The sequence below is a fragment of the Megascapheus bottae genome, chromosome 17 (genome assembly GCF_031878675.1).
Source record: "Megascapheus bottae isolate mThoBot1 chromosome 17, mThoBot2.hap1, whole genome shotgun sequence".
NCBI lineage: Eukaryota > Metazoa > Chordata > Mammalia > Rodentia > Geomyidae > Megascapheus > Megascapheus bottae.
The window spans coordinates 20588313-20876670 of record NC_143525.1 but is presented as its reverse complement, the minus strand read 5'-3'; the positions used below and the strand labels follow the sequence as shown (position 1 = coordinate 20876670).

The window sequence follows — 288358 nt, the reverse complement described above, 5'->3', positions numbered from 1 at the left end:
GAGGAGGAGGAGGAGGAGGAGGAGGAGGAGGAGGAGGAGGAGGAGGAGGAGGAGGAAGAGGAAGAGGAGAAGAGGAAGAAGAAGAAAGAAGAAGAAAAATCAAGATGTACCAACATCTACCTCCTCTACTCCTTAGAAGTCACAAAGCTGAAGTCTAATACAAGTTATTTCTGTTTCTCTGAACACACCTAAATTAATCTGGGCTCTATTTGAACCATGCCACTCCTGCCTCCAGGAATTCCTTTCTTTGCCTGTCCTTCCCCAGAACACGCTTGTGGTCTTCTAGCTTTGAGGAGCTCTTGCCCCTGCATGAAGTCCCACTTATTCTTCCTTTTCTTTTTCTTTTAGCTCTTTCCTTTGCTGTATAACTAGGAGGCTCGAAGGTTATCTATGTATCTGCTGTTTTGCATAGTGGGGGGGAAGGTGGTTGCTAGCAGCAGCCAGGAATTTAACAGATAAAGCCTCTACTAAGCTCAGTTGCACAATGAGTTGTCCTCTTGGTGCAGTGGAGAAACTGAACTTTAGAACCAGCAGGTAAATAAAGCACGTGGTTACACTTGGATAAGAGCAGCAGGTGTGTCTTACTCAGGACCTGGATTTTCCACACCAGACAATCAAAAGTATGCTAGGTGTACGGGACATCTTTTATGCAAACTTCTCGATTTCTCGGCACCTATCTTGCACTTATCTTTTACTTCAGTCCCCAGTGGAGCTCTCTCCAATCCAGCTAGATTTTTTTTTTAATCAGCTTCCACACAGATGCAATTTGACATGGTCTTAAATCATCTTTGGTTACACCAGATGTCTTCTGCGCGCTGCATTCCTGCTGGAAGAATTTTCTGACATCTGCCAGAAGCTGCAGGGCCTGCTCCCATGTACAACCTGGGCACAGCACGTATAGATATCTGGGATCCATTATTAATCTGAGCTGGGCATGCCTGTAATCCTAGCCACTCAGGAGGCTGAGATCTGAGGGTCAAAATCGGCCCAAACAGGAAAGTCTATGAGACTTTTATTGTCCATGAATCTGCCAAAAAAAAAAAAAGAGACCTGGAAACAGAGCTATGGCTCAAGTGGTAGAGCATCAGCCTTGAGTGACAAAGCTAAAAGATAGTATTCATGCCCAAGTTTAAGCCCCAGGACTGGTAGACTGGTATGCGTGGAAGAAAGGAAAGGAAGGAAGGAAATAAAGGAATATGAGAGGGAAGGAAGGAGCTTCCCTAGCAGTGACCACAATCACGGCCTTCCCTCCTTCCTTGTTTCATCCCCGGGTTCCTCCTGCCTCTTATGATCGTAATGAAAAACCACGTACACACCACAAGCCTCCATTTCAAGCTATACCATCAGAGTTACCCATAGTGGGAATGGAGTCCAAAGCAAGAGAGAACCCAGGCACATTCCACCATGCTGCAATCTGCTGTGACACTGGAGGTGGAGGCAGAGGGATGCATAGGCAGATCCCTGGTGCCCGGTAGAAAGCCTGCCTCCCCTGTGGCTATCAGCCAGCTTCCTTTCCTCAGCATCCCCAAGGCTGGCAAGATGGATGCTCTCACCCCACCCCAAGGAAATGGCTGAAGCAGCAGGGATGGAGGCAGAGCGTGGGTCCAACACTGTGGGTTCCTGTTACCCAATAACCCAGATATTCTCCACAAACTTCTTTAACCCTGGAGGGCAGAGGGGAAACAGTGAAGTGTGGATAATGGGCACTATCTTAGCATCTTGTTGGATGATGGGGACTTTGCCAAAACTCTTAGACCCCAGGTGAGAGGCACACCTGAATTCCTAGAAGCAGGGACCTAGACAATAGATTACCAGACCTGTACCAAGAACTCACAAAGCTCTCTGAACTCCTCTCTGGACCCTGCCCCCAGATTAAGACCCTATTTAGGCCCTGAGCACCTCCGCTGCCATGGCGCCATGCCTCCTGTCTCCTAACTCTTTTCAGCTCTCCATTAGAATTGATCTGATCTGTTGAGCTTGTTTTTCTTGACTCTACTACCCTCATGACTTAGTTTCCTAACAGCATTACATGTATTCGAGGCTGCAAGTTTTGGGGGGACATGTGCAAGCTCCCAATGGTGGGCTTTCTAAGCAAGACTCCAATTTCTGAAAATGTGGCTCCTCTGTATCTCATGATGGATTTTCCATAGAACAACATCAGTTTCCCCTGGGTGGAACAGACACAGCCACCTATGGCTATGTCTTCTCTGCCTGGGGTACACCTCACTCTCAATGACTTGTCTACATCCTTACTTCACACTAAAGGACAGAGTTGTATCAGAGGGATACAATGCGATCCCATTATATTTCCATTCCGACTTAAGATGTCCTTGTGTTTTGATAAGCCTCGCTGCCCATTGAAAACAAGCTTACATGGGAAATACATTTAATACACCTGACCTGCCAGACCTTATAACTTAGCAACACAATTAACAGCCTAATCAGGTCGTTAGCCCTACTGAACAGGGAGTCCAGCCAGGTTTGCAACTGTAGTCCAGCCTCAGGAGCAGGCACTGTACAGCATATTGTCTAAGAAAAGAGCAAAATCCAAACTGCTATTTTTCTTCCACCGAACACATGTTGGTTTCACACTATAATAAAGGAAAAAAAGGAGTTGGCTCATACATTGGGGATTGTGGGGTTTTTTTGTTATTTTTTATTGTATTTTATTGTTGGGGTGATATATAGAGGGGTTAAAGTTACATTCATCAGGTAGTGGGTACATTACTTCTTGACCATTGATACCTCTTCTCATGTTTTTCTCCCACTTTCCCAAACAAGGTACCTCAACTTTCAAAAATAGCTAGCTGATCTGAAGAACGACATGGACAGACAGAGCACTGGAGTAAAGAAAACAACCTATAGCCCAGTGCTGTGGTGCAAGCCTATAATCTCAGCTAATGCAGGAGGCTGAGATCTGAGGATCCCAGTACAAGGCCAGTGCTGGCAGACCAAGCCATGAAATTCTTAACTACCAAAAAGCTGGAAGTAGGGGTGTGGTTCAGGTGGTTGAGGATGAGGCTTTGAGTTCAAGCTCCAGTATCAAAATAGGCAGGCATGGTGGCTCATGCCTGTAATCCTAGCTACTCAGGAGGCTGAGATCTGAGGATCTTAGTTCAAAGCCAGCCCAGGCACTAAAGACTGTGAGACTCTTATCTCCATCCAATTAACCACTAGAAAACAGGAAGTGGGGCTGTGGCTCAAGGGGTAGGGCAGTAGCCTTGAGATGAAGAGCTCAGGGACAGAAGCCAGGCCAGAGTTCAAGCCCCATGACTGATACACACACACACACACACACACAACAATTTATTTTTTAAAAAAATGGGGAGGGGAGAGTATGGCCTAGTGGTAGTATGCACGAAGCCCTATGTTCAATTCCCCAGAACCACATACACAGTAAAAGCTGGAAGTGGTGCTGTTGCTCAAGTGGCAGAGTGCTAGCCTTGAGCAAAAAGTGTCCAAGGACAGTGCCCTGAGTTCAAGCCCCAGGACTGGAAAAAATAAGGAGATGGGAGGGGAAGAGGGGGGAGGAGAGGGAAAGGAGACCCGCTGTCAAAATAACCATATCACTGATTTGTGGTTCAGCTCTAGAATATCTGCAGAAGGCTTGTTTCCTTATAGAAAGAAAAAGAGTCAAGACCTAGATGCCAGCAGGGCAAAGCAGCTCACGCCTGTAGTCCTAGCATCTCAGGAGGCTGAGATCTGAGGATTATGGTTCAAAGCCAGCCTGGGCACTAAAGGGGTAGGGCAGTAGCCTTGAGCTGAAGAGCTCAAGGACAGCACCCAGGCCCAGAATTCTAGCCCCACCACTGACAAAAAAAAAAAAAAAAAAAAAAAGACCTAGATGCCAAATGTTTCTTAAGTCTGACATTTCATGTTTTAGGTTTTGTGGTTCTGTTTTGCTTTCTCTCATTGGCCAAATCCTACATGATCCATTGAAGAGAGTTTCAAAAAAAAACTATCCAGACATCGATAGAGTTCTTATCATTTTGGGCAATACTGGGGTTTGAACTCAAAAGCCTCATACTTGCTTGGCTTGCTCATTTCACTGACATTCAGACACCTGAACTATGCTTCTAGATCTGTCTGCTTTTTGCTGGTGATTTTGGAGATAGAGTCAAGCAAACTTTTCTAGCCAGGTTAGTCTTGAACTGAGATCCTTTGTATCATAGCCTCTTGAGTAGACTACCATTATAAGCCAGAGACCCTGGCACCTGACTTGGAGCTCATTTTGAGAAGAATGAAACCTGGCCCCAATACTACCCAGGAAGATTGTCCCACTGGTCAAAACTATACCACATAGCAGCCATGTCTAAACCAGTCTCTGTAAGGAAAAGAAACAAAAAAGACCTGGGTCCTTGATGATCAATTCAGAACACTCCTCTTCATCATTATCAAAGTTCTCCCACCTCATCATCACCACCCCTAGGCCTGGAGTCAGCTATTCAAGTTAGCCATCACATAAAAAGAATGGGGATGGGACCGGGAGTTTGGCCTAGTGGTAGAGTGCTTGCCTAGCATGCACGAAGACCTGGGTTCAATTCCTTGGTACCACATATATAGAAAAAAGCCAGAAATGGTGCTGAGGTTCAAGTGGTAGAGCTCTAGCCTTGAGAAAATCCAAGGATAATGCTCAGGCCCTGAGCTCAAGCCCAGGACTGGCAAAAAAAAAAAAAGAATGGGGAGATACCTGAGGAAAATAGGGTTCCAATACAAAAAAAAGAAGCAACATTACGTACTACATCAACCAATAATCCACAAAGAGGAGTGCGCTACAACCAATTTCTGAAATTCTACATGAACATTTCTGTCGTGTACACACATTTCCTCACAGCACTCTCACATAGCCTTCTAGTTGCAATGTACAGAGCCTAGAGAGGCTTCCAGGAACTTCAGCTCCTCAGTTCAGAAAAGGGAAGTGTTCACTCTGTCGCATCACTGGCACTTCAACTCCTAAAGCAGAAGATACCAGGCCTTTTGTCAAAAACATTAAATGCTTGCCTCAATTTGAGTCCCTTTTCAGCTTGTTCTAATGACTCCTACATATTGTTCCTAAAGTCTGACTTTTCAGGCTTCTAAATCCTCCCTGGATTACACAAACTGCCTTCCAAACTCCCATTCTTCTAAAGAAAGAGACACAGAGCAAAAGTCTCTGGAGGAATAAAGGAAACAGTTGTGCAAACTGCCATAAAGAAGAAATGAATCCAGGGCTCAGAAGGCAAAGAGCAAATGTCAAGCCAGGCAGCTTGTCAATTTCAGTGAGATCTTGAGATTTAATTTTTTTTTTAACTGTTCAGTCCCATTGGCCCCAAATACAGTGTTTCAGGATCCCAGAAGTTTTACCACCATCTGAAACAGCTGTGACAGTAGAAAGAGATCAACTTGTCCCAAGCTTTAATCCACAAGGGCTCCTCCAACAGTTCTATTTATCTCTCTGAAAAGGCTCAGCACAAAGACCTCTACAGCAGCCATTATGTAGAGAAAGGGGGGGGGGGGGGCGGATTGGGGCTTTGTAAACTGCCCTGGGGTGGACTGCTTACATTTTTGCCAGGCTGACAACTGCTATGCAGACAGACACAAAATCAGAAATGTAGACGACTTTAGGTAGCTACTTCAGGAAAAACGTGGCCAAGGAAACTAACTACTGGGCTGGTAGTACTGGGATTGTAATTTAGTGACAAAGCAGTTGCCCAGCATAGGAGACTCTAGACTTAATCTCTAGCATATCAGAGAAAGAGTCAAACACAGATCATTAAGGATTAAACTAAGTCAAAGGTTGTGAATTAAGAGTTCCCCCAAGGAAACTCATCAATATATGCTTTACAATTCTCTGGTCTGTCATTCATCGAATACTTTGCAAATAAATATATAAAAATACTTTGCATCAAATATATAAAGAACAGAAAAACTTACACATACAATAACATAGCACCATAAATTACATCCAACACACACTATAACCTACAGTCCTTGCCTACAAAGAAGTATCTTTCTTCACTCCAACATCAATTGGCTGACTTTCGCTATAATAATTGGTCTCATCTTAAAGTCAGATTTAACCTGTTTAGTCTGAATTAAAGCATGGCAGCTTTTAGTCAAACTGCAATCCTCTAGTTCTTAATCTCCTGGGTAGCTAAGGTGACAGACATGAACCTCCTGCATTCATCACAAGCTCTCGCTTTTTAACTCTTTCATTGAGAAGATGTTCAATGACTCCTACATATTAAGCTAGAGGGAAGAGACTCCTAGAAAAGCCCCTGCACTATCTGCCATAGGAGGGGAAAAAAATGAAACTCACCTGATAAAGGAACTGAGTGGGAGATTATAGACAAAATCTAAAAGAAGAGAAGGTCCAGTAGAACAGCAAAAAGTGAACGCTGAATTCTTTTGGAAAAAGTCTTCCTAGAAAAATTGCAGGTACCAGGTAACAAGAAGATCTCCAGGGAACATAAATCCAGGAAGATAAAAAGGGATGAGTTCAGGATGAAGTAAAGAGAACTAGATCTCTTGAAATCCAGCAAAGAAGCCAATGGCTCACACCTATAATATTAGATACTCAGAAGGCTGAGATCTGAGTATCAAAATACAAAGCCAGCCTGAGAGTCTGAGAGACTCTTCTAATGAACCACACAAAAAAGCAGTAGAGCTGTGGCTCAAAGGGTAAAACACTAATTTTGAGCAAAAAGAACTCAAGGACAGCACCCTGGTCCTAAGTTCAAACCCTAGGACTGGCACAAAATTATTATTATTACTATTATTATGTATAAATATCCAGAAATCAATTATGTGTTTCAGTGTTAAGTTTAAGGGAAGGGTTAAGAGGGAAAATAAAATTTGGAAATGATAGATAGACATTTTTACATTTTTAGTATTCCCAGTTGCCAAGTCAAAAAGTCGAAACCTAAAAGCATTGTTCAGTAGTGAACCTAGCAACAGATCCCTCCTCTTCAAGGGTCAATCAATACACAATGGAAGGAAACTCATCACAATGGCATTTCAGAGCTGCTCACAACCCAGTCTCCTCCCATTTTTCCCTCCAGACAATCTCAAATCTCCTGGCTACAGATGGCCCACTTCACACAAACAGAGCCCAGCTCAGCTCCCTGAGGTCCCCTGGACTCTGATCGCTGCAGAACCCACTACTCTGATCGCTTTAGGTAGTATAGCCTAAGATTTTACCCTAAGAAGTATCAAACACAGACTCTGTCAACATATTCTGGTCTCTTCCTATTATGCCACATTTATGATCTAAAGCAAAATTCTCTTCCCTTTATTTTAGAGGCTCCTGTATTCTTGCCTGGGATATAAGCATGGAGAAATAATTGGCTGAGCAAGATCTAGCTTCCAGCCAACCACTAAGCAGAAGTACAGGATGGATAGCCATCCATGAGTCCTTATTGCATTTTATTGTCATCCATGTAAATATTGCAATGTCCTGTTTGGCTCTGTTACCCAGCACCCTGCAAGAGAACCCAGGGCAGAATCCACCTTGGCAGAAACAGATTGTGTATCAGAAGATTCCTGGCTAATGTGATTATTTAAAAACTCAGAATATATTTTCACAGATAGACAGTATCCCCAATATACAAATCCACTCACTAAATACCTAAAACAAACCCCAGTTCTTCCAAGCTAGAATGAGATGATGTCTGTGAGTGAGTAGAAGTCATGGACCTACATTATCCCATTAATGTTCTCACCACAGCCACCCAATAGACCAAATACAACCAGAAGTTTCTATGAGAAAATGCCCACAGGGTGGGCCAGGAGTTTGGCCTAGTGGTAGAGTGCTTGCCTAGCATGCCTGAAGACCCAGGTTCAATTTCTCGGTACCACATACATACAAAAAAGCTGGAAGTGGTGCTGAGGCTCAAGTGGTAGAGCTCTAGCCTTGAGAAAGTCTAAGGACAGGACTCAGGCCCTGAGTTCAAGCCCAAGACCGGCAAAAAAAAAAAAAAAAAAAAAAAAGATTACAGTGAGAAAATGCCCACAGGATTTCAACTGGAAATGCTAAGCTAACGCTCACACTCTCCCCTTTTCTTGTGACATTGGACTCAAGGTCTTTTCCAGTTTCAAACCCTAGGGGGAAAGCCGGGAGAGAGGGAGGGAAGAAGGGAGGGAGGGACCCAGAACTGGTGCTGTGGTGCAAGGGTTAGAGCTCTAGCCTTGAGAAAGCCCAAGGACAGTGCCCAGGCCCTGAGTTCAAGGCCTCGGACTGGCAAAAAGGAAAGAAAGAAAGAGAGAAAGAAAGAGAGAAAGAAAGAGAGAAAGAAAGAAAGAAAGAAAGAAAGAAAGAAAGAAAGAAAGAAAGAAAAAAAGGCCGGGAGTTTGGCCTAGTGGTAGAGTGAATGAACGATGCTCTGGGTTCAATTCCTGGGTACCACATACACCGAAAAAAGCTGGAAGTGGTGCTGTGGCTCAAGTGGTAGAATGCTGGCCTTGAGGAAAGCCAAAGGACAGTACTGAGGCCCTGAGTTCAAGCCCCAGGACTGACAAAAAAAAAAAAAAACAATCAACTAAATGCAAAAAATAATAATAATAATCAATAAACAGTTTCATTACAGAGGTAGACCTATATGATTCAAACCTGTATGGCACCCTATCTAAATAAAGAACTAAAAGTAAACATATATATATATATATATATATATATATATATATATATAAAACATACACAGATATATGAACATGAAAGCAAAATGTAGGGGAAATACTTTCTATTGGTTATCCAAACATGAAAAAATAACCTAAGCAGAATAATTTTTCTTGGCACATGTTTACATGCTTTAAATCATTTTCTTAGCCATAAAGCTTTCTAAACACTGGGCCTCATAGAGCTCACGTTGGAACTTGGCCCAATGGCTGGTACACCTGGGAATTAGCAGGAATAGCTTTGTCTGCCAAAACCATGAAAAAGCCAATCCAGCCACTTGGATTTACAGCCAGAAAGCACTCTGTATGCAGACATGAAAGGCAAGAAAATGTCTCACAAGCCAACTCGAAGTCCTTTGTGGATACATCCATGTATTTCAGAAAAAAAAAAAAAATAGTGCCAGGAAGCTGAAACATGCTGTCAGGATGGGGAAAGACCAAGGAGAAAGGGGCAGACAAACAGAGAGAGGAAGGGTGGGTGAACACAGTCAGTATTCAATGTACATATGCAAACATGGAACCGGGTAACTGGAAGGGAGGGGTGGAGCTGGGAGAGATGAGGGGGAGGATGGCAGGGATGACATTGATCAGAATGCATTGTGCTCATGAATTGACAAGTTCCGTTTGTACAACTACCTGAAGATTTTTTTAAATTGTAGTTAATGTCCTTATATCTTATACCTTAACAGAGAACACAGAAGTTAGAAGCAAAAACTGGTAAGTCTGTAAGGCCTTGCTCAGTGTAAGGTAATTATTAAATAAAGATATTTTATTTAAAAATAAATAAATAAAACCTGGGGTAAATGCTAAAGCAACTAGAATATAGGACACCTGAAGTGTTCCAAGACCATCCAGGCCTCTACCTGCTTGTCAACAGCCATAACAGGAAGCAGATGTGCAAAGAACCAGGAAGCTTCAGATATGGGTGGGAGAGATCACCCAAGTCTGGTTAATAAAGAAAACTTTTTAATTTTTTTAAAGGTTTATTGTGAAGGTGATATATAGAGGGATTACAGTTACATTCATAAGGTAGTGAGTACATTAATTCTTCAACATTGTTACCCCCTTCCATCTTTTTTTTTTTTTTTCCAAGTCCTGGGCTTAAGCTCAGGGCCTGAGCACTGTCCTTGGATTTGTCTCAAGGCTAGAGCTCTACCACTTGAGCCTCAGCAACACTTCCGGCTTTTTCTAAGTATGTGGTACCGAGGAATCGAACCTGGGTCTTCGTGCATGCTAGGCAAGCACTCTACCACTAGACCAAACTCCCGGCCCCAACTTTTTAATTTTTTAAAAAATGATGCTAGTCTTTCATTCTAAGAAATTGCGAAGCACCTGGGTTATAGTAACACATGCCTAGAATCCTAGCTACTCAAGAAACTGAGATTTGAGTACTGTGCAGTTCATACCTAGCTTAGAAAACAAAGTCTATGAGACTCATCTCCAGTTAACCGCCAAAACACTGCATGTGGAGGTGTGGCTCAAGTGGTTGTACACTAGCTTTGAGTGAAAAAAAGGACAGTGTTCAGGCCCTGAATTGAAGGAAAAATGAAAGGAAGGAAGGAAGGGAGAGAGGAAAGGAAGGAAGAACCAAACATACAGAAGGGACCACTTACAATTCCCATCAAGGAATTACCAGCTCTTGCCCAATGATGTTACATGTATACCCTACTCCTACTAGACTTCTTTAAACCAATACCAGATATCTATTATTATTATATTATTATTATTACTACTGCTACTATCATTATTATTATCTCACCATTTTCCCAGCATGCATTCCAAAGTGGTAAAGAATTCTTGGGAAACTATGCAGGAGATTCCATTTGAACCAACTCTTAAAACCATGACTTCTAAAGGAATAGAATGCAGCAAACAAGGAGAAGAATGGAAGGAAGGCTGGAAGGATTTGAAGAGAAAGCTGAAAGTCTAGGTGAAGGGCAGAACACTAACAGAGAAAGACAAGAAAATGTAGCCCCGGAAACAAGGTTAAGATACCACAAGGACACACACACACACACACACACACACACACACACACACACACACACACAGTTTTAGACAGAAGGTGAAATTATGGTTCTAAGTGGCTTCAGAAATTTATCCACAATTATCAAACCAAAGTAGGATAAAATTCTTTTTTTTTTTTCTTTTTGCCAGTCCTGGGGCTTGAACTTGGCCTGAGCACTGTCCCTGAGATTTCTCAAGGCAAGCTCTCTACCACTTCTGGCTTTTTCTATGCATGTGGTACCAAGGAATCGAACCCCAGGCTTCAGGAACGCTACGCAAGCACTCTACCACTAGACCAAACTCACAGCCCTAGAAAAGAATTCTTTAGCTTGCTGGTCTAGAGTTCAGTTGCAGAAAGGAGCTGGTGTTAGTACAAATTGAGCCGAATTCGGGAGCACACTGTGTCGTCATTTTATAGAGGCACTGCATGTGCTGGAAGCCACAGAGACAGGCCCAGGATCTATCTCTTCACTGTCAGAACAAACTGGTCACACCGATCAGCTGACCAGAGTCCATTCCTGGGAAAGAAGAAATGCGGACTGTACTCTGCAGACTGAGGTGTCGGTCATGGCATTAGCTTACCCAGGGTGCCACCTACAAAGCTTGCCTGTGAATGGTGCTGTAAGCAACCCAGGCTATGCTAGAAAAGCTGGAGGACCTGCGATGGAGAACTCAGCTCTCAACCCCTGGCATGCGTAATTCATTCCACATGTGAAGTGAAAACCTCATTCATTCACCTTCCCTTCCAAATTGCCTCCTTTCAAATCTCAACACATAAATTCTGAGCAAAACTGACATGGGATTTTCTATGAAAGAAAGTAATGTAACTGGCCAACCAGGGAGGGAAAGTTATCAAAACATGATACACAGCCACTGCCTTTTCCTTTTCTTTTTTTTTTTTTTTTTTTTGTTTCTTCTTCCTTGGTTTTGCTCTTGGGGCTAGGGAGTGGGGAGACAATGTGGGAATGTCAGGGGCAAGGGAATGGGTGATTGATGATTAATATGGAACCCTGCTGGCCTGGGCTCTCCTGTCACTACTCATCTCCATGAAGTGGGCATTTCTCTCCTCTCTCTCTCTCTCTCTCTCTCTCTCTCTCTCTCTCTCTCTCTCTCTCTCTCTCTCTCTCTCTCTCTCTCTCTCTCTCTCTTCATCTGTGTTAGGCTTGGACAGGATTCAATGGCCTCAGATGACCCCTGTAAGGGGTGCCACTTGGGCAGGGGGGATGGTGAATGAGAGAAACTTGGAGATAAACCCCAAAGGGAAGTAAGTAGAACCCTACAGTCTCCTCAGCAGCCTGCTTTCTCAAATCAGCCCTTCCTAGAACAAAAACAACTCTGTCATACACCATAAGCAGTCCGGAAAACATGTCACCAGACAGAGCAAGCCTATTCAGTGATTCCAAAACTGTCTTATTCTCCCCTTCAGGCTCATTGACCTAGCAAATGAGAGTCACACTGCCAAAAATTGGCAGGAGGAAATCTCTGCAGAAGGAAAAAGGAATGGAAGATGGAAGTGAAGCTGAGCTTTTCTCCCCATCTCCTTTTAGTTAACCATTCCTGGGGCTTGAACTTGGGACCTGAGCACTGTCCCTGCGCTTCTTTTGCTCAAGGCTAGCACTCTGCCACTTGAGACACAACACCACTTCTAGCTTTTTTTTTCTGTTTGTGATATTGAGGAATTGAACCCAGGGCTTCGCGCGTGCTAGACAAGTACTCTATCACTAAGCCACATTCCCAGGCCCTGTTCTTTCTCTTTTTATCTGGGACATATGTGACGGACTGTGCTGGCCAATGAAGATAAAGGGTTTTGAAACCATAACATACACACAGACAAGTAGGTGAAGTCAGAGTGGATAATGCCTTGGAAAAAGAAGAGAAATCACTCAAGAGCTGTAGAAGAGGAAAGAGATTAGATCTGTTAGGAGTTGCTATAAAAGAAAGGACCACCCATCCCATCACCATAAAAATGTGCTACCATCTCAAAAGCACCAATAAAATCTAGGTGTGGTGGCCTGTCATCTCAACCATGTGAGAAGCATAGAAAAGGAAGATCTGGCCTAGGATACCCTGAGTGTAAACACGAGACCCTGTTATAAAAATACCTAAAACAAAAATAGGAATGCGATTCAAGTTGTAAATTCCTTGCAAGTAGGTGTTCCTGAGTTCAAACCCACCCCACCCCCAAAAGAAAATCAGCATGATAGTATTACCCTAGGTATTTGTTTTAAATGCATTGGATCTTTCCACTTGGATTGTGGTTCCTGATGTATAAGGCAGCCATGTAAATAGGTATTTGAAGAAGAAAGGGGAGAAATGGGTGTGTGCCTGAAGTGGTAGAGAGCTTGCCATCCGACCTGAGTTTCATTGACAACACTGCCAGACATATCCATACATCGTACATACATTCAAGCACTCATATGACTATCCTCTAGGACCAGCACTAGTGACTCATTCCTGCAGTCCAAAGTATTTGGGAGACTGACAATGGGAAGATGGAGATTAAAGCCAGTCCAGGCAGAAAAGTCAACAAGACTGTAATTCCACCAAGGGAACTGGGCACAATGGCACACACCTGTGACCCCAGTGCTACTGAAGATGCCTAAAAATAGGCAGATCAAGGTTTGGCTATGTATGCAGGCAAGAAGTGAGACTCTCTCCTAAAAATAACCAGTGCCAAACAGAACTGGAGGCATGACTCAACAGTATAGTGCCAGCCTCAGATAAAAATAAATACATAACCTGCTATGAGGATTTCCAGGTGACTATCTCTGTGTTGGGGATCTATATGGCAATAGGTTTGGAGTGAGACAGGAGAATGCTGTGACCATGTTCACATGGCAGTCCCTCCACAAATACCTCTGGCTGGTCTTCAAAAGAAATGAGAGGTGCTATCAGGGAATTTTAACCTCATCTTCCAAATCCCCAAGTGATTTTTTTTCAACAGAAGAAGCATTCCAAAAAAACCAAAAAAACAACAACAACAAAAAACCACTAAAGAAATTTTGTTTTGTTTTTGATCTCCTGGGCTTGAATTTAGGGCTTCAAACCTGGTAGGCCAGAGTTCTATCACACTTGAGCGAAATCCACATACTAAGGCAAATAAGAACTCTCACAAAGTGGGGCCAGGAGTTTGGCATAGAGGTAGAGTGCTTGCCTAGCATGCACAAAGACCCAGGTTCGATTCCTCAGTACCACATACATAGAAAAAAGCCAGGAGTGGTGCCAAGGCTCAAGTGGTAGAATTCTAGCCTTGAGAAAATCCAAGTACAGTGCTCAGGCCCTGAGCTCAAGTCCAGGACTGGCCAAAAGAAAAAGAAAAAAAAAAAACGAGAATGGCCAGAGAAAGAGATGGTGTTTATGATTTCTGCATGGTGAAGGAAAATGATGCTCTAGGACAGAATAATGTGTATAATTACATACATCAGGAGGGAATTGGGAGTGGCCCCAAAGGATAAAACCAAGTAGAGAGTCCAAGTGAAGGAGGGAGCTTTGACTTTGATAACAGAAAAAAAAAAGCTGTGGGAAATTCAATAGCAGAAAATTGATGCTATTTGACAACAAGATGGAGGCTGGACCTAAAAGACTTGATAAAGTGCACACAGAAGAGCAAATCATATAAGAATACTCAGAATAATCAGTACTCAAAAGCAAGTTAGAACAAAGACAGAAAGTCAAGGGAAACACCTGGACAGAAATAACAAAATCTAATGGCAAGAAACCACTAGGTAAAAATCATCTAGGACAAAGTGAAACCAAGATTTCTATATCCCACTTGGAAAACTAATGGGTCTAACCAAACATATCTTTGTATGTAGCACCATTCACCCTCCAACTCCCAGAACTACCATATGAAATTACGGACAGGCATAAACTGTCATGATAATAATTATTACAAGGAAGAAGAATAATTCAAGTCAATTTCTTTTCTTTTTTCTTTTTCAGCCAGTCCTGGGGCTTGAACTCAGGGCCTGGGCCTTGTTCTTGGGCTATCTCAAGGCTAGTGCTCTACCACTTGAGCCACAGTACCACTTCTGGTTTTTTCCATGTATGTGGTACTGAGGAACCGAATCCAGGGCTTTGTGGTAGGCACACACTCTACCACTAAGCAACACTCGCAGCCCTCAAGTAAATTTCTAAAATGAAAAGATTTCAAAAGTTCTTTCTAAAGTTGCCTAACTTTAAGACTTAACCCAAACCAGACCATCCCTAGCCACACACTTTCCTTATGACAATACAAGACACATCTCAGACCCACTCTCTCAAATTCTCCCATGAGCCAGTGCTGTTATTTTCATTAAAGAATTTGCCAAGTGAGTGGTGGCTCAGGCCTGTAATTCTAGCTACTCAGGAGGCTGAGATCTGAGGATCCTGGTTCAAAGCCAGCCCAGAACACTGAAGTCCTGTGAGACTTATCTCCAATTAACCACCAGAAAACTTGAAGCAGCTCAAGCGCTAGCCTTGAGCTGAAGAGCTCAAGGACAGCACCCCAGAGTTCAAGCCCCATGATGGATGGGGGGGGCGGAATAAGCATCTGATGTACAATCATAATGTATTTATGGGAGTTGTGAGAGGATGAGGGGGTGTGTGTGTGTTGTGTGTGTATGTTTTGGTCCGGTGGCTCAAACTTAGGGCTTTGTGTGTGTTCTCACTAGTTTTTCATTCAAGGCTGCAACTCTACCACTTAAGGCACATCTCCATTTTTGGCTTTCTGATGTTTATTTGAAGATAAGTACACAGCTGTGGCTCATATTTTTTGTTTTAGTTTTTTTCTTTATTCTTTAAAGCTCTTTTTTATTGTCTTTAAGTAGTTGTACACAGGGGTTTCCATCTGTGACGCACATTTTTATCTCCTTGGAAGCTGCATGTTGACCATGTTGAGTTGGATAATTAGGGAGAAGTCTTTTAGCATAGATAGAGGTCAGATTTCCCAATGAGCAAAGTAAAATGATGAAACTTACTGTGGACTCGAAACCCTAAGAAAGTCTTAACTCGGAAAGTATAATACCTGCTGAAGAATTAATTCATGAGATACAGTTTGGGGATTAAACTTTTCATTATATATATACATATATATATTCATATATATACATATTCATACATATATACATATACGTATTCCAGAAAGATTAGAAGTCAGGATCACAAAAAAAAAAAAAATGGAAAGGTTGTGCAAGAATATGTGAAGTGGGAATGCTGGATCTAATCAGTGCCATCTTGGCCATGTGGCCAATAGAGGGAGTTGGGTTAAACTGTCACCATTTGTGTGTGTGGATGTGGATGTGTGTGTGTGTGTGTGTGTGTGTGTGTGTGTGTGTGTGTGTGTGTGCACGGGTTGGGGCTTGAACTCTGGGCCTGGGCACTGTTCCTGAGCTCTTCAGCTCAAGATTAACAGCCTACCCTTGAGCCACAGCACTACTTCCCACTTTCTAGTGATTAATTGGAGATAAGAGGCTCACAGTCTTTAGTGCTCAGGCTGGCTTTGAACCGCAGTCCTCAGAGCTCAGCCTCCTGAGTAGCTAGGATGACGGGTGTGAGCCACTGCACTCGGCTGACTGGCGCCATCTTGTCTTCATGATGAAGGAAGGTAAAGTTCTTCCTCCCAGGTGATGGGCGCGCAGGAATTCCTAGAGGCAGTGCAGGGACTTGGACCATAAGTTATGGGACCTACCAGTCTTTTGTCTTGAACTTGGGAGACTCTCAACTTTCCTGTGACCCTGCCCCTGACCTGATGCAAGTTACGCCTTGTGTGCTGTGTCCTGTCTCCTGGCCCTGCTCCAGTCAACACAGCATTCCACTTCAGCTCTCAATGGGGACTGATGTGAGTTGTTTTCTGCTCTTTCCTCTCCTGGTTTCATGGCTCAGTTTTCTAACAGTGTTAAGTGTATTCTGAGGGATCAAGTCTTTGTGAAAATAATATGCCTGCAGACTCCAGCTTTCTGATAAAGACTCCCAATTCAACCTCTCAAAATGTGGTTTCTTTAGCCAATTGCATTTACCTTACAGCAAATAAAGACCTAAAGAAGATTAGTAAAAGAACAGAACATTTTCCCTCAGTACTGTGACAATGGTGTCTAGTTGTTACAGTCAAAGGCTGACCTGCACAGGATACGTGCTGATGGAGGCATGCCTGGCCTTTACCACTGCATGGCGCTAGCAACTCCATTACAACAAAGAAAATGTTCTTCCACACTGCCTTCTAGGCTCCATGGGACATCTGCTCCAGTGGCTACTCACTGGGTTAGAAGTACTGGGTGAGCAAAAGAAGATACTTTTGACCTCACAATCATAAATCTTATTGAATTTCCATATTAAAGTCATATGATTTTTGACATACCTTTCATCTCTCTCTTTTTTTGATTTATTCATCCAACTTCACAAACAACTAATAAAGAGAAAAAGACTAACAAAAAAACTAGGGCCGGGAGTTTGGCCTAGTGGTAAATCACTTGCCTAGCATGCACCAAGATCCAAGTTCGATTCCCTGGTACCCTATATATAGAAAAGCCAGAAGTGGTGCTATGGCTCAAGTGGTAGAGTGCTAGGCTTGAGGGGAAAAAAACTCAAGGACAGTGCTGAGGCCCTGAGTTCAAGCCCCATGACTGGCAAAAGAAAAGGAAAGGAAAAGAAAAGGAAAAACTAACTGGGTGCTGGTGGCTCAGCCATGGGACTTGAACTCAGGGCCTGAGCACTGTTCCTGAGCTCTTTTGCTCAAGGTTAGCACTCTACCACTTTGAGCCACAGTGCCGCTTCCAGTTTTCTGATGATTCATCAGAACTAAGAGCTTTATGGACTTTCCTACCCGGGCTGGCCTGGAACCAGGACCCTCTAATCCTAGCCTCCTGAATAGCTAGGAATCTAGGCATGAGCCACCAGCACCCAGCTAGGTTTTTTTTCTTTTTTCGTGTTTAAATAAGATAAAAAGGGCTAGAAACTACTGGTCTTTACAGTGGTACAACTTCATCAATTCATCTGAAGGAGTATTCATCACATGGTATGGTTTGAAATCCCACTCAGCCCATATTTGTATGCTCTCAGTCTTTCCTATTCTTCCCTGTAGTTGGGTTGACCCATGTGCTTAGTTCTGGCTACAGAAACATGAGTAGAAGGAAATTTGTCACTTCCAGGCTGAGACAGAACCTCAAGCGCTACATTCTCCTATCTCCTTTACTTGGCCATGGGGACAGAGGATACCTTGGACTCCAATGGCAGAACTGAGGACGTGATGGGACAGTGGAGTCTCATTGACACTGGGCTCTGAGTCCTGGTGGGTGTGGAGCAAGGTTCTCAGCTGATTTGTGGGGGAGAGGTAACTCAAGTGAGAAATGACAGTTTTTCTTGCAGTAAACAGTGGAGATTCTGCAGTTTACTTCCCGCCGTGCCCCCCTCATAGTCTAACCTGCCCAACATTGTCAGAATAATATCCCCGTTCTAATAAAAATAATGCTAAAATCAATTCACATCTCAATTTTTCTCCATCACATTATCCACTGAAAAATTAAATTGGTATGTCAATGGACAAGACACAGAATTAAGAAACTGCTTTCTTTCCCACACTGAAGTCAAACATAACAAAATAAGGTTTTATTACAAATCCAATCAGAATGCCATGCACACATGAGAGGAATTTGGATGACAGAATGTCCCAGGCATAATGGAGGAATATTAAAAAGAACAGAACAATAGTAAGCCACTACTATTTAATGAGGGCAAATGGGGTACCCAGTGCTACATTTCTTGTTTGATTGTCTCATTTAATACTTATTGTAATTTTAAAAATTAGATGTTAAGGCAAACACAACTTGTGTCCCATTTGTATTAACAAAAATCACAATTTTGTTCAAAAATTAGATTGGCAATGTATAAGGGAATGGTAGAGCCCTCTGGGTTCAGAAGAAGAAACATAACTAGTATTCTGGTGTTAATAATGAGTTAATAATTATTTCTATATTTTTGTGGGATTGAAGGGGAAAAAAGAGACAGGCAGTAAGGACCATATATGATCCACCAAGCACCATATATGATCTAGCCCCCAGCAGAACGTTTGCTAATCCCCAGGTCAATCACCTTAGCCAATCAGGCAGGTTTCAGAGTGGATCGGCCTTTCTTGTTTGTGGTCTGCCAGGTGCCCCTAGAAAGATTTTTTCCTTCCTGATTCAAATACTAATAATATTAATAGTCATAAAAATAATGAGAAGCAGAAGAGGAATGCTTTTTTTCTCTTCTTGCTTTTTTGTTATTGTCATCTGATGTTATCATAGTTCAGGGTGGCAGTAGCCATCTTAAGATGAGAAAGCAAAAAGTCACATGAGTCATGAGTTTCAGAGGCATCATACAAAGGTATGCAATCACCAGCCCTGGAATGACACAGCTCCAGATAAAACCAAACCAAACCAAACCAAAGTACTACACTGTGATCACTGCAAGCACTTTGGTGGAATGTTTGGTGACATGTAGTAGAAAGAATCTCATCTTCTTTCCATCAACCCTCACGAACAGAAGCAACTCTCACAGTTCTATTAGAATGGATTCTGAGAAAGAACAGGAGACACTTTGCACCCAGCTGAAAATTCCCTTCCTATCCACCCAAGAAAATCATGACTTAACTCTCACTCAAGAATAAAAGCACAAAGCTGGGCCCGGTGGCTCACACCTGTAATCCTAGCTACTCAGGAGGCTGAGATCTGAGGATCACCGTTCAAAGCCAACCTCAATCAGAAAAGTTCTTATGAGATTCTTCTCTCTGATTAAACCACTCAAAAACTGGAAGTGGCACTGTGGCTCAAGTGGTAGAGCACTATCCTTAAGCACAAATTCGCTCAGGGAAAGCACCCAGGCACTGAACTCAAACCCTGCAACAAACCCATTTGCATGCATTTTTATGAAATATTGTTCAGTTTACATAATGAATCATCCATCTGTTACATTCAACAACAACAAATTTCTTTCCACTTGGGTGATGAGGTTAAGAAATATTCTGAAACACACATGCACACATGCACCTATGTCAGTGGTAGCAGGCTATTATCCCCTCTGGATATAGAACATCTGTCCAGATCATTTTCTCTGCTGAGTTTGGCTTCTGTGAGTAATGACTTAATCACTGGAACCTTTCAACAGCGTCAAAGGTTTGTCACTGAACTCACTGATGAAAGAAAAAAATGAAAAGAAGCTTCTGCCTAGAAATACACACATCAGCTAAGTCACAGTAGCATCTTGCTATAATTTTACTGCCTCTACCAAACCAACTCCCCACATACACACAAACACAGTGTCAGTTACATCATGAGGAATAAAAGTAGGTCTTAAAATTGAGATGTTCCTATTTTCATATTTATAACCTATGGACCCTAATGGTTACCAACTCAGGTAAATCTATTTCTTTCAGTATCTAACAACTATCAAAGTCATCATGTTCTTCTTCCAATCCCAGGAAGTGATTCTTGCTAAACCTTATCTGCACACTCAAATCCCCCAGAGAGTTTTCACATAGAATAATGTCTAGTCCTCTGATTAATTATTGTACACATAGTCTGGGCATTTCTACATCCAAAAAGTTCCTTGGGTGATCCAAATATACAAAGTTGAAAGCTGACCCAAAATCAATGGCAAGAACAAGAAAACATGACTAAGAGTTAAGCCCAAGGGGTGGGGGGAGTTAATTGCACTTGCAAAGTACAGAGAGAACTAGAAAATGTTCTTCTGACTATTTAATATTTAGATATTTGCAAACTCTTAAAGAAAATCAATTATTATCGATCCATAAGAAATTATTAGAGAAAATCAATTATTACCAATTCATAAGAAATTATACATGTATGTTTGCATTTCGGACTATTTAAAGAAAGGACAGAAATGGCAAGGAGAATGAAACTAAAATAAAATGACAATGACTGTGGAGTAAGGCATGTGGCTTGGTGGTAGAGTGCTTGCCTAACATGCATGAAGCCATTCCTCACTACCACCTAAACAGAAAGAGCCAGAAGTGGTGCTGTGGCTCAATTGGTAAAGTGCTAGTTTAAAGCACAAAGAGGCTCAAGGAACAGAGCCCAGACCCTGAGTTCAAGTCCTAGGATCAGCCAAAAAAAAAAAAATGAATGTGTTTGCCCTCTCCATCACAATAACTTTTACAGCTGAAGCTCCCTTCCCATCTTCACACCTCGCCCCACTGCCACCAAGACCAGCAAGAAAAAAATTAAAACAACACTGATAGAAAAGCAGTCTCTTAGCACTGTCAAAGGAAGACTGGTGTCCCTTTCCCAAAACTGTATCACAGGAGAGCTGGCCTTTGACCTTGACTTTGGCATTACACACCTGGGCCGATAACCCCCAGTAGCTATGCCTAGCCAGGCCTTTAACACCAATCATGTCTCATTTGTGCAGGAGAAAAGTCATAAAGTCCAAAGAAAGCAGAAAGAAAGGGAAGAGGGTTACCCTCCCCTGCAAGGGACTCTGCACACAATCCGAGCTCACTAATCAGGAGAAAGGAGCCTTCTTCTTACCTAGAGACTGCTATAGAGCTTACCCGCAATCTGTGCACCACGGAGGAGAGGTAGCTGGAGAAAAGCAGCAGGAGGAAAACAGAACAGCCTGGCTGGAGCCAAGGTGGGAAATGGGAGCCATAGGTAACAGCTGTGGGGAGACCACAGTACCTCCCCCCTCCCTCCACCCAGCCTGGGAACAGAAACAGCCCACAACTTCTGACAGACTCTCTTTAGAGTACACACCAGCGAAATGACTTATAAGAGTGCCTTTTAGAAAGTTTCATGAAAAAATCAACATTAAGCTTAGAGGACTAGAGTTGAAAGACTCTGGAAGCTAACCTCTGAGGATTGTGGTTCAAAGCTAGCCAAAGGCAAAAAGTCCATGAAACTCTAATCTGCAATTAACCACTCACAAGTCACAAGTGAGAGGTGTGGGTCAAATGCTAGAATGCCAGCCTGGAGTGAAAAAGTCAAGTGACAGTGAGAAGCCCTGAGTTCAAGCCCCAGTCCAGGCATGAAAATAAACAACAGATGATATTTCTTCCTTTAAGGGTTAGATGACTGAGCGGTAATTTGATTTAAAGGTAAAGAGTCCTGGGGATATAATTTAGAAAGGGCAAAACAAATTACAGGTACAATGTAATATTTCAGGGAGTTGCTCATGGCTCAGTTCCCTTCAACTCTACCATTAAGATCTCCTTACCTCCTTCACTACTCTTCAGACTTTACTTCTCACTTTTGGGTAGAAACAGGCCAGCCTGTCACGTGACCATACCTCTCCTTGAGTTTTGTGTTTTTCTGATCTCAGTGCACCTCGTCTTCTAGAAAGAGTCCCCTCAGCCACTACTGGCTCCCATTGTACACTTCCTTCTATCCACCAACTTTCCACCTTCCAAATCCCTCGTACAGTCCCCAATGAAGCCCATTGCTCTTTCTCCTTTCTCCATCTCCTCCCTCTTCTGATATTTACTCACCTGCCTTCCAGGTGGTCACCAAACTCCAATTCCCAAACCTAGGACTTCCCCAGGCCCCCTGTGCATGCAGCAAATAAAGATCACATGTGAAGTTATAGCAAGCACCCCCATCTGTTACAAGTAGCAAATGAAGGATACTTCATGGATTAAATAATTCAGTATCTCAGAAAATGAAAGTCACTGTTAAGTCTAGCAGTTGTGGTGTTTTAGGCTTTTTTTCCCACTTTTTTTTTCCCCAAAAAAAGTTCCACACACACAGCAACTAGGAAATAATAGATGGGGGTGTTGGGGGGAGGGGCATCTGGGGAGGAGCTTCTAAAATGATGCCAGAAAGCCACAGATGGGTAGGCAGAGACAATGACACTGAATGTCTGCCAGATACAAGTGTGTATACAACCTGACTCTAACTCACTTGCTCTGTGACTGACAGGAAAATGACTTGACTTCTGTGAGCTTTGGTTTTCTCACCTGTGTAAAAGGTGAGGGGGAGGGAACAGCCCACACCTTTATCAGGTTCCTGGTGAGGGGGAGGAGAAGAGGAGTTAATACTTGGGATGGATTAGACTCAGGGCATATGGAGAAACTGAGGTAGAGAAAGTGATTTAGCCCAGCCTCGCCCTATGTCTACTGAGTTAGCCCTGTGTAATAGGAGACTTCAGCAAGTCAATCTTTCCACACTTAGTGTTTGCTTAGGCTTCCTGGCATCTCTTTAAAAAAAATAGTGTTGACAAAATAAATCCAGGCTGTCTTTTTGTATGGGGTTCCGTACTCCCTGGGAGAATGCTACACATCATTGCTTAATGAGCAAACTGTCAATTACTGGTTGGATCGTATATGCGTATATTCTTCGGTTAAAAAATAATAAATCCACCCTCTCCTCTTCACCTCAGTTTCTATTAATGATCAGAAGAGACTAAAACAATAAGCACAAACCTAATGCTACAAGAGTTAGTTAAGTAGCAGCTGGTAAAACAAATGCTACCTACCCAAAATACCTTTGTTACAGGATCCAAAAAAACAAAAATCAACTTTTTCTTTTTCTTGCTTAGACTCTAACTCCTTAGGTGTATAGCACTTATTCAATTTCTCATGCAAGATGACATACTTATTTTAAGGACATGAAAGGGACTTCACACTAACCCTAATATCTATACATTTGAAAGTCAAGTTGTGCCTCAAAACAAAGCAGAGAGACTATCAGAAGATTAGACATGTACAATGGCCCCTATCCAAAAAGGGCCAGTGTTATGTCCCATCAGCCTAACCAATATACATAATAAAAATCAGAGGGTCAACCAGGTGAGGTAGCTACTCAGGAGGCTGAGATCTGAGGATCACGGTTCAAAGGCAACCTGGGCACTAAAAGTCTGTGAGACTCTTAACTCCACCAGATAACTGGAAGTGGTGCTGTGGCTCAGGGGGTAGGGTGTAGCCTTGAGCTGAAGAGCTCAGGGACAACACCCAGGCCCAGAGTTCAAGTCCCACAACTAACCAAAAAAAAGAAAATAAGAGGGTCTTTTTCAGACTTCAGGCGTAATTCATTTATCATATAAACAAAGACATAGTCATGGTGCTGTGAGAGTGCCTGAAATGAAATAGAAAGACTGGTGACTCCTAGACATGGTTATATAACTCCCTCCTCACAAGCTACTTCATTTTAACAGACAACAGTTTTTCCCATCTGAAAACAGAAGAAGAAAAGTATATATTTGTTCTATTTCATCAAGCTCTTAATACAGACCAAACAACAACAACAAATATATATATGTATTAATATATAATTTCTTCTGTGATTTCTGAAACTCACTCACAAATCAGGGCACCTTTAAAATTTTAAATGCCCACATTTTAAATTTCACTCTTGTGTAGTATACCAGAATTAGCTCCCTGACAGACCTAGCTAAGGCTGAGCCAGCCCTTTTACTTTTGAGGTCAGTAAGTAATCTAAGACTCAGGAGTTTTCTCTCTACTGCTTAACTTCCCTGAGTCCACTTTCCTTCTGTCTCAGAGTTGACCAAATCTTTTCCTGGTGCACTTTGGGTTTCACATGAACTCAGGACCTGGCCTGAGCTTCTTTGGCTCAAGGCTAACACTCTACCACTTGAGCCACAGTGCCACATCCAGCTCTATCTACTTTCTCTCCCAGAATTCTATGCAGGAAGAGTATGGTCCCAGTGTCACCCCTGCAAAATGGAGAACATCCTTAGTCGATATTAACAGAGAGGAACAGCGCGGGACCCATTTACCACCTTGGTGATAACCAGTAGCATTTCAGTCTGGTTTTTGTTGTTGTTGTTGTTTTCTTTTTTTTGTCACTCATGGGGCTTGAACTCTGGGATTGGGTGCTGTCCCTGAGCTCTTCAGCTCAAGGCTACCACCCTACACCTTGGGCCATAGCGCCACTTTTGATTTTCTGGTGGTTAAATGAAGATAAGAGTCTCACATTCTTTAGGTTCTTTAGTGTCCAGGCTGGCTTTGAACTGAGATCCTCAGATCTCAGCCTCCCGAGAAGCTAGGATTATAGGTGTGAGCCGAGCCGCTGCACTCTGCTTTTTCAGTCTGGTTTCAGGACACAGAAAGAAAGGACAGCAGATCTGATTATAACCACATCCCAGGTCCAGTAGCCATGGTACATGCCGATCTGAGTACCCATCGGCAGCAGGCAGAATATCTGTACCAAACCCCAGCTTTTGGTGTTTTGCAGGCTCAATTACAACCCTATCGCCTCTGAGTCAAGCTTTCTGGCCCCTCTGGATTGTGCTACCCCCAATTCTTTCAATAGATTCTTTTCTTGCCTAAATCAAAAAGTTTAGATTCCTATAACTTTCTCTGTCTCTGTCTCTTTGTCTGTCTGTCTGTCTCTCTCTCTTTCTCTCTCTCACTCACACACACACACACACACACACACACACATACACACACACAAATCCTCTCAGTGACTCAGAAATTATTCTCAAAGCCAAAGCAAGCAACCAGAACCAGCAGAACACCCTGCTCTGTCCAGAAAGCTCCAAATGAGGTGCCATAAAACTTCACGATCGCGTTCAGCCTCTCCATTCACAATATGGCTAACCACAGAGATGGAAGGGAGAGAGGATTAAAAAAAAAAAACCAGAAAAGTAACCAAATTATAGTCCAATGGTAAGAAAGACAAACCCAGCAGATTAGATTCCCTAAAAATAGCTTAGAGCCAGCTCTACTAAGACCTTTAATATAAAAGTAGAATGTGATAATAGAAGACTACAAATGTTTTAGCTAAAAATAGGGGGACTGGATTTTGTTCATTCTCTCTGTCACTACTCATCCAATGTGGCAAGAATCACACACACACACACACACACACACACACACACACACACACACACCTCAGTATCAAGGAACTCACATTCCACGGCTTGTCATTCTTTCTAACTTATGTGCCCCTCGCTTGGAAACTTGTGTCCTGCAAAGTCCTGCTCAAATGCCATGTCCCTTGACCCCGTCCCAATCGATCACCCTTTCTTCCTTGCTAGTTGGTGTTCTGGGATGACTACCCTGTTTCCCTTGGTTCTGAGAGTAGCCAGGGCCTTCAGCCATGAGTTCCAGATACAAGCAAAATCTTATTAGAAAATGGGATCAGGGCAAAGCAAATGAGGCACCTAGGACCCAAACTTTAAAGAGACACCAGCTCTCAAGCGGGAACCTTTCCCATCTTTCTCATCTTTCTCCAGCACTGACTTTTGTTAACTCAATAGTGAATGAGGGTATACAAAATTCAGAGAGCATGCATGTGTTACAAAAAGGGTAGTATCTGACACAGTCACAGAGAAGTCCTGTGACCTATGGAAGCCCTTCACATTAGCCAGGTAAGGAGACATACATAATCTCCAGGGGGCCCCACATTTCCACAGTCTATGGCCATTTACTGATATGACATTATTCCAAGTCCAAAGGAAGTTCAGAAAGAAAAGTGGCATCAGGAGAGGGTCACCAAGTGCTCTGGCTGAAGCCTGATGAATGCCCAGATTATGAAGGAAAGGAAGAGATGTGTCATTCTAAAAAGAGGAAAGGTATGAGAGACAGGATATAGTCAAGTAAAATACAGTTCAGAGGTTAACTAGAGGAAAGAACTGCATGGGAAGAATGGGGGAAAAAAAGATGCCTATAAACTGAACTACATAGTTAGGGGGGAAAAAAGACAATGAGCCAGATGTCACTGGCTCATGCCTATAATCCTTGCTACTCAGGAGGCTGAGATCCGAGGAGCCCATTTCCCAGTCCAAGCATGAAAGTCCATGACTTTTGTCTCCAATTAACCATAAACACCCTCTCTGTCTCTCTCTCTCTGTCTCTCTCTCTGTCTCTCTCTCTGTCTGTCTCTCTGTCTCTGTCTCTGTCTCTGTCTCTGTCTCTGTCTCTCTCTCTCTCTCTCTCTCTCTCTCTCTCTCTCTCTCTCTCTAAGTAGAATGATGCCTCAAGTGGTATAACACAAGCATTAAGCAAAAAATACTAAGGAGCCAGGCACAGTGGCTCATGCCTGTAATCTTAGCTACTCAGGAAGCTGAGATCTGAAGATCACAGTTCAAAGTCAGTCCAGCAGAAAAAAATCTGAGACTCTGATCTCCAGTTAGCCTCTAGAAAAGGGAAGTGGGGCTTGACTCAAGGGTAAGGTGTAGGCTTGAGCTGAAGAACTCAGGGACAGCACCCAGGCTGAGTTAAAGCTCCATGACCCACCACCACCACACACACAAACACACACACACACACACACACACACACACACACACACACACAAAATACTAAGGAACAAATACCCAGGCCCTGAGTTCAAGCCCCCAGTAGCAGCACAAAGGAAAGAAAAGGAAGAAAAAAAAAGAAAAAAAAATGAAACTCCCTAGAAAACCAAACAGAGGAATTCCAGAATTTAAGATCGAGCAATAGGAACAGAACATACTGTTTTCTATTAATAGAAGCCTCAACGCTACAATTATTGAGTCGTTACAGTCTCAGAAAAGCTTATACATTACACATAAATGATCTCATTCCATCCTTGAATCAAGCCTTTGTGGTTGCTATGATCACCATTTAATTGATGGGTAAACTGAGATTTGGTGAAATTAACTTGAGTTGTCAAGGTCCTGCCACTTACCAGATCTAACATGCCCTCCTCAGGGCTCTAAATTCAGCTTTGGGTAAGGCATGCTCAGAATCAAATAGAGAGGCGACACTAAGGTACCAAGCAATCTAATGCCCAGGGACTTACAGGAATAATGTTATTCTGGATAGAGGTTGGAAAATGGGTAAGGAAACAGAATTGGGAAGAAACAGAAAGCAGAACACCAAATGAATTTCTTGCTACAGTTTTTAAGTCCAAAGGTAGTGGAAGAGCCAGCACCGTTTTTTCAAGAACAGAGACCATTGGTATTTAAGCTTCAAGGAAGGAAAGATGTTGGGAGATGGCAGCAGCAAGTGATGAGGAATTGACTCAGGGGACTCGAATGTATGAGCTGCTTGTGGAAGAAGAGGTTGCCTCAGGAGAAGAGCTTGCAAAGGGACCCACATTTAGTATGTGGAAGATAGAGGCACCAAGAAAGGTTATACAAGGATTGATCACATAAATAGAAAACAAATAGTATCCCTTCTATTGAAAATGTATATATAATAAATAATAAGTAGCTAGGCACCAACGGCTCCTGCCTGTAATCATAGCTACTCAGAAGGCAAAGATCTGAGATTCAAAGCCAAAAAGTAATGGCTAGAGGACATTCACTGGAGCCATAAAAGTAATGGCAGTAGTGTAAAAGAGTAAGATAAGCATTATACTGAGATGTAGAAACAAATAGGTAGAATTAAATCAGAAGGAGCCAGAGAACTCCACTATGAAGGCTCAAAAGGAAAGGGCATATTTGGGCTGGAGAGTGGAATAGTATGAAAGTGAGAACATAGGAATTAAAGAGGAGCAGGTCTCATAACACACACCTGCAATCTCAGAACTCAGGAGCTGAGGCAGAAAGATCACAATTTGGGGCCAGGAGCGTAGCTTAATGATAGAGTGCCCATCATGTCTTGCCTAGCATGCACGAAGCCCTGGATTTGATTCCCCAGTACCACATACACAGAAAAGGCCGGATGTGGCTCTGTAGTTCAGGTAGTAGAACCCTGAGAAAGCCCAAGAGAGAGAGGAAGGGGTACTAAAAGAACTATTTAGACAGAAAAGGCACCAGCCCATAAGAATGTTGTTCTCCATAGGCAAATTTAATACAAAAAGAAAAAATCACTACAAAAAGAGTAGGGAGAGATAAAGAGGGCTTTCTAGAGGAATGGAGAAGGGAGAAAGCCTTAGAAACAAAGAAACTATCAGACAGAACATATAATATCCATCTGGTTGGAATTGCTGCTGATTAAGTGCTAGCACCTCAATTTACCTAAGATGTAGCTTAAGAAAGAATAAAAGCTGGGAACCAGTGACTTGGGCCTGTAATGCTAGCTACTCAGGAGGCTGAGATCTCAGAATTGTGGTTCAAAGCCAGGCCAGGCAGGAAAGTTCATGAGACTACTATCTCCAATTAACTACCAGAAAACCAGAAATGGCTCAAAGTGGTAGAGTGTAAGCCTTGAGCGAAAGGCTCAGGGACAGCACCCAGTCCCTGAAATTCAAGCCCCATAACCAACAAAAAGACGAAGAAGGAAGAGGAAGACAAGGAAGAGGAGGAAGAGGAGGAGGAGGAGGAGGAGGAAGAAGAGGAAGAGGGGAGGGAAGGAGGGAGGGAATTTGATTTCCTAAGCTTCCCCTTATAAATTCCCAAAATGGAAATTTGAAAGAGTGACCTCACAAATACCACCTTTGAACCACCTTCACAATCCTATTGAGTGCTAGTGGTCACACACATCTACTGAGTCATAACGGTTACCATTCTTCAGGTGAATCAATAGAAGGATGGTAAGAGCATGGCCTGGGTTTATGACTAGAGGCTGGGCTGAGATTCCTAATTTGGTTGGACCTTTTAGTAAAGAACAAAGTCAGTTGTTGCCTATTAGGAAGAACAGAGAGAGCTGCAACTTTCTTGCTTTCTTTTTTCTTTTTTCCTTTGGAGTGTGCCTGGTCTGGAGCTTAAACTTGGGGCCTGGGTGTTATCCTAGAGTTTCTTCTCTTAGGGCTAATGCTTTGCCACTTAAGCCACGGCTCCATGTCCAGCTTTAAAGTGATTAATTGGAGGTAAGAATCCCACAGCTTTTCCTGACCAGGCTATCTTAGAACTATGACCCTCAGATCTCAGTATTCTGAGTAGCTAGGATTACAGGCATGAGCCACTGGTACCTGGTTAAGAGCTGTAAATTTCTGCATAATTCTCAGAACACTAAGTTGAAAGATACCTGAGGAATCTTTTAATTATATCTCTCTCTCTTTCCATTTTATGGATGAAAACAACAACAACAACAACAACAGTGTTGCTATAAAGAGCCAGATAGTATACCTGGGGATTTGAGTTTCTATCCCTGTAACTCACACAAACACAGAGATAATATGCAACCGATGAGTGCTGCTGTTTTCCAATAAACATGCAAATCCAAATATCATATAATCTCTCATGTCAGGAAATATTTTTTTCTTTTGATTTTTTTTCAAGCAATTAAAAAGGTATCTATTTACCAGGCAGAGGTGGCTTATGCTTGTAACCCTAGCTATTCAGGAGTTCGACATTTGAGGATCAGGTTCGAAGCCAGTCCCTGTAGACAAAACAGTGAAGCTGTGGTTCAAGGGGTAGAACACCCACCTTGAGCAGAAAAGCCAAAGGCAAGGTTAAGTCTAGGCCCCAGTACACGTGTACACACACACACACACCCTCCCTAAAAAGAAAAAGAAGGGAGTGGATTCGGGTGGCAGAAGCACCAGGAAAGATGGATGGAATTAGGATGAGATCTGTTCATTTGCACACTTGTTGTCTTTGCCAAGTTAAATCTCTGCAGAGGACAGAGAAGGCTGGCAGCTGTCCCCTGCTCTTCAAGAGTTGTTTACAGTCTAACAATCTAATGCTGCTTGCTGAGATTTGCCTTGGTGTTTCTTTTCTCTTTAAATAAATTCCAAATGCCTCAAATATAGTTTACATGACGGTTTCTTTTTAATGCTGAGGGACATCAGAGTGAAACCAATGAAGCTGTGAAGCATGAGCTTCACAAAGCCAATGCTTTTTTAAAGACCTCACAACCTGCCCTGGTTCTGTTCCACCCAGACCATTCTTCCACTGATTCTATGGATTATCTTTTGTTCTGGCCATGGTGAAAATGAATAACATCTTGTTTGTTTGGAGGGGAAAAAGAAGCAAGGATCAACTATGTATACATCCAGGTTGCTATCGAAAGTCTCATTAAGCTGGGTGCTGGTGTCTCACACCTGTAATCCCAGCTACACAGGAGGCTGAGATCTGAGGAACGTGGTTCAAAGCCAAGCCAGGCATCAAATACTGTGAATCTCTCCAATGAATCACCAGAAAACCAGAAGTGGAGCTGTGGCTCAAGTGGTAGAACACTAGCCTTCAGATGAAGAGATCAGGACAGTGCCCAGGCCTAAAGTTCAAGTCCCACAACAAACCAGAGAGAGAGAGAGAGAGAGAGAGAGATAAATTCATTAAGTAATTCATCTCTTCCAAACTTCTACCATGCACAATTAAAAGCAAAATAATGTGTGCTCTGAGATCAAGAGGAATAGAAGGAAGGTGAGAAGTATGAAATATTTCATCTGCTAGTGTTAAACTCATCTTAATTATATCCTTCTGCATTGGCACAGAATCTCTGTACACCCTGTGCTTTCCTAAAGTGAGCATGTATTTAGAAGGATAGAATAGATTGCCTACCCAGTTACAGAAAAGGAAATTGAGGCCCAAGGAGTTTCGATGATAAGGATGACATTCCAGATCTGGTTATTAAAAAAAAAAAGTCAATGTGATCCTAAGAATTAAGCAAAGCTATAGATACAGATTTGGGAAGTTTCAAGGTGATACAGGAGCAAGACATATAACACTAAAATAATGTGAAATTTGGAGGACACGTTTCAGCTAACTTTGTCCTCACCCTGGCTTCTCCTCCTACTCTTCTATAAAGCCTACTCAGAGTGTGCTCCTCTTTCCGAAAGTTAAGTCTGACTTCCCAAGATCTAAAGGGTTTCCAGCTCTAGAATACAGGGGCTGAGTTTCTGCTTCATAAAACCGGCAGAATGGCAGGCACGCAAACATGGCCACTAACATGACCTCTGGCAGGAGGCGCATGGGAAGAGGCAACGAGCTCCCCTATTCTTGGCAGGCAGGGTTGTCAAGTTACTTCGCTGAAAACCAAAAACAAAACAAAACAAAAAAAAAACCAGAGTGGGAGACACCCTGTCTAAATAAAAACCATCAAATCAGAGCTCAAGGCCTGGCCTACAGCACAGGGGCAAATGTAAGTTGGCCCCACTGTCATCAAAGTGCCATGATGAGTTGAGTTGTCAAATGGTAAAGAGAATTATATTCGCTGCTAAACGGCCTACACCAACTCTTTTCCTAAAAATAAGATTGGGTCCTTTCTTGCTTCCTTCTTTTTTCTTTTTGGTTGGTTGTGGGGGCTTGAACTTTGGGTCTGGGCCCTTTCCTTGAGACCTTTTACTCAAGACTAATACTCTACTTTGAGCCACAGCTTCATTTCTGATTTTCTTCCTGGTAGTTAATTGGAGGTAAGAGTCTCACAGACTTTCCTGCCAAGTTATCTTTGAACTTTGATCTTCAGATTTCAGCCTCTTGAGTAGTTGGGATTATAGGTGTGAGTCACAAGAGCCTGGCTTTTTTTTTTTAATTATATTTGTAATATTGGTACTAGGACTTGCACTCAAGGCCTCACACTCTTGGCCTCACATTCTTACTTGGCTTTTTTGCTCTTTCTACTATTTGAGCCATAATTCCATAATTTCACTTCTGGCTTTTTTCTTTTCTTTTCTTTTCTTTTTTTTTTTTTTTTTTTTTTTTGCTGTTTTTGCTTTCTTTTTGTTTTTGTTTTTTTGTGTGTGGATCATAGGGCTTGAACTTGGTCGCTGAGCTCTTCAGCTCAAGGCTACCACCCTACCCTTGAGCCAAGCCCCACTTCCCATTTTCTAGAGGTTAATTGGAGATAAGAGTCTCAGGTCCTTTTGTTCCAGGGCTGGCTCTGAATCTTGATCCTCAGATCTCAGCCTCCTCAGTAGCTAGGATTACAGGCAGGAGCCACCACTGGCTCTTTTTTGCTATTTAACCAAAGATAAAAGTCTCTCAGCCTGGCACAGTAGCTCATGCCTATAATCCTAGCTACTCCGGAGGTTGACATCTGAGGATTGAGGTTCAAAGCCAGCCCAGGCACTAAAGAACATGATTGTTATCTCTAATGAACCAGTAGAAAATCAGAAGTGGCACTGTGGCTCAAGGGGTAGGGTGGTAGCCTTGAGCTGAAGAGCTTAACACAATGCCCAGGCCCAGAGTTCAAGCCCCACGACTGACAAAAAAAAAAAAGCCCTTTAGATTTGTCTGCCTAGTCTATGAACTAGGATCCTCAGAACTCATTCTCTTCACAAGCAAGAATTATAGGTGTTAGCTATCAGGGCCTAACAACTTTTTTGTTTTCCTGATAAAGTTAGTCATAGACTTGCCAAAGGACAGCTCCTCAAAGGCAATTTGGCTCTTTATACCATAACAAATATTAACAAAAACTGTTGCTAAGGAACATAGATGCAGAGTTGATTCTAAAATATAAAATGACATTCATCTAGCTGCTAGAAGAAGCCTGCCCTCAATCATACTTCATAATATATTTCCGTTCAATGATGAAGGGCTTCAGGCTGGCCTGCTCTACCCTACTTAGTCCCTGACTAGTCTTCCTTCCTCATCTCTCATTGCTGGACCAGAGGACAGACACGCTCCAACCACACAGAACTCTAGAATTTCCTGGACTCTTGTGACACTTGACTCACTCTCGATACCCAATTACTTCATTGCCTATGATCTACCCACCCAATCACTCTCCTTCTGGCTATCATTCATTCACACCCGAAGATCAGTAATGACGTCTGTCATTCATTAGAGCGTGTGCTTCTCAAAAGCAGGGCTCATCTCTCTACATACTCCTGCTTATTCTGGCAAACCCCATAGAAAAGAGCTAATACAATGTTCAGCAGATGAATACATATATGCATGACTCAACAGACCCATTCAATCACCTGATGACTAAATAAACAGAGCTCTATCTTGTTTCACATTCAAACACCAAGAGCTCCCCAGAGTCAAAGCAGACTTTGACTCAGCATCAGGATGGATCTGAGATGCTGACACCATCCCAGATGTGAGTTTCAGATATCTCTGCCATACCTGACCCATGGATGCCTTTGTGTTTATACTTGCTTAATTTCTCTCCATAGTTGATTATAAAGTTCCTTCTCGATGGCCATGATTCCAAAGTCTTCTCTTTATATTCTGCCTGGTGGCTACTCCGCAGGCAACCAGTGACAAGTGTTCTTAAGACAACTGTTCCATCATTGGCCAGTCTTGCATTTATCACTTAACCATTACAGAGGATCAGCAAGGTTTTTTTTCTATGCTATTCACTTGATTCAGGGGCATGACCTCACTTCATTCATCAGTTGATATGAAAGGTAATAAAGGCCACCATAGTCCCTTCCTCCATTCACAGAGAAAATGAGCCAATGTAAGCAGATGTATTGCCTTTAATAATCAATAATTGACTCAAATTTTCTTTCTTTTTCCTTTTCTATTTTTTTCCATCGGTTATGGGACCTGAGCTCTTCAGCTTTGAACCACAATCCTCAGATCTCAGCCTCCTGAGTAGCTAGGGTTACAGGTGTGAGCCACCGCGCCTGGCTCTATGTTTTTGTGTTTGTTTTTTGTTCTTCTTGGTCAATCATGAGTCTTGAACTCAGAGCCTAGGCACTGTCCATGAGCTCAAAGCTACAGCTCTACCACTTTGAGACATATCTCCATATCCAGTTTTCTGATGGTTTATTGAAGAGTCTCGGGGACATTCTTGCCTGGGCTGGCTTCAAACCACAATCCTCAGATCTTGGTCTCCTGAGTAGCAAGGATTACAGGCATGAGCCTTCAGCTCCCAGCAAAAATTTCTTATTTTTAACATGTCCTTACTAAAAGAATGCTCTAGCTGTGAGCCAGTGACTTACGCCTGTAATCCAAGCTACTTGGGAGAATGAGATTTGAGATTTGAGGTTGGAAGCCAACCCAGGAAAGAAAGTTCATGAGACTCTTATCTCCTATTAACCACCAAAATGCCAGGAGTGGAGCTGTGGCTCAAGTGGTAGAGTGCTAGTGTTGAGTGAAAAAAATTTAAGAGTTCAATTTGAACCACCAAAAGATGAACACTATAAAAGACCATATGTCACAACATTGCCAAACCTACCTTGTCATAGCTTTTTGTAAATACTTTAAAAAAAGGTATTTATTTTTTCCCCATAATTTGGATGTAGGAGTGCCCAGGCACTTTTAAGTAGTATCCCATCAAGCTAGCATGTGCCAGGCTCTAGTTTGATCTCACAGCACTGTCAAAAAAATATATATATATAAAACTATAACATAATGTATATAAAGAAACTAGATTAAAATGTTTAGCTCTGCATCCACTACCTGTATGATCCCAGACAAGTTATTCCTATGAATTTACATTTTCTCCTTTGTCAAATGGGAAGAATTTTACTTACCTCTCAGGTATTGACGAGGTTTAGAGCTATGGTGAAACTCACACTCTGTGTCTAGAGCTCTGAATTGCTTTTCCATATTAGACTGGGTGTACTTCCTACCTGAGAGAGAAAATTGGTAGCTACTTTCTCCTTAAACAGGGAAGTCTAATCATCCATCTGATTTACTACTTCTTGTTTCTCCCGTTGAAAGAACATGGAAGAGAACTCTGGGCTCATTCTGAACAAGTACCAAACTAGTCTGGGGTTATTCTTTCCCTGTGTATCCTCTACCTCTACACCCACACATCAGCAGGCAGAACAACCCCCCTCTAAGGATGGAAGGACTGAATGAAGTGGATACTTGCTTCCCCTAGACAACATGCATATGCAGTTCTCCTTGCATATTGTATAAGTTAAAACTTACATTACTGCTTTGATTCTTCTCCTCTCTGATTCCTTGCTTCCCACTTGATCTCTCTGCCTAGTCTTTCTTCTCCTTCCATGTTGACTCACCTCTTTCTTGACCTTCTGGCATAGCTTTTGCTTCCCACCTATTCTTCAGGTCGTCTGACCCAAGATCCTCAGCTCTGAAGGATCCCTGGATTTTGAACTTAACCCTCCTTTGACTCTTCAGCCTCCCTTCTGACCTCTCACACTTGAACTCAACCACCATCACCCATTGGCAAGACAATCTGATACATGCTGGACATCCCTTTCTGACTGGAATTTTCCTTCTCATGAGCTTTACCCCTTACCATCTCATATGACACATCTGGAGATTCCTTTCCTCATGGTCCACCTCCTACTGAAGTGGTTCCTAGCATTTAGATATGTAATTTTTTATTTTATTTTTTAATTTATTTTATTTTTGTTGGTCATGGGGCTTGAACTCTGGGCCTGGACACTGTTCCTGAGCTTTTAGCTCAAGGCTACCGCCCTATCCCAGGAGCCACAGGCCCACTTCTGGTTTCCTAGTGGTTAACTGGAGAGAAGAGTCTCATGTTCTTTAGTGCCAGGGCTGGCTTTGAACTGAGATCCCAAATCTCAGCATCCTGAGTAGCTAAGATTACAAGCATGAGCCACCTCACCTGGCTATCCCTAAGGTTTTGTTCTACCACTTGAGTCACAGCTCCACTTCTGGCTTTTGGGTGGTTAATTAGAGATAAGAAGTCTCATGGACTTTCCATCCCTGGCTGGCTTCAAACCATGATCCTCAGAACTCAGCCTCCTGAGTTGCTAAGATCAGACATGACTCCCTAGCTCCCAGCAGTTCCTGTTCATTTTGTTGTTGTTGTTGTTGTTGTTGAAGGTTGGCTCTCTGCCACTTGAACCACCTTCAGTTCCAGGCTCTTGATGTGCGTATGTGTGTGTTTAGCACAGGCTGGCCTAGAACTTGTGATCTTCCTACTTCAGCCTCCTTTTTACTAAGGTTACAGACATGCACAGCAGCTTATGCACAAAGTTGTTACTCTACCACACCCCATGCGGAAACATCCAGTCCAATGACTGAACAAGCAGGTGATCTACTTTAGGATCGCATAGCAAGGCTTACATTCTCTCTCAAATCACACATCAGGCTCTCCTAGGCCACATCAGTCTCTCTCTCTCTCTCTTTCTCTCTCTCTCTCTCTCTCTCTCTCTCTCTCTCTCTCTCTCTCTCTCTCTCTCTCACACACACACACACACACACACACACACACACACACACAGAGGCTTCACAATCTTCCTTCCCAAGGTAAGGAGCCTGGCTTTCCTCAATATCCTGAAGCATCTTAGGCCAACTATCCTTATCTACTACACATAATTGCATTGATATCTGCTTTCTACATTATGAGATTAAAACTAAATCCTCCCCCCCAAATTAATATGTTGAAGTTCTAACAATCAGGACTTCAGAAACTGACCTAACTGGGGGGAAAAAAAGGTGGGGGGGGTGTTGCAAATCAATAATTGAGATGATGTCACTGGAGGAATGGGGGTGGTCCCTGTTTCAGCATAACTGGCTTCCTTATAACAAGGGGGAATTTGGATCCAGACACACAAGGAGAATGCCAATGGAACAGGAAGGAAGAGATCTGGGTGGTTATTCCGTAAGGAAAGGAATGTCAAAGCTAGCAACTCAGAAGGTAGGGGAGAGGCCTAAAACAGACTCTTTCACATAGATCTCAATAGGGAGAGGTCAACTCTACAGTCAACTTGATCTTGGACTTCTAACCTCCAGAACTGTCAAGCCAGCATGCAAAACTCTGTACTAACCATCATGACACTCCACTCGACTGCAATTTCTCTCAAGGTAGAAATAGGATGTTATCCATCCTATCCATCGCCCAACACAGAGGAAGGGTTAGGTGATGGGGCTAGCTGGTGTCTAATGTTTGCTAAATTCAACCACAAAGGAGAAACAGTCCTCCACCTCTCATATCCCTCTCAACCCAGATCCATCCTTAGATGGTCACATCAGAAAAACTGAGACTGGACAGGAAAAATTATTCTAACCCAAATATATCAAATTTCCTCCATCTCATTCATGAAACAGTTACAGAATTAAACTTGTATTCCCCCTATAAAGAACAGAAGCTCGGTCAGAGACAACCACCCAAGTTTGAGAGGAGTTGGCAAGCCAGTTGGATGAAATAATAAGGCTGACAGGTCTCATCCACCCAGGATGATGAGATGCTATGAGGCTGGCAAAGAAGCTCTCAGTAACTATGCAGAAAGGTGAGGCAAACACTGTCCCATGGCTTGCACAACTCTGACTGGGGGTACTGAGCTCAGACACACCCCTTCGCCACTGTTCTGACTCTGATTGTATGAAGTCACCGAGGAGGAAGATGAAAATGAAGCATTAAGTTCATGGGTAAGAGACAGGCCACTGCAATCCTCCAAACTGAAGGTTTCCCTAAAACCAAGATCACAAAAGGAAATAATGTATTCTGCCCTTTGTATTGGGTCCATTTATCTTTTAAATGGAAAGTACATGACTATGCGTGTATTTATGAATGTATATACAAAGAACCTTCTAAAGAAACACTTTTAAGGCAAAGTGAGAATTTAGAGCAGTTTTAATCTCATTTCAGATGATTCTAGGGAACAGGAAAAGAACTAAGAAATGCAAGAGGCAGGTTGGCATGTTGGCAGGTTATTAAAAAAAAAAAAGTGAAAATTACAGCTGTGGTCATGTGCAGGAAGCTATTCCCTGACCTGGCTGGATGTCGACTGCTGAAGCAACAGCTTGCTTATATAATTACAGTGTGTCTATAAACCTGGCTGATATGATGTACTTGTTTAACTATTAACCTCTAGGTCTCCTGGAGTTTCCATAACCTGAAAACACCTAAAAGCACCAGACACAGTATAATTAGTCCACTTTTTTTTTTAACCTATTGTAATTATAAGCAAAAAAAAACCCCACAGTATTTATCTTTAGGAAGAAAAAGAAAGTTCTTAGGAAATATAAGTAAAGTTTAACCTATTGTAATTATAAGCAAAAAAAAAACCCCACAGTATTTATCTTCAGGAAGAAAAAGAAAGTTCTTAGGAAATACAAGTAAAGTCTTTCAAAGTGTATCAGGGCAAGTGTTCATTCATTTATCTGTATTTTTATTTATTTTTCTGGTACTGAGGCTTGAACACAGGGTCTAGGCACTGTCCTTTAGCTTCTTCACTCAAAACTAATCCTCTTGAACAACAGCTCCACTTCAGGCTTGTTTTCTTTTGTTTTAAATTGAAGAGTCGCATGGGATTTTCCCATCTGAGCTGGCTTCGAACTGCAATCATCAGTTCTCAGGCTTCAGAATAGCTAGGATTACAGGTCTGAGTCACCAGCACCCAGCCTATCCTGTTGCTTTAAAAGAATTGTTCCTAACATCGTTTTTAATTCTAAGGAATCTGCTTTACCTATGTTAACTAACATTCAGTTAAAAAGTCAACATTCCTTCCTAAACCCAGCACCAATGGCTCATAAATAGTAGCTACTCAGGAGGCTATGATCTGAGGATTAGTCAAAGGTTCAAAGCCAGCCCAAGCAGGAAAGTCTGTGAGACTCTTATTTCCAATTAATCAGCCAAAAAAAAAATCCAAAAATGGAGCTGTGGCTCAAGTGATAGAGCGCTAGCCTTGAGCACAACGAATGGCAGGGATAGCACCCAGGCCCCGAGGTGAGTTCAAGCCCCCAGACTAGAAAAAAAAAAAAAACAAGAAAGAAAGAAAGTAGATTCACATGACTTCCTGCCTATTTCCACTTAGTACCATGTCTTAAACATAATCAATAACTAGAAGTTTGGGTTTTTTTGAGCAAACCTGTTCATGTTCTCTGTTTAGGTATGTCTAGAGCACTTGGGATTTTCTTTCTTTCTTTTTTTTTTTTTTGTTGTTGTTTTCAAATGGCACAGGAGCAGAAGATTCAGGAAGGAACCAATAAAAAGAGCAACTACCTTGCAGGGCTTTCAAATATCATCTAAAAGGTAACTCTGCTTACTTCCTACAAAAATTCCTGTGTTTCTTACCATTTGGATCCTGAATTCTATCCTTACCTTTCTTTCTAACTCATTTCATCTTGTGTGGGATTAGAGGAGAGAGAATAAAAGAAGGAAATAAATGACTCATCATCCAATATCCAAATCTTTTTTTATTTTCTGGTGACTTGAAAAAGGATCATGGGTGAGAACTGGAAAAAAAAATGAGTATGAACTGTTCTGTTTGGACTGGAGAGAAAAACCAAGAATTCATTGGTTCCAAAACCCAAATTCATTCCCTTCTACCTCATCTTCCATCGAAAGGCAATCAATGTCAAGTTCCTTGGCATTAGCCAGAGTAAGAGGAAAGCAATAGAGAGGTGGTTTCATTCATAGTTTCAAGGAAACTGTACTTGTTCTGCTTTCATAGAAATAACCAGGAAGAAAGAAAATTGCTAAGCCAAAAGAGAGCTGCAGCTGGCTATGTTGTGTTTTAAAGCCATCCAACTTAGATAGTACAATCACTTAGTCTCCATGTGATATCACCTCCAATCAGCAAAGGGAACCAATCATTGTTACCCGACTTGTCACATCAAACTCCAAGCAGCTACATCTCAATATCTATCTGTAGACCAATTATAGTCAGCCTTCTTCAACCAATGGGAATTTAGACTTAGAAAGCCACCTTAAAGTCAGAATGAGTCAGACTCAGAATTCTATAACCAGACACTTACAGGGACACATGTCAGTCTCTCCATTTAGAAGGTGAAGAAATGTAACATCCACAGACAAGTTAACCTCACTTAACTATACCACATGTGGCCCTGGCATTCCCAAATCTACTCAAACTCCTATGGAATTAGAATAACATTTTCTATTGCCAACCATGTCATCTGGGTAATGGGTTCCATAACTATATCAGGGAATAACCACCCAAGTAGGGACCAATCAGAACCTCGAGTTCTAGAATCAGGCAGACCCCAGGCACACCCAGAATGATGCCTTTGTATACTCTGTCTCTGCATGTCCCCGCCCCCGCCCGGCCTTCTCCCTCTCCCTCTCCCTCTCCCTCTCCCTCTCCCTCTTCTCTTCTCTTCTCTTCTCTTCTCTTCTCTTCTCTTCTCTTCTCTTCTCTTCTTGCTCTCTCTCATCAGCCTCACATCTAAGTCAAAACATTCTTAACCTCTCTGGCCTCTGTTCATCTCCAAAATGGCGCACCACACCCACTAAACAAGGGTGAGAGTTAATGATAGAATTCATGCCCATCAACTAAGCACAGAATCTAGAGCACAGAAAGACTCCACAGCAGTAATACCATCTGGGATGGTAGGAGTCAGAATTTCGTGGTAGGTAATTTAAGTTACCCTCCTTTTGGATATGACAAACAAATCTGTGCTCCTCCAAGCAAAGCGACTCTGTCCTGTCCTCGTGTGCCACCACCTTCCCTTCCTTTCAGAATCTTTATTACCAACCTTCCTTCCTGCAGACCCACCACTCCTGTGACTTAATCAACTCTGTAAGCAAAAGGCCAAAGCTGCCATTAACCCCCATTCAAAGGGTTAGAGGGTTCTTGTAAAAACCCAACAACAACAAAACAGTTTTAAATGTTGGTGGAGACAATAACCAGAGCCCTCTCTTTTGAAGATGGAGAATGTGCTGTCATGAAGAGAGACTTTCATCTTCACCCAAAGGAAATGGTGGGACCTCTGAGCTTTATTATGATGATAATCAACAAAGTCTGAGCAATGGTGACACTGTGGAGAGTTACGGTTTTTTGTTTTGTTTTTTGTTTTGTTTTCTGGATGAAAATATAGGCTTGGCAAAGGAAAGATGAAGAGAATAAGGAAGGAAGATTAATGGAGAGCTTCTCAGTGCAGAGGGAAAGAAAAGAAATACTAAGCCACAGGAAGAACATAGCTAAGAGGAAAGGACCTCTGGATGGACAAAAGGAGATGGGTGGCTTATTACAGCGGATACGTACAATGACCTGAATTCTCCTAAGTAGGAGAAACACCACTCAGACATTTCCTGTGTGCTGACCACAGAGATGGCTGGAGAAAGAGGACCCATGTTAACAACTTCCAGTGGCAATAGGAATTGCAATGTGGGAACCCTCCCTCAAAAGACTCAGCACTCAAGCTGGGCACCGTGTCTCACGCCTATAATCCTAGGAGGAAGAGGCTGAGATCTGAGGATTGCTGTTCAAAGCTAGTCTGAATGTGAGACTCATCTCCAATTAACCACTAGAAAAGCGGAAGTGGTGTTGTCACTCAAGGGGTAGGGTGACAGCCTTGAGCTGAAGAACTCAGGGACAACGCCCAGGCCCCAGAGTTCAAGCCTCACGTCCAAGGACAACAAAATACCCCACACTCCCCAGTTGAATAGGGTCAGCCAACATGTTCTGGAAAGAACCAAATAGTGAATAGTTGTGGACATACTGCCTTTGTTTTAACTACTCAGCTCTACCATTGTAGGACCAAAAGGAACCATGGAAAACGGTAAGCATAAACAACCAACCATAGCTGTGTTGCAATGAAGCATTATATGTAGACACTGAATTTTCAATCTCATATAATTTTCATGTCATGAGATTATCATCTTGTTTGATAATCATGGATTAAGTAGAAACTGGTACCAAAATTCAAGTTAGAAAAGAATTATATCCAATGTTCTATACCACCATAGAGTAACTATACTTCACAAAGGTGTTGGGTTTTCTTTTTCTCTAATGTTATAGAGGTACTGGGGCTTATACTCAGAGTTTAGGCTTGCTAAGGATGGCATTCTACCACTTGATTCATGCCTCCAGCCCAACATTTTATTGTTAGTTTGAAGATGAAGTCTAGAGAACTTTTCTGTCCAGACTGCCCTCAAGCCACACTCCTCCAGATCTCAATCTCCTGACCAGCTAAGAATACAGGCAGGAGCTACTAGCACTTGACCTACAACAATTTTTATATATTTCAAAAATAATTAGAGGAGCATTTAAAAGACTTCAATATATTAAACAGTAGTTATCCGAAGAGACGGAAATGCTAATTACCCTAATTTAATCATTATGCAATGTGCACACTTACTGAGGTAGCATACTGTATCACTAAAATAAGTAGAACTCTATGTCAACTACATAATAAGAACTGGAGCTAGGAGGTAGCTCAGTAAATAATCACATGCTTAGCATGCCCTGGGTTTAATTCCAGATACCTGCAGACTTACGATCTGTCCTAAGGCTAAGGCCAAGGATTTGAGGTAAAACTTGTGTGACAGGGGACCCCACCATGCCTATGCAATATCAATTCAGACCAGAGGTGACTGGTGCTAATGATCTGAGATGAATATCACTGTGCAGGAATTGTCATCATCATCAGAATAACCTCTTCAACGTACAAATAGTTTATAGACTGCATAACAAACACATCTGATGGCCCACCTCTTCAGAGACCAAGAAGGGGAGGGGAAGAATAAAGCCCAAGGAGGGCGAGGGGCAGTGGGAGTGGCAGGGTCAGAAGGAACTCTATGTTTTGTCAACTGTTGGAATTGTTTCCATATCACCTCTGACAGTCCTTCAGTCCTCTGTAAGTTACATAGCTGTTCCAGGAACCATCACAGGAGGGAGAGATTCCATTCAGCTCCGCCAGAGGGGATTCTGTGGATAGCCCATCTTGGTTCTGCCTTTTTTATTTTATCTTAATTTATTTTAATTTTCCCTTTTATGAGTCCCAGGTATGGGATCTGAACTCCCACATGTGTGAAGCACCTGCTCTACCACAGAGCTGCATCCCCAGCTTATTCTGCTATTTCTTTTCTACCACCCTCCTCTTCTCCCACCCTGTGGGTCTAGGGCTTGAACTCAAGGCCTGACCCTTGTGCTCTACCACATGAGCTATGACCCAAATCTTTTGCTTTTGCTTTGTTTTTTGCTCTTTACTAGGTAACCTAGAACTGTCATCTTCCTATCTAAGTAACTGGGATTGCAAGCATACATCAAACATATCTGACAATTCGACATATTTTTGTTAAAGAAATGGCTAGCTAAGAACCATTTAACCATTCAAATTTGTTCAGAAAGCATATGTACAAAAAAATGACCTTTCAGGGCCAGGAGTTTGGCCTGGTGGTAGAGTGATTGCCTGGCATGTACGAAGACCAGGGTTTGATTCCTCAGTACCACATACATAGGAAAAAAAAAAAAAACAAACAAACCTGTAAGTGGTGCTATGACTCAAGTGGTAGAGCACTAACCTTGAGAAAAGTCCAAGGACAGTGCTCAGGCCCTGAGTTCAAGCCCCACAACTCGGGGGAAAAAAAATGACCTTTCTTCTGTCATTCTAGGTTGCTTTTATATTCTTCTTACCACTTACAAATAACCAAGCAAAGAAACAATGTCACTATCAATGTAAACAAGGAAGCACAGGGAGGAAATTTATTTGAAACTTAAGTGCCCCAGTCAGGAGCAGGTGACTCATTCCTATAATCCTAGCTACTCAGGAGCTGAGATCTAAGATTCAGGGTTCAAAGCCAGACCAGGCAAGAAAGTTGGTGTGACTCTTCAGTTAACCACAAAGAAGCCAAAGTGGAGGAATGGCTCAAATGGTAGAGTGCCAGCCTTTAATGAAAAACATAAGGGATGGTGCAAGGCCCTGAGATCAAGCCCCAGTATGTCACAATAACAAGAATAACAACAACACTAATAATATATCAATCTAATTGCCTCAAACCTTATATAAATTTAGGGAAAACAAGATAGCTATTCTTACTGAGGCAAAATAATTTCATTGCCAGATATTTATTGAGCATCTATTTTTTAGAGGCAGAATATTAAAAGAGCTAAAGATGGAAAGACATACAAGAACTTTACCAATGCCACAGTGGCTTTCAAATGAAATGACTCATAAAAGATAAGCAACAATTACAGGGATTCAAAGCTCTTCTACATAGGCACTGAGAATCAAAATGACTATATCTATGCATTTCTTTTAGTAGAAGATTGGTAAGAATCTCTAGCCCCATAACTTATGTATCACCTTTTTCTTTTCCTTTTTTTTTTTTTTTTTTTTGGTGCCAGTCTAGGATACCATCCCTTAGCATTTTCTACTCAACGCTGGCACTTTACCACTGGAGCCACATCTTCACTCCTGGCTTTTGATGGTTCATTGCAAATAATAATTTTCATGGCCTTTCCTACACTCCAGGCTTGCTTCAAAACTTGGTCCTTATATCTCAACCTTCTGAGTAGCTAGGTTTATAAGTGTGAAGCACCATTGCCCAGCTGTTCCATCATTTCTTGAGCAAAAAATAGCAATAATAATCTCTACCAAGGGCTGGGAATGTGCCTTAGTGGTAGAGTCCTTGCCTAGCATGCGTGAAGCCCTGGATTCAATTCCTCAGTACTACATACACAGAAAACGCCAGAAGTGGCACTGTAGCTCAAGTGGTAGAGTGCTATCCTTCAGCAGAAAGAAAAGATCAGGGATAGTGCCCAGGTCCTGAGTTCAAGCCCTAGACCTACCCACCCCCACCCCCCAAAAAACTTCTTATCTCCAATTAAAACCACAGAAAAAGCCAGAAATGGCACTGTGGCTCAAGTGGTCGAGTACTAACCATGAGCAAAAAGGAGCTTAGGGACAGCACCCTAAGACCAGAGTTCAAGGCCCAGGACTGGCAAAAATAAATTCAAGAAAAGACAACCAAAAGAACAGAAATGAGTTTTCCCCAGAGTGGAATTTAAATCACATCATTACATTTTTCTTATTATTACTACGTGGATCTGGATAGCTATAAACAGTATAAACCAAATGAGTTTATAAAATATGTGGTATTTACATAGGACATTTGGTTTAAATTAAAAATAGAACTCATCTAGAAATTAAATTGTATAGATGCGATTTCCAATTCATAAATGACTCACCTCTACAGTCCTGGGATTTTTGTGGCCTACCTTAAATAATCTGATCCTCAAATTCAAAATTTAAAGATACACTTTATGGGGGAAAGGGGGTGAAATTCAAACCTGTGACACATGAATGTCAAAAATAAATTAAAAAGGGGCCGGGAGTTTGGCCTAGTGGTAGAGTGCTTGCCTAGCATGCATGAAGACCCGGGTTCGATTCCTCGGTATCACATACATAGAAAAAAGCCAGAAGTGGTGCTGAGGCTCAAGTGGTAGAGCTCTAACCTTGAGAAAGTCCAAGGACAGTGCTCAGGCCCTGAGCTCAAGCCCAGGACTGGCAAAAAAAAAAAAAAAAAAGTTTAAAAAAAAATATAAGAATAGAGTTGAAATACAGATAGCCGGCGGGGGAGGGGGGGTACAGTGAAAGGCAAGGCACAGCCCTCCAGACATCACAGCTGACCTCTGTGGAAGGCACATGGAAAACAGCTCCACACATGCTCTTTGACCCAAGACTTCCACATCTAGGAATGATTTTAAAGAAATGACTGGGTGAACGTGTGCAGAAAATATTTAGAAGCTTGCAATGTGATAAATAAAATACATGAATATGCAAAGGGAGACTACATACATATATATCCACATTCATATAATTATAAAGCATACAGTTGGCAGTTGCAGCAGAGAACAAGATACAGTGTAACAAGATGGAAAGATGTCCAAGATACATGCTGTGGTATCTCAAAGGGGCCACTTGTGAAATATCACATACAATAACATAATATGTATAAGTATGCATAGATAAGTGCAAAAACATTAACAGATGCTAACTCTTGGTGAGGTGACACCGAATTGAGTTTTATATTCTTACCAAGAATTGAGAGCATATAATATGTATAACAATAAAAAAGCTATTCTCAGCTAAGAGCTTGTGCTAGCTATTCTGAAGGCTGAGATCTGAGTATCACTGATCAAAGTGAACCCAGGCAAGAAAGCCCTTGAGAGTCCTACCTCCAATTAAGCACACACACACACACACACACAAAAAAAAAAAAAAAAAAAAAACAAAACCTGGAGATAGAGTGGTATGGGGCTAGCCTTGAGTAAAATAAGCTCAAAGATAGTGTCCTGGCCCCAAGTTCTAGGACTACCTTAATTAACAAAAAAAAATTTTAAAGCCTATTTTCAGATAGGAATTTGCCTTCTGGAATTTGGTGAAAGACAATAATGTATGCATTACAGTGACCATTGTGGAAATAGTCATAAGTATTAGTAAATATTTGTTAAATAATTGATAAATATTAACAACAATGTATCATTAATTAATATATCATTAACTGTTAAGATTCTGTTTAAATAATTGCAATAGAACTAAATGTTATGAACACAGAAATGTATTAATTTGGAAATCTCTCACAGTGTACTGGTGCAGGAAATGAAAGGTAACTAAAGAGATATTATACTTTCTGGATTTTTCATTCATGGATACATAATAGATAGATAGATCAATAGATTAAAATAAACACCCAAAGGTATATACCTCAGTAACTAGCCATTCTTATTTTCTTTATCTGGCAACTGTTTCTATAATAAAGCATGTATCATTTAACATAGTTGTTGTTTTACATGTTTAGGTTTGGAGAAAAAAAAAATCCTTGCACATTTTCCAAGTGTAAAACTACTAGGGAGGAGTTAAAAATGATCTCAATCTGTGAAGAACAAAATCATGGAAGTCTCACCACTAGTACCTACCATAGAAGGTGCCACCCAGAGACCCACACCAAAGCCTCCTTCAGCCAATGAGCTTCACACTGCAAAGCACTGAAAACAACATTCCAACAGAACAAACTCAGGAGACCCAAGGTACCTATTCTGATTCTGTGTCCTGAGATGTACGGAATTATAAAACATACTGGCTCGGATTACAAGCTAAGCGTGACAAGGCAGTCTGGTACAACCTAACAAAGGAATTTACACAGAATGAGAAATTTACACATCTCTTTTCCCAGGCTGGTATGAATCACAGGAGCACATGCTCTCAGTAGGGTTTAGGTGGGTCTTCAACTATAGGTGCTTCTGAGTTATCCTTACAGCTATTTCTTACATGACTAACTTAGTACAATAGTAGAAAGAGAGAGAGAGAGAGAGAGAGAGAGAGAGAGAGAGAGAGAGAGAGAGAGAAAGAAAGAAAGAAAGTGCTATTTCCAAAGGTGACTTGGAAGAGAAGTAAGAAATAGTATATTTTAATTGGGTCAAATTTTTTGCCTATTTTTCAGGTGAACTAGGAGACTCCAGTCCCCTCTTGCCCAACTCTCTCTCTCTCCACCCCCCCTTCAAGACCATTCTGGCTGATAACAATAGTTGTTGATCTTTTGGGGTATTTTTCCCTCCTCCTGGCTAGTATAGATGACACATTTTTTCCTGTAGTCTGTCTTCCTGTAATGTTCAGGAATTCCTGCACTTTCTGGATGCCCTTCCTGTTAACTCACATTTCATATTTCCTCAAAAAGCATATTTCTGTTTTAATATTTGAAAGGACAAAAAAAAAATCAGCTCAACCCCAGACAGCTAATATAAACAAGCTGAAAAGCAGTATCACCTAAAGTTACAACTGTGGAAAACAAAATTTCTTTTTAAGAAATTCTTTCTGGGAATCTCAACAGTTGGTAACACTGAAAAGAAGTGAGCCAGTCCTTCCAGCTTCCAGGCAGTCTGTAATTCTTTGCCTCTGCTGGGCCTTAAATTAGAGGTCTGTAAAACAGAATTATAGTGATCCAGAAAGTTCATAAAAAAAAAAAAGTCTTGGAATTGAACATGTTGTTAAATTCCTCAATATGGGGAGATTGTATACACCTTTCACTTTTCCTCCCATTTCATTTGCCTAGCATATTAGAAAGTTTCATTCTGTGAAAAAAAAAAAAAAAGTTCTATCCCCTTGAGGTTAGCCTCCTGGCTGAATGAGGCTAATTCCCCATTTAAAACCTATGCCAAGTCTTCTTTGCCATTTCAAAAATGATCACCCTTTTTTCTTTTCACCAACTATTTTTCCTTTTGGAGAGAGCTCAGAAAACCCAGCCAGGTAAATGGGAATTGATTTAAAGGATCATCTAATCCATTATAGGCACACCCTCAGTGGCACTGTCCACTTCCCAAGGGCAAAGCTTACTCTCTTAGCTTTACCTTCTGAGCAAGCCAAAAATGGGCAGAAAGGAACCTGATTTAGTTTAGAACTTCTGGTCCAAAGATCAAAATTCACAATCCATACCCCCTTTTCCTAAGACCTCCCCTGCCACACACACACAAGGATTATGAAGCTCCAACCATCACTGATTCCATGCTTTTCCTCTTATTTGGTGTTTTAGGACCAGGCAAAGACTTGCTTGCTTCCACCAACCGTATAAGTTCCTTGCCAGAAGAGAGTTTGTGTGAAAGATCCTATGTATGAAAGACACAGACACAGACACACAGACACACACACAGACACACAGACACACACACAGACACAGACACAGACACACAGACACACACACACACATATATATATATATATATATATATATATATAGAGAGAGAGAGAGAGAGAGAGAGAGAGAGAGAGAGAGAGAGAGAGAGAGAGAGAGAGAGAGAAATGTATGCTAGGAGTGTAGCCTAGTGGTAGAGTCCACCCTTGGGTTTGATTCCTTGTTACCACATACACAGAAAAAGCCAGGAGTGGTGCTGTGGCCCAAGCACTAGCCTTGAGTGAAAATTGTCCAAGGACAGTGACCAAGCCTTGAGTTCAAGACCCAGGACTAGCAAAAAAAAAAAAAAAAAAAGTAAGCCATGCTATCCCTTATCCATATATGAAATGAAATGGGATGGAGTGGATGCTAATCAAATAAAAAGTACTTAGAAATGGACTCCCTCTTCAAAACTATTCTTTCTCAGGTTCAATTCAATTTTAGCTTCTCTTGACTTCACGAACCAATGCCTGGGTTCTATGGCCCTGTTGGTTGTTCAGAATTTCATTTTCCCCTGATATTCAAAGAGAAGCAGAGTTCTCCTTTGAAATCCAGAAAATCATCACTCTCTTCTGGAGCTCGGCTATGTGACTTCCATCCAGTAGAATTAAAAACTGGGGCAACTGCAAATAAAAGTGTCAAGGAAGAAAAAAAAACCCATATTTGATACTTTCATAATAGTTGTCCCAGGTGGCCTGAGTGGACGTAAACCACCTCTCCTCCTTTCCCCATATTCTCAGACAGCAGATGCTTTTGTCCTTGGGAAAGAAGGAATTGTTCTGAAACAGGTGACTAATGGGTTCCCCCAGGTATCTGACAGTACCCACCTCAAATTCATACCACATTATGATTGATTTCAGTTCACCCCCTTTATTTTCCCCCCAGAATTACATTAAGCGTGGAAAATAAAGCTTTGGGAAAAAAAAAAAAAACCTAAAACAAAAAAGAAATCGGGGGGGGCGGGGAGGATGACAGAAAGAGGAAAGAAGAAAGCCACATTAACCCTGAACTTCTGGACTATTATAGCTGATTAAATATATGCTATTAAACACTTAAAAGATTGCATTATGTTGACAGTGCAACAGTACAGTTTTTCTTCCTAATATTACCCCCCCAACACAAAGCAACTCCCAAATAAGCAAACACATTGAAGATTCCCACAGCTACCTCTAAATACCTTGAGCCAATAAGCAATTGGTGTGTAAGTGCAAGAATCTCGAGAGCAAGACTTCTTGCCTGCCTTTAAAAAAAAATGCTGTTCTCCACACTTCACCTTTACTTCCTTTAAAAATCAAAAGTCGACTAATGTTCAAAGCGAAATCAGTGGAAATTAAACCAAATACTGGCATTTCAACGGGTTTATTCCCCAAAGAATATACGATTGCATTAATTTCCTCGTACTTTCACTCAAGTTTTACCTTTCATCTTCACCTCCAGACTTCTGAAAAGTTTGTTTCCTGTTGCACACGAAATGACTTATAATATGTGTGCATGCTAAATTATTGTACAATTATATAAAGCATTGCACATTTACACTCTAGCAACCTGCTATATCTCTCCTGACTGTGCAAAAGGCAAAAAGAGCTCACTAATCCTAGCAGAAGAATGCAAATAACGTCAATGCACAGCTGAACTGCAAGCCCTGCCTTACAGGAACTCTCTGTGTCTGCAAAAAAAAAAGACACATACTAAACAGGAAATGCAACTGAGCTGTGGAAAACCTCAAACTTAAAAATGCAATCACGAGGCGAAAATTGCATCCATGCATTCGTAAATGCATGCAAAACCCTTTGCATTTTTTGCAAGTAATGCAAATAGCCTCTTACCTTTCGACTGAGACATTTTCCCCTTTGCCTTTGATGGGGGAGGGGAAGCACAAAAGACTTTGCCTTGCTTCTCTTCTGTAGCTAGTTTTGCAACAAAGATGCAAACTGTAGGCGTGCAATCTTCATGCAAGTAGAGTTTCTCTTGACCGATGCAGCAGATGGAGTTTCAGAGAATCAAGATGGAAATGCACACCTTGCAAAACAGACTAGAAAGTGATTTTCCTTCCAGTTGCAACGTTAGGGAAGGCTGTGCTGCAGCTACATGATGGGCCAGGGCTGGCAGCTAAAAGCTCCAAACTTGGAACTGAGTATCTTAGTGCGCAGACGTCCTTCCTGCGAAGGCCGCGAGCGCCTCTGGGTAATGTAGTTCCCAGGTGGAGTCCACGGGGCTCTGATTTAAGGAAACGTGGTCTCACTTCTGACTGAGCAAAAGGACTGGGCGCGATCCAGATAAGTGCTGATAAACAAGTAGATAACATTCAGTAACTAGTGAAGGACGGGGGAAAAATTGGCAAGGCTAACAAGGAAAGCTCCTGAAACAACAGCTAAAGACCCTTAAGGTAACTAAAAAGTTCCTTTTGGTTACATCTGCATGCTTTATATGTGTTCATTTTGCATTTTAACACCTGTGTATCGTTCCTGCTATTAGACATTTCATTACATGCCTCCCACTTGAAAAACAAAAGAAAAGTGCCAGGAGTTTGGCCTAGTGGTAGGGTGCTGTGGCCTAAGTGATAGAACTCTAGCCTTGAAGAAAGCCCAAGGAAGTGTTCAGGTCCTGAGTTCAAGCCCCAGGACTGGCCAAAAAAAAAAAAAAAAGACATTTTTTCCTCACATGGAGCCTTTGTTGATTTAACCCTGCAGAGGAAAAACAAAAATCCAAGTGTCATTTATTTACCAAAGGATCCAGATAAGTTATTTTCAAAGTGAGGCAAGTTCCCATTTCAAAACTGGGTAAAGGCATCCTTTTTAAAAAGTTGTTTCTTCTAATTTCTTGCAGAGGAAACTCTGCATTTTATATGTGTAGGCCAATCTTACCAGTGTTAAGATAGCTCCATATTTCTTTTCCTGATTCTTTTTTTTTTTTTTTTTTTTTTTTTTTGCCAGTCCTGGGCTTGAGCTCAGGGCCTGAGCACTGTCCTTCGTCTTTCTCAAGGCTAGAGCTCTACCACTTGAGCCTCAGCACCACTTCTGGCTTTTTTTTTCTATGTATGTGGTACCAAGGAATCGAACCCGGGTCTTCATGCATGCTAGGCAAACACTCTACCACTAGGCTAAACTCCCAGCCCTTTTCCTGATTCTTTTCACCTGAGGTGGGTGGGAATTGAGAGGGAAGTGGCCGAGGTGGGAGGTCCAGAACTCAGGTGGAAATCTTCAGTGAACCAAGTTGAATATCTTCAGTGTGTTCATCCCTTGGGCCCTCAGGAATCGGACATCTATCTCTCTAGGGCCTTGAATTGTCCAATTTATGCTGTATGGTCCATGGCTAGGGGCTGGGCAGCATAGCTAGGGGTTGAAGGTGGGGGGAGCAATGCCCTCTGTCCACTTGTAAGCTAGAGACATACCAAATTCCCAGAAAGGAAGGGAAGGGAGAAAGGTCAGGTGAAAGAAATAGATCATACTCAGAAATGCTCTTGAAGATACCATTTTGCTTACAGGGTCTCCATAGACATTTAAAAAGAAGGCTTAGAAGACTGGACTGTGTAGTAACTAGGTTTTGGAAAAGGGTGGGCCCTAATCAAAGCAGATTTGCCCTGAGCCATTCTGTGGGGATAGGTTAAGACTAGGAGAAACTAGAGATAAATGTGTCAGGAGGAAGACAAAAAAAAAAACAAAATCACCTAGCTTCGATGGTGAAACTGTTTGGAATCTAGGACCCTCTGAGTAATGGATGAATCAGCAAGAAGGCCACTCTGTGTCAGCTGCAAATCGGCAAGTCAGTTCCTAAAGCAGGCAAGCAGAGGCCTAGTTATATCCAGCTGGGCATTCTGGAGACTTCGTTTCAGCAAACTTACACATCCAGAGGGCCAAGCCTCTGGGCCCAAGAGGATGGCATTTCTGTCCTATGAACACAGTTTCAAGGACTTTCTAACTCTCCTTCTCTTACTATCCTTAGGGCTGATAGAGCTGTTCTTTCCCACCCCCACCCACCATGTGTTCTGTAGACAAGCTCAAAACCTTGCTCATCCAGCATTTTTTCCCCCCACAAGTTTCATTTAACCAAGACAGAAAACCATTTCAACATACTCAACTGACATTCCAAACCGAACATCTGCTTCCTAAAGACCTTGGGGTACTGAACTTCTTGTAAGCCTGTTTAGCCCAGGCAACCCTAAACAAGAGTTGCAGTTTTGTTTGTTTCTGTACTAGTCTTGGATCTAGAACTCTGGGCCTGAGCACTGTCCCTTAGCTTTGTCACTCAAAGGTGATACTCTACCTCTTGAGCCATACCACTGTTTCTGGCTTTTTACTGGCTTGTTGGAGATAAAGAATCTCTAGAACCAGCCTGGCTTTGAATCCTGATCCTCACATCTCCGCCTCCTCAGTAGCTAAAATTACAGGCCTAGTCTGAGCATTTGCATCTGGATAGCTCCTGTGCCCTTTAAGGAAGAATTTTACTCCAACTAATGTGGTGCTTTTTGTCACTATCTTTTGTGCTGTTTTCTCTGCATAGACACATATAGTTCACAGTTGGCAAATGAGTTGTGTTCTGAAAGACAATCTGTCATTCATCTTCCCATAGAAGCATTGATTAATGGGATATACAGCCAGTGTACATATATAGACACACAGGTAGACACAAAACACCTTTCATCCAGAAATCAGTCGAAACATATATTGTAAAATAGGAATATGGACTTCTTTTGTTTGTTTTGTCAGTCCTGGGACTTGAACTCTGGGCCTGGCACTGTCCCTAAGCTCCTTCTGTCCACAGCTAAAGCTCTACCATTTGAGCCACTGCACCACCTCCAGCTTTTTCTGAGATTAATTGGAGATAAATCCCAAGGACTGACTTTAAACTGCAATCTTCAGATCTCAGTCTCCTGAGTTGCTACATGCATGAGCCACCAGTGCCTGGCCAGATTTTTTTTTTTTTTCCTTCTTTTCCTTTCTGGGAAAGGTAGATCATGAATTCTTTGTAGAAAACTTAGATGACCAGGAACCCAACCTCTCTGGGAAGTTTTAGCTTCTAGAAGAAAAAAGTTATTCTCACTTCGAAAAGGTCTTCTTCCTCCTTCCACATTCCTAAGGCTGTACCTTAGCTTCTTTTCTTGCCAAGTCTTCATAGTATGTAGCTTTCCTACAACAAGAATCCCAAGATAGAGTAAGAAACCTGGAGGGACTTCTAATAAGACTGGTCTTTTAAAAACGTGTTGTTTACCTTCTGATGAATGTGGTGTAGTTATTTTGTTTGGATTTTGGTGTTTATTTTTTTGTGTATGTCTGTACTTTCTATCTACCATCTTTGTGATTTTTTTCTGGAGTCCAGATCCTTCTCAAATGCAAATCAGATGACATTCTTCTTCCAGTTTATCTTCAGAATCAATTCCAAAGTCCTTGACTCAGTACAATTGGTTCCTCCAGACCTGACCCCTGCCTAGGCTTCTGTAGCTCCATTTTCTTCTAGATTGAAACAAACAGCCACAAGTTCTAGCTCTTTGCTTCTTTAGATGTGCTGTTTCTTGTGCCCAGTAAATCTTTTCTGTTATCTGCTTAGGTGTTCTGGTTTATCCTTGACTACTTTCAATGCCAATTAGGTACATTCCTTAATTCCCTAACATTCTACACATACATTTTTCCTCATACTTCTCACAGGATTATTGTGAGCAGTATGTATGTGTCTCCCTTGAGGCTGGACTAGTAGAGATCAGAAATGTTACTTATTAACTCTACCTTTCCCAGTGCTCCAGACAGTAGTTAGCACATCTTGTACTCCAATGCCTGTTGAAATAATGAATAAAAGGAACAAGGACCTGTAACCTTGGCTAATCTGGAATAACTAGATTCCAGCACTGTAGTTACCACCTCATAAGAAAGCAGAGCACCTGGAAAGGAAAGTCCTATGTTGTTAGGTTAGAGGTGTGAAATTCTTGGACGCTAGTCCTTAGGTAATATGGGCTTCTTAAGGAATGTTCTAGAAATATATGAGATACTGAGTGGGAGAAATGGTGACATAAGGTAGCCAATATAGTTCAGGGCCAGAAACAGAATCAGTGACCTAATATTTCAATAGCAGAGCTTCTCAGAAGATGCAATTTTCCCTTCTGGGGGACATTTGGCAATGTCTGGAGACGTTTGGTCGCAATGGGACAGAGGGAGTGACACTGACATGTGGTGGATAAGGAATAAGAATGTGATGGTCACCGGGCACTGTGGCCTATAATCCTAGCTACTCAGGAGAATAGCTGAGATCTGAGGATCATGGTTCAAAACCAGCCTGGGTAAGAAACTCTGTTAGACTTAGCTCCAACTAAACAGGAAGTGGAGCTGTAGCTTAAAGTGATAAAGTGCTAACCTTGAGTGAAAAAGCCCAGGGACAGGGCCCAGGCTCCCAGTTCAAGCCCCATGGCCAACCAGAAAAAAAAAAGTGATAATAATACACTAGAGTGCACAGGAGGGCCCGCCTCCCCACAACACGGAATTCTGTGGTCCATATGTCAATTATGTGAAATTTGAGAAACCCTAGCTTAGACCTGGAAAGCTACTGAAAGCTAAAGGTTTTCTTTCATTTTATATTTTTAAGTTAATAAGATTCAGAAAGATATAATTATTTGGACATGAGAACAACTCTAGGATATTTTGATCATGGTCCTGGCTGTCAATGTCAGCTGTGTCTCCTGAGGCGAATCACTGCAGCTTTCCATGGAAAAGCATAAAGGATTTTCCCAAGACCCTTCAACTTGTAGCATCTCCATGGTTTTCACAGGTCTGAGTAAAGTCACTAATGATTTAAACACGGGGGGGAGGGTTAATATGTATGATATGTCATGTATTATACTTACCTAATACCTAATACCTAATATATAACTATATCCCTAGCGAGGCACCAGTGGCTCATAGTCTTAACTACTCAGGAGGCTGAGTTCTGAGGATCACGGTTCAAAGCCAGCCCAGGCGCTGAAGTCCGTGGGACTCTTATCTCCAATTAACCACCAGAAAACAGGAAGTGGTGCTGTAGCTTAAGTGGTAGAGTTCTAGCCTTGGAGCTGAATTGCTCAGAGATAATGCACACACCCAGAGTTCAAGCCCCATGACCAACAAAAAATTAAAAAATATATATCGTTGTATGTGAATATAATATACATATTTGAGTTCCCAGACAGAGAACACATATAATACATATACATGTATACTATGTATAAACATATGTAGTATACACATGCCTATTTATATATACATTTATATTACATATACATGTATACTATCTATAGACATGTGTCTATGATATATATATAATTTAATTATATAAGTATACATTGTACTTGCATGTATATATAGATTACTTGTAACTATATATAATATATTATGTTATATATACATGTAGTAAGGTATATTGAGAGAAACATAGGGGATTCTTTTAGGGAACTGAATATTGAGATTTCATTTGTGTAATAGCGCTATGTATAGTAATTTGTTTTTAATTCAAGTATTGCAGTATGATTGCTGGCAGAGATTTTGAAAATCCCAGTGTGGATGCAGCTTTGCCTTCAGTGTGCCTACAAGTTGGGCCTGGTTCACCAGTTGGCCCTGTCTCTCCCCATCTATGGAGGGCAACTGCACTTAAGTCATCTAGTCAAAACAGTGTTTATGCAGCTAGGACATGAATTTACATGTCCCCACTACTATACCATAACTCAGACTACCATTCCATGCCTTTGCCCTTTTCTGGTCTCCCCTTCAGTCTTTGCTTTCTTAATTCTACCCTTTATTTCAGTGTTTTGATCATGTGCCAGTAAGAGGGCTTGAACCAAAGAGCTTTGTGATCTTAAATGAGCTTGTTTGCTCAAGACTGAGCCACACTTCCACTTCTGGCTTTATGCAGGTGAACAGGAGATGAGAGACTCTGGGGTTAGTCTGCCTAGACTGGCCTTGAACTTTGATTCTCAGCTTTCAGCCTTTTAAGCAGCTAGGATTATAGGCATGAACCATCAGTGCCTGTTCTCTTTATTTGTGACTTAAAGTTATCTTTTCCATAAAGATGTCTTTGATCATGTCTCTACCCTATAGAAAGCCAAATAAATGTGAAGGTCTGTTTACATATGAATCTGGAATTCCTTTGTAACATACCTAACTGATTTTTATAATGTATTATTTACAGACTTGTATAATATAGGGAAATTGAAAAAGAATTGTGCACTGGCACCAAGGCCCCTAAATATTTATCTTTCTCTGCAATATTTTTCTAGAGAAGATACCTCCGTAATCTCACATTTGTACATCTTCTTTTTAACAACCCCAAAAGAAAGCAGATTCTCATTGTGCCTGTCATTTCTGCTGTCAAAGGTAATATATGATCAAAGGCTTGAAGTGATTCTTCATGCCCTAGTGATGTGACATGTTGATATTGGTCATTTACTAAATTATAGGAAGAACTGGAGACTTCTTTACAATATAAGGTTATCAAGTTGTAGCCTGGGCTCCAACCCAGCCTTGTGGCTATTATTATAAATAAAGTTTTATTGGAAGATAGCTAGGCCCAATCATGTATGTATTCTGTATAGCTGCTTCTGTATTATGAATAGAAGCCAGTAGAGCATGTCTGGTCTCCAGTTACTCATTAATACATTTCCAAGTGTGTTTGCTTTCTAGGAATTACATTAGACTTGAACTGTCTCTAATATGAAAGCTATAACTGTACAATTAAACTTTAAAATCCCCGAGGACCCTTTTAGACTTTAGAGATCTGATAAAGCACAGGAGGGAGTGGATAGCAAGCTGTTATAAATGTTTATGAATAGAATGTATACATATAGGGCCAGGAGTTTGGCCTAGTGGTAGAGTGCTTGGCAAGCATGTGAGAAGAACTGGGTTTGATTCCTTGGTACCACATACACAGAAAAAGACAGAAGTGGTGCTGTGGCTCAAGTGGTAGAGCTCTAGCTTTGAGGAAGGACAGTGTTCAGGCCCTGAGCTCAAGCCCCAGGACGGGCAAAAAAAAAAAAAAAAAAAAGAATGTGTATATATACATATAATATTTTTAGTAAAATTAATGAATCTGTTAGCATAATTATTTTTCCTTATTATTCCTTATTATTGTATTGCTTATTAACTATTATTATTTTCCCTGATTGTATCTGATTTTCCCCTATTTTGTTTTACATATGTGTGTATGTGTGTGTATATATGAAAAGCAAAAAGGAAAATAATATATATGAAAAGCAACACAGAGATATATATGAAAAGAAAAATCGCCTAGAATATTTAAATATTAAGTCTATGTTTAGAAAAATTGAGTTTTTGCTTAGGAAAGCCGGCACAAGTGCCTCATGCATCTCAAGAAATTGAGATCTAAGTATCACAACCCAGACCCAGCCTGAGAAAGTATATCAGAAAAATCTCTTTTCTCCAGTTGATCAACAAAAAGCCAGAAGTAGGGCTAGGAGTTTGGCCTAGTGGTAGAGTGCTTGCCTAGCATGCTCAAAGAGGCAGGCTCAATTCCTTGGTACCACATACATAGAAAAGTGGTGCTATAGATCAAGTGGTAAAGCTCTAGCCTTGAGAAAGTCCAAGGACAGTGTTCAGGCCCTAAGTTCAAGACCCAGAAATGGCAAATTAAAAAAAAAGCCAGAACTGGAGGTGTGCCTCAAGTGGTAAAACACCAGTCTTGAGCAAAAAATCCAGGGGAAAGCTGGGTACTGGTGGCTCATGCCTATGATCCTTACCACTCTGGAAGATGAGATCTGAGGAGATCTGAGGATTGTGTTTCGAAGCCAACCTGGGCAGTAAAGTCCCTAGAGACTCTTATCTCTAATAAATTACTCAAAAAAGGTGGAAGTTGCACTGTAGCTTAAGTGGTAGAGTGTCTTGAGCCCACAGTGGCTCAGAGACAGTGTCCAGGCCCTGAGTTCAAGTCCCAGGACCCTCAAAAGAAAAAATAAAAGGCCCTAAATTCAAGCTTTGGTAATGGCATATACATGCACAGAGGATTAGGAAATTCCAAAATATAAACTACAACTTAAGAAACAAAGTCTTTGATACATATTTCACAATCAGCTTTTATCCAAGGCACCACAAGAAAAAAACTTGACTATAAATGGAGGAAAACAACTCAATTGATTAGATCCCATTTATTTTTTTAAAAATGTGCTATAACTATTATTAAGACCGACATGAGTGGATAGCTGTAGTATGAGGGGTTACAAAAACAAACCAAATATAATCCCTACTTAATTTTTGTTTGTTTTTTTTTTAGTTGTGGGACTTGAACTCTGGGCCTTGGCACTGTCCCTGAGCTCTTCGGCTTTGAACCTCGATCCTCAGATCTCAGCCTCCTGAGTAGCTAGGATTACAGGTGTGAGCCACCACACCTGGCATTATTTTTTGGTCAGTCATGGATCTTGAACTCTGGGCCTGGGTGTTGTCCCTGAGCTCTTCAGCTCAAGGTTACCACCCTACCCCTTGAGCCACAGCACCACTTCCAGTTTTCCGGTGGTTAACTGAAGACAAGAGTCTCAAGGACTTTAGTGCCCAGACTTTAATGTCCATACCGGGGCTAGCTTTGAACTGTAATCCTCAGATCTCAGTCTCCTGAGTAGGTAGGATTACAGGCGTGAGCCACCAGCACCTGACATTTTTTGAAATATAATTTACAGCTTTATTTTTCCAAAAGAGTATATAATATAATCCTTAAAATGTCTCTGGGAAGTAGATTGCTTCAACGCCCCAGTTCACTGTTGTTATTTCATGCAGTTGTTCTACTTATACAAAATGAAAAACATAAGCATGTGACTTGAATCTCCACTGCAGATGCTAAAATACTTGGCTTCTGATACCTCATCCCCTCCTATGAACTAGCCAATCTAGGGGTTTTTTGTTGTTGTTTTTTGTGGGTCATGGGGCTTGAACTCAGCCTGGGCGTTGTCCCTGGACACTTCAGCTCAAGGCTACCTCCCTACCCTTGAGCCAAGCCCCACTTTCTGTTTTCTAGAGGTTAATTAGAGATAAGAGTCTCAGGTCCTTTTGTGCCAGGGCTGGCTTTGAACCTTGATCCTCAGGTCTCAGCTTCCTGAATAGTTAGGATTACAGGTGTGAGCCACCACACCTGGCTCCAACCTAGTTTTGAGCTTGGTAACTTCTATAAAGTGCTAGGAAGGAAGAAAGAGGGGGAGGGAGGATGGGAAGAAGGAAGAGAAGAAGGAAGGAAAAGAAATATATTCTTTTGAGACTAAGAGTAATCTGTCAATATTTTGTCTGATTTCATATTAGTTATCAATGGGACAGCTCAATTCTTGACTCCAAAAAGCGATAAGAAGACTGAATGGCTCCTTTACATATTGAACTTTGGCTAAAATCGTGAAGATTGAATACATGCTATAGTCTGTGCACATGTGTGAGAAACACGGGTGCAGGGATGGGTGAGGTGCCCTTCATGCCTTCTTTCTCTGTTTATATTGATATTAATAGATAGTTCTGGGCTCCATTCACAGAGTTGAATAGTTCAGGTCATAATGACCTACTGCACTTAAAAAAAAAATTATTACATACTCTGGGAATTTCCTAGCTAGGCAACATCTACAAATTTTAGGAAAGTTTTCAAAGTCCACAGGAAATGAAGAAGTTGTCTGAGAAAGAGTTGTTTAGAAGCAGCATGATAAAGAAACGTGTTCTTAAAAGTACTTGATTTAGATGAGTTTCCAAATACTGGCTACCAAATAAGTGGAAAATAATACCATTTTTTTCCCATTCTATTTTCTTTTTCTGATTTATTTATTTATTTATTGTCAGTCATGGGACGTGAATTCTGGGCCTGGGCACAGAGCTCTTCAGCTCAAAGCTACTGCCCTACTCTTTGAGCCACAGCACCACTTCTGGGTTTTTGGTGGTTAGTTAGAGATAAGAGTCTCATGGATTTTAATGCCTGCGCTGGCTTTGAACCATGATCCTCAGATTTCAGCCTCCTGAGTAGCTAGCATTATAGGCATGAGCCACTGCGCCTGGCTTCTACTTTCTTTTCAAGATTGGTAGGTTCTTGATTTTTATTTGTAGACAAAAGTCAATTAAAGCAATGGAGTCTGTTTTAATGAAGGTACCACCTAACTAATACTTTTGCAAGCATTACATGAGTAGATCACATTAGAAATTATTTCAAAATGAACATTGGATAGATGCTCATAGCTTGAGTTATCTACTATCCATGAAAGCCAAAGTTAACCTCTTCATGTGTCCATATGTTACATGCCTATACATATACCATGAAGCAAATATTACATGCCGGTTCATATTCTGTGTCCTTCAGTATAAGGAGTAAAATAGCAGATATATGAGATCGCATCTGCCATCACTGAAATTTCTTTGTAGTCTCCTCTAGAGTTCTTTATACAAGGCTTACTGAACTGGATGAGAAATAAGAAACCAGTAGTGTAATCCTACTGACATTCATTTGCTTGTTTTGTGCAGGTAGTACTGGGACTTGAACTCAGGGCCAGCACTGTCTCTTACCTTGGTAACTCAAGGCTAGAGTTCTACAACTTAAACCATACCTCTCCACTTCTAGCTATTTGCTAGTTAACTGGGGATAACTGACTCATGGACTTTCATGTCCAGGCTGGCTTTGAATCTCAATCCTTTGATCTCACCCTCCTGAATAACTAGGATTACAGGCATGAGACACCAGTGCCAGGCTTATCAACATTCAACAATGTTGTCAGGTGCTAGTAACTTATGCCTATAATCCTAGGTATTCAGAAGACTGAGGTCTGATGATCATGGTTCAAAGCCAGCTTGGGCAAGAAAGTCTGTGAGACTCTTGTCTCTAATTAATCACAAGAGAAACAGAAATAAAGCTATGGCTCAAAGTGGTAGACTACCAGACTTGAGCAAAAAGCTCAAGGACAGCACCCAGGACCTGAGTTCAAGCCCTAAGACTGACAAAAACAAATGTAAAGAAATCTCACATGTCTTCTAAAGACAACTGGAGATTATGATCTTAGAGCTATTCAATCTTTTTGTTCCTATATTTTTATATCCCAGATAAATATCAAAATACATTTATCAAACATCTTTTGGGCATGTTGCCAAAATTGGATACTAGTGTGGAATATGGTAACACCATCTGGCACAGTGAATAAACTTTGAAATGCATGTGGAAATTGCAAAGGAAAATGTGGGAAAAACTTTTCTACAATTTCTTTAAACTCATTCCTATGATTTGAGAACCTCATTTTATACATTTTCAATAAATATTTGGAGTTTAAAAAATCACATAGTCCTTTATGAAAATCTCCACAATACCCGGCTTTTCTCATTTAATAACATTATTTATGTAGGAGCTTCTAATAGTAGCTGCTTAAAATATGCTCTCTAGAGCCAGGCTCTGTTGGCTTACAACTGTAATGCTAGCTACTCAGAAGGCTGAGATCTGGGGAATCACTGTTTAAAGCCAGCCTGGGCAGAAAAGTCCTGAATCTCTCACCTTCAGTTAACCACTCAAAAACTGGAAGTGGAGCTGTGGCTCAAAGTGGTAGTGCACTAGCCTTGAGCAAAACAAGCTTAGGGACAGCACCCAGGCCTTGAGTTCAAGCCCACAACCAACCAAAAAACAAAACAAAAAGGTGGTTAATTATCCCACGTTTAAGTGTTTGTATAACCAGAACCCATGAACTGTTTTGGAAAGAGAATGAAAGAATAAAGAGTCTAAAATACAGAATGTGTTGGTTTATCTTGCCATTCAAGTAACCTTCTATATAAGTTATGTCATATGTTTCAGAACTTTTTTTTTTTTGGCCACTCCTGAGGCTTGAACTCTGCTCCTGGGTACAGGAGCTCTTCAGCTCAAGGCTAGTGCTCTATCACTTTGAACCACAGCACCACTTCCAGTTTTCTGGCGGTTAATTGGAGATTTCAGCTTCTGAGTAGCTAAGATTACAGGCATGAGCCACCGGTGCCAGGCTGCTCAAAACCATTTTATAAGTCATCATGATAGAAATTATTCTAAGGATGGCTGCTTTAAAAAAAAAGCTCAGCCTTTCACTTGAATTGGGAAGGGAATTTAAGTAAGTCAATAATTCAATAAATCAAGCATAGGCTCTGGAGCTTGACTTCTTGTGTTAGATTTTATTTAGCTCTTTCATTTGGATTAGATCCTTAATTCCAGATAATTTTAGCTCCTCATTTCTGTGACCTCAAACTAAGCAAAATACTTCTATGTCTCTGTTTCCTTACATGTAAAAGTATGAAAATAATGATGACATCTTCCTCTAGGGAGGAAGGGATGTGAGGATTGAGAAGATTTAGTGAATTAACACACCCCCAAAGGATAAGAGAAATAACTGGTACATTTGTCCTCTAAGGAAGTTAACTGGAAAAGCTTTTCTTTTTAAATCGCATTATTTATTTATTTATTTATTTATTTATTGGCAGTTGTCACACGAACTCAGGGCTTGGATGCTTTCCCTGAGCTCTTTGCTCAAGACTAGTGCTCCCTGACTTTGAACCACAGCTCCACTTTCAGGTTTTGAGTTGCTAATTGAGGATGAGTCTCATGGGTACTTTTCTGCCCAGGCTGGCTTTGAACCACAATCTTCAGCTCTCAGCCTCCTGAGTATCTAGGATTACTATCTAGCTAGTATCTAGCTACTACTGCCCAACTGGTGAAGATTCTGATTCTTACTGTGAAGTTCCTAGGCACTGGTGCCCTTCTTGATCACAAAAATGTTGTATTTGGGGGCCGGGAGTTTGGCCTAGTGGTTAAAGTGCTTGCCTAGCATGCATGAAGACCCGGGTTCGATTCCTTGGTACCACATACATAGAAAAAAGCCGGAAGTGGTGCTGAGAAAGTCCAAGGACATTGCTCAGGCCCTGAGCTCAAGCCCAGGACTGGCAAGAAAAAAAAAAATGTTGTATTTGATACAGAGAAAGCACAGATGCAAGAATACATGTTGTACTGAGCAGCAAGGAAGGGCTCTTTAAAGGCCAGAAATAGGAAAGTTCTGTAAGAAAAGCAATGTCACACACAGCATGAGGAATGAGGGGTAGAAGCACTTTGTCTAATATGAGAAGGAAAAAGAAGGGAATTGTTTTTTTTGCTACAACAAATCAACAAAACTATTGGATGCTTCTTGCAAGGAAACAGAGACCATCTGGAGCAAACAATTCCATTCCACAGTACAGAATCAAATCTGGAGAAGAGCTGAATCTCTAGCATGTGAATTATACAAGGCCTTTGGCCCTATCATGTCAGGGATTAACACAGTGAACAGCAGGGGGCGCTGTGCAGGGGGTGGTTCATGAGAAGTGGAGACTTGTTCAGCTTTCATCATGGATGGTTACCGTATAGTTTATTAAAGAAATATACTGCCCCTCACTGGACAAATGGATCAAGAAAATATTACACACACACACACACACACACACACACACACACACACACACACACGGAATTTTACTCATCCATTAGAAATTTGTACAAATGGTACAAAATCTTGTACCCTTTGTCCTTGAATTTTTGTGTGTGTGTTATGGGTCATAGGACTTGAATTCAGGGACTTTTCCCTGAGCTCTTCAGCTCAAGGCTGCCATCCTACCCTTTGAGCCACAGCACCATTTCCAGTACCCTTTGTAAAAAAATGGAAAGACCTGGAAAAATAATATATGTTAAGTGAAGTAATTCAGGACTTGAGAGACAAAGGATGCATATGGGAGCTAGATTTGGCTTATAAACTTAAAGTAAATACATTAGGTGGTATGCAAGTGTATACAAATTTCTTCAAGTCATCTGAATGCATTAGGATTTTCTTCCATTTTATGTATCCTACCTATGTATTTTGTATTTGTTGTATTAATATAAACTTTGTGTGTATGAGTGTGTGCATATATGCACGAATACCAACACCAGGGCTCAAACTCAGGGCCAGGGTGTTCTCCCTTAGGTTTTTCACTGAAAGCTGGTACTCTGCTACTTGAGCCACACCCTATTTCTTGCTTTTTGGTGGTTAATTGGAGATAAGACTCTCAAGGAGATATAAGCAAAGGCCCAGAATGAGGGACAGCATTTCTGCTGGCCTTAACTGAGACTCTGCTTCAAGGATCTTTGGGCTGAAAGAGCTGTTCCTTGCCCAAGAAGACCGACAAGAACTGAGACTCGTCCTGTAGCCCTGGAGCTCACACCAGGACAGAATTGGCGGCTCCCCCGCCCCCTCTGCCCACCAACCTGTAGCAAGGGAGCACAGCAGCTCCTGATAGACCCCAGGACTGAATGACATCAGAGAAGTGAGCTCAGCAGATGTGCTGGATTGGTAGGTTAGGATTAGGCAGAGTAGGGCTACAATCCAATAACTGTGTTAAATGTGCTAAGCAATGTTAATTTAATAAACTGTATTGCATCATAAAAAAAAAAAGACTGTCAAGGACTTTCCTGCTGGGTTGACTTCATACTGTGATCCTCATATCTCAGCTTCCTGAGCAACTAGGATTACAAACATGAGTCACCAGCACACTATGGTGGCTTTTTACTAAGTAACTTACCCTTTAGCTCCATCATAAAATTTAGCATACTTCTAAAATTACAAAAATAGGTTTTCCTTGGCTTCCTAGTTATCTTATGAATCAATAACAGAGAGAACATGTTATTACTACTTCAAATGGAGACATTCTTATTAAACATCTGTTGAGTCTACGTTTAAAATAAGTGCTTAATACCTGTCCAAAATTACGTACATGTATTGCTTGGAATTAGCCTGGGATAAAAGGAAAGAAGAAGAAAGAAAAGAAAGGGTCTAGGATTGTAGCTTACTGATAGAGTGCTTGCCTATCATGCCTGCGTCCCTGGCTTCCAGTCCTTGGTATCACATAAACAAAAGTCATTAAATAAATCCTAAAAAACATAAAGCATTAACCGGGCACAGTGGCTCACACCTGTAATCTTAACTACTCAGAAGGCTGAGATCTGAGGATTGCTGTTTGAAGCCACACTGGGTAGGAAGGTCCCTGAATCTCTTATCTCCAAGAAACTACCCAGAAAGGGTCCGATTTGATGTGGTGACTCATGTGGTAGAGCGTTAGCCTTGAGCACAGAGAACCTTAGGCATAACACCGAGACCAGCCTGAGTTCAAGCCCCAGGACGCGCAAAAGAGAGGGGTGAGGGGAGTGAACAGTGAACAAGTACCAGTGTACCTCTGAGAATGAAATGAACCCGTGTCTTCCCAACAGTACTTTAAAACTAAAATAAAAATACGTCCCATAGAAGATGAAGCGGGGAGTGGTCACCGTGCTCTGAGGAAGGAGGTATTCCAGTTTTCAATCCGTTTTGTACAAGCTTCGGAAGCAGAATAGCAAGTAGTATGAAATCATTTTTTTAAGATGCTATATGTACATACCCTTAGTTCTATTTCTGTCTTCATTGGAACAGACAATTTATGTGGTATCCTGAGAGCAGAGACCAATTTCCCTGAAGGTTATGAGCAGTCTGGAATCTTACCAATGTAAGAGAAAAATATTTATTTTCCTGTTGTCACACTGAGATAATGAAATGTGCTAGATTTACCAAGTCCCCAGGAGGCGTCTCAGGAAGCATGACCACTGTGAATATTAATTTTTACTTTGAGATTCCTGAGCGTGGATGTCAGCAGTCCTTAACAAACATTGACAAGTAGTAATTAACCACAAGTGTTGTGGGAGATGGAATGATAAAAGGATTTTGACATCAGCTCTTGAACATGAGTATCTTTCTTCCTTAGAAAAACAGGTATTCAATCAATCCATTGATCTTTAGTTTTCAGGATTGGAACATGAATCTATGGCCTGGCTGAAACCTACCATCTGTTTCCTTTTCATGGACCCTCAGAGAAGAACAAGTAAGGACAATCTGTGAATCCTCTGGACAGGTCAAAGCCCTTTGGTTTGCTTTGTTTCACTTGGGGTTGATGTGTGGGGCTGACAGCAGGAGAGCCTGACATTTGGGCCTGTCATATGACTCCAGTCCGGCTCACTGCCTGCCTTTCATGCACCCAATAGTAACAAAGGCCATTCCAAAGTTCAAAAGTGGCCCGAAGTCCACTCTCTCCCTCCCTCCCTTCCTCCCTTTCTCTTTCTCTCCCCCTCTCCTCTCTCTGCTGTCTCTCTGTCTCTGTCTGTCTCTGCCTCTGTCTGTCTCTCTCTCTCTCTGTCTCTCTCTCCCCCTCGCCCCCCAGTGTGCACTCTGAACATGCCTGACAAAACATCAAATATGAAAATCCACATGCTGCAAGAGCTAGTGCGGTTTCACAGCTTTCTTTTCTTTTTTTCCTTTCTTTTCTTTCTTTCTTTCTTTTTATTTTCCTGTGGGTCATGGGGCTTGAACTTGGCCTGGGAGCTGTCCCTGAGCTCTTCAGCTCAAGGCTAACACCCTACCCCTTGAGCCAAGCCCCACTTCCCGTTTTCTAGGATGTAACCCTTCTATTAATTACAATAAAAATATATGAAAAAATAAAAATTTTCAAACAACAACAAAAAAAGAGTCTCGGGTCCTTTTTGTGCCTGGGCTAGCTTTGAACCTTGATCCTCAGATCTCAGTAGCTAGATCTGAGTAGCTAGGATTACAGGCACAAGCCACCGTGCTGGGCTTTCTTTACTTTTCACAGCCTCTTAACTGGGATGAACACGATGCTGACCTTGGCAGTTAAGCTCTGTCTCCATGAACTTGCGCTGATGCTCCATACTATGTTTGTGGGCCGCGGTCCTGTTTAAGCTTGGTTCTAGCACATTCTACACCCAGGACAGAGTTCTGCCTTTGCCCAGGACTGTGTTCTGTCATAGTGCTTTTGCATGCCTGCATAGGAACGATGAGGGGTAAGAGGAGAATGCCAAACTTAGCCATGAAGCTAAGTGTGGTAGGGCACACCTGTATTTCTGGTGCACGCACATTCCCATCCAGGCTGGCTTCAAACTATGAGCCTCAGATCTGAGCCTCCTGAGTGGCTAGGTTACAGCCCGCAATACTTGGCTTGTTTTTACAATTGGACTATGTTCTTTAGTAGCTAATAGTTGGCATACCACTCTACTCAAGTCCATGGGACTGAAACCCAGTATGAAGAGCAAGCAAGTGTATGCTTGAGACCTTGAGACTTTGTCTCAACAACACAAAACAAAAACAAAAACAAAAACTAAGGATATAGCTCACAACTATCATGTGAAAGACCTTGGGTTTTATACCCCAGGGCCACAAAGAAAGTCTAAACTTGTAGTATAAAGCTTGGTAAAAAAAAAATTTAAATAAAAAATACAATGAGATTCACAGCAATGATAGTTAAAATGTTCAAATTTCTTAAATTCAGTATAATAAAAATAAAGGAAGTGAAAGTGGGGAAATGGTTGATCTTTATATATCTTTATCACAGAAGAATTTCTTCTGTGAACCATGTCTGAAAGGTTATTTTATTATTTTTAATAAGATTTTAAAGAGTTATTCTACTGATTTGCTGTGATTTTTCTTTCCTGTGTTTATTTAGCTTGTTTGTTATGCTGGATATCCAATCATGGCACAACACGTATTAGAAAATCTGATTGTTCTAAAGCCTAATACATTTCAATTTTAGACAGTATCCATGATGGATTGTCATTTTCCTAACAGCTTGGAATAGTTCTTTTCCACTCTTACCCAAGGGTGAATTATTTAATTTATTATCACACAGGCAAATTAATAGGAATTATTTGACTATAACTCATGACAGTGTTGCTCTATGTTCTGATGGATTCAAAGTTAAGACTCGTGTTTCTTGTTTCTAGATTCTTTTTTGAGAAATCTGAATTTTGTTTTCAGACATTCTGAAGAGCTCAGGGATGCTAATGTCTAAGTAATTTCATATGTGAGAATTTGATCTGATAAACAGAATGACAGAGCAACTGTAATACAATAATCCTGGCAACATCTTCTGTTCAGTAATTTACTGACACTCAGATTACAATACCCATAGAAATTACCTGGACACATTTTTTAAAAAAAAAATGAAGATTCAGTCAACCCGGCACTAGGTTTGAGATTGTCCTTAACAAGCTTCCAAGGAATACTCAAGCTACCAGTTTGCAGACCCCACTGTGAAGAGCACGTTTGAGGAGTGGGCTGGGAATGTGGCTTAGTGGTAGAGTGCTTGCCTAGCATGCATGAAGCCCTGGGTTCAATTTCTCAGTACAACATACACAGAAAAAGCCAGAAGTAGTGCTGTGGCTCACATGGTTAAGTGGTAGCCTTGAGGAAAAGAAGCTCAGGGACAGTGCCCAGGCCCTGAGTTCAAGCCCCAAGACTGGCAAAACCAAACAAACTAACACATATATAAATATGCAGGGTTGAGGGTGGAGTTCAGTGGTACAGCATTTGATTAGCATGCCTGAGGCCCCAAATCCAATCCCTAGCAGAGCAAAGGCTAAAAGGAAAAAGAAGGAAAAGGAAAAAAAAAAAGTTAATGCTATCTATTTCTTGAAGATAGTTTGCTGATATTCAGTAATCACACTGCATTTGAAATTCCTTTCCCTCTCTTTCTCTCTTTCTCTCTCTCCCTCACTCCCTCCCCCCTCTCTTTTCTTTTTGCAAATCATGGGACTGAAAAAAATTAAAACCTATGGATTATAAGCACCTTGAACAATATTACCCTTACTGAATTATCCCTGTGAAAGGAAAATATACTGAAGCAAACATTGGTTAGAAAAATCCCCTAAGGTCACAGCACAGAGTAAGCCCATACTGTCTGGCTATTAAGTAAGCTGACACTCTCCCATCAAGGCCTCATGAGTTTACAGTGCTTAATCACACAATTATGATCATTTAAGAAATTATGAGTGTGATCCAATTGCAAAAATTTACTGAGCTGATTATTTGAGTCAATGTATATGCAGAGACATTTTCTGAGAAGACAGACTCATCAACTGACATTTTCATTTGAATTAAGTCGAAATATTCCCTCATCTTGAAGATACATTATCAAAGAAATCACTTCAATTACAGCTATGACAGCTGATTAATAAATTAAGGCTGTGCTTGACATTGAATCTTGTAGATAACTAATCTGAATGCTATAATATTTTCAAATAAAGATGAAATCATACTCAGTTTTGACTCAGGTATCCAATTGTTATCAGAGTAAGTCATTTCTCTCAGCTGAGATGCAAACACAAAGAATCAATGCAGCCTCATTAACATTTAGAAGCTTTAATCACAAGGCAATATTTTCCCACAAGTTTAATATTTGTTATGTGATCACAGGATAAGCTAGTACACAGCTAAAAGAAAGTAACATGTTTTATTCTGCATACATATAATTTATAACATGTATCATTAAACTACTATGAAGCTAACACCTGACCAACTTAATCACATACAGGGTTTGTTGCACCCTTTACAATGACTTTAAATACCAGTGGATTGGCCATGAGTACTACTCAATGATGAGAGAGAAAGAGGTAAATAGTTTCCAGGAAGATGTTTGTTTCTATTTCTAGGAAGTTAATGGTTTGTGTTTGGGACATGATGAGTTTGAGATGGCAGAATAATCAATATGATCTACAGTGTACTCAGTACTCTAACACTTCCCTACATATAAAAGATTCTGGATCTGAGCCCCAGCACCACAAAACAAACAAGGAAACAGTGGAAGAAATGACCAGCAAGCAGTGGACAATGAAATGCCTCACGAATTGTTGGAGGATACATCAGGATATTTATTTAGGGGACCCTTTAAGGATTACAGGTTAGTGAATTGTCTTTATTGGGGGCAAAGTTGAGGCCATGCAAATAGATGAACTAGAGAAAGGCAGCCTAAAGAGAAGTAAGGAAATGGTTACTAAATAATGGCTACATTGTTATCCTAAGTGCATATGGGTATGATTTAATTTGTTCCTGGAAGTGCTGCTTATAACTGCTATGAAACTGGAGAAGGCAAAAAAGATCACCATTGGGCTGTGGGGGTGGCTCAAGTGGTAGGGCACCTGCTAAGCAAGTTTGAAGCCAAGAGTTCAAGTCTATTTTTTTGCAGGGTGCTAGTGGCTCATACCTAAAACTGAGATCTGAGGATTACAGTTTGAAGTCACCTGAGGCAGACAAATCTGAGAAACTCTATCTCCAGTGAACAAGCAAAAAGCTGGAACTGCAGGTGCAGGCATGGCTCAAGTAGTGGGTGTCAACTCTAAGTGAAAAAGCCAACAGAGAGTACAAGTCCCTGAGTGCATGCCCCTGAGAGTGTGTGTAAACACATACACACACACATATGCACACGTGCACACACACATAAAAATAAACATCTACAAACACATTTTATTGGTTGTCTATAATTTTTCTGTGTTGTATCACAATACACCCAATTATTAATATTATTGAATGCTGTGTTTGTTTGCCCATTGTATGTATATTGTAAATAAAGAAAAATGAGACCCAGCACAGTGGATCATGTCTATTCAACCAGGTACTCAGGATGTGAGATCTACTACTCAGAGGCCAGCCTGAGGATAACATTAGTGAGACTCCAGCTCTACAAATGAGCTTCAATGGTGGCAGATAACTATAATTCCACCTACATGGGAGGTATAGGTAGGAAAATTAAGGTCCTGAAAAAAAATCTTGCCTGAAATTAAGGAGTACAAAAAAAGAGCTGGGGCATGGCTCAAGGAGTAAAGCATTTGGTCAAGCACTAGCCTCCGAGTTAAAAAAAAAAAGTCCCAAATATGTTGAATTTCTAAGTTGTTACCTAGAATACATTCCTACTGTTCCAGTTGCTTCTCTTCCCTTCTTCCAACCCCTACCTTATAACACACAGGGAAGATTTACTGGAAATCTTATTACTATGTCAAAGAGTAAGAAGTTTGCTTGCAACTGCATAATGTTCCAAAATTCATATATTGCAGACTTAAATCTCCAATGTGACTACATCTGCAAAGGAGTCATTAAGAAATCAGGTCAACTCTGGAAAGCAGTCTGGAGGTTCCTCAAAAACCTAAACATAGTGGGAGTTTGGCCTAGTGGTAAAGTGCTTGCCTAGCATGCACGAAGACCCAAGTTCGATTGCTCAGTCTCACATATATAGAAAAAAGCCAGAAGCGGTGCTGTGGCTCAAGTGGTAGAGCTCTGGCCTTGAGAAAGCCCAAGGACAGTGCTCATGCCCTGAGCTGAAGCCCAGGGCTGGCAAAAAAAAAAAAACAAACAAACAAAAACCTAAACATAGGGGCCGGGAGTTTGGCCTAGTGGTTAAAGTGCTTGCCTAGCATGCATGAAGTACCTGGGTTTTATTCCTCAGTACCACACACATAGAAAAAAGCCATAAATGGTGCTGAGGCTCAAGTGGTAGAGCTCTAACCTTGCGAAAGTCCAAGGACAGTGCTCAGGCCCTGAGCTCAAGCCCACAACTGGCCAAAAAAAAAAACCTAAACATAGGCATTCCTGACCACCCAGCCATACCACCGCCAGGCATCTACCCTGAGCATCATGAACCAGGATACAGCAAGGACACTTACACATCCACGTTCACTGATTCACTCTTCACTATAGCCAAGAGATGGAAATAACCAGATGCTCCACAATAGATGAATGGATCAAGATAATGTACCTACATACAATAGAATTACACAGGTATTGGAAATGACAAAATAATGGCATTCACCAGGAAATGAATGGAACTAGGAGAAATCATGTTCAGCGAGGTACACCAAGAGAGACAAATGATATATGAAAGTTAGATTTAAAATGCAACAGGATATGACAAAGTATACAGGATTCTGGATACCCATATACAGTGAGACCAAAAAAGGATCTAGTCTTAGGGGGGGAAAAAAGCACCAAATGGTTAATACCCAAGCACATCTTCATATGTATATAAAATATGCATACTTCAATGAACTCCAAAAATAAAGAAACAAAGGACCTTCTCTTAATATGTCTTTTCATTTTCTGATGCCTCTGTATTCTTTTCCTCATAGATGGTGTATACACATGCACATCTGAGGGAAGGTGGGGGGGAGACACAGAATCAATGGAAAATAGGTGAAAATGTGCAGCCACAGAGCTCATTGACTGCACTTGACATTGATGAAAGTGAACAATGTAATGTGTGGGTGGAGATGGGAGGGAGGAAATGAGAAAGAATGAGGGAACCGATGATCGGAAGCAAAAGGAAAGAAATGCACTTATTACCTTACAGATGTAAAAGTATCCCTACTGTATATCACTCTAAAAATTAAACCCAATAAAGTAATAAGAAAAGAGAGAGAGAAATCAGACCAGAGGTTATCAAATATTAGAGGATAATTGTCTTGCTTAACAAAGACTGTTTCTCCATCTTCTCTCTATACCTGTGCTTCCTGTGAAGACATATTGAAGGCAACCGTACACTAAGAGAACCCTCACCAAAAAATCAGATCACCCAGACCCTGGCAGACATGTGGGGGGGAGGCTAAGAATTGAACCCAGAGCCTCTTCTATTCTACCCAGACACTTTATGACTCATTTACACCCCCAGATCATAGGTAAGCCCACCATGTAAAGCCCTCAGCTATTTGGACAGGAAGATATTTTCATTAGAAAATAGTCATCCAAGAACATTGCCATAAACAGAAAACATACTACCCCCCCTCATAACTTGATCATGATTTTTTTTTTTTTGCCAGTACTGATGCTTGAACTCAGGGCCTGAGTACTACCCTTGGGCTTTTTCCTCAAGGCTAGCACTCTGTCACTTGAGCCACAGCAACAGGTCTCCGCGTATGCAAGGCAAGCATTCTACCACTAGGCCAAACTCCTGACCCCCCTTTATCATGATTTTTGATGAAGCCATTACTAGAAAACATTCTCTGGCTAAGTATCCCAAAATGGACAATAATTTGCTGTCCTGGAAATCAATGACTTGAGAGGGGTTAGAAAGGAAGGAACCAAATTTCACTTCTCTATCTAGTTTTGTATAAAAGTAAGTTGCTTTGTACAGTGCAAATATCTGTAACATAAATTTGTTTACCACTAAACAGAAACAGTTTGCTGATGCGTTCCGTACCCATGATTCTGAGGACAAATTCACAATGGTGACTCACTTTTCCATTCAGTATTATTTTACAGCACATAGCACACTGTTTTCTAACTTTGCCCTGACTTGGCACCAAGTACTCTAAGATGAAAATATCCTCCACGTCAGTCTTTCTTACCACGTAACATTCTCAAATTGTTTTTCTACATTTTAGCATTGCAAAAGCTGTTCCCTCTCGCCCAATCCCCAGAAAGCAGAATGGAGGTGCCTGCGGGCTGATAATAAAACAAAGAGAAATTCAAATTCACCAGTGCCAATGGTGAATTTAGCCATGGCTAAAGGAGAGCCTTCCAATGTCAATCTAAAGACATTTCCGAGTCTGTATCGTGTGTGTGTGTGTGTGTGTGTGTGTGTGTGTGTGTGTGTGTGCGTGCTGATCATTGGGCTTGATCACAGTGTCTGGGCTCTGTCCATGAGGGTTTATTGCTCAAGGCTAGCACTGTACCACTTGCGCCTCAACTCTACTTCTGGTGTTTTGATGATAAATTGGAGAAAAGTCTCAAGGACTTTGCTACCAAGGCTGGCTTTGAACTGTAATCCTCAGATCTCAGCCTCCTGAGTAACTAGTATTTTGAGCAAGAGTCATTGGTGCCCAGCTTCAAAGTCTATCTACATAGACTTTTGTCTTATAAAAGAACAGTCAAAAATGTCCTCAACTCCACTGCATAAGAGCCCTGGGTTTCATCTATCAAAAAGAAAAGGGAGTGGGGGATAAAAACCCACAAACACTGAGATTAAGGAATTAGAATAACAATTTGGGCATTGATGAGTAGGTAGTAAATAGAATAAAAATGTTCGGTTTTTTTTCTATACAAAAATACCTTATTTCAGAAAAAAATACCTCTGGATCTAAAAACAAAACTAAACAAAAAACGAGAACCTTCTTGTTTTAATTTAGAAGGGCAGATTTGCAAATACTAGTTACCTTTTTTCCTTCCTTCTTTCCTTACTTCCATCCTCCCTTCTTTATTTCTTCTTCTTCTTTTTTTTTTTTGACCAGTCCTGGGGCTTGAACTCAAGACTTGAGCACAGTCAAAGCTAGAGCTCTACCACTTGAGCCACAGCACCACTTCCAACCTTTTCTGTGTATGTGGTACTGAGGAATTGAACCCAGGACTTCATGCATGCTAGGCAAGCACTCTACCACTAGGCCAAACTCCTGACCCTCTTTCTTTTTCTTTTGTTAGTCATGAGACTTGAACTCTGGGCCTGGGCGTTGTCCCCGAGCTCTTCATCAAAGGGCCAGGTCTCTACCATTTTGAGCTACAGCCACTTCCAGTTTTCTGGTGGTTAATTGGAGATAAGAGTTTCACAGACTTTCATGCCCAGGCTGGCTTTGAACCATGATCCTCAGATGTCAGTCTTCTGAGTAGCTAGGATACAGTTGTGAGCTAACAGCATTCAGCTTTTTCTTTTCTTTTTATTTTTTTGTGCTACTATTGGGGCTTGATCTCAGGGAGAGAGTATCTCCCTTAGTTTTTGCTGCTCAGAACTGGAGCCATACCTCCACTTCTATCTTTTTGCTAACTATTTGGAGATAAGGGTCTTATTGCCTTGTCTGGCTTTGAACCCTGATCCTCAGATCTTAGCCTCCTGAGTAGCTAGTATTATAGGCATGTATGACAAGCACCCATAAAATTCTAATTTTCTATTTTTTTGTTGGTCATGGGGCTTGAACTCTGGGCTTGGGCGCTGTCCCTGAGCTCTTTGGCTCAAAGCTTACTACCCCACCCCTTGGGCCACAGGTGCCACTTCTGGTTTTCTAGTGGTTAATTGGAGATAAGAGTCTCACCTTCTTTAGTGCCTGGGCTGGCTTTGAACCTTGATCCTCAGATGTCAGCCTCCTGCATAGCATAGGCTGAGTCATGGCACTCAGCTTCAAATTTTCTTTTATGTCAAATGTGCTTTAAACCAAACAGAGATGTAATTGCATATGATTTATCTGGAATGAAAATATTATTTTGAAAAAAATAATGAAAAATTATTTTTGGTGGCCATTGTGATGTAGAAAATGTCATCTTTTTGCCTTAGCAAAAATGATATTATAGTACATTAAATATCTGACAAAATGGAGTGCACACTAGAAAATCATTTTTTGCACTGGAGATATTTAACAACAGAAGTGTTACATATCACGCAGATCATATAGATGGTATTTTCTCCTCTTTCTAGTTGCCAAAATGTATCCCCTCTGACAGATTTTAGCAGACAAGTCATGGAAATTCCACTTCTTTCACCATGTAGACAATACAATATAGTGGTATCTCCCAGTGCCCTTTAAAAGGAAACTTTCTCTGAAACACATAAATGTGACATGAACACAGTCACTGAGAACTTTATCAAGATGAAAAGAAAATTGACAAATTAGAGGTTAGCAAGCCCCAAAGAATAATATATAGAAGATGAAGAATAGGAATGCAACATGCTGTTGCATTATGTCAGACTGCAAGCTAAGTGTGCCACTTGCTTGTTTTTTGTCCTTGATTTTCATTTTAAGTCTACAGATTACTTACTATTGTTAGTATACTAATAGCATTTTATAGAAGAAGGCATGGGCACTGAGATGTTCATTTATCTCCATAGTCTTTCACAGCTAGAGATCTGCTTATATCTGCGATCTGAATTTAGATTTGAAGGTTGCAGTGCTGCTGTGATCCTGTCTGTGCATGGTTCTCTAGGCTGCATAGGGAAGGATTCTTAGGCAGGTACCCATGGCTCATGCCTGTAATCCTAGCTGTGCAGGAGGTTGAGATCCAAGAATCACAGTCCAAGCCTAGCCCAGGCAGGAAAGTCCATGAGACTTATCTCCAATTAACCACCAAAAAAGCTAGAACTAGAATTGTGATTCAAGTGATAGACTAGAGCTAAAAGGTTCAAGGACAGTACTCAGACCCTGAATTTAGGCACCAGGACTGGTACAAAAGGAGAAGGAGGAGGAAGAAGAGGAGGTAGAAGAGGGGGAGGAAGTGTTCTTGAAGTAGATGGACTAAAAGGTTTTCTGTAGTTATCATATGGGGAAAATGTTATGAAATCATTTTTGTGCTCCTTGCAAAGCAGTATTAAGGCATCAGTTTGATAGCTTGAAACCAGTCTGTGCTGAAGATTTCAATGTGATTGATTTTATTACTGAAAAACTTGGTCTTAGTTTTCCTATTGTGTGTGGAAAGGAAAAGCTGAGCCTTCAATAGTCTTTGAGATATGTTACAACTTTACAAGTGACAAAACAAATTGGTATATAGCAGATGACTCCTTTAGTTTTTTTTTTTTTGGTTGTTTTCTTTGAGATAGGGTCCAAAATTCACGATCTTCTTGCCTTACCATCCTGAGTTCTGAGATTACAACACTCTTGCCTCCAGAAATTCAAATAATTTCTTTTTCTAGACAAATAAAACAGATTATTACCCTCTGGAAATGGCACTGTCCAATTTTATATCCAATGGTACTTTTATTTCTGCATTTTTGATTGTGTGTGTCTGCATATTGTATGTGTATATAGTTTGAATTTTCTCTGGAATCAACCATGACATTCTATCGATTCTATTATTTAAAGAACTAAATGAAATTATAACAGTATTTTTTTGTGTGATTTGTAGTTTCACCAGTTAAAAAAGACAAAGTGGGCTTCAGTGACTCATGCCTATAATCCTAGTTACTCAGGAGACTGAGATCTGAGGACTGCCATTCAAAGCCAGTCAGGGCAGGAAAGTCTATGAGACTCTTATCTCCAATTAGCCATCAAAAAGCCAAAAGTGGTGCTATTGCTCAAAGTAGTGGAGCTCGGAAAAGCTCAGACACAGCACTCTGTGTTCAAAAGGGGCTTTGATCCATCTAACACTTCTTTTATTCTTTCTTTCTTTTTGAGGGTCTACTATAAGGATTGAAAACTGCAAGTCAAGGGCAAAATCCACCTCAAATCCTGTTTTTAAATGGCCCACTAGCTAAGAATGATGTTTACATATTTTAGTGGTTAGGGGAAAAAAAAGAAAAATTCAGATTTTTGTGCTCATAAATACAGTTTGACTGAAGCACAGCCACATTGGTTAGTTTACATATCATGTGTGGCTGCTTCTGGCTTCAGCAACAGAGTTAAATGGTTGTTCCAAAAATCAAGTCTAATTACCTTCATGCCCTTTACCTACTCTCTGTCATTTATATATTTTAACTCTTTCCTATCCCCCTCCCAGAATCCCACTGACTCCAAGTAAAATAGGAGTTTCAGAGCTTGAAGACAAACTCTTAAGAGTTGTGTATAGCAGGGTCAGCCATTTGCTCCCATATGCCACATAAAAGAGAATTGGTGAAGGGTAGAAGAAAGAGATACATTACATGGCATGGGCAACCACAAACATGCCAGAGAAAGACAGCTAATACAATCTACTTAGACATATTGAAAGATGGGACCTTCAAAAAAGAACATGGCTAGCGGTTTGGGGAGTTTTGCTACTGCACTGTTCTGAAGAGTCTACACAGTTGGCAGCTCCCCACACATCAGGCCAGCCAGCCAGATGCTGTTCCTAAGTGGTGAATGTCCCTTCTGCACTTGGGCAGGTAAGACAGGAACCTTTGTGTCCTTGTGTGTTTCCAATTCCCAAATGCATAATTAGGCCTTGGGCATCCTTTTTAAAATTTTTTCCCAGTCCTGGGACTTGAACTCAAGGTGTGGGCACTGTCCTTGAGCTTTCTCAAGGCTAGCAGCCCTTAACCACTTGAAGCATAGCATCACTTCTGGCTTTTTCTGTGTGTGTGGTACGAAGGAATGGAACCCAGGGCTTCATGCATAGTAGGCAAGCTATCTACCACTAGGCCACATTCCAGCCTTGGGCATCCCTTTTTTTTTTTTTAATTGTATGTTTTCTAAATTATCTCTAGTGGTAGAAAGGGGTTTCAATTCAACATGTCAGCTTACATATATTGAACAATGTCACAGTGGGCATTCTTTTAAACTGCTATGCTTAGAATAAGAAATAAGTATCAATTGTGTTTGAACTATTGCATATTTGTGGATCAGTTGCTCTATTTGGTCTTGTAGCTTATCCTGAGTAATATACTATAGTACACACACACACACACATGCAAACATGGAAAATTAAAATGGTTCCTTTATTTTATTCTAATTTTCCCTCTTGCTTGAATTTCTTTCTTTCTTTCTTTCTTTCTTCCTTTCGTCGTTCGTTTCCTTCCTTCCTTCCTTTCTTTTTTTTCTTTCTTAGCGTTTTCTCAAATTGATTCTCTGTCTCTTGAGTCCTTATTTCCAGTGTGTGTGTGTGTGTGTGTGTGTGTGTGTGTGTGTGTGTGTGTGTGTGTGGTTAATTGGAGATAAGAGTCCCAAAGATTTTCCTACTGCCCAGGCTGTCTTTGAACCACCATCCTAAGATCCCAGCCTTCTGAGTAGTAGGATTACCAATGAGATCCTGCTGAATCTGGGTCATAATGTCTCTGATTGGTTAGTTTCATTATTTGCTAGGTCAACTGAATCAGCGTTTTTATCTCTCAGGTAAACAAGTACCATCTAGTGGCAAAAGGTGGTAACCACAAGAACATATTGACTTGTTATATTCCACTGCTTATTTGTATTTTGATTAATTACGGAGGACCTTATAAAATTGTATAGAGTAATGATGTAATCTAATGTGGCAACATACTCAATTTTTGGATTAAAAGAACTCTATGGGAAGAGTAACATTGTCTAAAAAGAAATGCACTCTTTTCCTGACTTATGTAACTGTAACTCCTCTGCTCATCACTTTTATAATAATTTATAACAACAATAATAACAATTATTTTATAATAACAATTAGAACTAAAAAAGAACTTAATGTAATATAATAATCATGGAGAAAAGTCTTCCTAATGATAAAACATCTGAAATTTCCCTACAACAAACTTATGAGAGTGAATCTTGACATAGGTAGGACCTTTTTGAGTTTGGAAAGAGTTGAGGTAAGCAAAGTCAAAGGCAAATGAGCAGGAGGGTAAAATACTGAAGAGAGTAGTATTGCTGTCTTTTGCCTGACTCCTCCTTAGTCTGTGGATTTCAATTTCAATATGAGTTTTCTTTTTCTTGGGGGGGAGGGGGTCATGGGGCTTGAACTCTGGGCCTAGGTGTTATCCCTCAGCTCTTCAGCTCAAGGCTATTGCCCTGCCCCTGGGCCCTGGCATTGTCCCTGAGCTCTTCAGCTTAGGGTTACCTCCCTGCCCCTTGAGTCACGGTCCCCCTTCCCAGTTTCTAGTGGTCAAGTGGGGATAAGAGTCTCACTACCTTTAGTGCCCAGGCTACCTTTGAACCTCAATCCTCAGATCTCAGCCTCCTGAGTAGCTAGGATTACAGGCGTGAGCTACCACATCCAGCAATGTGAGTTCTTTTGGATGCTGGGCACATCCTACATTTGGATAGATAAGCATTACCTGTGGCACTCCTCCTAGAGTCCTAGTATCAGGCCACTGTTTCTAGCCATCCTCACACCCATACTGCTTAGCAGCAGGTACCATAGTTGTTAACGCACTCATCTGCCTCTAAATACTTACCTCTTATAGTAGGGCCTGCATATGATAAGCACCCCACAAATAGTTACTGAATGGAAAGATTCATAATAATAAAGAAGTAAGTGAGGTGGAAATCTTCAAGGTACAAATACTGAAAATTAATATTAGTAAAGTATAAATAAAAGAAAGCAAACATTTCCAGGAAATTATTGGCAGAAAAGAAAAAAAAAACTGTTCTGAGGTGGTACTGCCCAATTATGTAATGAGATCCTTTTGCAAAAAATGTACTATTTTCTTCATGGTACATTGACTCTCAATGTTAGAGTGTTTGTAATTTGTGATGCTTTTGTTTTCTGAGCAAATAACCTTGGTAGTTAAAAAAAAGAAATATAAAGAGGTTGGGCATTGGTGGCTACTCAGGAGACTGAGATCTGAGGATTGTGGTCAAAGCCAATCTGGGCAGGTAAGTCTTTTGTGACTCTTGTTTTTTTTTTTTTTTTTTTGCCAGTCCTGGGCTTCGGCTCAGGGCCTGAGCACTGTCCTTGGACTTTCTCAAGGCTAGAGCTCTACCACTTGAGCCTCAGCACCACTTCTGGCTTTTTTCTATGTATGTGGTACCGAGGAATCGAACCCGGATCTTCATGCATGCTAGGCAAGCACTTTAACCACTAGGCCAAACTCCCGGCCTCTTTTGTGACTCTTATCTCCAATAAAGCACCCTAAAAACTGGAAGTGCTGTTGTGGCTCTGGTGATAGAGTGCTAGCCTTGAGCAGAAAAGCTCACGTCCTGAGTTCAAGCCCCAAGACTGGCACAAATACATTCATAAATACATATATACATGCATGTGTACGTACATACATACATACATACATACATACATACATACATATTACCTAGCTCATGTTGTAATAAAGAAAAAATAGTACTTCAAATCAGAAATGTAAAGCAATATGCAGCTTATAGAATGCCTGAGTATGGAGAGAATACGGGAAGTCTTTCCTTTTCCAACTTCCCAAGGCTACTGGCATTTTAACTTCCTCCATAGAAATAGCAGTGGGCTGCTTTCTCTCTCCTGAAACCATCCTGGATTCCTCTTCCAACGTAACATTTTAAACCTGGAAAGTTCAGTTTGGGAAGTTCTTTTTCTTAAGGTTTTGATCCTCTGATGGACTGGTTTTATTGATTTCATCTTTTTTTTCTACCGTTCTCTTCCACTTTTAGGGACTTTTCTGATTCTATTGGTTCCCTAAGATAACTGAGGATAAACACTTCATTTTAAAATCAGTTGGTTAAGCAATATTACTTAATTTATATCATGATGATTGAATTCCACTATAACTTAAATATCAAGGTATAAAGAAATATGGAATGGCTCATTTTCCCTTGTCTAGTTTTTAGTGATCCTCAAACTTTTCTTAAAATTTTATTATTTCATTTTGTTTCCAGTCCTGGGCTTGAGCACAGGGCCTGAGCACTGTCCTTGGGCTTTCTCAAAGCTAGCACTTCACCACTTGAGCTACAACACTATTTCTGGCTTTTTTTTCTCTATGTATGTGGTACTGAACATTTGAACCTGGATCTTCGTGCATGCTAGGCAAGCACCCTACCACTAGGCCAAGCTCTCAGCTCAAGCCCCAAACTTTCAAATGATGTATTCTGGACTTTTGTAAAGTTTTCAGTATCTACATTATTTTTAAAATCATGTTTGAAAAGAAAAGTGATGTCATTTTTTTTTTCTTTACAGTTTCTCAGTACTTACCAGCCCTGGGTGTTAGATTACCTTTGAACAGCTGTGGGATGTAATTTGTGCCTGGAAACATGAACTCATCTGAAACAGATGGGTGTCCCCTTACCACGTCCTCCCTCCTCTCTCTCAGATATCACCTCCTTCCTACGGGGTTTCATCTCTCCCTTTTTAAAGCCCACGTTCTTTCCCCAAGAATGAAAGAAAACATAAACAAAATCTAGTAACATTTACCTAATCCTTTTAGGTAAAGAAGTGGCTTTGTGTTTGTAAAAACACATGTAGACTTACTTTCTCTCTCTCCTTTCTAGTATTTTCTTCCCTCTTTTCTTCTTGAAGTTACTAGATAACTTTAGTTCTGGTTGATTTTTCCATAGCATGTTGCAATTTATAACATATAACTTTATCAGTGGAACAAATACTGCCTTCCATTGCTGATTTTATTTTTGTTTGTTTGTTTGTTTGTTTTGCCAGTCCTGGGGCTTAAACTCAGGGCCTGGGCACCATCTCCAAGCTCTCTATCACTTGAACACAACACTTCTGTTTATGTGATACTGAAGAATCAAACCTAGTGCTTCTTTCACGAATGCTGGGCTAGCACTGTGCCACTTAGCCACATTCCCAGCCCTGTTTGTTTTTGAGGTGGGAATCTCTCTAGTTATCTATGCTGGTCTAGAACTGGGCTCAAGTGATCCTTCTGCCCCAGCTTCCTGAGTGCTTGGATTACAGGAATGTGCTACACTTTGGTTAACCTGGAATGTTTGTTCTTATTGTTTGTTCCATACAAAGTCTCATTGCACAGTTGTTGGCCTGAAACTCCTGTTCTTCCTGATCCTCTTGAGTTCTGGGATTACAGTCATGTATTACCACACCCTGTTCTTTAAGTTCTTACGAAGCAAGAATACCAGACCCTTGATAAACATGTGTTGGATAGTTGAGTTTCAAGAACAAATTTTGGTTTTACATTCCCCAAGTATCAATTTCATTGCCAACGTTTTCTGTTTGGAGAAACACAAAGGGTAATATTCCTGAAATTCTTATGTGTTATATATAAAAAAAGCTATTATGGGCTGGGAGTTTGGCCTAGTGGTAGAGTGCTTGCCTAGCATGCACAAAGACTGGGGTTCCATTCCTCGGTACTACATACATAGAAAAAAGTCGTAAGTGATGCTGTGGCTCAAGTGGTAGAGCTCTAGCTTGGAGAAAGCCCAAGGACAGTGCTCAGGTCCTGAGTTCAAGCCCCAGGACTAGGAGGAAAAAAGCTATTATACTATTGTATATAACAAAAGCTGAATACTACTACTAATGCATTAAAATCAAACTAAAATTACCATCAGAAATTAATCCCTTCTTGTCACCCTTCTAAGCTTCCACAATTAATTTTCTTAATCTATTTAATAACAATTTCAGGCACATGTAGGGAATCTTGACGTTAGAGATGCTTAACTCCCTTCTCTTTCTACTGTATCAGTGCAGTGGATAGTTCTTTATTTGTCTTGCCTCATTCCCTCATTGTAGGGTACCAGTTAAAAAAATTATACTAATTTGAATTTAGAAACCGCATCACTTTTCTTGGCACCTTTTTAGTTTATAAAAACAGCAAATGTGCCAGGCATTAGTGGCTCATACCTGCAGTCCTAGCTATTTAAGAGGCTGAGATCTGAGAATCAACATGCAAAGCCAGGCTGAGAAGAAAAGTTCATGAGATGCTTGTCTCCAACTAACCACACAGAAACATAAGAACAACAACAAATACCCCCCCCATCCTTAAATGGATCTTAGGGACAGCACTAAGACCACAAGTTCAAACCCCAAGACTAGCATAAACAAGTAGCAAATGTATAAGCACAAATAATAGTGTTGAACAGCAATGGATTTTTTTTTTTTTGCCAGTCCTGGGGCATGAACTCAGGGCCTAAGCACTTGGTCTTTCCTCAAGGCTAGTGCTCTACCACTTGAGCCACAGCACCACTTCCAGCTTTTCTATATATGTGATACCAAGGAATGGAGCCCAGGTCTTCATGCATGCTTAGCAAACACTGTACCACTAGGCCAAACACCCAGCCCAGCAATGTATTTTTAAACAGGGCTTATGATTTGTAATATCTCAGTCATGCAAAATAATGTTAGGAAAATCTATTATAATATAGCAATGTTGCCCTTAAATTTGCCTAGAAGACCCATTTCAATGAGGCTTTTGTCTAGCATGCATGCAAAAAAATATCACACAGAATATTTCCTTGTTCACCAGCCAGAGTTCCAACAGTTGAGTGAACAGAGTTACAATGTTATTCTTTCTCAACACTAGTTAGATACCAGCCAAATTTCAGGTTCATTGTTAACTTTGTCATTAGATACCTTGTTAAATCTCAAGCTACAATTTCCAAGTGCCCAATATATTCCCATGTGGTTTATTTGTCTAAAAGATCTGTTAATGAGATGTGGGGATTTGAGTTGCCACCATGGCAACCTTGCAGTATGGCTTGATTCTATTTCCTAGATACAGAAACTCAGGAACATCTCACCAGCTGCTTGTTTGGTACTGATAGCTGGTAACATGGAAATGTCAAGAGATTATGTGGCTAACCTATTTACAAGATACAAGCAGATAAATCGCCTGCTCCCCACATTAGAACACACCACGGCCCATACATTATTTTGCAGCAATCTTTTAATTAAAAGGTCTTGTTTCTTATTCTTTTAATGTTATTTATTCTCATACTTTATCACGGTCACAATTTCTAGCCTGAAAGTAGTCTTCTTTCTTTCTTTCTTTCTTTCTTTCTTTCTTTCTTTCTTTCTTTCTTTCTTTCTTTCTTTTTCTGCCTTCCTTCCTTTCTTTTTCCTTCCTTCCTTCCTTCCTTCCTTCCTTCCTTCCTTCCTTTTTTCCTTCCTTCATTCCATCCCTCTTTTTGCTGCTGGGACTCAGTTCTTAGTGCATGTTAGGTAAGTGCTATAGCACTACACTCAACTCTAGCCCCCTGAGAAAAAATTGACTGAGTTCTTCCTTCCCAGCCCCTCTTTCTCTCCTGTCTTGGGGTTAGAACTTCAAACCTCCTGGATGCTAGGCTGATGTTCTACTACTTGAGTCATCCCTCCACCTACTAATTTTTGCTGCTTTAATTTTTTTGTCTAAACTTTTCTTCCATGACTGGCTTCAAATGGAGATGTTTCTGCTTTCAGCTTCCTGAGTAACTAGCATTACAGACATGAGCCACCACTATCCAGTTCCCTTCTTTGCTTTTATGGTAGTTTCTTGGTCTCTCTATCTCCCATTCCTCCACTCCCACTGCCAAATCTTTAAATCATGCACCCCAATCTTTGAATTTGCTGTTCAACTCATATTCAGTAAAATAAAATCTTGACTAGGGTCAAGATTTTTTTTCCTTTTAAAAGTAGAAAGACTATGGAAGAGATTTGGCTTCAATTTAACAAGTAGAAAAAGACAGATAAATGATATATATATATATGACTATGCAGTGTTATGAAATTTAGAAAAGTCTTTAAAATACTCTGCAAGTAAATGTGGACAGGAAATATGTAATTTTATGCCGCTCGAACTTGTTTCTCTGGTACTAACTTTTGACCCCATGTAGGTCACTTTCGGTAATGGTATTCAAAACACCAGATTGTACTTTTTTAGCAAAATCTAAGTGTGGTATGGAGTCTCCGAGAGATGCCACAAGCCAAGGCGTTTAGAAAAAATTCAAGGTCTGCCACATTCCCAGACTTTGACCAGGGCAGCCCCGATGTCCTAGGTCCACTGGGGGAATGAGAAGGCTGGCGAGGGGGAGGCCGGGGTTATCTGTTGTTTTCGTTTGTTTGTGTATGCCTTTGGGAAGAAGGCGGTGAGATCTCCCGGGAGGAGACAGTCGGGGCGCTGACAGCTCCAGAAGTCCAGAGCGCGCAGGCTGAAGTGCTCCGAGCCCGGGAGGGCGCTTCGAGACTGGGTCCCAGTCCGCCCGTCCCCTGCCTATTCCCCGCCCACCGTGGCCACGCCCTCTCATAGCCCCGCCCCCAGACGCGCAGCGCCAATGGCAGGGGGCGGAGAGGGGACGTGCGTGCGTCCGCCCACTCCGTCTTCCCAGAGCCCCGCCCTCAGGTGTTTTAGACCAGGAGGCGGGGCGGGGATTGGGCGGGACGCTAGTCTCTCTGTCGGGCGCGCGCCTGGACCTGTCTGCGCGGAGCCGCGCGGGGCCGAGCGGCGGAGACGCGCAGTCGCGGCGGGGGCGCGCAGTTCGCGGCGGCTTCCTCACACCCATTTCGGAGCTCCGTCACCCCGTGCCCGGTCCACCGAGACGACGCGTCGGGGCCTAACGGCTGTGCGGCTGCGGCGGACGACGCCGAGCATGGTGAGGAGGGCCCCGGGGGCCGGAGCGTCCGGGGGCTGGTGGGGTGTGTGTGGGGGGGGGTGGCGAGGATGCCCTCCCTCGTGGGCAGGGGTGCGAAGGCGCGGCGGGAGAGGGCAAGAAGGAGTTGGGGCGTCTGAGGTGCGTGGCGCAGCGGGCCCGGAACCCACCCACCTAGGCCCGGCCCGAGGTAGGGTTCGCCTGCAGGAGCCCGCCCGCCCCACCCCCGCTCGGAAGATGCTGAGGTGCGGGGCGGGCGGGGACTCCGGGCGGACGCGGACCCCGGGACCGGCAGGGTCGGGCCTGGGGCGGGCGGGCGGGCCGGCGCGCTGCGGCAGCAGGTTCGACAGGGTCCGTCGCACCCGGAACATCGTTCGAGGCTCCAAGCTGGCTGGCCTGGGTTGACTCGGTCCTCCCCCCCCCCCGCCCGCCGCCCCTTCCCTCGGAGGAAAAATAGATTCATTTCATGAGCACCCTGTCTTCCTGGGGAGGGCGGGGGGGGGCCGGGAAGGGGTCGTGTGTGTGTGCAGATATCCAAATTCCTGAAGCCCGGGCTGCGGGACTAGTCTAGGTTCTGGGAGAGCCAAGTGGGCCGCTGCAGACATCCGTGCACTCATCGATCTCGGGGTTTTGTTTGTTTGTTTGTGCGGTGCCCGTAACCTAAGGGGTTGTTTCTTCTGAGCCCACCTCTCTTCCTTACCTCCCTCTCTCTCTCTCTGCCCGCCTCCCCCTACCCCCCAAACCAGGACTTTGATTGGCTTTGATTGCTGCTTTGGAACGATAAAAGTCTGCGAAGGAAATAAAGATGATCATGTTGGTTGTCTGTTGAGGACGTTCCCAAAGGGAGAATGAAAAAAAATTTTTTTTTGGTTTTTGTTTTTGGTTGGACTGCAGCTATGAGCAGTATGATCTCATTAAATTCTATCCCACAGCGTCTCTGAGCAGTGAGAGATGTGGACAGATGTGTTGTTAGTTAGATGTGTGAGGTGGGTCCGAAAGGTTAAATAACTGCAACGTTCCAGCTAGTGAAAAGTAAAATAAATAAATAAATAAAAATTGGAGCTGAGATTGTAACTCAGGGATGCTAGCTAGATCCCTAATGCTGGTGCTTTGTCTGGTGTGTTTTGTGTGTGCTTGCACAACGACCATGTATTTTGGGGGGGACACTTAGAGGAGAGAATGAATGATATTAGAACAGCTAGGGCTTGGGGAGTATTAGCATTAAAAAAGCGAAAATAAACATTAATCTAACAGTGGGTGCTGTTTATGGTTATGGGCTGAAGAAACTTCAAAGGTGTAGAGAAATCCTATGTTCTTGATAAGACCACAGTAAAACATTACGTGATTATTATGTCTTTATGTTCCAGATACTATTCTTTGTGCCAAGACGAATACAATTTATGATCACTGGCTATTGAGTTTGAGTATTTACAATAAAGAGTCTCATGATAATCTACTAAGTGATACTCATATGGAGTATGTGAATCAGTTGAATTAAAAAAGTTTCAAGTACAAGTTTCTAGGAATATATTATATATGAAAAATTATAGCTAGTCATATAGGTACAATGACAGTTTGTTTTCCTCCTTCAGCAAGGAATACTGTCAAAAATTTTAGGTTGTACTAAACCTAGAATTAGAATTTGTGTGTGTGTGTGTGCATATGTGTGTTTGTGCGTGCGCGCGAGCGCGTGCGCACCTGCGCGTTGATCCTGGGGCTTCAATTTAAGACGTGAGGTTTTCTTTTCTTTCTGTTTTTTCTTTTCCTCCAGGGTAGCATTCCATTACTTGAGCCACATCTCTGCTTCTGGCTTTTTATGGTTACTTGAAGATCAGAGTATCAGACTTTCTTGCGTTGGCTGGCTTGGAGCCCAGGTCCTCAGATCTCAGCCTCCTGAGTAGCTAGGATAATTGGTGTGAGCCACAAGCACCAGTTAGTATTTTGCTTTATCATTGCACACTTACACAGTAATATTTAAAGGACTCAAGCAGAAGAAAGCATTCATAATTTATTTCCTGTTGAGTTAAAAGGCATTATAAATTAAGAAGCTGGTAATGTAGCTGATAGGATTTCTTTCAAGTCATGTGACAGATAAGTAATTGGCCTCTCCTTAAAAAAAAGAAAAAAAAAGTCTTAATTTAAAAATACACTTACAGGCCAGGCATTTGGCCTAGTGTAGAGTGCTTGCAGCATGCACAAAGACCGGGGTTCAATTCCTTGGTACCACATACATAGAAAAAAGCTGGAAGTGGTGCTGAGGCTCAAGTGGTAGAGCTCTAAGACCGGGGTTCAATTCCTTGGTACCACATACATAGAAAAAAGCTGGAAGTGGTGCTGAGGCTCAAGTGGTAGAGCTCTAGCCTTGAGAAAGCCCAAGGACAGTGCTCAGGTCCCAAGCTCAAGCCCAGGACTGGCAAAAAAATAATAAAAAATAATTTAAAAAGGTACACTTAATATCCCATTTTACTGAAGCTTTTGTGGTTTTGTGGTTCAGAATTGTGATTAAGACAGATCTCCATCTAGATTGAAATGGCACATTGTGAAATGCACTTTACACACAGAAGTTCGCAGGTGGCTAGAAAGACAAAGGGACAATTTTCCCATCACCTTCATTTTTTTCAATGCAGTAGCACAAGTTTACAATCTGACAGTGATGCTAGAGATAGAGATTTAGAGGAGAGTGAGCCACTAGTGCAGTGTTATAGCCAGAAAGCCACGCAGTTACCCTCAGGTGTAAAAGTGCTGTGGAGGACATAAGAGGGTGCTGTCTATGGAGGCACAAGACAATAGTGCCTGAATTTGCATACTCAGTATTTCCAGTATCTGTCTTTATGGTGTCATCTAGGGCCTACACCAGTAAGTACCTCTCAACCTGCTTCATTTATGAAATGCTTTGCCATATTGCATACACCTGTTATTTACATTTCAGGCCCTTTGAGGGGTGAAACTTTCCCATGATTTTATTTCTGCTTGGAAATTCAGTTCCAAACTCTTTTTCTCAAGTGCAGTTATAACATTATGTTCAGTTTTATCAGTTATACTATCATCATACTTTTTGTTTGGCCTTATACTCCCTGATATATAAATTTTACAGTAAATGTTAATAGGCTACTTTTCTCACTTCCCCTCCTGCCTTCGTTAATGTGTAACAAGAGTCAGCAGACTCTGCCAAGGGAGATATTAAATATTTTAGATATTGCAGACGGCATGGTGTCTGTTTTGGTAACTGTAGCACAGAACAGTCAAACACAATGCTTTACAGAGACCGCTTTGTAGAGACTGAAACTTAATTTTTTAAAATTGTTTTTAACCTGTCAGAGGATTTATTTTTTATTTTTTTTGTTTCCTTTACCATTTAAACATGTAGAAAAACCGTTAGCTCCTGGGCTTTGAGAACAGGCTGTGAGCCCCATCTCCTCCATTTTATTTAGCACACAATCTTGGTCTGTAAGAATTTTCAGGAAGGCTTACTAAATAACTTGTAGTAAGACACTATTGGTTAAAATATTGCCTTTAGTGGTAGAGAAGCAAATTTCAACTAGTATCTATATATTATTATTTTGTTATGTAGCTAATGGCTAAGGCTAAGTTCAAGGTAAAGCATATAAGGAAATACTTATCGGTCATGCAGTTTACTGAGTATAGAGTTAAAACAAACAAGTAGTGACTGGCTCTGCTTGAGCTGGCTAGTAATGACCACTCATAGCCTTCTTTTACATGTAGGAACAGATTTTCAACTAAGAGCCTTTTGGGAATCTTTCAAGGGTGTGAGAAGATTACTGCCAACATTTCTTACCAAGATAACTCTGAAAATTAGAGTAGCTCACTTTATTTTATAGGATAGAATTAATTTAGTCCTTAGAGAAGTAAATAATAATTGGTTTTTGTTACCGTGTATTGTTTTACTAACTAAAAAGATTTGGCAGGTAATGGTAATATTTGGTAAGTGATGGATTTTTTTTTTTTTTGCCAGTCCTGGGGACTGAACTCAGGGCCTGAGCACTGTCCTTGGGCTTTCCTCAAGGCTAGAGCTCTACCACTTGAGCCACAGCACCACTTCTGGCTTTTCTATGTATGTTGTACTGAGGAATTGAACCTGGGTCTTTGTGAATGCTAGGTCAGCATTCTACCATTAGGCCAAACTCCTCACATAGATTTTTTTTTTAATAGAGAAGTTTTCCTTAAGAAAAGCACTGTTTAGTCAGGCACAGTGGCTCACATCTATAATCCTAGCAATAATATTCAGGAGGCTGAGATCTGAGCATTGCAGCTCAAAGCCAGCACTAAAGTCTGTGAGACTCTTATCTCCAATTAACCACTACAAAACCAGAAGTGGTGCTGTGACTCCAGCAGTAGGGTAGTAGTCTTGAGTTGAAGAGCTCAGGCCCAGAGTTCAAGCCCCATGACCAAAAAGAAAAGAAAAATAAAAGCACTTCTTTTCACAAAAGCAATTACTGTTGTGACAGAATGTCTTAAATTTTAAAAACTACAGCTTTAAAATTTCTTATATTTAAATTTATTCTATAATTTTTAAAGGTTATGTAGATTTTCAAAATTATTTATAGCATCGTTTATTATTTAAAGCATGTTTGAACATACTTTATAGCATATGGAAGATAGTAGTCAATATTTAATAACTACATTTGTTTTGATAGTTTGCATTATGTAATATTTAATATTAAGTCAATTGAAAAGCATTAGAGATGGAAGATGACTGGTGGATTTTCATTTCTCTTTCTCTCTCTCTCTCTTTCTCTTTTTGTCTCTCTCTCTTTTGTGTACCAATTCTGGTTCTTGAACTCTGAGCCTGGTTGCTGTCCTTGTGCTTTTGTGCTCAAGGATAGTGCACTACCACTTGAGCTAAAGCTTCACTTTTGACTTTTTGGTAGTTTTAGTGGACCTTCCTGCTTAGGCTGGCTTTGAACTGTGTTCTTAGTTCTCAGCCTCCTGTGTAGTTAGAATTACAAATGAGAGCCACCTGTACCTGGCTACTGTGAAGTTTTTATCTAGGAAATCATTTGGGAAAGCTACAATTTTAATTAAGCCTTTGGTTTTATTAAGCATTCAAATGTATCTAATAATTAATAATGAATCTAATAATAAAGCTGTATAACAGGCTGTAAACATGTCCCAATGTGAAATAATGGGAAAAATAACTTCAAAGTAGTTTAAAAAAATGTGTATCCTTGTTGGTGTCTGTGCCATTGTAGTTAAGAATTGGCTTTTTGAGTTTTTAAAGTATTGCATTGGCAGGACTGGAACTGTATCAAGTATACTGTGATCCTATATAAACATTTAACACTAGAGAATGAATTCCTAGACGTCTGTAGCCTTCTATTGCTAATTATTATCAGTATTAAGCTTGGGGTAGGCTAAGAAATGTTTCACTGCCTTTCAGACATCAACACATAGGCTCTGAAGCTTGGGAATTACAGTCTAGGAAGAAGAAATTTATAGCCTAGAAAACTGCTTAAGAAGTTAATCCACCCTTCATAGATATCTTTGTTATGGTCATATATTATGCTGACATTGATTTCTATTTTCAGATACATAATTACCAAAACCAACACTTGCAAGCCACCTCCTCTTCTCCATCTTTCTTTAAGGGAAACCTAATATCCCTACCCTTAAGAGATGACCTCAGGACACTATCCATTTGTCCTTTTTGGCTTTGATATAGAAGAGCGCTGTCTGTACTCTAACTTTCCCTCAAGACAGACAGAGAGGCCAAGGTGAGGGGATTTTCAAAATAGCTAATTTTTTGAGACTGAATACCTCTGGCTGGTTTGGAAGTCCCAGGCTAAAATGATCCTCCTGATTTCACTCAGTCTCCTGATTAGCTGGGACCATAAGCACTTTGCCAGACTAAGAGAGGATTTTTTGTGATTACTCTAATGTTGGCATTGCAGACATGTTTTTATTTTTGTTCTTTTTTTTTTCTTGTCTTCCTCTGTCTTCTTCCCAGATGGCAAACATTAATTCTCAGAGACAATGTGGTACTAACTGTTGATGAACAAACAAATTATTTTCTCAAATGGTAATTGGCAGAGAAATAGTAAAGTTAGTACTTCACATTAGTATGCAAAGCAGCCCTTAGTTGATTTATTCCCCATACTTCTTGCCAAGTCATGTCTGCTTAAAAACCCTGTGGACTTTGGTGGGAGTATTGTGGTTGAAGAAGGTAAGTGATTTAAGGATAATATTCGAAAATTGTTGAGTCACTGTTTAGAGACCTGCTGAGAGCTTTCAATTTGTTATTTAGGTGGATATTGAACTTTAAAGGTTTATGAAGAAACAAGGTTAAGAACATTTCAGGGCAAGGAGTTTGGCTTAGGGGTAGAGTGCTTGCCTAGCATGCACAAAGACCTGGGTTCTATTCCTCAGTACCACATAGAGAGAAAAAGGCAGATGTGTTGGTGTGGCTGAAGTGGTAGAGTTCTAGCCTTGAGAAAACCCAAGAACAGTGCTCAGGCCCTGAGTTCAAGCCCCAGGACTGGCCAAAAAGCAAAAAGAAAAGAAAAAGAACATTTCATACTTTTTTTCAATCAGCTATTCATACTGGTCATTTCCTGCGGGGAAGAAAACCAGTGAACAAATGAGTTTTTTTCTTCTTGAAGAGTTGTTGGTGTTTTTTTTTGTTTTTTTTTTTTTTTAACTTACTGTTAACTTGAATAGATGGGAGATCAAGGTTTTTGAAAGTTAATATTTTCACCCAATAAGATATGCTTTTGAATAAAGGGTCACTTGTTAAGATCACTCATAATATGGATTCACCTGTATACTTGTATGATGGAATTCATACTTCCTATTCAGTTTTTATTTTCTTGCCATCAGTTCTGTAAATTCTCTTGACTTAGTTTTTTTAATTAAATAATTTATTAACATTTTTTATATTTTTATTGTAATTAATAAAAGGGTTACATGATATTTGCCAGATAGAAGGGGCATTAATTCACATTTTATTAACATTTTTATATCATACTTCAAATGACGTGTTTAACAAATAAGTATTCATAAGGGAATCTATATACAATAATTGGACTTGGATTTTAGAACATAATCAAAATTAGTCTGAGGGTTTGTCATAGGTTTTTTTTGTTTTGTTTTGTTTTTTTGTTTGTCTGGTTTTTTTTGCCAGTCCTGGGCTTGAGCTCAGGGCCTGAGCACTGTTCTTGGACTTTCTCAAGGCTAGAGCTCTACCACTTGAGCCTCAGCACCACTTCCAGCTTTTTTTTTTTTTTTACCAGTCCTGGGCTTGAGCTCAGGGCCTGAGCACTGTCCTTGGACTTTCTCAAGGCTGGAGCTCTACCACTTGAGCCTCAGCACCACTTCTGGCTTTTTTCTATGTATGTGATGCCGAGGAATTGAACCCGGGTCTTCATGCATGCTAGGCAAGCACTTTAACCACTAGGCCAAACTCCTGGCCAGAGTCATAAGTTTTTATGTCTATGTAGTTGTGTTTATATTTCCAGTACCATATCCATAGCATTGATTATGCAACTATTGAGTCTTTGCTCTTGTACTGTTTGGATCCTCCACACTGCTTTCCAGAGTAGCTGAACTAGTTTATAATCCCACCAGCAGAGCAGTAGGGTTCCTTTTTCTCCACTACCCTACCAGCATCTGTCATTGTCTGAGTTCAAAATCTTGGCCATTCTTGTTGGGGTAAGGTGGTATCTTAGGGTTGTTTTTATTTGCATTTCCTTTATGACCATGGATGATGAACATTTTCTTATGTGCTTTTCTGCCATTTTAATCTCTTCTTTTGATAAGTCTCTCTTTAGTTCCCTTGCCCATTTAGTGAATGGTTTGTTGGGTTTGGGGGAGATTAGTTTCTTGAGTTCCCTGTAGATACTGGATATTAAGCATTTGTCTTGACTTAGTTTTCATTCTAAGTCACTAATTTGACTTTAGAGGCCAGGCCATTCATCTCATTTATGAGGATTTTGTTCTTGACACTCTGTTATTCCATTTTCATGTTACCTAATTGCCTTTTCTTCATCTTTTCTTCCCCCATAAATAATGGTGTTCTCTATTATTCTTTTGTGGCTGTTACAATTTTTATATACAGTAGTGACTAATCTGTATACTGGCCATGTACTGGGTACAATTTCATTGTTAAATGTGCTAATTTTTTAAATCATTTTAACAACACAAAGACATAAGTACAATTATTATTCTTATTTTGCAGATGACCAACCAAGGAACAGAAAAGTGAAGTAATTTACTCAAGATTCTACAGCTTCTAAGTGTTGGATTTATCTATTTTTGTTGGAGTGGTCCTATTCTTAGCTACTCTGCACCACCTCAGGAATTGGTAATTCCTGTCTTTGTTGCCTTTGGATACCTTTGTTAAGTTTGTTAAGATGCTTTTGGTTGTGAAAAGTAAAATCTGATTTTAGTTATCTTAGTGAAAATAAAAATATAGTGTAATGGTAACAGGGCATTTCACTTACACCAAGGAAGAAAAATCAAGTTTGGAGCACACTTTTAAGTATTGACTTAGGAAGATTAGAGAAAAGTGAATGTACTTTCTTAAATGAAACTCTGTTTCTATGGCTTCAAGTTTGAATTTCTTAATTAAAAATTCCATACTGTCAGGGAAAAATTTAATGATTTTAGATCCACAGTAGTGGTGGTGGTGATTTATATGTATGTTCAGGTAGTATATAAGGAATAGAATTTAGTTCTATTTTATTGAAAAGGCACCAACTAGAGGGGGAGTAGATGGGTAGGTTTATAAGCTTCAGACAAAGCCATTAGAGATTCTAATTGAGTCTCAAGGAAGTACATTGTGAATCTGTGAGCTACTCTATGAGGGACAGACCTAGTAGCTAAAAATTAAACAGTATTCAGTCTGAATGAATAATTTAGTGTTATCTATTAAACCATTGTGTTCTGGCAGGTAACTTGAGAAAGTTCATGTTAGTGTTTCTGTGTTTGTAGCAAATCATGTTTGGATGAGTGAAGTATTTCTACTTTCCTTTCTCTTTTTTCCTAGAGATAATTATCAATTTTGTTTTGCCTTTATAAATTTATTCATTTAATATTTTTATAACATAAAATACTTTAGTGTATTACATATGTAAAAGAAAATCTAGAAAAACATGAAGAGTAAAAGTTGCTTGTAATTCCATTACTTTACTGGTCTTGTAGTATTTTATTTTTCTGTGTGTATAAAAAGAATGATCATGGGCTGGGAGTTTGGCCTAGTGGTTAAAGTGCACGAAGACCCGGGTTCAATTCCTCCGTACCACATACATAGAAAAAAAGCCAGAAATGGTGCTGAGGCTCAAGCGGTAGAGCTCTTGCCTTAAGAAAGTCCAAGGACAGTGCTCAGGCCCTGAGCTCAAGCCCAGGACTGGCAAAAAAAAAAAAAGAATGATCATTTAAGCCAACTTTATATTTAGTTTCTTGGATAATTCAAACTATCTCTAAAAATTTGCAGAGGATCAACAACCTTGGAATATCTTGTCCTTGTTTTAGAGAGGAAGAGTCATCAGGGCCCTATTAGTTAGGTAGATTTGTATAAAACAAGTTAGTACCAATTCCTCTAGAGGATGCTTTAACAGGACCCTTTGAATATGTCCCTAAAGCCACTCTTTCCAAAGCTGTTGTTAGGTAGAGATGCTAAGGTCTTGGGATAGGGACATTTATATAGAGACTTCCCAGACTATAAATTAAGACCTCTGAGGAAGTCAGTGGGCAGAAGAATTTTCAATGGTATTCACAGCATAAGCATACTCTAAAGAGACACACTGTACTATGATAAGTACAATGATTCAAAGAATACAGTTTTATTTTAGAAGAGAATTTATTGAGGTGAAATTCATTTTCTATTACTCTTATCCATTATTATATTATACATCACCTTGGATGGTAACCACGGATCTATATTCTGCCTGTGGACTTACCATCTATTATGAAAATTTCATGTATCATTGTCATAATAGTTGACCTTTCATTCTGACCTCTTTTGCATAACATGTTATTTTGGAGCTCCATCAGCATTGTAGCAGAAACCAGCATTTCATTCTTTTTTATACATTCTTGTTGAGCATTAAGACAAAACTTTTCCCAATCCTCACCCCAGAAATAAAGGTTATCTTTTGGCACCCTCTGTAGTCTGGTGTCCACTTCTTATGTGTTTAGTTTCAGGATTACCAAAGACAAAAGTCATAAGCTCATTGCTGGTGTGGTGATATTTCAGTGGTTCTCTACCACTTGGAGCCACAGTGTTACTTCCAGTTTTCAGGTGGTTAATTGGATATAAAGTCTCACAGACCATTCTGCCTGGGCTGGCTTTGAGCCTTGATCCTCGGATCTTACAGTATAAGCACATGGCTTCCTCCTCCTTCTTTCCCTTTTTCTTTTATCCAGTTATTTCCTTTTAATAGTTGTTAAATAGCTGTTCAATGCATCTGTCCAGGGAAAAGAGGTAGTTTGCAAGATGCTTAAATTCATCTTATCTAGGTAGGACCAGAGCATCTGTGTATTATTGCCATTAAAAAGACTATGTGATTTGGGCTGGAGATGTGCATTATTGATAGAGTGCTTACCCAGCGTGCATAAAACCTTAGGTTCAATTCCTCAATACCGTATAAACAAAAAAGGCTGGAAGTGGCACTGTGGCTAAGTGGTAGAGTGTTAGCCTTGAGCAAAAAAGCAGCTCAGGGAAAGTGCCCAGGGCCTGAATTCAAGACCCAGGACTGGCAAAAAGAAAAAAAGAAAGAGACTATGTGATTCACTGTATGGTTTAAAGCTGATTTGTTATTTTCTTTTTAAGTAAGGTCATCCAGAAAACATGGCCACTGCAATTAGGGAGGTGGGAGTTTGGAGACAGACCAGAACACTTCTATTGAAGAACTATCTGATTAAATGTAGGACTAAAAAAAGTAGTGTTCAGGTAAGTCAGAATACTACTTTATTATGCCTTTTGTAGTTTATAAGTTTTGCTTTCTATTTTTTTTTGTAGTCATGTGACTTGAACTCTGGGCCTGGGCACTGTCTCTGAGCTCTTCAGCTCAAGGCTACCACCCTACCCCTTGAGCCATAGCCCCACTTCCTGTTTTCTAATGATTAATTGGAGATAAGAATCTCATGTTCTTTAGTGCCCATGCTGGCTTTGAACTGCAATCCTCCCATTTCAGCCTCCTGAGCCACCGCGGAAATTTTTATTACAATTTTATTTCCTTTGCTTTGTAAAATAAAAGCTTATTGTGTTCATTATATTAGCGTGGGAAAGGTACCCATTGTTATCCTATGTTAATTTTTTTTTTCCAGTCCTGGGGCTTGAATTTAGGGTCTGAGCACTGTTCTTGGGCTAGAGATCTACCATATAAGCCACAGCACCACTTCTGGCTTTTTTTCTATGTATATCGTACTGAGGAACTGAACCCAGAGCTTCGTGCATGCTAGGCAAGCACTCTACCACTAGGCCAAACTCTCGGCCCTAAATTTAGTTAATTTCTTGTATAAGTACTTAATTTTGAATCCTAGATATGTGTTTCTCAGTATTCACATATCTTTCTGTCATTCTAGTTTTGTTTTTTCTTTCTTTCTTTCTTTTTGGCAAATCCTGGGGCTTAAAATCAGAACCTAGGTATTGTCCTGAGTTTCTTTTTCTCAAGGCTAGTACTCTACCATTTGAACCACAGCATCATTTCCACCTTTTTCTGAGTTGTTTGTTAGAGATAAGAGTCTCATAGACTTTTCTGTCCAGGCTGGCTTCAAATTGCAATCCTCAGATCTCAGCCTCCTGAATAGGTAGGATTACAGATGTGAGCCACCAGCACCTGGCTTCAGTCTATAATTTTATGCATCACAACTTTATGTTTAGATTGAGAAAATATTACATGACATAACAGATATATTCCCCAGCGTGGATTGCTTTGGGTAAAACAAAGTAAGAAGTCTAGTTAACCAGCTACTAATAATGTCAATGAGCAGAAATATTATTTTCTCCTGAAACTAGCAGATAAATAGTAGTTCATCCCTACCAAAGCTAATCATAGAACTTAATTGAATATGGTTGTATGAATTTAGAAATTATTATTTATAAGTAAAATATATTTTGTTAGCTTGTTATCAGTTACACGGTGGGGGGGATTTCATTGTTTTATCTTTACACATTTATATTATTTTGAACTCCATTTTACCCTTAGTGCCACACTCTACTCGCTTTCTTCTAAGAAATAGCGCCCCCAACAAGTTTGCTTGTTTTATTTCAAAAGACATATATTATTAAAGTATGATTTGTATGTTTTTGTGGTATGTGTGTAGAGTTGTTACAATTTACTCCAACAGAATATGCATTAGTGTATTTTTATTATTAAGATAATTAAATATTACATTTTATGTCACCATTTTGTGTAACTTGAGTCTTAAAATACCTCAGCAGAACTGAATATAAAGCAAAAATCGTATAATGTTCCTATTGAATTTGATAGCATGCTCAATATTCTAGTTCTTTTGGGATAATCTTTTGTACATAATAATACTATATTACTTGCATAAAGACCTTGATTTGCTGTTATCACTATACTTTGTTTCTTTTATTATAGGAAATTCTTTTTCCACTGTTTTTTTTATTTTGGTTAATATTAATTAGTATGATGCATCCAAATAAGAAATATGGAGAAGTACCTGATACAGAACTTAACCCTATGGACAAGTCTATTCTTTCTAACCTTATTCTTGGATACACTCCAGTGACTAATATTACAAGTGACATCATGCAGAGAGTATCTACAGATCACCTTCAAGATGGTATTTTTATCTTGTATATGTATTATTATATTTATGTATCTTATATATAATATACATTATATAACATGAATTCTCTTCAATATTGATTGGCTTGCTTTATGAGTAACATACGTATATGTAAATTTATTTATTTATTATTTATTTTTTGGTCAGCCATGGGGCTTGAACTCAGAGCCTGGCACTGTTCCTGAGATTTTTTTTGTGCTCAAGGCTAGCACTTTACTACTCTGAGCTACAGCTCCACTTCCAGCTTTCTGGTGATTGATTGGAGATAAGAGTCTCGTGGACTTTCCTGCCTGGGTTGGTTTTGAACTATGATCCTCAGATCTCAGCCTCCTGAATAGCTAGGATTACAGACCCAATACCATCACTCAGCTGTAACTAATTTTTTTTTTGCCAGTCCTGGGGCTTGAACTAAGGGTCTGGTCACTGTCCCTGGGCTTCTTTTGTTCAAGGCTAACACTCTACCACTTGAGCCACAGTGCCACTTCTGGCCTTTTCTGTTTATACAGTCCTGAGGAATTGAACCCAGGACTTCATGCATGCTAGGTGAGCACTTCATCACTAAGTCACTTTCCCAGTCCTGTAACTGATATTTTTAACACTGAGAAATATATTGTCTTGCCAAAAGCTAGCTTTGCAAAAATATTAAAACATTTAGTTCTGCTTCCTAGTAGTTTTGTGAAACACTAATTTATGTTCTTGGTGATGTATGTCATATATTTTTATATGCTGTATTTTTTGGACATTTTAAAATAAAGTACATATGTATGGAATGAATTTTTACTGCAAATCTTAAGATTAAGCTGTCTGACTATGGATTGTTGTCAGTTAACATACACAGTGGACATGGTGTCAGAACTACTCAACAGTAAAATTTATTAGAAGCCATTGAGATTCAAGAAATAGCAAGCTCTTGGTAAAATAGATCTGTGTATTTTACACTATGCTTTATCACATTCATATCTTGTATGCTATACAGATACATAATTTATGTATAAAATGAGAGCTGAGTATAAAATGGCATTTTTTAAGTTATTCAGAAATATTTTCTTAGAATTATCTTCTTTTCTAAGGGAGAGAATACAATAAAGTACATATAAAATAATCCTTTTACTAACTATAATTATAAAATCAATTTACTCTATTTATAGAAAATATTTATGAGGGACTGGGATGTATCTCAGTAGCAGAGCACTTGTCCTTGCCTAGCAAGTGCAATGTCCTGGGTTTGATCCCCAGTACCAAAAAAGAAAAGACAAAAAAATACAGTTTAAATAAAAATTAAAAAATAAAACATTTATGAGTTAATTGCATTGTTTTATTTTATAGATATAATCACTGAGAAGTATGCAAGTGAGAAAGAAATGGTAGCATCTAGTCATTTTAAGTCCAGCAACTTTGTAGGTGTGGTTTTCAAAGACTTGATGTCCTATGAACTCCGTTTCTTTCCCGATATGATTCCAGTGTCTTCCATTTATATGGATTCAAGAGGTAATTATCTAATTACTGAAGTTTATTAAGTGCTTGTTTTTGCTCTTAGTTTTATGTGTAAAATTAGGTGAGATCCAGATTTGATATTTTCAACTGTTCAAAATGGAAACCGTTCAGAGTGTAGTATAAAAACATTATGAATACACAAAGATACCTTGTAAAATTATTTATGTAACAACCCTTTTTATTTTAATGTAAAGTGTATATGACCTGTTTCTTTTATGTAATTCTTTTCACTTACAATATGTACAAGCATGCAAAATCTGAGTCTTTCACCAGTGAGCTTTATTAAGTTTACATTCGGAACATGGAAAACAATCTTCAGTTGTTCAAACCTGTGAAGAGTTATTATCATTCGTAATGTTTAGTACTTAATACTAAAGCCATTGTGCTCAGTATGGACTTTATGACTTAATTCCAAAAACTGTTGTGGGAAATTATTTGTATTTTTTTAAATCAACCTAGACTGTGCTTGAATCTAGTGAACACTGAAAGTCTTTATGAAATAACTTACCCTTAAAACAGAAAGTAATATATTCCAAGTAATTATTTAAATAGCCAAATTTATGTATTTATTCATTTATCATTCAGTATTCTAAAATATTTTTGCATTAAAATGTATTATTTTAAAAATGAAGCACAAAGTGGTGAGATGTACAAAGTAAAGAGAATATTTCTTTTTTTATGTCATTTGCATGCATTTTTGACTGAACCTATTTTATTGATGTATGTATGTATGTATGTGTGTACGTGCATGTGTGCTTGAAATTGGGATCTAGGCCCTGTACCTTAGCTTTTTTGCTCAAGGCTGTCTGTCTACCAATTGACCTACAGATAGATCTCAGCCTTCTAAATAGCTAGGTGTAAGCTTGGCTTAACCCTATTTCAACCTATGTTAATGTTATCAGGACATAACCACATTATAAGTTGAAGAGTATCTTTATAGCAAGAAAACAAGAGTCAACAGAAATAATTAAATTGGTATTCTCTTATTAACAAATTAGTGACTTAAAGACACCACAAACTGATATTCTCACAGTGTAGAACCCAGAAAGCAGAAATAAGGATTGCTGAGGGAAATAAAGATGTGATAGGGCCATGTTCCATCTAGAGGCTCCAGGGGATGATGCACTCTGTGTCTCCCATCTGCTGGTGGCTGCCAGCATTCGTTGGCTTGTGGCAGCAGCACTTCAGTCTTCTGCCTTGCTGGATACATTGTCTTCTCTTCTGTGGATGTCACGTCTTCCTCTCTTGTTCAGACGCTAGTGACTATTTTTGGGGTCCATATAGATAATGTAGGATGTTTGCCTCAGGTAAAAATTCTTAATTTGATTATATCTGCCAAGATCTTTTTTCCATATAAAGGAATATTTTCAGAGATCAGAGATCAGAACTTGATATCTTTGGGAGTAATTATTTAGTTTACTATACTTGCTCCAATTTTTTAAACCTTTTTTTGCTTGGTGAGAGTAGGATTGGAACTTGGGACTTTATACTTGCTGGGTAGGTGCTCTACCACTTGAGCCACTGTGTCAAAAGTTTTTGCACTTATCAGTTTGCAGATAGGTTCTTTCTTTATTCCTGGGCTGGCTTCAGTTTGTGATCCCCTGAACCCTGGCTCCAAGGTAGCTAAGAGTCTTGAGTCTTGAGTCATCATAACCAGCAGTATACTGACATCTACATATTAATTATTACATATTTTTCTAAAATTAAATTGTTTTCCAAAATTCTGAATAAGAAATTGGGAATATTAGAGATATGATTTGTCTTTGAAGGACAATGATGTGTTTTTGTTGGTCCTATAGAGATTTATAGATTATTGAGGTTATTGATTTATTGATTGGTAGCCCTCAAGAGCCTTCAGAACCTTTAGAAGGAAGCACGTACATGATATACAAAATCTTACCTCTCTATTTGAAATTGAATAGGGAAGGTGGGAAATCAAGATAAGGGGGGGAGGGTAGGAGGAAAATTGGGACCATGTCATGAGAAAGAGTATCAATGTTTGTGAAGTTATGCACCTTTTATCTGGTGAATATAATGTAACCCTTCTATTAATCACAATAAAAAAATGTAAAAAAAAATCTTACCTCTCACATTTTTCTCCCTGTAGCTGGCTGTTCAAAATCATGTGAGGCTGCTCAGTACTGGTCCTCAGGGTTTACAGTTTTACAGGCATCCATAGATGCTGCCATCATAGAGGTAAAAGTGGTTAAAAACAAACCATATTCTAATAATTACAAACCTTTCTCCTTGAGTACATATCACTTAATGAATATGAGTATTTTATTATCTGAATCCTAATTTAAGAAATAGTTGTCATTTACTAGATATGGGTTCTAAGTTATGTTCTAATATTAACCCACTTAATGTCTTACAACTGTATAATACAGAGATATGTGACAATAATACAGGTTCAAAGTAAAAATAGAGGCTGTCAGAACAAAGTGAATGCTTTTATATTTTCTCATTACAGTTGAAGACCAATGTTTCTATTTGGAAGGAGCTGGAGTCCACTAAAGCTATTATTATGGGGGAAACTGCTATTATAGAAATAGACACCTTTCCCCGAGGAGTGATATTAATATACCTAGTCATTGCATTTTCACCTTTTGGATACTTTTTGGCAATTCATATTGTAGCAGAAAAAGAAAAAAAGTTAAAGGAATTTTTAAAGATAATGGGACTTCATGACACTGCATTTTGGTATGTTATCAAAAGCTTATTATTCAATAAAACTTACAATTATATTAAAATCTTATAGCTCTTCAGAGTTATTAGTCTACTGATGAGGTACTCTTTTCTTTTCTTTTCTTTTCTTTTCTTTTCTTTTCTTTTCTTTTCTTTTCTTTCTTGTCAGTCATGGGGCTTGAACTCTGGGTCTGGGTGTTGTCCCTGAGCGATTCAGCTCAAGGCTACTGCCCTACCCCTTGAGCCACAGCACCACTTACAGTTTTCTAGTGGTTCACTGGAGATAAGAGTCTCATGGACTTTAGTGCCCAGGCTGGCTTTGGACCTTGATCCTCAGATTTCAGCCTCCTGAGTAGCTAGAATTACAGGCATGAGCCACTGCACTCAGCTAACGATACCTTTAAAATCTGTTTTATGTTTTTGTTAAACTTATGAAGCATGTTCTGTTTCATTGCACTGAAGATAGGAGACCTGAGACATCTAGATATTTGCTGATTATCTCCTTCCCTGATCTAGTGCATACATGATACTGAACAATTAGTTAAATACTTTAAAAGTCTACATAAGCCATTTCTGGACTTCTTTCCTCCTGAAAAATGAGGCTCTTTTTGATCAGTGAAGATAAATTTGTAGAGCAGACACATAAAATAAGCTTGTGAGCTTTAACATTGTTTTTGTGCAATTATAATTTTATAGACACATTTGTATGTATTTCTGAGGTGTGGTGATTTACACCTCTAAGCCCAGCCCTAAGACGTGGGGACTGAGTTTCAGGTAAGCCTGGATAAATAGCAAGACCCTGTCTCCAAATGGAAAAAAAATCCCACCAAAAAGCCCCCTATTATATTCTGTATGTATGTTTAAAACTATTTGAAAAGTTTATTCTACTTAGCCTAATCTGATAATGATAGCACTTTACATAATGAGATATTGTGTGTAATGTATTTTCTTTATTTTTTGGGTAGCTTTCTTTTTTTAATTTTGGAAATGGGGTATTTAAGATACATTGGATTATTCCTTGATGGGGAAATAGCTGGATGAATTTAGGCAAATCTGTCTATCAAATACCCAAGTCTTGTCTCTGTAAAATGTATTAAATTTTGTTAATTTGCTTGCTTTTTACCACATATGATATTATTACTTCATAATATCATGTATTAAGTCATAACCTGCCATCTGAAAAAGATAAGATGCTATCTGAAAAGATAAAATTACATTACATTAAATGCTGTAGCAATTCCATTGATTTCTGACTTAAAGAAGAAATCTTGATATAAAATATTTTTTTTGTTATTGCTCTTGTTTATCAACACCTTGCACTGTGTAAAAATAGTAATTATATCATTGATTTGCAAAGAGCTCTGATTGTTTACCATAGCAAAGGCATCAGCAATTTAAGTATAGTATATTCCTTAAGAAATGCTATTATAAGCTGAGTGCCATGGCTCATGCTTGTAATCCTAGTTACGCAGGAGGCTGAGATCTGAGGATCTCAGTTCAAAGCCAGCCTGGGCACTAAAGACAGAAAGACTCTTATCTCCAATTAACCACCAGAAAACTGAAAATGACACAGTCACTCAAGGGTAGGGCATTAGCCTTGAGCTTCTAAGAGCTCAGGGACAATGTCCAGACCAGAGTTCAAGTCCCACAACGGATCAAAAAACAAAAAGCCAATACATTGACTCATTAAACTGCATATTAAGCAAATCAGGGATAAACATTATTGGATTTTTGAGAATATTTAACTTAAATTAATTGTGTACTTCTACTATTGCTAAAATTATTTTGGTTCTGTAAGATGATTTTACTCCAAATTGATTTTTTAATCAATAAAACACTATATTTGTAATTACTTTTAAGTGTTAATTTTCAATATACAAAACACAAAAATATGGTTAATAATAAGATGACTAAAATGAATTTGAAGTTTTGTTTGGACTGATTTTTTAGCTGCTAATCCCCATGTGTTTGATTATAAATGTTTGTGCATTCTCATTTTTAGGCTATCGTGGGTGCTTCTGTATGCAAGCTTGATTTTCCTCATGTCCCTTCTAATGTCAGTCATTGCAACAGCTTCTTCATTATTCCCTCAAAGTAGCAGTTTTGTAATATTTCTACTCTTTTTCCTGTATGGATTATCATCTGTAAGTTTTTTTAAGTAGTTTTAAATTAGCTTACATTAGTTATACAGTCTCTGTGTAAATATTTTCACATTGTCAGTGAAGGAGTGGAATGTTAAATAGTTGGTAATATGGCAAAGTCTTTGTTTTTGTTTTTTGCTAAGCATTGGGACTGAACACTGTCTCTGAGCTTCTTTTGCTTAAGGTTAGCACCCTAACACTTGTGCCAGAGGGCTTCCTCTAGCTTTTTCTGCCTTTTTGGTATTGGGAAATTAAACCCAGGACTTCATGCGTGCTAGGCAAGCATTCTATCACTAAGCCACATTCCCAGCCCTCAGAAAAGTCTTTTTCTTTGCTCTACTTACTATCAGTTCCCCACCAAAGATATATTGTTACTAAGTTACTGATAAATAACTTAAAAATAGATGACATAACATCATTGTACTTCTATATTTTTTAGAAAAGTTTTTTTAAAGTAGTCTTCAAGTTTAAATTTAACTTGTTCTTATATGTTATATAAGATCATTATTATCTTTTTTTTTTTTTTCAGTGGGTCATGGCTTGAACTCTGGGCCTGGGCACAGTCCTTGAGCTTTTCAGCTCAAGGCTACCACCCTACCCCTAGAGCCACGGCCCCACTTCCGATTTTCTAGTGGTTTATTGGAGATAAGAGTCACACCTTTTTTAGTGCTGGGGCTGGCTTTGAACTGCAATTCTCAGATCTCAGCCTCCTGGGTAACTAGGAAGAATTTCAGGTGTGAGCCACCCCAAATGATCATTATTATCTTTATATAATGACTTGTGTAACATTGTTTATCACTATTGGACCTTTTTCCTTTTTTGCCTTAATGAAATTCTGTTTCCAGTTTGTGATTCAATAGGATGACTAAAGATATTTTTGTAAATGTAGCTCTTAGTCTTAACACTGATTTGTGTAGGCTGAATGCTCAGGTTAATGACCAACCAGTCAGTTTCTTATCAGTACTCCTTTCTCATTGGGACTCCTTTGTTTATGTGCCTGTTGGAAAGTTGGTGAATATTTTGACTATTACCTCCACTCTTTGAAATGATAAATTACAAAAAAAAGTCCTTCATGTACCTCTAAATATAATTATATTGAGTTTAAAAAGTGATTCTTGAACCAGACACGGTGGCTCACGCCTTTAATCCTAGCTACTCAGGAAGCCTGAGATCTGAGGATCAGTTTCAAAGCCAACCTGGACACTAAGGTCCATGAGAGTATTATCTCCAATTAATGACTTGAAAATGGGAAGTGGGGCTGTGGCTCATGGGGTACAGTGATAGGCTTGTGCTGAAGAGCTCAGGGACAATGCCCAGGCCCAGGGATAGGGCTGTAACCTTGAGCTGAAGAGCTCAGAGACAGAGCCCAGGCTGAGTTCAAGCCCCATGACCCACAAAAAAAAAAAAAAATAGTGGATCCAGGTACTAGTGGCTTACATCTGGTAAGCTGGTGGCTCAGCTCAAGAGGCTGAGATCTAAGGATCTCAGTTCAGAGCCAGCCCAAGCACTAAAGACAGTGAGACTGTGATCTTCAATTAACCACCAGAAAAGTGGAAGTGGTGCTGTGATTTAAGTGATAGAGCCTTGAGTTGAAGAGCTTATGGATAGCGCCCAGGCCCAGAATTTTAAGCCCCACAACTGACCAAAAAAAAAGGAATCACATTTAAAAGCTTATTGATGTATTGTCATGTATTTAACTGCAGAAGCACATGGCTTGTTATAGTTTCTACCGTGTAGGTCTAGTTATGCTTACTATCTTTAATATTTGTTAGATGAAAAAAGTAAATAATATCATTACTTATGTGAAAATAAAATCTTGCCTATAGTAGCTGAACAAGGGAGGATTTCATTGTGACATTTCCATACATGGGTACCATGTATGCTAATCCAGTCAAACACACGTATCTATCACTGTTTCTCACCCCCTCTTCCCTTCAAAAGCAATTTCATAGAAAGCACTTTTACCACATTTATACTCATTCACCCTCTCCTTTTACCCTTCCCTCTCCTGCTGACACCTGTTTACCTGTAGAGCCTTGTTTACTTGTCATTCTTTTTTTTTCAGGGTGGGCCACCCAAGGGCTTTACCATAGTATTTCAGATATGCATATGTTATATTTTAATCAGAATAAATCTCTTCTGTTTCTCTCTTCCCTAGACTTTTATTGATCTACAGCTTCCATTGACATTTCTTACTCTATCTTCATACATAGTTTCTATGTATTTCAATATTATTCACCTCCAGTCTTTTTCTGCTCCTGCTTATTCCCCTAAATAGTACTATAGTTTGAATCATGTTCCTTATGTACATATATATACGTATACCTGTGTAGGGAATATATTTTAATGACTTGTTCTTTCATGAGAAAAATTTAATTTTATTCTCATATCAGTGTATATGAACAATGAATTAACCTTAATGTGTATGTTTTACAGGTATTTTTTGCTTTAATGCTGACACCACTTTTTAAAAAATCAAAACATGTGGGAATAGTTGAATTTTTTGTCACTGTGGCTTTTGGATTTGTTGGCCTTTTGATAGTCCTTATGGAAAGTTTTCCCAAGTCATTAGTTTGGCTTTTAAGTCCCTTCTGTCAGTGTACTTTTTTGATTGGTATTGCACAGGTAGGTAATAATAAATGATCCTATATTTGCCAAATATTTTCTTTTATATTTGATGTAGCATACCATCATGAATAATGCCTTTGATTTGCAAAAAATAAATTAAATTTAACATAGTAAAGTCTAATAGAATACACTTTATGTTTGATTTTATTTATAATTTCTCCAATTTTAAACTCTCAATTAAATGTTTTATTTATAAGTTCTTTACTATTTGTTTTAGTGCATTTTAGTAATCTGTTGCAGTAATTATTTGGTCTGTTAGAAGCCATTCACTTAAGATTGCCCTATTGCTTCCACTTATAAATTTATCTCAGGTTAATGCCTGCATGAAACAGAAAAAAGTTGTTGCAGGTAAAATATCAAGGCCTGGTGGTCTTATTGGTCTGTGCCTCATAGAATTGTCATTTATCTAAGTAATATTTAGATTTATAATTTAATATTTATTTTTCCTGGCAGGTTTAGCTAGTTTCTAAGTTAAAAAACCATACGAGGAACTTTCATATGATAGAACATAAATTTGTCTAACATATAAATAAGGAAATCGTTTTTCGTGATGTTCTACTGTTTGATCTCAGGGCTTAAGTGTAGTGTCCCTGAGCTCTTTTTTTTTTTTAAAGGGTAACACTCTACCACATGAGCCACAGCTCCACTTTTTGGTGGTTAATTGGAGCTAACAGTCTCTTGGACTTTCCTGCCCAGGTTGGCTTTTAACCATGATCCTCAGAAATCAGCCTGCTGAGTAGTTAAGATTACAGGAGTGAGCCACTGGTGCCTGGCCTACACTGTCTTCTTATAAAAGTTATAGTTATACTGGTTGGTTCAATAGAAGATTTTTGTTTGTAAGACAAAATTCATACTTAATCTTGGCTAAAAGACCAAGAATCAATGTGAGGCTAATTTAAGATAGTCTATAAAATTTTCTTAATTATTTGAATTCTAAAAGCTGTTGTTACACATTTTGAAAGCCAAGTGGAAAATACCCCCTTTTGGGGAGAAGTTGAACTGTAGTAGCTTTTTCTTAAGAGACCCTATCAGTATCTTAAAATAATTTCAATTTGTTAGATGAAAAAATTAAAATTTGGGGTGGTATAATTAAAGTTTATTCACGTATGACAGAGCAAGGACCTAAATGAGGCCTTAACCTCCAAAACATTTCTTTCTTTCCCTTCACATATATTTATAATGGATATGTCAGACTGTAGTGTTGAAGTGGGTAGTTAAGCACAAGACCTTTCTTTTTTCAAATATGGGGAGATAACACCACAGTGTTATCCTCCATTATTCAGTTTACTTGACTCTCATTGTGGCTGAAATTTTGTTTGCCATACTTACTATTCACACCACACTTTGATTTCATACTAGTCATTGAATTAGAATTAAATTCCCAGGCATTGATGTATATAATTTTAAGAGGCACAGAATGAAAATAATGCTTGAAAGGAGTTGTTATGATAAACTTCAATTTGGTGTAGTCTATTATTGTTTTAATTGATTTGTATTGCTAATTAATCTATCAGAAGGCTCACTTTGGTTGCTTTCACTCTGGACATGATACAGTAAGTACTGTTTGCTTTTGCTTGTTTTAATTATCTTTATGTAATAAAGTTGGTGTTTCTGTTTTCTAGGTCATGCATTTAGAAGACTTTAATGAAGGTGCTTTGTTTTCTAATTTGACTGAAGGCCCATATCCTCTAATTATTACTATGATCATGCTAGCACTTAATAGCATATTCTATGTTCTCCTTGCTGTCTATCTTGATCAAGTCATTCCAGGTAGGCAGTAAGTTATTAAATTTTATTTTTGTGTTAGGGGTTTTTCCTCCTACACAGTGTGAACTTTATTTAATTTTAAGTGTTTATATTTTATACCTTCACTTTTTGCCATTTTTAGTGAAATTAAGGACAAATGTTTATTTCAAGGCTGAGAATGTGGCTTAGTGGTAGAGTGCTTGTCTAGCATACATGAAGCCCTGTGTTTAGTTTCTCAGTACCACATAAACAGAAAAAGGCAGAAGTGGTGCTGGACTCATTTGGTAGAGTGCAAGCGTTGAGCAAAGAGAGAAGTTCAGGATAGTGCCCAGGCCCTGAGTTCAGCAGAGCTGAAGAATGGCAAAACAAAATAAAACAAAAATTATTTTAAAAACCTGAAGTTCCTAGTGAACTTTTTTTTTTTTTGATAGTCTTGGGGCTTGAACTCAGGGTCTAGGTACTTTCCTTGAAATTTCTGAAGGTTAGTGCTTTTCCATTTGAGCCACAGCACCACTTCGGGCTTTATTCTCCATATGTGGTACTGAGGAATCGAACCCATGTCTTCATGCATGCTAGGCAAGCACTCTACCACTAGGCCATGCTCTCAGCCCTCTCATGAACTTCTTAATTCAATGGTTTTTCTTTGTTTTTGTTGTTGTTTTTTTTTTAAGTGAAGTATTGTCTTACCCTCTGAGGTCAAAAACTATGAAGTATTCTTGTACCTTCTGCTGCCTCCCTTCATTTCTTTCTGTGTATATATAGTATCTTAACATCTCTTTTTCTTTTCCTTCTAATTCCTCATTGCTTTTTTTCTATATCCTAGACCTATCTTTTTGTGTCAGTACTTAGGGCTCCAATTCAGGGCCTCACCTTTGCTTCTTCCTTTCTCTTTTTCTTTCTTTCTCTTTTTCTTTCTTTCTTTCTTTCTTTCTTCTTTCTTTCTTTCTTTCTGTTCTCTTTCTTTCTTTCTCTCTTTCTGTTCTCTTTCTTTTTTCATCTTTCTTTCTGTTCTCTTTCTTTTTTCTTTCGTTCGTTTGTTCTTTCTTTTTGTTCTCTTTCTTTTTTCTTTCTTTCTTTCTTTTTTTTTAAAAAAAAAAAAACGGCTAGCACTCTGCCACTTGAGCCATACTTTAATTCTGGCTTTTCATTGGTAACAGGAGATAAGAGTCTTGATAGCCGGGCTTAGTGGCTCACTCCTGTAATCCTAGCTACTCAGGAGGCTGAGATATGAGGATCGTGGTTCAAAGCCAGCTGAACACAGGCGCTGAAGTCTAGGAGACCCTTCTCTCTAGTTAACCACCAGAAAACCGGAAGTGGCACTGTGGTTCAAGGGGTAGGGTGGTAACGTTGAGCTGAAGAGATAAGGGACAATGCCCAGGCCCAGAGTTCAAGTCCCATGACTGACAAAAAAAAAGTGTCTTGAGGATATTTCTGCCCAGGTTGGCTTCCAACTTCAATCCTCATCCTTGTCAGTATCTAGAATTATACACGTGAGCCACTGCTACCCTGCTCTCGGGCCTATTTTATATGGTAACTTGTAATCCCATATGGCTTTTAAGATTAGAATTAATTAAGACTGACTAGATTTACAGTTCATCTACTATATATATGATTTAAGTTTTTCTTTTCCATCTAATTTGTAATTCATTCTTTCATTTTTGCTTTTCAGGGGAATTTGGCTTAAGGAGATCATCTTTATATTTTCTAAAACCATCATATTGGTCAAAGAGCAAAAGAAATTATAAAGAGTTATCAGAAGGCAATATTAATGGAAATATTAGTTTTAGTGAAATTGTTGAGCCTGTTTCTTCAGAATTTATTGGAAAAGAAGCCATAAGGTATGATTTAGTTTTTAGCAGTATATGTGAAAGAATAGCTGGTGCAAAGGCGTCATATTTAAATGTTATCCCTGAAATATATTTATAAGTATGATATCTTAGATTTAGTATTTAATTGAGAAGCCTTTTTGAACTTTCTTGGCTTGCTTGCTCAGCTAGTGCTCAGTCAAACTTCTGCCCTATTTTTCTTTTCTTTTTTCTTTCTTTTTTTGTTTTTTGGTCATGGGGCTTGAACCCTAGGCCTGGGCGTTGTCCCTGAGCTCTTCAGCTCAAGGCTACTGCCCAACCCCTTGAGACACAGTGCCACTTCAGATATTTTAGTGGTTAGTTGGAGATAAGAGTCTCATGGACTTTAGTGCTTTAGTGCCCGGGCTGTCTTTGAACCGTGATCCTCAGATCTCAGCCTCCTGAGTAGCTAGGATTACAGGTGTGAGCCACTGCACCTGGCTACCTACTTCTCTTTTAAATTATTTTCTTTGAAACCTTTTAGGATAAAGTTGGGGCTGGATACTCTGAAAAGGCCTATTTTATCTACTCTTACTGTGTATATAATGAATCACACCAGATAGTGTTAGCTTTTCTAATTAGCATTTTGCTAATTTTGAAATTTTGTAATTTAATGGAAATTTTAAAAGAAAAAAGACCCAGTATTTTTGTAATTAGGCTGCTTACAGCTCTTACTAGGAGCCAGGCGTGATGGCTCATACCTGTAATCCTAGTTACTCAGGAGACTGAGACCTGAGGATCAAGGTTCAAAGCCAGCCTGGCACAAAAAGACCAGAGACTCTTATCTCCAGTTAACCTCTAGAAAAATGGGAAGTGGGGCTTGGCTCACTCAAGGTAGCCTTGAGCTGAAGAGCTCAGGAACAACGCCCATGAACCACAAAAAAAAAAAAAAAAGCTCTTACTTGGTTGACTAAAATGAAATATAAACCATTCAATAATTGGATTCTAGAATCTAACCAAAGGAATCCTTATTTCTTGTTATATTAGTCACTGCTGTCTCTACTAAATTTTATTTTTAAAAAATGATATATAATGTGATTTTTTTTCTTTGACAGTCCTGGGGCTTGAACTCAGGGCCTGAGCACTGTCCTTGGGCTTTTTCAGAGCTAGAGCTCTCGCACTTGAGCCACAGCACTACTTACTGTTTTTCCTATATATGTGGTACTGAGGAATTGAACCCTGGTCTTCATGCATACCAGGCACACACTTTACCACTAGGTCAAAATCCGGGCCCCTAATGTGATTTTTCATTTAAGGAAAATATATAAAGAATAATTAAGAGTTAAGATACTTTAGATAGAATTAGTAGGCCAGTGATCTGCTATTTCAAAGATGAAGTTTAAAGTGATTAACATATCACATCATTTTTTAAAGAAACTATACCAAAGTTTAAAATGGAGTAAGTCGGACTGGGAGTTTGGCCTAGTGGTTAAAGTGCTTGCCTAGCATTCATGAAGACCCGGGTTCGATTCCTCGGTACCACATACATAGAAAAAAAAGCAAGAAATGGTGCTGAGGCTCAAGTGGTAGAGCTCTAGCCTTGAGAAAGTCCAAGGACAGTGCTCAGGCCCTGAGCTCAAGCCTAGGACTGGCAAAAAATAAAATAAAATAAAATAAAATGGAGTAAGTCTATCATTTCATATTTACTGATAGATGCAGTATGTATTGCTATAAATTGACATGTGGTTTCTAACTCGTTCAACTAATATAATACATAGTTAACTAAAGAGAAAGGAACTACTTGAACCAGTAACTTAATTTTAGAAGTTAGCTCAGTGTAAAAAATGAATGAATAACATATAAAACAGAAAGAAATGTTATACTTTTATAGCTTATTTAAAATAATTTTAGTAGAGCACTAGCCTTGAGCTGAAGAGGTCAGGGACAGCATCCAGGCTGAGTTCAAGCCCCAGGACTGAAAACAAAAATATATAATTACTATTAATTTTCTTTGGTTCATTGTTTTAATTATTCCTATTATTACGACCTTCTTTGGTTTTCTGTTTTCCTCTTTAAATTTGAGCACAAAATGTTAATTTATTCTGTTTGGACTTATGATCACAAAGTATCTTATAGATCAAAAATATTTTTTTTTTACAAAATTTAAAAGCTGCTATTCGGTTCCAACATGGGTATATACAACTTCTCCCTTAATGTAGGAAGTCATCCTCCTGTTGTTAAGGGATAGCAAATTTTATAAAATACATCTTAAAATAAAAAAAAAACCTTTGATAGACTATGCATATAAGTACATAATTATAAATTTCTTTAAATATTTTCAGTACCAAACTTATGTTTTTCAGAATAAGTGGTATTCAGAAGACATACCGAAAGAAAAATGAAAATGTCGAGGCTTTGAGAAGTAAGTAACTCATCTAAGTATTTGGTTCATAATGTTAGAGTTTGCATAGTTGCTGGGAAATTTAAACTTCTTTGCCATAATTTTCTCTATTTCCTCGGTTTTTGTGATTAATATTCATAAAAAAGCTTACAACTTAAAAAAATCCATAAAAGCTGGGGCTGGAAATTTGTCCTACTGGTAAAGTGCTTGCCTATCATGCACTAAGACCCAGGTTCAATTCCTTGGTACCACATACACAGAAGAAAAAAAAAATCCACAAAAGATAACATTGCTTAAGATAAACAAAATACTGGGGCCTTGAGTTTGGCCTAGTGGTAGAGTGCTTGCCTAGCATGCGCAAAGACCTAGGTTCTTTTCCTCAGAACCACATACATAGATAAAACGCTTGAGGGGCCGGGAGTTTGGCCTAGTGGCAAGAGTGCTTGCTTAGCATGCACGAAGACCCGGGTGGGGTTCAATTCCTTGGTACCACATACATAGAAAAAAGCTAGAAGTGGTGCTAAGGCTCAAGTGGTAGAGCTCTAGCCTTGAGAAAGTCCAAGGACAGTGCCTAGGCCCTGAGCTCAAGCCCAGGACTGGCCAAAAAAAAAGCTTGAAGTGGTGCTGTGGCTCAAGTGGTAGAATGCTATCCTTGAGAAAGCCTAAGGACAGTGTATAGACCCTGAGTTCAGGGCCCAGGACTAGAAAAAAAGAAAAGATAAAATACTCAATAGTTTGAACAAATTTTGTCCTTTTTGTTTTGTTATCATGCATTTGTATACATGTTCATTTCCTCTTTGTTATTTTATTTTTGAAAAATGCTTTTGGTCCTAACATAGGGAGTCTCAGGTTCATCACTACTGAAATTTTGGGCTTAATGATTTGTTTTTGTAGTGAAGAACCATCACAAAATTTTTAATGATTTTAGCAGTAGGTTAGGGTCTTTTAGAACCAATAAAATATACTTTACCCAATGATAGCATTAGTCCTTTCAACTCTATTCTGTTAGGTTAAGTGATACATTAAATGCTTCAGATAAATATATTCAAATATCCCAATTTCAAGCTTGCCTTTTCATTCTGTTCGTAATATCTTTTGATGAGCACAAGTTCTTGGTGAAAGTCAAATTATGAATCTGTTCTTTTTAGGTTACAGTGCTTAAAGTCTTGTTTTATTTAAAATTGGAGGTTTACATATAGTCTCCAGTGTGGATTTTCAACCAGAAGTTACTACCAATCAAGGAGGAAAGAGAAAGAAAGAAAAGGCATCCAGATTGGAGATGATGCAGTGAAACTGTTGACATGATCATTTATTTTAAAAGATTGAAATAGATCTCTACAATAAAAATAGAACAGTTAATAGTTTAGAAAGGTAACAGGATATAGAAAGATCAACTATATATTACCAACAAATAACTAGAAGCTAAAATTTAAAAAGCCTTTATTATAGCATCAAAAATATTATATACTTACAGATAAATCAGACAAAAGATATAGAAGACTTGCATCTTGAAAAGTACAAAACATTACTGAGAGAAGTTAAAGAGGAAGTAGACAAATGAAGAGAAATACCATGTTCATGGGTTAGAAGACTCAGTGTTTAGATGTGAGTTCTACCTAAACTGCAATAGATGTTCAGATGTGATCTGTAGGACTGGTGTGACAGCACATGCCTGATAGCACAAGGAAGGGGTAGGTGGAGATTAGAGCTTCCTGGTTGGAGGCTAGTTTGGGCAAAAATGTTAGTAAAACTTATGTCGTAAAATAATCCAGGCATGATACACATACTTCTAATCTCACCTTCACAGGAAATAAATATAGGAAGACTGAAATCTAAGGCTGGCCTTTGGCAAAAAGCCCCAGACCTTATTTGAAAAAAATAAGTAGAGGCCGGGAGTTTGGCTTAGTGGTAGAGTGCTTGCCTAGCATACACGAAGACCGGGGTTCGATTCCTCGGTACCACATGCATAGAAAAAAGCTGGAAGTAGTGCTGAAGCTCAAGTGGTAGAGCTCTAGCCTTGAGAAAGTCCAAGGACAGTGCTCAGGCCCTGAGCTCAAGCCCAGGACTAGCAAAACAAAACAAAAAAATAAGTAGAAGCAGAAAAGTCTAGGGCTATGTATCAAGTACAGTGCTTTCCTTGCACATGCAAGGCTCTTAGTTCAAATCTCACTGCTGCTAAACAAATAAATGGATGTGATTTCTTCTCAAATTGCAGTAGATTCTAATTCAGGCAAAATCCTACTAGGATTTATTCACTTATTTATTATGCTGATTTTGATTGTAAACTGATCCTAAAATTTATATGTAAATTCAGAGGAACTAGAATCACCAAAGCAACTTTGAAATAGAAGTAAAACACAGAAGATTGGGGCCGGGAGTTTGGCCTAGTGGTAGAGTGCTTGCCTAGCATGCACGAAGGCCCAGGTTCAATTCCTCAGTACCACATATATAGAAAAAAGCTGGAAGTGGTGCTATGGCTCAAGTGGTAGAGCTCTAACTTTGAGAAAAGTCCAAGGACAGTGCTCAGTCCCTAAGTTCAAGCACCATGACTGGGAAAAAAAAACCAAAAAACACAGATTGTTATCATTGCCTTGTTTCAAGACTTGACAAAAATGCAACAATAATAAAGACAACTGTAGTTTTAGCTTTGAAATGGAGAATATACAGTTCCTATATAACAAAGGTGTAAATAATTTAATGGACTATTTAGAAAATACTGTTGAAACAATCACATGGGCATACATAAAACAAAAACTTGAAAAGAAAGTCCATTATATTCAAAAAATAACAGAAGGTATATTTTATGCCTAAATGTAAAAATCTAAGACTATTAAACTTAAAAGATAAGTTAGGAGAACTCCTTTGAGACTTTGGATTAGACAAAACTTTCTTAATTATAGCACCTAAAGCCAAATTTGGCTTTTGAAAAATGCAGTTTTCTGGGGCTGGGAGTTTAGCCTAGTGGTAAAGTGCTTGCCTAGCATTCATGAAGATCCAGGTTCAATTCCTTAGTACCACATACATAGAAAATGCTGGAAGTGGTGCTGTGGATCAAGGGCTGGCTCTAGCCTTAAAGAAAGCCCAAGGACAGTGCTAGGCCCTGAGTTCAAGCCCCAGGACTGGCAAAAAAGAAGAAAATAATGAAGTTTTCTGCTCTTTGTAAACAAATGAATTTAAAAAAACAGACTTGAAGGAAATATTTGCATATCATATATCTATGTATAATTTTGAAGTTCTCTCAAAACTTAACAGTTTTAAGAAACCAGTTTGTAGATGGACAAAATATTTAAACAGAATATTTTTCAGGGAAGAAAAATGGACAGGCTGGAGATGTGTGGCTTAAATAGTAGAGTAATTGCCATAAGCAGGCAAGCTAGGCAAGAGCACAAGGCCCTGAGTTCAAGCCAAAAATAAACTATTGACCAAATACCTTAGCAGATGAGTACATAAAAGAAATATGGTATTACAGTGAAATACTATTAAGCAGTTAAAAAGGAATGGATCATTAATATGTGTTATAACATGGATGAATCTCAAACATATGTGAAGGAAACCAAACAGCACGGGGGTAATGCCACATGAAGATAATCCCAGCCTTTGGTAGGCAAAAGATCTTGAGTTTAAATTCAGGCCAGGCTACATGGGAAGTTTTAGGCCAGTCCTAACTACATAATGAGATTAATTTGTACAGAATAAAACACCCCTCTAAGAAATTAAAAAATAAACACACATACCTCCTAAACTCATGCAGGGAAGCAGAGCCAACATTACATGTATTCTAAAACCAGAAAAGTACAAAAGAGAAATGGAGACGTACAACCAATCCCTCTGGTGAACATAGGTGTAAAACTCTTCAGTAAAACATTTGCCCACCAAATCAGAACAACTGATAAAAATAGCATACATCATGACCAAGTAGATTTCATCCTAGGCACAAGCAATAAATATAATACAACACATAAAAAAAAAAACCAAGGACAAGAACCACATGGTCATCACAATAGATGTAGAAGAAGCTTTTGGTAAAAATCCATCACCCTTTTATGATAAAATACCTGGAGAAGTTAGGAATAGAAGGATGAAACCTTAATGTAAGAAAGAGTATGATATATCTACAACCAACATCATACCAAGTGGAGAAAAACTGAAACTATTTCCTCTAAAATCAGAAACGACAAGAATGTCTACTTTTTCCACTTTTTAAATACATTATTGGAATTCCTAGCCAGCGCAATAAGACAAGAAAAAGAAGTAAAAGGGATCTAAGTAAGAAGTCAAAATATCTCTATTTTCAGATGGTAGGATTCTATATCTAAAGGACCCTGAAGACTCCACCCCAAAGTTCTTGCTAAACCTCTTTGGCACAATAGCATGATATTAAATCAACAAACAAATATCAGTAGTTTTTTTGTATACCAACATTGAGTAGATAGATGTGAAAGAGCATAAAAATGCTTAGGAATAAATCTACTTAAGATGTAAAGGACCTACACAATAAAATCTTTGAAGAAAGAAATTGCAGAGGACAACAAGAGTTGGAAAGAGTTCCATGTTAATGGATTGCAGAATTAATATTATAAAATGACTATATTGCCAGATGCTAGTGCCTTGTGCCTATAAGCTTAGCTACTCCCAAGGCTGAGATTTGAGGATTTTGGCTCAAAACAAGTCTGGACAAAAAAGGAAAATCTGTAAGATTGTTATTTCCAATTAAACACTAAAAGCCAGAAGTAGAGTTGTGGCTCAAGTTGCAGAGTGCTAGTTTTGAGCAAAAAAGCTCAAGCCGGAGGATAGAAACACACACAAAATGACTGTTTCTACACAATATCATCAAAATCCCATCATTCTTCAAAGATAGAAAAATCAATCCGAAAGGTCTTGAATGGCAAAATCAATCCTGAGGAAAAAAAAAAAAAGGAAAGAAAGAAAGAAAATACTGGATCACAATTACAGACCTCAAGTTTTGCTACAAAGCCATTGTAACAAAAATAGCTTGATAGTGGCACAAAATCAGCCTGAAGACCAGTGGAACAGATACAAATGAAGCCAAAGAGGCCAAGTATAAATGTTGGGGAAAAGAAGTTTGCTGTATCTTGATGAAGAAATATCATTCATATATGGAAGACTGAAACTGGATCTTTTATTGCATGCTAAAGTGTACTAATAATAGTTCAAAGTGGATCAAGGTTCTCAATGTAAAACCTAAAGCCTGAAACTACTATAGGAAAGAATAAATGAACACTGGAACTTATTGGCATATTCAGTAACTTTTTTTGTGTGTGTGGGTCATGAGGCTTGAACTCAGCCTGGGTGCTGTCCCTGAGCTATTCATTCAGCACAAGGCTACCACCCTACCCTTTAGCCAAGCCTCACTTCCAGTTTTCTAGGGGTTAATTGCAGATAAGAGTCTCAGGTCCTTTTGTGCCTGGGCTGGCTTTGAAACTTGATCCTCAGATCTCAGCCTCCTGAGTAGCTAGGATTACAGGTGTGAGCCACTGAGCCCAGATTCAGTAACTTCTTGACTAGAATTCCAGAGGCTCAGAAACTGGAATTTCATAAGTAAATAGCTTATGCATAGTGAAAGATACAGCTACTAAGTCTATAGAATGGTAGATCTTTGTTAACTATACTTCTGACAAGAGTCTAATTACCAGAATATATAAGGAGCTAAACATACAAGAAGTACAAATGGCTAATAAATACATGAAGAAATGCTCACCATCTTTGGCCACAAAAGAATTCGAAACTTCATTGAGATTCCACCTCATTCTTGAATGAATGAGAATATGAATATAAAAAATATGAACAACAAATGCTTATTATTTTTCCTCTTATTCAGATACCTGAAAATGAATCTTATTTTTCTTGGACTATAGAATTAATTTCAGCTTCTTTATATACTGACTTTGGTTTGTAATTTTCTGTAAAGTAATTATTAAACAAGAGGATACTTCACTGAACTATTTCAGTTCAAATGAATCTGTGTTTGCACAATGTATCAGTGTGTCACATTGTTCCTTCCTTAGGAAATTATTCAAGATCTTATGCAGTAAGTCTCTTACTGCATCCTGTTTCTCCTTGCCATTTCCTTTTCTTTTGGCTTGGATTACTGATTGGGAATGTCAAGACTTGTTTTTTCATTGTTTTATATTACAGTCCCCCTTTCCCTTCCTTCTGTCCCTTCTTCTAAAAGACCATGTGTATACTATATGTGAGTATACAAAAATAATCCATGAAAATTTATTTTTTATTGTTGTTATTGTCCATATCGTTTTCTATAACCTCTAAGTTACGTTGCTACCTTTAACAATGTCTTGAGATTTATTGTATTACTTCAGAGTTGTTTCAGTATCATGAATTATCTTGTATAGCTGAATAGAAATAAAAATCACATTTGAGTCATCTTCTTTCCCGAACCAGATTTGTCATTTGACATCTACGAAGGTCAGATCACTGCATTACTTGGCCATAGTGGAACAGGAAAGAGTACATTGATGAATATTCTTTGTGGACTATGCCCACCTTCTGATGGTGAGACTTCTCTATTTTAAAAAAGTCTGACATTGTTGTATTATTGTTACCAACCAAAATGTCACAATGTATGGTAATTATTTTCCCTTTAAATGTACTTTCTGTGACTTTGCTCATGATTTGGGATCAACTCTCTGTGCCTGCAAAGGCATTTTCTTACTATTTTTTAGCTGTACATATTTGGTTATTTTTAAATAGAAAATAAAAATGAGCCCATCATGGTAGTTAAGCAAAAATGATCTAATTTGTTTTTATTCTTTATTTTCAAGGAGGGACAGATCAGTAACTAATGTGACGTGAAATTAGAGCTACAGATTATTTCAGATGGAGCAAATGAATTCAGATTTCTAAATATACAATCCTAGTTCAAGAGGAAAGAATACAAAATACCAGCACCATCTCCTAAAATAAGAGTTGAAGAGCAGTACTTCAAATATATAATTGTTTTCAGTGAAAATTCAGTAGAAATCCATGTTTTTATACTACCTAACTAGGGCGGAAAGAAAATGTTTTACTTTATGAAAGGGTCAAACTGTATTGAATCTGCATTTTAACCCTTTAAATGTTGATTAACTTTTAAAATTTGATCTTGATCTTTGTCCTTCCCTACTTGTTGCCATCTTTGATATTAATGATAATATTTTCCATTTTTAAGTATATGTGATGTTAAAGTTCTTCACATATTATTTCATTAGTTTAACTTCAGTGGGATATATTATATAAAGTAAAATAACACAAATATGTATAATAAAATATATGTAACATATATTCAGTTTATATAAGGAAAAGGTAGATTTCAGAGACATTAATTTGTTCACATAGCTAAGTAAGATAACTAGTTCTTTTATATTTAGACTTTTGCATATTATCCAGTAATAAAGGAAAATCATTGCTGGAATATGTATAAATAATACATTGGTAATTGTGTTTAGTGTGAAGTCTGTAGCTCCTTAATCTCTCCACTATGTAATACAGTTTGCAGTTAAGGAAAATAAGATTGAAACCTAGGTGGAAGTATATCACAGATAATATGGAAGTGAGTGTTCTCTCTTCCAAATTTCTATTCTTAAACTTTATGTGTCTGTTGCACCCAAGTTATTATGATATACCAAAGCATATGCATTTAAAACATTTTTACTTTTACTTGAAATATTTTGCTTTTAGGGTTTTCATCTATATATGGATACAGAGTCTCAGAAATAGATGAGATGTTTGAAGCAAGAAAAATGATTGGCATTTGTCCACAGTTAGATATACACTTTGATGTTTTGACAGTAGAAGAAAATTTATCAATCTTGGCTTCAATCAAAGGAATACCAGCTAACAATATAATACAAGAAGTATGTTACTAATATAGAAATTGTTACTGTATAGTCTATAATGAACCCTTGGTAGTAACTTGTACAATAAAAATATGCTTGAAAATCTGTGTATAAAAGCTATTCAGAGGCAGCTAATAGGAAGTTATTACAAAGTCTTAGAATTGAGAATAAATATTTTTGCATGCATAAATACTTATTTCATCTGGAGGATACTTGCTTCTCCCTTCCCTCTCTCTGCTCTGATTTCCTTTCCTCTCTCCTTTCAATCTTACTCACTCCCCAATATACCTGCTTCCTCATCCTATCTGTTTTTCTTCCCTACTTCCAAGAAAGGCACAAAAAATGACTTGTTCTCAAGAATCTTGGCACTTGTCTTTCAAAATTGTATATGAATATTTTTAAACATTAAGTTCCATATGAAATTAAAGATTTTATAAGTAAATATTGAAATTACTTAAAACATTAAGTAATACTTAAATTCTTAATAATTCAAAACTTAAAATACTTAGCTGAAATTTGGTATTTGATGTGATATTAAAAATATTGTTTTCACTTTTTCAGGTACAAAAGGTTTTACTAGATTTAGACATGCAGGCCATCAAAGATAACCAAGCTAAAAAATTAAGTGGTGGTCAAAAAAGAAAACTGTCTTTAGGAATAGCTGTTCTTGGGAATCCAAAGGTAAATAAAAAATAGTATTTTCATGGGTGAGGTCATCTTAAATTGAATACAAAATCAGGTTGTGAAAAAATACATAATACATGATATAAAGTTTAAATATACACAAGCTGCTCTGTATTATGGGTATATCAGAAAGATTAATGTTACTGTGATACTAGAAATTGGGAAGAATGGATTGTAGTTATAATTTCCAATGTTTAGTTTTTTCATAAAAAAAAAATCTGGCTGGTCGCTATGACATATGACTGCAGTTCTAGTTAAACCTGTCTTTGTGTTGTGACATGTGACTACAGTTCAGTTCTAGGCTGAGGCAGGTGGATTCTTTTTTTTTTTTTTTTTTGCCAGTCCTGGGGCTTGAACTCAGGGCTGGACACTGTCCCTGAGCGACAACTCTTAACTCCTTGAGCCACTTGCTCCACAAGCTCAGGGACAATGCCCAGGCTCAGAGTTCAAGTCTCACGACCAACACAAAAATTTTTTTTTAAATACATTTCTCTTTTCCCACAGATACTGCTGCTAGATGAACCAACTGCTGGGATGGACCCCTGTTCTCGCCATATTGTTTGGAATCTTTTAAAGTACAGAAAAGCCAACCGAGTCACTGTGCTTAGTACTCATTTCATGGATGAGGCTGACATTCTTGCAGGTGAGACTGTGCTTCATTTTAAAAATAAAGGCCATGGACCAAGGAGGGACATAGATTTTTTTTTAAGCTAAATCCTAAAGTGTGACTAGAAAAACACAGTTACCTACTTTTTTGTTTTTTCCTTCATTGGTATTGAAGTTTGAATTCAAGATGATATACTTGGTCAACTTTTTTGGCTGGTGCACCACCACTTGGGGCATACCTTGAGACCAGCTGAGAAAGCCAGGAATGCAGATTTGAGTTACCAGCACCTGCCTACACAGAATGTTTTGGAAACATTGAAACTTCGGAATTTTTGACCTGTTTCCCACCATCCCCAGGTTCATTGGTTTCCTAGAAAAACTCAAACCATGCAGCATATTGTCATGTTCATTGTGTATTAATCTAATTTAATAAAAGCATAGAAAGCAAAATGAGCAAGATATAAGGTACTTTGGGCAAAGTCTGGAAGAAAACAGGACCAATCCATCTAGTACTTCCTCCCAGTGGAATCATATAAGGTGTCATGTGTTAATTGCATTTAATTTTTTTTTTGGTGGATCATGGGGCTTGAACTCACCCTAGACACTGTACCTGAGCTCTTCAGCTCAAGGCTGTTGCCCTATCCTTGAGCCAAGCCCCACTTCTCCTGTTTTCTAGAGGTCCTTTTGTGCCCGGGCTTTGAACCTTGATCCTCAGATCTGAGTTTCCTGAATAGTTAGGATTACAGGCATGAGCCATCATCCAGCTCAGGAATTTAGCTGTTTCTTTATTCTTTCTTTCTTTCTTTTCTTTTCTTTTCTTTTCTTTTTTTTTTTTTTTTGCCATTCCTGGGGCGAGAGCACTGTCCTTGGACTTTCTTAAGGCTAGAGCTCTAACACGTCAGGGCCACAGTACCACCTCTGGCTTTTTCAATGTATGTGGTACTGAGGAATCGAACCCTGGTCTTTGTACCTGCTAGGCAAGCACTCTACCACTAGGCCAAACTCCAGGTCCTTAAAAAATTTTAATTGTTTTTACACAGCTGATATAGAAAGGAGTTTTGATTTCATAAGTCCATCAAAGAGTACTTTTTTTTTTCTTTGCCAATCCTGGGGCTTGAACTTAGGGCCTGAGCATGGTCCTTGGGCTTTCTCAAGGCTGGAGCTCTACCACTTGAACCATAGTTCCATTTCCAGCTTTTCTGTGTATGTGGTACCAAGGAATCGAACCTGGGTCTTCATGCATCCTAGGCAAACACTCTACCACTAGACTAAACTCCCAGTTTGCAACCTCACTAAGCACCGGATACTATAGGCCAAACTCCCAGCCCCGAGTCTGTATTCTTATTGCTTCAGTATTCTCATTTGAAAATCAGGTGATAATCATCTAGTATACTTCTCAGATGATTGTTATGATTAGGAAGATAGCACATGGGATTATTAAGATGGTCCATGACACGAATGCCCATTATTAATGCTGGTACTAAAACACTGAAATCTATTAAATCTATTTACAGATAGGAAAGCTGTCATATCACAAGGCATGTTGAAATGTGTTGGCTCTTCAATTTTCCTCAAAAGTAAATGGGGTATCGGCTATCGCCTCAGGTATCATTCATTCTTTATTGACTTGATTGTTCATATTTACCCCTGATCTGCTATTAATGTCTTTAGGATTTACCATACTGTGTGTATCATAACCATCTTTTATGATGCTAAATTTAATTTAAAATATGTGGAGTTTACTTTTGCTTGTTTGTTAAATTACGATTAAAAGTACGATTTTTGGTTTTTCCTAGCATGTACATAGACAGATACTGTGCCACTGAATCTCTTTCTTCATTGGTTAGACAACACATACCTGCAGCTACTTTATTACAGCAGAATGACCAACAGCTTGTGTATACCTTGCCTTTTAAAGACATGGACAAATTTTCAGGTATTGTTTTTGACTTTTCTGGCTAAACAAGAATTTTGCATTGCATGGACCACGAGTTTGGCCTAGTGGTAGAATGCTTGTCTCGCATGCACAAAGACCTGAGTTCAATTCCTTGGTACTACATATACAGATAAAGCCAGAAGTGGTGCTGTGGCTCAAGTGGTAAGAGAGCTAGCCTTGAGAAAACCCAAGGACAGTGCTTAGGCCCTAAGTCCAATCCCCAAGACTGGCAAAAAAAAAAATTGCATTGCAAATAGGTTTTAATGATTTTTAAAATTTGTATATGTACTATTTAAAGTTCTCAGATTAGTGTTAATGTTCTGTTTCTGCTACTTTATTTTGTGTTTGAGAAAACGAATTACTGTAAGTGGTTTTTTTTTTGGGGGGGGGAGGGTCATTTGGCTTGAACTTGGCCTGGGCGCTGTCCCGGAGCTCTTCAGCTCAAGGCTACCACCCTACCCCTGGGCCTGGGCATTGTTCCTGAGCTCTTCAGCTCAAGGCTACTGCCTTACCCTTGAGCCAAACCCCACTTACCTTTTCTTGAGGTTAATTGGAGATAAGAGTCTCAGATCCTTTTGTGTCCGGGCTGGCTCTGAATCTTGATCCTCAGATCTCAGCCTCTTGAGTAGCTAGGATTACAGGTGTGAGTCACCTGCCAAGCTAAGTGGTTTATTTTTTGAAAACAATATTCACTTAAAATAATACTCTTAAAATTTTGATTTAAGAAAATGCTTTGTTGTATAGAAAGATGAAATTGTATTAAGTTTATATTACATCTATAATACAGAATGTATTACACTTGTTTCTGTTTTTTTTCATGCTTATATAGTAATTATTATATAGTAATTTGTTTAAGAATTATTGCTAGTATTTAATTAGGGTATTATTTTTCAAGTTTATAATAATGAGGATCTCAAATTTAGTCTCTGTCTTTAAAGAGTCATCTAATAGCCTGAAAGTATTATTAATACAGGTATGTTATGAAGAATTCTGATAGCTGTTATCTCATAAATAGGAACTGGTATTTTCTATAGCAGTTTAACTGATTCCTGTTAAAAATAGAAATTGACAATAAATTAGATTGGTGTATATATATCAGTTTTATGCACCTTGCTTATTTTACTTGAGACCTGACGATTGAAGTTCAAAGCCAGCTCAGGCAAGAAAGTCCTTCAGACTCTTATTTCCAATTAACCACCAAAGAAATCCAGAAACAGAACTATAGCTCAAATGGTAGAGCCCTATTCTTTTTTTTTTCATTATTTAGAGAATACTCTATTTGTTTCTGTAATCAAACCCAGGTAGATAAGACCTTAAATATTTAATACAGTGTATTTACCCTTATACAAATGAAAAAAAATAAGTTTAACGTTTCTAGACCAATAGGGCTATTAATTTCTGTACAATGCCAATAGAGCCCTACTCTTGAACAAAAAAACTCAGGATAGCTCCATGCCCTGAGTTCAAGCTCTAAGACTAGTGCATACACACACACACACACACACACACACACACACACACACATCATCATCATCATTAATTTTTTTTATCCTGGAAAATGTAAAATTATCAGTAAAATTATGTTAATATATAATAGGTTTATCTTTGTTAGTTTAAAAAAGATTATTTGAATTTTTCTGTGTTTTCTACTATAATTCTGTTCCAGTCTTTAACAGTAACATTCTCAATTTTATTTCAAGCACAGTGAAATATTACTTATTTTTAATTGATTATATTATAAATAGGTGATGAATATATCCACATAGTCAAAATTTCCTTTGGGTCTTTAGCAATTTATAAGAATGCTAAATAAATATCTTGAGACCACAATGTTTGAGAATCACTGTACTTAGATTTTGCTTTTAAATATCTTATACTAATCTATCATAGCATGCTTAATTATATACTATTTTATCTTTTTTTCCTACTAGGTTTATTTTCTGCTCTAGACATTCATTCAAATTTGGGTATTATTTCTTATGGTGTTTCCATGACAACTCTAGAAGATGTATTCTTAAAGCTAGAAGTAGAAGCAGAGATTGACCAAGCAGGTAAAATGAGAAATAACAAAACATTTTAGGCTATGAATAGACAGATGGTTAACAAGTCCTGTAATTTTATAATCATGTGAACTTTAAATTACTTCATGGAAGTAAGTGCAGAAATAATAAGCAAAATGAGGATGAGGTATTTATTCATGGGAGTAGTGAAGAAAATAATAAATGCTCTTGGAACAAAGGAAGTGACTATAGATTGTGTTGTCAGAGAAGAGTTTATTGAGAAGAAATTTTCCCTAAGATCTGAATGACAAGAAAAGTTCAGACATGCCCAGTTTTTAGGACCAAACTTCCAAGAACAAACAAACAAACCAAAAAATCTGCTGGGCCAGGAATTTGGCCTACTGGTAGAGTGCTTGCCTAGCATGCACAAAGACCTGGGTTTGATTTCTCAGAACCACATACAGAAAAAAGCCAGAAATGGTGCAGTGGGCTTAAATGGTAGAGCTCTAGCCTTGAGAAAGCCCAAGGACTACGCTCAGGCCCAGAGTTTAAGCCCAGGACTGGCAAAAAACAAAACAACAGCTACCACAGATGTTAATTGAGATATTAGTTTGATGTCTTTAAGGGACAAAAAATAAAAAGGCTTCTAAGGCTAGAGCTCTGAGAGAGAAGATACAGTCCATTCAGAGGATATATGAAACAAGGAGGTAGAGTACCACCAGCCTAGCATACCAACTTTGCAGAGGGTCTGTACAATTCCAAATCCTGTTTTGTCTTTGAACATCTGCAAGAATTTGATTTATTCTCTTAATATCTGTTTATATTAAGCTATCAGAAAGTTGTTGGTGGTGTTTTATTGTTGGAGTAACATGTAGAGAGGTTACATTCGTCAGGTAGTGAGTACATTACTTCTTGAACATTGATACCCCTTCTCATGTTTTGTCTTTGAACATCTGCAAGAATTTGATTTATTCTCTTATTATCTGTTTATATTAAGCTATCAGAAAGTTGTTGTTGATATTTTATTGTTGGGGTAACATATAGAGAGGTTACATTCGTCAGGTAGTGAGTACATTACTTCTTGAACATTGATACCCCTTCTCATGTTTTTTTGTCCCACCTTTCCTCCCCTTCTCCCCTCCCAATCATCTTGTCTTTCCCCTTCCCTTTCCTATTTCAAATAAGCATTTAAATTGTTGTTGTTGTTGTTTGCCAGTCCTGGGGCACTCAGGGCCTGGGCACTGTCCTTGAGCTTTCTCAAGGCTAGAGCCTCTACCACTTGAGCCACAGCACTAGTTCTGGCTTTTCCTCTGTCTGTGGTACCAAGAAATTGAACCCAGAGCTTTAAACATACTAGGCAAGCACTCTACAGCCACAGAAGGCTTTAAAAGAAAAGAACATGATTTTCTTTCTTTCCAGTCTCAATAATGTTGCGAGTATTTTAAAAGAAAAGTAGATACAACAGAAAAAGCAGTTAGATTAATGTATCAATTTTGACTTAAACCAGGATGGTAGTGAAATGCAAGGATTTTATTAGGTGTAGTGATGATGACTTGCTGACAGACTTTTAGGATTTCAGGAAAGAAAGGAATCAGGAATTAGTCCTAGGCTTTTGGTTTGAGACCTGAAAATGGGGTTACCATGTCTAGAGACTAGGAGAATAGGTTTATGACTGTGAGGAAGCATATGTGTGTGTTTTGGTTGTGTTGTTTGAGATGTATCTGGAACTAAGTGAAGATGTTGGAATTGGAGATGGAAAACTTGAAATTAAATAGTGAAGGGGCCATAGAATTGGGTAAAGTGATTCAAAGAGAGAATATGAGTAAGAAATAAGGGGCAGGTCTTGATGGTGAATGGTGGAAAAGGAGTCTAAGCAGGCTGAGAAGGAGCAATGATTTTTTTTGTTTCTTCATGAAAAAAAAAAGAATGGAGGTACAAAATCTTAGGGAATAAATGTTTTAGAAGAGCATGTGGAAATGGTGAAAAATGAGGGCCAAAAAAGTTTTTTAAACCACAGACATGGATTTGGAAGTGTTGAAAATAGTGGTAAATTTGACAACTCCAGTAAAGCAGGAAAAGATGGTGAAGGAAAAAAGCAAGATCCCAAGTGTATGATGAGAACTTATATTATCTTGTAACCCGAGAGGAGAAGCTCACATAAAAGGTTTTACTATTATATAATTGTAGGGGAGGAAAAAAAAAACCTTTATTGGGGCAGAGAGTTTGGCCTAGCAGTAGAGTGCTTGCCTAGCATGCACAAAGACTGGGCTTCCATTCCTCCATACCACATACATAGAAAAAAAGCCAGAAGTGGTGCTGTGGCTCAAGTGGTACAGCACTAGCCTTGAGAAAACTCAAGGACAATGCTCAGGCCCTGAGCCCAAGCCCAGGTCTGGCCAAAAAAAAAACAAAAAACAAAACAAAAACAACCTTTATTGTGAGCCACTTATCCAGGGTTTTTTTTTGTTGTTGTTGTTGTTGTTGTTTTTGCTAGTGAAATCATGCAGTTATCTTCTTTATTTCTGGCTTCTTTCCCTCAGTGTTATATGTGTCTAATGTTTAAACCCTACTGTTATGTGTAGCTAAATAGTCATTTATTCACTTTTTTGTTTCATATCATTCTCTTACAGTCATATTTTACAACTTTTAGTCACCTGTTGACAGATGATTCTAGTTTATGAGAATTTTGACTAGTGCTCTATTATGATCATTCTTGTACATGTGTTTTTGGTGAGCCATATATCTCTGTTGGGTTGATACTTAAGAGGTTTCCTTTGCCATTAGTTATGCATATGTTCAGCTTTAATAGATAGAGGCAAACTATGGGTGCTTTCTGTTTTCAGTATCACTGCCACATACGTGTTTCTTTAAAGTTGACATGTTTTTTAAAAAAGGTTATTATCTTTGTTAAGGAATTTACTACAGTTTTCTTCTTGTTTTGGCAAATAGATTACAGTGTGTTTACACAGCAGCCACCTGAGGAAGAAATGGATTCAAAATCTTTTGATGAAGTAGAACAGAGTTTACTTATTCTTTCTGAAACAAAAGCTTCTCTAGTGAATACCATGAGTCTTTGGAGACAGCAGGTGTCTACAATAGCAAAGTTTCATTTCCTTAACTTGAAACGTGAGAGTAAATCAGTGAGATCAGTGTAAGTATAATTGTCATTCTTTTAAGAACTTGATCTCCTCCCCCCTTTTATTCTTTTTTTTTTTTTTTTTTTTTTTTTTTTGGCCAGTCCTGGGCTTGAGCTCAGGGCCTGAGCACTGTCCTTGGACTTTCTCAAGGCTAGAGCTCTACCACTTGAGCCTCAGCACCACTTCCGGCTTTTTTCTATATATGTGGTATGTGGTACCGAGGAATCGAACCCGGGTCTTCATGCATGCTAGGCAAGCACTTTAACCACTAGGCCAAACTCCCGGCCCCCCCTTTTATTCTTTGTGGCCTTGAACTCATTGGTTTTTTTTATACACTAGTTAATTTGTGTGTGTGTGTGTGTGTGTGTGTGTGTGTGTGTGTGTGTGTGTGTGTGTGTGTCATGGAGCTTGAGCTCAGCCTGGGCCCTGTTCTTCAGCTCGAGGCTACCACCCTACCACTGGGCCTGGGCATTGTCCCTGAGCTCTTCAACTCAAGTTGGCTGCCCTACCCTTGAGCCAAATCCCACTTTTTGTTTTCTTGAGGTTAATTGGAGATGAGTCTCAGGTCTTTTAGTGCCTAGTCTGGCTTTGAACCTTGATCCTCAGATCTCAGCCTCCGAAGTAGCTAGGATTACAGATGTGAGCTACCGCCCAGCTTACATTAGTTGATTTTTATAACAACTTTTAGTAAGTAGCAAATAAGGCTTTATCTTGCATAAAGAAATTAAAATGTGGGGCCGGGAGTTTGGCCTAGTGGTAGAGTGCTTGCCTAGCATGCACAAAGACCCACTTTCGATACCTCTATACCACATATATAGAAACAGCTGGAAGTGGTATTGTGGCTCAAGTAGTAGGGTTCTAGCCTTGAGAAAACCCAAGGACAGTGCTCAGGCCTTGAGCTCAAGCTCAGGACTGGTGCAAAAAAGAAAAAAATAAATAAAATGTAAAAGAATACTATACAAGGGACCGGAAGTTTGGTCTAGTGGTAGAGTGCTTGCCTTAGCACGCACAAAGACCTGGGTTCAATTCCTCGGTACCACATACATAGAAAAAAAAAGCTGGAAGTGGTGCTGAGGCTCAAGTGGTAGAGCTCTAGACTTGAGAAAATCCAAGGACAGTGCTCAGGCCCTGAGCGCAAGCCCAGGACTGGCATGCTAGGCCAGCACTCTACCACTAAGGCCAAACTCCTGACCCTCCCCTCTCTTTTTAAACAATGAGTTTAGAGACTGGAAGTCTGAGGTCAGAACCAAAATGTGAAAGCTGTGTTCTTGCCTAGCAGAAGAGTACCAGTTCACTGTGTGCTCATATGTCTTTTGCATTCCTCACTGTCTCTTTCATAAGGGCACTCATTCCATCACAAGGAATGTGATGCTATAAACGCTCCAATATTTGTGATAATTGTATATAATGAAGGACACTAGGGATTATAGTACATGAGGGGAGCAGTAGAAGTCCATGTAATTAAATGGTCATTCGATTTTAATCTAAAAGATCAAGGGGCTGGGAGTTTGGCCTAGTGGTTAAAGTACTTGCCTAGCATGCATGAAGACCCGGGTTCAATTCCTCGGTACCACATATAGAAAAAAGCCGGAAGTGGTGCTGAGGCTCCAGTGGTAGAGCTCTAGCCTTGATAAAGTCCAAGGACAGTGCTCAGGCCCTGAGCTCAAGCCCAGGACTGGCAAAAGAAAAAAAAGATCAAAATTTCACTGTACTTTTATTTTCTTCTCTGCTAAGTATTTTTATCAGTATATGGAAAATAATGTTAGAGACTGAGTAGGAAAATGTTCCCTCAAGAGTATAGAAATAAGTATTTGTAAGTATATCTAGTTTTTTTGAATAATTATAAATATATGTTTATGTACCCTATAGTAGTTGAAGGGTGACTCTGATCTGAGGTATATGTTCATAACATTTTTCTTCTCTTTGACTTGACTTTCATGTTTTTAATTTTGTCATTCAATATTGGCTTTCTGTCCAGTATTGTTCTATAGTCATTTTGGGGGGTTGGGGGGGAAAGAGTTGTTTTGTTCTTTGTTATTTTTTTCAATAGTTTCTTTTTACCTGTATAGGGTTTAGATCTATACCAATACCAAGGAAGATTATATTTGTATGTTAATATACCTCAATCTCTGTATTATTTTTTTCAGGTTGCTTCTGCTTTTGATATTTTTTGCAGTTCAGATATTTATGTTTTTGGTACATCACTCTTTTAAAAATGCTGTGGTTCCCATCAAACTCGTTCCAGACTTATATATACTAAAGCCTGGAGAAAAACCCCATAAGTACAAAACAAGCCTGCTTCTTCAAAATTCTACTGGTGAGAGTGTGTGAAGGTCTGTGAATGTGTGTTGGTTGGAGCACAGGGTGGCGGGGTAGATACATAATTCAGAGATTTGGAATTAGAAATATATTTAAGGTAAAGGCATGATCAGTTAACTTGAAAAAAGCGTCACGTTTATCTTAACTGATGCTGCACATAATATATTACAGAAATGAAATCTTGGCTAATGTGTAATTGATATTTTTTTTAAATCTTAGTTTATACTGCCTGTGATCATTGAATTCTTCTGAAAAAGTAACAACTTTCTTGTTTTATATTGATGATGAGCAAAATTGAGACACTGTAAATTTTTCTTCATAGATGTAATATATAATATATATGCATTTATATATTTATATAGATATATTTAAATCATTCTATTTGAAGAATTACTTAAAACTAAGAAAAGTAAGGTTACATATATATCTAAAATCAAATACATTAAATTTATAATTGATATATTTGGATTTGCTTTTTGTTTTCTTATTACCTAATGGTCAAAAGTATAAGAAATGGTTAAATAATTAAGAAACTGAGATGAGATTATAATTTTCAAAATATCATAACAGTTCAAAATTTCATGCATGCTTAGTTGCACTATACCTTTCATCTATATAGATAGTTCTAAGTTCTTGAAAAGATTATAAATTGTTTTAAAATCATTACTGATGATAAATATATTACTGTTAATATATTACATGACCTTTCTTTTTTTCTTTCTTTTTTTTTTTTTGGCCAGTCTTGGGCTTGAGTCCAGGGCCTGAGCACTGTCCTTGGGTTTTCTCAAGGCTAAAGCTCTACCACTTGAACCACAGCACCACTTCTGGCTTTTTTCTGTGTATGTAGTACTGAGGAACTGAACCTAGGTCTTCGTGCAAGTCAGGCAAGCACTCTACCACTAGGCCAAACTCTCGTCCCAACCTTTGTTTTATTCTAGGGAAGATGCACATAAGGCAGACACTACTCACGAACAAAATTTCTTCTTTCATTCAGAACATATTTACATATTTAATGTGTATAAGTGTATATATACATATACACATGTGTAAATATGTATATATACATAGTTATGTATGTATACCTGTACATATATATACATATATATGTGTTTATATATATCTATATTTATAGATATAGATATGTACACACACAGACATATACAAATCACACCTCTTACAAGAACTCATATTCTGGTGCTTATTTTATTGTACTTTGCCTTTGCCTTTCTAATGGATTATACTATTTGAACTCTCCCTTCAGCCTTCCATATTTTATTTAATACATTTGTATCTACTTGCATACTCCCCAACATGTTTACTTATAGGCGAATTTTAGTTTCCACATTTTAGGGAAACAGTACAACCTTTGTTTGGGCTTGACTAACTTAACTTTAACCTTTCCACTTTTTTACAAGTGATATTGTAAATATTGTATTACAGTGTTCTAATGGATGCATAAAATTTCATGTGTATATATATTATATTTTCGTGATACATTCATCCACTGAAGGACATCTGGGCTGATGCTATATTTTGGTTATGGTGAATAGTGTTTCAAAGAAGATGGTTGTGCTGATAGGTTTACTGTAAACCAAAAGATCGATGATCTTTTGGATAAGTGCCTAGGAATGGAACATTTAGAACTTTTGACCTCAGTTTTAATATGCTTTCTATGAGTTAAAACAGTTGTATAATCCCATCTTTTGATGTTTTCAAAGTATAACTTGGAAATTGTGTGTATCTCCCTTCTTTCTGCTTTGAGTTCATTCTCACTTGTAGAATTTCTAGTATTTTCAAGTTTGCTTTTTTCCCTTACTCTTTGGTGTTTTTTTTCTTAAACTTTCTTGCTCATGTGTGCCATATTTTCCTAGGCTCTTTTGTTGATCCAAAGGAAACCACCCTTTAGGAGTCACTGTGTTCTATGTGTTCTCCTTGCAGTGCCTAAGTGATACAGCTACTTCAGTTGTAGTAAGCTCTGTTCTGGGATTACATAGCCACTCTGGCACACTTGAGATAAAAGTTAAGGAGCTAGGCTGAGAGTAAATGTAATTTCACTGTGTACCTAAAAGTACTACATTTATGTTACTCAACGTTAGTGATATAAATAGTCCACCTTGTCATGCTAAAGAAAAAAGTGGTTAATGAAATATTTTTCTTCTTATGATTTGGATTTCTCTCAGTCATATTTGTCCTTGGACCCTTGTTTTTGTGATGATAGAAGGTTTCTGTCTTCATCAGGCATGTTAGTATAGATTTAAACCCCAGACAGGATTCAAAATTTCTTCTTAGGCTTAAGGCCCTCTAGCGAATATACATATTGTTCTTGATTAAGCAAGTATTTCAACTTAGAGCAATTGACATCATAAAATTGGTTTGCTCAAAGCATATAGAATTTCTTTAGGAAGTGATATTTTTATACCCTATTATGCACCTTTGTCACTTAAGCAGATTACCTTGTTACTTAAAATTGCAAAGTGCGCTTTTTTTAAAAACCAAATATCAGTGTTACTAATAAGTGTAGTGGCAGTGAATTTTTCATAATTATTATTGCATGGCATGTATATATTCATGAATATATCCATTACTGTGTATATATTCAGTTATATAATTTTTATGACTACCATATAGACAAAGTAGATATACTTATTTTCTGTACTTTAGAAAAGAGTTCCAGAACATTGAGGTAACTTCCTGGCAGGCAAATAGTGTAAGTAATATAATTTGGATATTGGTCCAGGCTGATTGGCTTGATAACATATGTTCTTAATTATTTATCAGCTGTTGAAGAAAACAATATTTCTATAGAGTAGACTTTACAGTGTTATTAAAAGTCTGTATTACCTATTTAAACTGATTCTTTATTATTTCTTTATTTTCTAATATTAGACTCAGATATCAGTGATGTTATTAACTTTTTCACATACCAGGACATAATGGTGACAATGTTTAATGACAGTGACTATGTCTCTGCTGCTCCCCATAGTGCAGCTTTAAACGTGATGCATTCAGAAAAGGTAAGAGTGTAGCTTGCAAGTGAATATTCCATTAAGAATTATAAAGATTAAATATTTCCTCAAAGTTAATCACTTTCTGACCTGACTACATTAGTTGGAAATTAGAATTTACTTTTAGAAATATTTAGCTGTGTTTACTGTAAATTTTATGTATATATTTATATATTAGTCATAAAGAAATTTAATTTTTTTTTTTTGGTCAGTCATGGGGCTTGAACTCTGCGCCTGAGTGATGTCCGTGAGCTCATCAGCTCAAGGTTACTGCTCTACCCCTTGAGCCACAGCACTACTTCTGGTTTTCTAGTAGTTGATTGGAGATAAGAGTCTCACAGACTTTAGTGCCCGGGCTGGCTTTGAACCATAACCCTCAGATCTCAGCCTCCTGAGTAGCTAGGATTGCAGGCATGAGCCACTGCACCCAGCTGGAATTTAATTTTTATGTTTTTATAGATAAGATATATCTACACTGCAAGTCAGATTATCTGCAATTGTCATTGATATAGTTTGATCATTTGTTGAAGTAACTTTTCTGTATAGTTAATGAGAATTAGGTTAGCTGCTGACAAGAAAAGTTTCATACATGTCAAGGATATAACTACTACCATTTATTTCAAGTATGCAATAACTTTTCTATTATAGGACTATGTTTTCACAGCTGTTTTCAACAGCACTATGATTTATTCTTTACCAGTATTGATGAATATTATCAGTAACTACTACCTTTATCATTTAAATGTGACTGAAACCATCCAGGTCTGGAATACCCCATTCTTTCAGGTAAGCAAGCATACGCACAGGCGTAATTCATCTTCCAGTATCTCCTAACCTTAAAACTTGAGTGGGAGATGGTTTATATCAAGGTTTAGGATTCTTCAGGATTTAACAAACACATAATTATTTTTGAATTAATAATAGGAGGAAAAATAAGAGTGTTTTGAATTTTTTTTTTTTGCCAGTCCTAGGCTTGAGCTCAGAGCCTGAGCACTATCCTTGGACTTTCTCAAGGTTAGGGCTCTACCACTTGAGCCTCAGCACCACGTCCAGCTTTTTTCTATGTATATGATACCGAGGAATCGAACCTGGGTATTTATACACGCTAGGCAAGCACCCTACCACTAGACTAACATCCCGCCCCCTAGAAATGTTTTTATTTGAAATCTGGATACTGAGAAATTCTGGGAAAAAAATTTTGAGAACTCATGTAGACCACCTTTTTTTTATTCTAGGTAGGACAGTTGAATGAATAGTTAATTACAAGATCAACTTCATTGTCTTTAATATCCAGAAAAATGCTCACAATTGTTTCTCTCAACTTAGTCCTTAGTTTTTTTATACGTTATACGAAAATATAAATAGAGATATATTTATAGTGGCATTTTTAATTTCCTATTGCTATAATTTTTAAGTTACTGAAATAAATTTTCATTGACTTACATAATATATATACTTAAGCTGCTTTTATTGTGGATAAGAAATAAATATTTGTTTTTTTTGTTTGTTTGTTTGTTTGTTTTTGCCAGTCCTGGGCTTGAGCTCAGGGCCTGAGCACTGTCCTTGGACTTGCTCAAGGTTAGAGCTCTTCCACTTGAGCCTCAGACCACTTCTGGCTTTTTTCTATGTATGTGGTACCGAGGAATCGAACCCGGGTCTTCATGCGTGCTAGGCAAGCACTTTAACCACTAGGACAAACTCCTGGCCCCAAGAAATAAATATTTGTAAGTCACCAGTACATGGAGGATATTGAATTGGTCAAAGTTAATATCATTTCTAATCATTTTTAAATTATAAACTTCTGCAAGATCACATGTCATGTATCAAGAAATTGTCTTTGCTTTCAAGTAGCAAATTTCAGGAGACTAGTTGTAACAAGACAGTGATACACTTTTTCTGGAGAATGATTCTCTGGACAAATGTGGTAGGTAGGCCAAGGTGTCAGCTAGATACAGAGTTGATTTCAAGGGCAGAGTGCCTTCACTTCACCATGAGTTTGTGTTCCTATAAGGTCAGGGTAGGAAAATGGCCTTGATTGTGGTAATAGGTAATATAATACCCTTGCTATCTGCATTCGGAATGCCAGCTAGTTTATGAATTGTCTGGGGAAGTTAACTGACTATACCTTAATCCTTGGGTGACATGTAGGGGTTAAGTTTATACTATATGGTAGAAGCTCCTGGTTTAGTAAGAAACTGAACACAGATAGAGCTTTTCCCAAGGGAAAAGAAGAAGGCTGAAGATCCCAGCTGACATAGTCTAAACAACTAATAAATTAGCAGTAATAATCCTATTATTTACTGCATAGCACCATGGGGTGGGCATGTAATTGCCTATCATACATACTATTGTCCTTACTAAATGATGAAGCTTAATTTATATGCCAGATCGTTCTGAGTTATTTTTCAGTATATAAAAAGCATGCAGTGTTTTTTTTATAGGATTACATAGCTATTTAATTAATTAATAGCAAGCTGGTACTCTAATCAACTACTACCTGTTAATAGATCTGACCCTGTTCTTTCATATAGACTGTGCTTAGGGGGTAGATATCCTTCAGAGTTTTGGTACTCAGGATATACTGAGGTAATATAAAGTGATTCTCAGTTCCATTTCTTATTCTGTGGTTGTCTTTCAGGAAATTACTGACATAGTGTTTAAAATTGAGCTGTATTTTCAAGCAGCTTTGCTTGGAATCATTGTTACTGCAATGCCTCCTTATTTTGCCATGGAAAATGCAGAGAATCATAAGGTAATGACTAGAAAAAAATTATTGGTATGGTTTGCCATATGAAATACACAAAAATATTATGTATGGTTGTATATCTTAATTTCATTATTATTTCAGGGGTAAGAAAATAAAGTATATATATATATACACTATATATCTATTTACTATTATAATTGCCATGACAATTGTTCCTTAAGTACTTACATGAGTACCTTAAAAATTATGTCCTCTACTCTTATAACATTGTGAGGTAACCTAACATTCATCTGCTTGATAAATAAGGAAATCACGGATGAAATAAATGTTTGTATGAACTTCCCCAGGTTGATTCAGACTCCCAGTTGATCTGGAGAGCTGACTGTACTACTATGTTCTTAGTAACCGGCATGCTAACTTACCTCTACCCATTAACCTTTAGTAAAGTTAGTAAATGAATGTGCAGAACAGTTGATTCATATTCATGAAAACAAATAGATGAAAAACATTTATCATCACTCTACTAAGAGTGATTGCAATTTGTGTTGTTTCTCTGGTATTCTTGAGCTTCCTACTCTTTACCCTTCTCATCTTTCACTCTTCTCTGTACTAAAATTGTATTTAACTCATTTAATTAAAATTTCAGCATTTTTCCCCCAGTTGTGGGGCTTGGACTCTGGGCCTGGGTGTTGTCCCTGAGTTCTTCAGCTCAAGGCTACAACCTTACCCTTTGAGCCACAGTGCCACTTCCAGTCTTCTGGTGATTAATTGGAGATAAGAGTCTCACGGACTTCCCAGGCTATAAACCACATTTTCTTGATCCTTTCATCCATCGATGGGCATCTGGGGTGATTCCATATCTTTGCTGTGGTAAACAATGCTGCAGTGAACATGGTTGTGCTGGTGGCTTTAGTGTAGCTTGGTTTCTGGTCAGTTGTGTGAATGCCCAGGAGTGGGATTGCTGGGTCATAAGGAAGCTCTACATTTAGTTTTTTGAGGCACTGCAGTACTGGTTTCTAGAGTAGTTAAACAAGTTTAAATTCCCACAAACAGGGTGATAGTGTTCTCTTCTGGCCACATCCCTGTTAGCATCTGCTATTAGTTTTCTTGATAATGGCCATTCTAACAGGTGAGGTAGACTATCAGTGTTTTTTTTTGATTTGCATTTTCTTTTTATGGCCAGAGTTGTTGAACATTTCTTCACGTGTCTATTAGACATTCTTCAGAGAAGTCTCTCTTTTAGTCTTTCTCCTGTTTATTCATTGGGTTGTAGTTTTTTGAGGATTTGTTTGGGGGGGGTTAATTTTTTTATTTCTAAGTATATTTTAGATATGAGGCTCTTGTCTAACACATAGCTAGTAAAGATCTCCCATTCTGTGGGCTATTTAACTTGTTAGCTATATTCTTTGCCATGGAGAAACTCTTCATTTTGACTATTCTTATTAGGCAGTCCTCCTTTGATTTGTTGTAATTCTGGATCAGGTAGAGTGCTTGCCTAACATGCTCGAAGACCTGTGTTCGATTCCTTGGTACCATATACATAGAAAAAAGCCGGAAGTGGTGCTGTGACTCAGTGGTAAAGCTCTAGGCTTGAGAAAGTCCAAGGACAGTGCTCAGGCCCTTGGCCCAAGCCCAGGACTGGCAAAAAAAAAAAAAAAAAAAGAGTAACTTTTCTCGTTAAAATACATTTTTTCTTCTGTTCTCCACAATTTTTCTTTTTGTGAGACAGTCTTGCTTTAGAGTCCAGATTGACCAGCTTAGGCTGGCCTCAAGCTAGCCTCTTCCCTCTACCTCCCTATTGCTGAGAGTATAGGTGTGTTTCACCATGCCTGGTTTCCACAGATCTTCAAAATCAAGTGAGTCATCTACTCAGTATTCTCACAGCCATAACTCTCTGATACCTTTTTTTGATGACTTGAAAATTTTGTTGAATCATTACATTTTATGACTTAAGTGAAATGCATAGTGTCAGGAGCATTCCATAATCTACACACCTGAACTGGGACTTTTTTGTTTTGTTTATATAAAATTAAAAAGATTACAAATAATTTATTGAATTTCTTAACTCCTCTTTTTTTGGTTAAAGTTGTAATACTTTTTTTCCTTTTTTTTAGATCAAAGCTTATACTCAGCTTAAACTTTCAGGACTTTTGCCATCTGCATATTGGATTGGACAAGCAATTGTTGATATCCCCTTATTTTTTGTTGTTCTCATTTTGATGCTAGGAAGCTTATTTGCATTTCATAATGGATTATATTTTTATGCTGTAAAGTTCCTTGCTGTGGTAAGTTATTAATTTTACTCATGCTATTTATAGGGATCATTTTTAGAAAACTAGTTATTTGTGTGACAACTGTCTGGTTTAGTGATGTGGACATGATCTTTTTTTTGTTTTTTAAGAAAACAGGAGCCAATATTTATTAGGTTATTTGTATGTGATGCTTATAATCAGTTCAGTTTCTATTATTAACAGTGATTTTTTTTGGCAGTACTGGGGATCGAACTCAGCCTCATAGGCAGGCATTGTATTAGCTAAGGCAAGCCTCTACAGCCTAATAGTGTGACCTTTTAAAACAGTAACTTACTATTTAAAAATAATCCCAGGCCATGAGTTTGGCCTAGTGGTAGAGTGCTTGCCTAGCTTGCATGAAGACCTGGGTTTGATTCCTTGGTACCACATACATAGAAAAAAAAAAGCCAGAAATGGTGCTGTGGCTCAAGTGATAGAGCTCTAGCCTTAACAAAGCCCAAGGACAGTGCCCAAGCCCTGTGTTCAAGGCCCAGAACTGGCAATAAAAAAAAATAATCCTAGTTACTCAGGAGGCTGAGATCTGAGGATTGTGGTGGAAGTCCGTGAAATTCTTATCTCCAATTAACCAGCAGAAAACTGGAAGTGGCACTGTGGCTCAAGTGGTAGAGTGGTAGGTTTGAGCTGAAGAGCTCAGGGACAACGCCCAGGCCCAGAATTCAAGTCCAAAGGCCATCAAAAAAAAAAAAAATCCTTGAAAGTAGTGGGTTTTCTTATATACTAAATCTTTTTGTGTCAATCCTGGGCCTGGGCTCTGTCCCTGAGCTTTTTTGCTCAAGGCAAAATAGCTAAATGGGGGGAAGGGAAATGGGTACCAAGACATGTGAAAGGGTAATGAAGAATGTTTATCACTTTCCCCCTAATACATTGGTTTCTGCCCTATACTAGTAAGCTTAGCACCATCAGTTTGTGCCTGTGATGTTAGCTATTAGGGTGCTGGATCTGTAGTATTATATGATTCAAAGCAAGACTGGGCAGAGAAAACCTAGAAGACTCCATCTCCAACATAACCACCAAACCTAGACATGTAGCTCAAGTGATAGAATGCTAGTAGAGCAAGTCAAGTGAGAGTGAGATCTTCCACCAGCAAAAACAAATGGGCAGAAATCATGCTCATACATGAACTGTGTTATTTTTAAATGGCTGATAATTGAGAGATGATTATAACCAGCCACACTTGCTTTTCCTAATAAAAATAACAAGAGATAATATTTTACTTGGTATAAGAGGCAAGGATAGGACTCACCTGTATATAATGTATAATGTTTGTATATGATATATAAGCCCAAGTGGGCTTGGCCATGCAAATCAGCCCCAAAAATTCCTCCCAAATACAGGTAAAAATAGTATTCATCTTAAATGATTAATTCAGTATTAGTGTCAGATTAAAAGCTTGGTTTTTATTGATGAGTTAAAATGTGGGTAATAACTCTTCAAGTAACCACAGTTTCAGTGTTGACATGATTTGTGAAGGAATAAAATGTAAAGATTAGTTATTGGCTAATATATTATTTTGTGTTATATGTTACTAGCAATTGATATTTTTACAGAAATGTGCACATTTCTGATTTACAGGTTTTTTGCCTTATTGGGTATGTTCCATCAGTGATTCTGTTCACATATGTTGCTTCTTTCACCTTTAAGAAAATTTTAAATACCAAAGAGTTTTGGTCATTTATCTATTCTGTGGTAAGTCCCATTTTATGCTATTTTAGATCTATCTTTCTTTCCTTCCTTCCTTTCTTTCTTTTTTTTTCCCCAGCCCTGGGCCTTCAACTCAGGGCCTGAGCACTGTCCTTGGGCTTTCTCAAGGCTAGAGCTCTACCACTTGAGCCACAGCACCAGTTTCAGCTTTTTTCTAAATATGTGGTATCAAGGAATCAAACCCGAGTCTTTGTGCATGCTAGGCAAGCACTCTGCCACTAGGCTATACTCCCAACCCTACTATTTCGGTTTCTTTTTGCAACTTACTTAAGAGGCATGATTATTCTTAGTGTAAAAGTGCAGAATGTAGAGACAGAACTGGTGACATCTTTTTTTTTTTTTCCCCTGTCCTGGGCCTTGACCTCAGGGCCTGAGCACTGTCCTTGGACTTTCTCAAGGCTAGAGCTCTACCACTTGATCCACAGCACCACTTACAGCTTTTTTTTTTTTTATGAATGTAGTACCAAGGAATCGAACCTAGGTCTTCATACATGTTAGGGAAGCACTCTCTGGTGACATCTTTTTGTGCATTAATAAAGGGGGGTGGCTGAAAGTCCTTAACCAGAAGTATGGCAAAGACAACTGCTACAAACCATTGGGGCGAGGGCCGAAAGTTTGGCCTAGTGGTAGAGTGCTTGCCTAGCATGAAGACTCAGGTTCAATTTCTTGGTATCACATACATGGAAAAAAAGCCAGAAGTGGTGCTGAGGCTCAAGTGGTGGAGCTCTAGCCTTGAGAAAGTTCAAGAACAGTACTCAGACCCTGAGCTCAAGCCCAGGACTGGCAAAGAAAAAAGAACTAGAAAAAAGAAAAACGGGGATTGGGAGTTTGGCCTAGTGGTAAGAGTGCTTGCCTAGCATGCACGAAGACCCAGGTTCAATTCCTCGATGCCACATACAGAGAAAAAGCTGGAAGTGGTGCTGTGGCTCAAGTGGCAGAGTGCTAGCCTTGAGAAAAGCCCAAGGACAGTGCTCAGACCCTGAGTTCAAGCCCCACAATTAGCATTAAAAAAAAACAAAAACTGCTGGGGCCAGCCAGCTGATGCTTCCTAACCAAGAACTCCTGGTTTTATGTTTCATTAGCTTGCAACAGCAAATGCAGAGCCAGCAGTTTACAAGTTAGTATGTATGTCATTGGTATACCTTTCTTACTTGTTTTCTCATTGCTTTTCTTCAGACAGCATTGACTTGCATTGTAATCACTGAAATAACCTTCTTCATGGGATATACAGTTACAGCAGTTTTTCATTATGCCTTTTGTATAGCTGTTCCTATCTATCCACTTCTGGGTTGCCTTATTTCTTTCATAAAGGTAAGCTGTGCATATTTTAATACTATAAAAGTATAAGTACATAGTATGTGGTCTTTGAGATTTTAGTTTTTATACTAAAGAAGTAAAATGAGTCAAGTTAACTGTTAATACTTGAATAGTTATAATTTAACAATTTAAAGTAATTGTGGGTCTTTTCATATAAGATCATTAAAAGAGAAGGATTTTGCCCATATGTGTCCTTTGATGCTCAAAATGATGCAGGTAAATACAAGTATAATCTGATGTCACCCAGTCTTTGTTTTTAGGAGTTTCTCAAGTATCAAATAATCTATAGAACATAAAGGGATGAGACAACATAAAGAATACGATAGCTTTTTTCTAAGAAATCAGAAAAAAGTAGATTAACTTTTAGTAAAACTGGATAATTGAAACAAATTTCCATGCAATTAAGAGAGAAAAGTCACTGTGTGTTTTGGGGTTTTGTTTTGTTTTTTTTTTTTTTGGTCATGGGCTTGACCTCAGGGGCTAGACCCTGTTCCTGAGCTTCTTCACTCAGTGCTAGCTAGCACTGTACCATGTTGAGCTACAGCACCACTTCCAGTTTTTGCTAATTAACTGGAGATAAGAGTCTCACAGACTTTCCTGCCTGGCCTGGCTTCAAACAGCAACCTTCAAATCTCAGACTCCTGAGTAGCTAGGGATTATAGGCATGAGCCACTGGCAGCTGGCCAGATTCTTTTAGGATATTTGGTTACTATTTACTAACCAACTCCGTTTTGTTGTTTTTATTCAGTATGATTTGTTTAATGTATACCTGCCATCATTTATTTGTAGCAAGAAAAATTTAATTTAGATTGATAATCTAACATATAACTATGCATAACTAGCTAACTTTTGGAGAGTACTAATTTGCTGAAATTTTTTTTACTTTAGTCCAAATATTTCTACACATATGGTATACACATTTAAAAATTTTTTGTTTTAGGTTTCTTGGAAGACAATACCAAAACATGAAAATACTTTCAATCCATGGGATAAGCTTTTAGTAGCTGTTATAATGGTAAGAAAAACAGTGGTTTTGTATATTAGTATGCTACCTTAAGAATAGCTAATTTGTCCTGTTTTATTTATGTTTGTTTTTCTGTTACATAAAAAAGTACCTTAAAAATGTGTTATTGCTGCCTAGTCTGCATATATTCCATTGATAACACCTTTCATTTACTGTGTCCATTTTATTACACCTATCATTTTTACATTATAAATTCTGTTTAATTACAATTCTGTCTTATAAAGGCAAGAGCAAAGCTTTTGTGTTTGGTTATATTTTATGAGCCTGATAACCAAAGAACATTACAGAGGTAGAAAAATGTGTGAAGAATAATTTTATTAAAACTAGATTTAGGGGCCAGGAGTTTGGCCTAGTGGTAGAGTGCTTGCCTAGCATGCACAAAAACCCAGGTTCAATTCCTCAGTACCACATACATAGAAAAAAGCCAGAAGTGGTGCTGAGGCTCAAGTGGTGGAGCTCTAGCCTTGAGAAAGTCCAAGGACAGTGCTCAGGCCCTGAGCTCAAGCCCAGGACTGGCAAAAAAAAAAAAGAGCTAAATTTAGTTTGTATTAAAATTTAGGACTGGATATATATAGTTCAGTGGCACAGTGCATGCTTACATATATGAGGTTTTGGATTTATTCCAAAGCACCAAAACAAAACCCCAACCCAGAATGTTTAATTTAAATTATCTTAGTCATGGTAAACATAAAATTATTCTGATTAAAATTTTTCTTGGTGATGCTAAGGAACCTGATGTATATTTTCCTGGTACTGTTGGCACATGGGGAAATTAAAACACACTGTAGTCATATTTAGTCATGAATGGTCACATGCTTTTCTTTTAGCCTTACCTTCAGTGTATTCTGTGGATTTTCCTCCTGCAATATTATGAGAAAAAACATGGAGGCAGATCAATAAGAAAGGATCCCTTTTTCAGGTCAGCAGGTTTTTTTCCCCTTTAATGTTTTTCTTTGATATCTACACTATTGTGCAACAATCAGCATAATTTTAAAACTTCTAGCATTTTAAAACAAAATTGTAGCCATTAACAGTCACTTCTCTGTATCCTCATGCCCTACCTTTAGTAACCAGCAAATCTACTTTATCTTTTTTGAGATTTGCCTGTTTTAAAAACATTTCATGCAACTGGAATTATATCATCTAAACTGTCTGAACATATATTTTGCCATCTGCCTCTGGGAGGTATCCTTTATTATTCAGAGCATTCAATGATGAATAATGAATAGATTTAGATCATATAAATATAATTCCCAAAAATCAGTGAAAAATGTCTCTTGTAATTTCACCTTTCATTAATATCCCTAGCTTTCATGTCAATGTTCTTTAAAAAAAATCTTCTCTGTTTTAATGCTTAAACCTCTTAGTATTTTATTTCAAGATCTACTATCTTTATATACTTAGGACCTTTTCCAGAAAGTCCAAAACCAAGAAGTTTCCAGATCCTCCAAACAATGAGAATGAAGATGAAGATGTCAGAGCTGAGAGACTGAAGGTCAAGGAGCTGATGAGTTGCCAATGCTGTGAAGAGGTAACTTAGTTTTTATGACTAACTTATATTAAACATGAAAGAAAGTTTCCAGTGTATAGGAATTAGAATATTTTTCTTTGTACATGAATCAATCTGAAAACATTCACTCATGGAATAAATGTTTTTGTGAGCATACTATTTAATAAGCTATGACTTGCGTCACTAGTGGAAAACTTTAGGTACACTATTGCTAAGTGAAATAATTCCCATGATACAGACATGAGGTATGAACACTGTCATGAAATGATGACTCTTAAAATTCTCTCCTTTGTTAGAAGCCAGCTATCATGGTTAGCAATTTGCATAAAGAATATGATGACAAGAAAGATTTTCTCCATTCAAGGAAAGTAAAGAAAGTAGCAACTAAATACATCTCTTTCTGTGTGAAAAAAGGTTGGCATTTTTTTTTCTTTTCTGAAATAACTTTCAAAAGAGTAATTTCCATTTTTAGTTTGATCTGCATATTGACTTTTTTCTTTCAATTCTTATAGGCGAGATCTTTGGACTGTTAGGGCCAAATGGTGCAGGAAAAAGCACAATTATTAATATTCTGGTTGGTGATGTGGAGCCAACTTCAGGCCAGGTATGATATGTGCATATGTTTATATGTATAAGGTTTGTTGAATACAATTTACAGTCTTAATTCATGGCAGACTATGGTTTTGATGTTCAAGCTTTGTGTTTTTACCATTTTTAGTATAGCTTGATAAATTATGATCTTTTTGCTCTGTGAAAACACATATGGTGAAATTTTTATTCCCACAGTGCAAATACATATGTCCTGACATTTTTGCTTTTATAATTATTACATATTAATAATTTATTTATTTATTTACTGGGAGAAGCAGTTGTATTTTAGAAAGTAGGAAAACTAGTCTTGACTCATCTGTTAGTCTCTAATTATAAGAAAATCACTTGCTATTAGGTGAAAAAAAATTCACAATACTATCCTAGTCCTATTTCTCATCTCTTTCCTTTTTAATTTCCTAGAAAATAAGAGACATACTATTTATTTTCTTTCAGATTTGACCTTAGCTGTTCCCTATGTCTCTATCTAATTCTCAAGAAATTTAAATGACTGATTTCCCTTAACTCCTTGGCTGAGATATATGATTGTCCTAGTTACAAGAGTGCCTGGCTGGGCCGGGAGTTTGGCCTAGTGGTTAAAGTGCTTGCCTAGCATGCATGAAGACCAGGGTTCGATTCCTCGGTACCACATACATAGAAAAAAAGCTGGAAGTGGTGCTGAGGCTCAAGTGGTAGAGCTCTAGCCTTGAGAAAGTCCAAGGACAGTGCTCAGGCCCTGAGCTCAAGCCCAGGACTGGCAAAAAAAAAAAAAAAAAAAAAAAAGAGTGCCTGGCTTTCCTACATAGAATTGCAGGATAGTCACTGTTTCCATCCAGGTCACTGAACTGCAGCTTAGCTTCCATCATCAGAAAGCAGTGGAAATCTGACTTGCTAATACTCTAAGGGTTTGAGTTACACCCTTCACAATAGAACATAAGCAGAAATAGTCACCAGAAATCGGTTTTTGTATTTCTATAGGTATTTCTGGGAGATTATACTTCAGACACAGCTGAAGATGATAACTACATTAAGTGTATGGGTTACTGTCCTCAGATAAACCCATTGTGGCCAGATATTACATTGCAGGAACATTTTGAAATTTATGGAGCTGTGAAAGGAATGAGTGCCAGTGACATGAAAGAAGTAATAAGTCGGTAAAGTAATTGTCTTTAGATTCCTTTTGTTACTCAGGAAGTTTACATTTCACGTTGTTGTTGTTGATGATGATGATTGTGGGGCTTGAACTCTGGGCCTGGGTGCTGTCCCTGAGGCTATTGCCCTACTCTTTGAGCCACATCCCCACTTCTGGTTTTCTAGTGATTAACTGGAGTTCTTTAGTGCCCGGGCTGGCTTTGAACCATGATCTTCAGGTCTTAGCCTTCTGAGTAGTTAGGTTTACAGGCATGAGCCATTGTGCCTGGCATGTGTCTATATAAATTTTGGGGGGGAGTCATGAGGCTTGAACTCTGGGCCTGGGTCCTGTTCCTGAGCTCTTCAGCTCAAGGCTAACCCCCTCCTCTCTCGTCAAGCCCCACTTCTAGTTTTCTAGAGGATAATGGGAGATAAGAGTCTCAGGTTCTTTTGTGCCTGGGCTGACTTTGAACCTTGATCCTCAAATCTCAGCCTCCTGAGTAGCTAGGATTACAGGCATGAGCTACCGTGCTCGATGTGTCTGTAAATCTTTATGGTTATTTTTTCTAGTACTAAAGACTGAATCCCAGTACTTGCATATTAGCCTAAGCAAGCATTCTACCTCTTGAGCTTCTTCCCCAATGTAGTTATTTTACTTTTGCAGACACTTTCTTCCTTCTCTTTTTCTGAAGCTATCCTCAAAGTACAATCCTCCTGCCTCTACCTTAAAAAAATTTCTTATGACTGGGAATGTGGCCTAGTGGTAGAGTGCTTGTCTTACATGTATAAAGCCCTGTATTCCATTCCTCAGTTCCACATAAACAGAAAAAGCCAGAAGCAGTGCTGTGGCTCAAATGGTAGAGTGCTAGCCTTGAGCAAAAGAAGCTCACAGCCAGTGCCCAGGTCCTGAATTCAAGGGCCAGGACTGGCAAAAAAAAATTTTTTTCTTATAAGTAGTTGTAGAATGAGATGAACATTTCATGTGTTAGGTTATAAATACAATGACTCTTGATCAACATTCCTCTTCAGTTGTTCTCCCATCCCTTCCATGAAGTTGACTTCATTTGCTCACCCATCCTTCTGAGTAGCTGTAACTTCAAATATGTACCACTACACTTGTCTTTGAAATGTATTTTAAAGTGAATCATTTTATCAAGATATTAATTTGTTTAAATGATACAAACTAGGGACTAAGCTTCAACTAAATAACTTCTAGAAAAAATACAAATGATCATAAAATTTGTATTCACATTTATTTTATATTATTTCTTTTTCAGAATAACAAATGCCCTTGATTTAAAAGAACATCTTCAAAAAACTACAAAAAAACTACCTGCAGGAATTAAGCGAAAGGTACTTTTTAAAGCTAGTAATATGTCAATTATATTGATACTTCAGTGCTCTATTAGTTGATAAGACTTCCTTATAGTGAATCATAAGCCATTCACCTCTCTCTTTTTCCTTTCCCTCTAGTTATGCTTTGCTCTGAGCATGCTTGGTAATCCTCTAGTGACTCTGTTAGATGAACCATCTACAGGTATGGACCCTAAAGCCAAACAGCACATGTGGTGAGTATAGTTCTGCAAACACTTGACACATATTGCCTTTAGTTATTACTGTAGAAGAAGAGAATAGTGTCTTTTAGTTTAACTAGTTATACATTAGTTATATGTATACCTTGACATAAAACCCTGTATAATCCACGATACTGTAATTAAAAATTAACTTTGGATTTATAAAGATTTCCCTAACCTTTTAAATTTTAGCCTATTTTCCTTGAAGTGTTCATAGTATTTTATATATTCCACAGTGGAAACTATGTGATGGATAATTACTAAAATACGTGATTTTTATTTATTTTGTGGTGCTGGGGATTTAAACTAGGGTCTTGCACATGGCAGGCAAGTGATCTGAGTTATACTCCAGCCCCCTTATTATACTATTAGCTCATACAAACATTTGAAATCATGAATTTCTTTATAGTTGACAATGATTCAAATCTCAGAAAAAATAAAATTGGAATGGAAAAATTATATAATCCTTAAAATATATATTAGAAAATGTTAATGGAATATATTAATATATTATGAGATAAACATAATATATAAGATAATAGCTGCAGTAACTGATATTTGTAAAGTAACTGATATTTAGTAAAGTAATTGTTTTTTAGTTAAAGGATTATTTGCTGGATACTGGTGGCTCAAGCTTGTAACCTAGCTATTCAAGGGGCTGAGAGGATCATGGTTGGAAGCCATCTTGAACAGAAAAGTTTGTGAATCTTGTATTTCCACTAAACTTCCAAAATATCTGGCAGTAAACAGGGGTTCAAGCAGTAGACTACCAGCTTTGAACAAAAGAAGCTGGGAGACAGCCTACACACTGAGTTCAAGCCCTAGGACTAAAACAAAAACCAAAAGAATGCATTATTTTCATTAACAAACATTTGTGCTCCTCTTCTTTTGATTTTATTTCTCTCTTATAGGCGAGCAATTCGAACTGCATTTAAAAACAAAAAGCGGGCTGCTATTCTGACCACACATTACATGGAAGAGGCAGAGGCTGTCTGTGACCGAGTGGCTATTATGGTATCTGGACAGTTAAGGTAGATGTCTAAACAGTATGTCTTTCAGGGAAAAAAAGTAGAGGAGGTACATTTTGAATGTGGTTCTTTAAAAAACTTAAAAAGTATGTATATGTTTTCTTTTGTTTTTTAATTTGCACTATTTTCAGTGTTAAAAAAATTGAACTGGTTGACTCCCTTTAGAATTACTTAGACATATGTTAATATTTTTCACAAATATTGCTGGGTATCTTATTGTAATTGGCAGTAATTTATAATTTATAATGTCATTTTAAGGCTTAATACTTGTTATTTTTAAAATAGTTGGGCATTGTTTTGGATTTACCAGAGTTTATACATAAATAATGATAGAATGAATGAATCAATCAATAATTAGTAAAGGCAAGAGGCAGATTTTCCTTCCAGAATGATTTCTAAATATATATGTAAATACTGCCCACTCAAAAAGGGGGAGTTTAATCTTCTCCAATCCCATGTTTATGCTGCATTTAGATAGATGTTTCTAATATGGAAAAAGAAATATCACAACTTAATAGTTGAGAAACCTGATTAATATCCTACCTAAGCAATATTGAACATATATGTTTTCCTTGATATAATATTATTGGATAAGATAAGAAGTGTAGGTACATGGCTGTACAGTATCGTGTCCAAAATTCACAACATACTCTAATCTGGAGAAAAATATTAGGCAAACCCCAAATTAACAACATTCCAAAAGAGTATAACATTAATACTTCTGAAAAGTATGCAGTTATGACAAAGAAACGAGTAATAAATTATCACTGATTGGAAGTGGCGCAGTGGCTCAACATGGCAAGAGCAGTAGCCTTGAACTGAAAAGCTCAGGGACAGCAGCTAGGCCCAGAGTTCAAGCCCCATGACTGACAAAAAAAGAATGAATGAACAAACAAACAAACAAACAAACAAAGAAATTAATTGTCACTGACCATTGGAAACTAAGAGACATAGCTAAGTATAGTGTAGAACAGGATCCTTGAAAAGAAGCAAAGATACTAGAGGATAGCTTCGAGTTTAGTTCATGCTTATGTAATATTGTTGGTTTCTTGATTCTAGCAAGTGTACAACGGGGATATAAATGATAGTAGGGAAACTAAACCTCGATAAGACATATGGCGGTGCTGGCTTATTTCTACAACTTTCCTATAAGTAGAAGTTTCCCAACATAGTTGTATAAAAAATGGCAGAGAGAAGTCATGCTTGGAAACTGTCAAGCCATGTTATATCTAATCTTTTTTTTAATTACTTTAGATGTATTGGGACAGTACAACATCTAAAAAGTAAATTTGGCAAAGGCTACTTTTTGGAAATTAAATTAAAGGACTGGATAGAAAACATAGAAATAGATCGCCTTCAAAGAGAAATTCAATATATTTTCCCAAATGCAAGCCGTCAGGAAAGGTAAAAAAACAAAGCAAAACAAAACAAAAACAACTTTTAAAATGTACTTATCTTTCTTTTTATTATTAAAGAGTTTATTAACATTGATTTTTATACCATATTTTTTCTTTCTTTATACAGCTATAATCATAAAAGGTTATATTAAGGATGAGATCAAAGCCTTGTATCCATATCTCTGTATGTCTTACATTAACATACCAGTCTCTTTGGTTGTGTTTCTGATGGTCATGGGGTTTGAACTCAGGACCTGGGCACTGTTTTTGAGTTTTCTCTCAAGGCTACAGCTCTACCACTTTGAGCCAGAGCTCCACTTTCAACATATCTGTCATCAGTATAGGACTAATGCAATCTGACGAATAAAGTTTTGTATTTAGAGTTACATCTTTAGGGGCCGTGAGTTTGGCCTAGTGGTAACGTGCTTGCCTAGCATGCACGAAGACCCAGGGTCGATTCCTCAGTACTACATACATAGAAAAAAGCCGAAAATGGTGCTGAGGCTCAAGTGGTAGAGCTGTAGCCTTGAGAAAGTCCAAGGAAAGTGCTCAGGCCCTGAGCTTAAGAATAGTTACATCTTTAGAGCTGTTTTTTTTTTTTAAAAAAAGGCTCAAATACTGTCCATGATAGTTTTTATTTAGCTCTTATTTAATAGGAATAACAGTTATTTTACTATCCATGGAATTAGTGTCATTGCACACACTTTTTATGTAAATAAATACAAGGTGATTAGTAGAGTTTCATTTTGAATTAAGAAAATTAAACTAGCCTAGAATACAGTAGTAGCAGTTTTTAAATTTTTCTGTTTTATCTTCATTTTCAGTTTTTCTTCTATTCTGGCTTTCAAAATTCCTAAGGAAGATGTTCAGTCTCTTTCACAGTGTTTTTCTAAGCTGGAAGAAGGTAAATAGTATTTGTCAATATTGTAAGAGATGTCTCTCATATTAATGAAATCTCTTGTTTAGAAAGTTTAAAACTAGATACTCAATTTATGATTTAAAATGTGACATATAAGAAATAAACTTTTGTTCATTGACTCAGAGATAACAAATGTCAGCAGTTTCAAAAAAAAGCCCATATCTAAACCTGGAGTGTTTAGTGGAGATTGCCACACTGATCACACTAGAGTAGGAGGGATTAGTGAATTTCACAGCAGTTTAGTGCAACAGCCAGGACATTATGTTACCGAATCCTTGATTCCTACTGGGCCATTTAAGGAGCAAGGATATCAGGCCTCTAGTGGTAGCAGAACTTTGGAGAGAATTCTTAGTGCCGGAAGTAAGTACCAAGTCTCTGGTGGTAGAATACCTGCCAGTGAGTCAAGACATCAGATACCAAGTTTGAAAGTCCTGGTCTCTGATTAAAAAAAGAAAAATGAAAGAAAAGAATACCAGAGATGAAGGTAAAGGACAGAAGAAGGAAAAATCTTAGTCATAGTGAAAATAGAGAAAGTAGGACACTTAGGCCTATTTAAGGTGCTCTAGGCTCCAAGGAGTGGCCAGCAAGGGGAAGAGCAAAGGAGAGTGGGACTGAACTTCTGGTTTAAATGAGTCATTTACAGAGGCTTTAAATGAAAGGATCTCTAGGATATAGAAACAGAAGCCATATAATGAATGATTGTTGTTCTTAAGGTACTATGTTATCTCTCATCTCTTTTGCTGTCCCTTGGTTATCTCATATTGTTACAGTATCTCACTTTGTTACCTGATATATCGGATATATTTGTATTTGGTTATTTGAAATTGGATAGGGAACAGGGGAAAACAAGATGAGAGGTGAGATGGAGGGGAGGGAAATGGGGACCAAGACATGTGAAAGGGTATCAATGTATGGGAATTAATGCACCATTTATCTGGCAAATATCATGTAACCCTTCTATTAATTACAATAAAAATATATGAAAAAAACATTGTGTGCTACCTTAGTAGCTAGTCCTATTTCATTCTTTAGAAATATTGATCAGTAAAATACTGTTTTTATGTTTTAATAGCTAAACATACTTTTGCCATTGAAGAATACAGTTTTTCTCAAGCAACATTGGAGCAGGTATTACATAATTAATTACAAAAGTTATTTTACAGCAGAAAGTGTCCAAAGCACCTATTTGGGTTTATTATCTTGAAAAGGGACAGAAATGTTGATATTATAGAATTTTGTAGGATAATCTTTAGCGGGAGCTGTATTAGAGATTGAATTCAGGGCCTGTGACTTGAACCACACCCCTAGTCCTTTTTGCTTTTAGTTTAGTTTTCAGTTAGGGTCTTCTGCTTTACCTTAGGGTGGCTGCAAACTATTTCCATCTCCAGAATAGCTGGGATTACAGACTTGTGCCACCAACCCCCTTTGAGTAATTTAGGTGGTTCTTTTGCTTTTTTTCTAGTTTTATTTTGAAGATACTTTAAATTGGCAAATCTTCTCTATACATGTGTAGGGTGTAGTAGATAGTTTATATAACTATATATTTATATAAAATACTGAATAATTGAAGTTACTTTTCATTTGCTTACTTTGAATAGCTGAGTTTTCAGCTTGTTAAAGTAATTAATGATGATGGTATTTCATATTAAAACCTCTAAAATTGCTTAAATATTTCTTTTTTATGAAAATACTATTGATTATATTAACAAGGGAACTAATTTATTAGTCTTCTAAGAAACACTCATCTTTGCATATATGTAGTTAAGAGAGATACTTTGTTTGCATAGTGCTTATGTCAGTCTTTTGGTACTTGTTAGTATAATTAGACATACCCTTATATCATTTCTAATTTAGTTAAATGTTATTTGAGATATGTAATGCTTTATTTATTTATTTCCTTTTACCTAGGTTTTTGTAGAACTTACCAAAGAGCAAGAGGAAGAAGACAATAGCTGTGGCACTTTAAATAGCACACTTTGGTGGGAAAGAACACAGGAAGACAGAGTAGTATTTTGAGATTGTGTTGCTCACTTTAATGATATTGAACTTATTTCTTTACCTTATTTTAACTTTGGTTTAAAAGTTTATTATTTGAATAATAACTAGACAAACACGAAAGCATTTGGGTTTTTCCTAAGCTCTTTAATTGGTATTTTGTGGTTGTGTATTTTACTTTTCTCTAAATAAAACTGATATGTAATTAATTCAACCTGTATGTTTATATCTTGGAGTGTATACTGAATGTAGTTTGTATGTCATCCTTTCCACTTTTGAAAAAATAGTATTTCTGAATGTGTGATTTAAAGAAATAGTAATAGTATCTTTGAAAGTCTGTATCCTTTTTACATAACTATGTAATATCCCAGTCCAAATAAAAATAAATATAGGGCCAGGAGTTTGGCCTAGTGGTAGAGTGCTTGCCTAGCATGCACAAAGGCCCGGGTTCGATTCCTCAGTACCACCTACATAGAAAAAAGCTGGAAGTGGTGCTGAGGCTCAAGTGGTAGAGCTCTAGCCTTGAGAAAGTCCAAGGACAGTGCTCAGGCCCTGAGCTCAAGCCCAGGACTGGCAAAAAATAAATAAATAAATATATAACTAATAAGTGGAGAGGATATAATAAGGCATTCTAAAAAATTTTAACTTCCCTCTTATAAATTTGGAAGGGAACTTTGTGTAGAAATTCTCACTCTTTAAAACCTAATGTGTAGCCAGCCAAGTGTTGGTAGGTCACGCTTATAACCCTAGCTACTCAGAAGATTGAGATCTGAGGATCACAGGTTCAAAGCCAGCAGAAGCAGAAAAGTCCATGATGAGACCTTATCTCCAATTACAGAAAACTGGAAGTAGAGATGTGGCTCAAAGTGGTAGAGCACTAGCTGTGAGCAAAAGAGCTCAGGGACAATGCTAGTCCCTGGGTTCAAGCCCCAGAATCAACTCCCCCACACACTCACCCCCCAAAAAATCCTGTGTAAGCCATAAAACTTTATGTAGCATGCTGAGAGAAGTAGCATCCACTAGGTGGCAGTTGTCAGTTACAAATGTGTGAGGTGAAACTTGTTTTAGTAGGTGATTTTGGCATTAGGTAGTAGAATATTAGAAGTTACATTTCTTTGGCTTATAATAAAATTAATAATGGGCATATTATTCTTTGACTATCTACAATGATTGAGGTAAAAGACTTAATCTATACTTTTTCCCCAATCCTTCATGGAAGATACGTTTTTCTATTGTCTTTTTCACAAAGAGTACATATAATTTTTTTGAATAAAGTAATTTATTGGATCACCATTTCTCTTGGCAAATTTTATTAGTTCAATCTCTTTTCTGTAGTTTTAAAGTTGATCAATCTGTAGATTTATTTAGTTCCCATAGTACTTTGGAACATGATAAAATGTAAATAAACTCAAAGATTAAGTTAAAAATTAGAACTAGAGTACATATATATAATTTCAACTCTGTGACGTAGTTGAAATAAGATATGGGTAATATAATCTTAGAAATATTTACTTATATAGCCAATTTATGTACCACAGCTGTAACATAAATAATTCTCACTGGTATTATATTCTAAACAGTTCTAAAAATTATTATCTTAAAAACTATATAGGGAATATGAATAATGCATTAGAAAACAACATTGACAACAGAAATATTTGTACTGACTTACCTAAAATAGCCCCTTCAGACAAGTTATTAATTATTTAATGTTGGTAACTTTCATCTCAGTTGTGTAATATGACAGCAACTGATTTAAAATAGTTCTTTATCTCAGCACAAATCACACAACTCATTTCTCTCCATTGCATTGGCAATAACTATAGTCATTACTAAAGATATTTACTTGACTTGCTGTTACAAAGATACTCAGATTTTACAGCCCATAGCTAAGTTCTCACCTTACAAGATTTAGTTGGCAGGAGCTTACTTCATGAAACCAAACTGTAATTTTGGATTCTTTACCCGAGAGTCTTACTTATACATCTAGCTAATAACTACTGCATGAAAAATACAATCAAGACACATCTCCTGGAGAAACCTTACCTAAATAGCACATTATATTTTCTAAGCAAGTCATTGCTAAATGGTGCCATAAATCTAAAGAGATATCCTTTAATATTTATTACCTGTTTAAGTACCTAGGGGCCTTCCTTTGGGTGTGATTTTGTGATTACCTATAACCTTGAGCATGTATACTCAGTATATGAAACAAAGCTGTATATTCATTATTTACTAGGGCAGTCACTGAAAACTATTTTTCCTCCAAGTACCTGGCTATTCAAAACAAATAAAATGTTATTCTATTCATGGTTTTTCAGAGATACTGGGAATTGAACTCAGGGCCTCAGACCTGCTAGGCAGGTGCTTGGACACCTGAGCCATGCCTACAGTTCCTTTTTGCCTTGGTTATTATCAGGATAAAGTTTTAATTTATAACTAGAGGAGTCTGAGCTTTCATCCTCCTGCTTGGACTTCCCCATGTCACTAGGGATAACAGGTGTGCACCACTGAGCCAAGCCATAGTGCTTATCCAGTCAGCTGGTGTAACATCTATAGCACTAGACATAGTTACTGAGTGAGATATAGTCTCTTGAACTTTTATTCCCAGGCTGGTTTCAAATAGCTATTCCTGATCTCTGCTTCCCTAGGAGCTAGGATTGAGCCTCTGTGTCTGGCTAAAAATGTGTTGTTTTTTAAATACTGCAGCATGATCAACATAGAACATGTTTTATTTGTTTTTTTGTGGTTTTTGTTTTGTTTTGTTTTGTTTTTGCTTTCATGTAGACTTGGAAACTGTCACTTAACATTTTGTGAATCTGTGATCAGTGCAAAGTAAATTATTTTCCTACGAAATGAGAGTCAATTATGCTGACCAATCATGTTCTTACTGCTTGTGCTCAGCTCTTTTACTGTTTTGTAAATGAAACCCATACCCATTTTATATAAGACATTTGAATTATGTTTCTTTTAGGTTTTACATGTTCAAAGGGAATATATTTTGGTCATGAATTATGATACCCTCTTTGTAATGTGACAGTGTCTTTCTCAGGTGTGACATGTAATTCTTAAGAAAGCATGGGTAAGTGAGCTGAGAAGATAAGACAAAAAGTTGAAAGTTTATTATGTATTGTTCCATGTCTATTAAAATGGCATAAATTACTAATCTTAGTAATATTCCTATAAATGAAAGTAAATAAATGAATATATATTTTAGGCAAGAGATGGAAAAAAACCCAGCATTACTTATCTACTCTGTATTGTCCAGTCACAATCATATTTTAAAGATGGAGTAAAGACTGGGCTTAGCCGGACAAGGTGGCTCATGCCTGTAATCCTAGCTACTCAGGAGGCTGAGACCTGAGGATCAAGGTTCAAAGCCAGCCCAGAAAGTCCGGGAGACTCTTATCTCCAATTAATCACCAGAAGACTGGAAGTGGACTATGGCTCAAGGGGTGGGGTGGTAACCTTAAGCTAAAGAGCTACAGTACAATGCCCAGGCCCAGAGTTCAAGTCCCATGACCAACCAAAAAAAAGACTGGCCTTTGCTGAATGACTGATTACTAATAACATCATGGAACCACTTAGTTGATAACACAAAAAGCATTTCGAGTGTACCTTATCTTTTATCTTTTTTTCCATCTAGTTACTCTCTGTAAAAGGCTATAGGTTTTCTTGAAAAGCATTGTTTTTCCTTTTAAATTGGCAAAATGTTATCAGTTGTCACTGTTTCCAATTCATTAAAATATTTTTGGAGTAGCTTTTCTAATTCAGCAATTATATCAGTGACTATATATCCAGCAAAAGGTTCTTCAGTTTGGCCATGTAAGATCTTACCATCCAGCAGGAGGCAGAGGATAGATTCTCATTTAACTAGCTGTACTGTGATGAATGCTTAGCAAGTAGTACTAGCAGTATTCTGTAGGAACACAATTATTCTGTCTTAAGGTAAGCATTTTCATTGCTTTTATTGTGATTCTCTTGGTCACTCAACATTTTGTGCTTTGACTCTGTTAAAATAACATCCTATATTTTTATGTACCATAAATAAGCTTTATAACTATGTATTCCTTATATGTTTTTAACATTGCTCCCATTGGTTTTACATTTTCTTTTCTGAAAATGTATATTACATTACAATGAATGAATTTATTCTCAGGTGAATTGTTTTTATATCAGCTGTTCTAAAAGTTACTTATTTTTATTCAGATGTTATATATAATTCTCAATGCTGTCCTTTAAGAAAAATGAATATACTTATACTGTTAATAATCTCTGAGAACTGAAAATTAAGACAAACTCTTCATTTTGTATACTGAAATAGATTCTTTGTTATTTAGCATTGATCATTAGCAGTGGGGTCATATTAAAATTGAAGCAAAACCCTGGCATGAAATTTGTTAGTAATTTTTTTAAGTATATGAGGAGAGTTTTGAAATATTAGAACATTGGCAATGAGTTTCAATTCATGTTCATATTTTAAATATTTTACAGATCTTTTTATAAGTTATGGATTTGTTAATCCCTTATACTTTATTCATTTAACAATTATTTCCATTTATTTAGCACTGCTTATATATTTTACTCTTTCCTTAGAATTTTTAAATAAATCTAATTTTTTCAAATACTTAGGCAATCTTTTTAATGACCACATGCTCTACAAGCACGTAACTCTAGCAAATCATAGAAATTGCTTTTTAAAGCTAAGCAAAACAAGTTCTCATTTCAAGCACATCAACTAAACAATATACACAAAATAACCAATTAGGAGACTTACTATCAACACTGCACGTAGAGGATTTTTGGATGATCAGGGTGTCAAGTTCATGAATACAATAACCTTGCCCAGGTTAGACTTTTGCTAATGAAAGGTAGACACCAAAATCTACTTCTTTGATTCCTGAGACCAAAAAATAGGTTCTAATTAAGTTGCTTAGTTAACTTTTGGGACAGAATGAGCTATCTGTAAAGTAAATACTAGTATAGCTATAAACTGGTTCTACCATCAGAATCTTGGCTCTCAGTTGTTGGGCTAGCCTTTCCTGTATGTTCAGACTTTTACATTTATGCTTGCAACTGTGATTAACCCAATCTCAGTTTCAGGTTTTGGCAGTTCAGTACTTTTTCCCCTACAGACAAGATACCAATTAGCTTTATTGTTAAATAGGACTTTTTTTTTTCCAGTCCTGAACTTGAGCTCAGGGCCTGAGCCCTGTCCTCGGACTTTCTCAAGGCTAGAACTCTACCAGTTGAGCCTCAGCACCACGCCAGCTTTTTTCTATGCATGTGGTACCAAGGAATCGAACCCAGGTGTTCGTGCATGCTAGGCAAGCACTCTACCTCTAGGCCAAACTCCTGGCCCCTAAATAAGACTTTTGAAGTTAAATAGGACTTTTGAAGTTCTGTGTTCTTGCTGTAGCATAAAGAATATCTAAATGAATTTCTTATTTGATGTTACACTTTTACTTCTTTTTCTCTTAGAATTTTGTTTTAAATTATTATTATTATTATTATTATTATTATTATTATTATTATTAATGCCAGTCCTTGGGCTTGAACTCAGGGTCTAGGCACTGTCCTCTGTTTATGTGGTACTGAGGAATCGAACCCAGGGCTTCATGAATGCTAGGCAAACACTCTATCACTAAGCCATAGTCCCAGCTCCTAAAATTGTCTTTTTTGTTTTTGTTTTGTTTTTTGTGGTTTTATTTTTTTTGCCAGTCCTGGGCCTTGAACTCAGGGTTTGAGCACTGTTCTTGGGCTTTCTCAAGGCCAGAGCTCTACCACTTGAGCCACAGCACCATTTCCAGCTTTTTCTATGTTTGTGGTAACGAGGGATCAAACCCAGGTCTTGGTGCATACTAGGCAAGCACTCTACCACTAGGCCTAAGTCCCATCCCCTAAAATTGTTTTTAATACACAGTAATTATACTGATTTATGGAACATAATGTAACAATTCTGTTGTATACTTACAATTATCATTTTCTTCTTGGTTCTAGGGATTCGAACTGGGGTACAACACATTATACCACTAAGCTATACCTTCAGCCTCTTTTACTTCTTATAACTGTCATGAACCATAATGTGGTTTATTTTCCTGATAGACTGATAATACTATTGTTGGGATTCCCTTATCTATTTGTTATTAATAAATATACATTAGTCATATAAATGTAGGAAAAGATTCTGAGCGCTAGTTCTTTATTTTGGCCCAGTTATGGTCTGATATTTTATATAATTGCTATATAGTCTATTACTCTTTTTGTTGTGCACGGTGTTGAACTTAGGCCTGTATGCCAGAGAAACAATCATTGAGCTATATCGCCAATCCAGTGTAATTATTATATAGTTTATTGGCTATCTTTGAGTATTCACACATCATTATACATGAAATTGAGTTTTTAGATTAGAGAGACTTGAGTGAACTGGTCAGTGGTAGCTACTAGGAGAAGAGAAGGTAAGGAGACACCAGAAGGTTTCTTAGGGAAATTTTATGAAATTTGAGTCAGAACAGAAGTAATGGGAGAGTGTTAAGGAATGTGGCCTCATCTGCCAGGAAGAGTGTAAGGGTTTTGTAAGGAAGATCTGTTAGAAGGGTACTGCATTTGATTTGGGAAGAGATGACGGGTTGAAACAATAAAATGGTAAGAAGTAGTCAGATTCTGAATGTTTTGGAGGAAGGTGGAGTGAGGGAAAATATTCATTGACTTTTGATTTGTCTGAAGAGGGTAGAATTAGCCATTGTTTTTTGTCTGACACCATCTTTTTCCAGTATCATCAAATAGATGAAGGTAAGGAAGCTGGTTTTAGGATGGGAAAAACAAGATCAGGAATTTAGTATGGGATTTAAGTTTGAGATGCTTATTCAAGTAGAGATGTCCAGTGGGCAAAATAAACAGCAAAAGCTGTTAGCTTTGGAGTCCATTCATGACTTGAATTCACAGGTAAGTGAGCAGTCAAGCAAAATGTACAGTGTGACCCTAATAATAAGGAGATCACATCAACTAAGGGAAACTGCCAAAAAGGCAAGAATCCTTGCCAGTGTCAGCAAGTCCTAAGAGCCAATCTGAGACACAGTGGACAAAAATGTTAGCTTTTAAGGAATTGAAAGGAAAGAGATTGTAATGAGCACTAACCCAGATGATTTTCTTGAGGTTCCTGTGTGTACTAGAAAGAAATTTTGAAAGGAAAGCCAGCCACAGTAATACAGACATTAGGTAGCCAGAGTTTTACAAAAACTTCGCAGACAACAGACCATGATAAATTTCCCCATTTGTTGCTGTTTACAAAAGAAATTGCATTTCATTGTACCATAGTACCACTGTGCCATAGTTGGGAAACAGTCCCTCTAAACTCTATTTCCTATAGTCTGGTCTAGAGAAAGGCCCACTATCATTAGTGGTAATGGATAGTATTATGGGCCATCTGCATCCCCTTTTGGAAATTAAGAACTTTTCCCCCCTCCATCTTCTGAGAACAACTCTGCCAGAAAACAAGGCTTCAGCCTTCAGCTCCCTAGGGCACCTTTAGGAAGCTAAGCTCTCTTCCAGAATCTACTCCTACTGCCCTTCCTGGCAGTTAGGCCAACAATAAGGGATAAGTCATAAACACTGGTCAAAATTGTATGCTAGCCTTGCTAAGGGAAAGGGACTGTCATACTAGTGCTAGTGTCTACCCAAAGTAAGTAGAAGAATGTGCTCGGGACTGGATCTGAGAGTACTTGATCAGGTAATGCAGAAAATAAAGTTGAGCAAGAGACTAAATGACTAGAAAGCACTCCTGTGGCATATGGGGTTTCTTAAAATTATGATCAGAACCGGGGAAATGGTGTGAACGTGGTGAGTGAGGCCATGGCCCACACAATGCCACATAAAAATGGCATGCAGTAGAAAAAAGAATGAATATACTTGGAAAATTGGGCATGCTTGATGAGGCTGGAAAACAAAGATCGCTAAATGCCAGGCAACAAGGAATTGCACTGAGCATACACCAGCATCACTAAATTCAGCAGTGGCTATCATGTGAGTTGACAATGGTGACATGGTATTGGACTCACAATAAAGGCAGTAATAGCGTTGAATAATTCTGGCTAGCTGGCAGTGTTTGACAACCCCAAAGCACATGGATACAATTATTGTCATGAACAGTGGTGGACAGCAGCTTTGTACTTAGTAAATTAGGATGGCTTCTAGCAACAAAACCACATACTTGTAGAATGACTCCAGCATTTCATTAGAAGAGAAAGCTCAATGCTTTCCTAGAAAGTACATTACTGGCAACTCTGATGCTTCTCATGGACCTGAGAACCAGTTCTTTTACACACAAATGTTGGGGCCTAGCCTCCATCTCTGAAGCCTGATTCTGGCTCAGCTGCAATTAAAGGGCTTTGTCCAGGCATTTGGTCTTTTGCATACCTCTCTTAAGGCTGTGTACGTGACTCGATTGAACCCCCCGCAGTTTCGCGGGTCTCGCAGCAGCTCAAGTCTCGCGCGCTTTCCTGCACCTGTCCTGCCCACTACCTGAAAGCCCCACCCAGACCCTTAGTGGTAGCACAGGGGCCCTCTTCCTATTGGCTAGCTTCCCAGTGCCCACCTTCTCCTACCCTAACAGTATGTAACTAATTGTCTGACGCAATAAAGGAGGAGAGCATCAGAGAGCATCAGAGATCAGCAGAGATCAGCAGAGAGATCTGATGCGCTTCCATGGTTAACACTGTTTCTGACTCAGCGTGGTTCTTTCTTCCCCGGTGATTGGGGGAGGGCTGGGTCTTCGACACTTACCATCTCGCTCGGCTCCCGGGGGACTACAGGCTGGCCCTGTGTGTCCCTCCCCGTTCCTGTGTTGCTGCCCCAGAGAGGAGCAACACACAAATACTAAAGAAGATAAAAAGTCTGCTTCCCAGTCTCTAGGAGGATATCCTAACTTTAGTCATTGCCAGCTGCCAAACACAGGTGGCTTAATCCCAGGCACATTGCACAGCCCTTTAGACGTCTTTCCTTCATCTCTCCTTCACTAACTGCCAAAATCACCTCTTCCCTCCATCTCCCCTTCTGAACATCTAAAACCACCTCTGTACAGGTTGAAAAGGAAGCTTTCTTCCTTCTCTTGCTATTGGTATTTACCAAAGAGAATCATACTATCTGCTTTAATATTAGGTCATGCTTCTTGACCACAGCTAGGTTGTGGGGGTAGAAAGTGGGACCTGTAGAGTTATGGAGATAGTTGATGGAATACCAGCCTTGGCGAGGGGGAGTAAATGAGTAGATCAGCAGAGATTGTTCTTTTATAAATATCAGAGTGGATGGCCAGTAGATCGAAATCAATTGCCTCAATAAATTGTCATGGTCATTGTGGATCTGAGCTAATTCTTGTATCTACATTCTATTTCAGAGAAAGAATATATGTTTCTAAAATGAGGCCCAGCAATACCATGTGAATGGTACTTCCCTACATCTCTTTCAAGGAGTCTGCATCAATCTTAAATGTGCCCAGATACAAGCCTGGACAGGGAGCAAAACCTTCTGTCAAAAATAATGAGCAAAATGGGACCAGAGACATGGCTCAGCAGTGAGTGTTTACGTACTAAGCTAGAGCTAAGAATTGAAACCCCATTGCTACACACCAAAATTTTCTTTTTAAAAGAAGGGAAAAAAGAACCAACAAACACTGATACTATTTGATTGACTTTTGGTCGTTAAAATAATCAAACATGTTATTGTAAGATGCACACCCCAGTACTACTTGGGTCTTCATGGATAATGACATGTAGTTGTGTATACAAACCCATCCAGCAGACTACTGATGAAAAAGTGAACTAAAACCATGTAAAAATCCATTGGAATTTTTTGGCCTTTTTGTCTGGTTGAAAATCAGAAGGATTTAGCATGATAATTTGCAATTTGAACCTAGAACCCCGTGCTAGGAGAAAATGTATCTCAGGACCATTGTCAATGACAAGATTTTATATGTGTGTGTGTGTGTGTGTGTGTGTGTGTGTGTGTGTGTGTGTGTGTGTGTGGACACATATATATATATATATATGTGTGTGTGTGTGTGTATGGACACACACGTATATATATATATATATATATATATACGTGTGTGTGTGTGTGTGTGTGTGTATCAGTCCTGGGGCTTGACCTGAGGGCCTGGACACTGTCCTTGGGCTTTCTCAAGGATAGTGCTCTACCACTTGAGCCACAACACCACTTCAGGCTTTTTCTGTGCATGTGGTACCAAGTAATCCAATCCAGGGTTTTGTACATGGTAGGCAAGCATTATACCATTAGGCCAAACTCACAGTCCCAAGACTATTTATAAATACTTCATAGTTTATCTTTTAAGAAGAAGGCTCAAAGGCCATGGGAAATGTTTCTTATCCTGTCAGAGGAAGCCAGAACCTGCAGAAATCCCAAGTCTTAGCAGTGGCTAGGCCAAGGAATGAGATCTATTGACCACAAGATGTCAGCAGAGGGTTGTCACAGTCCCAGAGACGACTGTCAGAGTCAGGGAGGACTGTGGGGCTGCTGTGGCAGCTCTGGAAAGCCAAGGGCTGAAGTCTGTTGAACTAAACGGTTACCCAAGTACTAGTTCACTTGGGAAATCCTGACAAAGATGCCAGAGGCCATGGGATCAAACGAAAGACACAAGTTGTAGGATGAGCCAGAAGATAGCTCCAACTACTTGTGAAAATGAAGAAGGCAACAGCCAGGGAAGTTCTGAAAGACAGAAATGGTGGGCTTGTCAAAAAGCTAGATTTTTCTTTTTTTGCGGGGGAGAGGGGGTTGTGGAGCTTGAACTCTGGGCCTGGGCGCTGTCTCCGAGCTTTTCAGCTCAAGGCTACTGCCGTACCCTTGAGCCACAGCCCCACTTCCCATTTTCTAGTGGTTAATTGGAGATAAGAGTCCCAAGTTCTTTAGTGTCTGGGCTGACTTTGAACCTTGATCCTCAGATCTCAGCCTCCTGAGTAGCTACTACCTGACTTTTTTTTCATATATTTTTTAATGTAATTATTAGAAGGGTTACATTATATTCACCAGATAGAAGGTGCATTACTTCACCAACATTGAAACCCTTTCTCATGTCTTGGTCCCCATTTCCCTCCCCCAACCTCCACCCCTTATCTTGTTTCCCCCCTTCCCTATTCTATTTCAAACAACCAAATAAACACATATACAATATATCGATAACCAGGTGAAATACTGTAACAATATGAGATAACCAAGGGACAGCAAAAGAGATGAGAGAGAACATAGTACATTAAGGACAACAATCACTTGTTATATGGCTTTTGTTTTTATATCCTAGAGGTCCTTTCATTTAGAGTCATACTGTATGGCTTATTATCTAGGTTTTGTTCTATTGTAAATCTCTGCTAGGAGAGCCCAAGGTTTCTACTGATTATGACAAATGAGGGAAACCATTGAGCCTATGTTCCTTTGAGTCTGGCTTACTTCACTTAATATGATTTTTTTCTAAGTCTTTCCATTTCCTTACAGATGGGGCAATGTCGTTCTTCCTGACAGCAGCTAGAATTCCATTGTGTATAAATACAGATATTTCTAGTTTTCTTACATCTATATTTTAACAGTATTAAGAGACTATAAGTATTTTCTTTTCTTGGAGAGGAGTTCACTATTCCGATGACTGAGAGCAGCTGTACTCAGTGTTTGTTCTTGTACATGGTATGAAAACAGAGGAGATAATTGCTATTAAGGTCTTATTGCTCAATTACAGGGCACAGAAAATGTCCTTTATGTGTATTACAAGAAGAAAATGCCATTATACATAATAAATCAGAAAGTAAGCCCTGCTGGTGATGGTAGAATTCAAATATAAGAGCTAAAACTTCAGGTATATGTATTTTTGTCCTAGAGAGTCTGAACTTTTTCATTAATTTACTTTGAAAATGAGAAAACATACTTTGGTGCTGATACACTGACTGGGTATATTGCTTACTAAAATAAAACTTGAAGTAAGAATTATGCTCACTGCAGACTTATATAGAGAACAGAAAGAGGAAAAAGATTTTTTAAAGGATGACAGCACAAGCCCCTTTATTTAATTACAATAAACTATATAACACAGATACTGCAGGCTCTCAATTCAGAGCAATAATCTTCCAAATTTTGAAGTTCTGCTTTGCCAGACCACTTTGGAGAAAAGTTCTGGACTAGATCAGGGAAATCTTTCAGTAAGTTCTTTCTGTGCACTCACATAAAGTTTGTCAGTTGGTCGGTGAGTCATGGGACTTGAACTCTGGACCTGAGCACTGTCCCTGAACTCTTCAGCTCAAGCCTACCATCTTACCCCGTGAGCCACAGCACTACTTCTGGTTTTCTAGTGATTAATTGAAGATTAGAGTCACGGTGATTTTTAGGTGGTGTTTAGTGCCCTGGCTGGCTTTGAATCATGAAGGGTGATCCTTAGATCTCAGCCTCCTGAGTAGCTAGGATTACAGGCATGAGCCACCACACCCAGCAAAGAGGTTAGATTTTAAATTGGTTTTAAATCCCTCCTTTGATTTTTTTGTTTTTCCCCTGTCCTGGGTCTTGAACTCAGAGCCTGGGTACTGTTCTTGTCCCCTAGATCTTTTTTGTTTGTGTTTGTTTGTTTTGGCTCAAGGGTAGTACCCTATCACTTGAACCATAGTGCTACTTCCTGGTCTTTCTTTTCTTTTTTACAGCTTTATTATCTTTAAGTGGTTGAGCAAAGGAATTGCCATTCCACAAAGCAGTTTACAAATACAATAGATCTTGATCAATGTCACCCCTTTCAACATTCTCACTCAGGCCTGTCAACCCATCCGTTCTATCACTTTTCTTAATTTTGTATGATATACATTGAATTCTTGATTGAACCCTCCCCTGCTTCTTTTCCATATTTGTCTACCCACCTCCCTTTGACATCCACCTCACTCCCTTCAAGTGCCTGTTTCCTGATGTTTGTTTTGTTGAACTATGATTTTGCTTTTCTGAGGAGTTTCACTGAATTGCCCCTTAAATCTACCATATTTCTTTTTTATTTATTTATTTTTTTATTATAATTAATAGAGGGGTTACAGTTATATTCTCCAGATAGAAGGAGCATTACTTCACACACATTGATACTCCTTTTCATGTTTTGTCCTCATTTCCCTCCCCCAACCTCTTCTCCTCACCTTGTTTTCCCCTCTTCCCTTTCCTATTCAGCCTGCTTTTTCTGAGTAGCTAGTTGGAGCTGAGTATCACGGACTTTCCTGACCTGTCTGGCTTGGAACTGGGATCCTAGGATCTCCGCCTTTTGAGTATCTCCAGATCTCAACCTTCTGAGTAGCTAGTATGAGCCACCAGCACCTGACTTCCTTTAGTCTCCTTTAAGGAGTCACAAAATCTGAAACTTCTCACATCTTAAAATGATAGGAAATTCTGTTACTATCTCTTCATCCCCAAAACAAGTTTTATTAATCACTGGGAGGGGATTGTGCAAAGACAGTAAAAGAAAAGTACCAGAAAAGGTCTTTGTGAATAAAGATTTAATTATAATTTCCAGTCTGATTTTTTTTCAGTTCTCCTTGTTCTCTGGATTTAAATAATAAAACCACCAGTATTCACATACTTCAGATAGTTTAGTTTATTTTCCCCCACATAAATCATTTAAGGATTTCATTGGTAGTTCCCATTGGGAGAATGTATCAAGCTGAGTCAAACAAAGCATCGTCTCACTGGAATATTTGAAAAGTAAAACAAATCTCCACAGTTAGAAGGGACTTGGTATGTAAGAAATAAGCTTTAGAAACAGCAAATCACTGAATTCAGTGATGATTTCTTCTGTGGAGACCATCATTCCATAGCCATATTCACTGTTTTATAGATTGGAGGTACACTAACCAACAGTGTGAAATACACATTCTCTACCTTTCCAGTCCTATCAAACCACAAGCCCCAAGGATGATGTCCAGCCATCTTCATTTTAACAGATCTTCCAGGTGATTGTCATATTTCTTTTCATCTTTTACTTCTAGCTGGAGAATCTAAGACCAACAAGGTTAAAATGACTGAGACAGTGACACCGAGTTTCTAAATGGTGGAAGTAAGATTTGAATCCAGGCAATATGACTTAATAGCCTAGTTGTTTGCTTTTGTTTTCTATTACTGGAGTTTGAACTAAGCTTTGAAAGAAGGACTAGGCAAGTACTTTACCGTGTGGTCCTCCTTCACTTGATTTTTTCCAGGTAACATTCCACTTTCCATGTAGGTTTGATTACAGGCATGAAACACCATGCTCGCCTTGTTTTTTGAAATATTTGCTAACATTTGTGTTTTTATACCAACTGGCCCTGAGTTATGATTCTCTCCTCTCTGCTTCCCACATGACTAGGTTTATATATTGTTTGCCATCACAGCTTGCCCCTTGTAGCTTATTCTTTACTTGTTTGTCTCATAAAGAGTGCTGCAAGTTTTTTATGGTATTGACTCCTCTATATAGTATTTGTAAAATATTGTGTACTTAGTTAAAAGTAATGGTTATGATAGGAAGATCTCTCTGGTATGCAAAATGAGAATATATATTGTCAAAGATAGTAAAAGTGCCTAAATGAGAACTATTTGTCTTGCCATGGGTTTGGGTGAAATGTACAGAATCAACATTAGTGAGAACAGAGATTATCAAATAGAAACAAACATCAGAATTATCTGCTTTTAGAAGAGAGTAGAGTGAAGGCTAAAGGATTGGGACAGAAACTGAGACCCAAGGAAGCAAACAGTTCCTCAGGAATACCTTTTGGCATTTTAAAACACCTTTCTCTGAGGATCTTCTGAAAACAAGTATTTAAATAAGGAAATAGGTAACCATCTCTGATGTGGCAGAGGAGTTTTTATGGCTGGCAGAGGACTGACCTGGCATGTATGAGGTCCTGGGTTCAACACTGGAAAACAACAAGGAGATGGATTAAACACTGAGAAAGTGTATGAGTAGGTGCTATGAAGGTGAACCTAATCCCTAGAGAAATTGTCCCCTGACCAGACTGGGATTTCATCACATTATTAATGGTAAACCAGTTTATCACTGATTAATTCAACATGAGTCAAACACTGTTATGAAATGAGGATTCAAAGGTAAACAATACAGTCTTTAAATTTTATACACACACACACACACACACACACACACAGGGCAATGGGAAATGTGGAAATGTGTAATGGCAAGCCTAGTGTGCACTATGGTCTGCAAATATGATGCGGAGGCAGGAACATCATTTGAACCCAGGAGTAGGGGACTGCATGGGTAACATGGTGAGACATTGTCTCTAAAAAAATCAAACCTAATATGAATGCCAAGCTGGATAAAAAGCAATTTGGAGGGAAGGAAGGCTAAATGAAGAAATAAGAACTATAAAATGTGGAACCAGGAAAAGAAACAGAATACTGTAATAAACTTGTTCCTGAGGATGAGACTAGAACAACTTTATCCCAGCAATTTAACTTTAGGAGACTTGTAAGGATTGTTGAAAAATAGAAATCATAGCATTATCATTACTCACAAATGAATACATTGTTTAGAACATGCAAAGATGACTAGTTCTAACCAATGAATTATTGAAAACTCAAAAAAGTTCAAGATAATGGAAAATTAATAATTCTCATATATAAGCACTGAGTAAGAAGTATGGTAAAAACAGGGCTCATTGCTCTTTGCCATCTTTCCTCTCACCAGACCGCCTGCTGCCACCATGAAGGTTGAGTTCTGTAGTTTCAAGTGGGTATAAGAGCTACCCGAGGCACGAGAGGTGCTAGGCTAGGACTGATGAAAGGTTATCCAATTTCTTAATGCAAAATGTGAGTCAGCCTTCCTTTCCAAGAGGAATCCTCAACAGATCACCTGGACTGTCCTTTTACAGAAGAAACTACAAACGTGGGACAATAGGAAGAAATTCAAAAGAGAAGAACCGACACACAGTCAAATTCTAAAGGGCCAGCACTGGTGCATTACTTGCTGATACAATGGCCAAGAGGAATCAGAAACCAGAAGTTAGAAAGACTCAGCAAGAACAAGCTATCTAGAATGCCAAGGAAGCAAAAAAGGCTAAGCAAGCATTCAAGAAGACAGCAATGACTGCTGCTAAGGCTCACACAAAGGCTGAACCTAAGCAAAAAATTGTAAAGCCTGTGAAGGTTTCTGCTCCCTGAGTTGGTGGAAAATGCTAGTTTGGCAAGTCAGACTTGAAATAAAGATCTATCTGTAACTTAAAAAAACAAAAACAAAAGCAGGACTCATTAAATTAGTAGTAGAAATTTAAAGCTATGTAGAAGTAAATCCTGCAAAAGACATGGGAGACCTTTCAGGTAAAGCATCTACATTTTATTGAAGGATATACACTTTCATAACTAAATTTTTTCAGATTGCCTTTTATTACTTTATTTATATGTTTATTTTTAAATTTTTTATTTTAAAAGTGATGGATGGACAGAGAGGTTACAGTTACATAAGTTAGGTATTGAGTAGATTTCTTTTTGGACCCTCTCTCATTCCCAGTTTTTTTCCTCCTAACCACTCTTCCTACCCAAGTTGCATAGTTCATTTCCAACAAAGTGTCTAGTAAGTATAACTGCTGAATTAGTTCACCCTTTGTCTGTGTTTCCCATTCCCCTCCCCAAATCAGATGAACTTTCATACAAAACAAAAGGGGCAGAAATAAAAAATAAACCAGTAAGAAAAAAAATAGAAGGAGAAGGAGCAGAAAGAGGAGGAGGATAAGGAGGGGGAAAGAACTGCAAAAAGGCAAAATAAAAAAACCTCTTGTTTCCATTTCTTAGAGTTCATTTCAATAAGCATCATCTTATATGATCATATGCACATAGCTATTGAGCCCTTGTGATCCTCTCCTAAGAATATCTTCCTTGACCTCACTGTGAATGTCATGACTCAATGCTTTAAAAATAACCTTCACAGTGAACAGTATTGGGAAAAACTTAAAGAAACGAGCTTTTACATTTGGTACTGGTTTCAACTTAACATTTCAGAATCTTGTAACAACAGGATGACAGAAGTACAATATTGGAGAAATACATATCAAAGTCACAGCATGTGTGTGCCAAACAACTATCAGAGATGGTGTTTAGGAGTAAAACAACGGTAAACAGAAGTTCTAATTTTTTGTTGTTGGTCATGGGGCCCTACCCCTGGGCCTGCGTATTGTCCCTGAGCACTTCTGCTCAAGGTTACTGCCCTACACCTTGAGCCACAGCCCCACTTGCCATTTTCTTGTGGTTAATTGGAGATAAGAGTCTCACCTTCTTTAGTGCCAGGGCTGAATTTCAGCTGCGATCTTCAGATCTCAGCCTCCTGAGTAGCTAGGATTACAGGCGTGAGCTACTGCACCTGGCAGAAGTAGTAATTATTTTGATTTTATTTTAGTGCATTCCTTAATGTTCTTGCATGTTCACCACCATTGAGAAAGTCTTACCTATGATCACAGAAGCTAGGGAAGGAAGTCACAACTCCATGCTTGTAAAGAGTGAAGAATTCCATACCACCTCCATGCCTCATAATGGGAATGTCTTCAGTAAATTGTATTTTATTCACTTATTATAAAGTTCAGCTAAATTAACTACAGCTTCAGATGTTAGCACTGATATATCACAAAAAGCAATTACTGAGCTAAACAAATGACTTTTTATACCACTGTGTATTTAAGAATTCAAGTCAGAGGCCAGGAGGTTTGGCCTAGTGGTAATAATGCTCGCCTAGCAGGCATGAAGACCTGGGTTTGATTGCGTGGTGAGACATACATAGAAAAAAGCTGGATATGGTGCTGTGGCTCAAGTGGTAGAGCTCTAGCCTTGAGAAAAAAAGCCAAGGACAGTGCTCAGGCCCTGAGTTCAAGCCAGGACTGGCAAAAAACAACAAAAATGAATTCAAGTCAGGTGCAGTGGCTCAAGCCTATAATCCTAGCTACTTGAGAGGCAGAGAAAATGGTTTTAGTCCAGTCCAGTCATTGTGCCTAAGTGTAGTAGCATGCACCTGTCATGCCCAGCAGTATGGGGAAGCCTAACAGCCAAGGTTTGCCTGAGCAAGGTCTTACCAAGAGGGAAAAAAAAATGCAAACAGGAACTGGAGACCTGATGCAAGGGGCAGTGTACTTCGCTAGAGGTCCTGATTCCTTGAATTCTAATCCCAGTATTATCAAAGGAATAAAAATAACCAACCAATAAGAGGCCAATGTCTTGAGATAAAAATGCTTAAGATTTGGGAAAAGTTACTCTAAATATATATACAATTAAAACAAATGTTAACTCAGTGTCTGGGGAGCATATGTATCATATATATTGAATATATTGGGGAACATACATTGTGTTACATCAACATTTTTCATATGTGAGAGGAACTTGACAGCAAAGAAAAGTAGAGAAAGTAATAATGATAAAAGTAAAAATCATTGACATAAAGATAATGGGCTTAATGATTATAACTAAAGACCAATATTGAAATGACTTAAATTATGTAACATATATTATATGGAATAAATTGAAAGACAGTTTGTATAAAAATGAAGTTACTGGGCTGGGAATGAATCTAAGTAGTAGAGTGCTTGCCTAGCAGGCAGGAAGTTCTGGGTTTGATTCCTCAGTACCATATAAACAGAAAAAGCTAGAAGTGGTGCTGTGGCTCAAGTGGTAGAGCACTAGCTGAACACAGATTGGCTCAGGGATAGAGTCCAGTCCCTGAGTTCATGCCCCAGGACTGGCCATAAAAAAATGAAGATACTTTCCTAAAGAAGTTTAAGCTTTCTTTTTTATATCAAAAGTAAATCTAGGCTAAGAAATTGTTCAAGGCCTTGAAACCAATTGACCTGTTTCAGAGGAAGACTCCAAACAGTTGCTTTTCAGAATACTTATAAAAATTGAATCTGAGTACATAAGGCCATATGGAATGACACTAAATGAAAGGACCTCCAGGATATAGAAACAAAAGCCATATAATGAGTGATTGTTGTCCTCAATGTACTCTATGTTATCTTCAATCTCTTTTGCTGTCCCTTGGTTATCTCACATTGTTACAGTATTTCACCTGGTTATATGATATATTGTATATATGCGTATTTGGTTATTTGAAGTCAGATAGGGAAGGGGAAAAGCAAGATGAGGGGCAAGGGTTGGGGGAGGGAAACGGGGACCAAGACATGAGAAAGGGTATCAATGTATGTGAAGTAATGCACCTTCCATCTGGTGAATATAATGTAACCCTTCTATTAATTACAAATAATGAAAAAAATATTTCATTTAAAAAAAAATTGAATCCAAATTCTATGCTGCTGTCAGAAAGAATGACATCGCCCCATTTGTTAGGAAATGGAAAGACTTAGAAAAAAATCATATTAATTGAAGTAAACCAGACTGAAAGGAACATAGGCTCAATGGTTTCCCTCATTTGTCATAATCAGTAGAAACCTTGGGCTCTCATAGCAGAGATTTGCAATAGAGCAAAACCTAGATACATAAGGCCATATAGTATGAAGCTAATTGAAAGGACCTCCAGGATATTGAAACAAAAGCCATATAATGAATGATTGTTGTCCTTAATGTACTATGTTATCTCTCATCTCTTTTGTTGTCCCTTGGGTATCTCATATTGTTACAGTATCTCACTTTGTTATCTGATATACTGGATATATTTGTATTTGGTTATTTGAAGTTGGATAGGGAAGGGGGGAAAACAAGATGAGGGATGCGGGGGAGAGGGAAATGGGGACCAAGACATGAGAAAGGGTATCAATGTATGTGAATTAATGCACCTTCTATCTGGTGAATATAATGTAACCCTTCTATTAATTACAATAAAAATATATGAAAAAAATTGAATCCAAGAACAAAACAATTTCCTTTAAACAGGTCTATAGTTCAGAGTATAACTTAATAACAAGGCAAAAATACTATTTCTAGGAAACAACTACACAGTTAAAACCAGCTTTATTATTCTGACATTTGAACCTTGTATTCCTGGTTCCTATACGGATATTATTATAAAGGGATGAAAGAATTTTTCTGTATTTATTGAGATGATTATGAGTTTCTTTTTTGCTTTTGTTTGTATGTTATAGTACATTTACTTATTTGTCTACATTGAACCATCCTTGAATCCCTGGAATGACATCAATTTGATCAGGGTAGATGATCCTTTGTTAAAACATTACTGAATTTGGTTTGCAGATATTGCATTGAGAATATTTGCATACATGTTCATCAGAGAAATTGGCCTAGAGGTTCTTTTTCTTTGGGGTGAGGGGATACCTTTATCTGGCTTTGAAAACAGTATGGTAATGATCCCCAGAATAGTTTTGGATTGTCCTGCTTCTTTGTACTTGGTGGAATAGTTAGAGGAAAAAGCACAGTTCTTTTGTCTTTCTGGGTCTAGCTTACTTTACTCAGCTGATGTTTTTTTCAGATTCATCCATGACCCTGCACAAAGCATAAATCATTCTTTGTGATGGCTGCATTATATGGATTATGTACCTGCCAAGAGGGTGTATGTATGTACACACGTATGTATGTATGTATGTATGTATGTATGTATGTATGTATGTATGTATGCATATGTAAACAAAGATACATAATGCTATGGCCTTGACTGTTGTTTAAAACTTACCCACTTACTCTAGGATACTTTTCAGCCTTATGATTACTAACATCTGTGGATTGGGAGTCATGTCAAATATTTGAGATTTCCCAATTCATGAACTTTTTGGACTTTGGTTTCCTGTTTTTCCATGTACTCTGACAAGGCAAGAAAAGTGTGCAATTCTTTTCAGAGAGATAGGCTTTGAAGTCAGAATTGAATTTCAGTTTTCTTCTAATATTTCTGCATTAAAAACCCTCCTGAATATTTGCAAGGCTTTTTGGTCTTTGGCAACCCACCATACTTTATTTTGTTCACATATCTTGTAAAATTCTATGAATAGATTATAAGGAAGAAATTTGTTCATAATACTTCATTTGTTCACCGTAGACCTTTTCCTAAGGATTGGTTAGCTTTATTAGGAAAAAAAAGAAAAGAAATTCAGCTCCAGCATCTTCTGCCCACTTAGTGTGAATTGGCCAAGTATATAATTGACAGTTGTATTTAGCCATCAATAGTGAACAAATATAGATTAATTCTCCTTCAGGGATGTGTTTTGTGTGATTAGTTATTTTTGCTTTTTGTGCCTTTTGTTCCTTCTTGATCCCATGGTGTCTGATGGACCAGTCTCATTTTTCCTTATTTACCATTTCCTCCCCAGCCCCTGGAGTTGAAAGGCCAAATGAACAAACATGGGGTTTGTTTTTTTCTCAACCAATCATGGAGCAGTCTTTTCCCTACAAAATACTTGGCTTAAGGGAAAAAAGAAAACAGAACAAAAAACAAATTAATCATGTGCAGCTGGGCTGACTATATCCTTTTTTCAGAAATTGGTCTGAGTATGAATTTTGGGAAGTAGCACCTACGAAGGAAATAAAAGAAGAAGCACAAATAAAGTTTAGTTCTTGTACTAGATGAAAAGAGTCCAGAGTGCTTTTTTTCTGATTTTCGTAACAGTAAGTAAAATGAGTGAACATGATTAAAAATCAGTCTATTTTCTTATAAATGCTTCCATTACTTATGTTTATGTTGATGACTTTTTCTGTTTTTTTTTTCTTATGTGGATATAGCATTAAATACAGAAAAGTAGTAAAATTTGCTTTATCCTAACAGAAGGACAATTATTGGAATATACTGATAAGCAAATTTGACATAATATTTTTAACTTGGGGATTATAAAAACTAGAAAAATATTTTGTTTATTTGGAAGCATTTGGGAAAAATTACTTTCCTATGTAACTGTGGTTTTCTTTCTTTTATAAACTTACTTTTATTTGTTTCCTAAATTATTCAGAGACTTCAGAATTCAGAAATTTGGGAGAAATATTTATTTTTTCCTGTGTCTTAGATTAAATTTTCAAGTAATTTGAGTTTATATTCTAATCGGCAGCCTCATTCTTTTATTAAGTCATTTACTTCAATTTGAAGGTAAGTGTTACAAGAAAACATTTTATTGGGGTTGTAACTAAGGAACATAGCTCATGATTCAGAGGAATTTAACTAATCAGGATTTTGATTAGCTCTGATATTTGTATTAAAATGCAAGAAGCAAGAAATAAATATTAATAGAATGGGATGTAATTTAGTTGATTCACAATATTGAATTCATTTTATAAAAGGTCAAAAATGTGAAATTATCTTCTACTAGATAACTGAACTTTAGTAATAATTTTTCCATTGTAATACTGTATGTACGACAATGCTGTGTGTAATAATGTATGTATTACAATGGGAAAGTGCAATGACAATCACTCTGCTTTCTACTATTACCCACTTCTCCAAATAGCTTCAAGTGAATATAGTTGAGTTTATTCATGAATTATTGTAATGATGTTCAATAGCTTTTAAAACTAGTTCTTAAAAGACCTAACTATGGTAATATTTGTAGCATACTTATTCTGTGTTCATTTGCTGGGCAGGTAAAATGGGTATAAAGCAGAGAAGTTTGTATCAGCAAACTCGAGCCCTTCTGCACAAGAATCTTCTTAAGAAATGGAGAATGAAAAGTAATAGCTTATTGGTATGTCTGAAAGCTTGCTTCTTTCTTCAGTTAGCATTCTTCTTTCATTGCCTAATGATTTCCAGTGTTAAATTTTTTAAATGGGAGATTGATTTGGGGGTTGTCCCTATTTGTATATGTTTAACTGTCATTGGGCACTAAAGACTACAAGTATTACTCATATTTTAAAAAGAAATTACATACAATATATATGGTAAATTTTAATGTTTTATAAGGAAGAACAATTTGACAAAGCACTTTATCAATACAATCAATGCATCTTGATCAGTGTCACCCCTTTTCAACCCACCCCTTCTTTTATTTAATTTGTGATATATACAATAAATTCTAAACTGCATTCTCCTTCTTCCCCCTTTATTTGTCGACCTCTCTCCCCTTGTTCCTACCCTTCCCTTTGCAAGTACCTATTTACCGATGTTTATTTTATTGGGCTTTAACTTTATCTTTCTAAAAATTTACACTATTTCAACCTTCCATAGAGTCTACTATACTTAATTCATTTGTAACCCCTTGAATACCACCCAACATGTTTACTTACAGATTTCTAGGCAGATTTTACCTATAACTATTGAGGGAAACCATGTAACCTTTGTTTCTTTAGGTGAATGTAATTCCAAGTCTCTCCATTTCCTTATGAGTGGCAAAACATCATTCTTTCTGATGAGCAAAATTCCCATGCGTGCGTGCGTGCGTGCGTGCGTGCGTGCGTGTGTGTGTGTGTGTGTGTGTGTATAACACATTTTCTTGATCCATTAGTCCATTAAGGGGCATCTGGGCTGATTCCATATTTTGGCTATGATGATTCATGCTGCAATGAACATGGTTGTGCTGGTGGCTTTACTGTAAAAACTTGTATGCGAGTTATTGGCTAGAAGCTCAGAAGTGGAATTGCTGGGTCATAGCATGGTTCTATGTATAGTTTTTGGAAACACCTCAATACTGCTTTTGAGAGTGGTTGTACTGGTGTACATTCCCACCAACAACACATTACAGTTGCCTTTTGGCTGAATCCTCACAAGCATAAGTTATTGTTTATTTTCTAATATAATGGCCATTCAATTTGGGTGAGACGGAATCTCAGTGTTGTCTTGATTTGCATTTCCTTAATGGCCAGAAATGTTGAGCGATTTCTTCATGTGTCTATTGGCCCTTTTTACTTCCAAGAAATCTCCTCAAATCATCAACCCATTTATTAATTTGGTTGCTTCTTTGAGGTTTTAATTATTAAGGCTTAATTTTTTTCAAGCTCCAAATATATTCTGGCTTTTTTCTGATGCTGGTAAAAAAAAAAATCTTCTCTCTGTAAGCTTTCTTTTTAGCTTGTTATCTACATCATTTGTCATGCAGACACGTTTTAGGTTTGATGCAATCCTATTTATCAACTCTCTTTGATTTGTTGTGCTTCTGGATCTTTACTTAGAAAGTTTCCACCTGTGTCCAGAATCTCCAGTGCTCCCCCTGCCCCTTCCTGTTTTTACATGTAAATTACCAAATGTTAAAGCTGTCACATATATATTTAAATCCAAAAATAATTTAAAAATTGCTTAGCATAAATAGTAAAATTTTAGTTTTGTGGCATTAAGTCTATTAATTTGGGGCATATAATTTCTAAGAATTACGATAATATAGCAAATTGTTGGCTTGTACTAGATGAACAGACTAAGTACAGGTGACTATCCCTGATACCAGTGGTTCAACAAAGCAAGGATTTCTTTCTTCTGTTTTCCCAGTCTAAAGGCAGTAGTAGAAGAGAAGTCTGTTGAATTTGAGGAAGAATCTTCTCCAGTTTTTCAAGGATCTAGGTGTCTTTGTGTCAGGGCTTTGCTTCCACCTGAGGCTTTGGTAACCACCACTGAATCTTCTGCATCAAGTCAGAAAATCAGGGAAAAGAAGAACTGATGCAGAGAATACATAGAAGTTTTTGAGAGGGTTTAAAAACCAAGCCCAGAAGTAGCATCTATCACTTCTGCTTCCATCCTGCTGGACTCAATCATTTGGCCCTACTCAATGTAGGAAAACTGTGAGTGTAGTCTAACATTATATCAAGGAAAAAGGTTAGTATTGGTGATACATTGGAGAATATTTCCCAGTAACTCCTCTTGCTCTTGGTGGATAATACAAGGTTATGACAACTGACAAAAAGTACTCTAATTTGCCACCCTGGGCCCCATGTGGAATATTCCATGTCTTACAACCTCTAGAATGAGCTGTCTGGGAATGTAGAGGTTGTCACCCTATTCTGCATCTCCTTAGGTTCTCAATGGCTTCTAAAGTAGGTCCTGAGCTAGTGTAAAATTTAGTACTAGCATCCAAATGTGATAAGTGTATCTCCTAAGAATTCATCTGCTACAGTTCTTTGATATTGACTGATATGATTGCAAAGTGATGGAAACTCATTCTTATTTTTAATGTGTCATAGGAATGGAGCATCCCCATAGTTCTAGGATTGTATTTGGGTGTGGTTTCATTGTTCACAAGATACATTCATTTTTCTGAAAAGCCACCTCAGAACCTGGGAACGTTAGATCAATTTAATAGCTCTTCTTTGACGGTTGTATATATGCCAATCTCTAATATAACCCAGAAGATAATGAATAGAATAACACTTTCTCCTTTTATGAAAGGTAAGTGCATTCAGGGTAAGAAAAAATTACTTTCATTGTGCATATATTTTTATACATTTCACATATCAGTTTGAAACTACAATGATACATTCTGTTAACAAGTTTAAGTATCAAGATAAAATAAAAATTTGTTAGTTTTTTACCTTGTCACAACAATGAGCTTTTTAAATATTTTCAGCTTGATGGAGCTTTTGTATGAGAGGCCCATTATTCTACTGGAATATAGCAAAACAACATATTAATTTCAGATTGACAGAACAGTGACTAAGAAATATATAGCCATTGGTGAATATGCATGTTCCTAACATGCAAATGCGATGAATAATATCTAAATAAAAGATTAGGCCAGGGGCCGGGAGTTTGGCCTAGTGGTTAAAGTGCTTGCCTAGCATGCATGAAGACCCGGGTTCGATTCCTAGGTACCACATATAGAAAAAAGCCGGAAGTGGTGCTGAGGCTCAAGTGGTAGAGCTCTAGCCTTGAGAAAGTCCAAAGACAGTGCTCAGGCCCTGAGCTAAAGCCCAGAACTGGCAAAAAAAAAAAAAAAGATTAGGCTAGTAGCTTAGCTCACCTTTGTAATCACAGAAGCTCAGTAAGCTGCTGCTAGAAAGCCAGTGAGATTCTAACCTCCAATTAGCTACCAAAAAATGGCAGAAATGGAGCAGTGGACCTGGCCCAAGTGCTAGAGCACTAGTCTTGAGAAAAGAACTGAGGGACAATGACTAGGCACTGAGTTCAAGCCCCAGTACCAGCAAAGATTAAAAAAAAAAGATTAGACCATGTTATTAAACAATAATCTCATAATTGTGAAGTAAGGATGAATAATTTGAAAACTGTCCCTTTCTGCACATCATACAATACTATACATCTTCATTTTAAATTAGATCATCATATAATCAAGAACACAGTGTATATTTCATTCAAGGGAAAACTGAGTATTGTCAATTTACTCTTTTATACCCAATTTCACACTACTGAAATTTCTATTAGAAATAGTGTTGATTTGTTACCTGGTCCCTTCATAAAATGAAGATCACAGAAATAGTCTTGGCCTCAGTAAATATGAAATCTGGAATCCCCAGCTATATAATAACTACCACAATCATTTCCATATTCTTTTATGCTTGCTTACATCAAGTTAGCATTTCTACATATCTGCATCTTGCCTTGATACCTGCCATCATTGAAAAATAATATCTAATTCTCATACACATGTCTCTTGATTGTAGAATCTACAGTATCAAAATTATCTTCTTACCTTTCAGTTCAAATTTCATTTGGATGGAAAGCAATGTTTAGTTTCTATCTAATGACAATATATTATGACATAGTCAAATGGCATGTTTTGTTTTGGTGTAGCTGTATTAACGGTTTTCTATGTCTGCTTTTGTCTTGTGATGTACAGGTGCAAGTATCATCAGGGCACCAAATAATACCTATATGGATGATATACTTAAGAAGCATTATCCATATTCTTTGGGAATCATTTTTAATGACATTTCCTCTTACATTATAAAAAGTTCTAGTGAATATACACTTCCAGTATTTGAAGAAAGTTTATCAGGTGAATTTTCATATGCAACAACATTTTGGTAGTTATTTTAAACTTAAAGGATAAGGGAATGGGAAGCAAATATTTATTGTGATATATGAAAAAACAGACAGGATAGAATTTATTGTTGATCTTAGATCAAGAATATTCCCTCTGAGAGGTTAATTCTGAAAACATTGTAGAATATATTTATTGAACTTTAAGGTGTATGTTTTAAGAACACAGGAGTGATCAAATCTGATGGATTCCAGTGTTAGGTGATTCCAATTAGTAGGACAGAGTTATTGAACAATTCATGACAAGCAGAGGAGAAGGTACTCTTAGGGACTTACTAGGGATTCCTAATAAACTGTCAGATTAGGGAAGTGATGTTTAAACTAAGACAAGAAAAATAGAAAGTGTGAGAAAGTTGAGATACTATTTGTTGGAAGAAAGACAAATGTTAAGGTACTGAGATGAGAAAGAATATCTGGTTAGTAGATTTGGATGATAAGCACAAAATAAATGGGATCTAATGGGAAAATGTAACTGAAGTCACATAAGAGCTCTGTCTTGTGATATCATGCAAACTTAAGCCATTGGGTAGCCAACAATGTAAACATGTGAATAGTTTTCTGAGATTAACGGAGCATTAATGATATTGTGTAGGGGATGCAAAGATTTCTAGGACATTGCAATGAAACTCTACTGAGCTGACAAGACAGGCCCATGGATTAGATAATTTTAGCAAATAGACATAATGTGAATAACAGGATCAGTTCTTTCTGTTCATTTAGTATGTGTCTACCACATATGCTTCACTGATTGTGGTAATAAACACAGAAAACACAGAACCTGTTTTCAGTGATAATTCTAGTCATGACCAAAAAGATGGAAGAAACAGACACAGCTAACAATGTAATAAAAAGAAAAATGAGAAGCTAAATACTGAATTTCAAGCTGGTTTCTATATTTTACTTATAGTAGCAGTAAAAAAAAAACTCTATGATGTAATTGCTTCTGGAAAGAGATTTGGGTGAAGAGAATGCGGGAACCATGTTCATCTTTACATTTAAAAAGAAGGGTGAAGGGGCCAGGAGTTTGGCCTAGTGGTAGAGTGCTTGCCTAGCATGCATGAAGAGCTGGGTTCCACTCCTCAGTACCACATACATAGAAAAAAGCCAGAAATGGTGCCAAGGCTGAAGTGGTAGAGTTCTAAACTTGAGAAAAAGACCAAGGACAGTGCTCAGGCCTTGAGTCCAACCCCAAGACTGACAAAAAATAAATAAAATAAAATAAAGGGTGAAATGTGCTTGACAGTTTGAGACATAACCTTGCATCCCCTATTGCTGGAGCAGTAGTATTCACTCTTATTTTCATTTTCCAAGACTTTTTAATCCTTTTATGGCTTTTATGAAAAAAATTGTTATAGACCGGTAGAACCTTGTGATCTCCAGTAGAAGAATTTGCCACAGATATCTAATATAGGAGTAAAACTTTACCTTATTTAGAACATTTTGTTTCTTTTGTCCATGTTATTAAAAGTTCCAATGGGTAGAGTCTCTTCTAGATTGCTTTATGTTCGATTTTCATTGCTTATTCTACAACTTCTCTCATGTCAAAATTGTGGGTTTTGTTTTCTTTCTGTATAGCTCATTGCTGGGAAATGAATGATGATTTTTCATGTATGTCATCCATATATTGGGAAAAAGGTTTTGTGACCTTACAAGCTCTCGTTAATGCTGCCATTATAGAAGTAAGTGCTCAGTTGGAAAGTTCCAGTGCTTAATTGTGTTAATTCCAGAAATATCAAGACTTTGGCTAAAAAAGTTTTTGCCTTAGTCCATTAATTCTGCTATAAGGAAATACATAAGTCTGAGTAATTTATAAAAAGCAAAACAAGTTATTTATTACTCACCGTACTGGAGCCTGGTGAAGGTCCATTCCTAACAGATAGCATCACCCAGATGCCTTGACCTGGCTGAAGGATGCAAGGGTACAGAGAGTCTTTGCTAGTTCCCTCCAGCTTTTCTAAGGCAGCAATCCACATGAGTTATATCCACATGATTCAGTCACTTCCCAAAAAGCCATGCTTCTAAAATCACTATAATAGGGGTGGAGTTCCAATATGAATTTTAGAGTGAACATATTCAAATAATAGACCCTGGGGCTCCCCTATGTTTATATGATGAACCAGGTATTTAGATAAGAAATACCTTGATTACTTTTGTATTTTTAACTTAGAATTCTTCATACAAAGCTATATAAACAATACATCCAGTATTCCCTAATGGTAACATCCTCCACAATGACAGTAAACTATTAAGACCAGTACATTCTACAGCACTGTCTCATGTTACCATTTGGATCCTAAAAATAAGGGTTTCTGTTGTCTTCAATCCTTAGATGGCAACAAACCACTCTGTGACAGAGGAGCTGATGTCTGCTACAGCTATAAATATGAAGACATTGTCTTTTATTTCCAAAGACTATCTTAAAAACGAACTCTTTATTTTCTTCTGTTTGCTTTACTTCTCACCAATTATGTATTTTCTATCATTAAACGTTACAAGAGAGAGAAAAAAATACAAGAATGTGATGAAAATCATGGGACTATACGATTCAGCATTCTGGTAAGTGACTCATTCAAGTGATTCATTCGGATTATCATGGTTTAAACTTGACATGTTTCTTCTCACTTTTCAATTTGGTCTTTAATTTTTTGCTATGGAAAATAGTGATTATCATTTACTGAGCTCTTTTTTTTTGGCAGTCCTGGGTCTTGAACTCAGGGCCCAGACACTGTCCTGGGGATTTCTCAAGTCTAGCACTCTACCCTGGAGCCACAATACCACTTCTGGCCTTTTCTGTGTATGTGGTACCAAGGAATTGAACCCAGGGTTTTGTGCATGCTAGGCAAGTACTCTACCACTAGACCACACTGCTTGTCCCTGAGCAATTTTTGTATGACTTTTTTCTATGCTAACCTTGAAATAGCGGCTCTGGAGTCTATACTGTAGACAGGAAAAGTGAAAGAAGAAGGAAATAAGAGTCTCCTAGTATCCGTAAACAATGGTTTGAGAGCTGGGACCTTAACTCAGCCCTGAGAGCCACTCCAGTGCTGGGCCACACTTACCTGATGATTTCTGAAACTCTCCCCATATTGAAGAAAGAATAATTCTTTTTTTTTTTTGGCCTGTCATGGGGCTTGAACTCTGGGCCTGGGCATTGGCCCTGAGCTCTTCAGCTCAAGGCTACTGCGCTCCCCCTGAAGCCACAGCCCCACTTCCTGTTTTCTAGTGATTAATTGGAGATAAGAGCCACCCCTTCTTTAGTGCCCAGGCTGGCTTTGAACCGAGATCCTCAGATCTCAGCCTCCTGGTATAGCTCGGATTACAGGTGTGAGCCACTGCACCCGGCTGAAAGAATAGCTCTTGAAGGGCCACATTCTGTTCAGGTATTTAGCCATCAGGCATTTCTTTCCTTTGGAACAACAGAATATCACAGGTTGAAGTCAAGTGAGACAGCTTATAGAATATACAGGACATGTAACACAACAGGTGGCATATAGGAAAGGTTTAATAAGAGTATCTGCTTAATTTATTGATATTTATATCTCACCTCATTCTACAAATTTAAAGAACTTAAAAATGAATATATACATAGTTATACAAACACATTGTAAATGTATGTGTGCATCTATTTATTTAATGTCCTTTCATCATAATACATGAAAATAGTTGCACAGAAACAAAGACCTAGGAGATATTATTAGACAGAAAAGTCAATAATATAAACTCCAAATTCCTAAGAAACCAAACAGAATTTCACAAGAATCTTAAAGTTTATATTACCCATGAAAATGGAAAATAATCTGCCTATTTTACTCCTAAAAATGACCTTTACTGACAATGAATTGTGGGTGAAACTTCTCTATATACTTATTCCTCATATCAAGAAAATACTTGTTTGAAGCTGGGCACAGTGGCTCATGCTTGTAATCCTAGGTACTCAAGAGGCTGAGATCTAAGGATCGAGATTCCAAGCCAGCCCAGGCACAACAGTCTGTGAGACTCTTATCTCCAATTAACCACCAGAAAACCGGAAGTGGCTCAAGGGGTAGAGTGGTATTCTTGAGCTGAAGAGCTCAGGGACAGTGTCCAGGCCTAGAGTTCAAGCCCCACAACTGACACACACACACAAAAAAAAAAAATAGAGAAAGAAAATACTTGGCTGGGTAGTATATTCCTAGAATCTCAGCAGGAGGGTGGCAGAGGCAGAAAAATGGCCAGTCCGCACTACACAGAAATACCCCAAATCAAACCAACAAAAATCCATCTGTGACCATGAAAGCATTTGGAATGGAGAATAATTATTTATTCAGCAACCTTTTGCCAACCATTGGTTCCCTGAGATAGAATATGATTGAGGAAATCTTTGCTTTTCTGAAAAATATATTTTACTACCCGATAATTTAAGACTAATATTCTGCATCATTTGTGAAATACAGAAAAGAGGAAACTATCAAAAGAAAAGAGGAAGAAGAACTTTTTGCATTGGATTGTTTGTAAATACAAAGGAATAGACTTAGAAGTCCTCATGAAATCCATTAGGAGAGAAGTGATCTCCACCCCCAGGGCAAGATGTGTAAGGCCCACTACTCACAGACTGCCTACCAGAGACCAGGGCTGCACCAGTCAATCTCATGCTAAAATGAGAAAGGTTTCATACCTTTGGATGTACATTTATTTTCAGGGTGATTCTTTGCATGCATGTACCCTAAAACTTAGCATACCGAATTTATATGTGAGTTCATAAGAGAAGGGGGAAGTCACAAAAGTTACCAGAGTCTATTTGTGATACATTGTAGGACTTTTTTGTTTTTCAAAAAGAATTAATAGCTCACAACTGTAATCCTAGCAACTTAGGAGGTTGAGATTTGAAGATCACAGTTCAAAGCCAGCCAGGGCACTAAAGTCTGTGAGATTCTTATCTCCAATTAACCACAAGAAATCTGGAAGTGGCACTGTGGCTCAAGGGACAGTTAGGTAGCCTTGAGCTGAAGAGTCCAGGGACAGTGGCCAGGCCCAAAGTTCATGCCCCATGAATGACAAAAAAAAAAAAAAGAGAGAGAGAGGGGGAAGGAGCTAATGTAAATGTGAATTGTAACAAGTATTCTTTGATATGATGCCTAAATTGTTTTGTTTTTATCGTGAAAGGATTGGTTAGTTTTATTTTTGCTTTGTTTTGTTTTGTTTTTTTCATTTATAGTACTGGAGTTTGAACTCATGGCCCCATGCCTGCTAGACAAAGGTTTCTGCTTCAACTGTGACTTCAGCCCTTTTTCTCTGGTTATTTTTGAGTCAGAGTCTTGATTTTCCCCTAGGCTAGCTTGAATTACAATTCTTCTATTCACCACTGTGGCTGGGCTGACAGGCATGGGTCACCACATGCTTGGTATCTTGGCAACTGTTGTCTGGAAGAACCTAAAATCATGACTTCCTGATTTCAGTCTCCTGCATAGCTGCCATGACAGACATCCACCACTCTATCCAGCTATTGGTTGAAATGGGATCTTTGAGATGGGATCTTTTGTGTCTGGGTTGGCCTGGTACCACTGTCCTCTGCATTTCAACCTCCCAAGTATCTCAGCAACTGGCAGCTGACTGACAGTTGGTTGGATTTATCCCCTCCCCTAAATAAGTTTACTGCCGTAACATCTCTTTTCCAGCTCCACCTTGGGGACTGGTTCCTTTTTTTTTCTGTCTTTTTTTTCTTTCTTTCTTTCTTTTTTTTTTTTTTTGCCAGTCCTGGGCTTGAGCTCAGGGCCTGAGCACTGTCCTTGGATTTTCTCAAGGCTAGAGCTCTACCACTTGAGCCTCAGCACCACTTCAGGCTTTTTCTATATATGTGGTACCAAGGAATCGAACCCGGGTCTTCGTGCATGCTAGGCAAGCACTTTAACCACTAGGCCAAACTCCCAGCCCGATTTTTTTTTTCTTTCTTTCTTTATTTATTTATTTTTTGGTTTCTTTTTGCCAGTCATGGGGCTTGAACTCAGGGCCTGAGCTCTGTCCTTAGACTTTTCTCAAGGCTAGAGCTCTACCACTTGAGCCTCAGCACCACTTCTGGCTTTTTTTCTATGTATGTGGTACCAAGGAATCAAACCTGGGTCTTTGTGCATGCTAGGCAAGCATTCTACCACTAGGCCAAACTCCCAGCCTCTGGTTGCTTTTTCTTTTCTTTTTTTATTTACGTATATTTTTATTGTAATTAATAGAAGGTGCATTATTTCACAAACATTGATACCCTTTCTCATGTTTTGGTCCCTATTTCCCTCCCCCACCCCCCACCCCTCATCTTGTTTTCCCCCCTTCCCTATCCTATTTCAAATAAACATATATACAATATATCAAATAACAAGGTAAGATAGTGTAACAATATGAGATACCCTGGTTCCTTTTTCTATGAAATACTTTCTTCTCGTAATTTTTCTTCAGTATGGATTTTTCGATTCCTGCCTAATGTAGTTCCCCTCTGTACTCAGGAAGTGAGTTGTGCAGAATATGTTATGCTATTTAAAGCTGCCGATGTCTCTTGTGCAGGCTGAGTCATCATGACATGAGCTTTTTTTTTTTAAGTCAAATCAGCAGTAGCTGTAATACAAACATGTTCTACTGCTATTTGTATTGATGTGTCTTTCTAGTGTTACACTTATTGTATTCTTCAGCCATTGAACCCTTATGTAATAATAGAGTTAAGCAGAAGGGTGAAGAGATAGATAGATAGATAGATAGATAGATAGATAGATAGATAGATAGATAGATAGATACATACATACATACATACATACATACATACATACATATATCACAAGTCTATAGCTTTATCCTTATTAAGCAATCATTTTGTGACCTTGGATAAGCCCATGAACTATACCAGGGATTACAGCTTCCTGAATCATGAAATGAGAAGCCTGGATTTGTGTATCTTATACTTTTGCTAGGTTGAGTATAATGTGTTTAATAAATGCTAGCACATATGAAGCAAGACACTGTAAAGCTATAAAGGTGTACCAAAATGTGTATGTATACATGCATACCGATGATCAGTTTAAGTGAAGAAAGCATGAATAGGAGCAGGAAAAATTCAATGCGATTATAAAACTTAATTTTCTTCTGCCACTAAGCACAGAGATATTGTCTCTAGACATAGTCAAGAATAGTGAAATTATCAGCTCTCCACTGGTAACTACTTGATTGACTTGAAGGAACAAACCTTCCAGTTCTATAATTTCATAATTTCTGATTAAACTGACAACATGAGATTTAATTCATCATTTTTGGCTCTGACACCCTTGTGCATATTCCACCCCCCAAAACACAAACTACAGAAATTCTCTTGATCAACATTATAACTAAACTTTTGAAAAGACCTAAATGTCCATTAACAAGAGAACCCTAGAATATACCCAGATAGTGAAATATTTTATATCATTGCATAGTATTATGAAAGTTGATTGATAAAGGCAAGTTACAGAATAATACATACTACTGTATACAGAGCTAATACCTAACCCATAGGTTCCAGCAAGGCCAAGATGCTGTTTATATCACTTAATTGGTTCTGATGTCCTTTCCCATTGGAGGGTGCCTGTACATTTAGAACTTAACCATATCTATGTGTTCAAAGGCAGTCAAAATGTGTAAGAAAAGTAGTTACATTAATGGGAGAAAAGTAGGGAATTGTAATCAGGAAGTGGGTACAGAGTAGACTTCTGCTGTTTCATCAACACCATAATCATTAAGGCATATGGATAATGATCATTTTTTTGCCAGTCCTGGGCTTGAGCTCAGGGCCTGAGCACTGTCCTTGGGTTTTCTCAAGGCTAGGGTTCTACCATTTGAGCCTCAGTCCCACTTCTGGCTTTTTTCTATGTATGTGGTTACAGAGGAATCAAACCCAGATCTTCAAGCACTCTACCACTAGGCCAAACTCCCGGCTGGATAATGATATTCTTTAGGTGTTTTGTGTATCTAAAATAATTTTAGCAACGTTAAAGAATGAAAACGTTTTTGTTTCTGTAGGCTCTCCTGGGGTTTAATTTATGCTGGCTTTGTCTTCATCATTTCCATATTCATTACAATTGTCATGAAAATCACCCAACTTATAGTTATGACTGGCTTCATCGTCATATTTACACTTTTTTTCTTATATGGCCTATCTTTGGTAAGTTCACACATTTGCCACTATTTTCTCTACGCTAGATGTTAACTATGTGTAGCAAATACTAATGCAACAATATGCTAGTAAATCTCTTCATGTCTAGTGTGTGTGTGTGTGTGTGTGTGTATGTTTGTGAGTGGAAGTGTTCGAGAAAGACAGAAAAGAGTATGTATGTGCTTTTGCTAGTGTATCCTATTCTGTCAGTAAAATGTTCTGCAGACTACCTCTTCTCCTTCTGCTTTTGTCCATCTCTGAACATGGCTTTAATTTTCTCTACTTTTTTGGGTGTTTTCAGTAGAGGTTATAAACACCCTTCATACATTAATTTAGCTTCCTTCAATTTTTCAAACTTTGCATTTGAACCCTACTCTCGTATATTTTCCATATTTCCCCCACCTCTTTCCTAGCAACATCTCTTTCCTAGCATTTTTTTTAAGAATCCTCCTTTATAAGGAGGGGGGTGTTAAGGGCAGGACAGAATCATCATATATTAATGCTTCTATCACTTTCTCATGTTTAAACATCCATTGTGAGATACAGCTTCATTTTATCATGCTTCCATAGATTCCCAATGAATTCAACATATATAACAACTTAAATGTCTTCTCTCTTTCAGATAGCCTTAGCATTCCTGATAAGTGTTTTGTTACAGAAAGCTGCACTTACCAATTTGATGATGCTTCTTATTACTGTATTTTGGGGAGGTGTGGGATTCACTGCATATTACAAACAACTTCCTTCATCTCTGGAGTGGATTTTGAGTATTTGTAGCCCTTTTGCCTTTACTTCTGGAATGAGTCAGGTAAAAACTTAATTCACTCATGACACTTTGTAGTCTCACCAAGACAATTTGCTTTAAGCAATTATTTTCTGCTATAAAATGTAAAAGCTGCTGGATGTGGTGGCTCACACCTGTAATCCTACCCACTCAGGAGGCTGAGATCTGAGGATCAGGGTTCAAAGCCAACCCAATTAAGCACTAGAAAATGAGAAGTGGGGCTGTGGCTCAAGGGGTAGATCACTAGCCTTGAGCTGAAAACCTCAGGGACAATGTCCAGGCCCAGGAGTAAGGCAGTGGCCTTGAGTTGAAGACTTCTTAGGGACAGTACCCCGGCTGAGAGTTCAAGCCCCATGACCGATAAAAAAAAAAAAAAGATAAGAGCTATCTCATGTTACTCTATCTGACTTTGGTACCTGGCATATTGTATATATGTTAATTTGCTTACTTGAAATAGGGATGGGAAAGGGAAAAACAAGATGATTGGGAAGGGGTGGGCGAGGGAAAGTGGGAGAAAAACATGGGAAGGGGTATCAATATTCAAGAAGTAATGTACCCACTACGTGATTCATGTAACTGTAATCCCTCTATATATCACCCCAACAATAAAACATGAGAAAAAAAGTCAGATAAAAAAGGTAAGAGCTTCTGCACAGCAAAAGACATTGCTAGCAAGATAGAAAGCTCACAGATTGGGAGCCATGCAACAGACAAGGGCCTCATATTAAAAATATACCTAGAGCTCAAAAATTAAACCCTCAAGAAACAAATCCTCAAAGGAACAACCACCCATTTATAATAAGTGAGCTCAAGAATTAAAAAGACTTCTCTGGAGAAGAATAGCCAATAGATACATGAAGCAATGTTCAACACCTCTGGTTATAAAAGAAAGGAAAATCAAAACTTCATTGAGATTCTACATCACCCCAGTTAGAATGGCTATTATCAAGAAAACAAATAATAACTGATGCTGGCGGGGCTGTAGCCAAAAGGGAACACTACTACCCTATTGGTGGGAATGTAAACTGGTTCAACCACTCTGGAAAGCAGTATGGAGGTTCCTCAAAAGATTAAACATAGAGCTCCCCTGTGATCTAGCAATCCTACTCCCGGGCATTTACCCAAAAAAAAATCACAAACAAGGCCATAAAAAAGCTACCAACACAACTATGTTCATTGCAGCATTATTTACTGTAGCTAAGATATGGTACCAACACAGATGCCCTGAGTAGATGAATAGATCAAGAAAATTCGGTGTACATATAAACGATGAAATTCTATATTTCCATCAGAAAGAATGACATTGCCCCATTCATGAGGAAATGGAAAGGCTTGGGGAAAAATCATTTTAAGCAAAGTAAGCCAGACCCAAAGAACCATAGACTCCATGGTTTCTGTCATTTGTGATAATTGGTATATGTCTAGGACAGTTCTAGCAGAGAATCACAATAGCTCATTACCTATGTACATATGGCCATATAAAATGAAGGTAATTGAAATGAACTCCAACATATGCAGACAAGAGTTTGTGTGTATTTTTTATGCTTTTTTTTTTTTGCCAGTCCTGGGCCTTGAACTCATGACCTGGCCACCATACTTGGGCTTTCTCAAGGCTAGAGCTCTCCACGTGAGCCATAGCACCATTTCTGGCTTTTTGCTATGTGTGTAGTACCAAGGAATCAAACCCCACTCTTCATGCATGCTAGGCAAGCACTTTACCAGTAGGCTAAACTCCCAACCTTTATGTTTTTGTTTTTGTTTTAAATGTACTGTGTGAAGTTTTTTTTTTTCTTTCATTTTTTTTCCTTTCCTTTGGTTTATCTTCTAGTTTCACTGTTTGATTTTGGTGCCCCATGTCTTATATATACATTTATCTGATTTGGGGAAGGGCAGGAGAAAAACAAAATAGTGAGACAAAGACAAAGGGTGAAGCAATGCAACAGAGATACTCACAAGATACTATATTGGAAATGAATTTTACAGCTTGGGTGGGAGGAGAGACGGGAGGAGGGAAAGTGGGAGCAAACATCTGTAACCCTTCTGACATTTCCCTTACAAACAAATGAAATAAAATTTTTTAAAATATTAGTACATTGTAGAAAAAGTTATCTTCTTAGAAAATGTACATAAAATGTTACATATTATTTGTACGTCTGAGATGTATTTTCTTCTCGAGGTATTTTTCTGCATACACATATTTTAGTATTTTCACTTTAGACAGTAAAGCATACTGCTAGTTCTTAAAATTGTTGTTTAAACTTCTTTAAGACATTTTATCTGATAAACTATGACTGAAATATGAAAAGCTGTTAATGGGTAAATATATAGTTTAACAAATAATTTACAAAGCAAGTCAAAGCCCATGAACTTAATCAAGAAGTAAAATACTGCACTGACAAAGCAACTTTCATTCCGTATCCTTCAAAAGGCAAGTGCATATGACAATCTCACCCTTGCTTTTCATCTTCAGCTAAATTTGTGATTCCAAATAGTAGGGTTTTTTTTTAGTTTCCTATTTTTCATTTTATATAAGTAATACGAAAATTCAAACTTTATTTAAAAACATTTGGCTGTTTTCATTCAACAATTTGTTTTTAAGTGTCATTCTAAGTTTGGTGTAAAATTACAATAACGTATTACACAGTTATTATACTATATAAATATACTATCAGTTTTCTTACTGATAAATAACAAGTTTCCAGGGTTTTTTGTTTTGGTTTCTTTTGGTTTGGTTTTGTTGTTGTTTTGGGGTTTTTTTTTTTTTTGTTTTTTTCTGTTTTGGGGCCTGGGCACTGTCCCTGAGCTCTTTAGCTCAAGGATAGTGCTCTACCACTTTGAGCCATAGCACCACTTCTGTTTTTTAGTGGTTAATTGGAGATAAGAGTCTCATGGTCTTTATTTAGGTTTTTAGTGCCCCGGCTGCTTTGAACCTTGATCCTTGTTGGGAGCCAGAGTGGAATCAAACTGTACCTTGATTTGCATCAGACAGTGGCTTTATTGTCTTATTGTTTTCTGGCCTTATTCTGTTTAAATGACCTGAGATTTACCATATGAATGTAACACCTGGAAGTTCCCTGGGTCTCAAGGAGGGAGATGAGCCTGGAGTTGAATAAACGAGGCGGCACTTTTTACCTGGGCTGCAGACCTCCCGGACCCGATGTGTTTGTCTCTCTTCTATTTTTTCCAGTCCCTGCCCCCTATTTCAGGAACCCCAATTTGCTGCCGGTAGGCCCCGGCAGATCCTCAGATCTCAGCCTCCTGACTATCTAGGATTACAGATGTGAGCCACTGGCACTTGTCTTTTGACACTTTTAATGAAACTGCTTCAAATAGCCTTATAGCTGTTTCCTAATGTACCACAGGAGTTGAGCACTGGGGCCTAGTGTAGTAAACTAATCACTGTAGCTCTCATCAAATATTTCTACAAATGGTTTCATCAGTTTTGCTTTACATTCCTTTTCAGTATTCTAGTTTTTCTAAATCTTCATCCACATATGATATTGCTTATTATTCAAATTTTATCCATTCTAATGGATAAAATGGATTCTGGTAATTTCTACCTTTCTGATTATTGATGAAATTGAATATTTTTCAGGTGCTTAATGGACTTTTTACTTTGTACTTTTTTTCCTTTTTTTCTGTGCCAGTTATGGAGCTTGTCCTCAGGGCCCTGGGTCCTGTCCTTGAGCTTTTGTGCTCAAAGCTAGTGCTCTACATTAGAGTCACAGTTTCACTTTAACTATTTTGGTGGTTAACTGGAGGTAAGAAACTTATGGACTTTCCTGCCTGATTTGGCTCTGAACAGTAATGTTCAAATTTTAATCCCAAGTAGCTAGGTTACAGCTGTGAGCCACTGTAACCTAACTTAGGTGCTAGGTTTTTTTAAGTTCTGACCACAGCTTTGCCTCTCCTCACTATGTGATTTTTCTTTCTCTAGTTAAGTCACTTAACTTTAGTATACCTTAATTTTATACTATGAACAAATCAGATAAATGTAACCAGACTTACAATAGAGGGTTTTGCTGGAGATTAAGTAGGATAGTATAAAAGTCTCCAGAACAAAGTAGATATTATTCCATTTTAATTAAATGCTTCTACAATGACTATGTTTTCTTTCCTTTGCACATCATTGTTATAGCTAATAAGTACTCACTAGTTGCAATGACTTTATGAAAACACTTGAATTTAAATTTCTAGACTTAGAACATTGTAAAACTCAACATTTCCTACTCATTTTCCATTGTCAACATAAAATAGAACTATTTTAATAGGTTTATTTACTTGTCTATATTAGACTGACAACTAATAAGCTGGTTAGTAGCCTAATTACTATTGCTGTCCTGCTAAACCCTTTATTTACAAATTAAAATTAAGAAATTATTTTTGTTTAAATTTTAGATTATTCACCAGGATTACAATGTGAATGGTATCATTTTTCCTGACCCTTCAGGAGAGTCCTATGTAATATTAGCAACATTTTCAATTCTGGCTTTTGATGGTCTTGTTTACCTGGTATTGGCATTATACTTTGACAAAATCTTACCCTGTAAGTAAAAGTAAATGTTTTTCTACCTTCTTCATTATTATATTTATTATATTATATGTAAAGAATAAATATTCCTTATCTCAGACCAAGTGAATTTATTTCTACCTAGTTTGCAATCTTAGAGATAAATGCCCAAGAGTGGACATCATAGGGTTTACTATGTATAATTTTTTGAGGAACTTCCATACTGCTTTCTAGAGAGGTTTTACTAGCATACATTCCCATCAACATTGTATAAGGGTTCTTTTTGGACCATATCTGTACCAGAATCTATTATTATTTGTTTCCTTGTTTATGGCCATTCTAATTGGCATGAGATGGATTCTCACGTTGTTTTTCCTTTATGGTTAGAGATGTTGAGATTTTCACATTAATCAATTGGCTGTTTTTACTTCTGAGAAGTCTGTATTTAGCTCTTTTGTTCATTTACTAATTGGGTTGTGAGGATTTAGCTTCTGAAGCTCTCTGTATATTCTAGATATTAGACATCTAGCTGATGAATAGCTCCAAAGGTTCTCTCCCATTCTGTAGGATTTTTAGCTTGTTAATGTGTCCTTTCCATGCAGAGACCTTTAGTTTGATAGTCAAACTTTTCCATTCTTTCTTTGATTTGCTGTCCTTCTAGATCTTTATTAGAAAATTCTTCCTTGTGCCAAGTAGTCTTAGTGTTTCTCTGACTCCTTCCAGTAGTAGTTTCATGGTTTCAGGTCTTTTATTGAGGTCTTTTGACTGATACTACAGGTCCAGCTTCAGTTTTGTTCATGTGTTTAATCCAGTTTTGCCAGCATCGTTTGTTGATGAAGTTGTTTTCTAGCTTATGTTTGGACTCTTTATTGAATAGTAAATGGTTATCAGTCTGTGGGTTTATTTCTAGATCTTTTATTCTGTTCCATTGGTCATCAGGCCTGTTTTTGTGCCAGTATCAGGCTAGTTTCATTACTATATCACTGTAGTATAGTTTAATGTTTGGAAATGTTGTACATCTAGCACTACTTTTTCTGTGCAGGATTGCTTTTGAGATTTGAGACCTTTTATGGTTCCATCTGAATTTTTGGATTGTTTTCTGTATGCCATTGAAGAATTATGTTGGGAATTTGATGTGCATTACACTGAATTTGTTAATTGCTTTGAACAATATTTTCACTATATTAATTCTGCAAATCCAAGTGCACCGAAGCTCTTTCTGTTTACTTTTACATCTTCTTCAACTTCCTTCTTTAAAAATTTACAGTTTTCATGATAGAGATCCTCCACATCCTTATTTAAATTGATTCCTTGGTATTTTATTTGGGGAGCATTATTGTGCCTGGAGTTGTTTCCTTATCTCAGTCTCAATCTTCTCATTGTTGGCATATTTTATATTCTGCTACTTTGCCAAAGTTTTTCATCAGCTCTTGGAGATTAGGGGTGGAATCTTTTGGGTCCTTTAAATATAGGATCATGTCAACTTCAAATAAGGATAGTTTTACTTCTTCTTTCTATATTTATATCCCCTTTATATCTTCTGCCTCTTTTATTCTTGCTAGAAATTCCAGTACTGTATTAAGTAGATGTGGAGAAGGTGGATATGCTTGTCTTGACCCTGATTTTAGAGAAAATGGTTTTAGTTTTTCATTACTGAGTATAATGTCAGCTGTAGGTTTGTAATAAACAGCCTTTATTACGTCAAGGTATGTTTCATGTATTCCTAGTTTCTCCAAAGCTATTGACATAAAAGGATGTTGGATCTTGTCAGAGGCTTTTTCTGCATCTATTGAAATTCTTATGTGCTTCTGTTGATGGGTTATATTGTATTTATTGATTTACATATATTGAACCAACTTCGCATCCTGAGAATGGATTCCCTTGGATTGTGGTGTATGGTTTTGTTTTGTTTTGGGATTAGTTGTTGAGTTTGATTGTCCAGTATTTTATTGAGAAGTTTCATTGAAAGTATCACTCAGATGACATAGTGCATGATAGAAAATACAAAGCTGCCAACAAACGAACAATACAGTCTATATTATTTTGAATTTTATTTTCTCATTCTAATATTATTGATCTGATAGTTTATTGTCTCTTGATGAACTAGATGGGAGTGAGCGCCATCATTCTCCACTGGTGTTCCTGAATTCATCACCTTGTCTGCAACATTGGAGGACTAATAATCATGTTGTAGAGAAAGACCTAGATCCTGAGCAGCTTTCTGATGATTACTTTGAACCTGTAGCTCCTGAATTCCAGGGAAAAGAAGCCATCAGGTAATCACACTAAGAATAACAGGAAGACATGAATGAAACCAAGTGAGACTTGGGCAACATATTGAAGGGGAAGAATTTATCTTTACCCACATCCCTTTGAGCTATTCTACTTCCCTCACCAGCAAGTTCCCCTACATGCTACTTGAAAAGAAATTCCCTTTCATTACCACCATGTACAACATGTCACTTGTGGTACCTTGTGTCTGCTCCAACTCTTGTGCCACCTGGTCTATTTTATACCTGCCCTTTTCATTTCCTGAACCCCTTTCTCACAGTGTAATGTAGCTTATGCTGATAGTTGAAGAAGTTTTCTGTATAGCTTGGTTAGGACATCGACTGTTTCACATAAAGTGGCCAATTGCATATATCACTCAAACTAAGCACTTTATCTGTGCTGTTTTTAAAATATCTGTTGTAGGTAAATAAGCATCCTTATCATTTCAGAATCAGAAATATTAAGAAGGAATATAAAGGAAAATCTGGAAAAGTGGAAGCATTGAAAGGTAAAGAAAAAAGACTTAATTCTGTCACTGACTTTATTACTAAAACAGGAGAAATGTCCAACATGTGATAAGTGGAAGTATACATAAAAAACGGGGTGGGGGATGAATGTAAGTAATCTTACTCTACTACTTGGATTTTAGTCATGATTAAGCATTTATTGTAAATTACTTTATGCCAATGAAATTTTAAGAATAAAATTGATTGTAAAATAAATCATTTATATATTTCATTTTTGTAGTGATTTGGTAAGTTCTCTCGGACCCATGAAAACATTATGTGTTACATTTAATAACAAACATAAAAGCTGTTAATTCATCATTTCTTGATGAATTTGCAAGGTCATTTTATCAGTCTTTATGTCTGTGCTTATTTTGGTCAATTTTTGACTTCTGTTAATCACTCCACAATGCATCCATATCATTTTAATTGTTAAATGTATTTCACTGTCATTAGCATCATTTTCATTATTAAATTATTTACATCCTATTTTGGCAGTTGGAAAAATGTGATGTATAGCACTGAAATGCTTGATAAACATACCATGAAACCTACTTGTCTTGTTCAGCGCTTAGGACCCATCCTGTGAAATGCCCTTCTATTTATAATATCTTACGTCAAAAACAGGTTTGCTCTTTGACATATATGAAAGTCAAATCACAGCAATTCTGGGTCATAGTGGAGCTGGCAAATCTTCTCTACTAAACATCTTTTCTGGACTATCTGTTCCTACGGAAGGTAAGCACAAAGTAATCTCTTAAAGGTAAGCAACCTGATAAAGAATGAGCTCAAATATATATATCTGTCATAAAAAAAAGTCTGACTTGATGTCTTGAGAGACATTTGTTTCTCTAAACTTGTTTTCCAGAAATAAATAATTCTTAATATATTTCCAATTTCCTCAGTTCTCATGAAAATCACTTTGATTCTATTGTGTAACAGTTCAGAGAAAATGTGTTCCACTATAACCATGCATTTGTGCTAAAAAAAATAATAATAGCTGCTAGCAAATCATAAAATCATGATTTTAGATTCTTAGGGGAATGTTTGGCAGTATTTTCTTTTGTAACATACTCAAACATTAATAAAATATATGTTCATCTCACCAACACTAATTTTTTTATTCTGTTCTTAGGCTCAGTCACTATCTATAATAAAAATCCCTCTGAAATGCAAGACTGGGAGGAAATCAGAAAGATAACTGGTGTTTGTCCTCAACATAATGTTCAGTTTGACATACTTACTGTGAAGGAAAACCTCAGCCTGTTTGCTAAAATAAAAGGGATCCATCCACAGGAAGTGGAACAAGAGGTTGGTGGGCACGCTCAAATAAATGAACTGCCAATCATGTATCAAGTTAAACATGACCATAGTATTCTTATCCCTGGTATACCTGTCTAGCTATGAATGAAATTTAGTAAAGAAGAACCTACTTTATCGCAGTTAAATTGCATTGTTGCCATGGTTAAAATGAATCATGTCAGAGGTTAGGCTTTATATATATACATATTTTTTTTGGTACAGGTACAACAAATTTTACATGAGTTGGATATGCAGAATATTCAGGATAACCGTGTTGAAAATTTAAGTGAAGGACAGAAAAGAAAGCTAACCTTTGGGATTGCCATTTTAGGAGATCCTCAGGTAAGAAAGTTTGTGCCTGGAAAGGAGAGCAGATTTTCAGGGAATTCATCCTTGAAAAATACATTTGTACTACCTTTAAATAGTTGCACAAAGAGTTGGCATTCAATAAAGCTGCTTATGAATACAATGCATCTTGATCAATGTCACCCCTTTCCACGTTCTCCTCCATCTCTCCCAACCTGCCCTCTTCCCCACTTTGCTTTTCTTTCTTATTTATTTATTTATTTATTTATTTATTTATTTATTTATTTATTTATTTATTTTGCCAGTCCTGGGCTTGAGCTCAGGGCCTGAGCATTGTCCTTGGATTTTCTCAAGGCTAGAGCTCTACCACTTGAGCCTCAGCACCACTTTTGGCTTATTTTCTATGTGTGTGGTACCAAGGACTTGAACCTGAGTCTTTGTGCATGCTAGGCAAGCACTCTACCACTAGGCCAAACTCCCTACCCCTACTTTTCTTAATTTTTAGGATCTACATTTAAGCTTTGGCTGCATTTCCCACCCTTTCTCTTTATTTAAATGTACCCCTTCCCTTTAAGCCCTCACCACCACTTTCAAATACCAGATTCCTGGTGTTTCAAATGGTAGACCTTTCATTGCAACTGGGAACCACGTTTTTGCTTAGCTATAAGTACCTTAGACACAATTATTGGAAATATTTTGTTTTCATTGATTATTGTCCATGATCAATTATTGAGATAATTAACATGGAAGAGAGGCATATGTTGTATATCTTTATCCCCTGTAGGTTTTGCTCTTAGATGAACCAACTGTTGGGCTGGATCCCTTTTCAAGGCAGCAGGTGTGGAGCTTCCTGAAGGAACGTAGAGCAAATCGAGTGATCTTCTTCACTACCAAGTGTGTAGATGAGGCAGACATCCTTGCTGGTAATGGTTGGTTTTATCTCAATGCCACAATGACAAATCTATGTAATGCTTACTTGTAGGTGAGAACACTGTAACACAGCTAGGGAATATTTCCACTGCAGAGTTCCTTGTTGCCATGTACGTGCTAGGTTGTGACCACATCAGCCTTAGATTTATTTAAATGTGCACATCTCATTTAATACATATATTTTTTGAAAAGTATCTATTCATTCTTTAGTGCTCAGAGTGAAAAAATATCCATATTTAATTTGTGATGTTTTTCTTTAGGAAGTAGTGGAGGATACTGAGATAGAGGGAATTGGATGATCTCAAAGTGTGTTTATTTTTATTTAAAAATGTGTAGTCTATTTAGTTTTTTCTCCTAGAGCATTTCCCTGGAATTCTGAACTTTAATTCATTCACCTATATAAGTTTGGAGAGAGAGACGAAATGACTCTTAATATCTTTTATCTCATGCTTTTTTAAAAACAGATAGAAAAGTGATTATGTCCCATGGGAAATTGAAATGTGCAGGTTCTTCTGTCTTTTTGAAGAGAAAATGGGGCATTGGATATCACTTAAGGTAAAGACTTTGGGAAAAGACTGGGTCTACATTAGTATGTTCCGGTATGCATAAAGGTGAGACAATGTGATGTTGTTCAACTACTTTGCCTATTTTCTTGCCTCCTTGACTCTATACCAAGACTGAAGGTCAAAAATATCAACATTATCAACTAAGACCATCTGCTTTCAGTAAGTTACTTTCTGTACTACTTTTCTAGGTAGCTCCCTCATATACTAGATCTCCTACCTCCTCACTTTTCATTTTACTCAGCTGATAAAAAAGCTCAAAGGCAAATATTTTAAGAAGGCAATAACAGTAGGGAGAAAAATCTACTTGCAAGGAGTCATGAGAAATATGTTAAACACAGAACTGTAAGTTTAAAAAAGTTCAAAAAAAAACCATAAACCAGGGGCCTGGAGTTTGGCCTGGTGGTAGAGTGCTTGCCTAGCATGCACAAAGACCTGGGTTTGATTCCTTGGTACCACATACATAGAGAAAAGCCAGAAGTTGTACTGTGGCTCAAGTGGTAGAGCTCTAGCCTTGAGAAAACCCAAGGACAATAGTCAGGCCCTGAGCCCAAACCCAGCCAAAAAGAAAAATATATATATAAAATAAAAACCTTGTGGTAAGTAAAACTTGTTGGGCCAAATTTTTCTTCTGGCTAATAATTTCAGATAGTGACACTGTCAGGTTTGGTCATTGTTTTTCCCAGGAAGTTTCTTCTATCTGATGTTCTCATTTTCCTTTGTTTCCTCAGTACATTGGCTTAAATACAATAAATATTTGTATATTTGCAGTTATTCTGATCTATTGCTCTTCTGTATACAGATATGATTTCTAAACTGATGATTATTATTACCTGCTTATTTTGTTGTTCTGTAAAGCCAAGTAAGATAGTGCCCAAAGGCTAATTATTCAATAAAACCTCTTTTGAGGTAGCCACAAAGCAAGTATAACTACTTGTCATTTTTTCTATACATTAGTTTGCATAGGAATGAAATATGTGATCCAGAAAAAATAACATCCTTCATTAATCATCACATCCCTGAGGCCAAATTAAAAACAGAAAGCAAAGAGAAGCTTGTGTACACTTTGCCTTTGGAAAGGACAAATAGGTTTCCAGGTAATCTATAGGGGACTGTAATAGAATGAAAATTATTTAGTGGATATGAATATTGTTTTAGCTTGTGTTATCTGAGAAGTGGGACTTGAGATGAGGATTTGAGAGTAATAAATAAACATGCTTAGAATTATTCCACAAGCGGCTTGAGGGTTCTTACTCCCTACTTCATTTCCTTAAGTAGTTATGAGGTAAACTGAGGACATTAACTTTATGATCCTCTAGTCTTGTTGTGAATATGAGATTAGTATAATTCTAACCCTAGAAAAAGATCTGAGAAGATGGAAATAACTGATATAGTCATTTCAGAATAAGACTGTGCTGATGAAATTTTTCTCTTATTGTGATATTCCACAGTAACTTGCAGAATAATATTATACATCAATCTGACAGGTAAATGTTAATTTACTAGATTTACCTATTGATTTTTTTCCAATATATGTACTCCTGTCTGTTGTCTTAGACCTCTTCAATGATCTAGATGCATATTCTGGCCAGGATATAGTGAGTTATGACATCTCCATGTCCACTCTGAATGAAGTCTTTATGAACCTAGAAGGAAAACACACTACCCAAAAAGGTAAAACCATTTGCGTAACTCATAGAAATAAATTTCCCAATGACCCTGGGTCAATTATTATTTCTAATCTTTCATGCATAATACCTTCTACTTCCTAATTTTTAGTTCCAAATTCAGCTTTTCTGTTTATAATAGGCTACTCCTGAAAACAATATTATTATTACTATTACCATCAGTAGAACTAAACATGGATCCTTCTACAGTCTCCTTGGAAATTATGCAGTTCCTATTTTAACAATCTGCTCCAATCCCCATAGCATCTCGATACTTTGAGGCTATGAAAATTATTCATCATAGGCATGAGATCTGAACATAATCATATATTTTAAATAAAAATTGTTCTTATCACAAAAAAGTCTAAATGGAGAGGATTCTAAGTATATACTTCTGAGTATTTTGGAGGTGGTAAGAAGTATTATTTCTACAGCCCCTGCTATGCCCAATACTTTTTTTTTACTTATATAACATTTATTTTGTATTTAGGTATTGTAACTAGTTCGGTAATGATTGCTTATTGAATGGAGGGGGGTCACATACAAATGCTATATCTTTGGTATTTGGGGGGGGGGATGTGGGGAAGGATTGGAGCTTGAACTCACTTTAAACAATGTGTGGATAATCCACTGATATAGTTCTATAACATTACCTTCTATACTATCCTGATCATCATTTTCTACATGAGCATACCAGGCTCCCATATCATTCCACTTGTAAATACTACATACAGGGTTCTTATACAGGTCAAGGATTTTTAAAGCTTTATGTGCTACAGTATTACATTAATAATACCTTAGTGGAGAATATTTAGACATTAATAATTGGATATTCCTATGAAGATTTTTAGAAATCTCTTATTTATATTGATGCATTGGAAAGTATCTTTTTAAAATCTGAGCTTGCCAAAGCCTACCATTTTCTTTCTTTCTTTTCTTTTCTTTTGTGAGTCATGGGGCTTGAACTTCAGCCTGGGTGATGTCTCTGAGTTCTTCAGCTCAAGGCTACAGCCCTACCCCTGGGCCTGGATGGTGTCCCTGAGCTCTTCAGCTCAAGGCTACCACCCTATCCTTGAGCCAAGCCCCACTTCCCATTTTCTAGAGGTTAATTGGAATAAGACTTTCAGGTTCTTTTGTGCCCAGGCTGGCTTTGGACCTTGATCCTCACATCCAGCCTGCTGAATAGCTAGGATTACAAGTGTGAGCCACCATTTTCTGAATTCTTCTTGTATTTAATATATGCAAATGTAACATATTTTCTCTTGAATTTAGAGAATTTAGGCATTATTATATGTTTTTATATCATTTACCTAGTAATCACAAATACTCCAGTACATTTTTTACAAAGAGATATTCATTTAATATATGTCACCATCTTTAAGGGGACATATAAAACAGGACTACGGAAAGGTTAGACAGTGGTAGCATACAAACTTAGTAAATCTTGAAAAACATTCATTAAGTAGTTCCTTTGAAGGCACTTATAAAAACAAAATCTAAGTGAAGCAACTTTTAATAATTTCAAGGAAAAAATAACCAGGACTCCCTTAAGATGGTATTAATAAGCACTATGTGTATGCTACAGATTTTGAACGTTCAGAAATGCTGAGATTCTCAGACAGCCTAAATGAAACAGAGCCAGCTTGCCCTTCTCTTCTCGAAATGCAGAAGGCTGTCAGTGACCTGCACCTCTGGAGAACACAGGTCTGCACAATTGCCTGGCTCCGATTCTTAAAACTAAAACATGGGAGGAAGTCACTTTTGGCCTTGTAAGTAGCAGAGCCCTGGGAGTTTATTAGACAATGAATTTTTAAGAGGTTTTTGACTCAAGTGGTAGAGCATCTGCCTAGCAAGCATGAAGCCCTGAGTTTCAAATCCAACACCACCAAAAAAAATGTTTTTAAAGGTTTAAACCAGAAGAAAGTTTCAAAGTATAATACAATACCCAGAGGAAAGATAAATGTAGCATGTGATTTTCCTGATAATGGGTAAACCTGTATGATTGCTCTCTAGCAAACATAGTTTCCTAGTTTGATATCTAGATGTTTATATAGCAAGATCTTTTAGTACATGTTCCATAATATTAGAATCATGTGGTGTCGCTAGATTTGATACTCAACGAATAGTCTACCTGAGTAAAGGAAAATTGCCACTGACTCGTAGGGTAAATGTTCTTTTTTTTATAGGCTATTCATAATTGGAATTTCATTGGTCCCTGTGATTGTGGAACTGATAGTTAATGCTATGCAAAGCAACAAGGAATTGGAACTTAAAAAAGAATTGTATTTCCTGTCTCCTGGACAACTTCCTCAGGATCTCCGCACCAGTCTGTTAATTATCAATAACACAGGTGAATGGCAGCACCAAATTTAATGCTAAAAAAAGAAATAACCCACATAGCCAGGAAAAGAACATTTTCAGAGAAAAATATGCCTTTATAGAAAAAAACAAATGAGCAGCAGGCCTTTTTTTTTAATCTTCATTGAAAAGGTGATGAGCAGTGGGGGTATAGTTACATATGTAAGGTTATGAGTACATTTGTTTTTAAACACTAAACATCCCTCATTTTCTCTCACTTACCACTCGCTACTCCCCCCCACCCAGTTTGTAAGATCCATATCCAACATAGTGTCAAGTGAGTATCAATGCTGCATTAGTTCATCCTTTATTCTGCTGTTTCTGTGATTCTCTTTCCCTTACACAGATCGAATAATCTTATTACAAAACACAAAGTACAGAAAGCTAAAGAAAGGCAAATAAAATAACTACACACAGGACATAATAAGGACCTCTTGTTTCCAATTCTTGGAGTTCATGTTGATGCATTTCAATATATATGGTCCTACACATTTAACAATTGGGTTCTTGAGATCCCTGTTAAGAATATCATAGTCATTCTAGTTTCTACTAGAATCGTCTTTGGGTCTGGCTTACTTTGCTTAGTATAATTTTTCCAGGTCTTTTCATTTTCTTACCAAGGGGACAGTGTCATTATTTCTGATGGACACATAGAACTCCATTGTGTATATATATATACCACATCTTCTTAATACATTTATCTACTAAGGGCATTTGAGTCCGTATTTTAACTATGGTAAATAATACTGCGTTGAACATGGTTGTGCTGGTAGCTTTAATATGGCCTTATTTACAGTCATTTGGGTAAATGCCCAGGAGTGAGATTGCTGGGTCATAAGGAAGCTTTATGTTAAGTCTTTTGAGGAAGTCCATATTGTTTTCCAAAGTCATTGTACTCCTACTAATAGTGTAGTATCATTCCCCTTTGGCCACATCTCTGCTAGCATCTGTTGTCATTAAATTTCTTGATAATGGCCATTCTAACTGGGGTAAAATAGAATCTCAATGTAGTTTTCTTTTGCATATGCGTTTATTTTTATTAAAGAATTTATTAACATTGATTTTTACATCATATATCAAATGACACATTTAACAAACAAGTATTCAAGGGAGGAATCTCTATATACAGTCACTGGCACTTAGATTTTAGAACATAATTAAAATTAGGTCAATGTAGTTTTGATTTGCATTTCTTTTGTGGCCAGAGATGTTGAGCATTTCTTCATGTATCTATTGGCCATTCTTATTTCCTCTTCAGAGAAGTCTCTCTTTAAGTCATTAACCCACTTGTTAATGGAGTGGTAGTTTCTCTGGGGATTTGTTTTGGGGGAATTTAATTTCTTTTTTTTTTTTGGACAGGTAATGCATATTTTAAAAACAATCACGAAGTACAAACAAAAAAAAGGGCAAATATTTAGCATGATATGCCAGAAAGAATTTATCTTTTTTTCATATATTTTTATTGTACTTAATAGAAGGGTTACATTATATTTGCCAGATAGAAGGTACATTAATTCACGTACATTGATACCCTTTCTCATGTCTTGGTCCCCATTTCCCTCCCCCCATCTCCACCCAAGGAATTTAAGTTCTTGAGCTCTAAGTATATTTTAGATTTGAGGCCCTTATCTATTGTCTTTGGCTAGTGCAGGTTTTTTCCCACTCTGTAGATTTCTAGTTATCTTGCTAGCTATTTCCTTTGCCATGCAGAAGCTCTACAGTTTAATGCAATCTCATTTATCCAACCTTTCTTTGATTTGTTGTGTTTCTGGATCTTTATTGAGAAAGTTTTAACCTGTGCCAAGGAGCCCTAGTATTTTTCCTATTCCTTCTTATAATATTTTCAGGGTATCTGTTTTGCTTCAAGTTCTTTGGAATTATTCTCATGCAGGGTGATATGTAAGGATCTAATTTTAGTTTTCTACACGTGTTTAGCCAATTATGCCAGCACCTTTTGTTGAAGAGGCTGTCTTTCTTCCACCCTATCTTTTTCCCCTGCCTTATCAAATATTAGGTAGCTATAGGTCTGTTGGTTTATTTCTGGGTCTTCTATTCTATTCCCTTAATCCTCAGGTCTGTTCTTGTGCCAGTACCAAGCTGTTTTTAGTACTATGACTTTGTAATAGAGTTTGAAGTTTATTATTGATTTTCCTCCAGCCCTGTTCTTCCTGCTAAGGATTGTTTTTGCTATTCATGGTCTTTTATTGTTCCATATGAATATTTGGATTGCTTCTTCTATTAAAGAATAAAATTGGGATATTGATGGGTATAGCATTGAATTTGTATATAGCCTTTAGCAACTGCCATTTTCACAACATTAATCTTCCCAATCCAAGAGCATAGAAGGCTTTTCCACTTCCTTAGATCTGCTTTAATTTACTTTTTTTAAGCTTTCACTATAGAGCTCCTAAACTTCTTTGACTAAGTGGATTCCTAAGTATTTTTTTTTTATTTTTTGAGGCTTTTACAAAAGGAATTGCTTTTCTGATTTTAGTCTCATTCTTCTGATTGTTGACATATAGAAAAACTACTGAATTTTTTTAAAAAAATCTATTCTAGTTAAATAAAAAAATAGGAATACATGTAGCTATGTTTGGGTGTTTTGCATGCAAAGAGAAAAGAATAGATTTTTAGCACTAAGAAAAAAATCCTTTACTCCAAAGGAACATAGGCTCAATGGTTTCCCTCATTTGTAATAATTAGTACAAGCCTTGGGCTCTCCTAGCAGAGGATTGCAATAGCTCAAAACCTAGATACATAAGGCCATATAGGATAAGGCCAAATGAAAGGACCTCCAGGATATGGAAACAAGAACTATATAATGTGCGATTGTTGTTCTTAATGTACTATGTTATTTCTCATCTCTTTTGTTGTCCCTTGGTTATTCTCAAATTGTTATGGTATCTTACCTTGTTATGTGGTATATTGTATATATGTTTATTTGTTTATTTGAAATAGGAAAGGGAAGAGGGGAAATGAGGGGAGAGGGAAGGGGAAGGAAATGAGGACAAAAACATGAGAAGGGGTATCAATGTATATGAAGTAATGCACCTTCTATCTGGAGAATATAACTGTAACCCCTCTATTAATTACAATAAAAATATATGAAAGAAGAAAAGAAAAACTAGTGATTTTTGTGGATTAGCTTTATTCCTAGGAGTAGATTTTTGTTTTTGTTTTTTGATGGTTGTGGAGCTGGCGCTATCCCTTAGCTCTTCATCTAACATTCTGCCACTTGAGCTACAGTGTCATTTCCAGTTTTTTGGTGGTTAATTAGTGATAAAAGTCTCAAGGACTTTTCCTGCCCAGGCTGGCTTTGAACCAGGATCCTCAGATCTCAGCCTCCTGATATAGGCATGAGCCCTGGCACCCAGAATGAGAAGGCTTTTTTAAGGCAATTTTTTTTTAAAACAAAAGATTTGCCTTTAAAAAAAAGATTTGCCTTGTCTTAATGATCACTTATTAATGAACTCTGAACAAAATTGTAAAAATAATGTATCCATGCATAAGATTTGCAAAGTAGAGAAGGTAGTCTTGGCTGTTATTGAGAAATATGTAAGCACATACTATGCGAATCAATTTTAATTTTAATTTTAATTCATACAAAAGATTTAACACATATTCCATTGTTTTCATGTGGTGTTCTGTTGTTGACTCTACTAGGCTCAAATATTGAAGATTTTATTCAGTCATTAAAGCAACAAAATATACTTGTGGAAGTAGATGACTCTGAAAACAGAAATGGCACTGAAAGCCTCTCCTATAATGGAGCCATTATAGTTTCTGGAAAACAAAAGGTACATTTGCATTTTATTTGTTTTTATGGCAAGGAATACATACATGCACACACACATAGTAAAATAGTACTACATTGTAATTGTTTTAAACACTGTAGAAGGTCAGATTAGCTACAATACAACCAGTTGACTCAAAAAATTACTACATCTACATAAACTGGACTTTTTGCATGAAATTATGACTTAAGTTTTTTTATTTATTACTTAGCTACCTGAATAATGTTTTAAAATGAGAAAATAGGTTCACACATGAAATGTATGCACACATAAAATATATACACACATTAAATCCCTGAGAAGAATGTATTATCCATGTGCTAGCTGAATGTACCTCAGTTTGATAGCAGTGTAGACTCATGAAGGTGCAACTTTACTAAAAACACATCTCAGTCCTGCATGTCTTATCTGTACTCCAGTGAAATGGAGGAGTTCAGTTAAATGAAACCACCTCTTTCTTTCTTCCTAAAAAGGAAAGAAAACAAAAAAGGAGGTTAATAGAAATAAAAGCCAAAGCTTTTAGCCAGGCGAGGTAGCTCCTGCTTGTAATCCTAGCTACTCAGGAGGCTGAGATCTGAGGATCGTGGTTCAAAGCCAAAGCCAGCCCAGGCACTAAAGGCTGTGAGACTCTTATCTCCAATTAACCACCATAAAACTGGAAGTGGTGCTGTGGCTCAGTGGGTAGGGAGATAACCTTGAGCTGAGGAGCTCAAGGACAGTGCCCAGGCCCAGAGTTCAAGTCTCACAACTGGGGGAGAAAATCCAAAGCTCTTGAACATGTATCATTGAGCTCAGGTCTATCTAATCTAAATAAACAATGAACATTTAGTCACATGCTAACTTTAAAAAAGTCCTTTTGTTTGACAGCTTTGTTTGTCTTACATGTTTATTACACAGAACTTCTGGTAGTACTTAAGTAACAATGATTGAATACATTGAGGGTTTTTTTGTAAATGTTAAGCATAAACAATGTCTTAGGAAGTAAGAAAATGCCTCAGTGGTATCGACACCATGATATTTTATCTACATCCATATTTATCTCCTATCTATAAGATTGGCATTCTCTTGCTTACGTATAGTAAACCTTTGCCTAGACAACTTTTTAACAGCTGTTATCATGTTGGTATCATGCTAAAGTTTCCTTACCAACAAAATGGAGATGAAATAATATACAATGAGGAAAGCCAATAAAAACTGCACTTAATGGATATTGATTCTGTACTTTTCATTGGCTATGATATCATTTAAACCATAGAGCCCATGGAGAGGAGAAAGCCAAAGCTCTGGAAAGTCACCTGACATATTCTTTAAAAAAAAGTGCATTAATTCACGTATATTTCAAATAACCAAATACAAATAAATCCAATATATCAGATAACAAAGTGAGATACTGTCATAATATGATAATGCACCTTCTATCTGGCAAGTATCATGTAACCCTTTTATTAATTACAATAAAAAAACTTACTCCTTTTAAAAAAAAGTACCTTTTCTTTATTCTTCACAGATGTAGACTTAATTTTACTCACTGTATTTGCCTTGGTTTGTGTTAAGGATTATAGATTTTCAGTTGTATGCAACACCAAGAAGCTGCACTGTTTTCCTATCCTTATGAATATCATCAGCAATGGTCTACTTCATATGCTTAACCATACACAGCATATTCGAATCAGAAGAAGTTCAATTTATTTTGTAAGTATATATATTTACTGGAGTGCTTAATGTGCATATGTGAATGACACAGAACAAGTAGCAGATACTTTCAACAAGTCAATGGCAGGAAGCTAAAACAAGGCTAGTGCTTAGAGCACTTGAGCCATAGCTCTACTTCTAGTTTTTTTGCTAGTTAGTTGAAGGTAAGCGTCTCATGGATTTTTTTTAATGTAGGTTGGCTTTGAACTTGATCCTTAGAGCTCAATCTCCTAAGAAGCTAGATTATTGGAGTGAGCCACCAGTGCCCAGCTAGATACTTCATATAAGTGAAACAGCAGTACAGATCTCTCTCCCTTCCTCTTCTACCTCCCTCCTGCCTTTTTTGGTAGTGAGGTTTGAACTCAAGGGTTTTCCCTTACTAGTCAAGTACACTCTTATGCTGATCCATATCTTCAGCCCTTTCTTCCATTGTGTATGTTGTTGTTGTCATTTCATGGGCTTGAACTCAGCCTGGGTGCTCCTGAATTTTATGCTCAAGGCTGGCACTCTGCTATTTAAGCAACAGCTACACTTTAGGCTTTGGGGGTTAATTGGAGATAAGAGTCTCACAGACTTTCCTGCTCAAGATGGCTTTGAACTTGGATCCTTAGATCTCAGCCTCCAGAGGAGCTACATATGTGAGTTATGGCACCTGGCTCCAGTGGTTATTTTTGAGAGAGGGTTTTATGTCCTACCTGTGCATGTGTCTGGAGTAGGCTTCTTTTTTGTTTGTTTGTTTTGTTTTGGGTTTTCTTGTGTGCTTTTTTGTTTTGTTTTCTTTTGTTTTTTGCTCATGAGACTTGAACTCTGGGCCTGGCTGTCTGAGCTCTTCAGCTCTGCTGCTCTACCACTTGAAACACAGCCCCACTTCCTGGACTAGGCTTCTTGTCATAACTGAAATAACAGATGCATGCCGTGACATTTAGCTCCTTTTTGTTGAGAGGTAGTCATTTAGACATCTTTACTTAGGTTGTCTTGGAATCATGGTCCTCCCAACATCAACCTCACAAACTTAGCATGACTGGTGTGAGTTGCTGGTACCCAGCTAGCATTTCCTGACTGCTTTATTTCACTTGGTATCATGCTGTAAAAGTTATAGCAAGTGACAGGGGTTTCTTCCTTTTTAAAGCAGAATACTATTTTATTGCATGTACAGATACCACAGCAGAATACTATTTTATTGCATACCACACTCTGTTTATATCTATGACTGGGTTGTTTTTAGCTTTTGTGAGTGATGATGCCATGAACATCTAAGTGAACACAAAATCCTGCTATCAGTTCTTTGAGTTATAAACTCAAAAGCAGGTTCTGAAAATTGTATTTGACTTCTCTTTGAGTTGACACTCATAGTAAAGAAATCATTTTCCCCTCTCATTTGCAGCAGTGAACTATATGTATACCTTAATTTTTCACTATTTCTTTTTTGTTTGTTTGTTTAATTTTTCACTATTTCTAAGAGTTTGTTTGTTCCTTGTGATTATTAATATGTATTTCATTAAGAATATTATGTAGTTTAAAGTAACTTTTATGTTTGCAGGTCCATTTCATCTTCTGGCTTGGGTTTGAAGATTTCATGTTCATGTTTTCAGTTGTTTCCAGTATTTCTCCTTATATTGCCATGAGTAGTGTCACTGAGTACAAAGTAAGACTGGAGGATGGGAATGGGAGTAAGGAATTTCAGTAATTTTAATGCTGTGTGTCCAAAATGTTTTCCTCTGGTAGGGACAACGAAATAAATTTGTAATTTACATATGTAGTTAAACATTGTTTCTAGAAAGCCTGAAAACTTACATTTCAAAGTGCAAAGTAGGTCCAGACACCATAGCACATGGGAATTGTGAAATCCCAGCACTTGGGAGGCAGAGATAGGAAGATGGAGGGTCTGATGCCAACTTGGACAGCATAGAGAGATCAAGGCCAGTGTGAGTGTTGTACAGAGATCCTACACCCCTATACCCCTTAAAATACAAATTGCTTTTTACTTTGGTGCTATGAGAAAGCTCATAGACTCAAACTAAGGCTTCAAGTAAGAATATTATCTATTTTTTAATTGCACTGTATCCTAACTCCAAAGAGAAAATATTAATGTTGAAATTGAAGACTTGGATTTCATTTTCACTTTGAAATTTTTAGTTTTGCATTACATTTGTGTTTATGCGTGTTATCCATAGAAACATTAACATCAGATTTGGATATGTCTGCTTTCAACATTCAGAGACAGTAACTCTGAGAAGGTGTTTAGACAAAGGCAATTTCTTGTGGGATTTTTAGGTCACAACATTATCCTTTAGGTCCCACAATAATATTTCTTTTTGAAAGTGCTTCAATAATCATTATGAGGTTTGCTTTTCTTTTATTAGTCACATGTTAAAGATGTATTGGGAGTCAGATCTACCAAGTAGAAGTGTATTTTTCAAATGGATAACTATCTGGATCTATACATATTAGAGAGTAGAATCATTTTAATAACATTAGGAGATTAAATTATTTTAAAATTCTTTCAATGTGCTTTCAAAATATTTGCATTTTAATTGAACTTAATGTTTCTCTGTGTTTTCTCATTAGAAGAAAGCTGACACTCAGCTATGGATTTCAGGCCTCTATTCTTCTGCTTACTGGTTTGGGCAGGCAGTCGTAGATGTTACTCTGTTCAATTTAATTCTCATTTTATCATTTTTAATCTTCTTCATGACAAAACTGTTGGACCTTTTTATTACACATCGAATACTATTTGCTACGGTATGTAACACATTATATAGATGAAATGTTATAAAACAACTGAAAGTAAATGTTAATATCAGTTTTTTGTATAATTGAGATGTCATCATGAACAAAAATGCAAAGTACATGCTATTTTTGAATGTTTGTAATTTAAAGTTATCCCTCAGCTCCCATTTCATTTTTTGACTGTGATACTGTTTAAATTATCTTTAGGTTGTTTATTGTCTTGGTTATTCGACTTCTCTGATCTCTTTGACATATGTGATATCATTTATATTTTGCAAAAGGAAGAAAAACAGCAGCCTCTGGACACTTTGCTTTTATGTCGTAAGTTCATACATACATGTAGAAAATGGTGATTTTAAACTTTCAGTGGAATATATATACCTTTGCTTTGAGATAAGGAAAAATTTAATATGGTTTGAAGCCCCAAATCTCAAATGTAAAATCCAGAAGTTTTTGAGAGCTGACATGGCACCACAAATGAAAATTTTAGCACCTGATTTGTGATGAGTTGTATTCAAATGAAGGTATATGATATAATTTATTCAGTGTTCACAATAGACCCTGTAATACATATTGACACTCAAGTAGCATTATACAAAACTATGATATGTAATAGATATATACATACTTACACATATAAAAATAAGTAAGTATATTTAGTGTATTTTTTTGTATTTAGCCTTTGGTTCTATCCCAGTGTGTTGCATGAAATATTTCAAAATCTTTAAAACATTTCTGGATGAAGGCACTGCAAATAATAGAAATGCAATATGTTTGGACTTTCCTTGTAGGCCTTTATAATCGTCTACTACATTATTGCAGCCTTTTACTTGGACCTAAGTATAATCATTCCCAGCATGATATTAGTTCCGACATCTTCCCTGTGTGGATATCTATACTTTATATCTGAGGTAAGGGATACTATCACCTGTGGGAATAGGGAATGCCAACAAAAGGGCGTTTGGGGTTTCTTTGGGGTGGCTAAACTATTTTGAAGTTGAACCGTGGTAATTAATGCTTACATACCAAATTGTAAAAAGTCCTGAAATTGTAGACTTAAAATGGATAAAATTCGTGACATGAAATTGAACGGGAATACAGATTTTTTAAAAGCTTTGCCCTGTTTACTTTGAAAAATACAGACATTGCTAAATGCTATTTGTTCAAATGCCCCCTTGAACAAAACTTCTAATTCCATGAGTGTTCACTAAAGTACCATAAAGATAATATAATATACAGTAACGTTCAACCTGTGGGATATTATTTTTCATTAGTTGCTGTGCTATTAATTAGGAACATCTGATGAACAAGGCAGTACAGACATTCCTTTCTTAAAGCTCAGCTGAGATGAAGACAAATGACCCTTAACGGAGTCAATACAAAGTTTACAAAAGGGGAAAGGCAAAGTACCAAGGGTGACCAAGCAAAGCATTGCAAACGCATCCTGAAGTCAGACAATTATGAGGAAGTGATGTTTCAATACATTCCTAAAGGATGAGTGGGAATTAATTAGTAGGAAGGTAAAACAGGAGGTAAACATGTTCTACAGAAGTAAACAAAGGCATTGTAGTTGAAAACAAATCACAAATGGTTAAAGAAACTGAGTATGTTCCAAGTGGAGAGAAGTATACAAGGAAGCCAGGGTAGGACAGCTCAAGTCAACAACACACTTTTGGGATCCCTGCACCAGCCCACATGAAATGAGTTTAAAGAACATTTTTGTGCTATAGAGGAACTGGGAAGGCCATCCATCTGTCAAATATTTTCCTCTTAGCTTAACAGTGACAGCATAAACATGCCCATACTAAAAGTATTTGCTTTCTAAGACACGCAAGTAGACATGTAAGTTGATGTGTAAGATGAAGTACATTTAGATAGATTGGCTCCATCTATTATAGAAGGAATGAGTTGTTTTCTGATTGAATTGATTGATGAAAAAAGAATAATAGGAAGGAAACAATTGCCTTAGCACCGGGGTAAGAAGAGGTTTTAGAATTATCTTGTATAGGATATTAGGGACAAATATTTTAAACAAAATATTCACAATGTGAGCGCCTCTTTTTGTTATGATTTTCAGCAAATGTTTTGGTTTTTAAATCAAAAGACTTTTGGAAAATTGGAATAAAGGAACAGACAGACATATTATTTGCTCATCGAAACACAGAATTGAATAGAAGAATTTCTTTACTGCGGGAAACTTGCCCCCCATGCACAAAGAGGAATTAAGTTTAAGGAAGAAAAATATGCAAATGTTAAATGTCATGTTATTTAAATGCTCATCATAAAGCTGACAAAATTTTTATGTAGCCATCTTTTTGGAATTTTCAGAGAGCCTTTCAGCACTACGACACTTTTGCTGAATTACATTTTGACTTGAGTGGAACTGATTTACTAATCTGCCTAATAGTAAGATATTTTCCTATATCTCTATACATCCTTTTGGACAGATATCATTTACTACAACTATTTGATCTTGTCTGAGGTGTGCCCACTCTCAAATTGGTAGGAGTAATATTGATCAAGATGCATTTTACTCATAAACTGATTTGCTAAATTGAAACTACTTCTAAATTGTACAATTTCTTAACTATAAGGAATAATCAATGTAATTTAAAATCTAATGAGGGTAAATGCAATTATAGTCTCAGATAAAATGAGGCCATTCAGACACAATTTTAATCTTCAAAGTTATATATAGAGAGATATATATTATATAGTTATATATATATATATCCAGAATTTGATGTGGAATTTTTATTGAATTATTTTGTTTACTGACTCTTTAAATTTGAGAAAACTTGTAGAAAATGCAACTTCGCTAGGTCTTAAAATTTTAACTTATAGATGAAAAGGCAAAAGGTAAATTCTTCACAACGAAAGGGGATAATGACGATGTTGACACATTTAGGCCGTAGAAAACAGCAACCTAATTTAACTTGTGTCGATATTTTGCTAGGCATAAAAACTAGCACAGACTTAAATCTTTGCCCTCAGAAGCTTTATATTCTGATGAAAATAGATAGTAAACTAAGTAAATGCAATATACTGTGTTAAATGGATTGCTGAGAAGGGCTTGGAGAAGAATATTTCATTAGGAAGCAGCAAGAGTGACCCTGGCTTGTTCAGAGTTATTCCAGTGTGGTTTTGCAGTGAGAAAGAAAAAGGTAATAGGAAAGATAGCTTAAGAAGTAATGGAGTAAAGTCTGGGTCACTCTAATGGCTTACAGGACTTTGAGGGATGAAGGATGCATTGGAATGCTAAACAAAGTGCCATAATCAAACATATACGTGGAAAGAACAGCTGTGGTTACTGAAATAAGAGTAGATGTATAGGACATAAATACCACAGGAAGACCAGGTAGGAATGTGTTGCCACAATCTAGATGTGATACAATTCCCAGAACTTTGGTAAGGGTGAGAAATGGTTGAGTTATGGGTAATTTTGAAGATGGAGCAGATAGAATGTACTAGCAGACTGCATGTGGGTTTTGAGCAGAAAGTAAGGAGTCAAATTCAACTAAGTTGGATTGTAATTGGATAGCTAATTTTCTTATTCAATTTATACCAATTCATGACTACTATTTTATCTGAAGACAAAGAATCACCAGTTTTCCCTCAAATATTTAAATTATATTTGTAAATAACGTTGTTTTTCTTTGCTTCTAGCCTTACTTTCAGACTTTGATATTCATTTTTATTCTAAGATGCTTGGAACTAAAATATGGAAATAAAGTAATTCGAAAGGATCCTATTTTCAGGTAGTAATATTATTTAACCTTATATTTACTGTTACAGTTGAATATTTCTAGACAGTAGCTTGACTTGTCAATATGGGTTGATATTTACAATGTAGATTGTGTGATACTGGGTGTTTTGGTCAGTGTATTTTTTTCCTTATAGTCAAGAAATAGAACTCTCAGAGAGTTCTGTTACTAAGCAACTGAGGGAAATGTTAGTTTCTCAAAAATAGCAACTTATTAAATGTGCTATTCTCCCATCCAAGGTATTATGCATCCTTGAACAGAAGAGATAATGTAGCACAGATTTAGCTACAGAATTCAGTGTTTCACAGATAGAGGAATTCTGGAAAGAGAGTACAACAAAACAAATTTCTGCTGTGATTAAGTTTGACTTAGGATGAGCCAAAGAAATGAGAATGAATTAAGTTTTCAATAGGAAGTAGCAGTATTTGTCATAAGCTTGAAAGGTCAGAGATGCCTACAAGAAGAATGATAGAAACAACAAGAAAGGGATTCTGGCTAGCAGGATGGGAGTTCTTTGCAAAAGCATAAGCAACATTGACATAACCATAATGAGGAGCTATTTATTGAAAGACACGACATGGTAAAATCATGTAGACATTGACTTTTGATATACTTTTGATAACTAAAAATTGACATGCAGCATATTTCTTTTTTTTTTCCACAGAATTGCTCCTCAAAGCCAAGAAGTTCAATCAAACCCAGAAGAACCTATAGATGAAGATGAAGATGTTCAAGCAGAAAGAATCAGGACATCAACTGCCCTGAGAATTTCAAACTTAGATGAGGTAGAAAAGCAAGTGGTAAAAATAGATGCTACTGGAAATACCCAAGAATTTCCCAGAATAGAGTTTGATAGACTGGTTTAAGTTTGGAGCTCCGTGCATGTGTGTGTGCACATGTGCACATGCCTGTGTGATGATCTTGGGTTTCAAACTCAGGCTAATGCACTACCACTTGAGCCCGAGCTTCAATTCTGCCTATTTGGTGGAGAAGAAGACTCAGGGATTGTCCTGATCCATCTAGCTTTGAACCATGGATCCTCAGATCTCAGCCCCTTTAGTAGATTGGATTACAGATGTAAGCTTGGCAGTTTGGTACATTTGTAGTCTTTAAATGCTCAGACATGCTGGGCAGTGGCTCATGCCTGTAATCCTAGCTACTCAAGAGTTGAGATCTGAGGATCAAGGTTCAAAGCCAGCCCAGGCACAAAAGGACCTGAGACTCCAATTAACCTCTAGAAAACGGGAAGTGGGAATTGGCTCAAGGGAAGGGTGGTAGCCTTGAGCTGAAGTGCTCAGGGACAGTGCTCTGGTGGAGTTCAAGCCCCATTACCCCCCCCACACACACACACACAAATACTCAGACACTTCTTTGGGAGTGTCCTAGAAACTAAAAGGACATGCCACATGTTGGTTTTCTTTCTTTTCTTTTTTTTTTTTTGAGGTTTTATAGAGAGAGCTACAATTTGCAATCTCTACAAGACCTCATGAGCTGAAGAATTTAAATGAGATTTGATATACAATGTTGAGTAGAGATCAAGATTTTGAGTTCTTTTATTTGACATCAATGTGGTGAAACTTTGAAGAGCTTAAGCAGAGCAATTCTTGCAGGGTTCTGCCTTCCATGAAACCATGCTGTTTTCTCCGATTGATATCCATGCCATCTCTGTGTTCAAAATTTTAGAGGAAAATTTTGCTGCCATCTTTTCTAGAAGCCAATCGTGATTGCCAGCTGTCTACATAAAGAGTATGCAGACGAGGAGAGAAGATGCTGTGCAAAGTCAAAGAGGAAAATAGGAACCAGAAATGTCTCTTTCTGTGTTAACAAAGGTTTGGAGTGAATTTTTTTAAATACAATTTTATTTTCAGAAATGCTCATGGAATATTTACGCCATAGGCCTATTCTGCTTTTGAAGCCTTCATTCACTTCTTCCCCCAGCATATAGTTCTTGTTTTCTTTTTGAGTGTGTCAGTAACTGTTTTGGACTCAGAATCTAATAATGAAGGAATTTGGCCAATTTCCTAGTTTCGTTCTTATATTTTACATTCCAGGAGGGATCCAGAAAGTATGACAACTTACAAAAACATATCAAGTATTCTGTAAGTCATTGAACATAGCTATGCAAGACATGACCTGAATGACCTGTAGCTGTTTGGTCAGGGTCTAGATAGGGTATTCTTGAGTTGTGCTGTTGAAATCTAGATGTGGGTGACGATAAAGTGCTAGCTACATGAGCACTAAGAATCAGGGGCACTTAGAGGAATCTGAGTGGTCACAGGGACACATCCGCAGTGTTTGAGTCTCAAACAAGAGTCCAATGGGTGTGTCTGTAAAAGGAAAGGATAAAGCCAAAGAGGAAGGCAGGATAGATTATATACAGATTTTTTTTTTCAAAACAACAGATTTTTTTTTATACCAAGGTGGTGGAATGCCATGGGTTGTCAAGGACCTGTGTCATTTTTAGCTAATATTTTGAAAAGCTCACACATGGGTGACTATTCACAAATTTGGAAAGGGGGTAGTTTATATCAGTTAGGTGGAAAGTCATGGCAATTTTAGTGCAGATGGTTGGATCTGCACTAAATGTTCCTGACTTCTGAAGTTCAGGAATCACTTATTTATGTACTCAGTACATGAGTCACCTACTAGCGAAAGCACGTGGGTACATTTCTAGGTGAAGCAAGAAATCTGGGGGCAGATACCTTGTCTTCAAATGTGTATGTCTTCTGCCAGTATTTTATTAAATTACAAGAAACTTACAAATATGTTTCAGTGACATGTAGTCCATTACACATAATAAATTTAAAATGACATTCTTTGAAATGGGCACAGGGAAGAAATCTTCAGATTACATGTAAGAGCTAGATTTTAATCAACATTTTACTTGTAATATTAGATTCTGATTTTTATTTCTTTTAGGGGAAATTTTGGGGTTACTAGGACCCAATGGGGCTGGAAAATCTTCTACCATTAAGATGATTGCCGGGATCACAATGCCAACAGCTGGAGAGGTAATAAAAAGAAAACAAATGACTTCCATTCTCAAGTACAAATTCACGATAAGTGCTGAGTGTATCTGTATATGGTTGTACTTCCTTTGATCACCATATAAACATTTTTCCTCTTTTATTGATTTTGCTGGGCATGTAAACCTTGGTAAGAGGAGTTGGGATGTCCTCAGATGCCAAGTACCTTTTGTTTGTCCCATCTTTTCAGAAACTAGTTGAAGAGGGGAACCCTATATCAGTAGATTACACTGTCTTCTGTAATAAATATAAAGAAATTTCTGTTCTGTGCCTCTGGTATAACAGCTGAGGTATTTACTAACTACATGTCAGTTTTGCCATGAATTGTGTAGCTGGAGCAAAGGTCCAACATGTTTCTAAAGCCTTTCATTTTGTAGGTGGAACTGAAAGGATTCAGTCCCATGACAGGTGACACAGTCAGGTTCCCAGGATACTGTCCTCAGGAGAACGTGCTGTGGCCACTCCTGACAATGAAAGAGCATCTGGAGGTGTATGCCGCTGTGAAAGGACTGAAGAAGAGGGACGCTGCCATTGTCATTTCACAGTAAGGAAGAGAGGTTCTGTTGTCCCTTTGTGTGCAGAAGCAGGGGGCTGGTTGCATCCATGATGCATCCCTATGAATAGCAAGCTGAGAGAGAACTCCACCTTTTCAGAGTGTTACTGACCAACGAAGCATGGAAACAAGATCTGAGGAGAAGACTTATAATGTGACTGTTTAGAATAGTTGACAAGGAATAAGACAATATAGTATCATGAAGAAATAATCATTTATTTCAGTTTTCTAGTGAAAGATTATCTGGAAATGCAATAGCCATGTTCAGTTTCTAATTCAAAATTCAAGCTTCTCTTTAAACCTTTGCTGTTGTCATCATGAGGTTTGAACTGGGTCTGGGTGGGTGCATGCCACCACGGAGCCACAGCTGCTCTTCCAGTTTTCTGGTAGTTAGTTGGAGATAAGAGTCTCATGGATTTTCGTGCCCTGGCTGGCTTTGTTTAGTGATCTTCAGATCTCAGCCTAGAATTACAGCTGTGAGCCACCAGATTCTTTAAAACCTTTCTATGAAATGAAAAAATACCTCATGTTACAAGTAGTCATTTTTCTTTTATCATGATGTAGAATTTGGAATACTTCCAACCTTCCTTTCTCATCCTGGGCATTCTTTTTTTTTTTTTTAATCAGATTAGTGAATGCTTTCAGGCTGCATGATCAGCTGAATGTTTCAGTGCAGAAATTGGCTGCTGGAGCCACAAGAAAGGTATGTGTTCTACTTGATGCTTGTCCCAGGGCTGACCTCATATGGAAGCAAACAGGAGCATGTTTCTTCATTACAGCTATGTTTTCTGCTGAGCATCCTGGGAGATTCACCTATCCTGCTTCTGGATGAACCTTCAACGGGTACAGATCTAACAGAGCAGCAGCAGATGTGGTGAGTGTTGCTAGAATCCTCAGAGTACCACGAATATCAACATGATGAAAAGTTGCATTCACGAACTGATTTTGGAATACTGGACTTTATTGTAATTAATAGAAGGGCTGCATTATATTCACCAGATAGAAGGTGCATTACTTCACATACATTGATACTCTTTCTCATGTCTTGGTCCCCATTTCCCTCCCCCCCTCGCCCCTCATCTTGTTTTCCTCCCTTCCCTATCCGATTTCAAATAACCAAATATGCATATATCCAATATATCAGATAACCAGGTGAAATACTGTAACAATATGAGATAACCAAGGGATAGCAAAAGAGATGAGAGAGAACATAGTGCATTAAGGACAACAATCACTCATTATATGGCTTTTATTTCTATATCCTTTCATTTGGCGTCATTCTATATGGCCTTATGTATCTAGATTTTGTTCTATTGTAAATCTCTGCTAGGAGAGCTCACCATTTCTACTGCTTATGACAAATGAGGGAAACCATTGAGCCTATGTTCCTTTGAGTCTGGCTTACTTCACTTAATATGATTTTTTCTAATTCTTTCCATTTCCTTACAAATGGGGTGATGTCATTCTTTCTGACAGCAGCATAGAATTCCCTTGTGTATAAATACCACATCTTGTTGATCCACTCATCAACTGAGGGACATCTGGGTTGGTTCCATATCTTTGCTATCTGACCATGGGCTTTAACCCCCAGAATTATAAGGCAAAATAAAGTATTCCTTCTTTTAGGTTGATTCTTACAGATATTTTGTCACAGTGACAACCATGACACCAATTACCAGTACAACAAATAAGACCATCAACTTACAAAGAAGAAAGGTTATTCAAATCATGATCAGTGGTGCCATTGTGTTGGGCCTATGGCAAGGCAAACACATCCCAGCAGGAGCACACAGAAAAGCAAAACTGGCCACTTCACAAGCCAGAGAACAAAATAGTGAGGACTTAGTCATGGTCCCACAGTCTTGGAGTACCTGCCCCAAAGTGACCTGAAGAACTCTCACTAGGACCCACCTCATAAAAGCGCCACCACCCTAGGGACCAAGTATTTTAACATATGGGTCTTTAGGGAATATCAAGATCCAGACTATAGCTGAAGTAATTCATATTATACAAAATTATAACAGGCAATGATCTCATCTCTATCACATTCCTCTTCCTCTTCCTCTTTCCATTTCTCTTAGTTTTCTGTAACTTGTGTCTTGTATATAAGACTATTGGATTTGTGGAAGGGAAAGGGAATCCCAGAAACAGCAGGATGAAGGATGAACTAATGTAACATTGATACTCATTTGACACTATGTTGGCTATGAGCCTTACCTTACAACTTGGGGGATTGGGGAAGAGTAAGTGGGAGAAAATGAGGGATGGGGTAACAGTGTTTAAAACAAATGTACTCCTTACTTTATACGACTATAACCCCCTTGCTCATCACTTTTTCAATAAAGACTCTTTAAAAAGAAAAAGAAAAATATTCTATTTTCCTGGAATTTTAGGCCTTTTAATTTGGAATGGATTTTAACCTTGCCTTTTTGTGACTGAGATGTCTATAACTCCTCCTCCTCCTCCTCCTCCTCCTCCTCCTCCTCTTCTTTTTCTTCTTCTTTCTATTGTCAGCTTACTGATCTAACTTCCCAATTTCCTTTTTCCCCCCTTTTGCTTAATTTGCAAAAATGAGTTACCCAACTTGACAGATTTTAAAAAAATCTTCTCTTTGAATTACTCTTTAGATTGATAACATCTCAAATCCGATTGGGAACTAGTGACTATTCAGTATTATTTTTTTTCCAGTTTAAGGAAAATCTTTGTCATGGAAGTTTATGTAAATACAGAAAAGATAATTTATTAATTTTCTATGTCTATCACTAGTTCTAGGAGCTATCACTAAAAAGACTAACCATCTCTCATCTAGATCTCATCCATATTTCAATTAATATCTCCAAAAGATTCAACTTAAAAAATACAGTGCCACCTGTTCACCTGAAAAGTATTGGAGCCTCTTTTATATTATCAAAAAATTAATCCTCATGTTTTCCTGTGGTCTTTGAATTAAGGTCTATATACGATTCATAAATCTTTTTTTTATTGTTGTTGGTTTTTTTTGTTTGTTTTTTTTTTTTTTGGGCCAGTCCCAGGGCTTGGACTCAGGGCCTGGGCATTGTCCTTGGGCTTTTCTCAAGTGTTCTATCACTTGAGCCACAGTACCACTTCTGGCTTTTTGTATGTATATGTGGTACTGAGGAATTGAACCCAGGTCTTCATGCATGCTAGGCAAGCACTCTACTGCTAGGCCAAACTCCTTGCTCTCATAAATCATTTTATATATGAAATTCCCATCCACCTCTCTCTCTTTTATGTTCATTCTGCACCTTTTGTTTGTTTGTTTGAAATGCTATTAATTTCTCAACTCACTTCAGGCAAGCCATTCAGATAGCTGTTAAAAACACAGAAAGGAGTGTTCTCCTGACTACCCACAACCTGGCGGAAGCTGAGGCTCTGTGTGACCGGCTGGCCATCATGGTTTCTGGAAGGCTGAGGTAGGTGACCCTCCAGAACTTCAAGTTAACACTTAAAATGACACCCTTAAGGAGGAAAAGCAACTCACAGTGAATGTTGAGAGCCATTCTTTTGACTTCTTTATGGATACTCTCTTACCTCTTTGGAAATTAAAGAATAGCACAAAAAACAGGACAAGTCAAGGGTGATGGTTCACACTAATAATCCTAACTCTGTGAGAGATGGAAATCAGAAGGATGATGGTTCAAAGCCAGCCCTGGCAAAAAGTTCACAAGGTTTTCTTTCCACCTGTTAAAAACCAGGTTTAGTAACAAGGCCATCCCAACTGTTTAGGAAGGGCAGATGAGAGGATTACAATCCAGGCCACCTGGGCAAAAATTAAGGCTCAATTTGAAAAATAAAAAGAGCATAAAGGGCTGGGGTTGTGAAGCAAATGCTAAAGAGCCTACATAGCAAGTACAAGATCCTGAGTTCACAAAAACCTCAGTACTGCCACAAAAAAAAAGTTCAGGACAGTGGTTTTTTTTGTTTGTTTTGTTTTTTCCCTTCATGTTCTCCATCTTGCCCATAGATGCATTGGCTCCATCCCACACCTGAAAAGGAAATTTGGCAAGGAGTACATTCTAGAAGTAAAAGTGAAGGAGGCTTCTCAAGTGCCATTAGTCCACACAGAGATTCTGAAGCTTTTCCCACAGGCCGCACAACAGGAAAGGTAAAAAGAACTTTCGACTGTGAAGAGAGAAGGGTGCTTTATCCCATTGTGATTTCCCTTGGCTCTATGAGAAATACTTAGGGACTTCAAAACGTGAGTTGTTGACTTCTCTAGATTATAAGGAATTTGTGAGCTACCCAAAAGGCTGTGATCTCACCCCTAACCCACCAACACAGGAAACAAACATCAACTGAGATAAAGGGTCTCCAAATGGAATTTACAAGTTTCAAAATGGGGTATGGCAAGGACTGTGTGTCTATCTGTGTGTGCACACGTGGGTGTTCCTTTAAATAAGTCTGCATTACTGTGGGGAGAGCAAGAAGATGGAAATAGGTACTAAACTTACAGTTCCTTAGCAGGAGAAGGACATCAGCAAATTGAGACATAAAAATTATGATTTCCATTTTAGTACCATAGAAATTTAATAGCTAGCTAACAGTCTATGCCAGGACATGAAACACAATTCTGGTCTGAAGAGAAGTTAGTTTTGTAGCTCTGATTACTCTAATTAGTCATCTGAAGAACCAAGCTGTGCATTAGATTGATATAAGAATGGAACATGAATTTGTACAGGCAGAAAATTAGCACAGGAAAACTAGATAAATCAGTACTGCTGGTTCTTAGAGCCAGAGAAATCTATTAAGTCTTCAACATTCTTCCTCTACTGTATTGTCCCATCTTCCTTACTTCATATCTCTCTTCACAGCTTAGCTTTCTTCTGTAAAGACTGTATTTTTCTTTGAAGTTAGTTCACTCTGAACTAATTAGAACTAATCAGATTTGAATTATTCAAAGAGAATAGTACACAATATCAGTTTTCAATAAGTTAATGGTTTGTACAAGCTGAAGTTACAAGTGTTAATGCTAGATCATTGCTAGAAATGTCTGAGATAACCAGTTACCAAATATCATATAAAACATTTTCCATTGGTAAAAATTTGATCTCATATTTAAGCCGTACGTTAGTTTGCATCAAATTTTATTTCAAAAAGGCAGTTGTTGGTATTGTCACATTTATTTTGATGCTCATCTTTACCCCAAGAGATGCAGAGTTGAGTATAACATGCTTCTGTTTCTAGATACTCCTGCTTATTGACCTATAAGCTGCCCAAAGCAGATATTTACCCTCTATCCCAGGCCTTTCACCAATTAGAAGCAGGTAAGAATGACTATTTCAAACAAAACTTTTGAGGTATCAGGGTGTACTTGGATAAATAATTTAATGGGAGATTACTGCCTAATGTATTTTAAAACTAAGCCATACAAGACATGATTTTTTTTCTCTCTTTTCAGTTGTGGGTCTTGAACTCTGGGCGTGGGCACTGTCCCTGAGCTCTTCAGCTCAAGGCTACCACCTTACTCCTTTGAGCCTTATAGCCATTTCTGGTTTTCTAGAGGTTATTTGGAGATAAGTCTCACAGTCTTTCATGCTCAGGCTGGCTTTGAACTGTGATCCTCAGATTTCAGCCTCCTTAGTAGCCAGGATTACAGGCGTGAGCCACCAGCACCCAGCTATAGAACATATTCTTAATCTCTAACTTCCCAGCCAATATAACAAATATGTTACCAGAAAATTTAGGGCAACTAAACAAGCTTGGTCCTTGTCTGGCAAGAGAAAAATTCAGGCAAGATAAATAAAGTTGATAGAAAAGTTTGTTGGAGAGAAATACAGCAGAGAAAGAGTATATAACATCGACATACCATAGGAAATAGCACTTCTGCCCACCTCAGCTTCTTGGCTGTCATTCCTAACAGAACTTGGCCTTGGGTTACTGAGAATTAAATGGGTTTTTGACTGATGGTCTCCTTTTTATTTCCTGTAAGAATGTAATGCCAAAGATTTTCTGTCCCATACTTATTTTGTCACTCTTTCATAACTCTTTACTTCCATTTAGTTGTCATACAGGCTTTGATTTATCAGCTTATTCTGCTATTTTCAAGTTCTGTAGGCCACACTTCTCTACTGGCTGCTTAAAAAAAAAAAACTAACTCGTATCAAAACTGGAACCCATGAATCTGCAGAAAGTAATAAGAAAGAACATGAAATGGGATTGAAAATTTCCTCATATGTAAGAATATTAAAATCATAGTTCCTCCAGGAACAAATATATCTCCCCAAGACACATACCATGAAACATAGCACATCATTAAAATATAGTATGAGAAAATTCTAATGTAATGTGAATTTAATATACATTTATACTACTTATCTATGACAGTCATTATTTTATTCTTCTGATTGACCAGCATTTGTCTTTTTATTAAATTTAACCTCTGTTTATATTGATTCACATTCTTAGTTTATACGACTGAAAAATTCTTGATAGTGAATTATGAGCATATATACTTATTCTTTTTTTCCCCCAGTGAAACGTAATTTTAACTTGGAAGCATACAGCCTCTCTCAGAGCACACTGGAAAAGGTAAGTCAGCTTATTTGACTTTATATCATTCTTGTACATTTTACCTGAAGGCAACTGGTACATTTTTTTTCCTGTTTATTTGAAAGACATCCGAAGTCCTGGTAATCCTTTCCCCATTTCTTTCCCTCCTATTAGGTATTCTTAGAGCTTTCTAAGGAGCAAGAGCTGGAAAATGTTGAGGAAGAAGTTGATACAACCATGAGATGGAAACTCCTTTCTTATTCCGATGAACTTTAAAACCTCAAGCCAAACCATTTTTTTGTTCCTGTCCTATAAACTTACATTTATATAACTTAGAAGTATACATAATTAAAAAGATCATTTAACATTAATATCAAGCATATATTTTAAGTTTATTCACAAAAAGAATATATTCAAAAGTGATCCTTCCACTCAGATTTAGAAGTGATAGGAAGTCTGAGGTAAAGGCAATACCAAATACTAGTCAAATCACCCAAAGAGCCATTATGAAAACAAAACAACCAGTTTAGACCCTTTTTTGGAATGCCATTGTTTTTAATCACTTAACCAAAGTGAGTCATCTGCTGAAATACACAAGGTAGAAGCTATGCAAGTACTTCATATAGTTGAATATAAAGGTTTTCTTTGATATACAAGTATAACTCAAGATTCTCTTCCTGAGAGTTTGTCAGACAATTGTGTTGACATCCGCAGGTCTCACGAGGCCCTCAGACTCACTAATGCATAAGCACATCCCTTGGAAAAGAAGGGCAAATAAATCTTTGGGAAACAAGGGAAGTCACAGTAATGTTTGTTGTGATTAAAAAGTTTTGAATACTGATCTTAAGTTCTTAGATGCTTGTCATCTCCTCACAGTGATTTTCTGTGTCCTTATAACTATTTTAAGATTATACCCCTGATAGTTGTGTGTTTCCACGTGTGAATGCTGTATACACATGTCCTTTGTTATGACCAGTTGACTTTTTTCCCCTTAAAAATGACCTGTTTCATTCTGAGTATTACCAGCAACTTTACAAAAAGATTCCTTCTCCATTTTTTAATATGCTTCATAACTGAAAAAATAAGTTTTATGAGCAAGTTGTTGTTGGTTCACACCTGTATCTTAGTTTCTCAGGAGGCTGAGGTCTGAGGATTAAGGTTCACAGCCAGCCCAGGCAGACAAACACCAGAGATTCCTATCTTCAATTAACTAGCAAAAAGCCAGAAGCAGGGGCCAGGAGTTTGGCCTAGTGGTAGAGTGCTTGCCTAGCATGCATGAAGACCTGAGTTTGATTCCTCGGTACCACATACATAGAAAAAAGCTGGAAGTGGTGCTGAGGCTCAAGTGGTAGAGCTCTAGCCTTGAGAAAGTCCAAGGACAGTGCTCAAGCCCTGAGCTGAAGCCCAGGACTGGCAAAAAAAAAAGCCAGAAGCAGAACTATACTCCAAATGATAGAGTGCAGCCTTTATGGAAAAACTAGGGGACAGCACAAGGTCCCCAGTGTGGGCACCAGAAGAACCCAAACATAAAAACAACCAAACAAAACCAAAGTTTCCTCCCAACCCTTTTTATGTTCACCAAGGAATATATGTACTTTCAATCTTCTTGTAAGGTTGCTGCATTAAATGTTTGGGTTTTCTTTTATTTAATATATTTATTTAATGTCTTTTCTGTTCATTTATTACTTGTGCTTTAGTCTTCTTCTGATCCATTTAATAAGCTTTTCCTATAATTAAATATTTTAATGGTTTATTATAGATACACAATTCAAACACAATTTGAACAAATTAAATCTGCATTTTTAAAAATTTCAGGTTAGGGGCCGGGAGTTTGGCTTAGTGGTAGAGTGCCTAACATGCACAAAGACCGGGGTTCGATTCCTTGGTACCACATACGTAGCAAAAAGCCAGAAGTAGTGCTGAGGCTCAACTGGTAGAGGTCTCGCCTTGAGAAAATCCAGGGATAGTGCTTAGGCCCTGAGCCCAAGCCCAGGACTGGCAAAAAAAAATTTTCAGGTTAGAAGCTAGTTAAAGTTACATGGGTGCCCAGTTTCCTACATTATTTTAATATGATGGCACTATAACAAAATATGTTGGTATTTGTAAAGTTTAAAGAACAAAGCTAAAAGGACCCCATATAAACATTTGGCCAAAAGTGAATTATGTGTAAATCTCTCAGGTTTCACTACAATCTGCCAAAACTGGAAATGAGCCAAAAAGAGTATAAATTTAATCACAATGCTCTTAATGCAATTAAATGTGTGTAATCACTTTGACTGTAATAGAAAGACAGTTTGTTGTGGTGACATAAGATCAGTTGGAGACAAGATAGTGCAGCAAGAGGCAAAATATGGATTTAAATTTTGTCTCAGGGTCTGGAGAGATTTGCTTTCATTTACTAGAAATAAGCAAATCACCAGAAGGCTTAGAGGGGCACATAAGTAGTGATCAATCAAGATCTCTACCTAGTGCGAGAGACCCTAGCGGGTAAGTTATATAACTTGTATGCAACACAATGCTTACTGAACAACAGAAGAAAACTGCAACATGATAGCCAAAAATTGTATTTCACTGTTATTGAGCCATTTATTGTAAATGATAAAATAATAGCAAAGATGAACCAGGAAAAATTGCCTGTTATTAGAATTTAAGTATTTATCTTCCTTCTTGCAAGAAAATGTAAGATATACACTTGTATTTTAACATTCTGAGCTCCAAAATATAAGATAAAATAAAAAATAAAACATAAAAAAAATTCAGGTTAGAAATCCAGTATTCAAAAAAGTGTAGATATACAAATTGAGCACACTTTTTTATATATTTTTATTGTAATTAATAAAAGGGTTACATGATATTTGCCAGATAGGAGGTGCATTAATTCACATACATTGATACCCTTTCACATGTCTTGGTACCTATTACCCACCCCCCCACCCGTCTTGGTTTTCCCCCCTTCCCTATCAAATTTCAAATAACCAAATACAAATAAATTCAATATATCAGATAACAAAGTGAGATACTGTAACAATATGAGATAACCAAGGGACAGCAAAGGAGATGAGAGATAACATAGTACATTAAGGACAACAGTCATTCGTTATATGGCTTTTGTTTCAATATCCTGGAGGTCCTTTCAATTAGCTTCATACTATATGGCCTTATGTATCAAGGTTTTGCTCTATTGCAGATCTCTGCTAGTAGAGCCCAAGGTTTCTACTGATTATGACAAATGAGGGAAACCATTGAGCCTATGTTCCTTTGAGTCTGGCTTACTTCACTTAATATGATTTTTTCTAAGTCTTTCCATTTCCTAACAAATGGGTCGATGTCGTTTTTTTCTGACAGCATTGAGCATACTTTTAACACAGATTGAAACAAACTGATTCTAAATTTTCAGAAATTTCAGTTTTGAAATCTAAGCTGTTCCAACATTCAAAAAATGTTTGGAGGGAGGTGGTAATGAGGCTTGAACTCATATATTCTTGCTTGGCTTATTATTTTTTTAAACTCATGGCATATGTTTCCTTTGAACCACTCCTGGTTCTGGCTTTTGCTTCAGCCTTCAATTCTCAGATCTCAGCTTCATGAGTAGGATTATAGGTATGAGCCATTTGTGGCCTGTGCAATTCAAAACTTTTGGGGCACCAACACAAATCATGCCTGATGTGATCCACCAATTTGAGGGTTCCTGCCTGAAATGACAGGTATACTCACTATAGTCAACTTCTCATTAAGATCAGTGTTGTAGACTTTTTTTGTCCTGAATGGCCTAGAGCCACGATCCTTTCCAATCTCAGCCTCACACATAGTTAGGATTATAGGCATAAATGACTAGCCCCTAACTAATATTATGGAGTCTCAAAAAGTTAAATTCATATCTCAATCTAGGACTAATGACAAACTAGTGAATTTCTGAAGTTAATTCCTGGGTCCTCATCTTTACTCAGTCAAGTCCCCTGACTTCAGTTCTCCTAGCTATGCCTTATACGTAGCTGGGATTATAAATGTGTGCCAGTACACATTGGGATGGAGCCTGGCTTGAAAGCTTAATCTTCTCCATCATTATTATCTGAGTAGCTGGGGTTCTAGGCATAAACTACCACATAAGCTTTATTTTCTTGTTTTATTTCCAGCATCTAGATATTTATTTTTCACTTGAATTTGACCTGTCTTTGTGTTATATCTTTCTATTGAAACATTTTTTATTAAAGAATTCATTAACATTGATTTTTACATCATATTTCAAATGACATGTTTAACAAACAAGTGTTCAAGAAGGGAACTTAGTTTTTAGAACATAATCAAAAGAAACATTTTTTTTTGCCAGTCCTGGGCTTGAGCTCAGGGCCTGAGCATTGTCCTTGGGCTTTTCTCTAGGCTACCACTCTGCCACTTGAGCTACAGCACCACTTCTAGACTTTTTCTATGTATGTGGTACCGAGGAATCGAACCTGGGTCTTCATGCATGCTAGACAGGCACTCTACCACTAGGCCAAACTCCCAGCCCGAAACATTTTTTTATTGTAATTAATAGAAGGGTTACATTATATTCACCAGATAGAAGGTGCATTACTTCACAAACATTGATACCCTTTCTCACGACATGGTCCCCATTTCTCTCCCTCCCTCCCCCGCTCATCTTGATTCCCCCCTTCCCTATCCAATTTCAAATAACCAATTAAGCACATATAAAATATATCAGATAACAAGATGAAATATTGTAAAAATATGAGATAACCAAGGGATAGCAAAAGAGATGAGAGATAACATAGTACATTAAGGACAACAATCACTCATTATATGGCTTTTGTTTCCTTATCCTGGAGGTCCTTACATTTAGTGTTCATACTATTTGGCCTTATGTCTCTAGATTTTGTTCTATTGTAAATCTCTGCTAGGAGAACCCAAGGTTTCTACTGATTATGACAAATGAGGGGGACTCTTGGGCCTATGTTCCTTTGAGTCTGGCTTACTTCTCTTTGTGTTATATCTTATCCATTCATTTATGTTTTTGTTGAGAAAGTATTTGTCACTATAAGTTAATAACAGAAATAGCTATGTTATTTTGGTGCAAATAAAAAATAAAAAGGTAACTAGCACTACTTACTCCTCAGCTTCTAGAGTTAGATAATAATTATACTACACAACTTGCAAAACTGCTTGTAGAATATGTTTATTTGATGTTGAAGTTCCCATTGAGTGTTTATAAAAAGGCTGAGGATCTTGCTGTCAGATATTAATAATTAGTAAAAAATGTCTATGAAGAATAAAATTATTACATAAATTTAACCTTTTAGACTCATCGAAACATCAAAGTAACGCATGGTACAGATGGTTATTTGTCTGGAGCTCTGCAGAGTAAGTAAAGCATGCATTTCCTGGCCTGAAAGAAGGAGGAGCTGGAACAGGCCAGTCTTTTCATGTTAGCATTCTGTACAGGGCTTGCATTCCATTGTAACACAGCCACATTTTATATATGGGCTCACGTGAGGAAATGTTCAATGGCAGCTGCATTTACTTCTTCCAGTCCCAATAAGCTGCATGTGGTCTCCATAACTCCTAACTATAGCTTGGGAATGAGGTAATTGTAACCAATGGTGATGCTGTGGGAGCCTCTATCTTAGTATGGCAAGAATAAGAGTGAACTGGTAGAGAGGCCTGGACAGTGGCTCCCACTTGTGTTCTCCGCTACTCAAAAAGTAGACATCAGGAAGAAAAAAGCTTCAGGTCAGCATGGGCAAAAATGTTGTGTAATTCCACTCTAGTGAGCTCAGTGTAACTGTCATCCCCCTATGAAGGACATGTGAATAAGAGGATTACTCTCCAGGGAAACACAGGCAAAAATGGGAGACCCTAAGAGAAAAATGACAAATCCAAAAAGGTGTTAAAACACTATCGGAGCAAGTATATTGCCTTAATTTCAAACTCCAGTGGACAAAAAAAAGCACAAATTCAACAAGTTGTTTCTATATAAATTCAAAGTTAGTGAATAGAGTAAAATGTAAAATCTTGCATTGGAAAATTACGCTTAGTAACAAATAATGAAGAACAGGAAATTCAAATTTATGATTTTGTTTTTGAACTACCATTTGTGTTGATTTTGGTGAGTTGAGTTTACATCAGCTTATATGTTTCCTTTGCTCATTTGAATCATTTTCTTAACAAGTAAGCCTTTGTTATGGGCTTCAATAGCTATTGATGCCTTAATGATTCTACTCCATTAAGGATTTCAACCAAGAATGACAAATGACTTTTCAAAATATGAGACTTTGAGCCATCAATTCTGAAACAAACCTCATAAAATTTCCTTCTGCTGTAAGCAGCATTCAGCACATCAGCAAGACTTGAGAGTTTCGCACCTGACTAAGGAAATCCTTCGTTTCTTGTTTTCCTCGATGCTTGTGGTAGAGTCTTAACACTGTCCTCAGCTATTTAGCACACATGTTGCTAGGCTACTCTTAAAGTTTAACTTCTTATTTCACTCATATACATTTAGAAGTAAAATCTTTGCTTTAAATCACTCCATTTAAACTTTGCAAGCTCCCACTGGCACTATTATCCCTTGTGGAAGAGCAAAACTATCCTTTCTCCTTCTCAAGGCTATAATTCTCTTTCTGATTTAAGCCCTTCTTATCCTCATCCCTTCCAGGAAAAATAGCATCTGTTGTTTGGTTAGTCTTGTGTTTTCATCATTTCCTTTCTCACGTCCCTTTCCAAAAGTCACTACAACAAAAGAAAAACAACAAAACTCTTGTCCAAGACAACTCATTTGGCTACCACGTAAGCTTACTATGTAGTTCTCAAAGAAAAAAATAAATGATTTTTTTTCTTTTCTTTCTGCAGTCCATATCATTACAGTTATAACCTAAAACATGTATGTTGAGTATCTTTCGTGTTTCAGGCTCCACGAGGAGTTTAGGAGCACTTCATCATTGACTGATTGCAGAATATGATGGATGAGAAATAAGTATGGCTTGAAATCAAGTGGGATGTATGGCAAGAAATGACCTGGAAGCTATATGAGGACAGTACAAGGAAGGACTTTGGGATAAGTAGAGGTCAGAGCTGAAATTTGAAGGTCATGTAGGAACTAGGACAGTAAATATGTCAGCCAGGGAAAGGAATTTCAAGGCTGGGGTTAATTCTAGGAGAGAAAAGAGAGGCAAATATGAACATGGGGGCATTCGCTTTAAAAAAAAAAATCCTGCCTAAGGAAAGGCTGAACTTGAAGATGGGACCATGAGCCGAACAAGAGATGAGTGGAGGAAAAAGCTGAGGCCACATAATTAGGAGTATTATGTTTGCTCAAAGCAAACCAGATACTGCTAAAAAAAAAAAAAGCAATGAGGGAAATTATGAAAAATAATCAGAAAGATTGCTTCTATGTGACATGTAGTGGGGAAATTTTCACATCTCTTAATGGCACACAAGCAAAGGATACTTGTACAATATGGCCATTATCCCATAAACTTCCGAGGGGGGGAAGGAAGATTAGAAGGAAAGCAATATTTAACAGAAGTATTAGCTGAAAACATTTCAGAGTTTTAAAAAAGGTCTCAGTCTCTTTCCAGTGATCACAAAGTATCCTGCAGGACAAAACCCCAAATAACACTTAGCCCTGAAGGTATAGTAATGAATTTCATATATTGTGGTTAAAGAAGAACCCTAAAATATTGTAGTAAGACAAACAAAATAAATCAGTGCCAAGGTTATACAAGCTCTGTTATTTTCAGTAAAAAGTAATGTGAGGGGCTGAGAGTTTGGCCTAGTGGTTAAAGTGCTTGCCTAGCATGCATGAAGACCCGGGTTCGATTCCTCGGTACCACATACATAGAAAAAAGCCAGAAGTGGTGCTGAGGCTCAAGTGGTAGAGCTCTAGCCTTGAGAAAGTCCAAGGACAGTGTTCCGGCCCTGAGCTCAAGCCCAGGACTGGGAAAAAAAAAGTAATGTGAGACAAGGCAATGAAATGTTGTTTTAAAAAGTGTGTAAGAAACTAGGCTCTGGTGGCTCTTGCTACTCAGGGCTGAAATCTGGGGAAGCATGGTTAGAAGCCAGTCCAGGCAGGAAAGTTCATGAAACTCTTTATTTCCAACAAACTACTCAGAAAAAGCTGGACCTGGTGGTGTGGCTTCAGTGGTACAGGGCAAGCCTTGAGCAAAAGAAGCTCAAGGACAATACCCAGGCCCAGAGTTCAAGGATGGTTAAAAAAAAAAAAAGTAAGACACTTTCAGACAAGACCAAAAAGAAGAGTAGATGACTGAATAACAACAACAACAACCACAAATACACAGGTGGAGAAAATAGATGCATTACAGTAAAAAAAAAAAAAAGTATGCTTATGGAAAGATTGGCATAGTAGAGCTCACCTATACTTCCAGTTACTCAGGGGCTGCACACACACACACACACACACACACACACACACACACACACACACACACACACACAGATGATAGTTATGACTTGCTAAAATTGGTTAGTAACACTGGAAATCAAGACATATTAAAAATTTAGTAAATACCTCCAGAGAAAGTAGTTTGTTTCCTTAAACTTATTGTAGAAATAACAAGCCTGTAGGCTTTGGGATTGCAGGGGGATGACATCTCCCAAAGATTTTTTCTCATTTCTTTTACCAAGAGGAAGATGCTGTAGTTAGCATGATAGCTGTGCATCGAAGCTGCTGATGAAAATTCAGCCTGCTTTGCCAAATTACATTCCTTCATTACCATTATCCTAGATCCAAGCCTTAAAGACTTATGGAAGGTTTTTCAGCTAGTTTCTAATCCACTTTGTCTATTTCTACCCATCATTTTAAACAACAACAATAACACACACACACACACACACACACACACACACACACACACACACACACACCAACTTTCTGCTTTGTTCTCCCTCTGCCATCTCTGAATAGATTTTTTTCCCCTTATCTGGTTTATAAGATCACATTAAGGGTCAACTTTCCCAACAGGGCAGAAAATGCAAACAAACAAACAAACAAAAAAAGCAGGTTGAGAAGGAATAAACTTGCGATTTCCTAGTGTTTTGATATGTACAGCCAACCATCTGCAACCACCAGCTCCCTGCTGGGGAACTGGCAGGAAACAGAAACAGAGATCCAGGAGTCACTGTGTGAGCACACTGAATTTGGCAGTCTGTATCATCCTCTTTGGAAACAGGTCTAAAACAGAACTATTGCTGATAATCATGAAATTAAAACCACGATGTACTAGTGAGCTAAATGAAATGTGAATTCTTCTTTGGGACGTCACAGAGACGGTGGATGAACTGTTTTCTAGCTTTTTGCTTCAGCTTTCTCCAGAGTAAGTTAACTTTCAGAACTTTGGTTATTTGTGTTTAGAAATATGAAATTAAGACTAGCCAGGGAAATGCCAAACATCTGAATGCTGTACTATTTAGTAAGTTGTTCTGTTTTTTGAAATCACTCTGTGTATTTTATATTGTATGGCTAAAGGTCCAATTAGAGAGGAATGCTTTTTTTTTCCATTTTACCCCTTGATTATAGCATATTTGCAAAAATAGCTGCTAGGTTCACAAAAAGGAATGTTCCTTTTATGCTCTCTTCTTATGAGCAGAAAATATTTCCAAAGTTATTTGAATTATTTATTCCTTTTTGTATTTGTTTTCCACTTAACTGCCAGAGGAATTTTAAATAGCTTAGAACACAAGCTTTATTGAGTTTTGAATTGTTTCTTGTTCTTTTTTTTAATCCTCACTGAGAATATTTTCATCAAGGGAAATTCTTTACTAATCTTTTTTATTATATTGAGAAATGACTAGGATTTGATAATCAGTTTATTATTTCTATCTAACATGGTTTCCTATTTGGAGTAACTGAAACTTCCTAGATATTTTTGTGTTACTACATTGGCTAGTATTTTTTTTTCTTCCTGATAGTTACATCAAGATATGCAGTGGTAAAAAAAAAATGGGCTTAACAGTAAGAAATAAACACAGTTGATGATGCTTAGATTATGTAATTGTTCTTACATGCAAGTATATTAAATCACAGAAATTAATCACTTGGAGAATATATTGAATTCTTTTAGATACTCAAGGCTCACCACAGCACTGATTTCTTAATGGGAAAAGCAACTGCTGGATGACATTATTATTACAGAGCTGACAAGACCATCTATAATGGGCACATGGAAATTCTTAAGGTTCAAAGTATTTTCCATCTACTTACCTTGGCAATTTGATACTAGTTGGACTTGTAGTATGTATGTATGTGTGTCTTCATCTGTGTCTCTGAGTAGTTGGTTGGTTCCAGGATTTTTTAGATTCTACCCACAAAGGTTCATAAAAGGTTGAGTTATAACCATATTCAAATCCGTGACATGAAAATATATATCCTTATTTATTACCTTTAGCGTACAACTTCCTCCACTCCCATCTCCCACTGCAAAGGTAAGAGAGTCTTCTTCCATTCTTATGATGATCCATTAGTTCCAGAATATTTTTGAAAACTGTCTGTGGCATGTAGTATAAACACATATAAACCATATAAATGATTTCATTCTCAATGTTTTTCTTTTTCTGCCCTGTTTTTAAATTGACACCACAATTTTAAGACTTCTGCATGTGGATTGCAGGTGGCAATCCATGCACCTAACTCCTGCTTTCTATTTTAGACTTCCATGTTTATCACATTTAATTCTTCTTTTTAAAATAAAGAAGTCGAAATGAGCAAGAGACACACAAGCATGGGTCAGCAAACATGGGCCCTTCTCCACAAGAATGTCTGAAAAAGCTCAGGATGAAAAGTGAGACTTCGCTGGTAAGGGTCAGAATCTGTGTCTTGTCATATTTAGAAGAGTAAATGTATTTTTCCCAGCAGGACATGTTTATAGTCAATATGGATCATATGCATTCTAGTTCTCATTAACAGGAATTTGTCAAAACATTTTCAGTTTTTTAAGTAGTGGACCTTGATGTACTTTTAACAAATAAAATTAAAGCATGTGATTATTATACATTTTACTACAGAAAAAAATTAAAGAACCCATGTTAAGAAGCTTCTAGAAAATGAAGCCACATGTTTGTACTACCAAGGTAGAAAGTAACATCTAACTCATTTGAATTTTATAAAGTCACAGGCACGAAGGCCTGTCAAAGACAGAGTCAGGTTTCAATAAAGAATTAATTGAACAAGTATTCCAAATTTTATAAAGCAATTAAAATAATGTACTCAAAAGCATAAGATAAGGGGCATGTCAATTAGCCTGAGTATGTGAGTCAAAGCACCTCACTGTATATGGTAAATTTATGCAAATATTGTGTGTCAATCAAATATTATATGTCCATCAGAATAAGAATAAGGACAAACCCCACTGCTTCTAATTGGGCTAGAAAATGTCAAGCTAAGAGAAATTATGTTCATACGAAAAAGGCAAGAAAAGTAATGATATTTTGAACTTTTGCTTCCATGAAAATGGTCCTCTTTTCTGGTTATAATAATGATAACATGTTCTTTGTACAGAAAGTCCTATAAACTCAGTAAAATAAATAACTTTAAAAATCCTTCATAAAAAGGAACTGATATGTCAATAACTTATCTCATGAGTATTAGGCCTCTGAGTATCCAACAAATACTTATTGTTTGTTTTGTTTCTCAGTGAATAAAGTTTACAAAATTCTCTGCATGGAAGGATAGTATAAATATGAATGTAAAAATTGAGATCTTTCCAAATCTTTAGCTTTTATTAATACATAATTTGTCTATTTTCTCATTTATGTGAGTATATGGAAGAAGAAAGTGGTCTTTCTCAACACACAGCTAAAACTGTGGGATGGAGTGCTTGTGAAGATATACGGCTTTCTTCTAGGAAAGACCTTGTGTTTCGGATTATAATGGAAGTCATAAAGTGGGTTTTTATTACTGAGATTAAAATGGTTTCTGTTTCATTCTTAATTTGTTTGTTTTATTTAAATTTCATTGTAAAGGTGATGCACAGAGGGATTATAGCTACCACTAGGCCAAACTTTCAGCCCCAATGAGTACATTTCTTTTTGAACAGCATTATCCTCCCTCATTTTCTCCCATCTTTTCCCTTTCTGACTCCCCTCTCCCCACAAAGTTGTAAAGTTCATTTCCAACATAGTGTCGAATGACTGTCGATGCGGAATTGGTTTACCTTTTGTCCCACTATTTCTGTGATTTCCCTTCCCTGGCCCAAATCAGATAGACTTGTATACAAGACAGAGGTTATAGAACATTTTTATAAATGACATCAGAGATTAAAGCAAAAGTAAAAGAAAGAACAAAGAACTATAAGCAGTACAATGTTGCTTTTCATTTGTTCGTTTTTTAACCCTCCTGCTTCCATTTCCTGGAGTTCTTTTCTATAAGCAACCTTTCATGTGGTCATATGCACATAGCCTCTCCTAAGAATATCCTAGACTTATTCTAGTTATTACAAATGAGGGGAAACCATACACCCTATGTTTCTTTAAGTCTGGCTCATTTTGCTTAATATAATTTTTTCCAAGATGCTGATGGGGATTTGGACAAATGGGAATGCTACTACACAGGCAGTGGGAATATAAACTTGTTCAGCCTCTCTGGAAAGCAGTATGGAGGTTCCATAAAAGACTACACATTGACCAGGAACGTGGCCTAATGGTACAGTGCTTGCCTAGCATGCACAAAGCCCCTGGGTTCGATTCCTTGGTACCACATACACAAGGACAGTGCCAGGTCCTGAGTTCAAGTCCTAGGACTGGCAAAAAAAAGAATGACTAAACATAGAGCTCCATTATGGCCCAGAAATCCCACTCCTGAGCATTTACCCAAATGCTCACAAACGACACTACACTAACATCACCAAGACAACCATGTTCATTGCAGCATTATTTACCACAGCTAAGATATGGAATCAACCCAGATGCCCCTCAGTGGATGAACTGATCACGAAAATGTCACACACACACACACACACACACACACACACACGCACGCACACGCACACAAAATTCTATACTTGCATCAGAAATAATGGCATTGCCCCAATCATAAGAAAATGGAAAGATTTGCATTTCCGATTTCTGAATGTGGTAGTAGTCACAAAGAATTTTTAAATTCTTTCTATGAGCCATATCTGGGGATTCTTTTCATTCCCATGCAGGCTGCAACAGGTACAAACACAGCCTGGCTCCTGTGAGAGAATCAACTTATCTGCTTTTTTGTTGATATTATTATCCTCTAGATCACAACAAATCACTCAGTGATGGAAGAGCTGATGTCCGTCACTGGCATAAATATGAGGATTCTGCCTTTCTTTGCTCAAAGAGGAGTTGCCACAGACTTTTCCAGCTTTCTCTTCCTTCGTATACCATGTAGCCATCAGTGTTGCACAAAAAAGGCAATGCATAAAGTCGATGATGATGATACTGGGACTCCGAGAGTCTGCATTTTGGTAAGTAACATGTTTTGTTTTGTTTTTTACATGCACCAGATGTAGAAATGGACAGAACAACTTGGCTGGATGGATTCCCTAGACCTAGGAAGTATCCTCTTTAGACTTTCCTGATGTACTCACAAAGTAATGCTTTACAAATGGATAAAACAGGTGGAGCTCTGTGATTGGTCACTGGACCTTCCCCAATTTCTCTGACTTTGAGAAAACCTGCCACCCCCTGTAATGTCTGAGCTGGCTTTGAACTGTGATCCTCAGATCTCAGCTTCCTGAGTAACTAGGAATACAGGCATAAGCCACCTCTCCTGGTTTGATAAGAGGCACAGTGTTAGCTGGGTACAGTGGCTTATGCCTATAATCCATCCCAGCTACTCAGGAGGCTGAGATCTGAGGATAGTGATTCCAAACCAGCCCCTGCACTATGAAGACTACAAAGTCCACAAGACTCTTTTCTCCAATTAATCACCAGAAGTGGCGCTGTGGCTCAAGGGGTAGGGTGGTAGCCTTGACCTGAAGAGCTCAGAGACAACATCCAGACCCAGAGTTCAAGTCTCACGACAGACAAAAAAAAAAAAAAAAAAAAAAAAAAAAACTATGCATCTTGATGCTAAAAGTAATTTCGATCACTCTACTGTAACCACAGTTTGATTGTTCTTTGGAAGGAAGGACTTGTGACCCACTGCTGCATTATCTACTTCTTACCTGTGTTGTTTCTATAATATTTTATAGGAAGAAGTTATTCATATCTGATAGAAACATACCTTCCTTAAAACCTCTCCCAGTGACTCCTTCTCCATCACCCAATTTGTTACTGTTGGGCTGTGCAACAAGGGATCTATTGTGCCTGTTGACTTGCTGACTACTTACCTTTCTTTACGGAATATGGGATTCAGGACAAGAGGGTGTTCGCCTTTGCTAGCTATTGCATTGCTAAAAATTCTTAGTAAGTTGTCAGCTTCACTACCTATTGGCTGAACAAATGAATGACTGCATTCATGACAGTGTTACTAGAACTTTGGATTCATGCTCTTCTTCCTGCCTTTTTTTCTGTTTCTGTTTTGTTTTGTTTTGTTTGCTAGGCTTTCTTGGGGCTTGATATACGCTGGCCTGGTCTTTCTCACGGCCACTTTGATGACAATTATTGTCAAAGCAACCCAGGTTGTGGTACTAACTGGTTTTATGGTGGTCTTCACCCTTTTTCTCCTGCATGGCCTGTCTTTGGTAGGTGTGAATTCTCTCTTTGCCTTCATCACTTCATGGCCATCATGTGTTAATGATTCTGTCTCATCTTTTTTCATTCTGTTCAAGACAACATCTAAACTGATATATATATATATATATATATATATATATATATATATACACACCTTTCTTGCTTTTTCTTTTTTCTGGTCCTGGGAGCTTGGACTCTCAGCTTGGGCTCTGTCCCTGACCTTCTTTTGCTCAAGGCTAGCACTCTACCATTTGAGCCACAGCACCACTTTCAGCGTTTTTCTGAGTAGTTTATTGGAGATAAGAGTCTCACTGACTTCCTGCTGGGCTAGCTTTGAACTGTGATCCTCAGATCTCGGCCTCCTAAATAGCTAGGATTAAAGGCGTGTGCCACCGGCTTGAAGTATACCTTTATAGTGTTGTGTTAATAAACTTTCTAACACTATAAGAATATCTGAGATAATGAAGTCATAAGAAGAAAAGGTCTAGCTCAGCACGGTGGCACATACCTATACTCCTAGATAATCCAGAAGCAGTAGCATGGGGATTGTGTGTTCAAGGCTAACCCAAGTAAGTCAGCAAGATCCAGCCTCAGAAACCAAAGATATTCCAGGGGGTGAGGGAGAAGGGGTATGGCTTAGGGGAAGCCCTAGGTTTAAACTCAAGAACAAAAAATAAAATTAAAAAAAAGGAAAGAAGCATGTAACATTTTACTTTTAAGCCCAGTGTTTTGGAGGTTTCAGTCCTCTAAGACAATGAGTGAAAATGGTCCCTGCTGCTTTCGGGCTTGTTTCCAAGCAGTCTGGCATAGCAGTAGTGCATGGTAAACCAAATATGCATACTGTATGCAAGGATAGAGTGATGACAAGAAGAAGGAAGGCATTTAGGTCCAACAACCTCCTTTAAACCTAGAAGACTTCTGTTTATGAAAAGCTCGGGTGTCTCTTGTAGTACCACAGACTGAGGACCAAGCACTTAGTGCACCTAACCTTAAAGAGACATTGATTTGACTCACAAGAAACTTGAAATCCCTCCTTGTGTTACCAGTGGTGCTCTGTTTTTTGTTTTGTTTTGTTTTTGTTTGTTTTGTTTTTTGCCAGGCCTGGGCTTGAGCTCAGGGCCTGAGCACTGTCCTTGGACTTTCTCAAGGCTAGCACTCTACTACTTGAGTCTTAGCACCACTTCCAGCTTTTTTCTATGTATGTGGTACCAAGGAATCGAACCCAGGTCTTCATGAATGCTAGGCAAGCACTTTAACCACTAGGCCAAACTCCCGGCCCCACCAGTAGTGCTCTGAATAGTATGCCGGCTGAATACTTTCTCCTCTCAAATACCTTTAGCTTTCCTGATGAGTGTTTTGATCAGAAACCCTTTCTTCGCTGGCTTGGTGATCTTGGTCCTCACCATCTTCTGGGGGAGTCTGGGATTAACAACGTTGTACAGACATCTCCCTGGCTTTTGGGAACGGACCTTGTGTGTTCTTAGCCTTTACTGCTGGAATGGCCCAGGTAAGGGTTAAGATAACTACACTGTTTTATTTTAATTTATTTATTGTCAGAATGATGTGTAGAGGGGTTACAATTACATTAGTAAAGTGATGAGTACATTACTTCTTGAATATTCTCACCCCTTTCCATGTTTTTTCCCATTTCCCATCCTCCAACCCCTTCCAAGTTGTAGCTCGTTTCTAACATATTGTCTTGCACGTATTGCTGTTGCACTGGTTTGTTCTTTGTCCTGTGTCTTATCACCTTGTGTTTTTTCCCTTTCCTTCCCTGATTCAAATACACAAATTAATGTATATACAATTATTTTGTTGATTATTATCATTATTATTATCTTGTTACATTGTTTGGTACCCATACTATGGCTTGAATTCAGGACCTCACATTCCTACTTTGACTTTTTCACTCAAGGCTGGCCCTCTACCACTTGAGCCACACCTCTATGTCAGACTTTTTGGTGGTTAACTGGAGATAAGAGTCTCACAGACTTTTTCTACCTGGGCTAGCTTCAAACCATAATTCTCAAATCTCAGCCTGTTAGGCGCCTAGAATTATAGATCAGAGTAACCAGCGCCCAGATATTTTAGGTTTTCCCCAAAAATACTCTAAATAAGTTCTTTTGATAATTCATAAGCACCGAAATGTCCATCCTACATTTACCGTTAGCTCAACATCTCTGAGGTTTCAGTACTCTGAGACAGTGAGTAAAAATAGATAAACATGTGGGATAGAAGGTTTTCTCTCTGGGCATACATGTCACCAAATACAGGCCGATTCTGGGTGATTCAAATCATCAACTTCTACTTCTAATTGATTGTGCCTGTGAATACTTGTCTCATTTGAGAATTCAAAAAACACAACTCAGTATTATCACAAGTATTGCAAAATCAAGAATTTGGAAAAAGTCTAGCCAGGCACGGTGGCTCACGTTGTCATCCTAGCTACTCAGGAGGCTGAGATGTGAGGATTGCAGTTCAAAGCCAGCCCACGCACTAAAGACCGTGACTCTTATTTCCAATTAACTTCTAGAAAACTAGAAGTGGCACTGTGGCTCAAAGGGTAGGGCTATAGCCCGAGCTGAAGAGCTCCGGGACAACACTCGGGCCTAGAGTCTAAGCCCCAGGACCGACCAAAACAAAAAATTTAGAAAAAGTGAATTTTAATTGTTGAACTGGACATTTCTACATGAAATGGACTATCCTCTCTGATGGGAATTCTAGTGATGATGTAAAAACCATAATCTGCTAAATGAAACCTGCATGTAAATTCACCATGTCTTCTTATTGTTCAGTATGAAATCATTTTGTCTGCCACCCAACAACTACAGGAATTTTACCACTCCATGTCTGCTGTGTGAAATGGAAAGCCCTCTCTTTCTCTCTGTCCAGATCCTGATAAGTCTTGCAGTAGGTTAGCTCAATTATCACCCACCTTGAGTGATTGCCTCCTCCTAGAAGATGGAAGTCATCTGTGAAAATATAGTCACATTAAGTTCATCACTGGCATTCCAGTAGATCAGCTCTATAAAAACACAAGTTGTATTTTATTCATCTTTGCAATCCAGTGTGTATTAGAAATGAGACAATAAAAATTTAATACTGTACTAATACTTGTTAATTTGCATGTCTCTTTCTTTTCCCCAGCTTATACAATTGGACTGTGATGTGAATTCTAATGATCACTCGGACTCTTCAAATGACCCATATGTCTACTAATAGCTATTCTTTTTGTGTTGGTTGTGGATGCTCTGTTCTATTTGGTTCTGGCATTATATTTCGACAAAATTCTTCCCTGTAAGTAGAAATATGACTGGAATTCAACATAACTGCAAATTTCAGCAAAGCAAACACAAGTTTTGCAACATTCTGAACTATGTTTTTGGAATCACTTTCTAAGACTTAGTTCTACCTTAACACTTTACTCAATCACTTTTAAGAAAGATATTGTGAGCAACTATATGGTTAATAAGCACAGGATTGGATAGGGAATGCAGTTGCTTTTGTTTATCTCTTCATCTCAGATGGAACTCACAGGGCAGATAGTGACTAGCATTACTGCACACTGTTGTCCTTACGTAGAACAAATTTTTCTCTGGTGCATCTCTGGACTTTCCCTGTCACTTTTTGGAGCATAGATGTTAGGAAAAGGCAGAAGGAGAGATGGGGAGATGGAGAGCAAGGAAAGGGTCTTTCAAATATTGTTTATCATGTCTCTGAAAGGATTGATATCTGACATTGACTGGCAAAAAAAATATGTATATCCTTCCCCCTTCCCTCAAAAATGATGAAACCAGCAATGTATAGCATCAGCTCATGAACTACATAAAAACAAACCCAGAACCTTGTAATCAGCTCTATGCCAGTGTGTAGCATGCTCCTAGCTACTAGGGAATCTGAGAATTGGAGAATTGTGGTTCAAAACTAGCCTGAGGCAGAAAAGTTTATGAGATTCCTCATCCCCTAGCTGGGTGCAGTGGCACATACTTGTGATGCTAAGCTGTGCAAAAGGATCAGAGTGGGAAAATCATAGTTCTAGGCCAGTCCCGACAGAAAAGTCCACAAGACTCCATCATTAATCACTAATCTTACTTTTAAAAATAGAATAGAAAAGGAACTAGAAGGTGCTCTGGTAATACTGATGATAATTACTGCAAGGAAGCCCTTTGCTTCTTCTTTATTAATATACATTTTTTATCAGTTGTGGGGCTTGAACTCTGAGCCTGGGCATTGTCACTGAGCTCTTCAACTCAAGGCTTTCACTCTACCTTTTGAGACACAGCACCACTTCTGGTTTTCTGGTAGTTAATTGGAGATAAGAGTCTCAAAGACTTTTGTGCCTGGGCTGGCTTTGACCTCAGATCTCAGCCTTCTGAGTAGCTAGGATTATAGACATCAGTCACCAGTGGCTGGCATTAATATACATTTTTTCCAATTGGTTTACATTAAAAAAAATTATACCTGCAGGGTGCCTGTAGATTACACCTGTAATCTTAGCTACTCAGGAGACTAAGATCTGAGTACTCAGATTGAAAGCCAAACCTATGAGGAAAGTTTTTGAGACTCTTCTTTCCAATTAACCCATCCCACAAAAGAGCTGGAAAAGGAGTTTTGGCTCAAGCGGTAGTGCGCTAGCCTTGAGCACAACAAAAGCTTACAGTCAGTGCCCATTCACACACACACACACACACACACACACACACACACACACAAGTTGTAGCCAATTTTATTGTCTCTTCTTAGATCTTTGGGAAACACTAACTTGCAGATTCTCCGGTCCTTTCTGGGTTTGATAAAATACCGCCAGGGTAATAACCTAAGGTCTATTATTTCTCACCATAATCTCCTACAACATTTTCAGATAGCTTCTAATGGAAGAGCAATTTGCTTTTAATGTGAGATTTAAATTCCTCCTGAAATACCTCACTCTACTGTTATCACCTTATTGTTGAGTTTACCATGCTACTTTCATGTCATATTAGAAATCTTAGATGGCAATTTGTCCATTGTTTGTTTCATGCTGTTCTGCACTTGTCAAAGCACATGCAAACAGTCATTTGAGGTGATAATGTAGGCTCTGGTGTCATGGCAGAGGGGTAGCATGGACATACTGACGGGGTGACTGTGGCCCTTGAAATGGTGGCTGACCAACCTGTGGTTGCTTTCTGCTTATGTATCCAAGTATGGCCATCAGCATTCTCCCTTGTTTTTCCTGAAGTCTTCTCTCTGGTTTCAACACCAAAGACCTAAGCATATACTTCTAGAGATGGAAGTGGATTCAGATCCTTCACTGGATGACTCGAACCAGTGCTTCCAGAGTTCCATGGAAAAGAAGCCATCAGGTAACCAATACATCATCTAGAGGGGCAATGGAGAGAGAGCAGAGAGCAGGGATCTGTCAGATAAAAAAAAACTGACCATTCTCTGTCCCCACAGACCCCAGCCAGCTGCACCGAGGAAAGGCTACCCTCACTCTGAGTAGTCCCGCATTCTCTCACAGCCTCAACATTTGCATTGATTAATGTCTTATATCATTGTCAACAGCTTTCAGATCACAAAAACCATCCTTCTGTGTTTCCATTGTCTCTCTTGTTTCTCCTCTTCGTACATTACTCTCCCTTTCTTTGCTACTTTGTTGACAAGAGGCAATGCCATCGCTTCCTTGTTATTCTCATTTTCTTTCTCTGTGATTCACTTTGTCCCTTTCCTCTTCTTCCCTTCCTAGGGAATCTGTCTCAATATGAAATTGCATGTTGAAATATTAACCCTTTAAACTAACATGGAAGTGGAGCCTTGGAAAAGTAGTTAGGGTTGGATGAAATCCCAAGCCTGCTAGCTTTCATGATGGGATTCGTACATTTGTAAGTGGAGACTCAGACGGCGTCCACTGTGTGAAGATCCAGAAGTGACCTTAAAAGCAAGTCAGAAGGGACCCTTCACCCAGCAACCAAACAAGGCTTTCTGTCATCAGAATTATTTGGTCTATGATATTTGTTACAGCACATCGAGCAGACTAATACATTTGTTTTATTAGTATATGAACATGGTGCAATTAAAATACACAGGGATTGGCTTATAGTACATGTGTAACTCACTTGAAATATTTTTCTGTATCTTCTTTTTTTTTTGCCAGTCCTGGGTTTGAGCTCAGGATCTGAGCACTGTCCTTGGACTTTCTCAAGGCTAGAGCTCTACCACTTGAACCTCAGCACCACTTCTGGCTTGTGGTACTGAGGAATTGAACCCAGGTCTTCGTGCATGCTAGGCAAGCACTCTACCACTAGACCAAACTCCCGGCCCCATCTTCTTTTTTTTTTTTAAGTCTTCATTTTAATTCTTCTCTTGTCTTCTTTCCTTTCCATCTTGTTTGAACTTTCTTGTATCTCCAACATTTGTGTTCTGAATTTTTGAATCTTATTTCTTCTATGAGCCCTGTATGATAACACCATCATCTTTTATTTTGGTGCTCTAGGACAGAATTCAGTAAATGTGGAGAACATAGTCATTGTAACAGAGTTAGTAATGACACAAGAGAGACTTTACCCAGAGTATGGTGGCTTTAACATCCTCATCTTTCTATTAGGGTGTGCTGATTTCTTTCTTTTCTCCTGATTTCTTTCTTTTCTCCATTATAATCATTTCATAACTATTGATTCCATCTTCAGCTCTCCTCTTTTCTAACCATTTATCCAAATTCTAATGACAACATGCTCCCACATGCTAATTGGCCCTTCATCCAGATTCTGTTCCACTTACAATTACCAGAGAGGCAGCATCTGCTGAGATGACCTCGATACTTCAGCTACTAGTCACATCTAAGTACAATCTTTTCCTAGTCTCAAAAACCTGATGTATCAAGCTTCCCTCCTGCTCCAGAATTTTCTCAAAATCATTTCCCTCTTTTTTTGTGGAATTGAATATCTTAAGAAAGAATATACAAGAAAGAATGAAAAAGTAGAAACTTTAAGAGGTAATAAAATAAATTTATATGTAAAATGGTAGTATAATTTAAGAACTCTGCCTCCTTTATAACCCATTGATAGGACTAAAGACCATGAGAGTTCAGGTATCATGACTCCTTTTTATTTCAACACATCCTTCTCTCTTCTAATCAATTAATAATACAATAAATTTAACATGTAGTGAGTAGTATTTAAATACATGGATTTGAGAGATGTATTATTTTCAATTCATATATGATCTAGTCCTAAAAGGCATCTTCATTATAACTACCCTCCCATTAAGGATAAGTGTTTTATCTCCCAATTTGTTAATCAATATGTTAATGACCCATCATCTTGAGTTTGGGACCAATACATTCTTTGTCTAGGTAGAGCAAGTTTTACAGAACTTAGAGATTGAAAATATTTAAGATATTCTTGCTGAGGACTTAAGTGGTGGACAGAAAAGAAAAGTGACTTTGGGAATTATCATTCTAGGAGATCCACAGGTAAGCTGAAGTAAAATGATTAGGGAAATCATGTGGGAGACATCCAAGTAATTACACAAGAGCAAGCAATCTTTACAAGATAAGTATTGATATGGTTCTCCCTCATGCTGTTATACCACAGTGCTTGCTAGAAGGGTTTTGCCCAAAAGGGACAAGATATTTCCTGATCTTCTCTACTGTCCAGATTTTGCTGTTAGATGAACCAACTGCTGGATTGGATCCTGTTTCAAGGCACTGTGTATGGAATCTCCTGAGAGAGGAAATCGGACCGGGTAATTCTCTTCAGCCCTCAGTTCATGGGTGAGGCTGTTGTTCTGGCTGGTAATTTGCAGTTTTGTTTCATGCATCCCCTGGAGAATTAGAGACATGTATAAATTCTGCCTCGATTGGCTCTATGGCTTCCTCTCATTAATGATTGCCAGATGTCCGTATGTGAATTTCACACAGTTTTCATGCCAGAGAACATTGTCGAATGGAAGTATTCTAATCCAGAACTGCGGAGGTTGTAAAACATATAGTGTAGTGTTTTGTTCAGTGTGAATGTCGATGGCTTGGCAAAAAGGTATCTGACATCTTTCCCAAATAAGCCATAGGAAAGTATCATTTGAATTGTTGGGTGAAAAGGAAATGGGGGGAAGGTGAGAACAGAATTAGGAACTATCTATTCTAGTGTGTCATATTTCTAAAATACATTTTATGTGAATAGATTTGCTCTGTTATGAACAGTGAAGAAATAATTCCTTAATATATCATCTGCTTCTTCCTGACCAGATAGGAAAGTGTTTATATTCAAGGGGAGGCGGAAGTGTGCAAGCTCTTCTCTATTCCTGAGGAAGAAATGGGGTATTGTCTACCATCTAAGGTACAACTCTTAATGTTGAGACATAGTGGGACGTGTGGGAAATGCTGGTGGCAAATGCTATCAGCATGATTATATCACAGTAGATGCGAACTCCAAAATTCATTCAGGAAAGTAGTGTTAGAACAAAGTCCCAACCACTTTCTTAGGTAGAATATAGGTTATCTGAAATTGTAAACAAGAAGGATCTAAGGATGCTTGATTTAGGTTCAAATAATTCATTTCGAAAATATTTCTGTAGCCTGATGCTTGCTAAATTTATTACGACCTCAACTATGTTTCATATCTTATATCAGAATTTCATTGTAGTTTGTTTGAACAATTTAAAACCCCTGGGTGGGTATGAGAAAGATGGGGTAGAATGTTGCGATGATCAAGGTGCATTTGACTTGTTGAGTATCTTTGGTAATAATAGGCATAGAGCCTTATAAGCATATTTGTGTGTTCCAGTCATCAGCCAATTATGATGTTCACATCACTCTATTATCTCAGTTCTTATTAGTAGATAAGGGGGTTTCTAAAATCCAACAATTCCATAGGGGACTTACTATGGTTTTTATCAAAAGATAACTTTCATTTGAATAAATTTCTCAGTAAAATGGTGAACATTTATATAACAAGTCCTGAGAGTTTACTTTGTGGAAGGCCTTGGTCTACCTCACATGTTCTGTTTTATTCTGCCTTTATTTTTTTATATTTTTTATTTTATTGTAATTAATAAAAGGGTTACATGATATTTGCCAGATAGAAGGTGCATTAATTCACATACATTGATACCCTTTCACATGTCTTGGTCCCCATTACCCTCCCTCCCACCCCCACCCACCCCCCATCTTGGTTTCCCCCCCTTCCCTATCAAATTTCAAATAACCAAATACAAATAAATTCAATATATCAGATAACAAAGTGAGATACTGTAACAATATGAGATAACCAAGGGACAGCAAAGGAGATGAGAGATAACATAGTACATTAAGGACAACAATCATTCGTTATATGGCTTTTGTTTCAATATCCTGGAGGTCCTTTCAATTAGCTTCATACTATATGGCCTTATGTATCAAGGTTTTGCTCTATTGCAGATCTCTGCTAGTAGAGCCCAAGGTTTCTACTGATTATGGCAAATAAGGGAAAACATTGAGCCTAAGTTCCTTTGAGTCTGGCTTACTTCACTTAATATGATTTTTTCTAAGTCTTTCCATTTCCTAACAAATGGGGCGATGTCATTCTTTCTGACAGCAGCATAGAATTCCATTGTGTACAAATACCACAACTTGATGATCCACTCATCAACTGAGGGACATCTAGGTTGGTTCCATATCTTTGCTATGGTGAATAGTGCTGCAATGAACATTGTTGTGCTAGTGGATTTAGTATGCCCTTGTTTCTGGATGGTTGGGTAAATGCCAAGTAGTGGAATTGCTGGGTCATAGGGGAGTTCTATGTTTACCCTTTTGAGGCACTGCCATACTGCTTTCCATAGTGGTTGAACGAGTTTGCACTCCCACCAACAGTATAGTAATGATCTCTCCTGGCCACATCCCCTCCAGCATCTGTTATTATTCGTTTTCCTGACCCTGGCCATTCTAACTGGAGTGAGGTGGAATCTTAGAGTTTTATTCTGCCTTTAGAAGTTCTTTGGAGAGCTTGGTATTGTATTATTGTATCCCACAGATGAGAAAAGTGATATGCAGAGATGATCATCAAATTGCCTCAGTTCTAGAACCTGCATTTATATGGTATTATGACCATATCCATAACAATTGTATAAATTACTTCCATTTTTGTTTTATTATGTTCAAGTCCAGAATTCACAGATAACTCCTAAGGTTGATTATTCTAATAAATATTGACATGATTGGACTTTTTTTTTTTTTTTTTTGCCAGTCCTGGGCTTTACTCAGGGCCTGAGCACTGTCCTCAGTTTTTCTCAAGGCTAGAGCTCTACCACTTGAGCCATAGCACTGCTTCTGGCTTTTTTTTTTTTTTTTTTTTTTTTTTTTGCCAGTACTGGGCTTGAGCTCAGGGCCTGAGCATTGTCCTTGGACTTTCTCAAGGCTAGAGCTCTACCACTTGAGCCTCAGCACCACTTCCGGCTTTTTTTTTTGTATGTATGTGGTACCAAGGAATCGAACCCGGGTCTTTGTGCATGCTAGACAAGCACTTTAACCACTAGGCCAAACTCCCAGCCCTTGGACATTTTTTTCTACTTTACCACTTCCAAGATCTGGCTGGTTACTTTTTTCTTCCAAAAGACAGCTCCTGGGTCGCTTCTTTTTATCTTCTCTTTCATTCCTTTCTCTGCTGAGTGTTTAACGTTTTTGGACTATATTCATGTATTTCATGTTGTTGATACCAGGTTTTTGTCTCATAGATATTAAAGAGTAGCAAATATATACTGTATCATTAGGAGACGATTTGCAAAGGCAACGTAGGATAATAATAATTTTATCTTATTCTTCTCAATGTTAGTTTGCATCTGAATGAAATGTGTGACCCAGAGAATGTAATGACACTGGTAAAGCAACACATCCCAGATGCCAAGTTGACAGCCCAAACTGGAGAAAAAAACGTTTATATTTTGCCTTTTGAAAGGACACACAAATTTCCAGGTAACATACTGACAGACCACAGAATGAATTGAAATAATGGTGGAGCCAGTGAAAATGATGTCTATCATACTTGCTAAGCACATGGCACTATGAGCTAACTATTCCATATTACCAACCCAAGGTCATATGATGGCCCCAAGCCACTTATGAGTAAATCATAAGTCATAATATATTCATGTTACAGCTTGTGTCCTTATGAAATTCAAGGTAGAATAAAGCTAAAATTAGGGTTGTTAGGGGAATTTGAGGGATGAATGAGCAGTTTCCACCAAAAAATGGAAAAAGAACGAACTTGAGTAGATTTAAGACTTCACTAGAAAAGGACCTGTTAATCCCTAATAAGGACCTATTCTATTTCAAGCTTTTATATAATTTTATATCATGATCCAAAACCAATATATAGATAGACCCAAAACTAATATATAGAGAAACAGGTGACAAAGTTTGTTCAGAATTTATGCACAAGGTACACAATGTATACCTGCTCTCTATATATGTACATATATATATATATTAACTAGAAAATATTATATGGAAATTTCTTGTATCTGTAAGTACTAGTTATTTTATAGTTCATATGTTTTTATCATGATCTTAACATGAAAGCATGAATATTTATTTTCTGAGAAGTACTCTTTATTTAGTTTAGCATTAAGCACTCCCTAAAACAGAATTAAAGATATGTATTTTTAGTACTTGAGACTGAACCCACTATTCTAGGGATGCATTCTATTATACTTCCCACCCTTGGAGTTTCTATGTTACTTCTAATGTAAGATCTTGGTCTTTGACTTCCAATTTTACTGTCTCAACCTATCAAGTAACTGGGATTATAGATATTTACCACATGTCCACCTTCTAAAATAAGGTTTAGATTAGACTCTGAAATCAAAAAGATATGAAAGCTAATATACTTCATAGATGTATTTTAGACTTACGTATCTTGTCTCTGATAAAACTACATTTGGACTATCACCAATATTATGTCATGTGAAAAATGTATATTTCATTATAGTACTTTCTGTTGATCTATTTCTGTGATTACCTTTAGATCTTTACAGGGACCTTGACAGATGTTCTAATCAAGGCATTGAAAATTATGATGTGTCCATGACTACTTTGAAGTGTTCCTGAAATTAAAAAGGGAATCAATTGTTGATGAATCAGGTAATATGCTTTGAATTATACCCTTTGCTAGTGCTGGAAAGTCAGGAAAGTCTACCACAAAGAAGGAGGGTAACTGTTGAATATAGGAAAGTAAAGCCCTAGCCCTCAGGAAGCAGATAATAAATATGCAAAACTGTGTTACTGAATATACATACTAAAGAGAAAAGAAAAGTAGAATTTATGTAGACAATTGCCTTTCTTGTAGCATTTTTTCATTATTTCCAGGATTCAGATATTGTTGTGAAGAACAGCATTTATCCAACGTTTGCATGTCAGGAAATAATAAGCATAACCGTATACCCATATTTATAGCAGCACAATTTAGAACTGGCTTTTGTAATGAATTGATTTTCATTGATCTCTCAAGAATAAATTCTGTAGAATTGTGTATTTTCCAGAAAATGCTCAATTTCTTGTCATTGTATAATTTGTTATTTTGCTTCCCTCCCATTTCCTCAGTAGTTTCTCTAATGCAACAAATTAGATTACTTGCATATTTGACCAGAATGTTAATCCTGGAACCGTTGTTCCCAGAAAAACCAAAAACTATCCAGCAGCTCAAATTAGACTATAAAACAACACCTTACGAATGATTGCTTGTATGTTTTATTTTTTAATATTTTTATTGTAATTAATAAAAGGGTTACATGATATTTGCCAGATAGAGGGTGCATTAATTCACATACATTAATACCCTTTCACATGTCTTGGTCCCCATTCCCCTCCCCCCCACCCACCTCACCTTCTTGGTGTTCCCCCCTCCCTATCCAAATTCAAATAACCAAATACGAATAAATCCAATATATCAGATAACAAATATATCAGATAACTGTAACAATATGAGATACCCAAGGGACAGCAAAAGAGATGAGAGATAACATAGTACATTAAAGACAACAATCATTCATTATATGGCTTTTGTTTCAATATCCTGGAGGTCCTTTCAATTAGCTTCCTACTATATGGCCTTATGTATCAAGGTTTTGCTCTATTGCAGATCTCTGCTAGTAGAGCCCAAGGTTTCTACTGATTATGGCAAATAAGGGAAAACATTGAGCCTAAGTTCCTTTGAGTCTGGCTTACTTCACTTAATATGATTTTTTCTAAGTCTTTCCATTTCCTAACAAATGGGTCGATGTTGTTTTATCTAACAGCAGCATAGAATTCCATTGTGTACAAATACCACAACTTGTTGATCCACTCATCAACTGAAGGACAGAGGAAGTAAAACTATCCCTCTTTGCAGATGACATGATTCTGTATTTAAAGAATCCTATAGACTCTACTCCCAAGATCCTTGAGCTGATTCAAAACTTTGGCAAGGTAGCAGGCTATAAGATTAACCCTCAAAAATCAACTGCCTTCCTCTCTGCCAACAGTGAGAGGAACAAGGCAATTATGAGGAAAGCAACTCCTTTCGCAATAGCCTCAAAGAAAATAAAGTACCTAGGAATTGTCTTAACTAAAAATGTAAAGGACCTTTTTGATGAAAACTTTAAAACCCTAAAAAAGGCAATTAAAGCAGAACTAAGGAAATGGAAAAACCTCCCATGCTCCTGGATTGGAAGAATCAACATTGTGAAAATGACAATCTTGCCAAGGGCTATCTGCAAATTCAACGCAATACCCATCAATATCCCAATGGCATTCTTTAAAGAAATAGAAGAGGCAATTCAAAATTTTATATGGAATAATAAAAGACCCTGTATAGCAAAAAACACTTCTTAGCAGAAAGAACTTTAGACTCTATTACAGAGCTATAATTCTCAAAACAGCTTGGTACTGGCACAAGAACAGGCCTGAAGACCAATGGAATAGAACTGAGGACCCAGATATTAAGCCACAGACCTATGGCCACCTAATCTTTGACAAGGGAGCCAAAAAAAATAGAATGGAAGAAAGACAGCCTCTTCAACAAGTTGTGCTGGCAGAACTGGTTAAGCACCTGCCGAAAACTAAAGTTGGATCCTTCTTTGTCACCTTGCACTAGAATTAACTCCAAATGGATCAAAGATCTGGAGGTAAAAGCTGACACACTGAAAACTTTACAAGAAGGAATAGGAGATACACTAGGCCTCCTTGGCACAGGTTGAAACTTTCTTAATAAGGACCAAGAATCACAACAAATCAGAGAAAGGCTGGATAAGTGGGACTGCTTCTATGTTTTAGATCTTGGAATCTGGGGACAGTTACAAAGTGATGGAATAAGTCACAGGACATTTTGTTGACCTGGAACAAGTTTTGTCTTCTATCAGTGATACAATAAACGCTGTCATTGTGTACAATGACATCTTGTTGATCCACTCATGTGGCTGTCAGAAAGAATGACATCGCCCCATTTGTTAGGAAATGGAAAGACTTAGAAAAAAATCATAGTAAGTGAAGTAAGCCAGACTCAAAGGAACATAGGCTCAATGGTTTCCCTCATTTGCCATAATCAGTAGAAACCTTGGGCTCTACTAGCAGAGATCTGCAATAGAGCAAAACCTTGATACATAAGGCCATATAGTATGACGCTAAATGAAAGGACCTCTAGGATATAGAAACAAAAGCAATATAATAAGTGATTGTTGTCCTTAATGTACTATGTTATCTCTGATCTCTTTTGCTGTCCCTTGGTTATCTCATATTGTTACAGTATCTCACTTTGTTATCTGATATATTGGATATATTTGTATTTGGTTATTTGAAATTTGATAGGGAAGGGGGGAAAACAAGATGAGGGGTGGGGGTGGGGGGAGGGAAATGGGGACCAAGACATGTGAAAGGGTATCAATGTATGTGAATTAATGCACCTTGTATCTGGCAAATATAATGTAACCCTTCTATTAATTACAATAAAAAATATATGAAAAAAGAAAGAAACGCTGTCAGTGGCATGGCACTTTGGAGGCAGCAGCTCTGTGCTATGGCAAAAGTTCGCTTCCTCAAGCTAAAGCACGAAAAGACTGCTGGCCATGTAAGTTCTCTCCAAGTAAATGTGTGGGAGGAGAACAAAATGTAAGGAAGCATTTAGTGAAAGAAATCCCAGCAATTGTGTATGTCCTTTGAAACGTAGCATTAAAAAATTGCTCATTGCTCACGTGGGCATAGAATACAAACGTGAGGTTGGAAGATTTTTCTTAATTTTACATAGATTTTCTTTTATGAAGAGCTAAAGTCAGTTCTTTGCAAGCATGTGGAGGTTTACACATAGGGTCTAGCAAAAGACCCCATTCCCTCTTTCCACAAGTTGTAAAAATCTCTGTCTCAGCACTCTCCAGAGAAGAGGAGCCTATAAATATTTATGTAAGTTCCAATATATACAAATGTTGGTCTGTGTATTTATTTATCTCTCCTTTTGGCATATACATGTTTATGTGTGTTGCATATATCAATATCCATACACATATAAAATACACACACATAAGTATTTGGAGAGCTATCTGTATATGCACATGTATGCATATATGTATCTGCACATACATGTATGTGTGTACATGTATTATACACTCAGGCTTACATCTACACATAAATATGTGTATAAAGAGAGACAGAGACAGTTTCATTTTAGGGTCCTGGCTCCTACTGTGATGGTGAGCGACAAGTCTGGAATGCATAGGGCAAATCAGCAACTTGGAAAAACAAGTCAGTCATTGTTGCAGTCAACAGACACAGGCAGAACTTCGATAGTGCAGTCTCAAGGTCCTGTGCCTTCGGCTTTAGCTCCACATTGCATCTGGAGCCCATTGTAAGGGTCACACCCACCTCTGCTGCATCCTTTCTGAGTATCACCTCTGTGCATAAGCCCAGTTCTACAGGGAACACACCCATTCATCCCAAGCCTTTAATACACTTGCAACTCTCTATTGGTCAATGTGTGTGCATATATTTATTAAAAAACAAAGCAGATGTGGTTGCGTTGAGCAGCTCTGTATTACTTCAGTGGAAGCAGTTAAGTAATGCGGAGGGAAGATATATTATGACTTATTGTTCTGGAAATAGAAGTCCAAGATTGGGGGCCTTAGGTGAGGGTGCCACGTTGTGGTGAGAGTGCATGATGAAAGCATCAGTGGAGAGGAAGGACAAGAGACCAAGCTCCAATAACCCTCTTCAAGGTCATGCTCTCAGTGACCTATGGAGCATAAACCGTCATCCTGTAACAGCCTACGACCTCCCAGTGATATCTCTCTTGTGACCGTGTCTCTAACATACAGACTTCTGAGGGACATTCAACTTCCAAACTATCGTAGTGGCCCCCGTGGGTGATTTGTTAATACATGTTTTCAGAAGGTATAATAAGAAGTACTTAAGTGAAAGTAGAGACAGCAAAGAAAGAGCTCAAGCAAAATTTGAGCTTGGTGAAGGAGAATGTACCTTACTGAGCTAGGGAGGGAAAGAGGGACAAATAATCAGGCAGAAGGAATACTACAAAGTATGAGAATATCAGAGGACTCTAAAGAAGTGTTACTAAGAGCCGGGAGTTTGGCCTAGTGGTAGAGTGTTTGCCTAGCATGCATGAAGACCCGGCTTCAATTCCTTGGTACCACATACACAGAAAAGATGGAAGCGGTGCTGTGGCTCAAGTGGTAGAGCTCTAGCCTTGAGAAAGTCCAAGGATACTGCTCAGGCCCTAAGCTAAAAGTGCAGGACTGGCAAAAAAAAAAAAGTGTTACTAATCTGAGGTCATTTCCAGAGTGTGTGAAAAAGTAAAAGTATTCATTAGATATATCATCTAGAAAATCTAGAGTATAGCTCAGTAGTAGAGCATTTGCCTAGAATATGTGAGGACCTGTCATCCATACCATCACACACACACACACACACACACACAAGAATAGACTTTTCTAGAGCCATAGAGTTTAGACTTTAAAGATCTTTCAGGGGCTGGGAATTTGGCCTAGTGGTAGAGTGATTACCTAGCGTGCACAAAGCCTGAGTACCACATACACAGAAAAAAGCCAGAAGTGGTGCTGTGGCTCAAGTGGGAGAGCTCTAGCCTTGAGAAGGCCCAAGGACAGGGCTCAGGCCCTGAGCCCAAGCCCAGGACTGGCAAAATAAAAATCTTTCAGAATTTCATGTTTCATTTTGAACAACTATTTGACAGAATTATAGCAGAGACAATAAGACAATGGACAAAGACTGAACCAGTGTTATCCACAAGACAATATATTGGAAATGAACTTTACAACTTTGGAGGGGGTGAGGAAAGGGAAAAATGGTATAAAACGTGGGAATGGGTAACAACATTCAAGAAGTAATGTGCTCACTACCTTTTGAATATAACTGTAACCTCTCTATACATCACCCTGATAATAAAATAACATTTTTAAAAATTAAGAAAAAAAAGAATTTGCATTGGGCAGTGGTAAAATACCATTTGGAAGTAGGTTATACTGAAGACAATGGGAAAATGAGAGATCATTTGGGATCATGGGAAAAGGTGGAATGTGTGGAAGGTCTGGGTATTGGTAACATGCCACACTGGCATAGTGCAGCTGCAGGAAGACATGGAGGACTGCAATAGGAAAAAAGAAATGGGCACTAGAGAAAGGTAGACTAGGAAGCGACAATCAGGAGGCTTCAGAGGCTAGAATGAAGTGTACAAAGAATTAAACAGAGAGGGAAAAAAGAGAGCAGAGGTAAGTACATAGGAACTATCTCATTTAGAAAGAAGAAAAAGGAAGGAAAATCACGATCCAAGTGTTGACTTAGTCCTTATGATTCGTTTTGTCATGTCATCATCGGCTTCCTAATAAGTTGTACGTGGTTAGAAATTAATTTTCTCGTATGTTTCCTTCTACATAGGTTACTGCTTTGGGAATTCGTTTTATACCTGAACTTTTGGATCATCTATTCCATGAGTCCTATAAAAAAAAAAAATAGTCCCTGGGGACTGTCTCCAAATATGTACTTCCTTTCACCAGGACAACAGCCCAAGGACTCTCTTACCAACCTACTGGTCACCAACAAAACAGGTAAACATGGGGATAAAATGCAGCTTGTAAGTGTTCTTGTGAAATTCCTCCGAAAACATAAAACATGAGGAAAAGAATAAATCCTGTGCGTTTTAGAAAATAGGAGGTCACACAGAAAATTCATTTACAACTGAAAAGGCAACATTGGAGAGCTTATTTTAGAAACTCATTTTGAAGTTGACTTAAACCTTAAGGCCATTGCACAAAGCAGCAGAAGGGTATTTAGGAAAAGAAATCAATGACTGGTATTTGAGGGGGCCCCAAAACAGTTTTTTTAGTGTCTGTATTGATGGGCCTGTAAAAAAAAAATCTCAGCCAGACACTGGTTACTCATGCCTGTCATCCTAGCTACTAAGGAGGCTGATATCTGAGGACCGTGGTTCAAAGCCAGCCCAGGCAGGACATCTGTGAGACTCATCTCCAGTGAACCACCAGAAAGCAAAAGTGAAATTATGATGCAAGTGGTATAGTGCTAGCCTTGAGCACAAATGCTTAGGCACCATGCCCAGGCCTTGAGTTCAAGCACCAGAACCAGTACACAAAAAAGATTATGACAGATTAATTAATAATTTGAAATATTAGCAAAGTACTTAGTCATCCACATTTGTTATTGTTGGTTTGTAGTGCTGAGATCAAACCCAAGCCTTTTCCATGCTAGGCAAGTGTGCCACTGAGCTGTATCACCAGTATTTTTCACTTTTTTTTGCAAATAATAAACTAGGCTCAAGATGAGAAAACTTTATGTAATAAAGATGATGATATCAAAATGATATTGAAATGCATTTTAGTGCCATTGCTCCAATTCTGATTTTAAGAACATACATAAACAACTCATATTATGGAATATATTCTGTGATGTCATTTAGATTTCTTGTGAATCCTTTTTTAAATTTAACTTTTATGTTTAACAACTTAAAATTACTAATTATTTTATTATTCTTTACGTTGTTGTACATAAAGTTTTCAATTCAACATGTCAATTTTTTAGTACAATATATCTTGATCAAAATCACTCCCCATTCCCCATCTGTCCCATCCTCATCCATCTCCTCAAGTTTACTGGTTCCACTTTTACATAAAGTAAATATTATGACTGTATTCACCTTGTAGTTTTCTAAAAATAGTACTTGGCTTTTTGTTTTGGTCCATCTTTGCTTCATTTGATCTTTACCTTTGTGATAGAGTTGAGTATCAATGACTTTATACATTCACTGAAACAACAGAACGTAGCTTTAGAAGTGGATGCCATTGGAACTAGAAATGGCATTGATGAACCATCATTCAACGGTGCTATCATTGTGTCAAGGAACGAACGGGTACATTGGGCTTAGATGGCCTATGAAAGTTGAATCATTCAGATTAGCCGATACCAAAGGCCAATTTGACAGAAATGAAATATTTCTCATTTTCTTTATGAAAGCTGTATTATAGCAGTTCCCTCAAGTTTCCTGTATAACTGGAAGTTATGCTGCTCTATCATAATTTAGTTAAGTCTTACCAATTTGGTTCCATCTCAATAATAGATTTAAACCTTATGCTCATTTGGAACTGAGGACAATTGCCTAATTTAGACTTGGTTTTCATTCTGCAGTTGTTGTAGTTATTTCTTCCCTATTTGTTTATTTCTTGTGCTTAGGCGGGATAGTTAGAGATCCCAATGGTAGACAAATAGCAAAAGATGAGACAATTACATTTAATTGATGAATCACCTTAATAGGCATCATAAACTTGGCCATTTGGACCTTTTCAGAGCTCATTTTTACAAGCCAACAAGGAAGTGAGAAACTACTTCTGAGACAGGAAAAATGAGAATTCAAGTCTAGTCTTTATTTACACCACAAGGAACTGTCCTACCTCCCTGCCCTCTTGCAAAAAAAAAAATAAAAAGAAAGGAAAAAAGCAAGAAAGAAAGAGAGAAAGAGAGAAAGAGAGAGAAATTACCTCAAACCTAGTCTTGGATGGACCTTGAGTTCATTTTCATATGCTCAAAAGAATACATTTTTAAAATGCCATGTTTATTCTCAATAAACACTAATTTAGATGCAATATACTTGACTTACTTGTGATTACAAAAATACATTATTATTGGTTTTCTGTGCTTTGAGCAATGTAGATAATTGGTTTTTTATTTGAGGAAGAAATAATTTCTCATGTGATTGTTTATAACAGAGTAGTGTGAAGTAGTAATGTATATGGAACTCTTATATGACATTAAATACCTCTTTTTTGGGGGCTGGTCATGGGGCTTGAACTCTTGGCCTGAGCATTGTCCCTGAGCTCTCCAGCTTAAGACTAGTACTCTACCACTTGAGCCACAGTACCACTTCCAGTTTTCTGGTGGTTAATTGGAGATAAGACTCTCACAGACTTTCATGCCCGGGCTGGCTTTGAACCGTGATCCTCAGATCTCAGCCTCCTGAGTCACTAGGATTACAGGTATGAGCCACAGGCACCCAGCTTTATATACCATTTTACAAGAGATTTTTAGATTCAAAGTTACTTGTGCAAAGTTATACTTTTGTTAAAATCACTTGCTATCTCTTGTTTCCCAAATATCCACATATTCTGTATTTATACACACACACACACACACACACACACAAAAAAAAAAAAAAAAAACACATTTTGGAAATGAGTCTATGGCCATGTTGAAATGAAGTTACATTATTATTCCATTTTATAGCATGCCAAAAATCATTTGAGATATTTTGCTTTGTGTGACGTTAGGCATAAATAACCACATGGCCAGTACTCTGGCAAATAAAATCCAAAGACCTAGATTCCTTTAAATATACCAGAAATGCATTCAATAATATGGGCAGTGCTGATGTGTTAACTAATTAGTTAATTGGTTAGTTAAGTTGTGATTTGGTCTGTGTAATGAATAAATATTAGTATGGGCCTAATATCAATACGTTTAATGATTTTCCCACCTTAGTCATTCACTCAATTTTGCATTTTTTCTGAGACCTTAGAAATATTCATTGTATTTTAGGATCACAGATTTTCAATAGCATATAATACCAGAAGGCTAACTTGCTTTCCCGTTCTCATGGGTGGTATTAGCAATGGGCTCCTTGGACTGTTTAATTCTTCAAAACATATTAGACTGAGATAAGTACATCATTTGGTGTAAGCATCACATTAGCTTTCTCACCCAGAGCCATTATTATTTTCTAAATGTTCTTACTTGTTTAACTTGCTACTAGGTCTTGGGAAGTATTTTAATTTGCTCCCTCTACATTATGCTGAACCAGGGAAATATGGCTTTATTAATATTGAGCCAAAATATGTTTGGCACTAATTTCTGAGAGGAGCAAAATTGCACTGGGATTGATGGTTCACAATCTCTAATCTCATTACATCTACCTTGATGTAGGTAGCAATCACTTGGCTGTAATTCCGTAACCACCAAGTCAGAGGGCAACACGTGCACGCTGTTCCACAGGTGTTACGTGTTCATATAATGGGCTTGAGCTTGCCTCTTCCTAAGTCAGGACACAAGTTCAAGTAATGTCCCACTTAATGCAACGCAGGGATGGAAATGAATGTGGGTAAGCGGGTGCAAACGTGACAGTGGGAAGGGTTTTGAGTAGTTGGTGCAGCTCGTATGTCTGGCGGCTTAGGAGAAAACGAGTGAACCAGAGCCCCATCTGCAGCTGGTCATCCTGTTCTGTATAATTTCAGGAGTACTACGAGCACAGATACCTGTTCGACACATTCCCGGGCAAACTCTTCTTCTCCAGCACCGTGGCCGCAGTCTCCCTCCTTACCTTGCGATGAGCAGCATCGGTGACTTCAGAGGAAGAAGAGTTATCAAGTAATCCATCAGACAACTCTCCTGCAAGCCCCTCATGTTGACAAATAATTTGTCAAAATGGGACGATCCCATTTTCCTAAACAAATGAGCAACAGGGAATGACAACTTTTAACTGTGCATCACAGCGGGAATTGATTCATCGACCTCTGCCACTAACAATTGTATCTACTTTCTTAATGATGGTTTCTGCTTTTCCTTGTGGGTAAGTTACTCGGTTGTGCACGTTGACCAATTCACCCCAGTACTTTCACTATCGACACAAGATTGTCCTGTTAAGCTTCAGTTTTGTGCTATATTATTGTCAGTGGAGATGAATGGCAGGTGCTTATCCTTGCTGAAGATGGAATACAGAAGTGAACATGTGGATTTATTTAAGCAAAAGCAAGTGCAAAGCAATAGTACACTCCCTAGACAGGGGGAGGACAGACAATTGGACAAAGCGACTGAGGACACTGAGCTCTGGGTCTCTGGCAATTTTCTGGATAAGCTTCAGCGATGCTGAGTATGTACATAATTGTGAAGAAATATATGAAATGAGAAAGACTTTTACAGGAAGTAGTGAAAGGCAAGAGAAGACCCCTTTGCAAGTTTATTTTCTAGAATTCACTGACATGCATTTCATGCAAAGATTTCGAACACAATTGACAATTTGACACAACGTTCTGCACACATTTCTTTACAGTCTCTGATCTATGTCTAGTTCTGAAAAGCCACTTTTGAAAACAATGGAGCTAAAACCATATTCTCTCAAAATTCGGAAAACAAGATGATTGGGAGGGGGTGGGAAGAGGGAAATGGGGACAGAAACATGAGAAGGGGTATCAATGTGTGAGAAGTAATGCACCTACTATCTGGTGACTGTAACTGTAACCCCTCTATACAGTACCCCGACAAAAAAATAAAAATAAAAAAATAAATAATTTTTAAAAAAAGTAGTGAAAGGAGAATGTTTTCCCTAAAAAGTCTTCTTCAGGGCTGGGAGTTTGGCCTAGTGGTGGAGTGCTTGCCTCGCATGCACGAAGACCCGGGTTCAATTCCTCAATACCACATACATAGAAAAAAGCCGGAAGTGGTGCTGAGGCTCAAGTGGTAGAGCTCTAGCCTTGAGAAAGTCCAAGGACAGTGCTCAGGCCCTGAGCTCAAGCCCAGGACTGGCAAAAAAAAAAAAAAAAGTCTTCTTCAGAAGGGATATTGAGGAAGAAGGCATATGCAGGAAACCACAGGCATCAGATATAGATGAGACCTCTGACTGATCTTTACAGTTGGGGAAAATCCCTCTTGGGGTCTATTTCTGGGAACTCTTGGCCACTGAACCGAGAAGTTGGCAAATTCAAGTCAAGGAGACACCGGTTGTACCCAGATCCTGCTACTGTTCCTGGTCTCTGGCTTTGTTTGCTATGCTATTTCTGGATTTTTTCAACCTGCTAATACCTCACTTTTACATGAAATTCAAGAAGTCTGTGGCAGATGCTTCCTGTCTTTCTATAGTATTTCCTGTACCAAAGAACTTTATTCTATCTTCTTGCCTTTGGGATTGTTGCCTATTACTTAGTAACACTGAACCACCTTGTGAATGTTCAGGAAATGCCTTTGATGGGTTTGAGTTAATTTGCACATATTCTTTTCTTAAAATTGTCTTTGTCTCCATGAAGAACCAACACAGCATTCTAGTCACCATTTATTTTGTTCACTAGTTTTGTCTTATTGTTATAATCAATCATTCATACACAGATGATTTACACAGGAGTGCTTGCAGTAAAAGGAAATTATTAACACAAATATTGTAAAAGTGGTATTCACCAAATTCCTAGAGGGAGAAGTGGGACATTCTGTGTGTTGCAGTATTAATATTCCTGGGGTGTGGTAAGTGGCACTTGTATTTATCAAACTAGAATGATCATTACTCAAAAGATACTGCAAAACTGAGTTTGTCCCAGCTCTGGATTTCTGGTGTCTTCCCTTCCGCCTACTGGGAAGCCTTGGTGGATTTTCCCCTGTATTTCCTCATTCTGCTTCTAATACAAATGATGGACTATGGATTTAATCCAGAGCATATTATAGTTGTTCTTCAAAACCTGCTAATTCAAGTAGATGGTAAAGGTTAAGAAGTTTTTCGTTTTTAATATTAAGTTTCATTAGCTCATTTTTTACATGAATAGAGTAATATTACTAATCCTAAACTAAAAAACTTCAAATTATCTGTACTATAGTTTTGGGAAGTTGAGAGTGAAGTATAAATGTGTTCCTAAATCCTATTTATCATATGTAACCTAAGTATTTATATTTCCAGTTCCTTTGTAATATTGGAGATGCATTATCCTTCATTTTCTTGACATACGTGATCACATTCATTTTTCACACTATCAGAAAAAACAGTAGTCTTTGGACAGCTATCTTCTTCATTGTAAGTATTTAGATGGTGCCTATTTATTTATAAAGCATTTCTTGAACAAATCTAAGAGCATATATTTTCATCTTTGTGCTTAGCAGAATAATTTAACATTTCCATCTAGAAAATTCTAATTGCCTAAGACAAGCATAGACAAATAGAGATACGTAAAATATACAATATGTGTGGATGACTCTGTCTCCAGAGCTAAACTTCCCTGAGCTAGAGACTCCTACTTCTAAGAGTTACTTTATCGTGTCACTCGCATATTTAAAAAGGACTGCAATCACATCTACCCTGAACATCATGACCCAGGATATTATAAAGACACCTGCACAGCTATGTTCCTCTCTGCACTATTCATAATAGCCAGGCGACGGAAACAATCCAGATGCCCTACTGCAGATGAATGGACACAGAAATGCGGTATATATATATATATATATATATACACAATGGAATTCTACATAGCCATCAGAAAGATAAAATAACAGCATTTGCAGGGAAGTGGATGAATCTAGAGCGAATCATGTTGAGCGAGACAAGTTAAGACCAAAGGAACAAAAGGCTCATGGTATCCTTAATATGTGGCTATTAGATCCAAACAGCATAAAAGCGAAGACCAATATTTGCATACCCAATACTATGGACATGGTATTGGAAATATAAACACAACTACATGACATAAAAACCTATGACTCTACAGACATAATGTTTTATTACATAAATTAATATGTATCTATGATATACAAACCCTTATCCTAATTTTGATTATGTTCTAAAAACTAAGTGCCAGTGATTGTATATAGAGATTCTCTTCTTGTACACTTGTTTTTTAAACATGTCATTTGAAATATGATGTAAAAATCAATGTTAATAAATTCTTTAATAAAAAGATATAAAAAATTACAAAGAGAACTATTTTAAAAAAAAAAGGACTGCAATCAGAAAACTCCATGAACCTCAAAGATGTATATAGACATCATATTGTTGCTCAATGAGAAAAGTATTTAATAATTTAGCATCACTATGCTGTGTTTTTATTTTAGGTCACCAGTGTCTTGATACTTGTCAGTGACTTAAATGAATGCCAGTTTCTCTCACTATTTTTCTGCACCGTATTAATTCCATCATTCACACTGATTGGCTCTTTATTCACTTATTCCGGGGTAAGTAATTTTATTCCTGTCCTCACAAAGCAAATTTGTGGACATTGGAGAAAGCTTAGAATATTGCCAATATACAGGTAGGCTCCATCTAAGGGTGCAAAAATTTAACTCTGTTTTCAGAAAATAAATTCTCTTACCATAAATAAGACACTTAATCTCATGGCACAGAAGCCCAGCCTTCATTCATGAAACGTCTAGGAAAATCCAGTGGTTCTGTACTGTGTGACAAAGAGATCCCTTCCTCCATTAATCTTTTTGAACATGCTAAGTTTAAGAATCCTAACAGACACATGAAGACATTATGTCAAGCAGCAGATTTGGAGCTATATTCAAAGTGCGGACATGTTGGGGAGAATGTATAAGGGTAGTGTAGTTGAAGGTATAGGTGAGGTGTAGGGATAGGGCTAGGTAGAAGAAGGGTGGTGTTTGGATAGGCTCACCTATGGCTTTAGTGGGTTCTGCCAGAACCAACTAACAAAGAGTTTGCTGATATAGTTTATGAAGGACCTCACCTATACACATGCCCAGACTGATAGTTTACTAAGATGCCTTTGGAAACAAACAAGTCACAAATCAGCTTTTACCTGATATGCAGGGAGAATCCAGTAAAATGGCGACAAGGCCATTTTAGGGGCCATGGATTTTTCTAAAGTAGGATGAGTTCATGGACAGAAGAGGATGGCTCACTTAAGTCCACTTTCTCCTCATTTTACAGTTTTCTCCTGATGCTGCCGATTACTTAGGAGATTCAGAATCGCAAATCACATTCTTGGCACTGTTAATAGTAAGAAGACATTTCCCTTTCTATGCTCTCACACGAGGGAACACAACATTTGTATGGTTTAAGTTTATTTGACTTACAAGTTAAAAAAAGTGTCTAGATATTTTGAACATCTGAAGCAATATGTACACACACACACACACACACACACCTATATACACATTCATACACATGATGGATTTTCAATCTGAACTGCTAACATCATTTGATGCCAAGAGTGAAGCCAACTTAGAAGAGTTTTACTGGTATCAACTTAATACTGTTATCTTTATGTTATACTTTCTCTGAAGAGTAGAAATGCTAATTTTGAATTTTATGGAACATTCAGTCTATTGCCCTTTATGCCTTGTGAAACGATTATCAAATGTAATTTTATATCTACATGAGCCCAATTAACACTTAATTTTATAGTTATGCAACAGTAGTCAATTTTATAGATAACTAAATCTTAATACATTGCAATATTGAGGTCATTGTTTATATGATGGTGCTATACAAATTTTGATTACCTTTCTTTTCTCTTAGTCTTACCTCCACTTTTTCATCTTTCTTTTTGTTCTGCGATGTCTGGAAAGGCACTTTGGGAAGAAATCTTAGAGAAAGGACCCTGTGTTCAGGTTAAAAAAATAAGTTCCAGAATATATGCATCAAAATTAGTTTCTAGATTCCTTTTCCCACACAACCCTGACTCCAAATTTTTTACTAAGGGGTATGTACTGCTTTATTATTTAAACAATACTCATACCCCCTAAAGAAAAGTACAATTAAATCAAAAGTCAAGATAATATAAGAATAGTATCTTTTGACTCAAGAGGGAAAGGAAGTAGGCCATTTAAAAGGCAGAAGATGGCCCAAGAAAGGAGACTACACAGTGCTTCTGGTTATTTTGCTCCAATAACTGATAGCATCTAGATAAATGAATTTTTGTTTTGCTACAAGTTTTCAACTGGAAGCCTTTTATTATCATGCTGTTTGGATTTCAGGATTTCTCCACAAAGTAGTGATAGCTTCCCAAACCCAGAAGAACCTGAAGGAAAGGATGAAGACATACAAATGGAAAGAGCAAAAACAGCAGATGCAATGACTGTTCTAGGATCACTTGAGATAGAACTCACAAAAACAGTCTTATCAAATAATTTTTGTCTATCAGATAAAGCAAGCCACATTCTAATATTAGTTTTTCTAAAAAATCCCTAAGGTTCTTTCAGACTTATTTTTTTCCAGGGTCACAGTTTTGATCAGTATAGTCAGACATTTTAAAACCTCAGTAATATTTTGTGAGTTTGATAACCCAAGTAAAATTTACTTTAAGCAATTCAGAAGTGATTGTATATGAGTACATGTGAGTGTATGTTTTAACAAAGCCATTGATTTACTGACTAGCTTTATTCAGGCTGCCTAAAAACAGGCAAGCACACATTGCCTCATGCCCAAGCAAATTGCAGTTCCCTGTGAAAATATGGAGTTAAGGGAATTCACATGAAAACGACAGTAGGTCGGGGGAAGGGTCGGATTCCTGAGTCGGTACTGGGAAATGTCAGGTGAGAGGAGGACCATGAAGCACTCTCTCAATAGAGGGTGGAAAAATGTCACATTGCTACTCACTTTTCCAGTTATCATTGCCAACCATCTCCAGAAGGAATATGCATGCAAAAGGAGAAATTGCTTTTCCAAACAGAAGGAAAAAATCGCCACAAGAAATGTTTCTTTCTGTGTTAAAAAAAAAAAAAGGTTGGAAACAATAAATAGTTCTGTCAGCAGAGCAATCTTGATCTCTGAAAAGCAAATGCTTCTGATTACAGCTTTGTTGTTGATGAACATAAAAGACAGGCAGGTTGTTTACTAGCTCCTTTGGGTTTACAAGCCTAGGTTATAATCATAATAGTTTTTCTTTGCATCAGAAGACAGTATATAGGTTTTGTTAAACAATAAACAGCAAGTAGAACCGCAGCAGTAAAAGATGCAGTCTTTCTGTTAAAAATGGTGGTACAGGTTTTGTTTTCCATAGTTAAAAAATACATTTATTTATTTTCTTGATACTTATTTATGTGGTGTTGAATAGAACCCAGGCCCTCACCTCACACATAGTAGGCGAACAGGCTACCACTAAGCTATATCTTCAGCCCTAGGATAGATTTTAAAGCAATATAATGCTGTGATGGGTAAAATCTGACTGAAGTGTGAAGCGTAGCAGCACAGCTGACACAACAGCCCACCACACAGCTGACACAACAGCCTGCCACCCACGTATTGATTAAATGCAATGGGCAGAGCAAATTTGCCAAGTGCTTGACATAGCCTCCAAATGGTATATGCTTTGATTTCTGTTGTAACTATGTACACATGTCTGAACATATCTGCTTTTTTTCTTTCAGGACTCTTAGGACACAATGGAGCTGGGAAAAGTACAATGATTAAGATGATAGCAGGAGATATAAAACTGACTGCGGGCCAGGTCAGTCAAGACCAAAGGGATAAGGCCATTTCAGTACTGCCCAGGACAAATATTTTACAGTGAATGTGGATGCTCATCTTAAAATACCTACATGTGCCTAGAAGGCATGGTGGCCCATGCCTGTAACCCTAGCTACTCAAGAGGCTGAGATCTGAGGATCACAGTTCAAAGCCAGTATGGGCAATACAAAGCCATGGGAAGTGGGGCTATGGCTCAAGGGTAGGGCAGTAGCCTTGAGCTGAAGAGCTCAGGGACAGCCCTGAGTTCAAGCCCCATGACCCCCCCAAAAAAAATTCCAACTACAGTGATTAGTGATAATTAATAATTCACAAATTCATAAGAACGTCTAAACTGTAATGTGGGAGAAATAACCATATGTAACATTGATTGAATGTTTTAACATCACTTTCCCAGAGCTAAGGGATTGCCATATAATTTCATTCTTAGCACTAATTTTTGTGATGGAATTGAGTTTGTTTTATCTTTAAATCCTTGTACAAGCAGGTTTCAAATTAGCCTTCCCATTTATGTGTATAGTGCATTTTGATCAGAGTCATTCCTGTTTTTCTCCACCTCCCACCTTCCATTTCCACCACCCATCTCTCGAGTTTCCTAGGTCTAGTTTCACATAGGAACATTGAATATTCTGACTCTCTTCACTTAGCATTGCTTTTTTTTTTTACCTTTGTTCATCCTTCCTCTTAAGTCTCCCCTCCTTACGTCAAGACATGTTTCAGTTTCCTGATATTTATTTTGTCAAAGTGCTAATTTTTGAAGGGGTTACACCACAGTGTCTCACTCCTCTATATACCATACTTTAATCATTTTGATCATTCAACATACACACAGACACACAAACACACACACCCACACACACACACACACAGCTACAATGAATAATTCTGTAATGATCCTGAGTGTGTGGGTGCCTCCATGGTATTCCGACTTCCATTTTTTTGGTTGTTGTTTTGGATAAATGCCCAAGAGTATTATTGCTGAATCTTAGGCCAGTTCTGTTTAATTTTTTTATGACTCTTCACACTGATTTCTATAGAGGTTATACTCATTTTCAGCAGAATCTGAAAATGAAGTGTTTCACGTAGGTGATTTTGAAGGGGAGCAGTGAAGAGGAGACCAGAATTTCCTGAGGTACTGTCCTCAGGGAAACTTGCCGTGACATGTCCTAATGGTGAGGGAACACCTAGAGGTGTACGCTGCCATGAAAGGGCTGAGGGAAAAGCACGCTTCACTCACCATCGCACAGTAAACCAACAACCCGCATCCCTTTGCTTCTAGGGAGATACAATATGAATAATATTTACATAAAATCAAAGAAGGGAGTTTCTAAATCATGAGCCTTTGATTGCGGGAGGAGACTTGGTCATCTAGAATGCAGGACAGTGTTGTTTTGTCTCATGTCTTCGTCTGTGAAGAAATCATTGAAAATACACATGGTGGACAGTGAAACAATCTGTATTGCTCAAGGTAACATTATTGTCATGAACTCCTGAGGCCAGCTACATTCAAAGAATGTATTTCACTTGTAGTTTCAGAGGTGGACAATCCAAGATTGGGAAGCCTTTGGTAAGGGCCAAACAGCCAGTTACTGCAAGGCAGGGATGTGTGTGTGTGTGTGTGAGAAAGAGCAGCCATATGGCCAGTCAGGAAGCCAGAGCAAAGCAGATTTCCCACAATCCTTTCCGAGGCTACACTCTCAATTCAGCCCTCCACTGAGCCCCACACCTGCATGATTCCACCACCTCCTAACATCATCACGCTGGGGACAAAGCATCCCATACATCGGTCATTTGGGGACAAAGCACATCCAGACTAAAGCGGTTTTTCAGAACGGTTTCAAAGTCATGAACGCTTTGCTGATTCTGCACTACAGTGGCTGTTCTGATTGTTTCTTTTGCCTCATGCCTTTTCCATTGCTTATGTGTAATGGTGATGAACTCATTCTGTTTCTTCTAGGCTGGTGGATGCATTTAAGCTGCAGGACCAGCTGAAGCCCCCGTGAAGACCTTAGCAGAGGGAGTGAAGAGGAAGGTATGGATAGTACATAGGACTTGGGGGTGCTCTGAGCACCCCACAGATGGGCATCTGATGGGGGGGGTGCCTCTCCTTCCAGCTGTGCTTCGCACTGAGCATTCTAGGGAACCCGTCAGTGCTGCTTCTGGATGAGCCTTCCACAGGCATGGACCCCGAGGGGCAGCAACAAATGTAGTGAGGTGCTATTCCAAAGTATCCTTGTGTGGACACACAAATCCTGTAGCAACTTACCTGCAAAACTGATGTCTACTTAGAAACAAAAAAGATACCCACCCATTAACATTAAGAAAAAAGAAATAAACTGGGTGCCTAAGGCTCACACCTGTAATCCTAGCTACTCAGGGGGCTGAGATCAGAGGATTGAGGTTCAAAGCCAGCCCTGGCAGAAAAGTCCCTGTGAGACTCTTCTCTCCAATTAAAGACTCAAAACTCAGGAGTAGTGCTGTGGCTCAAGTGATAGAGCCTGACCTTGACCACAAAGAGGCTTAGGGATAGCACCCCAGCCATGATTTTACTCCTCCAAACCTACAAAAAGAAAGAAACAGCCACTTCATATGACAACAAACAGTTCTCATTGAAGAGGAAAAATGTGTTTCTCAACCTAACACACTTTCTAAGAATTTTTCTTTCCTTTTACACCTTCTAGTATACATGAGTCATACTTAGATCAATTTTTAGATGAATTATTAGGTTTCTAATATTTCTGCAATGTCACTTAGCATGTAATTCTCATAGAGGATAAAAGAAACATTACTATAAGGAAACTTCTTTAATATGGAAATTTCTGTAGTCCTATATTTTATATAATGATAGCACATGTCAAAATAATCATAATATTAAAATAAATTCTCATTTTCTTTCTTTCATCCCTTGTACTCTCACAAATACTTCTGTAATAACAAGTTTGTGCTTTCCTATTGCTTTTTTAAAAAAATTCCTTTCACCCAATATCATTCTCTACATCCAGCCAATCCATTTTCTAAATCATTGTCTAACTAATAGATTATGTAGTTTCATGACTGTTATCCCTATAAAAAGTTTGGGTTCAGTATGAATTCACTTAATATGTGTGCCAACTGAAACTTTGTTAAAAAAACAAAACAAAACAAATTTCACAATACCATGAACTTTTCCTTTAGTTACCTCTTCCTTTGACTGAACTCTAGGCAGGTGATTCGGGCCACCATTAAAAACATGGAGTGGGGAACCCTGTTGACCACTCACTTCTGGTGGAGGCTGAGGCCATGTGTGACCGAGTGGCTATCATGGTGCCTGGAAAACAGAGGTGAGTGCACGTCTAGGCCTACATTTGATCCTTAGGTTACCTGTTCTGATAGAAAAGGGTTACCCATTGCAGAGCTTTGTCTTTGTATGGATCCTGCACCAACTTACCTTCAAAACTGACTTTGACTTAGAAAGAGGAAAATCAACATTAAGAAAACAAAAGAAAAAGAAATTGGCCAGGTGCCTATAATCCTAGCTACTCAAGAGGCTGAGATCAGAGGATCAAGGTTCAAAGCCACCCCTGGCAGAAAAGTCCCTGAGAGACTCTTATTTCCAAATAACCACTCAAAAAAAAAAAAAAAAAGGCCAGCTCTTTGTGCCTCTATGGCCTCTAGGGCCATATTATCTCTTGTCTTTCTTGAGTTCATCCTCTCCTGTCTTCAGGTGCATTGGTTCCATCCAATACCTAAAAGCACGTTTGGCAAAGATTACCTGCTGGAGATGAAAGTGAAGACCCCCACACAGCTGGAGCCCCTCTATACAGAAATCCTAAGACTGTTCCCTCGGGCTGCTCGGCAGGAAAGGTATGCATAGGGGTTTCATGTAGGTGTTTCTATTGGAGTGGAAAAGAAATAAAAGCTTTTATTTTAATTTTTACTGGTTAAAAAAATATTAAGCACTTTCAAAACCAGAGAAAGGCTCTGTTTCAACTGCAACCATATTAGAGAAATGGGACAACCAAATGTTTTCTTGAAGTTGACTCATGAAAGGGAATTAGCTTTCTGGTAGCTCTATGATATGACTCCAATAATATATACATGAGTGTAGATTATCTCCGTGGCTCTTTCTAGGGGGTAAGTCATTATCTGGAAAAGGAGAACCCCTGAATAAAACCCAAGCCACAGTATCAGCCTTCAAAGGTCATGAACAGTGCCTCAGACTCTCATTATTATCACTAACAGTATTTTAGGCTTAGGTAGGTTATATAAGACCAAGTAATTTGTGGTAGAGCCAAATTGTATTTGGATGTTATTTTTTGGCTTAATTATTCTTCTCATTGAGAAAGAGGAAAAACAATCTATTTCCTTCCTTCATAAGGCATACTGCTATTGATTTCCTTCCTTATATTCCCATCTATTTGGTGGACTGACATTTTTTTTAATTAAGGAGCGTTTACCCCATGGCTGATTGCAAGATTTGTTGCTTCTTTTCAGACAGGGATCCACTCAAAGTCATGACCTTGAAATTTAGAGGTCAGTCTTTCTTTCTCCTCTTCACAGGTATTCTTTCTTGATGGTCTATAAATTGCCCATGAGGATGTTCAACCTTTATCACAGACTTTCTTCAAATTGGAGTTAGGTAAGTGATGGTTTAAAGACAGTATTGATAAATAAGAAGGTCAACATACACAAATACTGAACTGTGGTATTCCATTGTCAAAAAGTTACTGAGATTTCCAGTCCAGTGATTCTCGATCAAGGAATGAATTTGGCAATTTCCTGAGGGTATTTTTGGTTTTCATGACTAGAGGTGTGGTAATAGGGTGCATCTAGTATCTTGTAGGTCAAGACCAGGGATAAACCTAGCCCAGGGGAAAGAATGATTTAAGCAAGTGGTCAATAGCACTGTGTTTGAGAAGGCTTAACTTAAATGAACACAGCTCTAGAGGAAAGAGAATACTTGGAACAGGAATATCCACACTTTTATTCAAAGAGATTTATCTTAATGTCTTTTTATACAGCTTTAGAGGATGGCCAAGAAGATCATCTCTGGTCAGGTAAGCTAATCTATGACTCCTGTTTGGCCTTTGGATTTTTATATTGACATACTAACATGAACTCAGTTTTTGCTTGCCTGTTAATGCAAGAATCGAGTTCTACACCATTCCACCAAGCCTTCTCTTGAGATGTACCTCAGGCTTATGACTTGCCTTCATTGGTGGACATTCAGCTATTAAGAGTCTTTGATATAGGATCAACATTAACCAACTAGATTTTCTTTCCCTACCTTCCTGGTCAACTTCAATCTACTCTTTATACTGAGTCCTCTAGTCTATGGCCAGTTTCATATCTTTTCATTAGGGAAGATTCCCAAAGTAGGCTCTGAGAAAACAAGAAACATTTCTGAATGGAATAATAGCAGAGAGATTGATGTTCCAGGAAAACCACCACCCGAGTGTACAACACAATCTTTCTTTAAACGCTTTCTAACATTTCCTCTTTTAACAATGTCCTCTCCTGACTCCAGTTCCTTCTGCGGTGCTTCATGTGCTAACATTTATTTTTCCACTTAGGGGGGAAAAAAAGACTACAACTTCTATGATAATTTCCTACACTGTTATGTGAAGATGCACAATGTGGAAACATGAGCTATCCTTTCCCTTTCCTCCAAATGTTATCACATACTGTTAGATTCTCAGTTGCAACACGTGTTTTGAATGAGCTAAGCCCACTAAGGTGCGAGGGGAATGCATGCTCCATGACCTTTTCTTTGTCCCCTCACACAAATTCATTTCCTTACCACAAGATCACACTTGGATATGGTAAACTCCAGCAAAATTCTAGCATCACATGGCCCTCCCAGGTCAGACTTGTCTCCAGCTTGGAGATCTCTCTAGAGAGAGATAAGATGGTCAGCTTCATCACTCTTCTCACTTGATTCTTCCTGACTCATAAGCCTGGGCCTCTCCTGCATAGAGTGAAATGGCAAGGGAGGAGAGATAATATGGCAGCAACTTGGCTTCAGCAGCAGCAGTTTATATATCATCAAGGGTTCCTGGTGGAATGCAGTGGCAGTAAAATAACTTGAGAGTAGAAACAACAAATCGGGACTGTTAGGACCAAGAGGGCAGAGAAAGGAAGCAATAGCCCCAAACTGGTAGTAGAGTTTTGTAGAATTTACCATCTTGAGAGAAATAATGACCTTCCATCTAATAGCACACTGATGTCAGGAAAGGAATGAAAAAATAGTGCTTTAATTTTCCCTCTCCTCTGGCCTTCCTGTTGGATTTTTCCATTGGACAGTCCACAAGAGAACTCAGTCAACACCAGTCTATGGGGATAGAGAAGATTGAGGGCAGATGTACGGGGTACATGGTGGTTTTCTAGCAGAGACAAACATGTCTTAATTTATCCCAAATTCACATTCTGAAACCTGTTATACTTTATTTCCAGTCTTGTGGTGCCTCTGTCAAAAATCCAAATATAAGATTATAGAGTAATACAGGTTTTTTGTACTAAATTTTGGGAAGCAAATGCACCATATATTCATATAACAGAATGGAATCATGTTCTAATTCATTAGCTTTTTGACTGAATATTCTCAGTAAGTACCCAGAATAAAATATTAATCCCTAATATATATTCATCCTTACATAGTTAAGCAGAATTTCAACTTGGAGGAGTACAGCCTTTCACAGTCTACTCTGCAACAGGTACCAGGTCAGCTCAAGTGATTTTACATCATCCATTGAATGTGAGTTCAGCATGTATCCATAAACTTTGCTTTGTGCTTCAGAATCAGATAGAAATGTGACATCCTTCCCTTTCATTTTCTCCTCCCATCGCAGGTTTTCCTGGAGCTCTCCAAAGAACAGGAACTGGAGGGTTTTGATGAGGAGTAAAGTGAACGCTCCTCCCACAGCTTAAAGCTCCATATATAACACATCCATTTAAACTTGTACCTTAATCATGTTTAGTGTCACTGTGCCAAAATATCCAGCAAACACAACCAAAGAGAGCATTTCTTTTGGTTTAGGATCGCAGAGATGTCAGTCCATAGTACTTTGGCTCCATTGACTCTGGACAGAACATTATGGCACCAGGAGCCTGTGGTAGAAGAGATTCTGCATCTGGTGGTGGGACAGAACTCAAAGAGCAAGGAGGAAAACTGGGGACCAGATTCTTAACTTTCCACATCCTACCCTCAATGACTCTCTTCCTTCAGCGCGAGCCTTCAGAATCCACCTCCTGTAGTTTCCGTCACCTACCAAAATAGACACCAACTGGGGATCAAGTGTTCAGCAAATGAGCCCATGAATTGCATTGTATACCCAAATCGTGAGAGCTTGTAAATGCCCCACCCTTTTTTTTTTTTACGTCGTGGGGCTAGAGCTCTGCCACTTGAGCCACAGCATCACTTCTGGTTTTCTTGTAGTTCATTGGAGATAGGAGGCTCACAGACTTTTCTGCCTGGGTTGGCTTTGAACCGTGATCCTCAGATCTCAGCCTCGGAAGTAGCTAGGATTATAAGCATGAGCCACCAGGCCTGGCTGGTAACTCTTCTTAAGACAATATTCTACTGCCTAATGTACTTTGTGCAGACATGGCCTAACATACTTTTGGGACACACCATTTTTTCTCAAAAATGCTTCTCATGAGTGGAGCCAGTGGACAAAATCAAGAAGTACCGATTATGAAGCTTGAGAGCAAACAGATTATGTAACTATGGTACCAGCAAACAAATCTCATTTCACACACATAGGGGAATTGCTTCTTTTCCCTCATTTAAACATATTGATTTATTTTCTTATCTTTGTGGTTCAGTCAAGCACAGATTACGACATAATATTGATTTCAGTGAAAATGAATTCAATTACCCAGCATTTGTTTTTGACTCACTTTTAAAATTTACTGATTTTTCTTTTCCTGCCATTTGGTAGACTTTAGGACTTTAGACTATAAGTAAAATTTCTGTGTCTCTTTTGACAATGCAAGGAATTTGAAACCTGTGAAGATAAATATTTTCAATAAGAATTAGAATGATTGTACTGATGAGTATTTTTAAATATATACATATATATTTGCATAAAATTTGAACATTCTGTAACTTTTTTATGATGCAAGGTATACTCTTATTTAAAAAAAAACATTAAAACTTGATAGGCTTTATTTACCATGTCTATTTATGTTGTGACCTTATCTAACCAGAGACCTCAAGATACCTTGAAATTCACAAAATTACACTTACAGTAGTACGAGGATAAGTACTCCTTGCAATGACAAAAACAGTGCAATTATCTTTGTCATATAAAGATCTCCCTTAAATAATGTAAGACTTTCTAAGATGTGGCTCAGTTATACTAACAACATTCCATTAGTCTCAGAATGTTTCAGTGAAGCATGTTTAAAAAAAAAAAAAAAGACGGAAAATGACACCACCCCATTTTATGGACAGCGTCCACTCTTGGAGGTGTGTAAATCATTTCCACATTCAGAGAGTACATTCTCTGGGCTAACCAATGAGAAAAAGCAATGCTAATAATCTAAGTAAGCATGTTTCAAGTGGACTCTTTCTATCTCTCAGTCCTGTGAAAGGAACTGAGACAGAAAGCTTGGGGCATATAGAATGTCCAAACTATAATTTTAGAAGCATAATGTAAAAATGATAGTGTATTGAGTCATCAGTAATATACACTGCTTGGTATTCTCTTAGAAAACTAAGGATATACATCACATGCTAGGCTTGGGGCATATACTGATTATTTTATGCAGAACTCCTAAGAACATTGGAACTCGTTATTTTTGTTAATATCTGGCAGTATGGAAATTACCTTTGTCAGAGTTCTGAAATGTTCCATTGAAAATATCTGTTCCCCTACTCTCTGGAGCCTGTGCATATGGTGGGGCTTATTGCCCTGTGGAGTGATGTGGCATGGTTCTGTTAACATTCAGATGAGAAAATCATCTCTCTGGGCACAACCAAATATATGAATGTTTCATTTACAGCTCTTAATATTCTGTAGAATTAGTATCATCGGGTGTAAGATGTCTGTGAAAGTTGTACTTCATCTCTTAAACATTACTCCTGAAATTGTTTCTGGATGCTCCAATACCTCTCCAGGTGACTGGATGGTTCACCCAACACTCCAGTGTCCTACTTTCTTAGCTTCCTCGTTTCCTGTAATCTATTCATTTATTTCACCTTGAGCACTGTCTCACCCCATTAACGAAGAATCACATAATCCTAAATGCCAATCATGTTGAGGAAATCTGATCATGTGATGTACTTCAAAAAAAAAAAAAGACTAAAGACAGCACTGACAGCGTCAGCCGCACAAGACTTTTGAGGGAATAATGAATGGAAAAATTGATAAGAATGCAACCTGCAAGTGGAAACATGCTCAGGTATCTTGTGAGAAAAGTACAAGGGATGATCCAAATGAGAAACAAATTTGAATGATTAGAGATGATATAATCATATAGAAGGGCTTGGCAAAACTGAGCTTTGTACATTATGAATTCTAAACAAGTGCATTAGAAAGCCATTAGAGGTTGGATAGGAGAGAAAGCTACATTATCAGATACATCATTAGGAAAAGGTAATACTTGGCTCTGAATACAAAATCCTTTTTTTTATGTTTTTGCCAGTCACAAGCTTGGAGCTCAAGGCCTGAGCACTGTCCTTACGCTTTGTTACGACTACCACTTGAGCCACAGTTATCACTTCTAGCTTTTATCTATGTGTGTGGTGCCGAGGTATTGAACCTGGGTCTTTATGCTTACTAGGCAAACACTCTTCCACTAGGCCAAACTCCTACCTGAAAACAGAATATTTTTATGGTATTAATGGGAAGGTACAACAGTAATACTAATTATGACCTGGTAATTAGTGTCTGGGAGTAAGGTAAGGATGATGCATGTGGAAACTGGTTGGCCTGAGAGACACTTTAGAAGTAAAGTTGATATAAATTGCTGGTGGATTGAGTGCTGGGGGATTGCAGAAATGAGAGAGAAGGAGTTTCCCTATAGTTTAACTTGAGCAAATACTGAGAATTGGTATTTCCTGAGATAAAGCAGAAAGGGAGGGAAGAAATGTTATAAGAAAAACCAGGAAACAAAGTTAAGAATTTGCTCTTTCTATGTTCAAAACCTGATTCAATTATTTGACTCAACATGCCAATCAGAAAATCCAGAACTGCTCCTTAAAGGCTCTTTGCTTTAGATTGCTTAGAAACTGTTCTATATTTTGCAACCTGAGATAACAGACAGATGGCAACTATTGGATCCCCTCTGCAACACAGCGCTTGATGAGATCATAAATTGTCAGGGGACAAGTCCAGTGGGCGCTCTCTGCTGTGGGAATTGACTGGAAGTCCATAAAAAGGAATTTATTCAAGAGCAGTCACGTGAATTCAGGGCTTTGCAGCCGACGAAAATTACAGCCCTGATCTTTCTCTCTCTCTCTCTCCCTCTCTCTCTCTCTCTCTCTCTCTCTCCCTCTCTCTCTCTCTCTCTCTCCCTCTCTCTCTCTCTCTCTCTCTCTCTCTCTCTCTCTCTCTCTCTCTCTCTCTCTCTCTCTCTCTCTATCTCTCTCTCTCTCTCTATCTCTCTCTCTGAAAACCATTTGACTGGGAGCCTTTAAAGCAGACAAATGCACCAAGCAAAACAAAGATTCTGTCCTGATCTGAACCATTTTCCTGTCAGTGATGAGACCCAGAGACGAGATTGATGAGAGTGCTTAGGTTACATTTTCCAAACACTGCAGAAGTAAGTTCACCATTTCTTTTTCCCCTGTTTAGTTTGTATTCTGTAATTATAAAAAAATTTCTTATATTAAATGATAAAATATCTGTGGAGAAATCATTTTGAATGTAATAATTTAATGTTTCTGAATTTCTGCCAGAATGTTCTATAGATAAAAGGAGTCAATTAATAACTAATTAAAAATCACAACTATTACATCATGTTCGGAAAAAAATTGAATGTGCCAATTACCTGGAAACACAGTAATGCATTATCATGAAGAGTTTAAGTGGATTTTTTATGCATTTGATGTATGAATCTGAATGTGAGTCAGAAATACACATACATCAACCTATTTAGCTCTATCTGTAAGATATTACTTTTTTGTACAGTGATTTACAAGCACTTTGAGATTATTACTATAATGTTCAGAAAATGACCAAAGGGATGAAACTGTTCATTATGTATTGTGCTTTTAAACAGATATATCAAATTGAAACACCTTGACACAGCTATCTAAAGATAATAATAAATTTTTACACACACACACTCGTGTGCTGGTACCCATCAGAACTGGGACTATGGCTCAAGTAATAGGGTGCTAGTTCTGAGCAAAAAATCTCAGGAACAGTATCAGGCCCTGAGTTCAAGCCCTAGGATCAGCTCAAAAAGCAAACAAAAAAAATAAGCAGAGATACAAGCATTGGAGGCTTAGCTCAAGAAGGGCCAAGCAAGTGCAATGCCATTCAAAAATAATTATCTTGGTCTTATTTCTTCAACCTGAAATTCTCTCCCTCTCTCTCTCTCTCTCTCTCTCTCTCTCTCTCTCTCTCTCTCTCTCTCTCTCTCTCTCTCTCTCTCTCTCTTTCTCTCTCTCTTTCTCTCTCTCTGCTTGAACTCAAGGCCTTTTCACTGTTCCTGAGCTCTTTTCCTCAAGACTAGCACTTTACCACTTTAACCACAGCTCCCCTTCTGGGTTTTATTTACTTTTTTTTTTTTTTTTTTTTTTGGTACCTAATCAGTGTCTCACAGACTTTTCTGCCCAGACTGGCTTCAAAATCACAATCCTCAAATTTCAGCCTCCAGAGCTGCTAGAATTACAGGCCTGAGTCACTGGCACCTGGCTAGAAATGTATTCTTTAAATAGCATCGTCTTTCCAGACCCCGGAAATCACTACTCTGTTCTCTGCTTCTATGAATCCAGCTCCATTCCATTGCACAATGTCATTCAGATCAGGAAGTACTTTCCTTCCTGTGATTAGTTTATTTCACTTAACATTATAAGGAAAATGGAGGAGAAGAAAAAGGAATAGGCCAGACTCAATCATCAACAGAGGAGGACTGTTTGAGGAACACTGAGGGGCACAGACCTTCCCGTGTGATTGGAAGTTGTGCTAGGGACTGGATTTGGGGATACGCTTATATAGGACTTAACAAGGAAGCAAAAAAAATTTTTTTAATGGGTTATGGTCTCCCGGGGGTACAGGACAGTGTCCATGGCCAGTGGTCTAACTTGGATATGGAGGCTGTTATGCCCTGGGAGCCAAGGCTGCCTGTGGACTGTAGACATACACCTGGCGTTCTGCTTGACCTTGGGGAATAAAACAGGACTCTGTCCTTCAAACATGTCCCTCTAGTGGCTACTACATTTTTGCGGGGCAATTAAAGGAAGACCAAGTCCAATTCAACCCACCATATTTTTACTCGACTTGTTAACCAGGCCACAAAGACATTTGTATTTTCAAACAGCTCCCAAGATGGTGCTAATGTGCAACTACCTTCATTATGTAATCTTTGGAGTATGTTGACTTGAAGGTACAGAGTAAGAGATAGCACTGTAGTATCAGTAATCTACGTGTGGCTATGCAAACTTTCTAAAGCACTTGTTAAAAAGGTTTTAAATTTCCCTCAGTATGTTACTCAATTTTTCTTTGTTTATGAAAGGATTTATTTGAATAGCTCTTAGCAAATTTATCTGTATTATTGTCTGTGTCAAAACATTTTAAGGCATTGTTTACTTGTGTTACAAAATGTGTTCCTGTTCGATAGTGAAGGGATGACTCTTAAAATGGTAACTCATCCAGTTCTGTAAATGCCTTCTGATCACATAGATGAATATGGAAATTGACATTCACCCTTATTTTTTCTGAAATCCTCATTTTGGTTGCCATGAAAAATGGTGGAACACTCGGCTCTTGAGAATGAGATGCAATCTGAATTTTCTGCTGACTCTTTTGAACCAGTGTCTCCAGAATTCCATGGGAAGAGAGCCATCAGGTAAGGTTGTATGGGCATGAAATAGAAATAAAGCCTGGTGAGAGATAAAGATGCTAATTACTTTGCAATGAATCCAGCTCAGAAAAAAAAGCATTCTTCAAAGCTAAAGCACAAAATAGGCTCCCAGAAATTTAGAGTAGGCAAGTTGACCTCTGTCCTTGTGCCTGGCAAGAGAAGAACTTAAGGAAGACAATGCCTGGCACCAATACACCAAAGAGAAGACTTCCCTTCCCTCCACCTGCCTAACTTTTCCTTATTCTGGATTTATTCATTGCTTCTCATTTTTGCCCTGTGACATATCATTCCCACCATTTCCAGATTCACCAGAGAACTTCCGTTAAGTGGCCCTCCTGGCCACCCACCCACTCCATGTCAGAAGCAGAGGCTGTGTGTGGCCGCATGACCATCCTGGTGGCTGATGTGGATGTTCAGCCAGGACCCACACCTAGCCATTCTGTTCTGGTAGAGGGAAGCAGGTATTGCTGTTGAAGTCAACACTGAAGTGCTGGCCTTTCCCTTTGAAAAATGACAGAATGGCGGTATTCGCATGATGATGGAACTGAAGCTTGACTAGAGACCCATTTCCCATGGTGTGTTTAATCCATTTTGAATTTCCACTTCTCCAAGCTCCAGATACATTAGCTCCATCCAACACTTGAAAAGTATCTCATGGAGGGCCAGGAGTTTGGCCTAGTGGTTAAAGTGCTTGCCTAGCATGCATGGAAACCTGGGTTGGATTCTTTGGTACCAGATACATAGAAAAAAGCCGGAAGTGGTGCTGAGGCTCAAGTGGTAGAGCTCTAGCCTTGAGAAAGTCCAAGGACAGTGCTCAGGCCCTGAGCTCAAGCCCAGGACTGGCAAAAAAAAAAAAGAAAAGTATCTCATGGAGATGAAGGGGAAGACTTCTACATAGATGGAGCCCCTCCACGAGGAAATCCTGAGGCTTTTTCACTATGCTGCTTGGCAGGATAGGTAAAATGGTACCCAACACTCCACTTAGAATTGTTTCACTTCATAGATATTACTCCACAGGAAAAACCTAAAATAGAGTTCTGTGTCTGTGAGATACTATGAGAAATAAATGAAAGAAGAGAAGCTCATGAAGAAGCTGGTGTGAGGCTGAGAGCATAGCCTAGTTGGTGTAGTGCTTGCCTAGCATGCACGAAGCCCTGGGTTCAGTTCCCTGGTACCACATACACAGAAAAAGCCAGAAGTGGTACTATGGCTCAAGTGGCAAAGCACTAGCCTTGAGCAAAAAGTGTCCAAGGACAATGCTCAGTCCCTGAGTTCAAGCCCAGGACTGGCAAAAAATAAAAATAAAAAAGGAAGTTGGTGTGATCTACCTATGTGATATGGTAACCAGAGTGGAATTATTATTATTATTATTATTATTATTATTATTATTATTTGCCAGTCCAGGGGCTTGAACTCAGGGCCTGGGCACTGTCCCTGAGCTCCTTTTGCTAAAGGCTAGCACTCTACCACTTGAGCCACAGCACCACTTCCAGCTTTTACTATTTATGTGGTACTGAGGACTCGAACCCAGGGCTTCGTGCATTCTAGGCAAGCATTCTACCACTAAGCCACATTCCCGGCTCCTAGAACCATTATTCTTTTTGGGTGTTTATTAACACTGAAGTTTTATGAAGTTTTGTGAAATGCACCACCCTTAGAAAAGTCGCACCTGTATTTTCCCCTAGAATTTGCCATGTAAAATGGATGAACTTAGAAATTATAGAGTGAAATGCAAATGTGAGAAGTAATTTACAATAACAAACTATTTTTTCTAGTCTATTATACAAAAGTAAACAACATGGTGAGTTCCTAAATTTGAATTATTCAAATTATCCAGAAATAAAAATAAAAAAGCATCATGGGATGGAATTGAATGCCTCCAGAAATGTAAAGAAAGAAAAACAAAGAATCCTTAAGTCCTTTGACATCTAGTTTGTTCTATTTGTGAACAGTAAGATGATAAATATGAGCCAGGTGTGGTGGCTCACACCTGTAGCCTTTGTTGCCTTTAAATTCCAGGTGTTAAGCTGTTGAGTATGGACATGTCATTCTTTTTCTGAGACATAAACAGATGCATTGATGTGTTTCACCATTATGGCAGACTCGATCCATGGATATTTTTTGCCTTGTCTCTGGCATATAAGACACATTTGTATTTGCTCATTGGTATGCTATGTAAAATATGCCCCACCCTCTGGATACGAAAACCTTGGAGCCTTTAAGATCAGTTCACTCTTTGTGAGCCCTGTTGTCTACACGAAGTTTTTCTGCCTCATGGGGGCCATCATGAAGCAGCGGGGTCATGTCATGGAGACCTTATTGGGCTGTGAGGAAACATGCCATGGCTTTGCACTGAGAAGAGGGAAACGTGTACTCTGTGTGGGGACACTTTCTCTCTCTCTCTCTCTCTCTCTCTCTCTCTCTCTCTCTCTCTCTCTCTCTCTCTCTCTCTCTCTCTCTCTCTCTCTCTCTCTCTCTCCCTCCCCATCTTCTCTGTCCCACTCACCCACCACTCTGTTCTTTTTTCCTCCTCCTCTCTTCTCTCTCATTCTTCCATTTCAGGTCTTCGCAGAGCTCTCCATAGATTCTGAACCAGACAGCTTTGGTCCTTTTGTACATGGAACCTCCTCCCTCTGGATGATAACTTAAAGCCCAAGTATCCTATGATACTGGTAAAAACCTGTGTGATTTGATAAGTGAACCTACTTTTATAGCTTTAAATGTTATATCTTAAGGTTTAATTGTTATAGCTGTTATTTAAAATATGCTACTGTGTAACCTGTTAGCTGTCTCAGCTAGAAAAAGCACACCACACACATCAGAAAGGGGAGGAAAAGTTTAATGCCAGGGAAACTGGCAGGCTGACTCCATCAAGACATAGAGCAGCAGCTACCGTTAAGCTAAGAGAGGGGTATTTGTATGGAGGGGACCTGCAAAGAGATTGAGGACTGTGATGTGAGCTGGTGGAGGGGTTGACATTAGTGGCCAGGCAGAACCTTGGCTGCAGGAATGTCGGCCTTCACTAGGATAACTTCACCCCAGCTAAACACAACCCATGTTATAGTTTTACCCAGAAATACAAGCATGAGTCTTTGTGACAAAGGAAAAGAACAAGAGCTAGAGTACAGTGAGTACATGAGACTATCTAGTCATAGGTCAGATAGAGAAGAAGAGAGTGAGGTAGACAATGATGGGAAATCCACAACAGTAATGGATGATGAGTAGACCATAGACAGACCAGGATAGGTAAATAATTGATAGGTAGGTACATGATATACAGATGATAGTGGCAGATAATTAGGGAGAGATAATAGATGTTAGTTATTAAATAGATGATAAGAATAGATAAATAATACATTATAAAAAATAGATTGAATTTTTGTGTGTGTGCCAACTCTGGAGCTTGAACTCAGGGCCTGAATTCTGTCCTCGAGCTTTTTTGCTCAAAACTTTTTGCTCACATCTACTTTTGTATTTTTTTGTATTTTTGAGAGAAGACTCTTACGGATTTTCCTTGCCTGGGCTGACTTTGATCCATGATCCTCAGATCTCAGACCCCTGAGTAATTAGATTCTAAGTGTAAGCCACCGGCACGCAACATGGATTCTATTTTAACTATATATTACTACTTTTATAAAGAATCTACTCATGAAGGATATTTTAAATTGTATGTATAAACAGATGTTTTTCTTTCAGTTTCTCTCTAAGCTTTCTATTATTGTCTTTTCTATTGGTTTAAACAAAATAAAAACAGAGATTAAGGTGAATAAAGTAACAGCAGCACACTGTTTTGTTTTGTAAAATTTATTCTGAATTTAAAAATAATTTCTAACTCACTGAGTTGATATGACTGGTTGTTGGTTATTTATTTCTGAATTCGGGTTAGGAAAAATGGATATTTTCACTGTCCTAGAAGTTGAACGTATTAGTGAATATTTAAAGCAAATTATAAAGGTTGAGACAGTTTCAAATATTTCTCATGAAGTTTTGCTCAGTTGATTTGAAAAGCACTAAAACTTGATAATGTAGAATATCTGATTTAAAAAAATTAATAGCATATCCAACAGATAATATCGAATATGAAGAAAGCTACAATCTGTTTTAGAGGACTGTTTGTATTTTTTTTATAAATTTACTACTTCCATTTTGTTTTTTTAATATTTTTATTGTAATTAATAAAAGGGTTACATGATATTTGCCAGATAGAAGGTACATTAATTCACATACATTGATACCCTTTCACATGTCTTGGTACCCATTACCCTCCCCCCACCCCCCATCTTGGTTTTCCCCCCTTCCCTATCCAATTTCAAATAACCAAATACAAATATATCCAATATATCAGATAACAAAGTGAGATACTGTAACAATATGAGATAACCAAGGGACAACAAAAGAGATGAGAGATAACATAGTACATTAAGGACAACAATCATTCATTATATGGCTTTTGTTTCAATATCCTGGAGGTCTTTTCAATTAGCTTCATACTATATAGCCTTATGTATCAAGGTTTTGCTCTATTGCAAATCTCTGCTAGGAGAGCCCAAGGTTTCTACTGATTATGACAAATGAGGGAAACCATTGAGCCTAAGTTCCTTTGAGTCTGGCTTACTTCACTTAATATGACTTCCATTTTGTATTGTATTTCCAAATCAATTGTGGGCATCTGTCACTTTGCATAGCATATCAAAGGACTAGAGAGAAGAAAGTTAAAAATAAAGTTAGAACACCAAATTTCTTAGCTGGGTACAACAGTTTACTCATGAAATCTTAGCTACTAAAGAAGTTGAGATAAGAAGGACTAGTTTTAAAACCAGTCCAGGCAGAAATTCCAAACTGGATTTATGGTTCAAGTGATAGAGCATCAGCCTTCAGCAAGCAAACTAGCAGTTGCAAGCCCTGAGTTAAAGCTCCTGTCACTGCAAAAATAAATACACAAGTAAATAAAATTACTTTAGGTAACCTTGAAGGCAATTTTATGTTTTTGAAGGCAGTACTGATCTAACTTAAAAATAATATAATTAATCAGATCTTCTGCTCTGGATGTCTTTGGTAAAGAATCAAACTTAAGAATGTATCGCAATCATCACAAGTCTCATTAAAGCCCAGTGTCGATGTTGACACACCTTGTGCCAA

The 288358-nt window shown here is 38.1% G+C and overlaps 3 protein-coding genes, 1 long non-coding RNA gene and 2 pseudogenes across 8 annotated transcripts in view; 5 read left to right on the top strand and 1 right to left on the bottom strand.

The window, feature by feature from the left end:
* Map2k6 (mitogen-activated protein kinase kinase 6) overlaps window positions 1-50723 on the bottom strand; it is a 102757-nt gene extending 52034 nt beyond the window's left edge. For both annotated transcript variants that reach the window (XM_090351638.1, XM_090351639.1), the window contains exon 1: window positions 50458-50723. In XM_090351638.1, coding sequence (XP_090207764.1) covers window positions 50458-50473 — 16 coding nt within the window. In that variant the 5' untranslated portion in view covers window positions 50474-50723. The remainder of the gene's footprint in view (window positions 1-50457) is intronic.
* A 35417-nt stretch (window positions 50724-86140) lies between these two features.
* Window positions 86141-154834, top strand: Abca5 (ATP binding cassette subfamily A member 5). The gene is made up of 40 exons (XM_090350195.1): window positions 86141-86227; window positions 94416-94541; window positions 97011-97130; window positions 98788-98992; window positions 100325-100486; window positions 102600-102688; window positions 102963-103192; window positions 105180-105321; window positions 107755-107943; window positions 109569-109716; window positions 111362-111530; window positions 113840-113898; window positions 120298-120408; window positions 121573-121748; window positions 122292-122411; window positions 122919-123057; window positions 124535-124625; window positions 124817-124956; window positions 126888-127007; window positions 129906-130107; window positions 132241-132410; window positions 135299-135426; window positions 136066-136203; window positions 138056-138169; window positions 140239-140409; window positions 142009-142122; window positions 143314-143448; window positions 144395-144469; window positions 145306-145397; window positions 145883-146009; window positions 146285-146402; window positions 146501-146592; window positions 147555-147730; window positions 148985-149060; window positions 149181-149275; window positions 150193-150312; window positions 151564-151713; window positions 152531-152610; window positions 153698-153753; window positions 154534-154834. The coding sequence occupies exons 3-40, from the start codon at window positions 97029-97031 to the stop codon at window positions 154639-154641; spliced, it is 4929 nt and encodes a 1642-aa protein (XP_090206321.1). The 5' UTR covers window positions 86141-86227; window positions 94416-94541; window positions 97011-97028; the 3' UTR covers window positions 154642-154834.
* Window positions 154835-168512: 13678 nt separating this feature from the next.
* On the top strand, window positions 168513-170938 carry LOC150051335 (large ribosomal subunit protein eL24-like; annotated as a pseudogene). Its single transcript, XR_016538422.1, has 2 exons — window positions 168513-168587; window positions 170315-170938. The product of XR_016538422.1 is annotated as a large ribosomal subunit protein eL24-like (transcript).
* Window positions 170939-175984: 5046 nt separating this feature from the next.
* Abca6 (ATP binding cassette subfamily A member 6) lies at window positions 175985-228519 on the top strand. Its single transcript, XM_090350193.1, has 40 exons — window positions 175985-176169; window positions 176604-176641; window positions 177133-177233; window positions 179653-179857; window positions 181263-181421; window positions 183041-183144; window positions 183795-184021; window positions 189476-189617; window positions 190231-190416; window positions 194791-194938; window positions 197010-197178; window positions 197623-197681; window positions 198307-198417; window positions 198815-198990; window positions 199204-199323; window positions 200072-200210; window positions 200682-200772; window positions 201738-201877; window positions 202338-202454; window positions 204033-204216; window positions 204634-204797; window positions 208469-208602; window positions 210154-210291; window positions 211832-211936; window positions 212860-213033; window positions 213229-213342; window positions 213813-213932; window positions 215350-215427; window positions 216688-216779; window positions 217450-217570; window positions 218497-218614; window positions 219705-219796; window positions 220189-220355; window positions 220992-221067; window positions 221144-221238; window positions 223679-223798; window positions 224350-224490; window positions 225570-225649; window positions 226858-226913; window positions 227049-228519. The coding sequence occupies exons 3-40, from the start codon at window positions 177138-177140 to the stop codon at window positions 227148-227150; spliced, it is 4860 nt and encodes a 1619-aa protein (XP_090206319.1). The 5' UTR covers window positions 175985-176169; window positions 176604-176641; window positions 177133-177137; the 3' UTR covers window positions 227151-228519.
* A 7517-nt stretch (window positions 228520-236036) lies between these two features.
* On the top strand, window positions 236037-238906 carry LOC150051333 (uncharacterized). 3 transcript variants are annotated; one of them, XR_016538316.1, is made up of 3 exons: window positions 236037-236200; window positions 236948-237061; window positions 237272-238906. It is a non-coding gene; the product is annotated as an uncharacterized LOC150051333 (long non-coding RNA). The 3 variants fall into 3 exon arrangements; XR_016538315.1 differs by having other exon boundaries at window positions 236948-237308; window positions 237533-238906; XR_016538314.1 differs by having other exon boundaries at window positions 236948-237678; window positions 238641-238906.
* Window positions 238907-239008: 102 nt separating this feature from the next.
* Window positions 239009-277086, top strand: LOC150051332 (ATP-binding cassette sub-family A member 9-like; annotated as a pseudogene).
* Window positions 277087-288358: the final 11272 nt, after the last annotated feature.

Excerpts from the sequence above, each read along its gene's own strand:
- Abca5 (XM_090350195.1), top strand. The coding sequence starts at position 97,029 with ATGGCCACTGCAATTAGGGAGGTGGGAGTTTGGAGACAGACCAGAACA. Across the intron at positions 138,170-140,238 it reads AAAATGCAGAGAATCATAAG|ATCAAAGCTTATACTCAGCT; the intron begins GTAATGACTAGA and ends CCTTTTTTTTAG. Across the intron at positions 146,403-146,500 it reads CTCTTTCTGTGTGAAAAAAG|GCGAGATCTTTGGACTGTTA; the intron begins GTTGGCATTTTT and ends CAATTCTTATAG.
- Abca6 (XM_090350193.1), top strand. The coding sequence starts at position 177,138 with ATGGGTATAAAGCAGAGAAGTTTGTATCAGCAAACTCGAGCCCTTCTG. Across the intron at positions 204,217-204,633 it reads AGGAAGTCACTTTTGGCCTT|GCTATTCATAATTGGAATTT; the intron begins GTAAGTAGCAGA and ends TTTTTTTTATAG. Across the intron at positions 217,571-218,496 it reads GAATTTCAAACTTAGATGAG|AAGCCAATCGTGATTGCCAG; the intron begins GTAGAAAAGCAA and ends CATCTTTTCTAG.